The sequence below is a fragment of the Drosophila eugracilis genome, unplaced genomic scaffold (genome assembly GCF_018153835.1).
Source record: "Drosophila eugracilis isolate 14026-0451.02 unplaced genomic scaffold, ASM1815383v1 contig_90, whole genome shotgun sequence".
In the NCBI taxonomy this organism is placed as follows: domain Eukaryota; kingdom Metazoa; phylum Arthropoda; class Insecta; order Diptera; family Drosophilidae; genus Drosophila; species Drosophila eugracilis.
This window is the reverse complement of record NW_024573812.1, coordinates 1,928,714-2,189,841: the sequence shown is the minus strand read 5'-3', so window position 1 is coordinate 2,189,841 and position 261,128 is coordinate 1,928,714. Positions and strand designations below refer to the sequence as shown.

The window sequence follows — 261,128 nt, the reverse complement described above, 5'->3', positions numbered from 1 at the left end:
CTCACTCAAAGAGCAAGAACTGTGGGCAAGCCAATATGTTGCTCAAAATAATATCTTAAAATATCATTTATTTTTAATTTAAAAGCATTTTCCCTAAGTGTAGCTGAGAGCCTGGAGAGCCCCAAATTGACTTTTGCCATTCTCCGATGCATTTATAGCTTCAGCGTAGCTCCGGCTGGGTGGGAAAGCTCCCTTTTCAGATTCAGATGCGGATGCAGATTCAACTGCCGTTGCAATTGCCACGAACACGACACATGGCGACAACTTGCAAGACAGCGGGCGGCAAAGGGGGCGTGGCTGGCAGGGAGGCAGTGAGGCATTGAGGCAACCGAGAGGCAGATAGTTGCCCGCCTCACGCACTCGAGTGTAACGTGATAATTTGTCTGACGTTACGTTGATGCCGCCTCGTCGTTCTCCGGGTCGAGATTGCTGGGTCCGGGCTTGTTTTGGTTTTCCACTCGGTCCTTGGATTCTTGCAGCCTCCTGGAAGAGCTCCCCCCCCTTCCGGAAACCCACTGCAATCCCCCACTGAAACCCCCCATTAAACCATTCGCTGTCGCTGGCTGCCATTCAGCAATCTGTCACCTGAGTAACAATTATAGCTGCTGGCATTTTAAGTGTGCGATTGTAGGGGAAATCTGGGAAACTCTGTCCTGAGTGTATGTGTGTGTATATGTGAAGGACCTCGCTGCATGTGTTTGTGTTCGTTAACTGCAACACACTTGACTTGCCAGCCTGGCAGCTACTGTTGCTCCATCCTAACGGGGGGCCCAGAGTAGTCGAAATCAATCAGCTTTCCCAATTGCAAATTGCTGTGCAAATTTTCTCGAATCCCCGAATTGACTTTATTAAAACTTGCACAAAGGCTTTGCCATTCGATACATATCAATATTCATATAGCCAATGTGGTGGTGGGTGGGTAGGTAGTGCGGATCAAAGACACACTTTTGGTGTCTGATTGTACTAACTAATCTGGTGAGTTAACCGACAATTTGCCAGCCATCGAATAAACAAGAGACAGCCATAAAATCCCCTCATTTAACAATCGATGGGCTGTCGATTAAATCACAGAGGCCAAGATGTCGGCAGACATAGAAAACCGCAAACGAGCGGCATAAATCAATTGGTTTTATGTAATGCCGGACCGGGCAGGGTTTCCTCGAAACTCAGAAGGCCAGAACGCGTTTTCGATCATAAATTATGGCTAGGCTAGCTTTAAGGGTTGGGAGGTAGTGATGCCCCCCTAGGATATACCCAAAATACACGGCATGACGACAAATTCCCGCTGCCCAAAAACCTAATTAAGCCAGGAGCTTAGACTCAGCCGGATATGGCCATTGTTGTTGGCCATGTTGCTGCCATTTTGGCGACGCTCGAGTGTTGCTTTCGTGGTTAATGCTTAAGTAATTACAATGCCTGGCCAATTAACTATGCACAGGCATTTGGGGGCTAGCTGATGCTGCTAATGAAGCCTCCTCAAGAACCGGACATGGTCGTTGCACCAACAACAACAACAACAGCAACAGCAAGCACTGTTTGCCACAGCTTGCAGCTAATTATCACACTTGAGCGGCAGAGTCACCATCATTTTATGTTTCCACTTCATGGTTATCCAGGAATTAAGACGATATCCACAGGTTAAGGCCTTCTCAGCCATTCATTACTAGCATTTTCATTTCCAAATTTGCCAAAGCGGATTTTTATGGAAATTGATGTTATGAACTCATCGATAAGCGGCATCGATCTCTCACTTTTGATTGATTGACGCCTGGCGTGAGCTTAATGCTGAAGTGTGTCTTGTCATCTACTATAGTATGCCATCCTGGTATACCCCCTACTATATATATAGTGAACACCCCTGACCCAGACCTAAACCCACTCGCGATACTCAGCGCCAAAAGCTGACAGTGGAGTCCCATCGAAAGCCAAAGACTTTGCCGCAGACTTTGCGACGCTGCGAGTGCTGCCCATGATTATTTTTCATGCACATAGCACATCAACAGACATCGTAATACCCTGTAAGTTATAGGATCCTCGAAAAAGTTAAATCAGTAAATTTGCCTAAATCTATGGTAATTGGGCAACTTAGTTAGGAAATACTTTGATTTAAACAAGAAATTTGGCTTTTCTGCTAAGAGATATTAATATGTCTTAGATAGATTAAGATTTATAGATTTTCTGTCAATCAATTGCATTATAAATTAAATATTTAATAATAAAATAAAATATTATTTAAATCTCTTTCCAAAATCCAAACGTATTCCCCTCAATACTATCTAAAGAGTATCTTTCATTCCCCATTAGCTCTTGAGTTTCTTCCCTGGTTATACTTTATGTTCCTTGAAAGTGTTGTTGCCGCATGTTTGTTGTTGTTTGTGTGCCAGCTCCTCCCCCTCTCTCATCCTAGGACTGGCCAGCATATAAGCCACTTAAGTTTTTGTGGAACACGCGCCTCGGCCGCAATTTAGCGCCAAGTTTTTCGGGGCGTCATCGATGCCGCGGCGTCTGCCAAACGCATTTGCCAGCCCATCGGAGGGTTAAGGCACAGGGGGGTGGCAAGAACAAGGGGGTGCACAAAAGGGTGCTGCATACTTTAAGGAACTTCTGGCAAGGCAGCCGTGGCACATAAATTGCCGGGGCTGCAAAGCGGCTTAAACGAATTGCCGCAGCCCGCAAGAAGTTGGCTTGGCTAGCAGTTGCAACTGCATCTTCCTACGCGCTGTCCATTTGCACCCCACTCCTTTTTCGACCTATACACTGGAAAAAAAACGATTTTTAAATGTTTCCGTCTTTGAGGAAGTACACCAATTTGAAAAGCTTTTCATTTGGATAAATCCTAAAGATAAAAATTGATGAAAGAAATGAAATAATATTATTAAATCTGAATTAGTCACATTTTTTCTCTCTGCTTATTGCTACCCTCCTTTGGCTTGGCAAGTTTTCGGTTGGTCTTAAGTTCTGCGCAATTTATAAATAGTTTGTTTAGTTTTAAAGTTTCGCCTGCATTTCAGTTGCCCATCGCCCTCCGCCCCTTGTGCTTAGGCATTATCTGCTGGTTGCCGCAAAGTATCCTTTTAAAGTTTTGATACTTTGCTCGATACGATAGTATGGCCCCCATTCTGGCTGAGATGAACAAAGGAATTTATTGGCAAATTAGATTTGGCGCAGAAATGTGCGCAATGAGCGGAGTAATTTATGTACCCCGCCTCCTTTTCTCCTTTTGAGTAGTATAAGTTTTGCTCGCTTTCCTTCGTTTAAGTTTTGGATATTGGTCTTTATTAGGGATAGGTTTGATAGGGCTATGAGGAAAACTGGTGGTTTGAGTAGGTTACTGGGTGAAATGATATCTCAGTGGCAGATTCTGAGATCTTCGCTAACTTTGGGGTGACACTCTGGAAGATCTGTGGAAGATTACGTTCTTTTAATTTCTTTTACTTTCCTTCACAGAGAAGAGGCTCTTAAGAAGCAGAAATTCATAACCGATTTTGTCGTATTCAAACATGAACCCTCTTAGAGTCATATAACCTATTGACTGATTTAAGTAACTGAAAATTCATCAAGTTGACTATAAAAACCACAGTTAAATCTTTCTAAATCCCTTTAAGAAATACTTTTAAAATAAATATATTTCTTTAACCAAAATTTCCCCCCTAGCATTGGCAAACTAAATGCATTTAAATGTGTCCATTTTTCAGACATTTTCGTTATGGTTTTGTAATCGCCAGTGGTTTGAGGAATCCCCGGAGTTGTTAAATGTCACAAATATCTAAAATATTTGGCCAGCGCCAGTAACTATGCAATTGGAAAATATTCATGGTGGCGCATTCGATGCCTTCCAGCTGTTCTGGCCCTCATCCGCATCCTCGCATTTCTGAGAGCGTTTGACAAATCTGACAACGCGACTAAGCGACGCCTTGAAAAGGCCTTGCCATTCCCTCGCCCCCTTCCCTATTTCTGGCCCCCTGGGAAGTGGCATGCTTTTAGCATATTTTACATGCCAATCTCTTCTGGGAGACCCTGACTGCATCGTTTTTTTTTTTGTTTTTTGATTTTTTAGCGGGCCAAGGGAGGGGGTAAACTGGCAATGACTGCATTTATGCAAGTCGTAAGTAAAACTTTTCGCACGCAAAACGCAACTCGTAAAGTAAACACAGTCGAAAACTAAGTTTTCGCTGCCCTTTGCAAGGGAGTGGGTAGGAGGTAGGGGGTAGCTGGTAGAGTAGGTTGAAGGGAGGGGAGATGGTAGGGCTTTTGGGGTCTTTCTGGGTCTTGCGCTCAATTTGCGCATTTTTTGCGCGCAATTACTCAGCGAAGGCTTAAAGTGCAGCCACGCTTTTCTCCCCCTCTCTCTATCTCTTTCTTTGTATATCTCTGTCTCTGGTTATACCCTTTCACAGGGTATTAGAATTATGATACGAATTTTTGGTGTAATTAAGGGACTTTTATTAAGAAGCACTTATAGAAAAATCAAGAATTCAGGAAAATGTCCTGTTTCTAACCCTCAAAGAACATGAAATCAAGGAAAATAGGTATTTATTCTCAGATGTAAGACCAAATCAGATTGCAATCAGATATGAAAGGCTCATCATTTATGTCATAGCTTCCAAAAATTAAACACTTTACGTCAAAATAGAAAAATCTAATCAAGATATGGGCCAATTTCTGTTATCTTAACTTTCAATCAAAATGCCCAGCAAGAGTATTTAAAATTTTACCTCCAGAAACCATTCTTCAATTCTAGTTACCCCACACCATGGTCTTCCCATCCGCCATGCTCTTTCTGGCAGCCAAGACGACAGGCAAGTGAGCCCCGGCTTTGGCACTGACTTGGCTTCCCTCCCTTTCGTATAAGCCGTCTAAAAGGTGCAAAAAGTAACTGCCTTAAGCTGCTTTAGGCTTGCCCTTGTACCGCCCCCTCTTCACCGACTTACCTGCATCATTTTTTATGCCTGGCTAGAAGAATTATATTGTTGACAGTTGTCACATGCGGCGTATGCGTAATTTTTGGCGCAGCAAAAACTTTGCAAAGACTTTTGAGGCTGAGTTGGCGCTTTTCATTAACTGCTTTTTAATTGCCTGCCAGCTAGTGGCCCATGTCTACATAAATCGTGCTACAGAGAGAGTAGAGGCGGTAAAAAGGACTAAAAGGGCATGGTCACAGGACACGCATGCCACTTGTCTTCCACTTATTCGCTTATCCTTTTGGCTCCTGCCTCCGGCCAGTCAACAGCTTGTCAAATCGACTTTTAATCTGCTGCATATGGCCAAGACCCAACTGACCGACACTAATGCCCAACCGTACCACCCACACTCCCACGGTAGCATCCACATTCCTTGGGTGACAAATGCCCCACGTTCATTAGGGAAGAGGGCTACAGAGAGTTGATGCACAGGCGGAAAAGGAGGACTATCTTCTCAACTCAATATCTTTTGCAAATGCCAAAAGAATCAAGTTTTTTTTGCCCGTGTAAAGGAAAAACTGCTGAGCTACGCATTTTTGGCATTCCTTCTTGACCTCACCAGTCCGTTGGGCTAAAAAGGCGTTTGCAGTACTTCCGATCTGAAGTGTTTGGCCGCCTGGAGTCGTGATTCACTTCCGGATATCGCAGGTAGAGCATCCTCGAGCACTCCCTGTCCTTCCGGTCAATCAACTTTTTGGGGATGATGATATGTGATCAAAGTAGCTTCCCCATTGATATCCTTGCCGGAGATTCAATGACAAACAGGCAACATAAAGACCAAAATTACAGGCGACACACGGCTCGAAGGAGGTGGAGTTGGCTAAATTTATGCGCTTGTTTGTTCGGTCGATGTGGGGCCAACATGTCCCGGGTATTCATTTAGCATTTTATTTATTGCGCATTTCATTGCGGCCAACGGCATGTCAAGTAGTTAGCCTGCTTCCTTCGTCCTGGCTAATGGATTGCGGCACACAAATCTTTAAAATTACCCGTGAAACTTTGAAATTAGTACTGACTTCAGTTGGAGAAAAGGCAAAATGGCCAAGGAAAAGGCAAAGACTGGCAGCGGTCCGAGTCGCGTCCCAGCTAATTTGTAGTTTGAATTTTGATCAAAGGCCAAGTGCAGGCAGGACCTTTTGATTGCCCAGAAGTTACAAGTAATGGGGGTTAGCTGGAATAATGAACAAATGAAAGGATTTGGTTGACCGCAGGATACCCATTTCTTGGCTAAAATTGCATTTGGTTTGAATAAAGTATTTGAATTAAGGTAACCATTAACTAAGAGATCTAAATGGAATTGGGTTTCAGAGGGTGTTAATAATTTATTATATTTATAAGCGAACACGCAGATTGAAAATGAAAGTGGTTAAAGTTTGACTGGAATTAAATCCGAAGTAGATTAACAACCATATAGGAAAAAGGTGGTAAAATGTAACTTAAAAAGTAGAACAATGTTTTAACATCTAATCAATATACCCCTTCTATTACTGGGCAACCGAAAATAATCTAAAAATGTGTTGCACATGTCTTGGCAATTTCGAGTTTGGTCCGTCTGCTTGGCAAATTGTTTGTCCTTAAAGCTCGAACGCTAATTGAAGGCCAGAAAAGGGCTGACTTGGCTGGCATTCCAATGGCAAGAGGGTTATGTTTTGTTATTTTTGTTCTTTTTTTTTGTATGGAGAGAGGGGCAGGGGGTTATGGGTCGAAAATGCATAAACCATCGGCCGATCCAGACAGATCGGCTCAGACTCGATGCCTGACAGGCTACACAACTTTTGCAAGCCCCAAATCGCAAAATCCCAGGCATGTGTATGCGCCTATAAAAAAACCAACTGCGAATAAGTAACGTAAAAGTCCTAGCACACACACTCACATACACACACACACATACGCAGAACGTAACGTAAAACGTAAAATATTCCTGAATGCAATTCCCATGCAAACCAACACTGAACCAAAAGCAAACCATCGTATGTATGTGTGTGTGTGTGTGTGTGTGTGGAAAAAGTCAAACTACAGCATTGCGGATGTTTCAGGACATTCAACTGCACTTTGACCCATATTCCATTCCATTCTGTTGCAAATACGAGTAGCTGGCTGCAACACCATGATGGGGGGATATGCAGGACCGGGGCGGGTTTAAGGGCAGTGGCAATAGGGGCGGGGCAGCCTCTGCAACCGCAGCTGGGGAACTGCTGGCAGGCTCAGGCGGCAACTGCTGCACGTGCAGGCCATGGCAGGCGATTTCGGTTTGAGTTATGTCCGCCGAAGCCCGACAAAAACCACTCGCACCTGCACTGGAACAAAAGTCAGATTAAGTTCATGAAAATGTTAGGAAAAATTCAGATTAGAACGTTTCACTACTGGAAAGGTTGTAGTTTTATGTGATTAAAAATCTATCATTTAGGTGGCGGTAATTTTTAGAGATCTTTTTAGAGGCTTAGCTTAAAATCCCATTTTAAAAGTTTCCCATACTTTTCTCACCGTGTAGTGCAGCTGGCAAAGGGTATGGCGAGTTTGGGGGCCTCCTGCTGAAAGGTATCTTCTCCTAATCCCAGCAATAAGTAAGCAGCATGTGATTTGGCCCACAGAGCTGCAGAAACATGGCCAAGGCTAGGGAAATACTTGCACGACACTTTAACTCGGTAACCCACAAGGATAACCCAACACGATGACCTCACACACACACACTCGTACATATACGTAACACAAGCGAGTGAATTTAAAAAAAAATCTCCCTCTGCTAAATATGATTTTATTGGGTAACTATTTGGATTTATGGTCTGGGCAGGTATTAAAACAATTTCTAATTAAAATATTTTCCAAATGAATTACGAATAAGGGAAACTCAGCTACGTTTCTTTTTCTGTTTCTTAAAAGGAGGCAATTAAAAGTGCCAGAGTATGCACTTCACCCACCTGAGTCCATAGTCCCAGGGAAAACTGCTAACCATTTGAGCACTTTTCCGTAACAAACACAATCATATTTCATCAAACAAAGGGCCGGAACGACAGCAATAAAATAAGTGCGATAGAGAAGGAGAGAAAGAGATAGAGAGAGTCCGAGGCCGGAAAAGATAAAGCATTCGCCATTGACCAGGCCCAGACGGAGCTGAACTGACCATTAGAGCCACGTTATGATCCGAGAGATGCTTCCCAGGACGCATCGCACATTACAATTTGGCAGCCGTCGCACACATCCGCAATGCAAGGCAATAAACCACAAAAATACGTCAACAACAAAGAGGCCGAAAAGCGAGGCCATCCATTGGATTGCTGTGGGTGTGGTTGTGTATGTGTTCCGCAGGACGACAGGTCCTGCCGTGCAGGTCCCCATACGTGACAGGTAAACGAGGTAATTTTAATTATGGCCAGTCGATGTGTCGTCTTGCCTGGGTTCATCAGCATGCCAAACCCACTCTTCCCCCAATAGCCGGCTTTTAGTCGTTATGGATGCGCGCCAATTCGAAATTCGTGCGGTGTGTTTGCCTCTTAGCCAAATTACATAAATTAGCCGCGAATGTTCCGTTTTTTTCCGGCTCGTTTTAGGTTTTTACTTTTGTATTTGCCCAGTTTTCCGCTCGCCAAATCAAAGCTGGAAAATTTAATGGACTCCTGTGTGCAAGATTTCAAAAGGACGCACTCGAAAACAAACAGTCAGCCGGGGGGCAGTACGTGATGTTTTCTGTTTTTTTTTTATTTTTTTTTGGTATTTTGTGGATGAACTGGATGGGCAGTGCTACCTATGGATGGTCGCTTTTCCGCCCCAACCGGATTCTGTTTGGCCACTGCTACATTACTATTACTGATTTCATTAGGATCCATGGCCAGAGCGCTTGGGCGCTAGTTGAAGGGGTTTTTCCCCCCTCCGTTTTCTGCGCCCGCTGTCTTTTTTTCCAGCGGTGCACCACTGCGTATACGTAATGTTGCAGTCGCAATCGTCGTTTGGCCTCATCGTTGTCTGCGGCTGCGACTGCGACTGCTGTTGTACATTTTTGCTGCAGTTTGGGAATTGGTTGGCCCCACTCCTTAACCCACAGTACCCACCCTTAACCCCTCCTTGACTGGTTGAATGTTTTGTGCATTTTTGCGCATACCTTTGGCATTTTGGCAAAGTCAAAGGTCGCACCACCACCATCAGCAACCAGAACCACCAGCCTGCTTCCTTGTTGCGTTTCTTTTGCGGTAATAAAATGGAGTCTGGTTGGTCCTGGCAAAATATGGGCCCAGGCTCTGCTCTCGCCCGTCTCCTGCTCTCGCACATCGCATCGAAAGAGGTAATTTAATTTATGATGCAGTAAAATTGAAAATCCTCCCGGGCATTTCTGGTTGCGGTACGGGTATGGGTAGATAGTATCTTCTGCCTTTTGGTGACATGCTGCTCCTCCTTCTCCTCTGGCTCTGGAAAATGCCGAGATGGGCGTGCAGCCTAACCAAGCAGCAGCAGCAGCAGCAGCCAGGTGACAGACACAGATGCCCCCGAAACTTGTTGGCCCGGCTTAGAGATTTTGCATGAGAACGCATGTGGCCAAGGGAACTTGGCTTGATGGCCACGGGGAGTTGGGGATTTTGCTAGAAGGTATATTATTCTACCTGCCAAAGGAACGGGGACTATTTCAACTTCACCTGTCCAACAGAGATTAGATATGCCGCCAGTTTAGTCTTCACGAATAAAGCTTGGTAGAACCATCTTTATTTATGACTTTCAAAATACTTATCGCATTGCCAGGAATAATGACCAGTTTCTGATTTAATGTCGCTGATAAGAGGGAGTCAGTGATTAAGCTCTTCTTTATCACCTCTTTTTGTATGTGGATATAAGAGTTTATGAAGGAAAACCTTTGCGGATAGTTAAAATTAAGTTCATGAGTCCTCCCGTAGCATTTCCTAGCTAATTCGTTTCAAAATAAAACTTCCTCAAAGTGATAACTACAATCTTTATCAATGCGATTCACAATTTTGAACCCTCAACAAAAAATATTTGAAACTGATAACAGCCTGGCCACTGCAATTGTATCATATAACTTTTCCCTGCCATTGAATGTTCCTCCTCTAAAGTTGAGTTACATTTTCAGTTCGTGGAACTGGGATTTTCCGCTGCATCTTCCGCCATGTGGCAGTGCATCCATCTGCGGCTCAGTCGCTCTCCGCGTGGCTTTGCATATTAAATATGCAGCGAAGGCACGCGCGGATCTGAGCTCAACCGCGACAAGGCCATAAAGTACCTGGGAAAGGCCTGCCGCGACATCGCGACACACGCAGTTGCAGCAGCAACAAAAGTTGCAGTAACAATGACCGCAAGAAGGTTGTTATAGAGTGCAACGACTATAAGATACCCAAAACTGAGAGATTGATTAATTTTAATTCATTTATTTTTATACCATGTCATATTTTTGTGTGAGAAATTGAATTTAAATTCACTATGAAAGGGTATGAAGTGACATTCTAGAAACATATTTAGGCAGATCTTTTATTAAATCAAACTGCGATTTACTATATAGGATATACCTTATAACCTGCGACTTCTGCTGGATACTAAAACTGCGCCTATCGCAGGCTTCGTAAAAGAATTACGAGCTGGCAACGGTTGCAAGGACTGCAGATGAAACTGAAGCTGGATACTGGGTGTTGGATACTGGATACGGGTTACTGGTAACTGGGGTCCCGTAGATATGACGTGCATCCAATCATTTTAACGCAAATAAACCACAACAGATGGCGCTGCGTGTGCCTTGTAAGTTGATGCACGAGTGGGCCCATCGGAGGGGCGAAGGGAGCATGGCCGGAAGTGACAGATGAGCACAGGTTGCGCCTGCCACATGGCAGCTTATCACGGCATCCGGCCCCAGCTCTCTTTCATTTTTTCCCCGGCACCTCGTAAGATGGTCTGGTTTATGCTGCGGTCACTTGTGGCATCCCCAATCTCTGCCCCCTGCCACGCCCCCGTTTTTGTTTGCGCCTTGCAATTGGAATTTTTGTCGCATTTACCAAAGTGCAGCGAAGGCGAGCGGCTGCTGCAGATAAATCTCATGAAATAATTACACGTGTTACTGTAAATGCTGTTAAATTGCCACCCCACCGAATTCCCCAGCGCCAGCTATGGCACTTAAAAAAAAGGGTAAATAAAAGTTTGAGAACTAATTTTTAAGAAAGTTCATTGGAATAATGTTAAAAATATTACAAGGATATTAAAGGGCTAATAATATTAATAAACGATTAAAATAATAATACGAATATTGGGAAATAAGCCAATGAAATACAAAAAATGTCATGCCTAATCTGATATGTTGATTTTCTAAACACACATACGTTTTATTCTAAAAATTTCTTACATTCATTCACTAAAGTAATTAATTTTTAACATATTTTTATATTTTAAGTTCAAATTAAATCAAAAATAATTTTTAAAATGTGTTGCAGGTTTTTTTCACTATTTATAAGATAAAAACACATATTTTTGTAAATTCATACATTAAATTATTATCCTTTCTCCGAGTGCCGAAGCTTTTACCCTAGCCGGTTGCCAAGTCGAAGCTGGGTGGCCATGTAAATGCATTCATGAATGAGTGGACTCTCGTGGACTCCGGGTTGCATAAAAGCCGACGCAGACGAACAGGATCTGCGAGTGTTTCAATTTGTGCACAGCCAGCCAGGGCGTGGCAGTCGGGGAGGTAGAAGGGGTGTTCTGTTCAACCGCAGGACTTATGCCCAATTGGGAAAATTATTTTGTGCCATTGCGGCATGCAAAATAAAAAAATAAAAAATAAAAGAAATAAAAACAGAGAGGAAGGCGAGTTAATAACGCGGCAGTCGTTTCGTTTTAAAAATAAATTGAATATCAACTGGACGGCCGTGGCCGGCTCATTAGCGGTCAGAGCTGCCAAAAGAGTGTTGCCTACATTTCGGCGCAAGTGTTAATTGCAAATTAGACTGCAGCATATTTATGCATATATTTATTTTGCCGCTGACGCTGACACGCCTCAACCACAAAATGTTTGCAGTTCAAATTCAGGGATGAGAGACTATATTACCAAAACCCATTCAACCTCTTCCCCTTTTTTGGCTGACTGAAAATCGCTTGCCGGATCTCGAAATCGCTTTTATATATTTTGTCGACTTTTGGCGCAACGCCGCCGCATTGAAGTAATCACATAAATCACGCAACGCTCCGAGGCTGTAAAAGCGTCGCCACAGTTCCCATTATGACTCGCAGATAAAACTCGATGTCGTTGCATAGAAATAAAAATAAAGACCCACTGGCATTGACTGCTTTATTAAGCATAATGCGCCCATAAAGCCATTCGAGCCAATCGAGCCTGCTTCCTTCTTCCTTCGCCCTGTGTCCTGCGTCCTTCGTTTTTCCATCCAGAATTTACTGGGACTTAGACGCAGAGATGAGCACTCCGCACTCCTCACAAAAAAAAAAGGATTACGCCAAGGTATGGACAGCTACTAATGATTGATGGGCCATTGCGGCCAATTCTTGGCGCTGGCTTTGTTTCGCTTCTATTGCATCCGTTGCCTGCCTGTGGCGCCTCTCAATAAACCGTAGCCGTAGAAACCGTAAATCATACTCCGTCCGTTGCGTGCCAAGTCATAAATACCACGGCGGACTCGCTCTCCTATGGATTTTCGCGGTGCAACTTCTTCTAAAGCGGCCAGCAGATTTTTAATTAAGGCGCAGCGAGGCAACAAAAAGAAAGCAGCAAAAGTCAAAATAAAAAGCCAACGAAAATGTAACAAGTAACCATGACCAAAAGCAGCGATTAGTTGCCCTAACAGGTCTTGGTCGAGTATAGGTTTCGAAGGAGGAAACATCTTTAATAGTTGAAAGTTTGACTATAAAAGTTTATTTTTAGCTTTTTGAATCGCTTAACAACCCATCAAATAGTTTGTAATTTTACTTCTATTTATTATTACTGCTTTTCAATTATTTTTATTACCTCAAATAAAACCTAAAATAATAAAATGAAGCTAATAATTTCAAACAATTGGTAGTGCTTATCTAGTAAATTAAGTCTAATTTTTAATCATCCCATTCTATCCCTTCAAACCTTACAAAAAAGTCAAACTACCCCATAGAACGATGAGCGTTATCTGCAACAAAAGCTAGAGGAGAAGCAGTCAGAAGGAGCAGGAGGATCAGTAGCAGGAACAAGAGCCACAGCGGCAGAAAGACAAATGGCCAAGGCGCGAAATGTTTGACAACAGCTATGGACTGCAGGCCGCTGTCATCCATCAAAGAGTCCTCGCGGGGAGCGGATTGTGGATTGCGGACTGCGGAACCCGAACTGCGGAGCGGGCAAATTGAAATGACTGCCATTGCAATTATCGCCTCAGCAGCATCGCCGAGCAGTGTAAAATCCAATCCCCCCGCCAGCTTCACGGCCGCCAAAGGCCATTTCCCGCTAGATTAGGCCCACTGACAATACATAACCGAATTAGCGCCACGGGGTCGCAAATTTTTATATGACAATTTTTCGAAGGTTTTCCCCCCGCCATGACCTGCACACAAAAAAAAACTCATCCCCTGCTCTCCTGACTTTTTCTGCCTGCCAGTCATGCATCATTCCCGGCTGCAGCCCTGTAATTTTAGCACATTTCGCTAGGGCGCTCCCCAAGAACTCCGGCTGGAACTGGTTTCTAGTGGACTGCATCTTTTCGTCATGCAGTTAGATTTATGAACCTCCGGACTCGATGTGCCTCCAGCCATTCTCGTCCCGGCCATATTGTAAATCATTTCCAAATTATTTAGTCGCTCTCGGTTCATATATATATTCATATTTTTGGCGCCTTTGCTCGACGGCGTCGAATGTGGCACGTGATTGCGTTATAAATTACAAGCCATTGGATTCATATAGTGCCTCTGTGGCCCATCCCCTTCTCCCAACCCACTGTCTCCTGCTGATTGTTAATGTTTCCCGGCTTCCGAACTGAGTTTCGAATTATTTTTCAAATCGTTTTGATGACCCACTAGCCCACTATCCAATACCTTCCGGGGAATTCCAATCGAATTGGCTGACAGATGTCGCATTTGCATGCCTGTCGGTGTTCAATAGGCTTGCACCTACCACGAAGGAGTACAGTAGAGACCAGCTGAAAGGGAAGCAATAAAAAGTCATATTTTCGGAGGCCTAAGTTATTGATAATAACAACTATATTTTCTATTTCTATTTAAAACTTAATTGAGATCATAAACAAACGATGCTAATTTATACATTTTTTTAACAGTTTTAAATGATTTTATTCATTTATTTTGCATTTTTATTTCCCCTACAACTATAAAAAACTTACTAATTTATAAAACAACAACATACGAAATATTCGTGGTAGGCAAGTTCGCCTGCCGAAGGCTGATGTGTTGCATGTAATTTAATATTCATTATATGCACTATAAACGCTCTGCCACTATGATTGCATGATCTGTCAATCTGGCCAATTGCAGGACTATCTTCCTCCTTTTCCCTTAACATTTTTCCGAATTTTCCTCGTTTGGCTTTTCGGGCGATAAAAACGAAGCGAAAAGTGCCGCTATCTATTAATATCGCTTTTGGCTTTTTCGCTGGCGGGCAGCTGGTAACTGGTTGTTGGTAGTTCGTAGTTGGTAACTGGGAAAAGCTGGTAACTGGGAATGAAAAACGCTGAAAACTCCTAACGAACGACACCTGCCCTCGGAAAAGCACCTGCCTTCAGCCCCCGTTCCTGCCGCTGCACCGTGGAAAAAAGAAAAAGAAAACCTGAGGCCCATTTGGTGGCGTGTGTCTCGCTTTTCTTCTTGCTGTTTGCATTGGTCGCCCCTTTTCCTTTTGGCGATACACTGCTGCTGATGTTGCACGAATGTTGTAAATCAAAAGTAGGCGAGTCACACGAAGGGTCTTCCTACCCCCTCCTGGAATCTCTTGCCCTTCCCAGCACCCATCCCGAACAGCGCCTCTACTGCTGCTGCTGCTGCTGCGCCTATTTGACTGGCAGGCCGAGCGGATAACGCTGGCAATTATCGCGCTTGTGCCGCACGAACAGCGGAAGCGGCAGAGGCGCCACTTCATGTTACCCGGTCCGATTCCCCTCACCCTCCATACTTTATATGGTGGCATCCTTTCCTTTCTTTTGCCATACTCTTTTTTCTTTGTGCAATCCAATTGGTAGCGCAGAAAACAAAGCAAAAACTATTGAAAATAACAACAACCAGTCCCGGCTGCAAGTCCCCAAAAAATATACTAAAAAAACAGCAAAGAAAAAAGGAAGGACTCATGCACCTAGACCACCCCCTTCCGGTCAGTCAGTCAGTCATTGAAGTCATTTATTGCCACCAAAAGTTTTTCGCTGTTTGCAATACCCTGGCAGAGGGCTATTATGGAAATAACACTACTCAGAGTTTATAAAGGATCTTGATTCGGTTGACTCTAGCTAAGTAAATTATTTGTTTAGTTTTAGATTTATGTTTCCAAGTCGTGAAATTGGAAGATTTGTAACATGACTAAAACGGATCTTTTTTTTTTTAATAATCGATAATAATAATAAATTAACGATAAACTTTCTAAAGGTGAAAATGGTGTGACCAAATATATATTTATTTTTGTAAAATCAAGTTGGAACCTTGCCTGTTTTAAGGGTATATAAATTTTCGATAAGCCATTATAGGCATTCTTTTTCTTTTTTTTACTTCTGGCCAACTGTACTTGTCTTTGGAGCTGGAGCGGATCTGGACGACTACTTCCCTGGAAGGTCCATTCCGTTCCACTCCGTTCCGTGTGCAGGATATGTTTACAATTTGTGGACACGCCGACCGTCATTTGATTGCTCCCCTCTCGCTTGTCGAATTCTTGGTTAATTCGCCAGGTGCCTTTAGACTGCGCATTGCCTTCATGGCCTGAGAGGGGGCATTAGAGGCTTGGTGAAAAAAGAGAGGAGGGACTACCATGATAAGCGGCCACTGTTTGTTTGCTCAGGAGCCGCACGGAAGATGACGTGCCCGGGATGGCCCATAAATGAGACTGACTAAAGCAAACAAGACCGGATATACAGGATACATACAATCAAATAAAGCTAGCCGTAACCGGAAAAGGGCAGGTCAGCTCTATGTCTCCCTTAATCTGACCAAACACACCTCTAATCGTAAATTTTTCCTAATTATTTGGAAAGTTAAAACGATTCTCTGATTTTTGGATAAATGGTAATACATCCCATAGACCTTAGAGATTGATAATGGAAAATTAGACATTAAACATAAATGTAATATAAAATTCTATAAAATAATTTGATAAATTCCCGATTTTTCGCAGTCATTAACAGCAAATTGCAAATTTAAATAAAAAGTAACGGCTGTAAAAATATTCATCTGCTAATTCTCAAAGCTGACAGCTATATTACTTAAATTTAAAACTGAGGAGCCAACTGTCACAGTTCTATTATGAATTTCCATTTACAGCACAATTATCACAAAAATTCTGATCAGTTTAATTTCAAAATTGCTATGCAACCACGTGATTTTATACGTATATTACTTATATTCTCCTTGCGTTTTGCTATAAATTTTTTGATTCTCTACTATCAAAAATATTACGGCGTCAAAACGAAGCACGGCGTGGAACTCTTAACAGTAGACAAAAGCTGAAGTCTGTGAAACGTGTACAGCTGTTTTTTGTTTTGCACGCCACTTTTGTTTTGACAAGATGGAAAACTGCATTAATTGCGAGGAAAACACAAGAAAATACAAATGCAGCAAGTGTTCGGCACCCTAGTAAGTAACTTTATGTGCAGTAACTAAGTGGAATTTAAAAATACTAAAATTTCAGCTGCTCTGTGGCTTGTTATAAGGCCCACAAAGATTCGCCAAAATGTGTGAGAATAGATATGGAGGATAAAAAGCCTGAAAATGCTTTTCAGGAGGAACCAACACTTCATGTCCCATTTCCAACAGATGATACAGTGCCCACAGAGAAACTTCAGAAATTAGGTGGGCTTTTGCACATATTTAAAATCACACATGGTATTTTCAATGGTTTCCATTTAGAAAACTCCCAGGATCTACGTAACTTACTCCACAATCCCCACCTGCGTTCACTACTCCAGCAGATCGATGTGGCCATCAATGCCCAGACCGCTATGATCGCAGCCATGCAGGAGCCTCTCTTCCTGGAGTTCGCTAATGCTTGTTTAAAAGTTGTTGAACCTATGACCGATGCAGAGCGAGCTGAATTCGAAATGTGTTCCTGAAAATACCCCAAAATCACCCGCTTGAGAGTCTTAATAAAGGCTGCCATGTATTTTTTAACTAAAACATCCCAAAATCTGTTATAGTTCCATTGTCGTCTTGCTTTAAAGGACTGCTGGAAAGAAGAAGTCACCAAAAGTTAAAAGCAATCTGAAGAAACCAGAACCTACCCTTATCCTCCCACTATATATTCAATGAGATCCGCTGGCATCTTGGCTTTGTTTAGTTTGTGAGCCAAGCCAAAGTAGCGTCGCCTTAGCAAATAAGCCATTTCTTTTGGCTGCCTGTTCCTGGTAAAGATGCCCTTACGATTCCCACCAATTCTCGAAAAAGCTAGGGCCAAAAATGTAAAACACTAAGTTGTAACTCAACTACTTATCTTCACTTACACTGAGCCGTTTGGAAGTCGGCAAAATTCCAAACAAACTCCCCAATGAACCAAGGATTGTTACGCAACTTATCGAAAGCCTGAAAGTGCTTGGAGTACAACTGCCGCTGGAAGTCGGGTGAGCCCATCAGCGATGGTAGCTTTTAGGGGAAAACCATAAAAGTTGGATTTGTAACATTTTCATGATTTTACTCCTTACCGATCGGTAAATTTCTATTGAGTCTGCTCCGTACTCCATCATTATCACCAGTTTATTGGTCTTATTACGCCATATTTGAGCCTCTCCAACAACGGAATCTTTTATCCTGTCCAGACGGGCTGAATGTGAGTACCAACCATAATAGCGATTAAAGCCCAAAATATCGAGCAATTCTACGAGTATGCATTTATCAATCTCATCGATTGGCGTTGCTAAGGCAACTGTTAAGGGTCGACCATGGGCCATTGCCCGGGTGTAATTCACCAAAGATCTATAGAAAGAAATTTTGGGACTGCATACTAGAATATTTATCCTGAACCCACTTGAAGTATTGTTCGGACATGTTATTTGAAGAACAGCTGGGTTCATTCGCCAGTGACCAGGCGATGACACTTGGATGGTTTCTGTCCCTGTGTATCAGTTGTTCCATCACTGACATGTGGTTGTATAGCAGGCGGGGATGAAATCTGCCTAGGTCCACTGCCGAACACTCGTCTATTATCATAATGCCCTGCTCATCGGCAAACTGCATGGACTCTTCGGAGTACGGATAGTGCGAGGTGCGATAGGCATTCGCTCCAATCCACCGTAGCAGATTAAAGTCACGAAGCATCAACGGATTATCGTGACCCCTGCCGCGAATCTAAAATAGAGTTAAGAAATTATTAATTTCTCAAATCATTTTTAATCAATAACTAATTTTGATTTTTACCTCCGAATCCTCGTGGCGACCAAATCCTCGTAGATATAATGGTTTCCCATTAAGGAGAAGGCTATTGTTGTCCCATACCAGGCTGCGTACTCCCACTGATATCCGGTACACATCCAGAAGGTCATCATTTGGGGACTGTTCGGTCGCTGAATCGCCCTCGAAGAGAGATATTTTAAGTTTATAAAGATAGCCTGGTTGAGAATTCATAAGGTAGGGCCACCAAGGCCGTACTTTGGGGACATGTAATATGCCCTCGAAGTGATGTCTGCTTGTATTTTGTGCTACCACTTCACCTTCACGGTCCTCAAGTTGGACCTTAAAATAGTACTTTCTCGGCCGTGTCCTTATGGATTTACCATTCATCCACAAACGGTAATTAACTTTACCCACTTTCATCGGTGTATATTCGGTGGAAATGGAGACGTCACTAATAAAAACGAGGGGTGTGGTGTACAATAGGACGCTCCTGTGGATCCCAGCATAGTTGAAAAAGTCAAAACTGTAATCACTGTCTTCTCCTTGGGGAATCGTAAAGTTATACAGCCTATTGTCGCACATCACAGTCAATCGGTTTTCGGCACCGAAGTTTACTAGACTTCCCACCTCCGCCTCAAAGGGTAATCCCCCAAAGCTATGAGCCATGACTGGTTGCCCATTGATCCATACTTCGGCTTGGTAATTGATACTACCAAATCGAAGCCAGGTGCGAAACATTCGATTCCAGGAGGCTGGCACAAAGAAGCTTCTTTCGTACCAAACGGGGCCTACATGGTCACGCAGCGACCGGCTCACGGTGATGTCATTAAAAGATGCAGGCACTGCCATGGGTATTACACGGCGACCCAGTTGGCTTAGGCCTTTCTCGAACCATTTCTCCTGATAGCCTTCCATGGGCCGATTAGAAGAACTCTTCAACATTTGCCAGATTCCATCCAACGATCGCACCTCTCGTGTCTCAGAATCCTGAGGATAAAGTAGACCACTTGTGGATGTGGGCAATGATAGTGTTGCATTAAAGTCAAGATCTAAAGATGATCCTTGGACAAAGAAAAGTCTTCCCAAGCACAGCCACGTTTCAAGATGCATATTGACAAAATTCAACACTTTAAGATTTCACATCAGAAGAAGAAACCTTTTATACCTATTTAAAGGCGGAACTGATTTAATTTGTCAGAAATCTCGTTAAATTGAAATTTAGTTAAATAGAAACTGCTGTCTTATATGTTAGTGTAAGTTTTATTCAAAATGAACTGAAACGGGATAGGAATTGAAAGTGATATTTGGATGATTCATGTGAAGTTTGAAAAACTCATGTTCTCCTAGTACATTCCAGATTACAGGAAGTTCCTCCTATAACGAAAAATATTATTATTGGAAAATAAACAGTTAATACGCTTACATTCGTATTTGGATCCAAATTATTAAAGCATGTGTTTTCGTTTAAATGTATATTAAGCGTTTTTAGACGGTCACTGCCAATCTCCTGAGCTGCGAATGTAAATTCCTCAACATCAAAGTGGCATTTATCAAGGCCCAGGATCTCACATGTCTTCGGGCAATTTAAAAACATTTCGCAGTCATTTCTATTACTATATACTAAACAATTTTTCAAATATATTTCCTTGATGTTATCAAAGCATCCATAATATTTGAGGAACAATTCATTGTCCCACTTCAGGATCGTAACTTCGACAGGTTCTATTCCTCTAAATAAGTTAACCCCTTTATAGTCTTTGTATATCTCGAGCATATTGATTTTGCGGTAAGATGATAAGCTCAAAAGCTTACCGAGGAACGAGGGGCTAACTTCATCGCATATAAATATGTGCTTTAAGTCAAAAAATGGCCTGCAATTCATTAAAAAAAAATTATTAAATTCCCCGCAAAAGCAGTGTATGGTCTCTAAGTTTTTAATACCGTCCAAAGGCAAATTAATAGCAGGAACAAATCGATCAAAATCAAATACATTCAATTGAAGACTTTTTATCTTTCTGGTTTTCAGAATATTACCCAAATGATCTATTTGTAATAGCTTGCAGTAGGTAACTGTAAGGTTTTCTAAAAACTGGAAATTTTCAAAGTTCTCGCCAGTAAAATTCCCAAAAGGACTTAATGTTCTTAGATTGGGAAAACTTTGTATCATTTTTGGTACATCCGAATTGTTCAACATAAACGAGTATGTTGAAAAGCGAAAATCGTTTACACTTGGATAAACGTAATTGGTAAGAATATCCCAGGTCCTTCTGTCCTCCATCTTCAGTCGTAAGCACTTCAGTGTTTTTTGAGTGCTTTCCAGGAGGAAATTGAGATCCCGGTTGCTTATACTCTTTTCAAATAAGTTCAAAGTTGCATGTTTGTTTTCAGAACGCCAGACATTTGGCATTATTTCTAGGAGTCGAGGATGCAATTTAGTCAGCAATAATTGAGTGGGAATATCAAGGAAACCCAAAATGCAAATGAGGATATCGTCTGGCAGGCCTAAAAAAGCAGAGTTCGCATTCTGTAAGTAAAAAAACAAACAATTAGCAAATGATTTCAAACTTTAATTAATTAAAAAACCTTTTTTTCAAACAAAAAATACCCAAATATACTAATTTTCTTTGAAAATGTACTCCAGCTTAGGTATTTTTAGTTCAAATCGGCAGTCAGCTGCACTGTTACCAAATAACAGCGTGCCTTTAGCGAGTAGAAGAGTGCTGTTAAGCGCACGAATCGCTGGCAGCAAAAACAAACTGAAAATATAATAATCTTCGGAGTTTTTCATCACTATTTAGTGAAAATACTAATAACCAGGATGCAAAAGTACGATAAGATGGAAAAGATCGGTGAGGGCACCTACGGCACGGTGTTCAAGGGACGCAATCGCGACACCATGGAGATAGTGGCCCTGAAGCGGGTGAGACTGGACGAGGACGATGAAGGTGTACCTAGCTCAGCCCTCCGGGAAATATGCCTCCTAAAGGTATGTTTAAGAATTGATGGCCCGCTTCCAGTCCGAAAATCTATTTTTACACCCGCAGGAGCTAAAGCACAAGAACATTGTGCGCCTCATAGACGTACTGCACTCGGACAAAAAACTCACCCTGGTATTCGAGCACTGCGACCAGGACCTCAAGAAGTACTTTGATAGTCTCAACGGGGAAATCGACATGGCCGTCTGCCGGAGCTTTATGCTCCAGTTGTTGCGCGGACTGGCCTTCTGCCACAGGTACAGATTACTGGTTTATATAAAATCGGTATTTTATTGTTTTCTTATTGATTCCAACTTCTAAATTATGACATTGTTCCGCTTTCTAGCCATAACGTTCTACATCGTGATTTAAAGCCGCAGAACCTTTTAATCAACAAAAATGGAGAGCTAAAGCTTGCCGACTTTGGTCTGGCTCGAGCCTTTGGAATTCCCGTTAAATGCTACTCTGCAGAGGTGGTGACCTTGTGGTACCGACCACCTGATGTCCTATTTGGAGCCAAGCTTTATACTACCAGCATAGACATGTGGTCGGCCGGATGCATTCTCGCAGAACTGGCGGACGCAGGACGACCGCTGTTTCCCGGTTCTGATGTACTTGACCAGCTAATGAAGATCTTCCGAGTGCTGGGCACCCCTAACGAGGATTCATGGCCGGGAGTTTCGCACCTATCCGACTATGTGGCGCTTCCATGTAAGGATTTGCAAGATACTTTATTGTTTTGTCATTGGCATTATAACTATTATTTTATGACAGCCTTTCCGGCAATTACCTCGTGGAGTCAATTGGTGCCTAGGCTGAACTCTAAGGGACGGGATCTATTGCAAAAACTGCTCATCTGTCGGCCAAATCAGCGGATTAGCGCCGAGGCGGCCATGCAACACCCCTACTTTACGGACAGCAATCACTGAGATAACCCCTAGCCTCTATCCGGGCGACTCTTTCCACGTACTTTGATTAGAATTAAGCCGAAAGACTAACCTGGTCCAGCTATGAATGTGTGGAGTGTCAGCAGATCTTTAATTTATATTTATGCACTAGATGTCGATGATACACGAGTATAAACGGACATTTATATTTATTCGTTTGTTTTTTTCACCATTTCATTAATGACAATCCTAAACAATGTGACATTTTAGCTGCCAAATTAATTGTTAATATTGTAACACACTGGTTGTTTTTGTTCAATCTTTTGATTTTGTTTAAAAATGTTTTTGTTGATATGTAGGCGATATTTACTGTTTGTATGAGAGTGCCACAAATAATTTATAATCCGATAAAATTCTTTTAAATCTCAGTTCTTGCATGCAATTTTAAAAACTAGCCAAGATTTCTGGTTTCAAAAATGAATGGTAAACGTATATGTAATGTTTCAGAGTTTTTCTAATCAAATTAATTTTGAATTCCAAAGAAATCCGCTTTTTCCGATTGAAGTGAAAACGGATGTTTTAAACATTAAATAATTAAGATTCGCAAATTCACCTGTAACCTAGTTGTGTAGACCAATAAAGAGGATACTTACCAGATCATCATCATCATCTGGTACGTCCATGATTTCGTATAGATGGCTCTAGCTCAACCACTAGTACGAAATAAGGGTTAAAGTTGCTCTGCGCACACGTCAAATTGAGAATGAGTAGTCCAAGTATTGAGAGATATTTTTATTGTGCCTCGAATTGTTCACCGAACCGGTCGCGTTTTTGCCTTTTGACATCCGAGTCCCTCGGGAGTTTTTCTATATATTTAGAACGATAAACAACCGTATCAGCCGACCTGTGGATCGCCAATAAAGAGCTGATATTCCAGATTAACATTTAGCTGTGTTGAAATCAGCAAATAAAATAAGAATCTGTCATTGTTCGTCACCGGTTATAAGGAAAAATCCCAAAAAATAGGGTTTCCAATATGACCTGGGGATTTGTGACCTGTGGCCCTAATGAGGCCTTAGTTGTTTCTGGTAAGGCCACACCATTTTAATATGCAAAAAACACGAACCACTTACCGATTAATTAAAGAAATTCAGTGAATAAAAATAAAATGATAGCCCATACAGACACATACACATATTCACCCCACCCCGTCTGACGTCATTATCGATTTTTGTGTACATAACAGAAGTATAACAGAGCAGGTCTCACAGAAGCACAATGCGCGCGCATTTCAAACGCCGTAACGATGCTGTAATCCGAATGTTTTGTAAACAAAGTGTTTTTTCTATTTTCGCTGCAGGATGTTGCTACATGAAGCCGCTTTTGGTGCCGGGTGGCAGGGCCTTTGTATGGCCCACCATCCAGCAAGTTCAACGGTTGGTATTTATTAGTTTTGATCAGGGATTCAACAACAAAAGTGTTCCATTTTTTCGTTTAATGTTTGAATCCCTAAACATATTTTATTACAAGTTTTCTGCGAATTAAGTGTGTCTGATCTCTTACAGAATTTCGCTGAACACGATGACTCTCCAGGTGGAGAGTCCTTGCGTGTACACCAGCCAGGGAGTCCCCATCTCCGTGACAGGAATTGCACAAGTTAAAGTTCAGGGTCAAAACGAAGACATGCTGCTTACCGCTTGTGAACAATTTTTGGGCAAATCGGAGGCAGAGATTAACCATATTGCTTTGGTCACCCTCGAAGGACATCAGCGGGCCATTATGGGATCAATGACCGTGGAGGAGATTTACAAGGACCGCAAGAAGTTCAGCAAGCAAGTGTTCGAGGTGGCTTCTAGCGATTTGGCCAACATGGGAATAACTGTCGTCTCCTACACCATCAAGGATTTGCGCGATGAGGAGGTGCGTTGGTCTAACCGATTAGTAATGGTCATAATTCCTGCTCAACTAACCAAATCATCAGCAGTGATGGGAATTGGCAATGTGATTATTCGTGAAGTGAGCTAGAAACTATATTTTTTAAAGATTTACTTGCTTTAAAAGAGTTCGTGATCGCGCCTTACTATATTTTACTTCTTAAAAAAAATCGAAAGGCGATTTCCCATCACTGTGTACTGGCTTTAAGCCCGTTCTTCCCAAGTAACCTCTTGTATATATGTATATATATATATTTCTTGCATGTCCACATGGATCCACCTTAGGGTGACTCAAAGGTGCGTATGTCCGCTCAACCGCCTGTGTGTGGAATCGATGGGATCCGTGGCCCATTTCCTGCTTCTTATGAGATAAACGGGATACTGACTACCCGCTCTCAATTTCCTTTTACAGGGCTATCTTAGGTCGTTGGGTATGGCTCGTACGGCGGAGGTGAAGCGAGATGCTCGGATCGGCGAGGCTGAGGCCCGCGCCGAGGCCCACATTAAGGAGGCCATTGCTGAGGAACAGCGTATGGCTGCCCGTTTCCTCAATGACACCGATATTGCCAAGGCACAGCGTGACTTCGAGCTTAAGAAGGCCGCCTACGACGTGGAAGTGCAGACCAAAAAGGCCGAGGCTGAGATGGCTTACGAGCTGCAGGCGGCCAAGACCAAGCAACGCATCAAGGAGGAGCAGATGCAGGTCAAGGTGATCGAGCGTACCCAGGAGATCGCAGTTCAAGAACAGGAGATCATGCGTCGTGAACGGGAGCTGGAGGCCACCGTTCGTCGCCCAGCTGAGGCGGAGAAGTTCCGTATGGAGAAGCTGGCCGAAGCCAACAAGCAACGCGTGGTCATGGAAGCCGAAGCAGAGGCTGAATCGGTTAGATACCATTTAAATATTTAAATTTAATTTAGGATTAACTGTATCTATTCGTTCTTTTACAGATCAAGATTAGGGGCGAAGCCGAGGCTTTTGCCATTGCGGCCAAGGCGAAGGCAGAGGCCGAGCAGATGGCCCAGAAGGCAGAGGCCTATCGCGAGTACCGGGAGGCTGCCATGGTGGAGATGCTGTTAGATACGCTGCCAAAGGTGAGTTTTTCTTTATTAAGCAATTTAAACAAATTTTAATGTCAATTATGAAATTTAATGTTCTCTTTTAACCCAGGTTGCCGCCGAAGTCGCTGCCCCACTGTCGCAGGCCAAGAAGATTACGATGGTGTCCAGCGGAACTGGCGATATAGGAGCCGCCAAGCTAACCGGCGAGGTCCTGTCTATTGTCAACAAAGTGCCAGAGCTGGTCAAGAACATAACCGGCGTGGACATTGCTCGGGTACGTTCCAATTCTGAATTTATCTAACTTCGAACCTCGTCGAGATGAAGTTTAGACGACGAAACCAAACGAAACCAAAACAAATGGCAATCAAAAGACTTGGTAGACAAGAGGACGCGAACGCGGATTTAGTTTGCTTCCTTTAATTGATTTTGAGCCTTGTTTTGCGATCTTGATTCCCTGATTTCGATTCACTTTATGTTTCCTTTCTCTTCATTTCAGTCTGTGCATGCTGGCTAAAAAAAGTACCCAATCGAAAACCAAATCAGAACACACAATTATGTACTCTGCAAAATAAAAAAAAACAAAAACAAAAATATAAAACAAAAATGAAACAAAATAACGCAATCTTGAACGATCGAATACTTCAAAACTGAAATCGAACGCATTTAATCTTTGTTTATGTATTTAACGACATAATTAATATATTATTGAATCTTTGTGCTAACCCGACAAATTTTGCAACATGTTTTACACACACACTCAGAGAGAGGAGCAAAGATATTTTGTATTCAATATATATGTATTTATATAAGTGTATTGCACAGAGCGTGGAATAAATATTCTTCCTTGAATCAACAAATAGTGGATTTTATTTGGAAAAAGGGTTAATATTGCTAAAAATATTAAAAACATTCATCTTAAACATACACTTCAAATTCAAGTCAAAAGGTCGAAATTGGTTGAATTCGAAAGACCGTTAAAGTATCGCTGACGTTTTTTTGACACGAAAATATTATCAAGCGATAGTTAATTCAAAAAAAAAACAATGTGACCATTTGATAGTTATCGTTATCGATTGTCAAACTAGGCAGTGATTTTAAAGTAATGCGATTACTTTTATTTTCCGTTTCACTATCCGGTAACACTATACAGCTCTATCCAGCTGTGCGGATCAAAAATTCTAATCAGAATATCAGTATTATAAAGAAAATAATTCCCGAAAGTAAAGACCCGAGGAAACTCGCTTGAATTAGGGCTAGTCTAATTTAAATCAAAGCAGGGTAGGGCTTACCCTCAGCGTCGAAAACAGGGAAAATTGGCAGCAACAATTCGGTAAAGAAAAAAGTTCTGACTTCAAAAGGAGAAAGAAATGGTAAAAACCGCATAAATTAGCCAAGCGTAACCGTAGAACTGTTTATAATAACGCAATTAAGTGGTGGCTAGCAGACTTGTTGCTTTTTTCCATTTTTCATATCACTACTGGCTTTTATTGATTTTGTTTTTGGACTGTTATCAACAACCTGCCGTCCGCACCGTCCCCCTCAAATAATTCGGTGTTCCTATTTACCAACCAAACAATTGGTTTCCCCAGCTATCTTATCAGTCAGTACCCCGCGGATCTCGCTAATTTGTTTATACTCAACTGATCAATCACATCGGTCGCCGTTAATCCGTAATTGGATAGAGATATCTGGAGAACCAGACGCTAATTGAACGGTGGCTTTGTTAATCAGTTGGTTGCTTCCCTACAAAAAAAAACGTTAAAATTGAACGTGTTAAATAGTAATTTGCGCCTTTAACAATGCCGAACCCAACACAAAATCAATAAATGCAGTTACTGACCACCACCTCCAACCCACCCCCTTTTTTAATTTATATATTTTCTGATTTCAGCAGCAATGTTGAAGTCGAAGGTGTAACTATCTGGATACCAGCAATAAATCTTACTACAAACAGATATTTTATCAATTGCGAGTAACTGAAGCCAAAAACTTCGCAAAAATGAAACTAAAACGCTGGCGGCACAAGCGTAAATAGTTATTTGCTCACAGATATCCGAAGGAGAAAGACCCTCTCAAGCAGCCAGAGGAGAATAATCTTAATTCCTTTGGAAAATCTTCGAAAAACAAGCAAAACAAATCATGCTAGGACGCACACAAAAACTGCTGTTGGGTATATCAATTCTGATTCTTGTGGATGTGGTTTGGGTCTCCTCCAGCGAGTTGACAAAGGTGAGGTCTTTGTATTTTATATATCAACAATCTTCTTACAATTTATCTCTTAGTTTCTGTACAATGAGGCCAACTTTGACAAGCCCTTCTTTTGCACATACTTCAAAACCTCTATGTTTAGCATTTACCTGCTAGTCATTGGCATCCTGGCGCCATGGAAAGAGTCCTGTGATCGTCAAAATGGAAACTATGCTGTAAGAGATTAAGTATTTAAACTATAAAACCAAATTAATGATTATACTTTCCCAAGATGATGGAACAGAATGCAGACGATGAGAATTATTACTCCAATCAAGCTGTTTTGGTAAGCAAGAGTCTTTCTGAATTGATTCCAGGAAATTCTCTAAATTTTACCCATACTTCCTCTAGGGAGACCCCACCTATGTCCCCATCAGATCACCTCATTTGGGTAGACAAGCTAACGGTACCTCAAACTCCCTGTCCGGGACCGAAAGCGATGATTCCAGTGTGAGGAGTGTTCGCTTCAGCAAAATGGCCGAGGTCAGAGAGATGTCTGCTCACGAAGCCACCGATGCTTTGATGGCCCGGCTATCGTATGCTGCCAGTTTGAGGATTAGGAGGCAGAAGACCCACCATAAGACGGCCAAGACTGCATTGCTGTTTTGCCTTCTCTGGTTCGTGGCCAATTACTTCTTCCAATTAGCCCTCGAAATGGATGAGGCGGCCATGATAACGCTGGTCAGCTCGACGTCGTCGTTCTTCATTATTTGTCTAGCAGCCGTATTTCCCTCGGCAGCAGGTGACAAGCTGACCATCACCAAGGTGATTGCGGTGGCCATGAACATTGGCGGGGTGGTAGCCATTACCATGAACGATCTGCACGATACCAAGATGACGAGAGGTGTCCTTTTGGCCCTTTTCAGTGCTTTTTTCTATGCAGCCTATTTGGTTTTTGTAAAGCGAAAAAGTGATACGGAGGAAAAAGTCGATATACCGCTGTTCTTTGGTAAGCCAAGTGAAATTTGTGTGATATATTATTTGTAATCTTTGACTCTCTTTCAGGCTTTGTCGGTCTGTGGAATCTCTTGCTACTGTGGCCAATTTTCTTTATTCTGCACTTCACCAAAATCGAAACCTTCGAGCTGCCCAGTCAAGGGCAGTTTGCCCTACTGTTTCTGAACGGATTAATTGGCACGGTGCTGGCAGAAGCCCTTTGGCTGTGGGGCTGCTTTTTGACCTCTTCCTTAATTGGTACACTGGCCATGTCGCTACAGATTCCATTAGCCATCATGTTCGATGTCCTGCTCAAGAACAAGCCGTATTCGCCGATGTTCTACATGGGCTCGATACCTATATTTGTGGCATTGGTATTCGTTTCGCTATTGATGCGAAACGATGATTCCGATCCACTAATGAAGCTGTTTAGAATTGTATATAGAAAAGTCTGCCGGTGCCATAAGCCAAGCATTGTTAGGTGAGTACTGTATTCTGCCTAAATGAACTACTTTTGAACAGGATCTTTATTCACGTAGGGTCAACGATGACGAACAGCAGGAGTCGCTGATAAGCAACAGCGATTAAACGCACATGATGATCTTGAAGGCTTGTTTTTTGTGAAAATCGCGCCTCTACAAAACTTTGAATGTTGCTCATTGCAATGCAATCTAATACTTGGCTGTTCACGAGTTCGTTTCGAATCGTTCTTAAATCTATTGGGAGAAGTCCTGCACAATTCCCACTCTGCGATGTTTTATGTTTCTCATATGTGCATTTTCCGTTGGATATTACTTTGTTGCGATCTTACGTACAACTATTTATTATAATCTTACAAGTGTATTCTCTGTAAATAGCTTTAGCTCCCACGAATACAGTTTATCTATGTGATAGTCTACAACTTTTTGCTGAAGTCCACCTATAATTTATTAATTTTCTCGGTATTCACACTGCGCTTAGCCTATAATTGTTGACTTCTCAATACAAGATGAATATAAGAAAACATATACACATATTGATAACTAATAACGATAATAAAAACTTGTCTACCGTAAGCTTAAAAGCCGAAAACGTATATATATAGAATCCAACAGCAGTTGAAAAGTTCATAAAAAACTGAATCATAAATGAAATAACACCGATTAGCTCAACCGCCATTGATTACTAACGAATGCTCACTTTCATCATACACCTTTGCATTGCAAATGTGTGAAATAGCCATTTAGCCATAGCCAATATCACTTTGATTACAAATTCTATTTTTAATTAATGTTCTAGTTAATAAATTTTACTTTCTCACGTACAAAGATTTTCTATAATGATATCAAACTTCCATATTTTAAAAGCTATTTATGTTTTGCGTAAATTTATAATTCAATACTTTAATTTTTGTGAATAAGAGAATTTACATGGCTTGTAATTATAAATTATATTTTTTAATACTTTAACACAAGTGAAAATACAAGTTATTTTCTATTAAATCACTCATTTTAATTTTCATCCTAGATCCTAAAAATATGTATTTACAATAGGTGACACTTAATTTCTAGCACTTAACTAGTTATGTACTCAATAAGATCACACAAGTTCATTTCTCTACTGAAAGCGCACACAAAGTGGCATCTGTGTGGCCCAGAGTGGCACGGTGAATGCTTCAGTTCCAGATCTCCATGCCTTCGGCAGATCACACTGTCGAAGTTGGCGATAAAGCAGGTGGACCGGAACCGGAGCTGAGTGGGATCTGTGCGGCTCGAGAGGTAGATGGTTCCATCGGTTCCATTGCAATGACAATGGCTCCTCCAACAGATGCATTTGGATCTGTTTCCGAGTATGGTGGCGCAGGCAGTGCCGCAATCCCAATGGGACCTGATTCACCTAGGGGCGATTGTGGACTTGGTGTCCCCGCTGCCGCTGCTGTGGGCGTGGTAAGGTTGCACATGCGCATCACCTCGTCGTAGCTGGGCAGATCCTTTTCATCTTTTTCAAGTTGATCGCGAATACGGTTGGCTTCCACGCTGCCGGGTTCAATGAAGAATATGTCGCCATAGCGGTTGCCAGAAGACTCCTCCGGTACGTTGAACACATTTCCCTGGCGGTCTGCAAGAAATCGAAGAAAAATAAGTGAGTCAATTTATGTTACTAAACCAAAGAGTTTTTAAGGTAATCTACTTAATAAAGTGATATTGAATTTTTAAAAACTTATTTAAGAAGCGACTCGAAAAAAGGAAAATATTACTGAAAGGTCGTTTGAAGGACATATATTTCTTAAAATTTTTAACAAAATTTGAAATTGTAGTATTAATTTCCGAATTCATAAAACCATATTTAAAACATTTTGCTGATTCATGAAAAAATTTTTAATACTGGAAGGAAAGCTGTCCTTTCAATTTAATCTTAACTTTAAAACAAATTTAATCAAAATGAAACATCTATAATTAGGATACACTCTCAATTCGCTTTCTGCTGTGATATAAACAGTATAAATAACACAATTATCTATTTATCACTTTATGACATTTGTTTTTAAAGTCAAATGTTAATAGAGTCAAAATATAGCTAAGACACTCGAAACTTCTCGCTGATAAGCCACTTGAAGTGATTAATTTTGGTGATATTTTTCACGGAATGTGTCCCACATATCCACACTAAACCAGTACCAGCTTGTCTCTGGCGACGATTTCCAGCTATTGAGTCGTGCATGCGCTTTGCCAGCTATCAAAACGAATAGATAAATCAATTATTTTGGCCATTGTTTCCGGCTGAAGGTCTGCCCGATCGGATCTGATCAGATCAGCTCACATCTTAGCTCAGCTTTTAGGGATACTAATAACATACGTATATCAGCTGAGCGATGACGAATATGGCAAACACAAAGCCCAGCGCCACGATTAAATTAGCTGTCAGACCCATTCTGCTATTCTCAAAGACTGCGGCCAAAATAATCGCCCCCAACCTAACCGATTAGATAGAGACCAATCCTGACCACTTTTCGTTTTTGGCACACGTTACCAATTCCAATGTCGTATCGCCGTTGATGTCGATGGTGCTGCCGAATCCTCTGTCTCTGCTGACGTCGACATCGCGGATGGCAAATCTTGGCCAATGTTTGGCTCTCCACGCGGATGTAGTAGCAGGCAAGGGGTATTAGGCAGAAAAACAGAAAGACCAGGGCCATATAGATGGCCACATGGACAACAAAGTCGCTGTCCCACTCCATTGTGGGCTCCGATCCGTGCATTATGGAAGTTTAGAACGACGCGGGACAGTAATCAAAGCCAAACTACAGCCACCAACTGCGCTTCGTAGGCCCTAGTATTGGCCATAGTTTGCCGTTTGGCACGCCATTGATTAGTCGCCCGAGATTAGATTGTCCGCCATGTTTGGTTGGCAATACCCCATAAACGTTGCTCCATATATCATCACATATACAATATATATATATATATATATACGACTCAATTGAGATATAAACAAAAAGCAAATGCGACTTACACATCTCAAAACGGGAGTTTCGACGTCTCGAACAGCAACATTTCAAGATCCAAATAACAGCGAACTTTTGGGAGAACAAAAGAATGGATTGGTTACCAAAAAAATAAAATCAAGTGGATCGCTTAGAGCTGAGGATCACCTGTAGGGCCGCATAGGCCACGAAGCCGATTAGCAGTAGTATGAAGAAAGTAACCAGGGGACTGGCATCCATTGTGCAACGAGCTCTCCAGCAGACTGACCCCCCAAAAACTGATTTGCAATATCTGCAAGGCGGTGGAATGGCCCTTATCACCAAAGTCCACAAAACAAACACTCCAGGCTTTATGGATTTATGGAAGCACTTGATCATCAAACCCGCCCACACACACACTTTGCCACAGCATATCAGTTACTCAATATATATATATAGTAATATATATATATATAGATGTATCAACCCGTCAATATCATCAATACATACCAATGGCAACTAATTGACGCTGGCGTTGACGTTCTCGGCGACGTCGACGCCTTACCGGATCCTGAAATCCCCGAGTATTGGTTCCGCAGCACTTGTTTAAGATAATCCATAGTATAAACTTTCAAGGGAATATCAGAGAAGATCAATAAACGATCAGGAAGGGGTGCCACCTTATATCCTTCGATTAAATCACTTAATATCTGGGCTAATACCATCATTTACAAAATGAAGAATACCATTTAACTTAGGTTAGTAGATATTAGTTAGTATAATTAGTAGCCAAATAAATTTAAGAGATTAAGCGAGGGACAGGAGCAAAACAATGCCGGACAGATACCTGAAGGGCGAAATAGATCATGGGCATGACCAGGAACAAGATGAAGAACAGCCCCACATAGAGGATAAAGAAATCCATTGCGTCATTCCCAGCCAGAAAAGAAGCACACAATCGAATCACTTGAATGGCGAGTTTAAACTGAGAACTCTCCAGAGCGAAATACAAACTAATCTTATCGGGGCCAAGGCAACCGTCTGATTGGCCAAGTCTATATATCTATATATACCCTCTGATAGCCGCCAAAAATAAGTCGAATTAGGTTTCGTTTTCGTTTTTTTGGGGGGGGGGAACCTACCATGTCTTCGTCCCCGGCGACTCCTGGAACTCCTAGCCTCAAAGCATATCCAAATGCAGAATCTCAAGAAACAGAAGGTAATGGCGCAGGATATGAAGGCCAGAAAGAAGAATATGAGGTATGGCGGTATATTCGACATTTCGGTGTCGGAAAATGCGGTATATCCACGTGGATAGGAGAGCACCGGCGAAGATATTCGCTCCATGAAAAGGCCTTAGGCCAACTGTCATATCATAACGCGTCGCTTTCAGGCTTTTGGCCAAGACTTATCGGCGCGACTGGTAAACGATGGGAAAATATAAAAGCGAGGGAATCGAGGGAGCGACGGACAGGTGTGTCAAGGGCCAGGTGATAAGCACTCGGCGAACAAAGTCCGATAAGATACGCCGCCATCTTCCTACTCACTCTGACGCTCTATTCGGTGTGTGCGATAAGTAAAAGTATCTATGTATCTGTGTATCTGACAGATATGCGCATAATTGCGCTTTGGATAATGTCAGACGAGCACGTGACTCTCGCAAAGTTCTCAAAAGCTAATTAGAAATGTCACATAATATCACAAAATGATAGTTGACATTTTAACAGTTCTCTATAATTAAAGTTTTAATAATATAAGTTCGTTTTTTTTCCTAAGCATTCATTATAAATATTAAAGAATGTTGTTTAGTTTTTTAAAGACCATTTTTCTCAGTGCAATGACTAGTTTGATTATCAAATCTAGACTTTTAAGTACATTAGATTAGATAAGCTTACAAATATTTATAATAAAGCAATTATTTACTTTCAAATCAAAACACATTATTTGCTGATTTTATTTTTTAGAAAAATAAGTTTAAGTTATCTTTTTCTTTAAAAGAAAAGTTAAAGCTTTGAAAACTAATCTTATGTTGGTTTTAAGGAAAATCATAAGCAATATAAAAAGTAACTAAAATGACTTATTAATGTTATTTCTTTTGTAATTTCCCACAAACTCAATTTAATTTCTATTTGTAAAAACGAATGACTGAAAGTAGAGCCTTCTTTTATGACTTAAGTTATACAACGCAATAATGTAACTCCCAAATTGTAAGCCCATCAACTGGAAGCCAAGCGTAAAAGCGCGAACACAACACGGATTTTAATTAATTCATAGCGATTAACTTGTGGCCAGACAAAAGAACAAGGCCGGAAGAACATGTTCAGCGCGAATTCGAATGCCACACATTAACGCGGCTGCTCACCTGGTGTCCAACTGAGACGACTGCTCTCTCCCGGTGACGAGGGGCAGGAGGAAACGAATCTGCTCAAGGGCGGACTAGGTGGTAATCTCCTTCGGCGTTTGTGGACCACACATCTCTGGAATTATCTACCGGTTTCACTCCCGTTTGATGTCTACCATATTTTGGGAAACAACTCACTCTGAGATAAATGTATACCATTGCTAGGAAGAACAGCATCAGGACACTGAACTCAACCCAATGTAACTGGTCGGCCATCTTTCGTTAAGGCTATATCTATATTCCCGACCTGCGTCTGCACATCTGAATAAATTAATGCTACTGCCGTACATTTTGAGTGGAAGCAACCAACCCTCCGAAGACACCGATAAGCATAGAACCATATAGATAAATAGATAACCTTATCGGGACACGCTTGTGACTCATGACTGTGCTCACCTGTGTTCAGGCTTACTCCTGACGGATCGATTCTATAGCTCTGGAGCACCCTTCCCGGTTGACGATTTGCTCGATCTCCACCAGGACCTGGACCACGACCATTTGTGGTCGTTTGGCTAGGAGTCTTTTGCCTGGCGCAAAGACAACAGGCCTAAAAATGGTCATCAGGGGATCGTTAGGATCAGCCAGAGCTTTTCTTTTCACGATAAATCACAGCAGAACTTACTCGAATCAATATGGATACAATTGAGATTATTAGGAACCAGCCAATCATCATAAAAGCGTAATAGGGCATTTTTAATTTGAGTACTTAATACCGGAAGTCCGGGAGAGACAACACTAATTTTCAACCGTTCGCCGAGCACAAGAAACCTTGCTAAAATGGCAAAGGCAACGCCAGTCATTGGTTAACAGCCTAATCACCAAAAACAAAAACCAAATCGAACACAACCCTTATCAATCGTTTGACAATTTTGCGATTAAAACTAGACATACACACATTGGCACTTTTAACACAATCGCTATAATGGATCGTACAGATAGATTTACGCACCTGGGGTTACGCCCCCTACCGAAATGCTCACGGCATCGAAATTCCCAGAGTTTATGTTTTTCCGACTCTTGTAGCACAGCTGTTGGGAATATAGATAGGGATTACCTTGGCGAAAACACTTTTAGAATCAGGAATATAACTCTTGATTAAAAATTGCTTAGCTCATGAAGTGTGCATCGTAAAAAGATATAAGAAATGCTGATAAAATAAATATGTTCAACCTTCTTTAAGGTTAAACGATCTGCGAAATATTGTTAGGAATTCTAACTAAGATAAAGTATTTTTAAAAAATATTATCTTTACACAACCCACTCGCTATGATGGTTTAAAATCGAAATCAGACACAGGGACATACGCACCTGGCAACCTGGGAATTTGAGAACTCTGGGAACTCCCACATTTCACGTGTTCTCTGATATTGTAGCACAGCTATCGGAACAGAAAAAAGAGAATTTAAAAGGCCTTGTTAACTGAGGATTACACCTCAATAATTGAAGTCTAATTTATACTATAAAGTTCTTTAAGAGATTATATACTCTTTCAATCTATCTCAAGTTGAGTGTCAAATTAAAACGAGTATCTACACTTCCGTCTTTTGAAGGGCTTGCGCTAGTTATCAAGAGTATATTCCCGATTTTAGAGGTCAAAACTCACAACAAAAACCAGGAAAAATAACAAAGATATGTAGAATATATCGATCACTTCCATTTCTCGGGAACAGAGAGCCGAGTTGAGTCTGCGATGGATTAACTTGGACTGCTGATATTTTGCAAAGAACAACGTAGAGTGCGAATCAAGTTGTTGGCTCATATCTTGGAAAAGTTTCCTTATTTTTATACCACTGTTAACCCCCGCATTGGACAACACTATCCTCTTATCTTATCGACAAAGCTTTTGTAGCTTTTTTTTTTGCAAACTGATTGATATGGGCAAGAAACCTGGATCTTACCCTCCATGGCCAGGCGCAACATCATCTCGTGACGCAGTAGACGGGCATAGACCCGCATATTCCACTCTTCGATCTTCAACTTGATAAACAGATAACACTCCTTGAGAGGGGATTAGGACATAGATAAATCTGGGACACATGGTTTTTGGAACCTACCCTCCCAACGAGCGCCACGACAATTAGAACAATAAATCCAAAGAAACCGATTTCCGCATACATTGGAACCTACTTTACGAAGTTTTATGTTTTCGATTGCTTAACTGGTAATTTTGTTCAAAGAAACTTCCAGTTTTTCACATTCTAATTTAGACGTTTTGACTAATGAAAACTAAGTTACTTGAGATATATCAACTCACCAGTTTCCCGCCTATATTGCAAGCAGCACACACACTTCCAATTGTGATTGGGACAGATATAGGCCTTGAGAAATAGCGAATTAACCAGGAATCAGAATTGGGATAAGTCAGCCGCACTCACCCTTATCAGTATGAGAAATATCAGAATGAAGGATATAAAATAGTAGCCCTCAACGAGATCCATTTCGAACCGAATCTGTGAGATGTGGAATAACAAATGAGCAAATGTGGCCCACGGGAATACGAAAATAAACGCCCCGGGGACTCTCTGATAAAACGCTTTCGATAAACAAAGATAAAGTCGGCGTTGCATCAAGTTGACAGCTTGGGTAATTCGGCTAAGTTGTCAGATAAGCAAATCAGAGCTAATTATAGCCGGTGGCAGTAAAACTGACATGTGCGGCCAGTTACGAGTTGGTTATCAACAATATCATTAAACCTAAGCCTATATGTCTATATGTTACAGATCCGACGCTCACCATTACGTCTGTCGTTAGTCCTCTCCGTTCTTGATCTGGCCGTGTTGTAATCATTAGACTGGCCAGCTCTCTTGGCCTTTTGATAGGCATTTGTTATGAACTGTTAGGTGGATAATAAACAAAGGAAATCCTATAGTGCATACTTCCGTTTAGAGTTCTACGATAACTACTTACGACTATCATTAATATGATGACTAATAGCACCACGGAAAAGGAACTCATTCCGGCACCCATGATTTTTGCAGTCCAATCTGGACAAATGCTTTATGACAACTGACTGGCAATCGAAAACTGGCGATTTCGGAGTCTCAACTCGATTGCCCATTATCCATATCTTATCATCGTATTACCGTTTTTCGAAACGCGATCAAAACGCACACTTACCTCGGGGGGAACGCCTTTTGCATGACTTATAGGCTACCTGTAAGTGGAAAAATTATTTAACAAATTCCTTTACTCGAGTGGATCTCTCCAATCTGAAGTCCCAACTCACCTTCAAGAAAAAACAGACGGCTAGGGCAAAGAAAGCCATAGAAATACCAAATGCTAGAGTCATCTTTGTCCTATTTGTTCCAAATGTGTTGAGTGCAAAAAGCCAACTGAAAGTAAATTCTCCAGTTCGCAGATGTGTGTGGGGTAATCTAGTTTGGCAATAGCTTTAATCGGTCTACTGCCGATTACTCCTTATCGGTCAAAATCTGGCGGAATAGGTTCTAGAACCTAACTTTTTAATACCTTACCAGCTGTATCAATAATGATTTTGGTTATAAAATTGAACAATCTACTTATATCTGGTTTCTAAAATAAATATATTTGTTAGAAATATGCAAAAGTATAGCATGGCTTAACAGATAAATAGACATCAAGATGAAATAAAGATAAGTAACTATCACATTAAACAAACCTTCTGTTAAAATCGAAATAACCGAATAAAAGAAATAGCACTGTGTTGTTTTTCTAAGAATCGGAAGGTAGATTAGGGTGAACTGCTTTCCAAACGGAAATTCTTTCTCTTCAAACTGCAAATTTTGATTGCGAGACCTTGAATAAGAGTAAAGCTAGCGAAAGCTATTATTTACTAACAAGCTAAAAGGGAGATAACAAGAGGGGTAAACAAGGTATGTTGTTTCAGAACCCTCCCAAAATTGTAACTCTCCCATAACATAAATTGAAATGCCAAACTCTCCCAGCTAAATACATAGTCATGATCTTTTGTATATACCCTTGCATTGTACTCGAATGGTCATCGCACAACAATTTCAATTTTCAAGTTCACAGCAGCAGCAGCAACAAGACCCAAAAAAAAAGCTGAAAAAAACCCCAACTGACCCATTTAATAAATCTGTGGCAATTAAAGCGAACCGCTCGGGTAATTATAGGGCGGTCGGACCTGAAAAACAAACAGACTTTGCTGAATTGTGATAATTAATAGTTGGCCTGGGAGTGTCCATCGAGGGTAGATCTTGCCTTCGGACTCCAAAACTGCACCCAACAAAACAATGAAAATTGTAACAAAATTGCGAATTTATTTTTTCGGAGCTCAGCTTGTTTTTCTCGCGTCTCCACTCCAACTATTTTATTGTTACAAATCGCCAACGGAACGAGCAAGTTTACGTAAAGATATACTTGTATAAAAGTATATATAAAAAAAACAACACAGTTTCGATGCCTTGAACTGAAATTAATGAGCCCGCTAGCCCCGAATCAGGCCCAAAAATTAGAGTAGAGTGTTAGCCTCCCATTCCAAAGGTCCACTTGCCTCCAGCCTCCCCAAAGACCCAAGTCAGCATTTCTTTTGTGGCCATTCCATGGAGTCTGTTAATGCAGCTAGCCAGCCAGCCAGCCAGCCATGCCCAATTGGTCAGTCCGTGTCGGAGGAGCTCATCCGTCCATCGGGTACGCCGCCGTCAGGTGCCTGCTCCATGGGCACGCTTCATGCTTCAAGTGCGCAACAATTGGACAAAAGCGGATTTGGCTTGCTTGGTTTTGGCTTGGGTTTTTTTCTTATTTTATTTTTTATCATGTCCATTTCCATTTTCTTTGTTGCCACTTGATGTTTGAGGTTGGCGTGGATTGGTAATTTGTTAGCAGACCCATTGCAATTGATTTCGATTGAATTACGCACTAGCTGGGACCCTCCAAAAGCCAAATATGTTCATTTCGAATGGGCTTTATTGTTGGTACTCATTTGGGTATATTGAAGGTACTCATTCACAAAGTCACTATTCTCACGATTTGGATTGTACGCTGATGGATTTATTATTTTGAACAATTTTTACACATTTCTTAAGTGATTTTTCTTATATTACTCCTTTTATTTACTGATTTGAAAACTAATATTGAAATTTTGGAAATTAGTTAGTTTCTTAAAAAGGTTTCTGCTTAAGCTTTTCATAATCTGTTAAATACAAAATGTAGTTTTTCAGAAGACATAATTTCAATTCCGATTTCTACTTCCTTCCGCTCTAATATCTCACTCTCATTTTGTGAGCTGTGAGAATTGTTAAAAATTTGCATTTCTTTGGCTTCGAGGCACGCCCCCTCAATGTCAAGTTCACAGTCACTTCCGCCCTGAAAAAAAAAAGAAAACGGAAAATGCAGCGACTTGGTATTAACACGTAACTTCCACTGATCTGATCCAATCTGATCTTGATAGCCACGAAAAACAATCAACAAACAAACTTACAAATCATCTGGCCGACGAGTTCCGGCATTTGGAGTTTGGAGTTTTAAGTTTATGGTCTTAATACTTGTCCATTGTTGACTTGGCGTAAACGATGGTTATAATTTTTATGACGCTGTGAATGTGCTGTGAATTAAACTCAACGGTTTTCTATTTCTTTTTTTTTTTTAATTTCAAGTCGACTGCCCGCTAATTGTGGGTGTGTGATTGCCGGTTGATGCTGGCGGGTGATGTCAGTTGTTTGGGTCTTTAATCATCTATTAAATAACTTTAAGCACGGGGCTAATGTGAGGGAATTAACTCCCAAAATGTCCCAAGAGGAATGACTTTCGAAACAAAGCCGAAGGTTGGTTACTCTAAGGAAAGTTGAAGTTATAGAAAGAGTTTTAATATTGTAAAATCATTAAAAAAGGCATTTCAAATGGCAATTAAATATAGTTTTTATTTTATGAATTAATTTAAAATATCACAAAAATACTTACCTAGCTTACATCTTTAAACTTCACAATCAAATATCAATTTTACCAATTAAGCTGACATTATCAAACTAAATTGATTATTTTTGCCCAGTTTGCCATGCCTTTTAAATGCTAACCCCTCGAAGCCAAATTACTCAATCCATTCGTGTGTGAATTAAACGAACTGCTAATCTAAAACAGATCCCAGGCAACCAAATCTTATTAATGGAGTGCTCAAACAACGCCCAGAGAACTACGAGGCGCGTTCGATGTAATTAATTTCAATTCGCCACTCTTCGAGAGCAACCTTGAACTTCTAGAGTGACGTGTCTATTAGAACGCTAATGGATCCGTCTTTTCTGAGCCAAGTTTTACTTTCGCTTTTTGTTTCCCTCCATCAAGATACATCGTAATTCTTGAGAAATCCACATATTGAGAGATTAAGATTGGCAAGGGAGGGGGAAAACCCGGTGACATAACTGCAAAGCTTACGCACTCATATCTTGGCTGGAAAATATGTGGAGCATTAAGCATTAGGGCTAATTAGTTAATAAACAAAAGAGTGGACCATGGACACATGCAAAATATTTCTCCACAGTTTTATTGTCTTTCTTTTTTTTTTTATAATTTTGGTTGGTTTCTTTTTTGGTTGGTGGCACAGTCCGCTGGTCAATTCTCAATTGCAGCAGTAAAAATGTTGCACTGAAAAACATTTTTAAGTATTCCAGGAAATTTAAGAGCTGCCGTAAAACCCAAAAGAAAGAAAGTTTAAATGATTGAAATGTTTTAAGGAGCTTTTAAACTAATTTTTTATTGTGAGCCACAAAATCTAGCAAGCTGACAATAACGCAAAGATAAATGGTAATAAGCAGTGGCCAATTACAAACATCTTTTGGCCAGGTCTTGCTTAAGTATGTTTTACAATACTTTTTTTTGCAGTTTTATTTATATATATATATATTTTTTTTTTTGCGGCTGCAATGTCTATAATTTCCCCCATTGAACCTGACCGTCGTGGCTGTCGTTGTTTTTACAACCATGCCACCACCGAACCATTGTTGTAGTAGTTACTGATGGGGCAGCAAACACAGTTATGATTATGAGAGGCTTTTGTGACAATCAACTTCCTCGAAACGTGCCGCTTTGGAATGGCTTTGGCATGGAATGGCTCAAAATGGACTTGGACTTTGCATAATGGCCAGCAGTTGGCCAGTTAACCAGTTAGTTCGTGTAATGAATTTTACCCGTGTTATTAGGGGACGACGACAATCGTTTCTGGGAGTCAGCGACATTGCATTTACAGGTGCATTTTGGGTGTTTTGGCAAGCCTTAAAACGGCTCAATTTTTCAAGAAATAAAGACATTTTTAAGATTTAATATCTATTTTAATTTGAATTTCAAGGGTTAAAATGTATAAATCTCGAAAATATTGATCAAAAATTATAAAACCAGATTATATCTCTCAAAAGAAATTAATCTTTCATTATCGTAGTTCCTATTTTGTAGATAAAATTCCTAGCTTAACTTTGTCTTGATGTTAAAAATGATAATACGAGAGTTGTCCTTCATTATGAATCTAAAGATATTGATTTTAAATTGCATCGTAAGGTCAGAAAATACTTTTTAAAACTTAACTTAATTTAAAAATCATGATAAAAATATCATAAAAAATAATTAATCACCATAAAAAATCGATTTTCCTTTGCCTATTCAATTGATTTTTTCTCCATGTGCAACTTTGTTTACCCTTTTGCGCTGACTAAGCCGGCAAAACATTTATTAATTATGCCTTATAATTGAGGCACCCGCTTGGGAATAATTTTGATTAGACGCCCCACCTGTAATTATCCCTCGTGAATCGTGAAGCTGTTTGCAAGTTTGCTTGATTTGTTTGTCGGGCTCGATTCATTGTCAGTGGAAATATGTAATATGGAATGGATGAAGCAAAAATATATATAAAAAAAACGAAAAGAAAAGCCAGCAAATTATGTGAACTTGTTATATCACCTGGCTGAAAATCGCAGGCTTCAAACATTTTTTGTTTTTGTTTTATTCGAGCGGCGGCAATCATAACAACAAGCTGCTGCTGCTGCTGCTGCTGCACTTTCTTTGCGTTACGCTTCTTTGCATGCATTGCCAAATCACTTGTAAATATATATATATATAGCCACGTTAGATATCTGCGGCTATATGCAAGCGGTCAGTGTCCAGACATTGAAAGCCAAGCAATTGAATGGTTGAATGCTGTCCGCCGAAAAAAAAAAAACGAAAAGATACAGATACGAATTGAGATGCAGTCGTAGATGTGGATGCAAGTATAGATGCCTTAACAAGTGCGGCACAGAAACGCAAAAGTTCAACAGTCGGAGGCGTTAGTAAGCCCCTTCCTCCCCCAACATCCACTTGTAGGCGTTTGCAGTATTGTAAATTAATTCATATTAGCCAAACAAATGCAGACATATAGTATGTGTGTTGGCCGAGTGTGTCGGTGAGCTGCTAGCTAGGCTAGCTTTTAGCATTTCATTCGCCGGAGCAGATGAGATGAGATGAGATGAGTTGCCGCACAGGTTTTATTTCTGTGGTCTGAAGTTCGTTGTGGGAGCATCGTCGTCGTCGAAGTCGAAGTCACAGCCTCATTGAAAAAATAACAATAACAACAACAACAAGAAATCAAAAACCGGCGCAAATGATTTTTATTTCTTTTTTTTATTTACTTGCTGCAACTATTAGTTGTTATTGTATTGAAAATAGCAAACATGCAAAATGCACAGCGAAGGCTGAGAAAATCAACAGCGAAAATGTTAATTACACTATATCTGAGCAGCTTCTATCTGGCCACTGGTTCGACGGCCACTTAACTGTATCTGATGGATGCAAATGTGTAAAAGCCATTTTCGAAACCCCAAAACAGTTACGGATCTTTTCATATAAATCTATATGTAACTGACTGCATGAGTAATATCAATTGATTTATGACTAATGGGCAAGCCTAAAACCAAATGCATATCAGCGGACTCAATCAAGATTTTCCTTCGATTAAGACGCTCATGTTAACAAGGTAATAAGAAATTGTTTATCTTACGATTATATATTTTATATCATGATCCTGATTTGTATTAGAAAGGAATTTTGCATATTAATATTTTGAAATAAATATATATAAAAATAACTAATAAAACGAATGAAACGATGAAAAAATGTATATTCTAAGTTCTTCTTCCATTTTCTTCTTTTTTAAAGCCAACATAGATTTTAAAAGTAGTTATTTCTTCTTAATTTTTTAACAATACAAACTTATAAATCTTTTTTTCAGATTTTAATAGTTTAAAAATCATTTTCTTCTTGTGCAAAACAAAAGACTTGGAAAACGAACTTGGCGGTAATGAGGAAAACTTCACTCAACTTCCACAGCCTTTTGAGTCAAGTCTTTCCAGACAGAGAAAGATAACCAGAGAGCTCTGCTCATAGAGAGAGAGATAGAGAGACGAACCGAGACACTGAGAGACTTGGAGAAGTGACTGTTCTCTCGGCCAATCCTCTCAATGGGCGGCTTCGGCTATGAGGGTACTTTTTGGTATAAAACATAAACAAGCCAAAGAAAGTCATTCATTTTGTTGTTCGAGCCAGACGAGTGAACCGTTAGCAGCAGCAGCAGTAGCAGAAGCTAGAAGAAGAGCCTAGCTGCCCAGTGCAACAAAGTGATAAATAAAAACCAAACCAAGAAAACAGAAACACTCGACTTACAAAGTGATCATACAGTGAGTGTGCAGTGTTTGATCTTGAGCCGAAAAAACTATTTGGATTATTTGGATACCAACGAAGGCGATCGCAGCGAGAATGCAGTAAGTTCTATATAAGCAAGCATGACGACTATGAATCATAGTCCGAACCTGGATCTGAACCTGGACTTGGCCTGCCTCGCGGCCATAAATTCGTGCTGCAGTCGCTGCAACCGATAATTAGCATTTTTGGTATTGTCTCGGTCTCCGAGGGGTTCTCTCGGCCCAATTTTTCTGGGCCACTTGGCAACCACGAAATATTCTTTTGGGCGATTTCAAAACCCAGCAGCGACATACGTAAGACAAAAACAACAAGAAAAAAAACAGAAACCCAAACCCAAAACCATAGTTGGTCTGACTTTTCCTTCTATATCTTTTCCGTTGGTTTTCTGACTCTGTGTGTGTGTTTTTGGCGTGGGAGTTTTCGCTTTTGTTTGCCGACAGTTCATTGAGGCAGCTGACTTAAACCCAGGGGGATATTTGTACTTATTTATATGAGTTGGTACACGGAAAAAAGTTGGGGTTAAGGAGGTTTAATGAAAGGATTCTGTACTAATTAATATAAGAATTATGAAGTTACTGAGATGGAAGTTTTGAAGTATCAATATGATTTCTATCGCATATTTTTTTATTTTAAATATTTACACTATTATTGTTTCTAGACAGTCTCTGGGCAGTTTTCAATCCGCTTAAAATAATCAGTAGGTAGTTCTTTTTGATTACATTTTGCTCAGATAATCGCCAAATTTTATTACTCAAAAAGTTACCAAGATGGAAATAAGGCAAAGAAATTGGTTTTACCACCACGTAGTTCTTGAAATATTAGAACTAACAATAGATCAGTATAAAAGATCATTTGTTCGCGTGTAGATTACTCAATCTTTAGATCTTATACCTTTAATTTATGTTTGCTTTGTGGCAATTGAATGTCCGAGAGTAGATCAATCGATTAGGACTCGGAACGGTCACGCCTGCTGGACATGGGGAGATCCAATCTCTGTGACAGATTGCATCACAAAGCTGGTCCTTTCTAAAAGTCCATAGTCGTGTGGATTACTCATGCTGTGGGCATATTATATAAGTGACTGCGAATATGAGAGGGAATTGTATCAAATGCACGCACTGCGACGCATGTGGCGTATACGCAATATTTCATAGTTTGGAATTACAGCGACGCACAGAAATGCGCAATTGCCCAAGCGTGCTGCCATGCCACACCACGCCCACCACCGCCCCCTCCAACCCGACTATAATTGCTTTCGATTTTTGGTCACTTTCGGATGGGGTGTGTGTCTGCTAGTGCTTTGGGGGCTCGCAATTAATAAATTGCCATCGAATCGATTTCTTTCACTTTTTTTTTTGCCTTGGCTGATCTGATTTGGTCCGTCATCGGACCAAGCAAACAGAGAAACACACCCACTTAAGGCAGCCCACCAAGTGAAGGTCACAGATTTGTGAAAATTACCGCAGCACAAAAAAAGAGACACAAAAGAGAAAAACGGTTGAACATAAAATCCATTGCCAAGCGATTATGGTGGCACATTATCCAGATGCCCGAAATTTCCAGCACATTAAAAACCGAAAACAGAAAACCGCCCTAACAGCACGCACAGTAACAGCGCTTAATTTGTTACACAAAAAACACTAACTGCCAAAGAAACTGTAGATAAAAGTGAAAAAAAAACAAAAAACTAAAAACGAAAAAAACGAAATTAAAGCAGTGCAATGTATTATTGTTTATATTTTGTTTTTGGGCTTTCATGTTTCACACAGTTTAATGGCATCGGGAGTTGTGTTAACGAGCGAGTGTTTAATTAAGCACTCGAATAAACTGCAACTACAGCAAGTGAAAACAAAAGACTTAGGCAACGAACTCGAACCGATTACATGCTAAAGAGTCGAGAAATGGAAATGGTAATGGAAATGAAAATGGAAATTGAAATGGATGGAAAACAGCGGGTAACCAAACGGATTGTGGCGTTAAGTGGGCTAAGCTCCTAATTCTCTGCCTACTTCCAATGAAAATGCCCATTGAGAGTTATACAAGAAATGTACACTCTCGTTTAGTTTCATTTTTGTTTTTGTCCAGAAACAAGCACACTTATCAAAATGCAAGTGGCTTGCCAAATGTCGTAATCTTAGACCGGCGCTTATGTCACCCCTAAAATGCCCGCCTAACATGACGCACACCCAACATTTAAGGAAATCAAAAGCAAATATAGTCCGAGTTCCATACGCAAGAAAACCCGGTGGCACATAGAGGTAAAAAAACAGAAAAAATAACAAAAACCAACTCCAACTGGAATTTATAACGAAACCGACGGCTTCGCCTGTCTTGTGGTTTCCAGAAGTAGGTTTAGCGGAGGGTACGGGTACGGGTCTAAATCTGTGGAATCAGAGCCAGGGGATTGAGGAGCTGCTGGTTTCGGAGCCGACGAAAACCATCAGCATCAACGCATCGCCTCCAATGGCTGCTCCATGGCTCTATGCTATATGCTATATGCATGATGTAACTGCAGTGCGATAACGTCTGCATCTGGACCAAAAGCAGAAACAGATCCCGAGACATGCAACCAATTCCCCCATTTATGGCAGACACACTGGCTATTGCGACTGCGAGAGTGCTGTTTGTGGTGCACAAGTGGAGCACTCCAGCTTTAGTGCAGCGTTGGAATGTGCTGAGATATTTGCATGTGTGTTTGCAGGTGGGATGATGGCAATTCCTTTGGGCAGATTCCCGACGGATTCCCATGGAGGTTGCGCAAAAGGTTCGCTGACAGTGACAATGCAACAGGCAACAGTGGCACTCTCAGCCCAGCTCTTAAAGTTCAAAGGTGCAAACTAGCAACTTGCAACTTGCAGCTGCCAAGCGACAGGCTGACAAATTGCCAGCTGGAAAATTCGATACTTGCATAAGAGACGCTCTCCAGATTTATTGGCCTGGCCCAATTCAGTTAGGAATCCGCTAGAGTACCACGGGTTCAAAGTCACTCGAAAGCCGGACACTCGATTGGCGTGAAAAGTAAAAGTGAGGTCCGACTTTTGCTTTTGCTTTTATTACAGCTCTCGCATATTTCACCTTGCCTAACTATTTTGCGACTCTTACTCGGGCTTTGACGTTATGGCCCCAATTAGATGCAGGCACGTAACATTGGTTAATTGGACTGGCCAGCACCACCGGATTCGCTTCGTTTCCAGGCCAGGAATTCCCTCCTCGACAGGGGTAGATATTATGCGTATGAACAGCAGTTGACATTCAGCCAAGTCGAGTCAGCGAGTGGGTCTCGGGTAAATGGCGTTCAAATTGAACCCGCCGCCGCAGGCTGAGCATCTTCATCATACTGTCTGCTAGTCGGGGTATATGAGCTATAAGATCACGGTCTCAAAGTGGGGGTTAGAAAACCAGTTAATATAAATATTATAAAGGTGAATGCAGATGGTTTTAGTTACATTACATAGAGAAATCTCAAAGATTTTTATGAACTTCCAAACTAATAAACTATTCTAAATCTCACTTAATATTGCCAATATAGGCCAAGTTTAGTTGGCCATAACTGCTAATTCAGAACTAGAAAACTAAGATCAAGTTTATTACCTGGATTAGTATTTCCCGAAAATATTCAAATCTTTTGGTTACGGTCTGCGGTTGGTTGGGTTAACAAGCGTATGCCATGATCAGTGATTCCCTAAGCTCAGCTTTCCTTGCCTTCCCAGCCGCAGTTGCATCTCCATGTAGCAAACTCCGTGGCCCGTTTCGATCTTGGGGGACTTGCCGTGTTGCCTTATAACAAGTTTTCTGGCCTGGCTGGCTGGTCTGGTCTGGTCTCTTGCATAACTGGTCGCTGGGCTGCCGATGCCAATGACGATCCGATGATGCTGCCTTCTTCGGCTGCAATTTGGCGGCATCTTCGCGAAAAGGTTCGCAGAAATATTTTCCCGCGTTTTTTTCGGTTGATTGTCTTGTTGCCACAGAGTTTCCCATATCATAAACCAGGCTGACTCATCAATTGATTTCCATTGCTTCCATTGCAGCATCCCGTCAGCCGTTCTTCTAGTCCTGGCTGTAGCCACTGGCTTGTGGGCCAACTGCGTAGAGGGAGCAGCCACTGGAGCACCTTCGGCCACGGCCACAACAGCCAAGCCCAAGGGTTTCGAGGCACGATCGCTGGACGTTAGTTCCAGCGGAGGCGAGGAGGAGCTGGATGATTTCGAGACACAGGCTCAGACTCATCTGGCCTATCGCCAGCAGCCCCAACAGCAACGCCAACTCTATGAGTACAGCGAGGAGGATCAGGAGGAGGCACCACGCCAGGTATACGCCAATCGAAATGCCAAGCAGCAGAGCAATTTCCTTAAGATCCAGGGACAGCTGAAGAAGCCCCTTAGCGAAGAGAGCGAAGAGGAGGAGGAGGAAGTGGAGGAGCCAGATCGTCTGTCCACCCTACTGAGCAAGTCATCCTTCAGCTGCACAGACAGGAACTCTGGGTGGGTACACATATCATGATCTCTAAATACATTTCCTTAACTATAACATTTGCCTACAGCTACTATGCCGACGAATCGCTGAGTTGCGAAGTCTTCCACTACTGTCAGGAGAGCCAGAAGCACTCGTGGATCTGTCCCGAGGGATTCACCTTCCACCAGATCCATCTGATCTGCATGCCACCCTCGCACGACAACATCTGCAAGCAGTCCTCCAAGTATCATATAGTGAATGACTACCTCTACAAGCCGATCAATCTCCAGGAGCACCAGAGCAAGCCCAATGTCACGCTGCGCTACTCGGAACGCTACTTCCCAGAGAACTATTACGAACACGAGCGTTACGATGACGAGGAAGAGGAGCTGCCTGCTGCGCCAAGGCCACGCATCCAGCAGCAACATCACCAGCAGCAACACCACCAGCAGCAACAACCGCAACCCCAGCAGCAACATCGCCAAGTGGTGGCTTACCAGCAACCACAGCAACAGCCCCAAGTCAGGGTACAGTACCAACAGCCTCAGCAGCACCAGCAACAGGCTCAGCCACAGCCACAAGTGGTGACGCAGATCCGCCACCAGCCCCAACCTCAGCCGACTACCCTGGCCTACCGGAAGCCATTGCCCGCGACCACAGTCCAGCCGCAGTTGCAGTTGCATCAGTTGCACCAGCCCCAGTTGCAACTGCACCAGCAAAGGCCACAGACGCTGGCGCCAACCGTGACGCCGGCGCCGTACCGTTTCTACACTGCCGCTCCCCAGCTGCAGCATTTGCAGCAGCAGCAACAGCAAGTCTTCCGCACGCCCGAGGAGATCAACATATCGCTGCAACAACGCCGGCCACAGGTGTTCATTGCCACAACGCCGAGGTATTATGAGGATGAGTACCTCTACGAACGGAGGAAGTGAGGAGGATTGCGGAGGAGTGAGCAGAAAACAGTCTTGTCGTTCCCTCGAATCCACCACCTCTCGTGTATATTCCCCAATCTAAGTAGCTTTAAGCTCTCGCCCCAGCTCTCTGTCAAGCCCGAAAATCCTTGCGCGAGTTTTGTGTACCTATTTGTAATATTTAATGTCCTGCTAGAAGAATCCGCCTTCTAACTCAATTCGTTAATAAAGGAAGCCACATTAAGTTAGCCGCTCACTGTATGTCTATCTCCATGAACTGATCCGCGTTGGATAGATGCACTGCCTGGCTGTGAGTGCCCTCCTCCACCACGTAGTTCGGTCCAATGATGCAGTTTTTCAGGACGGATCCACTCTTCACCTGTGCCCGATGGCCGATGATGCAATTGTCGATGTTGCAACCCTCTTCCACAACGGCGTTGGACATTATGAGTGAGTTAGCCACAATATTTTTGGGATTAATGATGCAGTTGGGTCCAAAAACGCTAAAGTTCAGTGAGGTCTTTTCGGACAACTTGGCATTGTCGGCAGCTATAATCTCCTTCGTTTGGGTCGATTTCACCAGTGCTCCCGGGGAGATTAGTGGATGGTTGTCCCCACACAGATCGTTCCAGATGCTGGCTAACTTACGATTGATGGCCAAGAAGCTAAGAGTGTTGTTTACCCGCACTCCAATCGCCTCCTTGGGCGCTTGGATGCCGTAGCAGCGCAACAGGTCTCCATGATAGGGGGCTTGGGACAGAGATTGGTTAAAGAGAGAGGTCTGCGTGATCTTCTGGTCCAGAATGGTGTGCCCCACATACTAAAAATTAATACATTAGACGATTTATTACGGTTTACGGATGGCTATGCCTACTCACATGCAGAACGTTGTCCTCATTCTTGGTGACCACACCCACTTCGGAGGTAGTATCCTGCACCGTTTTGAGCGGTCGTTTGGAGTGTTGCTTCTTGATTAAATGCGGCAGAAACTCGCCCTTAAAAGTAGAAATGTTCTCCTTCTGCAATGGTACAATGTAAGAGAGAAAGTTAACTTAAAGCAGCACCTTTACTTGCCCTACGAAGGTAGTCGATGACCCACTTTTTCAGCACATAGACATGGGCATCCACCAGGCGGCTGTACACATCTAATCTGCCTCGGTTCTTCAGCAAATGTCGTTGAATATTGAGGGTTTCCTCGCAATCACTAGCGGCGGAGACGAAGGCCAATCTCTGAGTGGCTGCATGGATGCCAATCACATCCCTTTCGGGCTTGTGTTTGCTCTTGGGACCCGGCATCACCACATCCGACTCAAATCCACTGGGAAAGAGGAGCAACGCCAGTGTGGCATCATGCTCCCTGAATTTGTTAATCAGCGGATACAGACTGACATTGCTGACCAAGTCGCAGCTGACCACCAAAAAGTCCGACTTTATTTTATCAGATATGTAGCGCAGACTGTCCGCAGTTCCAAAGTCACTGTCATTGGGAATCGTGGCGTAGTCTATTTTCAGCTTTAGAGGGGTGTTTTCCAGAGCCGATTGAATTTCCAGCTTTTCCTGCTCTAAAACTACCACAATAACCTCTAGAGAGGGCAATACTCGCCATTAATATCAGGATTTAACTTTCAACTTTCTGAATTACCTGAAAAGTTGTGTTGTTGCAGCAGATTTAGAGAATACCAGATCAGAGGATATGGGCCCACCGGTAGCAGGCATTTGGGAGCATCGCCCAAGACTTCGGGCAGCCTAGTGCCACGCCCTGCCGCAAAAACTACAGCTTGGAACTCTGAATTGGTCATTGTGACACAGAAAATTCAATTAAAAATAAATTTCGGCCAAAAAGCGTGCAAATACAAAAAAGCCACGCAAACAGCTGATCAGAATGCAAGAGCAACACATGAGCGCGTTGCCCAACACTGTTTCCAATCAGACATATGTTTGCTGTCATGTGACTGTGTCATTGTTTTTGTTGTATTTGCTATTGTATAAAACAAGTCAGATGACCCTTTTTGCATTGAAAATTCCCTATAATTTACTGATAAATTACACAGGATGCTTTTCGTATGAAACAACAAGACTTTAATGCATGATTTGCGCAGCTTACACTACACTACAAAAATGGAATACATACTTTTTCTGCTTATTGGAATAGTCTACACACTTTTGCTACAATAGGTACAATTAAGTTTTGTGGCTTGCCCTTTGCGAATTACAATATATGGAAACGGTTACTGAACAGAAATAGTTTAACAATAATATTGCTGGAATATACACATCCAAGATAATACTTAGAACAGAACGTCATCATCGCCCTCATCCAGTATATTTGCCTGCTGGCGGACATCAATTCCCTGTTGTAACAACTCCGCCTTCTTAGCATCGGCCTTGATCCTAGCCTCGCGTTTCTTGTCCTGGATCTTCTTCAGTCGGTAGAATTCCTCACGCTCCAGCTCGTCCAGTTCGGAGATGATGTAGGCCAGGGTCCTATCGATACGGGGGATGATCACATGCTCGATGGCGTTCACACGACGGTTTGTGATCTTGATCACCTCATCCAGGGTGACGAACGAGGTCTGTAGAGAGGCCAGCTCTACGAGCAGTTTAACGGCGATCTGGTAGTTCTTCTTCAACTTAGCCAGCTGCTGACCACCACGGGCCAATCCGGCCAGTTCGTAGGTATCGGATCCATCCTGGTAGGACTCGAATACGGGCAGAGTAACACCAGCCACGTTGTCCTTCTTGGTGCGGATCTTGATCTGGGCCTTGGTGACATTCTGGAGCACCACTTGGTTGATGTCGCCAGACGTGAACTTGGCCTCCGCCAGCGAGAAGGCAGCCTCTTTCATAACATCACCCATCAGGGTCTTGGTCTCGATGATTTTGCCGAGAATCATACGGAATCGCATTTGGAGGGCATCCGCCTTCTTTTTCAGGAGACCATGACCTTTTTGGGCTCCAGCCAGACGGGCCTTCATCAACATCTGAGCACCACGGGACGGGAAAATCGGTAGCCTATCTTTTCCGGACATTTTGCTGCTTCTTTCGGGCGGTAATTGGCTGGATTAAACTATTTTCAACTGCGTATCAGAAAAACTGCAACCGTCGCAGAACACTGAAAAACTCCAACTGGAAAATGACGGACGGCAGTGTTGGTTACTGCCAGCAGGCAATCGATAACGTTAGTGCTTAGAATGAAGGTAGAATGTAGTGTTGTTAAATACCATAGCACAGCTGATTTTGCACTTAAAAGTAAACAAGCTGAACGATTCTTTTTGTTTTTTTTTCGGTTTATGATGCTGCTGCAACGTGTATGGTTGCCACAAATAAACAACCATCTCCGGCAATACGCAAAAAAGAGTAGGGTGCATTTTAAGCCAATCATGGCGGTGAACAGACGCATGGTCCACCAAGAAATACTGCATTATGTAAATCCTTTTGCTAGGATCAACGTTAAGTCTGATGTTTTCGTGCGGATCCAACCGGCGGATGTGCATAAGTACACCAGCGGAGATGTGTTTATAGCCCAATTAATTGGTGGTCAAGTAAAAAACTGCAATGTATCGCTAGATGTAAAAATAACCGATGAAGACAAGGTGGTCAATGTGGTGGTAAAGAAACTGACAGAGCAAACCTCGCAATTCGAGTGCAATCTGCAAATTCCTGTGCGATCAGATGTTGCCGTGGATGCCAAAGGAAACGTTCGGGTGGAAGGAGTCCAGAGTGAACTCTTGCAGGTCAAGGCAGACGGAGGCATCCTCACCAAGAATATTAAAGCCACTAATATAAGCCTGTTTAGCGAAAACGGTCAAATCATTTGCCAGGGAACGCTGCTGGGGAAGATCACCGAAATAGAAACACACAATGGGGTAAGATAATGGTTGCCATATAGTTTAAGCTTTCATAAACTTATAAATCCCCTCCGCAGAGCATTTCATTGGACAAATTACAAGGAGATAGCCTGAATTGCTCCACCAAGGCTGGCAGTATTGAAACAGACTGTTGCTATGTAGAAAACTCCAAATTCCAGACGCAAACTGGACGCCTGGAACTTAAGAATGTCCACAAAAGCAGCCAAGTTCATATCCACCAATCAGCAGATCTAAATATGAGTAAGTCTATTTCAGAAATCTCATATACTATATGTTATAATATAATCATTATCTTATTCCAGCTGGTGTACATGGAAACCTGCAAGTAATGACCAAAGGGGGCAGCTTAAATGTCCAACTATCAGAGCTTGTGGGTCACAATAAAATCGATGCCCACAACCTAGACGAAGAGGCTTTAATTCATATATCACAAGCCATTGAGCAGGACCTCCACATAGAGATAACAGCCTCTGAAGTTAAATTGGAGACCGGACTAGAACATGTAGCCCATGCTCTCAACGTGGACAAAAACAAATTCCTGCTAAGCAATTCTAACACAAATCTCCTACAAGTCAGCAGCACTGGCGCCAAAGGCGTCCGCCTTGGAAAACAATCCTGGAGCGATATGATGAGAGCAAAACTAAATGTCATTGGAACCGAACTACCATAGTTAAAGACAGGCTCTTACTAAGTTACGAATATATTGAGCTGCAAGCTACAATCTCAGTCATTTTTGTCTTTCCTTTAATGGAGGTATATTCCTTAGGCTTGGCCCGACTCCTTATCCACATTATCGCTCAGGCATTCGAGGGCCTTTGAGAAGATTGCATCTTCTTCAGCTTTTAGCGCAGACACAAAAAGCTGTACCTTTTCATCGCCAATCTCTTGGAGATCCGTGTTCTCCGCCTTTATGACCATGTAGGCTAGCAAGCGCTGCAACTTGAAGGCATTCTCCACATACTGCTCCTTGGGAGCATCTTCCTCTTCTTCCTCATCCTCTTCAAAATCGTTGGCATCTGGATCACTTCCGGTGTAATTATCAATGTGCTGCTTTAATCTGTACCATAACTCAAGAAGATTTGAGAATGCTTCCTTGTTATAAAAGTACTTCAGTCGCTGTAATAAGAAGTATTTAGTAACAATTACGATTCATTAGTGATCCAACTTACACTCCAAATGTGCGCCAGATCCTCTAGATACTCCTCCTGTCGTTCTCCCAATGGAATGAGTTGCAGCGGCTGTTGCAGGAATTGCAGTATCCGTGCAAGGCAACTGACTATGCTGGGTGCGTAAACATCCATAGAGGCCTGCGCCTCTGGCAGCTGGACCAGGATGGTGCATATGTTGAGGTAGGTTTGTATGATCTCCACATCACAGGTTATTTTCGGGCCGCACGAGTCGTAACCAACGTCGGCATCTTCATCACTGTCCTGGGCGGCGGCTGGTACTTCTGCTTCACCGTTCTCCTCACCAGCTTCCTCGTCGGCTAGTTTGGCCTGATCATCGCGCATGAGTCGCAGGAAAGCGCTATTGACGCCATCGCATAGCTCTGGTACAAGAAATACCTCTGCAAAGGGCTTCAAATTCAAAGTTGACTTCGCATTCTCCTCCTCTACCAAGGCGCAACTGGCCAGCACAGCATTTGTGGCTTTAAGAGCAGCTACAAGCAGTTCATCACTCACTGATTGTTGAAGAATCCTGCCAAGATTTTGAGCTGAGTTTTCAAAGGCTGCAAAGCAGATGTACCAGTCAACAGCGAACTGTTCCTTGCCACTTAGCACATGGGCCATGATGTACTGAAAGAGTCGCATCAGCTGGATCAACATGGCGGTGTCCATGCAGTTGGTCAGTTTGAAGAGGGTTTCCATCGTGCTGTGACTGCAGGTAAGTAGCTCGGCACACTCCACCTGGGCGCACATATTGCCAAGCAAGCCGATGAGAATCTCATACAGACGGACATCCTCACAGCCCGCAATCAAGGAGAACATGATCGGATCTATGGCCTCGTTCTCCAGGAGCAGGGTGACGACTTCAGGGGACACCGACATATCCCACACTTTGCAGAGATCGTCCTCCAGCTGCTGTTCTAATGGTGAATCTGGCTGCAGTTCTACTAGCTTCATAACCGTTTGCAGGATGAACCGACTGCTGTACATGGTGTTCCCGACTGCATCACCCCGCATCCGCTCCAGCAGTTCTGCCTCCTCTGCGTCTTCCTGGGCGGGTGGGGGCGTGGTCGAAGCGCTACTTGCGCTGGCTGAGACGCTGGCAGAGGCGGATGCGTCGCTTTCCTTGTGGGTTGCATTTTCCGCGGGAGGCACATCGCTTTCCTTGGTGGCCACTGCAGCGCCACTCGCCGACGGCTCCGCATCTTCCTTGGGCATTTCTATCTAGATCTCGATCTGGGCTAACTGGTCAACGGCTTTCTTTGATAGAACGCGCAATGGCGGCGGACGATAATCAATATTTTTTAGACAAGTTTTTTTTTTAATCTTTTTTTTAGACGCGGTCAGTGGGACTGTAGATTTTTCATTAATATATCATAAAGCTTACCGAAAGTTTGCGGTAGAGATGGCATTTCTTAGACGCTATTACCTGGTCATACTTTTTAGTATTTTGGTAGAATATAAGTTTTCCGCATTTTTCTTTTGATGCATTAAATTTTCCTACGGCATAAAGTGAGTAAATGTGAAGTACGACAGTTTATAGTAGTTAATTAATTAAGTTTTTGTTTGGTTAAAGTAATTAAAATTCTTTGACCAAGGTAAAAAACGAATTCGTTGTATTCGGGTGCTTATCCACTTAAAATCCAATACAATCCACAATAAACTGTTACATATTGGCGCCAAAATTGTATTGTAATATTTAAGATTTGTTATCCAAATATATTTTTTACCATAATTTCTTATTAATAACTGACTTAGATATAATGCTAACAATGAGATGTAATCACAGTTTATGAGGTTTTTGGTTTTCCCTTGAGCAGCAAACTGGACAGATTGCTGTAGGGCAGCTCAAAAGCCAGAGAAAAGGCGATGGAGGCAAGATAGACGATCACCGTAAATCCGCAACAGACGACGCTCTAAAAGTTAAAAATGAAAAAAAAGTTTTTTAAGTTTAATATGAAGAGTGAGAAACACAATTTGATTACTTACTAGCAGAAAAGGATCAACTGCAGAACTCGTGCTGGTCAAACTGTAAACGAGGGCAATCACCAGGGGATTCAATAGATATATGGCATAGGACAGGCGATTGAGATGCTGAAAGAACTTGGCCTCCAGCAGTCGTGACCACCAAACGCCACTTCCGGATGCACTGCCCACGATCATCCAGCAAACAGTAAGGGCAAACAAACCCCGTCCCAGAACAAACAGTGATATGGTGATCAGATGGCCCAGGTCCCGCTTTACCGTGGAGTAAATGCAGCCCACGAATACCTGGATACTTAAATGCCACAGCCGGCGAGTCCGTCGTTCACTCATCTCTAACTGGAATTGTTTCTCCTGGAAACACCAAGCGGCTATCGCTCCCACAATATAAGGTAGAACCCTCACAAAAGGACTCGTGTATATCAGGGTGCCAGTAGCATAGGTGGAATCGAAGGAGAACTCAAAATTGTTGGTGATTCCAATGCCGTAGGACCAGATTATTGTGGCCATGAGTCCAGAAAGTGTAAGTGCTTTGGCCAATTTCGGATGCCTAGACGGAAACGTAATGGAATTTGATTTTATCACTATCCGTATATTTTAAATCCGTACTTACTTGGCGTAAATAAAGAGTACAATGTTTGCCAGCAAGAAGAACTGCATGTCACATGCCAGACTCCAACTCCAATTGGCACACATCTCCCGGTGATCGAAAAGGTTCTGGATGAAGAGCAGGTTTCTCCACCAGTACTGTGGACACAGCTCGTCAAATCTCTCGTTAATATGGAAGACCGAAACGTCTCCTATGTAGGCAAAGGCCAAGTCAACGCTACCCATCACCACCAAGTAGAGTGGACCTAATCTCAGGTATCGGTGGAACAGCAGCTTTCCAAAAAGCTTCATATTGCCCCACAGGCCATTGCGACGCACTTCCTTCATTTGATTGACATTTCTGAGGAAGTTGTAGGTTTGCAAAAAGCCACTAGAAACAAAAAAGGATTAACTTATAAATGGTTTATATTTTTAGGTTATTAGACAGAACCTGATGGTGAAGAATACATCAACCAGAAGAGGGGCCGTAGAAACATACTGGAAGAAGACCTTCTCCGCATAAGACAGCAGCACTGTTTTGTTATGCACTGTAAAGTACATGTACCACACCACATGGAAGATAAGGATCCAGATGGCGCAAACAGATCTTAGTCCATTCATGATTGGGATTTCCCCTGGCTGGTTATCCCTCGTGGCGGAGATTTTTTTCCAATTATTCGTCACATCAAAGCAGGATACAAATTTCTTAAGTGGCTCCCTTTTCAACAGGGACTCCAGTGCGTGCCAGAGCTCCGATTCCACAGGAGCTAAACCCTCATCTGGTTCACCGTCCGTCTTGGCCACCCGCAGTTGCTGGGCACAGAGCATAAGAGCTCCTGTTACCAGGATGGCAGCCACTACCAGCCGGAAAGTCAATCGCTGGAAAAAGCGTTCACTCAGCTTCAGATCCTTAATGTAGAGCACTTCCGGTTGCATGTCGAAGATGTCGTCTTCGGCGAATGAACCTTCGGACACATAGTTCCTGGCCAGCTGTTTCACCTCTTCGGAGCCGCAGGAACTGGGTAAGCATAGACCAATGTGAAGGACCTGTTCGGACATCACCTTGATCTCCACCTGCCAAGGTGATTGGTGGCGAAGGTATATCACCCGGTAGTCCATTCCAAAGGGTGCCCTTTGTGTCAGGATGCTGTAGTGCATCACTCGCTCATAGTTCCGAGATAAAGTGATACCAACTGGTCTCTGGACGCCACGACATGCTTCCCGACTTCCCAACCAATAGTTTTGGCCAAAAACGAAACCAGATGGCTTGGTTCCCGACGCATCAAGAACTGGAATTATATAGTTTGCTTAAAACATGCTAAAAGATAAGAAGACCCTTTCTATATCTCTAAAGGCTACTTACCCTTTATGGCCCAAGCTTGCTTACTGAGAATTCCGCGCTGCACCTGTTTGAGATGGGCATGGCATCTGGGATTCACATTGCTCTCATTGGCCACTTTGGTTAATCCAAAGATGACAGAGCTTCGAATGAGATGTGGCTCATGGCTCGTTTGTTCCATAGATCCTTCTTTCCTCTGGATATCTTTTGTAATCACTTCTGTTGCCAACTCTAGGCTGCCATTAAAAAGTCCGTAATCATAGCGATGCCGTCGCAATGTTGACTCATTTACGGCTGCATGCGCCACCAAGGCCAAGATGCAGATGATTAAGACCAATTTCAAGTGCCTTGCCATGCCAATTGACCGCTAACAAAGCGGCAGCTGGAAAAAGTAAGAGGTGTTTAATTGTTTACCCATCAATACCCGAGCACTCTAATGTTGAGAAAAACAGTGACAGAGCCCTCAAGGAGGGAAAAACAAACAGAGTTACATCAACTTCCTACCGGAAAAGCTTTACGACCTGGCAGACCCGTAACTCACATATAGCTAAGATGCATTTGATTGTCCAACAATTGCTGCAATCAGTAATTAGTTAACCACTTCAGATCTTAACTTATTTATTTATTTTCTTTTTTTTTTAAATCTTTTGCTAAAAAGAAACCTTTTTCACTGAAACAAACTTTCACTTTTGACCAATATTTATCAAAACGATGTTGGGAGGTAAAACATGAATAATAAAACTATTTTATTTGTGGTTTTTAAAGAAGCGAATTAATAGAAACCTTTCATCAATTATATCATGATCTTGTTATAAAAAAGTAATTTTTACTATTCTTTTTAAGCGAAAAGGCTTAAGGGACACTAGCCAGGTTTTCAAAAGGGGGAAGTACATCTGCCAGTTAACTGATCGCAGAACATGGAAGTGGCAACTGAAGTGGAAGGTGGAGTTCAATTCAAACATCAATTAGCCGCATCCGAGCGGTAAGTGCGTCTCAATGTCAGGTCCAATGTATCGGATTACTTTGATTCACGAGAAATTCACCAGCAACAGAAGAAAAAAACAGTCACCTGAAGGTTTATGGGCTGCCAAAGGCAAAAATCAGTCGAACTTGTCACACGCGTTGATTCATTCGATTTCAAGTACCAACTATTGACGCCCCAAGTTCAGTGTTATTACCTTTTATATATACCTCATGTACGAATATATATCTGCAAAATTGACAGAGGTCAACGACTAGAGTGCGTGTGCCTGGTAAATGTTTTTGACTATCCCAAAGGCAGACCAAATTTGGCAAGGGTTTTAGGATTGGAAACGTTTTGGGGCACGTGTTTTAGAATTTACATATATAAATCATCATGAAAGCCAACGAATTATTGTTTGCCCAAAAACACTCATCTTAAACGATGTTTGCTTAGGCTGATTGAGGTAGAAATTCGAGAATGAATCCCCCGGGCATTTGGCCAATTTGGCGCAGGCGTGGGCTAAAAACCGAATAATATTATTATAGCCAAATGTTTTCTTTGCTCTCGAAGACGTCGCCAAGACTCGCCAAGTTGTAAGCCACCGATAGCGAGTTTGCATTTTATGGCACCTAATGGCTTTTGGATGAAACCGTTTCAAGGGTAAATCGTAAATCGCATCTATTTCTGTTGTTGGGTTTTTGGCTATGCAAATGAACCTTCACCTTAACTTTGCCAGTCTATCGGATCCCGATCGCCCAGTTTTTTGGACAAACGATGGTTTTGTAACTAATATTCGCGAAAACTGGCTCTGATTTTGCCATGTATGTTGGCTTGCGTGTGTGCTTAAATAGTTTCTTTAGTTATTAATGGTAGTGCCTTACGGAAGATGGTGATTTATTTGTTGCTCCTTTTTATGTTGCCGTTTTTGAATCGCGATTAGGGGTCAAGGCATAGGAAACTGGCTGTCAAAGAGGACAAAAAGTCCCGGATCTACGGATCTAATTTAAATTCAAGCAAATAAAATTGACCTACTTTCAGTTGAGACCCAAATTCAAGTATCCAATCAATATAGAACTGTCCTTCGCATTCGTTTTTTTGTTTTATAACAATTTTGTTTATTATTTTTTCGGCTTGTTTATTTTCTTTTGTAATGTTTGAAATCGAAACCACGAACTTTATTTATTTTTATTGATAATTTTTAAGCGCGACACTCGCAGCTTCGCGTCTTTCCGTGAAACTGTGACCCTTTGCTGCGATCCAAACCTTTATAAACTCCGTAAGCCCACGTGAACAGGTATCAAGCGGGTATTTAAAAAACAAAATACAAAAAACGAGCGATGAAAGCGAAACTGCTTTTCGCGTTGTTTATTTTTGGGGGAATCTGGACGGCCTGCATTTGCGATCGGCTCTTTTATACGTCACAAAGCCGGGCTTTAAAGTGCCGGTCTTCACGTTCTCGTTTTTCACACCGATCGATCGATCGATTGCGTTCATTGACACCGCGATGATAAGGGGGCGTTCCCCAGAATTGGGATCGCCAAGGAGCGGCATTACATCGAATTCCCTTAAAGCAGTCAGGACTTAATATACAGGACTATTACAGGTTTTAACAATTTTTAGGACATTTTTTTATTGAGTTCAATATTTTTATTATATGTTATCATATCAATTATGTATACCTGTTTAGGTTTAACCTAAAAATAAAACTGGATATTCCGTAATAAAGCTATCTGATTGAAGGATTGTCTTATCTATGCAATCTGCACTGTACCTATAAAGAGAAGTACTAAACAGGAAGTACCAATTGAAGTACCATTGCAGAAGGAATTGCATGTTTTATTACCAACAGGGTCAACATAAATTACAGGAAGATGTAACTAATTTGCCAGGAAAATTTATAACAGGAATTAAGAGTAAAAATCCATCGCTGCCATGATCTTTTTTTGTGAAATACCCTGTTATTTATTTTACTACTTTTTTAGTTTCACGTAGATTTTAAAAAATTCACTAAAATTTACGCTTTTTTTTTATAAATTTTATCGAAAAATTGCAAAAATGTACATTTTGTAGTGTTAAAGTCAGTTGACTAGAAATTTAATTAGGTAGGGTATATGTACCTCTCACATCTTTCAATTTTAATATCATCTGCGCCATCTACATGTCGAGTTGGGATGTATAATGGCGTGATCTAGTATTTATAAAAGTATTTTTGGTATATTAAGAAATCATTATTTTTACGATAGGGCGTTTACGGTCACTTTGACACCAATCACTTGTTATCCATCACTAGTAAAAATTGCAATCGATATCAGGAGATGCCATTCGCTCGCCTATCGTGAATCGTGAAAAACGAAAACGCGAAAAATGAAAACGCAATACAGAAAAGCAAAATTGAAGTGATACTAAGTGCAACAACGACGGAGCAAAAGGTGCTTTGAACGAAATATATAATAAACAAGAAATCTCCCGGTTGTGCAACCAAAAAAAGTTAAGCCCCAATTGTGAAGCTCCACCGAAAGCAAAAAAGAGAGCCATAAAAATCGATTCTTCAAAGAAGTCGCACACTGCGTTCGAGACTTTTTTTGCGCGGGCGGTGGAGCCTGGCGTTACTTTTCGCCAACTTTTTGGGGAGTCCTCGAAAAGTCTAGATATTGTGAGGGGCATTAGAGGGTTAAATGAGGTACCTGTGCAGAGTGCATACCTGCTGGTCTGTGTGTGTGTGCGTGTGAGTGAGTGAGCAAGTGCGAAAAAGTACCTTTATTCATTTTTATGTATGTATGTACATATTTTTATTTATTTGCCCTAAAAATCGGACAGGACACTCGAATCATATTCTTAATTAGCTAATTTCCAGCAAATATTTGAGTGTGTCTCGCGTAAATAACGGAATGCCAGCACATGACAATGAAACTAGTATGTGTGTGTGTGTTTGTGTGTAGTAACAACAAAGCAAAAAAGCAAAAGCAAAACAAAGTGAATGACAAACGGCGAGAATGAAATGGAAAAGCACCCCCTTGCCCAGTTACCCGCCCCAACCCACCATTTACTATTTAGAATTGCGCCTGTGTGCGTGGCGCTAATTGAACTCACACAATATATATAATTTATTTTTTTTGGCGCTCCACAAAAGGCCATATATTTGTGAGTCAACTTACGACTTCCACCTGCCTTCCAGATTGCGTGCACACAACTCCCGCGAGGACGACAACTAAACAACTAACGATAATAAAAAGTAGTAACGCAGCAGAAGGAGAAGGAGCTAACCACACCCCCGTCGCCCCCCCGCCGCGAGTGGTGCCCGAATAACGCCCCGCCCACCCGCATCTCCACTCCAGTCCATCAGAAAAGAAAATAATATAAAAAAGTTATTAACAGCCGAAGCATCCACATCCGCGATGTCAAGTGATAAGATCAAAGTCGCCGTAAGGGTGCGACCCTTCAATCGACGCGGTAAGTACAGATTTCCATGCCGCAGATAATCCCCTGCACTGCGAAAAAACCCGAAATTAAAAGATTTAGAAGACATACCGAGTACTTAAGTTTAGTTTCCTAAACATGGTTTTTTTTTTTACTGAATGTCCTTATCATCAGAGAAGTCGAGTGAATGTATTATTACTAAAGTTTTATTTTAGAATAATAGAAATCGGAGACAATATATATGTATAAATATATATATATATTATATAGTTTTCATATCGCTTAAATACTTAAAATTCCATTCCATTCTCCTTTTTTCCGTTGATATAGAAAAGTGAATATTTAATTTTGCTTTTGTTATAATTAGTATATTATATATTTAGTCTTTGTTTATTATTCACTATTTTATTTATTCCGTTTTATTATTTTTACTACAATTTATGATAGAACCTCTTAAGAGATAACTAGATATCATGATAATATCATTCCACAAACACTCCATTTATTTACTAGCTGACGATCCTATATTTCACAAGGAGTTGCCTTGAGTTTTCCTTGCATTTTCCGACATTGTTTCCAAACAATGCCCGGGCACTGCAGTTGCCTGCAATCAATAATGCAAACCAACCAGCCAAGAGACTGTTTTTTTAGGCTAACGAAATTTACATGGGCTTCTTCGCTTCCTTTGAAATACGGTTTCGTTTTTCCACTGCTGCGCCAGCGGATTTTTTGCTGGATTTATATGTGGATATGTGTGTGTGTGGATATAGTATATACATACCTACTGCAGCGACTACCTACGGGATGGTCCCTGGTCGTCTGACAAACGGTTTTCGTTTCCAGCTAATTTCGCCACTTTCCACGTTTCCCACTGCAACCATGAAGTGTTGCAAGTGCAAAAACAAAACAAAACAAAAAACCAAAATGAAACAAGCAACAGCGATGTCAGCGTTTCCAATGTCAACACTGATCATTCATTTGGCTTATCCATGACTCACATTCGCGGCGGAAACGAAGGATGGCAGCGGCGGAAAAAGGGGCTATGCCACACAGCCATATGCCATAGATATACCTATAAATATATATATATACTTTATGCCTGTGCGTGGGGCAAGGTCCATTTGGATTCCCGCTTTATTGATTGAATGGCAAACGTTGTTCAATCTTTGTACGTTTGTTTATATTTGCATAATTTTATTGCAAATTGCGATTTAGGGTTATATTTATTCGCGAAGTAGCATTCAACTTTGTAACTACATATATTGTATCTTAATTAAAATGAGTCATATCTTCAACTTGTGCCACAAACACATTGTAGGGTTAAATAAATATTCGATTTATATGGGGCACACATTGCTTCGATTATCGCTTTATTGATCAGTGCACTTTTGTTTTTATTTACAAAAATTATATAAACAGTTTCATTTACAGTCATACTCCTATAAGCTAAACTAGTATTCTTAATTACCAGTTAGAATAAATAATAACTAGAAAGAAAAGTTGAACTATTTATTTTTAATCTGCAGTTAAAAGTGATTAAAGGAAATGGCATTGCCGTATCAACCAAGTAAACGAGTTTAAATTCGAAAATGTTATCTTTCCATTAAACATTTAAGAGAATTTTCACTACTGTTACTGTTTGTTAAAATAATTAATTGTTTTAGTAAAAGCTTCTAGTGACTTATTTATTAGCAAACAAAAAACAACTCCTAGTTTATCCATCATAATTTGTCACTTCCAATAAGGCGAACCCGGGAACTTAGTAACCGCGTTTATTTTTAGATGTTTGACTGTATTTCAATGTTGTATGTTGTCATGTTACTAGCTTGTTTGTTTTGGCCTGATCCGCTGGCAGTTTTTGTGACTGAAGGGAGCAGTAGTAGGAGTCACCAGAACGTCTGCGATAAGCAGCGCAGAAATGTTATCACGCCTGATAAAGGCTTTTATTTTGCGATACTAAGTATGTGTGTGTATGTTACACATGAAGTGTCTGGCATTAGTCAATCGTGGGCAACTTATTTGGGCCATGTCCGTAACTAGTGACCTCTCCGTGTGGAGAGCTGTGACCAGCAGAGCGTAAAATGAAAACAGAAAAGTCAATTTCAAACGCAAAGACACTTCAAACACACAGCAAAGTAAAGTCAGTCGAAAAACAAGCTCGAAAAATGAAGTCACAGCTCTGACCAGAGCAAAGTTACTTTACTTCTTACCAAAAAAAAAAGCTTAACCTGTTTTCACTATGCCAGTGTATAGTGTATGTATGTTAATTTCAACGTTGGACAATAGCGAAGAGAAAACCGTTTGAGGTTATACAAAGTCGCTATCAAATCAACTGACCAGAACTACAAATGAGACCATCAAATAATTTATGGCACGCCTTCGTCACATTTGAGCCGTTGGCCAAGACATGTAACCAGCCGGTATATATAGGGTCAGGTCTACTCTGGTCCTGTTCTGAGTCCTTTGCGGCTTTCATTTCCATGTCATGTCACGTTCTCGGCTGTGTAACATAAAGCGGAACGGAAGTTCCAAAGGCCAGGCAACACATCAGGATACGACTGTATATATTACATATATACTGATTCGTGTGTGTGGGCCCAAATGTGTCTGCCCGTCTGGGTTTGGCTTTGACGTTGCTGTTTCCCTTTCCTCATCATGTTTTCTGTGCTATATAGATGTATTATGCCTTTGCCATTTCGCTGTTCGCCGTTCTCTGCCATTTGGATCCGTTTCGTTCCGTTCGGAGTGAATGAAGTATGCGAAGGACACGGGGAGGCATCGGAACTGAAATATTTCCACGATTTATTAGCTGGCACTTTTTCCCTTTTCTTTTTTTTTATTCTTAAACCAGCCAGAATGAATGGAATAATCAGCCTGATAAGGTCACCTCTTTGGCCTGGCCGTATTTAATGCATCATTTAGGGAATGCAAAACTAGATAAAAGTAAAAATAAACACAACATATCAATTTGGATTAATGTCAGTTATTGAGTTATATATGACAAATTATAAAAGTAATTTCTGCTAGTAGTAGCCTCTTTCAGTATATTAGAAAGTGCTGTCCACACAAATTGAAAATTAATGATATCCGATAGCTAATCAAATCCTTATCAACAAGTCTCATATAAATCTCTACTTGATAATATCAAGGGCAACTGAAATTCGCTTTGAAGACAATCTAATCGCTCATTGTATTGTTGCTGCTGCAATATTTATTACACGGATGGAAGAAGATTGGGCAACTCGAGTTTTCTGGCTTTTTACGTTTGTTTACAATTTATTTGAAAGGTTCTCTCCATTGAGATTATGGTGGCATTGGCATTCTATACCCAACATGCACATTTATCGCCTCTCCTCGCTCTCTACGAATCCATTTTCGCACATATGTATGAAAAATACACAACACCCAAGCTTTTGAGTGCTATGTGTAGGGTGTAGTAAGAGTATAAAATTAAATTGTTTTTGCCACTTTGAACTCGTTATCACCCCAAGCGCGGAATAAAGGCGAAATTATCTCAATTTCACACATAACATATAAATATATATTCCGGAACAGCAGAGGTCTAAAAAAGTGATTTTGGTTTTACTTACAGAAATCGAATTGGGTACAAAATGTATCGTGGAAATGGAGAAACAGCAGACCATACTGCAGAACCCGCCACCACTGGAAAAAATAGAAAGGTAAAAAAGCTATAAAATTCTATAATTACAATGCATTATTTAATCAGCCGACTGTCTGTTGCACAACCTATTAAAATACACAGTAGTTTATAGCCTTACATGTAATACCTTTGTAATACCAAACTGATTGCTTAATACCCTTTTTAACCTTCGTTTTGAACAGAAAACAACCAAAGACATTTGCATTCGATCACTGCTTTTACTCATTGAATCCCGAGGACGACAACTTCGCGTCCCAGGAGACAGTATTCGATTGCGTGGGACGTGGAATTCTGGATAATGCATTCCAAGGCTATAATGCGTGTATATTCGCTTATGGCCAGACAGGTAAGATCCATCATGAATGATTCACCATATTCACGAGCTTAATTTATCATTTATAAACTTCTTTAGGCTCTGGCAAGTCCTACACGATGATGGGCTCACAGGAGAGTAAGGGCATTATTCCACGACTGTGTGACCAGCTCTTCTCGGCCATAGCCAACAAATCCACACCCGAACTGATGTACAAAGTGGAGGTGTCCTACATGGAGATTTACAACGAGAAGGTCCACGATCTGCTCGATCCAAAGCCGAACAAACAGTCGCTTAAAGTGCGCGAGCACAATGTCATGGGTCCCTATGTGGATGGACTGTCGCAGCTGGCCGTGACATCCTACCAGGACATTGACAACCTCATGACAGAGGGTAACAAATCGCGTACCGTGGCCGCCACCAACATGAACGCCGAGTCGTCACGCTCCCATGCCGTCTTCTCGGTGGTCCTCACTCAGATACTCACGGATCAGGCGACGGGCGTTAGTGGCGAGAAGGTGTCCCGCATGTCCCTGGTGGATTTGGCTGGTTCCGAGCGGGCCGTGAAAACGGGGGCAGTTGGCGATCGTCTTAAGGAAGGCTCCAACATCAACAAGTGGGTGAAAATTAGTCAATAACCTTGGCCCGCATTGGTTTTCAATGGTTATGCAGGTCATTTGTATTGCATTTTGTATTCTGTGATAATTTTAAATGTTGAACAAGTATGGATCTGCATTTCCATTGACCACCAATCTTTTTAAGGTTCTGAGCTAATCTTGCGCCATTTTCAGATCTCTGACCACCCTTGGTCTGGTCATCTCAAAGTTGGCTGATCAATCTAACGGCAAGAAGAGCGGCAACGACAAATTCGTCCCCTACCGTGACTCTGTGCTCACCTGGCTGCTAAAGGACAATCTGGGTGGCAATTCCAGGACCGTGATGGTTGCGACAATTTCGCCCTCAGCGGACAACTACGAGGAGACGCTGTCCACGCTACGTTATGCCGATCGAGCCAAGCGCATTGTGAACCATGCCGTGGTCAACGAAGATCCCAATGCCCGAATCATTCGTGAGCTGCGGCACGAGGTGGAGACGCTTAGGAGTATGCTGAAACATGCCACTGGTTCACCTGTCGGCGATGTCCAAGACAAGCTGGCCGAGAGTGAGAACCTGATGAAGCAGATCTCTCAGACCTGGGAGGAGAAGCTGGTTAAGACAGAACGTATTCAGAACGAACGACAGCAGGCGCTCGAGAAAATGGGCATTAGTGTTCAGGCCAGTGGCATCAAGGTGGAGAAGAACAAGTACTACTTGGTAAATTTGAATGCCGATCCGTCCCTTAACGAGCTGCTGGTCTACTATCTGAAGGTGAGCCGTAATAAAATCTTCAATAAACAAATACATCAATATCATATATTTCTAGGATCGTACGCTGATTGGCGGACGCAGTATCAGTGGCCAGCAGCCAGATATACAACTTTCCGGTCTGGGCATACAGCCCGAGCATTGTGTGATCACCATTGAAGACAGTGGACTATACATGGAGCCAGTGCAGGGAGCGCGTTGCTTTGTTAACGGATCGGCAGCTGTGGAGAAGACGCCGTTGCAGAACGGCGACCGTATCCTTTGGGGCAACCACCACTTCTTCCGCGTCAACTCGCCGAAGAGCAATAATACTAGCATGTGTGCGTCGGAGCCCCAGACGCCGGCGCAACTGATTGATTACAATTTCGCACGCGATGAGATTATGCAGAACGAACTGAGCAACGACCCTATCCAGACGGCCATTGCTCGGCTAGAACGTCAGCACGAAGAAGATAAGCAGGTGGCGCTGGAGAAGCAGCGGCAGGAGTACGAAAGGCAGTTCCAGCAGCTGCGCAATATTCTCTCTCCAAGCACGCCGTATGCTCCCTATGCCCCGTATGATCCACTTCGCATGGGCAAGATTACCCCAAATACTCCCACTTCGCAAATGCGGGTGGAAAAGTGGGCGCAGGTAAGCCGAGACCGCTTAACATCTATCATTCCATCTTCTATATACTTTTAACCTTTCAGGAACGAGATGAGATGTTTAGGCGAAGTTTGGGACAGCTAAAAACAGATATTATGCGTGCAAATTCTCTGGTCCAGGAGGCTAACTTTTTGGCAGAAGAGATGGAGAAGAAGACCAAGTTTTCAGTCACTCTGCAGATACCGCCAGCCAATCTGAGTCCCAACAGGCGGCGCGGGGCCTTCGTCAGCGAACCCGCCATTCTGGTGAAGCGCACAAACTCAGGCAGCCAGATCTGGACAATGGAGAAGCTGGAGAACAAGCTGATAGACATGCGTGAGATGTATCAGGATCACAAGGAGCGCGTACTCAACGGGCTGGTATGTTGATATTAATTTGATCCTTTTTCATCCACCTGTTGCCATTGTGCTGCGTACTAACCATTTATAATTGTATCGATTCACACACGCATTCAATTAACCCCTGACTACAGCCCCTTATAGAGCCATTCTCAGACGACGAGTATGATGACAAGGTAATTAAGACACCACCCCACCACCCCAAAACATGAACACCACACACGTTTAAACTATGATGTAGCCAGTATTGTTTGGGACCCTTTAAGCAAAGCTAATTGATTTCGGACTTTCACAGGACGATGACAGCTCCAAACCGCAGGATCCTTTCTACGAGTCGCAAGAGAATCACAATCTCATTGGCGTGGCCAATATATTCCTGGAGGTTCTCTTTCACGACGTTAAGCTGGATTACCACACCCCCATCATAAGTCAGCAGGGTGAGGTTGCGGGTCGACTGCAAGTGGAGATTGAGAGAATCTCTGGGCAGATGCCACAAGATCGGATGTGCGAGTCGGTCTCAGAGTCCTCCGGTGATTCGCGGGATGAGTACGATGACCCTGTGGATCCAACATCTAACCAAATTACTTGCCGCGTGACCATCAAGTGCGCGAGTGGCCTGCCTTTGTCGCTCTCCAATTTCGTCTTTTGCCAGTACACTTTCTGGGGACATCAAGAGATGGTTGTGCCGGTCATTAATGCCGAGTCAACGGCTCACGACCAGAACATGGTGTTCAAGTTCGAGCATACTCAGAACTTCACGGTCACCATAAATGAAGAATTTTTGGAGCATTGCATCGAGGGAGCTCTGTCCATTGAGGTTTGGGGCCACCGCAGTGCCGGCTTCTCCAAGACAAAGGGCTGGGAAGTGGAACAGCAGCAGGCTAAGGCCCGTTCCCTGGTCGATCGATGGGCGGAACTATCGCGCAAGATCGAGCTTTGGGTAGAGATACACGAGCTTAACGACAACGGCGAATACTCGCCCGTAGAAGTGACAAATCGCAATGAGGTCCTGACAGGAGGCATCTACCAGTTGCGTCAGGGTCAGCAGCGACGGGTGAATGTGCGTGTGAAGCCGGTACAGAACTCTGGAACACTGCCCATCATCTGCCAGTCGATTGTGAACGTTGCCATTGGCAGTGTGACGGTTCGATCTCGGTTGCAGCGACCACTGGACTCGTACCAGGAGGAGGATCTCACCGTGCTGCGAGAGAAGTGGAGCGAAGCGTTAGGAAGAAGACGTCAATACCTTGACCAGCAGATCCAAATGCTTATAAAGAAGGAGGAAAAGAACGAGCAAGAACGAGAACGCGAACTGAGTCTGGTGCATCAGTGGGTTTCGCTCACAGAAGAGCGAAACGCTGTGCTGGTGCCTGCTCCTGGTTCAGGCATACCTGGAGCACCCGCTTCGTGGGAGCCACCATCGGGAATGGAACCCCATGTGCCCGTCCTCTTCCTTAACCTGAACGGCGACGATCTGTCGGCACAGAACACCAACGACGAGCTCTCCGTTGCCGGCATCAATTCCATTCTGTCCAAGGAGCATGGACATAAGTTCTACACCTTGCAAATTCTTCAGCATCTGGATAAGGATGTTTGTTGTGTGGCTAGCTGGGACTCTTCGATGCATGATAGCCAGGCTCTAAACCGAGTCACCGAGGCCAACGAGCGCGTCTATCTCATTCTGCGCACCACAGTGCGCCTGTCGCATCCGGCTCCAATGGATCTTGTGCTGCGCAAGCGTCTGAGCATTAACATTAAGAAGGGACAGACTTTAACTGATCGTCTAAAGAAATTCCGACTTGTGCGGGGCGAGAACGCAATATGGCAAAGTGGGGTCACCTATGAGGTGGTTTCCAACATTCCAAAGGCCTCCGAAGAGCTAGAAGATCGCGAGTCATTGGCGCAATTGGCAGCTAGTGGAGATGATTGCTCGGCAAGTGACGGAGAAACCTACATAGGTGAGACACTGTAGATTAAGATTCTTAGAAACTTACTGACTCTTTAATCCGTCAGAGAAATACACGCGGGGCGTTTCGGCGGTGGAGAGCATATTGACCCTGGATCGCCTGCGGCAGAATGTGGCGGTTAAGGAGCTGGAGACGGCACATGGACAACCGCTGAGCATGCGCAAGACCGTCAGTGTGCCGAACTTTTCACAGGTAAGGACGAGTGCTGATTGGGAACCCCATACCGTTCACCCCATCGAGCTGCTGCTGCTGCTGCGCCTCTTCCACAATTCGTCGCTGCCGCCGCCGCTGCTGCTGAATTATGTGCTTCCACTTACTCACCTAACACACTTGAGCAAAATTAACCAAGAACATCTGACTAAACGCAAATTCTTTCTCTTTTCACACTTTTTTCTATGCGCTTTCACCAAACTAACCCCAAAAAAAAAAACAAAAATTTGTGTTTAACAACCACCGATAAAAATGACAAAAATTAACCAAAATCCGAAATTCGGCGCGCACTTCCTGCAATTTTGAATTTCCCTCTATGTGTGTATGTGTGTGTGCGTATTGGTATTATCCTGTCTTTATGTTTATGCTGTGTACGTGTGTGTGTTGCCCCAAAACGCTTCTCACTGCGCACATAGGCGGTCAAAGACACCACCAATACCGGGAGTGTAAGTAACTAGTATCCACTTTTCTGTTTCCTGTTTCCTGTATTCTGTAATCTATATTCTATACTATGTTTCCTTGTAATCCTGTGCCAAGCACTGTACATTAAGCTTTAGTAGTTGGAGTTTTCTTCAGTTCCCTCTTGACTATTCTACTACTAACTATAACTTAAAAACCGTTTGTGTGCGCCCTTAAGTTCGCCATTTTCGTAAACGTTTGGGTTTTTTTTTAATTTTATGTTCATTATTTTTCGTTTTTAATTCGACCATTTTTATTTCATCCTGTTAAATAACATTTGTTACTTAAAAAAAAAAACGTTCGCATACGAAATTTATGATGCAAGCAACTCATAAATAAACTTACGCAGATTATGCGCTTCGATGCATCGATGGAGTCGCTGCTGAATGTGGGACGATCCGAATCTTTTGCCGATCTCAATAACAGTGCGTTGGGCAACAAGTTTACTCCAGGTGAGCTATTCTTTTAGATATACCATCTGATCCTGTCTAATCCAACGCACTTCCTTCAGCAGGTCACAGCCCAGCAGGAGCAGGAGGTGTCATCCGAAATCGCCACAGCTTTGGCGGCAAGGGTAGCAGCGATGATTCCCCCGGAAAGGCGTTTGGCATTGGTGGGTATTTCGTTGGATTTTACGCTTTCGTACACCAAACATTTTTCTTCTATATAATCACCATTAATATTTGAGCAAAAAATATTGAAACTATAATCCATATAACCGAGTTTTTCAATACACTATATATTTAACTAAGTATTTCTGCATATGCTTATGCGCAGGCAAAATTTTATACCATCTAGTTGAAGTCAAGCTCCAAGAGCAAGGGATTTATCTTTGTTGGAATATTTGGATCTCATAGAGAATCCCTAAAAATCGTAGATAACTTTGTACATTACGAAATTTGTTACTTGTAGTTGTACTTAGAAAACATATATACATTTATATTGACTTAAACTTATGGCAACAAGATAAATCCTTCGAAATGTATGTTTAATTACGCTTTCTTCATGCTCAAGAGCAAACACCAACAAAAGGCAATAGTTTCAAATTCTGTGAACTGTCGCATTGCTTAGTTAAACTTTCAAAACCTAATTTGTTTGCTTTGCTTCGATGCAACACCTGCAGCAACCAAGCAATTAGCAAGAGCAACCGCATTAACTCGATCTGAAGACTCGAGCGATTCTTCGTCTTGATGCACACGACTATTCCACATCCCATTGCTTATCATATAAATTGACATGATTCCACGATAACATGAACCATACCGAACCAAGTCCACATAGCTATTCGTACTTACTATATGGTTTCTCACATTGTCCAACTCTTTTCTGTGTTTTCAACATAAACGTAATCTATATGAAATTCCACGGCCAACAGGCTCAATATCTCTGCTGTCAGGTAAAGGCCAAACTTATGCCCAAATCAAATCCGAAAATGCATTCTTGATTGCTATGCATTGATTGTTAGTTGAGTTTAAGTTTGTCTGTCTCTCACAACCCGCCATCTCTACACCCAATCATCTACAGACATGTATCTCTCTCATTAATCCATGACCCCAGATGATGAAAGGGATTGGTTTGTGTCCCATTTTAGAAGTGTTTTACATGTAGTTTTGTGTTAGTTCTGTTTGCTGGTAAATCTGTCTTCAAATCATACCCAAGACTCTTTATCATCCAACCAAAATTCCAGACATTGCGATGGAAATCAGTTGTACATTCATTTCCAGGACATTCCATCCACTTCATTCCAGCCACTCAAGCAATCCGGTGCACAAATCACACTGCAGCCAAGCACACAGCACGAGATCTTAGCACGAGCCGCGCATTTGTAGAGATTGTATTAATCCTAGAATCTAGACCTTTATTTCGTTTTCCATTGATGTTATGAATATAGTGTGTTGCTGGGGCTGCGAGCTAGTCGCATCCCTGGCTAGTTTGATCACTCATCGAAGTCTGTAAATTGCATTGTAACTAAACATAACGCATAATCATTATCTTCCCCGCCCCCCAAATGTGGAATGCAGCGCGTCCAACATTTTTGAATCTCAATTTGAACTTGAACACTTTGAGAATTGCGCCAACGAAACGTATGTGGTTTGTCTAGCTCTAAGCTTAAAGTTTGTCTGCATAGAATCTTTATATTGATCATGACATTCTAATATTTCCACAGCTTCGCCAGCTACTAGTAAGCTGCTGGGCATGCGTATGACGACGTTGCATGAAGAGCCCTTGGGTGGACATAGATCGCTGGACGAGGAGCCAGAGGACAGCTACAGCGATTCGGAATATGCTGCAGAATTCGAACAGGAGCGGCAGCAGAACAAGAGTCTGGCTTCGCGGTCACGCCTCACGGCTTCTAAGACCATGGACTCCTTTATGGACCTCAGCAGCCATTCGAACCAGAGCTACTTGAGCTACACATCCAGTGCCAACGCGAACATGAAGCATCTGACTGGCCTGCCAACCCTTAGCATGAGCTCCTCCACAAGCAGTGGATATGGTTCTCAGGCCGTCTCCTGCAATAATCTAAGCAACGAGGATATTGCTTCAATGCGTTCGATGAGCATTGATGAGACGCCAGGTGGGAATATACACATTGGCCAGTTAGAGCCATGGCACTAATATTCATTTCATTCCTTAGATTTCGATCGAGTCAACTCGAATTCGCCACCGAACCGTCAGGCACGAGTTAACCCCTTCCTAAAGGATATGCCTAAAGCCAAAACACAGGAGCAACCGGAGCCAGCACAGGCCAAGAAACTGCAGGAAGCCTTCACGCATCCATTGGAGCAGTTGGAGTCCAGGGACAACGCACAAAGTGACGAAGATGAACGCGAACAGCTGCCAAAGAATAACAACAACAATGTGGACGTGATCAAGGAGCCACAACTGGTCTCCGAACAAACGGAGCAGGAGGAACCAGAGCCGCAAACCGAATCACAAACAGAGCTTGCCACAGACAATCAGAACGGCAACAGGTCCTCCGACGAGCTGAGCCACACTTCAGAGGAGCTGCTCGAAGGCGATGGCATTGTCCAGGAGGAGTTGTCAGCTGGAAAGGTTGTGCGACGCAAGAAGTCAAACACCCAGCCTCCAAACAATGGCAATAGCATTAACAACAACAATAACAGCACAACAAGTCACGCACCGCGCATCAACCATCGAGCATCGGTGGCCAAGATGGAGGGGTTGGCAGCGTACTTGGACTCCAGCGTTATGACCAGCAGCACAGAAGTTGATGGTGAATATCAATTTGCTTTAATATTGTATTTTCTTATAAACTATTGGGTACTCAAATCTTTTTTTAGATGAGAGCAAGGATGTGGAAGTGATCCTGCCAGATTGGATTGTGGTAGGCGAATCTGTACTGATCCGACCCTACAATACCAGCGGCGTCATTCGTTTTGTGGGCACCACAGAGTTCCAGCCCGGTGCATGGATAGGTGTCGAACTGGACACGCCAACAGGCAAAAACGATGGTAGCGTGAAGGGCATTCAGTATTTCCAGTGCAAGCCGAAGCATGGCATGTTTGTGCGCTCCGACAAGCTGATGCTGGACAAGCGAGGCAAGGCAATGCGAGCTTACAAGGCCGCCGAGAAGAGCAACAGCATCAGCAAAGGTGAGTGAATTGACATTGGATATAGATAGGGTTTACTAACTGATATATTTTGTTTGCCGTGCAGAGATGAGTACCTCGATGACTGGCTCGATGACACGCTCGAAGAGCCGCGGCGATTCACTAAACGTTTCGGCGCGCAAATGATTGTACCCCAAGTGTTCGCATCAGCTGCAGCGTTGGACTAATTGCAGGCAATCGACGGTAGCCACCAGTGCTGTTAGCAGCCAACCGGCGACCTGCCACAGATTGCGTGCAACCAGTGGCGCTGCAGATGCGAACAGTCATGGCAAGAAGTGCTATGCCAATCGACGCTCGACGGCCTTCTAAGGGCCGCCACCCAGGATGACAATGTCAATGACGAGGACAAGGACGAGGACGAGGTCGACGAAGAAGGAGGTTGGGCCTCGTCAAGCAACGAACAATGCGGAGCATAATCCACATGCCAACCATATTCTAGCTTACTTAACTATTCTCACACCATGCCGCAAATGAAATGCCGTACACTTAACCCCACGCTTCTCTAAGTAGTTTAAGGCGGTGTCTACAGCAGAACTAATTACTAATCTAGCTAAACTAAACTAAACGAAACGAATCGAAACTAAACTAAGCCAGACAGGCATTCGTGTAGTTGCAATACCTCGAACACTTGGGCGAGATCGTAAAATTTAGTGACCCTTCTTCGATTAATGTATGTGTGAAATGAGCACTTTTGATTCCATTGTTTTTTGTGTTCGTGTAGTTAATTGTCGTTTATTGCTTTTCGATTTTTGAATTAAGCGCTTTACTGATATATATATATATATTTTTGTAATGGTTCTTTGCCTTTAGTTTAGTTCAATTGTTTTTGATATCAATGTGACTTGGTTAACGATGAGCTTATATTTTTTAATTGTTATTGACTATATTCAATATATAAATCATTTGTATATATATTTATAATTAAGATCTTGCAATAATTTCGTCTTCATGTTTCCTTTCCTGAGCTCATATTCTGTTTAGCGCATTTATATACAATTACCAATACAATACAATGTTAGTAATAATGAGAGCAAAATATTCTATAGAGCTGCGTCTAAGCAATTGAAGCCTCCTAAGATGGTCGCATCTTGGAACTTATTCCCCCGATTAAGACGCTTCGCACTGGCGCAGTTATGTGTAAATTGTATTATTTTGATGTGATGTATTTATAATTTCCCCTTTATATATGCATATTTACATATATATATATATATATATAAATAAAATTGATTTTATCGTATATGTACCTCATTAATTATGATTTTTTTAATTTCGCTTAACCCGTCCGGAATGTGCAATATAAGTGTTTAGGATCTTTAAGTTGTACTTATCAATGTTGAAGGTTGTGCGACTATGTTTGTGAGGCGTTTTAAGTAACATTAACTGATCACCGAGCCAGAAGCTGGTGTTAGTCCAAAAAGAAAAGCAAGAAAGCAATAATTGCATTGAATATTCAAATTTTATGTTAAGATACTTTAATAATCTAATCGTACACGAAAAGGATAGAGAGTGACCCCAAAAGATAAAATGCCGAAAAAGCGTGGAAATACTGTAATGTTTAAACCCGGCACAGGCTAACGATCGTTTGTACGTAAAACCGTAAACGTATCCATCCATCCATCCAACCAACCAACATCCAAAAAGCACTCCAAAACTGAGTCTGAGATAAATTGCAATTTAAAAACCAAACAATAAGAGCGATTTACACTTAGAAAACCCAAAAGAAAAAAAAAACAAAACAAAAACTGAAACTATAAAATCCAACAGAAAACAGTTGGGAAGAGTCAATGGTCAAAACCCAACTGGAAGATCTACAGCCATTCATCCAGTGTATACAAGCATAAATATACACCACTTATATATATATATTAGGTATATATATTTTCGAACTGTTTTTCTACTTGCGTAAAAGCGAAAAGCAACTACCAAAATATACTTGAAAATACGTCCAAAATTTAAAATTCAAGATCAAGATACAACTATGATATATATATATATATATACTTACAACTGCATGGATATTCATGAATATAAATATAAATTACATATTTACCAATGATAATCCTAACTGAAAACAGAGTTCATTTAAATATTGAATGCTCCCTTAGTGGAATCCCAGATAATAATAGATCCCAACCAAGGGGGCATTTCGTTTGAGTATGTGTGTGCAATTTTGTAGACGCCGCAATTTCAAATCGGTTGAGCATTATAATTCCAAACTAATTTAGTCACATGAATGTACATAGTGGGGCATTATTACCGGCTACTAACTAAATCACCATCAAATTAACGCATTTAACTAGCGCAAATAACGTTCAACTAGAAGAGGTTGATTGAGAATAGTAATTGAAAGCCCGATAGAAAACAAAAGTTAGCAGCACAGCTTAAAATTGTAAAATAGATCGAGAATCCATAGTTTGTAGACAGAGTGCATTGCAAGGAAATTAAATAGCCGTAGTAGAGAATCGATTGGAATGCCGACAAATTGAATCGTACCTTGACGTTATATTAAAGAATTAATCATATTTTTGTGCAATCTAGTGCAGTTCTCACGCAATCAGCCCAGCAACTAACAAAAACATAGTTTGCCATTGCATATAGCATTTAGCATTTAGCATCTAGCCTCTAGCGTAACGGAATGTTAGGCGGGCACACACATATTATATGATGAGGTATATAGGATCGAAAGGCCTTCGAAAAAAACGTTTACTTGTAAGTTTGCGCACTCTTAGAGCTTTTAGCACGGTCAACGAATAAATGTTATTACACCAGAATTCTAGCTCGTCTCCATCAGCCGTTAAATAAACTATCCAAAGAGTTCAGCCACGAGTTAATAAATAAACTAAACCATATATGCTAGATCTGCTTTATCATAATACATACACAAAACAGACGCACGAAGCTAAACCATTGTTGATGAATTGGTTCGTTTCGTTCGTTTTGTAAGTATTGATAATCCAGTTGAGTTTACACACTCTATCACATGTAGTTGACAAATACAGAGCAAAAACAGAATATATAGGTGTCAGCAGCGGAAACCCATAATGATAATTTTAGTAATTTACAATTGTTTAACTCAAATTTAAGTATTTTAACAGCAAACACGCCAGAGAAATTAAACAAAAAATAAACAAGAAAAATACACGCGTAATCAGCAAATTTGAACAACTTCAACAAAACAAAAGAGAATATGAAATATGTACTTATATCTATAAATACAATTATACAAACATGCAATGGATATTTTTCAATGGAGTCGGCTTTAATTTCACAGCTGGGTGCTGAATGTGGACTTGTTGCTGCTGGGTCAACACACAAGCTATATAGATACTGCGATATTAACCCTGAACTCGACCTTCACCAGCCAGCAACTGGTTACATTTTGTTGGGCCAACACCTCCGGCCCCCTAAATGGGGCTAATACATATTAAATGAGGCTACTACACATACATTTGAATATGTGCATCTTCCAGTCGGAAGTGTTTTATTTCATGAAAACAAATGGCAAAATTGTTATGTTAGTAGATAAATGCTTACAACACTTTTAGTTTACAGTTTACATAGTTGGTTATTGCTGAGGGCATAGCTCATGGGAGCGCTCCTCGTTGAATCCCTGGCCATGGAATGCAATTGTTCCATATCCTGCCTTCTTACATCCTTACATGATCACATGGCGACTAAATATCATTTACATAGGATGTTTCGGACACACTATCCTTACAACTTGCTCTATTTATATATTTATACACACACAAAGTACACAACACACAGTTAATTGTTATTTGCTTTCCAAATGACTCGTTTGCGTTTGATTTGCTGGGTTTGTTTTCTTTTGATTTGATTTGATTCCACTTGATTTGATTTGCACTAGCTACCCCGTCGTCTTTTCTTCTTATCATACACAGGTTAGTGTACAGAAAATATATAATTCTAGCATTCGATTTATGTATTTACAAAGAGTTGTTCTAATTTGAATTCGAGTTCCGTTCAGTCGGCGTTAGTCAGTATCTCTCAGTTGGTTTTGGTCCCCATCCCATTTTCCCCCGCTAGGCATAATCTCAATGCTCGATGATCCATCTTTGGGATTCACTGTGTGGATCACATGGTGCCACTTGAGCGTCGTCCATGCTCTTGAGTCCCTTGTGATCGAGACACATTCCAGTATTACTGTGAATGATGTGCTGGCTCTCGTATCGCCACTGCTCGTTGAACTCGTCGTTCTCCATGCAGGGCACCATCACCACCCGGTACGGTGGGGACTCGCTGTGCTGCACTGTCGCACAGCTCAGCTCATTGCGCAGGACCTGAGAGTTGGTGAAGGAAAACAGCTGCGACTTTTGAAGTACTTTGCCGCATGGATATAAGCCAGCGTTGTAGGGCTTCTCGTTGTTCTGCAGCAGATCGTCCAGGCATATGTTGGAGTTCACAGCGTGCACCTTGCCCCAGCCCTGCACATCCTTGGTGGGTACAAACTTCTCAGGGTAAATATTCTTTAGGTACCAATCGAAATTCTTGCAGCGAAGCTTCTTGCGCAGCATCACTCGGTGGGTCACATCGCCAATGTCCGCGTGGAACTTCAGGTCCGGTCGGTTGAGGAAGAATATGTTGATGTACTCATCCATCCACACCAGAGCCATGCGGGCAGTATTTATGCCGTGTGTGTCACGATCGTTAGGGAATCTAAATAGAATTTAAATGAGCTCATTAGAATACAGCCATAGATAACAATATCTGCTTTGAAGGTCTTTTCTTGCTTAAATTATACTCGTATTTATAACATTATTTTTAAAAACTTACTTGTACGGATGAAAGTCTCGGAATATGTGTCCCACGCGGGAGCATGGAATTGTTTCGATGGTGCCGCCACACTGCCAAATGCGGAAGGACATTTCCAGGTTCTCGCCACCCCAACCATCCATTTGTTCATCGTAGCTACCCACTTCCCAGAAGTATCGTCGATCCATGGCGAACAATCCACCGGCCATGGTGGGACTATAAGCTGGACAAATCTCCCGTTCCTGCTTGCACTCCCGTCGCTGCCGCTGTTTCTCCCTCTCCGGCAGGTTGATCCAATCAAAGTGGCCGTTCCATTGGAATCCGCCCACTTGGAACGATTTATAGCCATTGGTGCTGTATTGAAAGTCATTGGCATCAATGACATCAATGATGGGCACCAGGACGCTCGTTCGGGACTCCTTGATGCGCTGCAGAAGTGGCTCGCACCAACCAATATTGCCCTCGCAATGGGCGTCCAGGAAGATGAGGACATCCCCCGTGGCTATTCGAGCTCCGGCCAAACGGGCACGAATCAGACCCAAACTGAAACGAGAGAGAGGCAAAACTTTCTTTAGCTATGTGAAGGGTAAAACAACAAAAAAAAACAAAGCAAATTTATTGGGTCAGTCAAAAACCTTCGATCGTCTGCCAAGCACGATTAACACCATCCTACATAGCTTCAACCGTGTGAAGTCATCAGAAAGTCTGCAAAGCTCGCGGGTTGCCGAGTGTAATGCACGCAGAAACCGAGTCTGGGAGTTACAAAAAGTCAAGCCCAACACACATAATCGTAACTTGACGAACTGGTTTTCTCTTCATTTTTTTATTGTATTTTATTCAGTTTTTAGTTTTTGGTTTTTTGAGCTTTGGTCGGTTCTGGCCAAAAAGAAGATGCTCCAAGCGCGTCTGACATGCCAAACAAGTTATTCAAATGAGTTCAAGCTGCCAGCGCGATTCGATTAGCCGAATTGCTAAACTTTTCCTAGCCTATTGGCAATAATAATGGTCAGAGTCTATGTGCTTTTAGAGTTATTTTCTAGACCCTTGTGTAGGTATCAAGAAGAAGTAGAGTAATTAAGATCTAAAGCATTGCCTAACACGATTATTTAGAAATACCAGGAAATTGATGGCACAAGAACAAAACACTTACTTAAAAGTTTAATACATATTTGTATACTCGTATACCAGAGGTCAAATTAATGGTAATTTAACCCATCTACTATATTTGATATATAAAACGTTATTGATATTTTTTCATTATTATTCAAATAGTGTACGTGTTAAGGCTAAACACAACCTAATTAATTCATTTTGCACCTTTCACTTTTAGTTTCTTACTTGATCTAAGCACAGTAAACTTTTAAAATGCAAACAAACGCAGAGCATTTTAAATGTCACACTTTTTCATATCTCAAAAACTTTTAAACTTGTATTAAAGGTTTGCCATGCGTATTTTATAAATACACTCTTTCTTGGGAATTCTTTGTTGTTGCTTAAAAGCTGATTGCGCGTAGCATGTGAAAGCATTTTATAGTTAAGTATACGTCGTCAAGTGTCAATTAATTCAGGGAATCCTAGTTAGTAGATTTTTTATTATAATCTTGGCGGCACTATCAAAAACTTTTAACCGACTTGGGAAAGTCCGAAAGTATCACCTAATATACCTAATAATTGATATATTTATATATATATATACTTCTGGGGTAATCCATAGTACTTGTTTTGGGGTTTCCCCGAATTAAACAGACAGCATATATGTATGTATATGTGGGTCAAACACGTTGCAGCTTTTACTTACCGGTTTTTGAGCCGCAGAATTGTGACCTTGCCTTCTGGAATTCTCGTTCGAATATAGTAGTCCAGCTTGGCGCCGAGTTCCACATTTTCACTACCATCGTCCACCAAAATAATCTCCTTGAGGGCTTTCTCGTTACAGGTGCTCAGAGTGCTGTGCACGGTTCTCAGCAACACGGAGTAGGGTTCGTTGAAGAAAATGATAACCACACTGGCACTGGGAAGGGATTCAGCATCGTAGCGCTGTTTGGCGCACAGAGGATTCCGGTGGTCACCGACACTCCGATTATAGGACAACTGCTCACTTAGCTCCTCATTGAGGGCAATCTTCTTGTAAATGGCATCGCCACGCTCCTTGGCTGCCCCCGAAAGATGAACGGCCACGCCCTGTTCGCCGAGTCCCGCCTTCTGTTTCTGAAGATCCAATTGGATGACCTGCTCGTAGGGTGACTGGGTGGCAGGTCGGGCGATCTCGTTTTCACTGTCGCTATACGTCTCGTACCGATCGCGCCCAGGGCCTCGTATAGCAGGTACCCGGCCAAGTGGCATCACCACCGGTTCCTCCGGTGGTCCATTCTGTTGCACCTTGCTATATAGGATGAAGCACAGGGCGACCAGAATGAAGATGATCAGCTTGCCATAGAAGGAACGGAACCGAGGCAGCATGTTGATATATTATATCTTCTAGTTGAGGGGTGATTGGTGGTAGTTAATGGTTTTTTGAGGTAGCACTTCCAAGCACTTCACGCAAAAGTGGCTCCGCGGATCCGGATCTTGTGCGTCCGATGTCCGATTTTATCCACTACTCAATCATTTAACTCCAATTCGCTGGCGAAAAAGCAGACACATATGTATGATTCGTGGCTTCTCGGTTCGCCTACGATTCCAATTCCAGTTTCTTCTTGCTTTCCGTTAAGCGCCGCGCACCGCCGCTTTGTGGAGTGGCTTAAACTAGACTAAATTAAAATATTAATTCTAAGCGCGATTGCCCCAACAACAACAACAATTAAAATGCAACAACAATAAAAAACAACAAAAACTTACTCTGGCATGTTTTTTTGTACGCTGTTGCTTCTCTCTAGTGTGACCGCGCGAGTGCAAAATAACGCAGAGCATGATAAAAAGTATGACCTATTCCGGGTACAGTGGGCCGAAAAGTTGAAGTTTTCTAAAACAATATTTATTAACATAATAAGTCTTCTTTAAAAATTCTCTTTTAGTCAAATTAAAAATACATTGATTTTAGTTATGTATAATATAAAATATAATACGATATATTTTCAAATAATATTAATATTGGCCAAAACGATTAAACGCATAAAAGGGGGCATATAAGAGATAAGAAAACATCTAAATCTTAGGAAAGCTTCACAAAGACAGTAAAATTTTTAAATGAATTAATGTGTGTAGTTTGAGTTTTGTAAAAATAGGCAGGATGGAAGCACGGCTAAGTTTACATTTAGCAAATACTTAGACCATTTACCAAGAGGTTTTGTTAGTACTGGTTAATAATTTGCTTTTCCCTGTTTGGCGGCAGTTGTAAAGTTTTTGCCGGTATTTACCTTTTCTTTTTTGCTACCAACAATAAGCATTTTTGGCAACAAAAATCATTAAAAGGTCAAACAATTCTATATAGGAAAATGATGTTTCAATTCATAAAACAAACCATTTAATTTTATTTTAAAAAAAGTAATAAAGTAAAAAAATATTTCACAAGAAATTGCAGTCCTGGCCTATACATACTAATACGTGCTTATATTACGTTGCTAGAGCGATATATTCAATCCTTATTAGTTAGCTATTATAAAAATATAATAAACTTGCCAGTGGCTGTGTCTAACATAAAGATTATACCTTTTAATAAGGTACGAGTATAATAAGGTGCGAAATTAAAACAGAAGATTACAACCAACAAGCACGCGAAGCTCTCCCACCACACATTTTGGCCCAGTTGTCACATCAATTACTTAAATCAACGGAAATTTAAATCAAAAACTTCCTGCAACCGAGTACCGTTAAAAAAGGAAAGGGACTGACCGACTGACTGCCGCACTTGACACTTTTGCCGGCACTTAATGCACAAATGGCATGTTCATTTGTTGTTAAAGCGAAGCAAATGGACTTCCCATTAAAAACTTGTTGCTCCGCCTTTTTTGGGGAACCAAACATGCAACCACATGTTGCCAATAGATGGGTGTCGATGGTGTCCCATGTGGCTTGTTTAAATCCCATCTAAATTCTAATTGAGTTTCGGTTCTCATCACAACTTTCATTTTGTAATGCCTTGAATTGATGCCAACAAGACTGTCCCCGTTTTGTCTGCTTTTTTTCTAAGGTCTGTGATTAATTTGGCTAATTAACGTAGGAATCTTAACTGCGGGCTGGTGTTTTGTTTTTTTCTCTTTTTCGGTTAAAGTGAGCTCTTGGGTCGTATAATTAATACGTTACGTATACGCATTGGTGTCGCTGCGGGAGGCGCCAACAGCCACCAGATCAGCGACCCAGCAGCTAAATTAAAGTTCAAAGTGCTCCAAAGCCATGGTAATTGGAGTTTCGGAGTCGCTGCATCGTTTTGTGGGAAGCAACCGTTGAGCCGCTGAAAGGTGGCAACTGTTTTGCCAATCTTCGCTAAAACACCCTAATGGCTCTGAGCGACAAAAACTAGGAAGGAAATAAATTACTTTGTGGTCTGGGCACAGTAGGATGGACCTGCTTGGCGGGGGCCTTTGTTTTAGTTACCAAAAAATAAAACAAAAAAAAAAGAAAGACAAAAAAAAAGACAGAGCAGAGGGAGATATATACAAGCTAGACGAGATTTTGGAATTTCATTTCGTGTGCGACCTTAAAATACTAGTTTGTAAAAATGCAACAAAATCCGGCATTGAAACAGATTAGTTTCTTCGGTCGAAAAAATTAACACCTCTTAAATTTGAAATACTCTTTTATTATCGCCACCGAAAATTATGCATTTTCAGCACATTTGTGAAATGCTTAATGGCCTGAGGTCGAATTAGTTGGCTCTTAAGTGTTATGAGCCGCAACCGGATTGAAAACTTTAGCCGGCTTCAAGAGCGGTTTAAGTAAATAGCAGAAGTGCTCAATAAATAATTTTTCCAAAATTACTCTATTCAATAACGAGTGTCGGCTGAGGCCCCCCAAACGAGGTCTCATTAATGCTCGTCTCAATAATAATAAAAAAGGGTTAAAAAACAGTTTAACCACTGCCAGACATTGTTACACATATGTGTGCCGGCTGCGGTTAAGGTGCCGGCCATAATGACTCGGGCCACAAAAATCTATTAAATCTAAATGACCCTGAAGATCACATACAAGCAGACAAGAAATGGTCGACTAACGATCATCATCCATCAATGGAAATGGGCAGTCAACGCTGGATAATAACAGAATTCGGATTTGGTTTGCAATTGAATAATGTCTAACCATAGTTTTTTATGGATTATCTGCTGTTTGTCTGCTACTTTCGTTTCGCTACGAAAACCTTTGCAAATGTCAAAAGGTTGGGCAATTGCGATGATTGCGATTGTGGTTTCGACAGCGACGAGAGGATGAACATTGGTCGAATCTGATCGGATTGGAACGGATTAGAGCTGGAGTAAGTCCACGACTTCCCATGACAAATTGATCAGCCTGGGAAGCGTAATGATGCCATATTATCATACATTTTCGAGAGTGATTTATGATCTAGTTTGACTAGTGGGGAAAACTTTGTTTTTATAACTAAATCGAAAGTGAAAGATTTCACGATACTGACTTGGCAATGACAATGCCAAGCCATTGTTTCACCCACTAAAACGCTTTGGGGGTTAACCGGTTACCCAATGCCCCATCCCCAATCCTCAATTCCCATTTCGATAGCAATTTCAATTCCAGTGCCCTAGGTCCAATCAGCACGCGTCAAAAGTGGCGCCAAAATGACGAACCAAATTATGATTTTGATCAAATATGCACAAACTATGGCGGCTTTATGGCGGTAGCCAAGTTTAAGCTTTGCATAATCCCCGGACCCTGCTGAGACACCCGCATTGTCGTCTCTCTATGGTCAGATTTATGTAACAACCAATCATGCGAGATGTCATCAAGTATTTGCCCAGCTTATTGGGCATCGCGACTCATCATATCTAGTGGAATGCACATTTCGATCGGGGTTTTCACAATCGCATCACAGATGGATATCTATAGATAGATCCGATTGTCTTTTAAAACCACATCAAAACATCAAAATCAATATAGCGTATCGATCAATATCCAAAAATTGAGCATTGTCTCAATGTTAGCAACCTCCGATGTGATGATTCGGATACATTTGAATAACACAGCGCCAACAATAACCACTGCGTCTCCATATCCGCTATCATTTATTGTGCGGAGGTGGCTAATCCCAATTCAACATTTCTTTGTTTTGTTTTATGGCTTTTGGCGAAGGTTGAGCAGAATGACTTTAGCCATGCCAGCGAAACTTTTAATTTCCATCGCTTAGGTTGCAAAATTTTTTTGTGATTTCAAGCAAATTTAATAAAAACTGTGAAGATTTACATTTTAGTTTTTAGCCCATAACCACTTATATATTCTTAGGCGTCTCCAGTAGCTAAGGGATCCCAGGATCTCCAGGATGAAACAACATAAACTAATGCCCAATCCAGCGAAATACATGCCAAAAACCCAATAAAGATCGTCCACTTCTATGTAATCATCCAAATGAGGCGGACTTAAATCTTCCGATGTTGCTAGATTCAGTTTCAGCATATCCAAGAAACCTCTATAGAACCAGTAATTCGTTAAACCAAACTCATTTTGTCGCAGCATGTGCTCTTCGAAGAGATCTCGATAGGGCAGGTGACGTCTTACAGGGAAGCTAAAAAATCCGATGGAATTAAGACAGAGTGCCTCTGAGTAGTAGAAAAGTGGGTATGTGAATCTCTTCTGTTGTTCCTTAAAGATGATCCAACTCAAAGCGGTCACTGGATAGATGTAGTCATCATTAAAGCTATCTCTCAATTGAATAAACTTCTTTGCGTCCTCCAAGACCAACACGTTCTCCATGCTGACGTTCATCGGCAGAAGCTCCTGCAGTTCAATCGAGGTTATTGCAACCTTGTATCTGGATTTTTCCAGATCAGCGAAGGAAGTCATAAAGGGATCGACTGGTGGACCCCACATGAAGGTCTGCAGGTAAGCCGAATACATGGTGGTTATGATTAGACTGGAGAAGCAAATCAGCATTAAAATCAGATTCATTTTTCTGTTAGACTGACGGGGATAAGGGAACGTCTGAGCTAAGAATCCCCTCAGACATATATCGTTCATCAGGACGCTGATCAGGCTGAGATTCCGCCAAGTCTTTTCCTTTAAGTATATCACCATCACTGAGAAAATGAAGAATAGCGCAAATATCGCTATCAGAACGGATGGATTCACGATCGCCACGTAGATTTCACTATAAGGCATTAGATCCGGGAGAGGGGCCATAAAGCAGTGAGAACTCATCAAGTATGGGTAAGAGAGGATATCAAAGTTCGTCTCTTTATAATAGGCGCCATTGCTCATGCCAATATCCAGCATATCTTCTGATGCCCATTTCGAAATATTCATAAATGATATAATCTCCTTGCCTTTTATCAATTTTAACTGCATAATCATTGTAGCATTGACCTTCTCAACGAAGAGGTTAAGCACGTTGGCCACGAATCCTATATATTTCACTTTACCAGATTTAGAGTCTCGGTAGGCCATGGATCGAGGCGCCAATTTGTCAGTGAGGGTTCTGATCGGAGCTCCTTGCATGTTTCGAAATTGTTTGATAAAAATCGATTTGCCAGTGGAAATATTTATTTCTTCATAGTTCTGATCCTGAAATAAACGACAGGAGTAGACTAGCCCAGATTGAGGGAAGTTTTCTTTTACCATAGCTATATTGTACTGCTCCTTTTTTGAGTAAAAGTTGCATACAGATTCTGGTTGTATGTCCTCTTGAAGAAGGATTAGACGTCTGTTAGTTTGTAGCTTCATCAATGTGCGATAGTTTTCCTCTTTCTCAGCTTCAAATCCACAACTTAGTATCAGTGTTAAGCTGCTGTAATTCCAGTCAAAGTCGGTGCTACCGGAAGAAGCCAGCACTGTGGAGACTGGTAATCTTCTGGATAAAGCGGGAAAAGGACAATCTTCTCCATAAATTAATAGAATATCGTAGAGTTTTTGCTGATGGAGTATAAGAAGAAGACTTAATAAGCTTTTGTGTAATTCTGAATCACTGCTATTGGAAACATTCAGAAATTGAGCTTGCGAGTTGCCAAGGCAGAAAAGAATAATAATAATAAACCAAGTCATGGTTCTGAAGTAACTGATGGAATTTCCGTGCAATCATCACATTTTGTCGACTACATTCTGTTAAATTGTCCTGCAAAATGTTGTTCGGGCATGCCATTTGCATGTTTCTTATATTGTGTTAACTTGTTTCTATAATTGATAGTTGCATCCAAAATGCGTATCTGAACTGGAATAGAAGACATCTATTTTTCAGAAATATAGGAGGGAACTTCATAGTCGAGCCTCGACTATCAATTAAGATAGTCATGGTAACTAAATTCAGAATAACAGAGTTAAGTTAGTTCCTTGTCTTAAAAGTTAACAACCAATGAAAATGTGATTCCGAAAATGAATTTCTTTTTTAAAATAAAAACTCATACTGTGTGCTTTTTAGGTTTTTTTTATTAGATAAATTTATATTAGTATCTGTTGTAATAAATAAAATAGCTACTAGTAGGAGACATTTCCTCCTTTTTATATACTCGTACTTTTATCTTCCTTGGAGAATGTTTAAGGTTTTGAAAGAGATTAAGTTGAATAATTTAGCAAACTGTTAACAGCAAATTTTTATTGTATAAAACAAACAACTTGCTCAGTTAATTCAATATTAAATAATCTTAAAATATAGATTGTAGCTTTTTGAAAAAATTCTAGGTGGCTCTTCTTTCACTAGGATACTTTAACACTTAAAGATTCTAAGCCGTCTCCAGCAATTTGGAATCCTCATTAGCTCCAGGATAAAACAACACAAGCTAAGGCCCAGTCCAGCGAAGTACATGCCAAAAACCCAGGAAAGATTATGCACTTCGATGTAATCTTCTAAATGAGGAGGACTTAAGTCATCCGCTTTTGTAAGATTTAATCTTAACATGTGCATAAAGCTGCTATCGAGCCAGTACGAGGCTAGGCCAGAGTCCTTTTGTCGCAGCAGGTTCTCCTCGAAGAGATCGCGATATGGCAGAAACCGTCTAATAGGAAAGTTGAAGTATTCGAGATAATGTAGGCAGAGTGTTTCTGAGTAGTAGAAAAGTGGATATGCAAATAGCTTCTGTTGCTCCTCGAAGGTGAGCCATCGAAGTTCTGTCACCAGATAGATATAGTTGTCATTAAAAGTTGCTCTTAATCGCAAGAATTCGTATAGGTCCTCAAATATCAGCACGTGATCCATGCTGACGTTCGTTGTACGTAGTGTTTCCACTGCATATAAGGGTATGGCCACCTTGTATCTGGATTTAGCCAGGTCTGCAAAGGCAGTCATGAAGGGATCAACTGGTGGACTCCACAAGAAGGTCTGCAGGTAAGCCGTGTACATGGTTGTGGTTATTAGACTGGAGAAGCATAGAAGCATTAAAATCAGTTTCACTTTCCTGTTGGAGTAACGTGGAAATGGAAACGACTGAGCCAAGAATCCTCTGAAGCATATATCGTTCATCAGGACGCTGATCAAGCCGAGACCACGCAAAGACTTTTCCTTAAAGTAGATCAGCATCACCGAAAAGATGCAGAATAATACACAGATCACTATCAAAACTGGTAATTCCACGATCGCCATGTAGACCTGACTGAAAGGCATCCGATCCGGAAGAGGTACCATGAAGCAGTTGGAACTCATCAAGTATGGGTAAGAGACCGTATCGAAGTTTGTCTTATCATAATAGGCGGCCTGGCACATGCCAATATCCACCTGATCATTGGTAGCCCATTCCGAAATATTAATGAAAGACGTTTCCTGTCCAACATCTATAGATTCCGCATGCATTATCATGGTGGCATTAACCTTCTTAATAAAGTGCAAAAGCGAATTGGCCACGAAACCTATATACTTCTGTTTACCAGATTTGCTATCCCAGTAAGTCATGGTCTGAGGAGCCAAGTTGTCTGTGATTGTCTTGATTGGCGCTCCTTGCATGTTTTGAAATTGTTTTACAAAAATCGGTTTATTCTCGGAAAAGTTAAGTTTTTCATACTTTTGATCTTCAAACAAGCGACAAGAATATATCACGTCGAGCTGATCGAAGTTCTCCTTCACTATAGCTATATTATATTGCTCCTTCTTCGAGTAGTACTCGCATACAGAATCTGGTTGTTTGTCCTCTCGAAGCAAGATTAATCGTCGGTTTCTTTGTAGCTTCATAAGAGTGCGATAGTTATCCTCCTTCTCGTCTCCAAGCCCACAGCTGAGTATAAACGTAGAACTGCTGAAATTCCAGTCGAAGTTGGTTTTACCCAAAGTCGCAAGAACGGTGGGAACTTGCAGTCTTCTGGCTAAAGATGGGAAAGCGCAATCTTTTCCATAAATCAGAAGGGTGTCGTAGGATTCCTCCTTCTGGAATCTTTGAAGCAAGCTTAACAAACGTTCTTCTAAGTTTGAATCGCTGGTGTTAGTAGCATCTAAAAACTGAGCCCTTGATTTTCCTAGGCAGAGAAGAATGAGTAGAAACCAAGCCATGGCTCTGAAGTTACTGTTGAAATTTACGAGAGTCCTTCACCTTTTGTACCCAACACGTTTTTAAAGTGTCCCCGTGACTGTTGGTCAAACATGCAATTTGTATGTTTTTCATGTTGTGTTTACAGGACTATAGGGTCTAAGTACACACCAAAATTCAATTAATTAGTGGTTTTGAGTTAAAATAATTGTATTTTGTTAATGTTTTATGAATATATCGTGAAAAAAACATGAAGATTGGAAGAGATTGGGTTTATCCAATCCAGAAAAATACATGTAGTATCCATACATACAGGCATCCAACACCTCTTTTAAAGGATATCGCTTCGTTTATTTTACATTTGTAGCTTTACCTTAAGCCTCAAATATGAAGCACAAGACAAAAATGACTTATAAGAGGTCTAAGAGGGTGTTGTAAAAATCAGTAGAAACCAACTGTTACAGTTCAATATTGTATCGTACTAAAAATCCTTAAGGTGCGGTAGATTGATTGAGATAGAATGTATTTCTGTGTTCTTAAACCTTCTTAATTCCGAAATTTCCACTTATTCACTCCAATTTCCAATAAGAAACATAAAACGCTGAACATAAGAGCAGCCAAATAGACTTTCATTACCCATGAGACATCGTCTACCAGCAAGCTTGGACTGTAGACTTTCGGCTGGCTGAGGTCCTTGAGAGGCGCTAGGCCAAGTCTCACCATATCGAAGAAGCTATGACTCCTCCAATGACTCACCAGTCCGAACTCATATTGCCTCATAATATGTTCCTCGAACAGATGGCGATATGGCAAGCTTGGACGCAGTGGAACAGACAGAAAGATCATTCGGGAAAAACATAAGTTCCTTGCGAAGTAAAAGACTGGCTCTTTGAACAGAGCTTGCTGTTCTGCATAGGAACTCCAACGATCTCCTGTTACGGCAAAGTTATAGCTGAGATTGAAGTTATCGCGTAGTTTGAAGCATTCTGGTAAACTTTCGAAGATTACTAGATCACCTTGGTGAATTTCTTGGAAATATGAATTATTGGTCTTGATCAAGCTCTTAGTCTCCATTTCAGGCATTGCAATTTTTCGATGATTTCTACCAATATCCTCGAAGGATTCGATTCCTGGCTCGGATGGAGGATTCGTGAAATAAGATTGCAGATAGGCCTCGTACATGGTGGTAATCATGATGCTGGCAAAGAAAATTATACTAACTGTTAGCCGCAAATGATTGTTGGCATTGTTGGGGAAGGGAAAAGATTGACCCAACATGCCGCGTATACTCTTATCGTTTAGCAGGATGTTAGTAACGCTCAGGTCCTGCCAGGACATTTTCCAAGTATATATAAGCAATGTAGAAAGTATGCAGAACACTATGAACGTTATTCCTACAATAAGACGATCCATAATCACAGCATAGACCGCGTTATATGGCACCTTAGCTGGAACTTGAAGCATTAGACAGTAGGATGTTAGTATGTAAGGATAACTGGAGGTATCTAACGGCTTTGTACGTAAAGAACTATCCAAGGTCGTGCCAATGTCAAGCTCTTTTCTTTCCACCATTTTGAAGATTTCCCTTACAATGAATTTATTGCTCAATATCTCCAATTGCAAAGTTGCATTGACTTTCTGAGCGAAAGTGTCTATCAAATTGGCAACATAGCCCATCATCTTCATTTCTTTGCTCTTAGCATCCTTATACAGCATAGAACGGGGTGCTAAGAAATCAGCTGCTGTTCTTATAAGCTTTCCTTGCATATTTAGAAATTGTTCTATGTAGATTGGTTTATTTTCCATTAAACTTAGTATTGCATAGTTTGGTTCCTGAAAGTAGCGACAAGCGTGGACTACTTTTGACGTAACGAAGTCATCTTTCACCATGGCTATATTAAATTGTTCCTTCTCAGCATAGCTTTTGCATATGGAATCTGGTTGAATATTCCTTTGTTGATAAATCAAACGTCTGTTTCTTTGTAATTTAACAAGAGTTCGTAAAGTTGCCTCTTTTTCTTCTTCAGGGCTGCAGCTTAGAATCAGAGTAAGACTGCCAAAGTCCCAATCGAATTTTGTGCTACCCGAAGACACCAGCACGGTGGATACATTCAAACGTCTGGACACAGTATGGAAAACACAATCATTTCCATAGATCAAAACGGTGTCGTAGAATTCTTCTAATTGCACTCTTTGGAGGAGACTTAATACTCCTTCCTCAAGCTCAAAGTTACTTTTATTGGTGACATCCAAAAATCGGGCACTTGAATTCCCAAAGCAGAGAAGAAGGATAATCAACCATGCCATGGTTTCCATTTAACTGTGAAAAATCCTTAGTTTTCCTCACATTTTGTATTTCAAAGTTACACGAACAGTTTAGCTGACATGCACTTTTCATGTTTTTCACATTGTGTTAACATGCCATGAAGGTCAGGCTATACGACCCATGATTGGTCAATTATCGGCTGCATTAAAAGTTTTAAGGGGAGCAATTACTAGTTTTTAAGGTTTTCTTTGGTTAATGGATTCGTTATGTGGCCAGCTTATTTCCCAACTTTAACCAATCTCTTGTAACTCATACAAAAGTTTGCTTTAAAGCCCATAGATGGCTATAGATTATCTCTTTCCCTCGACCCCAAAAGTTTTTACCATTATCTTAAAGATTTGTCGGTAGATTTTTTGATTATTTATTTAGCTTATAAACATGTGTCTTACGAAAAAACATTGCATATAAAGTTATTAATTTTTAAAGCCTCGCCACATGAATTTTTTCAAACTTTTCCACCAACTCAAAGAACCCAAAAGCTCCAGGGCAAAGCAACAGCAACTGATGCTCAATGCAACTGCATATATTCCTAAAATCCAGTAAAGATCATCTACATAAATAGCTGTTTCCTCTGGAGGTGCACTGAAATCCTCATAAGGCGTTAGCTTCAGCCTCAACATATCCAAGAAACTTCGATCCATCCAGTGCTTTAGTAATCCGAATTCCTTCTGCCTCAAGATGTGCTCCTCGAAGAGATCGCGATAGGGCAGGTGACGTCTTATGGGAAAACTCAAGATGCTATAGCGAGTGAGACAGAAATCATTTGAATAGTAGAAAACGCGATGGTGAAACAGCTTCTGCTGCTCGTTGTAAGTTTCCCAACGCAAACTATTCACGGGAAAGATATAGTTGTCATTAAAGGACTCTCGCAAGCTTACAAACTGATGATAGTCCTCGAAGATCTCCACCCGGTCATTGCTAACACGCTGCAGCTTACGGTCGTTCTCGAATCGCAGCATATCCATCTCGGCCCAGTTCATGGCCACCTTGTATCTGGACTTTTCCAAATCGCTAAATGTTCGCATCATCGGCTTGGGTGGGGGACTAAACAGGAAGGTCTTTAGGTAAGCTCCGTACATGGTGGTGATCATTAAGCTGGCGAAGCACAGAAGAAGGCAAATCAGCTTCAGTTTTCTGCTAGATTGTCGGGGAAATGGAAACGGTTGACCCAAAAATCCCCTCAAACACATATCGTTCATCAGGATGCTGGTCAGGCTGAGACCCCGCCACGTTCTTTGTTGGATGTAGATCAGCATCACCGAAAAGACGCAGAATAAAACAAGAAGCATCACCAAGACACTGGGATATATAATCACAGCGAAGACCTCGTTGTAGGGCACCTCATCCGGGAGAGGAATCATAAAGCAGTAGGAGCACATCAAGTAGGGATAAGTGAATGTATCAAAGTTGTCCATCTCCCAGGTGGTGTCCACACTCATGCCTATGTCCAAGAGGTCATTTGCTGTCCATTTCGATATATTCACAAAGAAAATTTTCCCCTCCAACTCATTCAATTTCACCTGCATAACCATTGTTGCATTGACCTTTTTAATAAAGTTGTTCAGCAAGTTGGCCACGTAGCCTATCCACTTCTTTTCTCCGGTTTTTGGGTCCAGGGTAACCATGGAACGAGGTGCCAAGTCGTCTGTGATCGTTCTGATCGGAGCTCCTCGCATATTTCGAAATTGATTAATAAAAATCGGGCTACCTTTGAAAATATTTACTTTTTCATAGTTTTGATCCTGAAATAAACGACAGGAGTAGACTAACCCAGACTTAGGGAAGTTTTCTTTTACCATGGCTATATTGTACTGCTCCTTTTTTGAGTAAAAGTTGCATACAGACTCTGGTTGTATGTCCTCTTGAAGAAGGATTAGACGTCTGTTAGTTTGTAGCTTCATCAATGTGCGATAGTTTTCCTCTTTCTCAGCTTCAAACCCACAACTTAGTATCAGTGTTAAGCTGCTGTAATTCCAATCAAAGTCGGTGGTACCCGAAGAGGCCAGCACTGTGGAGACTGGTAATCTTCTGGATAAAGAAGGAAAAACACAATCTTCTCCATAAATTAAAAGAGTGTCGAAGAAATTTTCATGTTGCAATCTTAGCAGTAGAGTTAACAATATTTTCTCAAGATCTAGGTTACTGGTATCGGTTATAGCCGAAAGCTGTGCCCCTGTGTTCACAATGCAGAAAAGTAGGAATATCAACCAAGCCATGGTTTTAATGTAACTGTTAGGAATCTGAATGGTTTTTACTTTTTTGTACTTTAAACCTGCAAAAATCCTTGACTCTAGAAATATGTCTGTCAGGCATGCAGTTTTCGTGTTTTTTCAAAATGTGTTAAATGCCTGGCAGAGGGCAGAGCAATTATAGGTTGCGTGGGCTCTGCAAATAAAAGCTTTAGATATGTTTGAGATATAAAGTAGTATGAATGTTTTAGGTATAATTCCTCAATTTACGCCATTGCCTCCACTTTGCTCCTCCGATTTCCGACAGGAAGCAGAGAATGCTCACCCCGACGGCTGCCAGATAAAGTTTCATTATGAATGATATGTCCTCCAAAAAAAGGCTTCTATTGTAGGCTTTCGGCTGGCTTAGGTCCTTAAGCGGTGCTTTGCCAAATCTAACCATATCGAAAAAGCTGTGGCTCTTCCAGTAGTTCACCAAACCGAACTCATGTTGCCTCATCATATGATCCTCAAAGAGGTGTCGATATGGCAGGTGCTTCCGCAGGGGAATCGACAAGAAGAGTAGACGTGAAAAGCAGAGGTCCTTCGCGAAATAAAATAGAGGTTCCTTAAAGAGCGTCTGCTGTTCCGCATAAGCACTCCAACGATCTCCAGTGACTAGGAAATTGTAGCTCAGGTTAAAAGCATCTCGGAGAGCAATGCAGTCCCGCCAGTTATCGAAGACTTTCAAGTAATCTTTTGGAATTTCACGAAATTGTGAGTTGTTTGAGCTCGTCAGCACATTGACCTCTATTCTAGTGATAGCAATCTTTTGATTGAATTTACCAAAGTCCCTGAAGGAACGAATGTGAGGTCCAGGTGGAGGATCCGTGAAAAAAGATTGCAGATAGGCATCATACATAGTAGTCATCATGATGCTGGCAAAGCACAGGATGCAGAAGACCATCCTTAAGGGCTTGCTTGCATTAGAAGGAAATGGATGGGATTGGCCTAAGAGGCCACGCAGGCTTACGTCATTAAGCAGTATATTAGAAAGCCTCAGATCCCTCCATGTCATATTTTCACTATAAATAAGCAAGGCGGAGATCAGGCAAAACATTACGAATATTATAACAAGGACCAGGCGATCCACTATCATAGCGTAGATCACATTATACGGCAACTTGGATGGAACTTTAAGCATTAGACAATAGGTAGTTAGTAGGAAAGGATAGCTGGCTGTATCAAGGGGAGTTTCGTGTAAAGATGTCTCCAAAGTAGTCGCAATATCAATCTGGTCATCTTTCACTTTTTTCAATATGTTTCTCAAGCTGCTATTCCTCTCTAGGACTTCAAGGTTTAATGTGGCATTCACCTTTAGCACAAAATATGATATTAAGTTAGCCACATACCCTGTCATCTTAGTTTCATTCGTCTTAGTATCTGTATATAGCATGGATCGTGGGGTAAAAAGATCTGCCATTGTTCTTATGGGTTTTCCGTGCATATTTCTGAACTGTTCAATGTAAATTGGTTTCTTCTCTGATAAGCTTATTTCCTCAAAGTTAGGATCTTGAAAGTAGCGACAAGTGTATATGATTTGCGACTTATCAAAGTCATCTTTTAACATAGCTATATTGAATTGTTCCTTTTGTGCATAGTTATTACACACATTCTCTGGTGGGATATCTCCTTGTAGGTAAATCAAACGTCTGTTTCTTTGCAGCTTTATAAGGGTTCGATTTGTGACTTCTTGATCTGCATTAGGCCCGCATCCTAGTATCATTGTGAGGCTACTAAAGTTCCAATCATAACTGGTGCTTCCTGAAGACACCAACACAGTGGGTACATCCAGGTGTCTTATTACTGAATGAAAAACACAATCCTCCCCATAGACAATTAAGGTGTCATAGAATTCTTCCTGGCGCAGCTTAAGGAGAAGAACCAATAACCCATCCTCTATGTGGCTTTCGTTTTGAGCTGAGATATCCGATATAGAGGCTTCAAGCTGCCCTACACAGATGAGCAGAATGACCAACCATGTCATAGTTCACAACTTAACTGTTGAAAATTCAATATTTTATATCCTTTTCGTTGCATTATTTGTCGATTTAACTAGTTTTCATGTTTGGGAGACATATTAGTTTTTAAATATTTTTAAAAAACGTTCATTGTTTACAGTTTGGCTCAACAATTTCTAGTTCGTGTTAGCTTTGTAAAACAAGATTGGTGGAAATATTTGATAGCTCTTTGAACAATTTTAATAATATGCTCCTATCATGCACGTGCTGCATTCCGATCCTGTTGTTAATATTTGTGGAGCTAAAATATTAATATATAGTGAAATTTCAAATCTTCTCCATATACGAGATTTTGTTCGACTCTTCCAGTTGCAATCTCTGTAGGAGATTTAACAAACTGTGTTGCTTTTATCTGAAATATCCGACAATTGGTCACTCCCATTCCCAAGGCAGATGAGGAAGTTAATAAACCAATCCCTGGTCTATACAAAACTGTTGGGTATCTCGTGCGACCATCACATTTTGTACTTTTCACGAACTAAAGAACTGGTACTTTGTAAACATATTGGTCTGGCATGCGATATTCATGTTTACTGAAGTGGGCTTACATTTTGCAAGAGAAGGTCAACCCACAACCCCCAAAGGATTCTATTAAAAAAGCATATTAATATATTATTCTGGTATTATTACATTGAAGCAGATTAGATACTATTTAAAAGAATAAGGGATAGTTTGTATGATTAATAATTCAACTACGCCAATGTCTCCACTTCTCTCCCAAAACTTCCGACAGGAAGCAGAAAATGCTGACGCAGATGGCGGCCAGATAAAGTTTCAATATCAACGAGATGTCCTCCAATATAATGCTTTCATCAAAGGCTTTTGGCTTACTGAGGTCCTTGAGCGGTGTAATGCCAAGTCTAACCATTTCGAAGAAGCTCCGGCTCTTCCAGTAATTCACCAAACCAAATTCGTTTTGCCTCATCAGGTGATCCTCGAAGAGATGTCGGTAGGGGAGGTGTCTCCTCAGGGGAATCGAAAAGTAGAACAACTGGGAAAAGCAAAGGTCTCTTGAGTAATAAAATAATGGTTCCTTGAAGAGTTTCTGTTGTTCAGCAATGGAACTCCAACGATCATCCGTGACTATATAATTATAGCTGGTGTTGAAGGAATCACGAAGTGATACGCACTCCCGCCATTTCTTAAAGATTTCAATACTATCTTTTTTCATTTCCATAAATTGTGTGTTGTTGGTGCTTCTTAGGACTTCAGCCTCGATATCGGTAACGGCCAACTTTTGGTTATATTCGCCAAAGTCCTTGAAGGAGCGAATGCGAGGCTCAGATGGTGGATCCGTGAAGAAAGATTGAAGGTAGGCTTCGTACATCGTGGTCAGCATGATGCTGGCGAAGCACAGAATGGTAAAGATAAGCCTCAGTTGTTTGCTGGCATTCGAGGGAAAGGGAAAAGACTGTCCCAAGAGGCCTCGCAGACTCATGTCATTAAGTAGTATATTAGAAAGTTTCAGCTCACGCCACGACATGTTTTGATTAAAAATGATCAGTATAGAGATTAGACAGAACATCACAAAGATAATGACAAGTACTAGCGGTTCCACTATCACGGCGTACACCAAATTGAAAGGTATCTTTGTTGGAACTTTAGCCATTACACAGTACGATGTCATAAGATACGGATAGCTGGATGTTTCAAAGTTCTTAGAATATAAAGATGACTCGAGAGTCATGCCAATGTCGAGCTCATCGCGTTGAGCCATATCTGATATCTTCCTTATGTTAGTTTGAGGAGCTAAAAAGCCAAACTTTAAGGTGGCATTAACTCTCTGTGCGAAATTATTGATCAAGTTGGAGACATAGCCAATTGTCTTCATTTCACCAGTTTTTGAATCCCAATACTGCATGCATCGAGGGGGTAACAGATCTGGCACTGTTCTGATAGAATTTCCATGCATATTTCTGAACTGTTCAATGTAAATTGGTTTCTTCTCTGATAAGCTTATTTCCTCAAAGTTAGGATCTTGAAAGTAGCGACAAGTGTATATGATTTGCGACTCATTAAAGTCATCTTTTACCATAGCTATATTGAATTGTTCCTTTTCAGCATAGTTATTACACACATTCTCTGGTTGTATATTCTCTTGTAGGTAAATCAAACGTCTGTTTCTTTGCAGCTTTATAAGGGTTCGATTTGTGGCTTCTTGTTCTGCATTAGGCCCGCATCCTAGTATCATTGTTAGGCTACTAAAATTCCAATCATAACTGGTGCTTCCTGAAGACACCAACACAGTGGGTACATCCAGGTGTCTTATTACTGAATGAAAAACACAATCCTCCCCATAGACCAGCAGGGTGTCATAGAATTCTTCCTGGCGCAGTTTAAGGAGGAGATGCAGTAGTCCATCATCTATTTGGTTTTCGCTTTTAAAGGAGTTACCCAGAAACTGTGCTGCAATGTGTCCCAGACAGAGAAGGAATATGACCAGCCATGCCATTGTTTTTCCACAAACTGTTATTAGACAATGAGATACTTAAGCTCACTGATTGTTCTTTACAAATTGTTTTCATGTTTAGTACTCATTTTAGGTTTTTAAATATGCAGCAATTAAACTCATCTAAAACATTTCCAGCGATGTTAGCTTTGTAAAAGAATTTAAATAAAAATGTTTGGTGGAAAATTAATATTTTTCCATCGTTTAGGGGAAAAGCTTCCGTAGACATGCAAATGTTATATTTTTTTGACATGCACTTTTCCGCCAAAGCCCATTTAGTAAAATTCCTTGGGGAGTCTCGTTGAAAAGGCTTTATATTTGAATAATTTTGTACAAAAAAATATTAGCATTTAATTATAATAAAAAATTAAGTAATATTAGGTTAAGTTGTTAGGTTATGGTTACCTATTCTCGCAGCTAGAACCTCGAACAAAAAGCAAAAGATACTTATCACCATAGCGGCCAAATATATTTTCAGAATCCAAGAGATATCCTGAAGCAGAAGGCTGGCATCTAAGACTGTTGGCGGACTGAGATCTTTAAGAGGTGTAATGCCCAGTCTAACCATATCAAAGAAACTGTGGCTCTTCCAGTATTTCACCATACCAAACTCCTGCTGCCGCATCATATGATCCTCGAAGAGATGTCGATATGGAAGATACTTTCGCAATGGGATGGACATGAACAGCTGGCGAGAGAAGCACAGATCCTTAGCGAAGTAGAAAATGGGTTTCTTGAAGAGTTTCTGTTGCTCAGCAAAGACGCTCCAGCGATCTTCAGTTACTATATAACCATAGCTGATATTGAGGGTATCACGCAAAGTGAGATATTCCCTCCATCCATCAATAACAAAGAGATCTTCTTTGTTTATTTCTCCAAATTGTGAATTATTTGTTATTATCAGAGAAGTCATTTCGATTTCGGGAATGGCAATCTTCTGATGATATTTCCCAATATCCTTGAAGGTACGTATTTCATGATCAGTTGGGGGATTTGTGAAGAAGGACTGCAGGTAGGCATCATACATGGTGGTTATCATTATACTGGCAAAGCAAAGGATGCAAAAGATTATCTTTAGATGTTTACTCGCATTTGGAGGAAAGGGAAAGGATTGACCCAAAAGACCTCGTAGTGTTATGTCATTTAGGAATATGTTAGCTAGATCCAACTTCCGCCAAGAACCTTTCGGACTGTATATAAGTAGTAATGAGAGCAGGCAAAAGAGAACCAACATTATAACCAGAACTAGCCGGTCTACTATGATTCCATATACTCGATTAAAAGGCATCTTTGCTGGTACTGGGAGCATCAAGCAGTAATTTGTCAGCAAGAATGGATAACTTGCCGTATCAAGACCATTGGTGAGTACTGTAGCCTCCAGGAAAATGCCAATATCCAGCTCATCATTCTTCACCTTTCTTACTATATCTCTGAAGGTTACGTTAAAGCTCAGAGTTTCAAACCGCAAAGTAGCATTTATTTTCTGGGCAAAGTTATTCATCAAATTGGCCACAAATCCTGTTAACTTCCTTTCACGAGTCTTTTTATCCAAATAGACCATGGATCGGGGAGCTACTAGATCCGCCATTGCCATGATTGGCTTTCCGTGAAAATTCCTAAAGTTTTCAATGAAAATGGATTCATTTTCCATTAGATATATTTCTTGAATGTTTGGTTGTGTAAAAGAACGACAGGCGTAAATCTTTTGCGTCGTTTCAAAGTCTTCTCTTACCATAGCCACATTGTATTGCTCTTTTTGTGAGTAGCTTTCACACACAGAACTTGGTGCAGTATCTTTTGGTAAATAGATTAGACGTCTGTTTCTTTGCAGTTTAATTAGAGTTCGGTAGTTAACCTCCCTTTCCTCTCCTGGACCACAACTGAGTAACAAAGTTTGACTGTTGAAACCCCAATCAAAGTCAGTGCTTCCGGAGGATACCAAAACGGTGGGCACAGCCAAACTTCTGGATACAGAATGAAAAACACAATCCTCTCCATATATTAGCAGGGTATCGTAATTCTCACCCTGATGCAGTTGTATAAGAAGTTCAGACAAAGCTTCTGTGAAGTCTTTTTCCCTTTGAACTGTCACATCGAGAAACTGGCTTCTTGTCCCTCCCAGACACAGAAGGAGCACTGCCAGTCCAACCATAGTTTCCAACAAACTGTCTGCATATCATGAATGTTAACCCCGTTTTGTTCTGCCGTTCATTTAAGTACTTTACATGTTAAAAACCTATAAGAAAAACATGATTAAAGGTTGTAAAATTGGCCCCAAATATTTTTATAGCTCTGAAAACCTTCTGCAAGCTCTAAAACTAATTATATTTTCTCATGCACCCTCCCTGTTTTTGCAATTGGAAAATTAATAGCTATAAAGGTCAGGCGTAATACGTTTACTATTTATATGATGCCCTAAACGTTTTCAAATGCGACAAAAAGGTTTTCCTTTTACTATATTCAATCTTTTTTATTTATTAAAATGTTAACAAGTTTTGCATTGAAATTTAATAAAGATCTTTTTACCTTCTCCATAACCTCCATAGCCCTTTTAACCTTTCACCGAATCTGAACACCTCCAGAATAAAGCAACCAACACTTAAAGCTATGGCTCCATAATAAAGCTTAAGTATCCAAGAGATATCATCTAGCAAAAGGCTTCCCTGAAGCTTTTGCTTCTGACTAAGATCTTTCATGGATGCCAGGCCCAGTTTAACCATTTCAAGGAAGCTGTGGCTCTTCCAGAATGTCACCAATCCAAACTCGTGCTGCCGCATCATGTGATCCTCAAAGAGATGTCGATGTGGCAAGTAACGTCGCATTGGAGGACTGAAGAACATAAGCTGATTGAAGCACAGATCGGAGGCCAGATAAAAGGCGGGTTCAGCGAAAAGCTTCTGCTGCTCCTCGTAGCCGCTCCAACGATCTATAGATACGGGAAAAATAAAGCTTGTGTTGAAAGAGTCGCGCAATACAAGGTATTTTGACCAGTCTTCATAGATCAAGATGTTATCCTCTCTGATCTCCCGAAAGTGAGAATTGTTCAGGGAAGTAAGGACATTTACTTCAATCCGGCTGATGGCCATTTTTTGGGAAAAGTTTCCAATATCCCGGAAGGAGCGAATCGATGGCTTGGATGGTGGCTGAGTGAAATAGGATTGGAGGTACGCCTCGTACATGGTGGTGATCATAACGCTGGCGAAGCACAGGACAAAGATGATCAGCTTAAGGTGCTTGCTTGGATTGGGAGGAAATGGAAAGGATTGACCTAAAAGTCCTCGAAGGCTTTTGTCGTTTAACAGAACGTTTGCAGGTGTAAGATTCTTCCAGGATAAGTTTTGTGTGTAGATTATCAGAATCGAAAACACACACAGCAGGACAAAGATGATGCTGAGTACCTGAAGATCTACTATCATGGAATACACTAAGTTGTAGGGCAGTTTGGCAGGAACTGGAACCATCAAACAGTAGCTAGTCAGCAAGTAAGGATACCACACTGTATCCATTCCTTGGGACTGCAATGAACTGGCCAATGCCGTACCAATATCTATAATATCATCCTTTGCCCAGTTCATTATATCCATCATATTGGCCTTCTCCACTCCCAGCTCTTTTATGTTTACAAACTTCAGTTTGGCATTCAGCTTCTGAGCATAGGTGTTCATCAGGTTGGCCAGGTAACCCACCATCTTGGTCTCGCCAGTTTTCTTATCCTGATATACCATTGTCCGAGGGACCAAACTGTCTGGCACTGTCCTAATCACAGCTCCTTGCATATTCTGAAAGTTCTCTATATAAATGGGTTGGCCTTCAAAGAAGTGTTTCTCTTCGTGGTTGGGTGTCTGAAAGAAGCGACAGGAGTAAATGATATCCGACTGGTAAAAGCTAGACTTGACCATGGCAATGTTGTGCTGCTCTTTCTGGGAGTATTTCTTACAAATGGACTCTGGTTCGCTAGTTTCTTCTATATAGATCAACCGTCTGGCTCTCTGCAACTTAAGTAGGGTGTCTGGATTCTCCTCCTTCTCTGCCTCAGGTCCACAGGTCAGTATTAAGATTGAGGTACTGAAACTCCAGTCATAACTGGTACTGCCTGAGGCTACCACAACTGCGGGTTTTCCTAGGTTTCTTAAAACCGAATGGAACACACATTCTTCTCCATAGACGAGCAGAGTATTGTACTCTTCTTCCAAATTAAGTCTTAGAAGCACTCGAAGTAGTCTCTCCTCCAACTCCAATTCTATGGAATGAGATGCATTTAAGAACTTGGCACTCAACTGGCCAAAGCAGCAGAAAACCAGGACAAGCCATCCCAGAGCCATCATGAAACTGTTGGTAATCCTCACTAAACGAGTCCTTTTTATTAGCCAAGTACAAGTATATAAACTACTCAATTTGAAAGGTATTTGTAAACCGTGTTTGAAAGTGCATATCAGGTTATCATGCAATTTCCGTGTTTAACACATTTCGTCGTCGACCTATGGCAAGGCAATTAACGGCTGCACTTTAAAGTGTTTGTCTGACATTTATGCGGGACATGAGATTCATTTAGCCGAGAATGTCTCCTCCTGGGGGCTAAAAGAGAAAAAAATATGTACATATATGTGTATGGCCTTGTGCGTGAGATTGCCCCATTTGAATTTCTCGAAAGGCCTTTAACAACTTCCGCTGCAACTCGAAAATGAACTCGAACAGCACAGACCAAGTGCATTCCCATTTCGATGCATGTTTTAAGAGGCGCTGGGAAGACAGACAATTCGATTGCTGAAACGAAATTTTCCGGCAATTTAAGCCAAGTCAAGCTCATTGCATTCGATTTTGTGACTTAGACTGGAGGGCAGGAGTAAAGTGGGGTGTGCTCCCGCATGGAAAGTGTAGAAACGCAAACATTTCGTTTTATGCTCTTAATTGCAGTGCAAGTGGATTTCAATTATTCAAATGAGGCGTCGCTTCCCCGGCATACAGCTGCACTTCCGAACTGCAACTGACACAAACTGGTCCGTTCGCCATGCGTTTTTTCGTTTTTTGGCCAACAAACCAGATTCAAATCGGATTGAAGGGGGAATTCGATTTGGAGAGGTGAAGACCAAGGCAAAGGTATGGACATAGGCATAGGCATTGGCGACACTGAATTTCTTCTGCTTCATCATTGACTGCCTGGCGATGATATCGCGGCTTTATCTCTTTGGCCTGCCTTTTGCCATTTTGCTCTCCGCGACGTGAATGACGTTTCAGCGAAAGTTGTTACGTTACCATCGACAACCAGCACCGAAAGCCTATGCAAAACCGGTCGGTCATTGATTTTTGGTTACTGCAAATTGTCTGGCCATGACCAGCTGTGGAGCACAACTCATCTCCGCTGCAACTGCAACGGCAACAACCAAACGAATGGCAAGCAAAAATACTTGGTTGTCACTTGTTGTCTTCGGTCTACACTGCGTATACTTGATTTGTCTATAATGGCTTTTGTGCGTGCAATTGTGTGGCGAATTTCGATGTTTATGGGCGGTAAATGTGTTTACATTGCCAACCAGTTGCAGTGCCAGTCGCACATTGTTCAATATATCTCAAAGAAAATATTTTCTTAATAAACTTTACTTTTACTTCAAAGGTAGCCGATGAAGTCTCCGCGATTGGTCACCTATGCTGTGTTATTTAATGGTCTATGTTTTCTTAGAAACACTAAGCCAGTTTGTTAACCATTTTGTAATGATTTTACAAATTAATTTTGTTTTTTATTATGTGGTTGATTTACTACTCTGACTTTAAAATTGCAGTTTTTCGTGGAAATACAAAATAAAGGAAACTTAACAGTTTCCTTTTTGCTTTTCTTAAATTTAAAAATAAAATATTGGTATACATATCCCTCCTGTTTAAACTTGTAATTTACCTTAAAATTAATTGTTACAAAAATATTAAAATGATTTTATTGTTTATTTGTAAAACAGGTTAGTATAACTTTCATAATGTTTTTGTTTTAAGCTAATGGTTACTAATTGTTTGGTGTTAATTAAGTCAAATTTGCACGTTTTTTGTTTGTAAAAAATGTTGTAACAGCTTTAAAAATGGAAAAGGTATTAGCATTGATAAAAAATAACAAGTATCTTTGGAAAACTTGTTACCTTTTCAGGTTTTACAAGCAAATATTTCTTAATATTTCCAGTTTGATTGAGCTGAAACAATATTTAAACTTTCTGTTTTTCTTAAACAAGCATTTGGGTTGTTAATAAAAATGTTAAATATATATTATATTATGTATATATAATCCCAATAGGTTAAAACAATTACAAGTTAAAGCTCAAAAGAAGAAAACATACTTCATCGATTCCGAACTGCATTAAATTTGCCCCACTGACCAAATTTATGTTTATCGCTTCAGAACGGCTTATTATGATAATTTCACAAAAACTGGTTGCACTTCCTTTCACTACCTACTCTTTTGTTTGGCCTGTCAAAAGTGGCTTGTAATCCAAGGAGCCATAAAACAAGGGCCAAGAGCCACCGAAATCTGCACAAGCTGTTCATTAGGTCTTCGATTGTGCTTTTTGTTTTTGGGCCACGTTTATTTTTGTAAGCCCGGGCATTGTATTTTTGGCGTGGCTCTCTTAATGTGCCCACTTTTGGGTTTGTTTGTTCGACATTTTGCCGGCGATTTTAACACACATTGACCAGACAGCTGGCGGCACAATTTCGGTTTCATTACGAGCTACTCTCTTTCATTTCCTCCTCTGAAGCATTTGCCATTGAAGGTAAAGTTGGTGTTGTTTTTCTGCCTGCCTGCCTGACTGCCTGGCATCCAGATTCACTTTCGTTGCTTTTGATTGAGAATGCTTGAATCTGGGTATCTTGTATCTGGTATCTTCAAGTTGAACCATGAAAATCCACCACGAGGTGAGAGGGTCCCATCTTCAGCTGGCAAAGAGATCGCAACTCTCTCGGCCCGTTTCTCTCTTTCACTGGCTTCGTCTTCGCTATGGCCAAGTTGCTGGCCGCAGTTGACTTGAAGTTTCAGTTACAATACGGCAGTGAGTCGGCCTGGTTGCGATTCCCACAATTGCTCCGCGTGTGTCTCCCCAATTGCGAGTATATATCCTGATTCGCGTCCAAGGATAATCGCCAGAAAGAGTGGGTGCAGTGCTAGATCAACTATATATATAATATATATATTTAAATTCAACGCGAGAGTGCTTATTAAATATAGTTTTGATTTTCAGCAACTGTTTTGCCAAAAGGAATCGGGATTTAAGTAGCATCCTGTCGCAATGAGAACCCTGCCATTTTTGGTAAGCTATTTTCAACGTTAAATGGTTATTTATGTAATAAAAGGGTTTGGTCATTAATCTTAGAAGGTGTCATCGCTGGCTTGACCTGCGATCTGCGACCTCTTCCCACATTGTTGACATTGACAAATCGTGTCATTCCATTACTGGGCCCCAAAACAAAAGTAAGCGAAGTAAGCCAAGTGTAAATTGCCTTCCGGCTGCCGCTACTCCAACATTTTAACTTGGCACTTGTTACGCGAAGAAATGTCTGTCTATCTCATGGATCTCTTTATCCATGCGATCCGCACATGTGCGGATTTGCCCAGCAAATTGTCCCATTGTTTCCACGACTCTTGTTAGCACTGCCATTGCCTGATTTGCACATTTCCCTGAAATTTTTTCTAACAAATTCCTTGGCCTTTAATGTCGGCAAGGGGGATTTTCTACCTACAATCTTTTTTCTTCGGAATTTTTTGATGATTGATTGAGTGATTTTTCCTAGCAGAGATACAAGACAACAGGCTTATAATGATGTCATAAAGAGATATGGAAATTAGTAATGGTGTTTTTAGCAAGACTTGCTTTTGATATTATATAACAAAAATCTTGTTAGGGCCCCTTCTTTTTCTGGCATTGAACCCTTTAAACTGGTAAAGGAATCACTTAATAGTGTTGCTTATGGAAAACATTATTAATCACTTTTAATCTCACAAAATGATTGATTTATGAGTGACTTGAAATGCTTTAAGTCTTAACCGAATATCACCCACATTTTTGGCTCACAAATTTAGCTCAGTTTTCACTTTTATTGTATTGCCCCTGCAATTTCTCGATTTCTCTTTATATTTAATGCTACTTTTCACAGAATTTAAGTTTGCGTTTCCTGCTTGGTTTCAATCTTTTATTTTCTCTCAGTGCATCTCATTATTTACACAATCATATTCCTTTTGCAATATGGAATTACATGCAATCAGCCACCTGCTGAAGAATCGAATGGGGCAGTTGCTGGCTGCGCTCATTTAACATCTTCTTCTGCATCATCAGTAAAATCAACACGAGATCTCCGAGAGCATATAGCCAAACTGTCCTCCTTTCGATCTCAGTCTTCTGTCTGTCTGTGTATTTCGTCTGCCTTTCAAAATCGAGGCGCCAAATGGCCATCAGATGTGGCTTTTGCAAAGATGACTTTAAACTTTTGCAGCCGAAAATCCCCCTGATGATCATTAGCAACTGCCATTGCTATTTGGATCATCATGACGTGTGTGGATGTGTAACCTTTACAAAACGACGTGTAAGTGGCTTCGTTTATTGAACTTCTTTTCTGTTAGCCAATGTATACATCTTCGTTCAATGCAATTCCAAATAAATGCCAAAGTGGAATTGGCCCAGAAAGAGTAATTATTTGTGATTGTTAAGAAAGAAAAGTAAGACTACGAACGAGTATTTCATGGCTAATTTTCAGGGCAAATGGAAAAGAAAATGCTGATTGTCATTGGGGGGAGGGAGGGCACGTTTGAGTCAAGAAGAATGAGCTTTCGGTTTGGGAGGCATTTGGCCAGCGGCTATTCACGACACCCATTGACTTCAGCACCTGTTGTGATTTTCCCCTCGCCCAAAACTAGTGGTTGAGTTCCCCAAATAGGCCGAGGCTGAGCATATTTTAATATGCTGCACGCATGCAAACTGTCCATTTGGCTGCTTTTGAGTGTAGAAAGTTGATTGGATTTATTTTGTCTTTCGATTGGGATTGGGATTTGGATTTTTGATTTTGATTTTGATTATTATAATGTATCTCGATTTTGGCAAGTGCAGCCCTTGCCACTTTTATTTTTGTATAACAAGGAATGCACCTTTCACTTCTCATTCAATTATTTCCTTGCTGCCATCGAAAGATGCTCAGTAAAACTAAACAAAAAAATAAAGGAAAACTTTTGCAATGGAAGACGAGTTGCCAGTGGCCAGTTTTTGGCTTTTTTGGCGGACCAACCAGATGTGAATGTACCAAAGATGTACCATCAGCGATGGCGGCGACACACGAATTCATATTTCGGAATGCGGTTTTCGACCGCAGACAATTTTCTGTTTGGCGCGCAATTACAATGGACGAGTACAGGTACAGGCATCCGCAATTCGGTGGTCATCGTGGTTGCTTTTATATATTTATTTAATTAAATGTTGCTCAAGGGGCCAGCATCTTGAACTGCACAGGCAACGCATGCACGCATTCTCCATTCCCTCTCTATGAATATTAATGATTAGATGAAATTGGTCGGATGTCGATTAGGCAGCCTACTAATTTGTGGCGTTAACATATTTGGGGTGCCTCTTAATTATTTGTCTTTTCCCCGACATTGAGATAGGGCGAAAGAGAGCATTACGTAATGAATGAGGTCGTGAATGCGGCCAGAGTTCAACGTTGGTTCCGGCTGGTTATCAGCCAACCTGACGACCGATCGAAGTTTTATTTTAATTTATGCGAGCTTTTTACTTCGACGGTCTTACAGATTGTTTATTTGATTTTTATTTATTTTATGCAACGACCTTGCTCATCGCTTAGCTCGTCACCGCGGTTAAGTAATTAAAAAAAAAGGGAAGACATAAAAATAAAACAAAGAAACAGCGCCTGCCACTGACCGCCCTCAACAGAAATGGGTTTTGTGGAATTTGGAATTGGTTAGTTAATTGGGATTGTATCATTTGATTGGTGGCTAAATTAGGATTTACCTTTCATTTCAACATGGCCGCAAGACGAGCCTCGAGTTCGTTGCCTAAGTCTTTTGTTTTCGTCTCCTTTCGGTGGCAGTATCTATAAACATATTTGCAGTGGCCAATTGTTTGGTAGCCACCATAGGTGTTGTGCCTGGTCACTCGTGTCTTACCAGCTAATTTGCTTGATTTGTCGCCGTTTGCATAACCTGTTATTGTAGTTATTGTTGTCACTGGCAATACGCAATATTTGTTCGATTGCCTTTCAATTTACTCATTACTCGGTAATTTGCAATTGACACATTGCAGAAATTGCACAAATGACAGAAATATGAAATGAGTTGCAATGCTCAAATTGCAATTGAGATCTCTGGATACTGTCCCTCTTGGTTTCTTATAATAAGGAAAAGTCGAGAGCTCCCTCAGTCGAGATCCCTTTTGGAGTTTGTTGTTTGGACAACTTTTACATTTGTTTTCTGTCGTGCATTGGATTCCAAGCTATGCAGCTGCCCCCCTCCACCATCTCTCTATCAAATCTGGTCGACAGTAGTGGCCATTATGCAGATCAGTTTGGCTGGCGGGGCTCACGCACAGCGTTCCGACCCGCCAAGACCGCTTCCCACACCCGCTGCTCATCTTGCACGGGGCACGCACACGAAATGTTGCCACTTGTCGTCGCAGGTGGACCTTCTTCTGCCGGCTAGCTTTCTCGGGGCCAATCCATGTCATGCTGAGCTATACACAGGAAAAATAACAATAAAATTGATCGTTATTTGGGTTTGTTTTCACACCCAAATAGAGACTTTCTTAGGCATATCAGCGGCTTGTTTTACAGATTAACTTATCTTTGTAATAACATGCAGCATGAGTTTTATTTTTCATTGGGACATTTAGCTTATCGTTTGATATAGTAACTAATCTGTTGACAAGTGGATAAGCTATATAATGGATAGCTCTCCACAAGAAATTAAAAAGTAAACAATAATTTAAGGTTTGTACAACCAATTATTATATAAACAAAACTTAAAGATTAATAGCAGCTGATTTAGATTCCAATTACTAGCTGTGATTACAAATTGAATTTCAATTTGCGGCCACTCTTTAAAGCACTTAGTTAATTTTATTGGAATGATTTAGCATAAATATTTAATGAGAAATGTGATGAGGTTGCCGGCTTGAAATAGTTTTCGTTTTGAATTTTTTTCTCCCTGTGCACTTAACCCGCCGAGAGAAGCAGAGGAAGAAGCAGCATAAAAACACTTTCATTTTTCATTTCATTTAATAATTCATCATATTTCACCTTTTGTTTCTCCCGGCCGTCATCGTTTTGGCGTTATCTGAAGCGCCTTTACCAACTCCCCTCCGCCCCCTTAAAAATGGTTTATAGCCTGGTCCACATTTTTCCCAACTGGCGTGTCGCTAACTTCCGCTTTTCGTTGGTCGTATGCCACTTCTAAGCCACAATGACGGCATAAAAAACGATAAATGTTTTATTTTCGTACATGGGGGTTTTTCTTACACCATTTAGTTCGGCTCAGCGAATTTGAGGGGGCTAGATGAGGAGTGATCTGTGTGCTGAGCAAAGCTCGCATGCCAAGTTTGTCGCTTAAGTCTTTCGTTTGTTTTCGCAAGTCTCTCACATTTTCTACACCTCAATTTGAGAAATCACTTCCTTTCTTCATTCCTGTTGGTCGCGCTACAGTTATTCCATTTTGGACAGCTGCTGCTGCTGCTTGCTGGCTGGATTATGCAACCAGGGCCTGGGATTTAATTATAAGGATTTACCTGATTGTTGCCAATTTCGCGCGAAAACGAACGCGAAAGTGACGCATTATTTACATCCGCTCCGGTTTCTTTTCTTTCTCTTACTTATACTATATTTATGTATTTTTAGTTTCTTGGTTTTGTTTTTTTTTTTTGGCAAAAGGGGAAATGATGTCAGTTACGGTTTTATTACCGTCTAGCATCTAATGTTCTCAGACATTAGTCTTTGGCAACATTTGCATCACTTGGCGATGACTGACGTTTGTAACCACTCGGATAATTGGCCTGCAGACAAGTTGCGATTCTGGGCTAACTGCTTGTAAGTTGGTTCGCACGAAGATGACTTTCAAGTTGTTGGCCAGAATAATTGTGCCGTGTCACAGGCTGATTGTGGCTGCAATCTGCAATCTATTCACATGACAGACAGCCATAACAATGGCAGATCAACTGACATATATCATAACTGTGTATCATCAAGTGCAAGGGGCGTGGGGGGAGATATAACCATATAGCCAGACAACAAAGCAGGCCGAAAAAAAAAGAGTAAACACAATTTACATGAGAACTTCCCTGGCTATTTGTCAGTTGCAAATTCAGACAAGTTGTCGGCCAGATTTCACTTGGCCAATCTCGTCTCTGTACACCAACGCAAACACCAAAGAGGCATCTAGCGAAAAACCAACCGCAGAAACGTGCCAACCATCAGTTGTAGCTGCCACTTGGTTTTGGCTCACTTAGCCACATGCCACAAGTTGTTAGTCCTGTGGTCAACTGGTTAGCCATCCCCAAACTCCCATCCCATTTGCCAAGCCATTGCACAACAGCAGCAGTTAGAGAAGTGGCTGCCGTTGATTTACACTAGCCCACTAAATGCTTGCCAAAGATTTTCGGGTTTCTTCTGCTTTTTCATTAATAAATTTTGTGTCTTTTGCCCCGGTTGCGTAATTTTGTCTTTATTTTTTGGTTATTTTCTATTTTCTGTTTGACCAAAATGAAGGAAAACTCTTGGCTGACATCAGATTTATTGGCTTGTAAACATTTTCGTTATGTTAATGTGCGAGTTCAGAGCTGTTGAGTATTTTGGGGCTTTGGCTTGAGATGAATTTTGATGGCTTTTTGCCGAGTGCCATGGTGTGTAACTTTCTCCCATTGTTAGCATCTTTCTTTTCATGAACTGCTTTTTGGCTGTTCGCAGTGTCTTTTCTGTCTGTCTGTCGATGGTGATGTTGATTTGATTATTTCTTTCTTTTTTTTTCTTTCTGTCTTGTATGGTTTTCTCATATTTTGTGTTTGGCTTTGTTTTGGCAAATCTTTGACATTTGGCTATTGTATGTGGTCAGCGAAGTGTGTTGTTAGTGAGGAGCAGCAGCTGGACTACGCAGCAGCAGCTGGAATAGCACGACAGTCAAGTGGAGATGGCCATAGGTCAGTTAGATGGTCGGGTATGGTAATGTGACAGTTTCTTTGGGAAGTGACTGTTGGATAATCATTTTGTTTGTGTGGGCTTCACTGATTAGCATATGTGACGCGCAAAGGTTATGCCATAACCTCCTAAAAAGTGAGTGTATAGTGCAGAGCAGTGACATCACTGGAGCAGTCAGTAATTGCAATTAAAAGAGGCATCATTAAGCTGTCAAAATGTCTGCGTTAAAACTGTGAAAACAAAGGAACAGGCTGTCTACAGGGCTGTCAAAACACAATCTCACAGCTTCCGTTTTGACATGACACTTTGGACGCCTCCCTGCTATATCAAAATAAAAACAATGCGACTCCAAAAAGATGCCATAATCAGGCGAGACTACCGTGAGATTGCGCATACGCCACCGATCGACAACGAGCTCAACTGGGCCAAGCCAAAACACCCGATGATCTTTATGGCAGTGGGTAACGCTCATTGTCCGTCGAGTGTGTATTATTTTCACTTCACTTTCTGCTCGAACATCAGCCACCAGCCATCAAAATGTGTTATACCCGCACTCGTACTTAAATTATATAGATACAAATCAAATGTCAAGCGCCCACACACGTATATATACTATACACTACCGATTCCGTCTGACATTTGCAGTCCAAGTGCAGTTTGGAAAGTTAAAGTTTTTTGGTGAAAAATTCAAGACAGAATTGAGTTTTCCTCTTGTATGAGTGTGTGAGATACGTTTGGCATTTTTGCGTGGGCGTGGCCAGAAAGCGGCTCCCGCGGTCAATTGAAATTCGTCGCCGCACTTCAGGGCAACTTTCACGGCTAAGCCGGCTAAGGCCGTGCAACGTCTTCCGCCTGGCTGGATGACTGATGATGACTCAATGGCCCCCAGTTAGCTGATTAACCGCATCGCGATATGCCAAATTAAAAGGCGAAAACCGGGCCGAAAATGAAATGCTTGAGGATTGGCTTTTGCCTTGCCTTTTAACCCATCAAGTTGGCGGTTTGTCAATTCTTCTGTGGTCAACAACTCAATTCCAGCCTCTCCATTTCATTTCCATCTTTAGCTCAGCAGCCTCAACTTGACATTGACCCAATGCTGAAAAAGTGAAAAAAATTGGACAAACACATCTACAATTTTGCTGAGCTAATTTGTTTTTAACTTCGTTATGTTCGAGTTTATTGCGTTTATAATTCGCCTTTTTTGGCATTCACCAATTTGTTTTGCCATCTTCTATTTCGGCCGGTAAAAGTTTTTGTTTTTTTTCTCGTTTTTTTGGTCTTTTGTCGGGGTCTCGACCTTGTCCACAAGAAATCAATTAAAATATTTGTTTCCAGGAGCCATGTGTTTACATGGCAGTTGGGTTTATCTGAAAGATTTATGGCAACCTCTAAGATGGTTTTGCCTTCCCAACATTTTCCCCCTGAATAAATTTCGCTTTTTTGAGAGCTCAGATTAGTATCTCTGACTATGGCCTAATCGTACAAAATTTGAGTTCCACGAAGTTTCAATTAAAATATTTTTGGCACCAGTACTAATCCTCAACTTTCTATTAAATTTGCAGTTGGCGTTGACGCTGTTGGTCATTGGAGCCATAGCCACAGCCTCATCCTCTAGCAGCACCAGCACCACAACCTCGGTGAAGCCAAAAACAGAGACCAAGTCAGAGAAGCCCACCAAGCAGCCTTCGGCATCGGCATCGCCATCGTCCAAGGCCACAACCACCACCTCCACCACCTCCACCACCCGCCAATCGAAAGCCTTGAAGCCGGGCGACAATCGTGGCAAGAGAACGCTCTATGACTTTGGAAATGCCGGCTATCTGTATCCGGAAGTGGCTTCTCGGAGAGCGGGCTATGTGGACAACACCGCAAGCTATTATCCCCAGACTGGCTACTACAATGGCCAAAATGCAATTGGTAAGTAAGCCAAAAAGATGTGGTTTTCATTTTCACAGATACTAATGGAAACTAGTTGGAAAAATGGCAATCGTTTAAAAATAATTGCTAATAATACAAGTACTAACCAAGTACTAGTGCTTAAAGAAAAATGCGTTAAATTTGTATCAAATTCTGTGAAAGTGAAAAGTAAAGAGAAATAATTTCTAATTAATTCAACATTTCCTTATTCCAGCTCAATATCCAGGCAACTTTGGACCCGCCTATGCTCAATATCCCCAGTATCTGGAGGCTCCCGAGCCCATCATCGAGATCATCATCAAGGATGCCAATGAGACCTTGGCCGAAGAACCACCTCAGCCAATTGTGACCAAGAAAAAGAAGAAGAAGGAGAAGGTGCACGTGTTCTATGTGAACTACAAGAAGGATCAGAACAACAAGTTACATCTAGAGTCCCCCATTGCCTCCCTGAACAACGATGATAATGAAGAGGAAGAAGAAGAGGAAGAGGTCATCGAGTATCCAGTAACACCCCTGCCCCCTGTAAAGTCAACCACTCTCCGTACAATTATCCATCCGGACTCTGAGAAATATCACAGCAACTCCGGCATTCATGTGTCCTTTGGAGCTGAGAACAAACACCAGACTGGACACATTCTGGAGGAGCACGATGCCGAGAGCATTCAGCGTCAGGTGGTGGCTCTACCGCCTTCGGTGTCCGCCAAAACAGAGGGAGGATACATCAGTAATACCCGAGCGGATTATGGACGAGAGAACAATTTTGGCAGGGGACCAGGACCGGTTTCCAATCTCCTTTTCGGCAGCAACTATCAACAGTCTGGCATTAACTACCAGCAGCAACAGCAACAACTTCCCACACAGCACAGCAACAACTACTTTAGGCCACCAGCGGCTCTGGTGGGTCCTCCTCCCAGCTATCCCAAGCCAGCACCTCAGCAACAGGCCCAGCAGCAACATCGTCCCAGCATCACTCAGCAGCAACTGCCCTCCACTTCCTCACAGACCATTTTCAATAAGTTGGTGCAACAGTCGCAGTACTACATCAACCACAATCAGCAGTACCCGCAACAGCAGCAGCATCACCAGCAGCAGCAGCAGCAACAACATCAGCAGCACCAGCAACAGATACCGCAGCAACATCTACAACAGGCACCACAGCAACAGCCACTGCAGCAACAGCAATATCAAAAGCCTCCACACAAGCAGGTCCAGGTGCCATTCTTTCCCACAATTCCCCCAAAAACCGTGACTCCTGCGCCTTATCAGCCCGTCAAATTCCGTCCTACACCAGCACCTGTATCCCAAGTGAAACCTCTTCCTCTGCCCGTTAAGCTGGACAATTCAAACTACCAACAGCAGCAGCAACAACAACACTATCAGCCACAGCAGCAACAGAAGTTGCCGCTGCAGCAGCAATCTTTCCAGTTCGTGCGTCAGCCTCAATTCGTGCAACAGCCACAGTTTGTGGTGCGATCTCCCACTCCACCGCCAGAATATTACACTCAGCAGAAGCAGCAGACACAGCAGCAACATGTCCAGCACCAACATGTACAGCAGCAACATATTCAGCAGCAGCAACACACCCAGCAGCAACAATCCCAGCAGCAACACTCCCAGCAGCAACATCTCCAAAGCGGACTTAACTACTTTGACATTAAGCCTTCCAAGGAGACGGAGTTGCTGAAGTCCATTCCTAAGTTCGAGCAGCACATCACCGAGACTGTCCAGAATCCCATTGCTCAATCGCAACAGCCACAGCAGCAATATCAGCAGCAATTTGCCTATAGCAGCACGCGGAATGAGGTGATCCATGATGTTCCTGCTCCCAATTTGGGACCCACAGCTCAGCAACCCATCTCTGGTCACTACATCACGGCGGGCTCATCGAACTCTCAACTTTCTCAGCAGCAATCTCACTTCTCCACCTTTCCTAGTATAGCTCCATCACAGCCTCCCGTTTACGCTGAGTCCACTCATGGCCAGAAAGTCATGGTGGTGACCCCAGTGCCCCCATCCTCCAACTATGTGACCTATAGCCAATACTCCCAGGCTGCCAACGAGCCGGTTGTCCATGTCAATGCCCAATCCGCTGCTCTGCAGGCTCAGGCCAGCACCAACTTTGCCCAACAGCCCAGGCAGCCAGCTTCCTCGCTGATCAGTGCCCCATCTACGGATAACTCTCCCTTCAGTGTGTCCACCTTCCACTCGGATGTGTTCAAGGAGCTGGAACAGCGCAACCAGAAGAAGGATAAGCAGACGCCACAACTGGTGCAGCAACAGGCTACCAAGATTGCTGCAGCTCCAGCTCCGGTTCCAGTTCCTGCTCCCGCTCCCACTTCCACTCCTGCAACTTTGCCCAATGGCAAGGCCTCGCAGACCCTTCTCCAACTGCCCGACGAAGTGCCTGATGATCTTCGCCAGCAGCTCTTCTCCTCTGGAATCTTGAACAATGCCGATATCTCCATCTTAGACTACGACAAGCAGGGAGATATCGCACTGGAGAATCTGCCCGCTGAGCATCTGCAGCATTTCTACGGAGCTGGTGGTGGTGCCCAGATTGCCGAGACTAAGAAGGTTTTAACCGTGGTCAAGCCCAATGGCGATAAGGTGGCTCTCAGTGAGAAGCAACTGGACCGCGTCAAGCAGAGTAACTCCCTGCCCCAGAAACAGGATCTCGATGTGAAGGTGGTGCGCTATGATGCTGCTCAAGGTCAAAGTGTGAGCGATAAGTACGTGCGCACCGATGCCACCGTCGTGACGCCAGTGGACTTGGCTGAACGCCAGCAGTACAACCGGTACCTCCCCTTGAAAATCAACGGAGCGCAGTTCCCGATCCCCGACAGTGAGGAGCTGGTGGGCAAGCGAATTGTCAGCGTGGTGGTCCTGGCTCCCGTGGAGGCTCAGAACCAAGCACAGGGAAGTAGTGAGGCTCGTAGTGCCGATGGCAAGGAGGTCAAGTTCCTGGGCGGTGAGCTCATCAAGACGCTTGTGAAGAAACCCACTAAGGATAATTTTAAGCGCTGGCTGGAGAAGGAGGCGCGAACGGACTTGGAACTGCAGTCCGTCGTCTTGCTGGTGGCCAAGTGAGTTGATAACCATCTTATTTAGAGTTCCAAACTAATCTTTTCCCCCTTCCAGATCCACCGATGCATCTGCGGAACAAGAGATTTTCATGTACGACATTGCAACGGGCAGCATTAACCGCCTGAATGGAGAGCTCTCCAGCACGTTTGTCAACGTGGCCGAGGAGAATGCCAGCAGCGAGGATCTGGAGCACGCCGCCACCTTGGACCCCAGTTCGCTGGAGTCCATGATGCATCTGCGCCGCAGATAGACATCGCGATCGAGTCGAGTCGCCGCAGTCCACAACAAATGCCATTTAGCTACTCAACTAGACATGATCATCGTGCGCCCCTGAACAACCCCTCTTGACTTTTACTCCCCCCTTAGTTTTTTTTTCTACACTTTCCTTACTCTCTTTCCTCAGGTTGCACATTTTCCACTCAAAAAAAAGAAACTCGTTTCATAAATCACGGCATTGCATCCAATCCTCTTGTAGTATTTCCATTTTGTAAATATTCTATGCTGATGTTAAAATTATAGTAATTTAAGTTAATTTACGTAAAAATATTAAAATAAAAGAAAAAGAAAATTAAAAGTAATTGTGGTTTTAATGGATGTGAACAATTTTAAAATATTAGGATTTGGCTGTTTTTTTTTAATAATTTAAATACAAAATTTGTAAATTAACAAGTCTGCTAATTTTGGAGAAGTTTCTCTACATACTTTCTACATGCAACTATGTTTGAGCATCTAAAAAATTATATCACAAAATCAGAAAGATTTTTTATTAAATTTATATTTAACAAAATAGAACATTTTTTTTATCGGTTTTACGTTGAATAAATATTTTATTACTTTAGATGTCAAATGTAAAAACAAGTTACGTAGTCAGTAAGTAAATGTAAGTTACACACGTTAGTAACCAAGACCATTGACAGCGCCACTGTGCATGTAATAGGCAAGTAAAGTTTGTGTAAAATAGTATTTACTACAAGATGCTTTAGCAAAAGTGCAACAAAGTAATATTAAAGAATATAGTCGTGTGATCAAGAACAAACTCGATAAATAATAATTAAAAAGTTCTAAACAATAATTTCCATCTAAATCAAGGCCCGTTTTCGTTGTTTACCAATTCGTTGAGATCGATCTGTGAATCGAGGGCAATATCGGTTCAAGCGGACACCTTAATTTGGGCCAAGGTTAGCCGGTGGCCACCGCAGTCTCCGCGATGCTTGCTGAGCAAGAAGTTAAACGTGTCTCGATAGCAGGACAAGATTTTGCAGCGCCCACAAATCACACGCATACGTGACCCAGCTATATAGCCGTATATATATTATATATGCACCGATATCTGATCTGGTCCACGGCGGTAGACGTGACTAGAAGCTGTCAAAGAGAGTTGGTCAAAAGAGGCTTCTTCTCTTAGGCAACTAACGCTCTGACTCTCTCTTGTTGTCTTGGCTGGTTGTTTTGACGTGTTTTTTTATTTTGGGCATGGCTTATACCACTTGGTAGGTGCAACAAGTCGCTGCGACTATAATTACATGCAGTTTATTTTTAGCTTCGCAACTACGCACGCCAGCAACAACAGCCACTATAGTTGGCTGGCCCGGCAGCAACTTGCAACTAGCAACAAGCAACCAAAAGCAGCAACTAGCAACTCGCAAGTCGCGTAGACTGGCAAACGGCCAAATGCAGCGATAACAGCACAAAAACTGCAGTACATACTCGTAAAAACGAAGCCTGGTTTTTCACGTTGGCCAAATGTATATACATATATACCGGCTAAATTGGCACTGCTGTTGCCAAGAGTGAGTTGTTTCACTTCGGGAGGGAGATACGACGGGTCGGGCAATCCGTTTTGAATGTTTATTTGACTTATGCAATGTGCGAGCGTTTTTCAAAATATGTTCGTTGTAAGACAAACAAAGCTATAGACTTTTGTAAACGACGGGAAAGTTGTTAAATCTTCGAGAGATTACTGGATATGTATCTAGTAATAGGAAAAGGCAATGCACATATCCAAATATTAATGTCTTATTCAGTTGGTTGAAACTAATATGCAATCTTAGATCTTAACATAATTCTGTAGGTTTTCTCCTTTAGCCACTTCATACGATTTAGGTATTACCAAGTGAAAGTGTATGCTAAGCCAATCAAATTGCGTTTTGCCCTCTTAATGCTTTTTATATACGAATAAATACATCTAGAATCCATTTTTATTAGGTCACATAAAGTTAAAAATAAACCAATTTGTATTGATTTCCTCTGACAAGGCCAAGAGATCAATGCTTCGTTGCCAGAAATCCCGTGACCTAAAACTTGCATCTTGTTGCGCTGATTTACAAAATATTTCAGGGATCAACGGGGGCTTTAACCCACTTTTCGAGTCAGTTGGCCTTGGCAGAGCGGGTCCTGTCATCTGGTTGGGCTTAAGGTAAACTCCAATTTGGCCAAAAACACACACACACCCATATGCAGATACACATGCACACGCCCACGGGGAACATTTGGCATGCATTCATCTCGTTGGTTGGAAATGTATTTCGTGCTCATCCCTTTTGACACATGTTGTTTGAACTGCTTTCGATTTTTTCTTGTTTTTTTGGCTCACTCGAACGAACGAACGAACGTCTTTTGCTGTAATTTTCGCATTCTGTCTCCCACACATCCAATGCGTCTTACTGATTTTTACGATTTTTGTTCCTTTTTTTATTCTCGTTTTTTTTTTTTGCACACTTTGTTCTGTTCGCATATCGACTTGACTCGTTTCAAAATTGGGTTACAGACCCCCGCTACCAAAAAAAAAAGCTGAAGGAGAAGAAGAGGTGATGAAGAAAAAAACAACAAGAGGGCCCGCAAAAAATATAGCACACGGCCACAACAACAAAGACTAAGGCAAAAACATGCAAATGCAAAAATCCGTTTGACGCCGTAAGACCCGTGAGTCAGAGGAGAGCGGCAGAATTGTTGCACTGATTGCTCATGGCCTATGTTGTTGTTGTTATTATTATTGTAGGTGGCAGATGAAGGAGAACCTCTTCCCTCTCCCACAACCATCTCCCTGTTTCCATCCTTCTTCACGATTTCTCTTTTGACTTCTTCCTTGGCTCGTGTCTTTTTGTCTTTACCGTCGGTCCGCTTTGTTAGTTAAATTGCAGAGTTACAGTTGTTTACGAGCTTTGCACAGGAAGAAATATTGTCGTAGGTCAAAATCAAGTTAGATCTAATAAATCTTTTGCCTCACATTGTGTTAGCAATGATGAATTAATGACATTTAAATATTAAGCAGATTATGGATTACAACATAGGAATAAAAACCAGATTCCTAAAGAAATGTAATCATAACGAAACTTTAAATCTGCATAGTCTCAACAAATTTAACGATAAATAATCATTTATGTTTGGCAATAACGAAATTTGTTTCCCTTGGACACATGGCCTTTTGGAATTTATCTTGTAGAGCACTTAATTGAAATATAATATATATTACTCATCCGCCACGTTGTTGACATTGGCTGAAATATTAAATTTAATATTTATATTTTTAAATAAAAATTATTGGAATATATATTTTTTTAATTCTTATATTGGTGTATTTTTTCAACATAATAGTTAATAGTAAATATTATTAATAATTGAATCTATAGGTATCTTAAATACTTTTTTTCAGTGTAGCGTTTCAGTTTTATCACAATTTCAAGCGCTCTCCCCAAAGAGATCCAAAAAAGAGAGCAAGCTCAAGCTTCCGTGCTGGCTTCCTCTCTCTCTTAGTTTCTTTCTCTTTTTATACCTCTACGAATCTGTAAGAGATCGCCGGGCTTTTCGTCGGCAGAGCCATCGACAACGCCGTTGGGCTTCAAAGCTACGCTCAGTTCAATTCGATCGGCCGTCGCAGAAAGTTCGCGAGTTCGAGCAGAGCGGCGCACAGCGAAATAAAACATAGTAGCGTTCCAAGTCTTCGGCCCCCAGTCGCTGATGCCGAGGGCGGTGCAGAAAACTTGGCTCCTTTTTGTTGAGTCAAAAGAAAAAGAAACAAAAAGAAAAAGGGCGCGCGAGTGAAGTTCGGCGATTAACGGATCTTGTTCCTAGACGAACTAGTTTTAGATTGCGCAATTTTCTAGCCACAGTCGTGAAAAACAACTGTTTTAGTGCCCGTTTGCCGAGTGAAATTCGATAGCAAAAGGCAAAAAGTAAAGCCAAACGACAATTGGCGGCTATACAAAAATCAAAAGCCGTTTTAAAACCAAAAACAACAGAAGAAAAAAACCCACTAAAAAACCAACTAAAAACACAAATAAAAAAAATAAAACAAAAGCAGAGCAACATGGCGACCGCCGCCTGTGTCCGCTGCGCCCAACAACAACAACAACAACAAGTAAAGCAACAACAAAATGAGGCGCATGCGCAGCAGCAGCGACGCAACAGCCCGCGGATTCTGCACATTTACTGCGCGTGGGCGTTGATCACCCTCTTGGCCGCCAGCGCCGCCATGGTCCAAAGTGCAGCAGTCTTTGGTTAGTTGCAAAAATCAAAAAAAAAAAAAATTCAATATGTGCCTGGGAAATGTGCTTGTGGTGGGGGGATTTAATCAGGCACTGCATTGTGTGCAAACGGTGTGAAGAAAATGGGAGAAATGGTGAAAGGGTGGGAGGAAAAGAGGATGGGTTTAGGAGGATTGGGGAAAAACCTGGTAATTGAGGCGCCCCAAGTGCTCGTGGCTCTTATAATTACCGGATTCGAGGAATCGGTGCAAAGTATCGTATCGGGTCACAAGATCTGGCCAAAAGATGTACTTCCCCCCACACATTCTCACTAGCAAACACATACACAAGTTCAAGTCTTGGATTTCACTTCTCGTTATACAGTCGAACTTCTTTAGCTGGGACTTTCCCAAGATGAACTAACGGTACTTTTGAGAAAGTTAATAGGTATATTAAGTACCTAAATTTATAACGAGAAAACATTGAAAATAAATGAAATGTGATTTTTAACGGATTTTTAGTGTCTATTGGCTTTTGTTCTTGTTTTTTCTGGAAATAGGTTAACGTAGTCTGAAATTGAAACTTCTTTGGGAAAACAAAAAATGAAATTCCAAGTTCTAATTGACTTAAGTATAATCATTTCCCTTTAAAGTCAGTTTAAATGAAGATTACAAACAGTAATTTGTTTATTATTTTAAAACTCTTTTCTAATTACTAAGTTCCTTTTATACTTGCAATCAAAATTCTACTAACATGTTTGCAATCTAAAAGGTACAATCTTTTCCAGCAGTTCAAAACCAGAATGTAGTCTATTAGTATAACAAACTAGTTAAATCAACCCAAACAACCGCTTAAAAGTTCCCCCAAATACTAAGCTTAGTTTGCAGTTTCAGTTCTCGATTACTGACTGTAGTTAACCACTCTGCCTTTCTAATCTCTGCCATTATAGCCTCTTTTTTTAGTCACCCAACCCATATCCGTGGCTATAGAATATACGCGTTGTGAACCACTGTCATTTGTTGTGTGTGCCTTTAATTTTATCACCGATTTTTTGTGCTGTTTCTGTGCTGTTTGGGAAACCGGTTGCCGTTTGTCGTCCCCCACTCACTCGATCTTAACCGCATTTGACCGATCCCGCCTCGCACATGGTCTCGTAAATGATTTGGCTTTTAATTTCCATTGAAAATACCAATAGCGATTGCTAATCACCAAAAGTCCAAGTACTGATAAGCGTGAAGTCTTATGAATCAGTTTTGGCACGGATGGTCATAAAGAACGGGTAAAAGGGCTTACATTATGCGGAAGTTTTTGCGGCATGAAATTAAAAACGGGAAAAAACAATGTAATGTAAATAAAAGAAAATACTTTTTTGTAGTAAAAACTTGAAACAGAAAACTGAAAAACTGAAACTGAAAAACACAAAGAAACGGAGAACAGAAAATAAGAAAACGCAATCCAACCGCCAGACGACCTCATTGTCATTGAAATACAGTTATGGCTCGAACAAAGCGGCAGATTGGCAAACTTAACGTCTGGATCGCCAGCATTGCAACAAGGGGTTAAGTTTAATGGCAACATCTGAGAAAACCCGATGAGGTTGACCCTTCTCCAGAGAGAAAGTTTTGCATCAAAGCAGAAGTAGATCAAATGGTAGGTGATCTTTAGGATCTTAGATCAAATTAAGGGCTATTATGGGAAAGCAAAGAAGATTAGAAAGAAAACTTAATTAATAGTTTAAGTTCTATAATTTCATAAATATAGTGTTTCAAACTTAATAAATTGATTTAAAGTCGAGATTTAATTTATAGTTCTGAATAAAGTGTAAGGCTTAGATACGTTAAACCAGAACTTATACATAAGCTTAGCTTGTCATTATAGATTATTTATTAATCCTGTTGTTTGTTTATCAACTTGATATACATGAATTACCATTACCAGAAATCAAAGCGCGCGACAGTATCAAAATGTTATTCAAGTGCGGAGACCCGAGTTTCTCCCCCATTGCAAATCTAAATCGAAATCTAACGCCGAATCTTGATCTGGGGATAGTGTGTTTACTTTAACCCGAACTTTTTGGCTAGCACAACAAAACTGTCGAGTCGAAGAGCGTTATTTATCCAGTCATAAACATTCATATGTATATTTAGCCATGTACATGTTTGCAAACTGGTTTCCAGCTCTGTTTTGCCGTTGTTGCTGTTGCTGTTGCTGAATATCAAGTAGAATTAACATATGTTGCCAGCAGCCATCTGTGGATTGTATTCGAGAAGTTCTTCTTTTTGTTTTTTACTATATGGCTGCTGTGGCTGGAAGCTGCTTGCTATGCTACTCGAAAAGTCATCTGGGTTCAATTAGGCACTGTGCCACCCGTGGCCCACCCATTTTTCAATTTCAATTTGAAACTTTTTTCGTGTGCGAGCTAAAAAACAAGGCGATAAAGCATCTGCAATCGCTTAATTAAAATGCAAATTGTTCATAAAAAATGGCAATAGAAAATTGCTTAAGTACTCGAGTAGCAATAGCAATTTTGGTTCTTTTTTTTTTGCTTAGCACATTTTCAATACTCTTTTTTTAGCTGCTGCCAAGAACTGAAAAATGGGGCTTTGATTTATGTATATGCGGCCATTAGAAGTCATGTTAAAGTGGCTTCCGCCTCGACCCGCCTCCCGCCTCCCATTCTGCTGACTGCTTGGCCAGTTAAGCAGCAACAGTTGCCGTTAGGTCTGGCAATGTGTTGCACGCAACTGTAGTGGCAGCAAAGGCAACACAACATGCAGCAGCTGCAGCAACAAATGACCAGTTCCTTGCCATTCGAGTTGCCTGAATTCTTGTTTATTGTACAATTTATTTATTTTGTCGTTCTTTAGCTGGGCAAACAGACAAATTACAACGACAACAACGACAGTGGCCAACAGCAGCAGCAGCTACAGCAGAAGAGGCAACATGATGACACATTCGCTTGACCTATTAGGAAAATTGGCCAACGGGAAATGTAGCGCGCTGTCCAAAGCCAGCCGCACGTTCATTCGGATGGGTTGGGAAAGCGGGGTGAAGAAAGCTGGAGAGCAGAAAAGCGGGAAAGCGGGATAGTTGCAAGGCCAGATAAAGAGGCGTATAGAGACAGATACAGAGAAAGAGACAGGAACAGCGACAGAGAAAGAGATGGAGAAGGAGGGACAAGCACTTAACCCTTGCCATTCTGACTTTGATAGTTGACCCAATTTCAGCAGTTTCACAAATAAAAATAAAGCAAATGGAATGATGAGCAATGTTAGCAGGCGATCTAATGCTCTATACTAGGAAATGTTAAACTATTAATTAAGTTTTAAGATGATTTATTAGGTTAGTTAACAGTAGCAAAGCAAAAGAGAACCAATTATAGTGGTAAATTATAAAACTTTTTAGCTTAAAATTCAGTTTTGTATTTTTAAGTAAAACGATGCTTGTGTTAATTCATATAGAAATATTCTGAATTCTTGCTCAAAGTTCATTAGCATACGTCTTAAATAACCTGTATTCGAATGATAAAATATAATTATAGAATTTATGGAAAAGAATCATTCAAAGATTGTAAGCTTTTCCAAAGAAAAGAAGTTGAACCCTCATAGTGCCTGGTATGATAAGGGCCTTCCCTCGATAAATATTTTATAGAGCATATAGAGAAAATCAAATCCTTCCACTTGACTTGAAGATAACTTAACGATTACGTAATTCGATTGTGAAACAGTAAACCGAATCGATGAAGGGTTTACGGGTTTACGGGTTTACCCCCCATGGAGAAGAGTATAACAAACTGCACTTGCAGACTGTTTTTGTTTGTTTCTGTTTGTGCGTCAAGTGGCGTTCACTCCCTATATGTGTTTCTCTCTCTCTCTCTGTGTGTGCTTGTGTGTGTTTGCGAGTGTTGTGTAATTTTTAACAACAACTTTTTTTCGAGTGTCTCTCCATCGTGCGCTTTTACTGTTCCGCCCACCATCCCTTCCCCCCTCTTTCCACAAGGCAACCGGGCGTAATTATGACGAGTGAACAGAATCCACCATCCAGCATCCATCCATCCATCCAGCATGCAACACGCGTCCGCATCGCGTGGCAGCCACAGAATTTATTATGCCCAGTCGCCACTCGAGAAGCACAACTCAAAAACTCACAAAAAAAAACAAGGAAAATAGAAACCCTCAAACCCGCTTGACAATCTCTGCACGAGCAGTTGCAGTTTGCTCTTGGCCAAGTTCCGTTTTTGTCTAAATCTGAATCTGAATCTGAGTCTCAGTCCAAGTAACAGCAACAGCAACAACAACTCGAAACTGGCCCACTCAACATATAGGGGGACTGAGTCTGTATATAGCACTATATAACTTGTGGATCGGCATTGACTACGCATTTTAATGTGCCCTTTTCAAATTCAAGTGGCTGCTGCTGCTTGACCTACACACAGATATGCACGCACACCAAGAGCCAAAGATACACATTTCGAGATATTGGCAGATAAATAGAAGTACAGTGAGAGAAATGGTGGCAGTTCTTAAAGGGAATATTACCTACTTAAGATTTGAGATTTTCTTTGGATTACTAGAAAGTTTCTTAAGAGTTTTTAGGAGTTTCTTGGGCTCATACGTTGGAAAACTCTATAATAACCCATCCGAAAATCATCTTAATTTCTCTCAGTGCCTAACAGTTGCTTGTGAATGGTTTTCCATGTTTGTCTGTGAGTTTGTTTGTTGCTTTGTTAGCTGTTTGTCTTGATGTTTATCCGTTTAATCGCGTCTCTTAACCTGACCTTGCCCAAAACGAAAATGTTGCCGCCATTTCGGTTGTAGGTACAAGTTCAGATCTTAACTATGGTTTTTTTTTGGATAACACCGCCTTAACTTCCAGAGACTTGACTTTCCTCGGGAAAGCGTTCTGCTTTCCCAAAAACCCAAAACAAATCCGAAATCACCCGGTTCTGCTCTGAAAACGTAGACAAATTATTAACGGCATATTTAGTGAATAAAATTGGTTGGAACTGTGGTGTGGCCCTTTCTTTCTTGCCCGCTTGGCTGGCTGCCCAGATCGTAAACCCATTTCTCCATGAACACCCCCCTGCGTTAACCCCAAAAAGCCCAAGTTAACTTGTGTTTATTTGGTTGCCAGTACTTATGCGCTTTTAACCCAATTAGAGCACTCTGTTGGCCATGCGAAATGGGGGGACTTAATCATTACTTAACTGTATGGAATTCATTGTATTACAGTGCTAATGGCTTTTCAATCTGTAACAATTGCGGCTAATTGAGGATACTGTACGAGTATGTGGAAAGCTGAATGGGTATTATTATTATTTGTACAATTTTACTTAAGAACAACAACTTGAATCGATTACTCAAGTTGACCATAATTGGCATATAAAACTGACGAAAGCCTGTCATTAACCCGGCTGTAATGGGTGCATTTGCCCAAAATGATTATGATGATTGAGACTCCAGCACGTGCTGGCGGCAACTGGAACCCCTTTCGGCTATTAATGTCAAGTTCGAAATGGGAATTAGCTGCTAAATTGCACTCGAACTCGCATGAAAACTTATACTTGGGGGCACCCAAGTAAATGCAAATTGTTTAATAAAAAACTGTTTAATAGTTCGCTGCCAAAGCTGTGTGGCAATTGTTGAGTGGCAAAAAAAAAGAGCGAGGGCGGCTGAGAAGCAACAAAACAAACGATATAGTAAGTTGCAGCAACACACTGAGAGCTGGGGTAATAATATAATAATGGTGTACGAGTGTGTATATACACATGTGGTGCAGTCAGTGACCCAGAATATGAATGTGCGACCAACCTCTGGGGCACAATGCAAAAGTAGTTTTCCTCCACAGCCGCCGTTCGCTTATGTATTTCCAGTTTATTAATTGAAGTACTTAATAGTGGCTGTGTGTGAATCTTTAACCTTTTCAGGCGCAAAGTTCGAGATCGAGTGCAAAATAATTGAATGAAGAATATCTATACTACACTCGCCTACACACTTACTGGATCGCAGTGTGTGTTTTTAGGTAAAAGTAGTCATTCAATTATCATCGAATCCATTCGCATTAATTGAATTTCACGAACTGTGTTTGGTTTGGTTTGCTGTTTCATCACCAGAAACTGGAGGAGTCTCGTCCATTTTCCCCTGTCAATTCACACACAAATATTCCTATTTTTAGAGTTTACTTTTTTTATTTTTACTTTTTATTTTGTCAAGCTGTGAGTTATTTATTGATTGACAACTCGCGGATTTCGTCTGCATGCGATGCGTTTAGTTGGGATGATGGATATCGCATACAAATGACCACAAATCGCCGGCCATCAATCAGGCTGGTTAGTTTGATCTGGAAATTAACAGACCTCTGTGAATTTGAACTCAAGGCATCTGCTCCATTAACTGATATATTGACATCGAACTCTCCATTTCAGGTGATCTGCTGTCGCATCCAACATTCAAGCCGCTGTGCAGCGTTCAGCACGAACACTTCATCGAGAGCGATGGCAAAGAATCTAGTCTTATTATCGAACTGAAGCCGGGCACGTATGGCGCTGAGCATGCCTCCTGTTCTCGCATCTTGAGTGCCCCGCCCAACTATGGCTTCATCGTGCGTCTCATCCTGCCAAAGTTGCAACATAGCCAGCCCTTGGATGTGGCTACGACCAGGAGTCCAACCACAAACATCATGGCTGCAGCTGGAGCTACCGGAAGTAACAACACTTCCAAACTACGGCGTACTGCCAAGTCCGGTGGCATGATGGAGTCCTCAACCCCACTCAGCACGACGAAGGTCATCGTCTCATCGACGGCTTCCCGGGTGTTGGGACGCACCTGCCCTCTGAACATTGTAAGTGAACTCACCTTAGCCTCTATTTCTGGTGACAAGGTTGCCTTTGATTGCGTGCACTTGGAGAAAATAGTTGATGGTTTTCATAATCTGGAATAATTCTAGAAGATTTACTTTATTTTTTAAGAATTTCAAAAGGGTTTTTGTAAGATAAGAAAGAGTTAACATTCAGCTTAAGCTACAGAGGCAGAAATTGTTATCAACTTTGAATGGTTTCTTAAGAATTTCTCTTCTACAGAATAGACTATCAGAATCTTCTTTATTAAGCTTCGTGCTTCCCCCAGACATCTTGAGTCTAGATATTGCTTATATCTTACCATTAAAAGTACTTTTCACAGTGTAGTTGTTCTTCGCTGATTAGTGCGAGGTTGCCATTTTCTGCACCTTCCGCTCGAATTATTTGCCAGTTTCTTTGATCCCATTCATCTGCCTCGAAATCTACCACTTGACTGCGCATGCGCCGCGTTCGAGTGTGAGAATCGGATTGAAAAGTTCAAAAATCTGAGTTCAAGAACAAATAGCCAGTAATTTTCCACACTTCAGGACTCTTTTTTTTTATGACTTCATCTTTTTGGCGATACATGACTTATTTCTAATTTATTCCACGAAACATAGAAAATAATCTTGCTTCTAGAGTCCCATTGTCAAACAGTTTAACTTTTGCTGACTGCATTGGATGCTGTCATAACTTAGACTTATCGAGCGTACAAGTTTAAGTTCTCGATTGACATTGTTACTTTTTTGTGGCTTTCCGATGAGACGGTTTGACATCTGAAATTGTCTCCAATTACCGGCAGGTCTCTCAGGCGAGGCGAAACGTAATTCGTCAGCTGATGATCGTTGACATTGTCAAGGTGTTGTTCGTTCTCGATTAAATAAGAAACTTTCCATTAAAGCTTCGGCTTTGGCCATTGACATTGAACTCCAGCTGTGGAGCCAGAGGGGGAAATTTTTCACTTTCTGCGGAGCCAAAAACTTTGCGCCAAAGCCAGAAAAGCGTTGGTATTTGCATAAGCGCGCCAATTTCGAACATTTTTCTGGACGTTTTTTTTTTGCTATTTTTTTGATATTTGAAACACGTTTGTAGCATTTGGCCAGGGAAGCAGCAAAAGGTAGAAAAAAATAGCAGCAACAGAAACAGAAACCGCAGTCCCAGAGCAACACTTTCGGTTACGGAGGCGACGCGTCGCCATAAATCCGTCGACTTGAACCGTCGCCTGACTGACAGTTGGCGTCGCCATAAAAGCAAACTATGTATGCTACTGGGGAAGCAACTGGGTTTTTGGGCTTGGGGGACTCGAGGGAGTGGACGCATATAGCCACATTTGCATGCCTGTCCAGAATAGAGCGCTTCTTTGTTCCGTCACATGGTGACGTTGCCTGAGAAGTGCTAAACTGATGCGTCGCATAATTGCAACAGAATGAGTACTAAGTAGTTGGCTGTTAAAATCTGAAACTAGTAGATATTACAATGCACGGATGTGCCACTGTGTTAAACGCTTTCAGAACTGGTTAAGACCGTTGCCTCATAGGGGACACTCCCTGGGCTAATTGTTGTTTACAACGAGTTAGCTTACAATGGGCACTGCCAAGTCGTAGTGCAGTTATTGAACCTGAGAGTACAAAGGCAAGCTGAACCCGTATCCATTTCTATACTTCATACGTATATTTAGCTTATCATCGGTCTGCACGTGAAACAGCTTCGATATTAATGGATTTATTTATATATATATTCGAGTATATATCCAACGATTCTCAGGCAACGCGTAGTTCTCGTTTCTGACTTGGCTTTCACAGCTTTTTGTTTTGTATTTTTCCAGCGTAAATATTTAATTTTGCATTATGTGTGTTTGCATTCGCAGTTTTTGATCGTTGATTCTTGATCGGTTTTATTTTTTCATATTGTTGAACTTGGCCATTCACGTCACGTCGTTGTCGTTGCTATCGAGTGGGCGTGGTCAAGAGGAGAGGGAGTGGGAGTGGGAGAATTTAAGCGATTAGCATTTCGATCGTGTAAACTGTTTGCCGGCACGTTTCACAGCCAATATTCAATACGCACTTAGGCCACGCTTTTAGCCAGTCCCCCATAATTAAAAGGTTATATTTGCCTTTACCCCTTGCCTTCCATCAACAGTTTAGCTCATTGGATCCGCACACGGCCCAGTGGCGAGTCGATCCCTGTCAGCTGGAGGACACTGCCTCGGAGATGGAGGATCCGGTGAGGCTTTTTCATGGTCGCGTGAAGATCGTCTGGGAGCATGGTCAGCATGCTCTGCGATCCAAACTGATGGTCACGGTTCTGGGCAAGGGCGAGCAGTGCAAGGATGGCAGCAAGCACCAGTGCTTGAAGATCGGGTGAGTCGGATTACATGGCCACTACTACTGAAACTTATTCTAATGAATCTATAATCTTCCAGCGATGAACCCATTCTGTGCATCTCCAAGGAGCTGGCCTGCGATGGTATTCGCCATTGTCCGTATAGCAACGAGTATGACAGCGATGAGGACTACGAGCTGTGCTCGAAGCAGCATCGCCCAGGAGCCGGTCATCTGCCAGCCGGCCTGGAGTCGGATCTCTTCGAGCAGTTTGCCCTAGAAGTGTTCCGCAACCTGTTTGCCAACGATGCTCCAACGGGACCGGAGGATATGCCGCGTAACGGAAGCGATGGAACCGTGGGTTTGGATAACTCAACGGCCACGTCGACCACCACACTGCGTAAAGTGCACACCAAAGATATGAAAAAGCCCGGTGGCGATGGGTCACCGAATTCAATTGGACCCAGTTTGGGCACCGAGGGGGAACAGCAGAGGCCGGAAAACGATACGGCTGAAATGGGAGTGGGGACTGGAGCTGGAAGCGGATTCACCAGACGGAATTCAACGCGCTCCGGCCTGCACTCGGATCTATCGAAGTACGGCCCGTGGGGATATCTGATGCTGGGGATGCTCCTGTGCGGCGGAGCTCTGCTCATCTGCGGCCTTTGGGGTACGTTAAATTGCACCATAGTCTAGTCCAAGTAAGGCACTGTCATTTGGCATTGTATTTATCCGAGTTTCCCCGTTGTTTCTTTTCCCGCACATCATAAACCGATCTACGACTCTCACATGCTGTGCTATGACCGTGTCTAACTTTTCCGCCAATCCCGAATCCAAAAACTAAACCAACCCACCAAAACACACCTATCCAACACTCCCCAGTTCTGTGTTGTCGCTTGAGCTCTCACATTGAATCCATCCGTTCACTTGCAGCCTCCGCGTCACAGCATGCGGTCAACAACGAGCGGGAGGCGGCGCTGGCCGCTGCCAATGGAGGAGGAAGCGGTGGTCAGGACCACCTGGGCGCCACCTCGCCGCCGAATTACGAGGAGTTGGATCCACCGCCGGCCTATTCGGTGCTCTTCCCTAATCAAAAGGCCGCCAGTAGCACCACTTTGAACCTGGATGCAACGGCGGCAAGTACAACAACAGCAGCAGCCGCGGCAGCAGCAGCAGCAGCATCAGCAGCAGCAACTGCTGCAGCAACGGCTCTGGCAGGAGCAGTTACACCCAGCGATAACCCGCAGCAACATCAGCCACATCAGGAACAGCCAACGAACTAGCCCATAAGCCCTGACAAGAAGGTGTCGCACCTGGAAAATGTAGATTTTAAGGTCCCAAACATCTCTCTGACTGACTCTGATGCAATTAGCTTAAAACCAATTTAGTGATAGCTTTAAGTGTGACTTTAAATGTTAAATGTTTGACTATAATATATACATATGCTAATGATTAACGGATAACGAATAACGAATAACCAATCCCAGCCGTCCTGTCAACGCCGCTGTCGCCTTTGGCAGACGGTAGACCCAATTAGCATCCAATAATTGAAAATGTAATAATAATGATGATTGTAAAGGAAAAGCTGCAGCTGCAGCAGCATTAACTGACGAATCGACTAACTTTTGTAATTCTGTTAATTTAAAATTTAATGTGATATAAATTTAAAACTGAATAAAAAGCAAAGTGTTTAAGTAGTTACTGTGAAGGATTAATGTACTCGTTGCTGTGATGGGAAAAGTGATTTTACAGAGGAAAAATCGGGAATATTTTTGATAAATTGAGAGGAGTTCAGATTGGAGATTATGGAAATAACAGATTGCAGCTTTTTGAAGATACAAAGCCGAAAAACCTATAATATGTACTAAATATGCTTTCATTCCATAAAAATTCCAAATAAACAAATTTTAAGTCTTTAACTAAGATTCTTGAACAAGAAACTTACCTTTTAAATACTAAAGTTAAGGATAAAGAGTATATATCTTGAGCCAAGATCCAAAATGAGATACCATACCTTAATAACCAAAAATATTTCCTACAACCAAACTTCCATTTTTTCCCCAGTGTACTTTCAGTAAAGCGTACAAATTACTGCCTACTTTCAGGCGGCAGTGAATAAATAGACTAACCCAATACAGAAAGACAAAACACATCTTGTTGTTGTTTTTTTCACATCGAATTGAACATCTTTTTTATTTGCAATTCAGGTAAATTAATGGGGTCGCGTCGGAGAAGCGGGTTCTTGGGGGATGAGAGAGAGGGGGGAGAGTGTTGTTTTTCACATTCAAATTGCAGGTTGAGTGCTAAATGAGTTGAGTTCTCTGAGCTTGCCTCTGTTATTTTAACTGATATATTACGTTGCACTGATATTATTATATTGTTCCATTTTACTAGTTACTGTTTACATGTATTCTCTCTGCTAGCTACCTGTGCTACCAGGTGCGCCAGGTGCATTGTCATGCTGGTCGCCTCTAATCGTACATATGTACATACATGTACATACATATCCATATACATACATATATGTCAAACAAAATTTACGCTAAAAACAAGAAGCTGTTTTTCGTGAAGTTGACCCCCTCGAATTTCTACCCATCGAATGGGCTCTCGGGGACCTTGGACTTGCACAAATGTCGCGCTACGTTTTGCAAGTTCAGTTTAGTTTTAGTCGCAAAAATTCTACTAAGTTGTACATACATACATATGTTCTGTATGTGTGTGTGTGTGTGTGTGTGTGTGTGTATGTCTGTGTATGTTTTAGTGTGTTTGTATACCTATATACTTAAGTGCCAATTTCAGCAGTTTAGATGACCGCGGGGAGCGATTATCCTTGTTTTTGAATTCAAGTTTTCGGCTTTGCTTACATACTCATAAGATTTGGGCGTTTTCGTGTTCATCGATTCCATTCATTTTACAATACAATTTTCCCTTACTAACTAAACGTGATCGTTACTCGATACTATATATATCGTACAATTAATTTGGGTGCAGTGTGTTTGGATATTCCATAGATTTGGGTTTTGTGCAGAATTTCCCCTTAATCTTCTTCTGTCATCTTGTTTTTGTGGTCTAAGCTGGGGGGGCGTGGAAAAACACTTTCTTAGAACTAACTCATAGGCCATAGGGTACACTTAGCAAGTAGTTGTTGTTGTATGTGGTTCAAGAAAATGTTAAATAGATAAAAAACGATCTCTGATAAAATGTCTTCTTCATTTGTTTCGTCGTTTTGTATTCAAAAGTCATTAAAAATAAATTCAAATTCAAAATCTTCTCGCACAAGGAGTCTCGCGCTAAAAAGTTATCTTCATTTGGTTTGGTTTATGTTTTTCATTGTTTTTTCTTTGTTTTTTTTTTAGTTAGCTTACTCTCTACAAAATACTTGATAGTTAATCTATGCTCGATAGTTTCGATTTGTTTGTCTAGAGTCCTACGTTAGTTATCATGTAAAATTGGACGCCAAAAAACAATTAACAAAAGTGACGCAAAAGCCCTAAGCTTGAATCTTTCTGTTTCTGAAAGTTCAATATGTAATTCTCAAGTTGTTTTTCTGGGAGTTGTAGTGTCTCTGTGTGTTGATAAGTGTGTGTGTGAGGGTTCAGCTCATTGTTTTGGTTACTTCTCAATAAATAAGGCCAGTGGATACGCATACATCATAAAAGTACAATTCATGTTTATCATATTCAATGTTTCACATTTCGATACAAATCTAGTTAGTTTTATAAAAAGCGCTTCTATCCTGTTCTCAATCCGTACCGCACCTAATCATATATATATATATAGATCTATATATATATAAATAGCATAAGCATGCATTCGTATAATCGCTTCTAGTAGCCGCAACTCATGGGGAAAGCTTCTTGCCTTATCGATCCTAGCAATTTCGATAACTCCGTCTCCTTCCGTTTAGTTGATTCAAAGTTATTTGGTATAAAAAATAGAAAAAATTTTGGTGACAATAAAAACGGTTCGCCATAGTTTTCATATTTCGTTTTACGTTTTGTTTTTTGTTAGCATCTCAAAAATGATCGCGATCTACTACGATATTGGAGGCCAAAATAAGTACCGCTTGACATTCACGAGTCTAGTAGAATACACTCCATCGGAATCTTCAGTACTAATAAAATCCGTTTTAGCTTTCTACAGAGTTTAGTAGGGTATACAATACTGTTCATACTGAAATATATATATATTTATATATATATGAAACGCGATATGAACGGCTTAATACTTAATTCATCGACCCACTTAGTTACTACACTTTGTTCTATTGAATACGCTTCTTGATTGCTTAAAAGTTGCTCGAAAATTAGTGAATCTGTTTAGTGGTTAATCGAACTGCAAATGCTGCGATTTCTCTAGCGATTTTAAGCGAATTAAAAGCACATTGATTGTATACATATGTGTGTGTGTGTGTGTTTTGTATCTGTATGTGTATCTGGGAAAGAGGATTGTGTATGTTGAGTCTATCCTAATCGATCCGCTGATCAAAATCGTTACGTTAATCTAATCTTGCACTGAAAACTTCCTTCTGACACACATGTGGACATGTCGGTAGTTCTGTTGATGTTGTCTTTTTGTCTGTAGTGCGGTTTTCCAATGGTATGGCTGTTGTTGTTGTTGTTGCTGCTGTTGTTGTTCAAATGGTTTTTCCTGTTGCTGGAGTGTCAAGGATGCTACGATGGAACACCTGCCCGGCTAAAACCAAAAGCAAATTGTGCGGATGGACGACGACGACGCTGACGACGAAGACGAAGGCGAGTTGGTGGAGTTGGAGGATGGTTTCGGGTAGGATCCCAATACGCTCCTCCTCCGATGGTTAACGGTTTTCCCTAAATCTTCTGACTGGACCCAGGTTCTTTGTGCGTTTGGGTTGCTTTTCGCTGCTCGCGAGTCTTTTGGGATAGTTGGGATTGGTTCGGGAGCCCAACTAACAATAGTTGCCATTGCCATTGCCATACCACGGAAAGGTCCAGCACCATCAGTGCGGAAGCATCAGAGGCCTTGCCGTGCTACTCAGTCTGTGGTGGGCCTTCTCTCCTCCGCCTCCGCCATAATCCTCATAGCTCAACAAAGGCGAGATCTTAAGGCCAGTCTTTTCCGGAATGATCTTAAAGTGCGGCTGATCAGCGCTCACCATCAGTGGACGCTTCATTGAGGAGTGCATGTAGTCATGGGGAGGATACGGATGGGTGGCTGCTCCCAGGGGCCTATGGGTACTGGGCACATTCATCTTCTTGCACGGCTCTGGCTTACTCTCATAGTTCATCTGGCAGTTTTCCGGCGAATACTTGTTGGGCTTGTAGATCGAGAAGATGTTGTTAATCAGACTGAGCGCCGAGTGACCGCCGGCGGATGGATGATGAATACCGGCTGGTGGCTGCTGGGTCAGCACACTGCCGACCGTCGGGTGGCTGTGCTCCGGATAGAAGTTGTTGTACTGGTACGAAGGCAGGGTGTCCACCGTGGGATACACCTTGTGGCCATAGCCCTGGGGTTGTCCGTAGGACGAACGATGATGGAAGGCGGGGGCAGGCGCAACGGCGGGAGCAGTGTCAAAAAAAGGATAACCGCCCGCATTGGTCGAGGACTCGCTGGAGTCCAGCTGCGGTGGCGAGGGCATCCCCTCGAGCAGTGACTTCTTGATCATCAGTCGCTCATGCTCCCGGTCGTGTATATCGATGGGCTGGCCATTGTTGTAGCACCGGACATTCACGTTCTTCACCTTGAGGCTGCTGTGCATGTTGCGCCGCATGTCCATGTTGATGGGACTGGGTGGTTTGTCCAGCTGCTCCCAGTACTTCTCGAGGTCGATGTTGAAGTCTTCCAGATCGATCTCAGTGGTATCCGAGCAGGTGTCCTCGTCATACAGAGTCGGGGGTGGCTGCATCTCCAGCAGGGATTTACTGCGCGACGGCCGATGATAGTTTCCCGCTGGATACCTCCTGCCAGGACTTCTTGGAGCCGGAGCAGCAGCCAGGTACCGCTCATCTTCATCCAGGAACTTATCCTGCAGCATAAGGCGCTCTCGCTCTGCGCGTATAAAGTGCTCCAGGTCGGTGTCATAGCGGCAGTGCATATGCTCCTCTTCCTCGGCGGCGGGATGGTGACCAGGACAGAGGGGTCGTGACCTTGGGCGAGCGGGAAGTGGTGGTTGCTGTTGGCGCTGGCGGTGGCAGCAGCAATCCTCAGCTGCAGAGCAGCAGCAAATAACCGTTGGAGCAGCTGGGGTCCTCTGTCTTCCGGCACGCTCCTCGAATAGCCAGTCCGCTGCACTCAGATTCCGATTGCTACCTGATCCGGCTGCCCTGGGCCTCATTCTGGATCCCGGATAGATGTCATCTAGCAGGCAACGAGCACTGGTGCACTGATCCCGGGCACAGCAGCGATCCAAACTACTGCTGCACAGGGCATTCATGTTCCGCCTCAGAGCTTCTCTTTTTTCCCTCCGCGTATTCGAGGCGGGAGGCAACTCATAGTCGATTATATCGAAGGGCATGGTCTTGGTAGTGGCACTAAAGGAGTATGACTTGGGTACACCTGCGCGGTTCTTCAGGATAGATGTGGTGGGCTGTGCAGCACCACCGGAACTGCCACTGCCACTGGCCACACCGCCGCCCGCTTCAAAGACATTGCCTTCGAAGCACCAACTCTGTGATTTGGGGTACTGGAACTCCTTGCAGCTCTTGGAGCGATGCAGGCCATAGCCAGGAGAACCCTCTCCATCAACACGACGCTCCTCAGTTCCGCCGCTCTTCTCGTCTAACTCGTGGATATCCCGCAGGGTGCGAAAAGGACCATACTTAAGGCAATCTGGCACGTAATCCTCATCCATGTCGTCGGAACGGTTTGAGTAGATATTATCCGTGTACCAGGTGGGATCCAGCTGTTTGGGTCGCGGCTTTGCCTGCAGTAACTTGTCCCGCTTCGACTGGCGATAGCTTTCAAAACAAATGCCCTTCATCTTCTCCAGCTTCTGCTCTCGGATACGCTCCCAGTTCTCCCAGTTTTTATCATTCTTGTTACGCCTCCCAGACAGGATGAGCACCTCGCGGTCCTTGTCCCAATCGGCACTGCCCTCGTCGCCATAATCGATATTCAGCCGCTTCGTCTCGACGTCAGATTCCCTGGGGACTTGATGGTGATGGGTGGTTGTAAAGGCGGATGCGGGTGGTGCAGGTGCAACACTACTAGCAGCTAGGCTGTGGTTTTCGGACACTACGATTCTAATCCTACGCTTGGTCTTGTCCGTCGTCCGCGACGACGACGTCTGCATGGACGACTTGTGCGGTCTGTCCCGCTCGTCGGAGGGCGGCTCGTCCTCTTCTGGCTGTCACACCTCCTGCAGATACTTGATCGGGCAGTAGCCCTGCCCGTGCTCGGCGGCACGGATCATCACCATGCCGTTGACCTCGTCGCCAGTCTTGGGAAACGGTTGAATGTGCTTCATGATTTTGGAAGGAGTAAGGTTACGGGGTTATGGTTTCTTACCTGTATGACAATCTGATCTCTTAAGAGAGTAAGATTCTCGCCACGTTCACTGTCTGACACCTGGAGATTGTGGGTCACCTGCAGCGGTTTCTCGTTGGCATTCAGACGCACGCAGTACTTGGATGGGAAGTAACCAACGCGTCCTAACACTTTGCCCTTCCACCAATCCGGGTCTGAATTGTCAATGACAGTTACCTGAAGGGAAGTGGGTTTTAGAATTAGCATTTCAAGGCTTTTCTTCTTAGTCTTAAATAAAAATCTTTCAATAGTTTTAAGATTGAGAGATTTGCTTGATTAGGGACCATAATATAGCCTACACTAATCAACAGATTTATCTTCTTAAGAAAATCTTAATATTCTTAGAACTAAAAGAATAGTTTGCAAAGAAACCAACTGGAGGATGGAAGGAAGCTATATAAACGCTTTTAATGGTCAGAGACACCTCCTTCACCTGCTGAAACTATAACAAACAAAAAACTACTTCTAAAAGTTTGAGAAAAGTACGAATGCTATATGACATCACCCGAACTATAAAGATATTATATTATAGTTATTAACTAGAAGGGAAGCTAAGGCAAAGCCTTTATCGATCCACGCATTAAATTCGTAAAAGCAGCCAGGCTTTTACTGGCTGGCTGGCCATAAAGGAAAAGTTTAACTCTATCCTGGAACCAAATGGAAGAGCAGCTCGCGAACAAGGATGCAAGTCCAAACAAAAGCTAATCTGTAAATATTGAACACTTTGCCAGCGGCAGCAGAGGTGGCGGGTGGGCAGGCACTCGCAATCAGAGAATGTACACAAAAAGTGGGTAACTATTATTATTTCTTCTTATTCACTGTTTGTTTCGCCCTGTTTACGCAGTGGAAAAATAGCTTCCTCTATATATGGTCGGTTGTATGATAAATAAACAAGTTTTTGTTGCCATTGTTCGTTTCATTCGTTTTAATATTGAATAAAGAGCTCAGAGTAAACAAGCCAGGGCGAGTACGAGTGCGAGTATATGTTTCTGATTTAGTTAACCAATTTCCCTGGCAGCCATTGTGCGAATTAAGTACAACGCTTAGCGGATTAAACAAAGCGCTTTGTTTATTATTCATACACTCATTCATTTATGGATATCGCACAGTAGGGGTATTACATTTATGAAGTATGTTAGATAGAGGAGGGTTAGCTCACCTTGTAGCCAGCTTTGAGGTCCAGCTCATCGGCATGTCGTGCCTTGAAGTTATAGATGATAACATACAGATTCGTTGGCAACAGACGATGTGTTTTCTTGAAAAGAATGGGTTAAGCGCGTTTTGGAATAGGGTTAATACTGGTAGTGCAAACTATCAAACTATGAATTGGATTGGCAGGCAAAATGAAAACAAAGAAAAACCCATGAAAAAAGGAGTAGGAATGGGGGGTCTACCTGGGGATGTCTTACGGGTGAGAGGCATGGCGATGTGCTGGCCGATGACTGTGACTTCTCCATCTCGTCCGGCAAATCGACACTGCCACCACGCATTCCACGTGTGGCATAGAGCAGCTTGCGGCCCGGATGCGAGGGGCTCGATGGTGCTGTAATGGTTTTGGATGCGTTAGTCCCTGCTCCAGGACAGGCTCAATGGTTACGGTTACGGTTTGGTTTGGTTAATCGAATGCAAGTGGATGAACGAAAAAATCAGAAGAATATTCATGGAAAAAGAAAGATATATAGATATTGTACAGATAAATTATACACATATACGTTTAAAGAGGGGGAGTTAGGGAGGATATAGTGCCCCCTCCGAAGTTGAAGATGTATGTAGAGTGTATGTGTTAGCAGATGAAGTTAGTTAGTCTACGGTTGGCATGTATCTTAAAGCTGCTATTAACTACTTAGATAAGATGTGAACGAAATCGAACTACTCAACGAAAGTTTACTTTACTCGATCTTTACTGTACTTCAACGTATTTACATAGTAATAGTAAGTAGTAAGCAGTTAATAGAAAAGTTTAGTTAGCGTGTGAGAGTGTTAATACATACTAGTTCTTTAGTTCTTATTAGAAATTAGATTAGAGGGGAACTGAGATTAGTTAGAGGTGCCCGCTGTGGATGGGTGGGTGGTGGACTAGTTGGACTGGTGGTGGTGGTGCAGCGTACGTCGGTGTCCGGTAACGATATTCGGTTATATTATTTGTTACGGTATGGGGACCGGGAGGTACGGCGGAACCGGAAACGTTTACTGGGTTGCTACTTACAGTGCAGACGGCTGTTGTTCGACGGCGGAGTGCTGTGCTCCAAGTGGCCTCCGGACCCACCATGATAGTAACCGGAGCCAGCCGATGTCGAGGCACCCGTGCCGGGCAGTTGGGCCCGTCGTCTGAACTGGCCATGCAGCTCCGACGATTCGGGCGAGTCCAGGCTCAGGGATTTCATGCGTAAGTTCAACTTTTGGCGGCGCGGTGAGTGCGGTGCTGTTGTTGTTGTTTTTTTTTCATTTTTTTTTTTTTGTTTTTGGTACATGGTTATAGTTAGTTGTTGTTGTTGTTGTTGTTGTGTGTCGGACAAAACACAGTTGGCAAAAAAAATGGCAATGGAATAAAAATTTGTTGGTTTTAATTTCGTTTGTTAAGCATTTGGTAAGTCCAAATTTTGGAATCTAGGCGTCTACGAAATCTAAACAAAAACCCAAAAAAAAAAAGAACTCGACAAAAGTAACTCAAAAAGACGTTTAACACTTAGTGACCTTTTTTTTTGGCAAAGGACATCGATAGAAAGATTGTAGCTTAATCAAGGCAATTAAAGATTTTTGTTTTGTTTTTTATAGTTTTTATGTTTTTTTTTTTTGCAACAGAGCAACATTCGACACGTTCAGGAAGAGACAGCGAGTGTGTGAGAGTATTTTTGTGGCATGTCCAGTGTTTTAGTTTCTAGTTTCCCGTTTCAGTTGCCGCAAAAATCAAAAGCCAACTTAAGAGCACAGCTGTGTGCGTGTGAGAGTGTGTGTTTTGGTGTTGGCCAATTCGGATTTTGACTATAAATAAATATTTAGATATAGAGAAAATCATAGAAAACTCATTTCCATCGCCCTGTGCCAGATGAAGGTGATTCGTGTTTATCCTTAGAGTGAGAGAAAGCCAGATATCGTTTTGCAATTTATTCGTGTTATTATAGTCATTCGTTTTGTGGGTGAAGTGTGTGTTTTTGGATATGGTTTTTGGATTTTGGTTTTTCATGTGCAATATTTACAACAATCATACAACATTTAGATTATAGTTGCGGTGTAATCAGAAATGACTTAATACTTTAATCGTAATATACATTTAACACTTGCTCTCTGTGGCACGAGCACATTCGCAGAATCGAAATTAACTAAGATATATAGTACGATAGAAATATGTAAGTAGGGGGTAAATTTAACTAGGTGGAGTATTTAATAATAATTACTGTGCTGCATTTAGAACATCAATTGGGCTAGGTGTCTAGGGTATAATCGAAATCAAGAACTTAAACAATATATATATATATATGTAAATCGATTTAGAACTGTATTAAATTAAAGAGTGTTTTGGGCTCCGCCTCCACCCTCTTCCTCCTTAACGCACTCGTCGATTGCCCTTGGACTCATCCGGATTGGACTCCGGGTTCTTAAGCAGCATCAAAGGTTCGCCAAAGGGTCGCGTTGTTTCGGACTTCGGATTCGCTGATGCTGTATCAAGTATATATCATATATAATATATATATCTTATAGTCTGAGACCAGTTTTAGCTTCGTGTTAGGCAGTTAGTAGCTTTTCGATCGATTAGCAGCTCCGGCAAAGAGGAGGACTTTCTCCCACTGACTGAATCGCAGAGTGAATGTGAATTAAAACTAATTAAGTTAAATGAAGACAAGAAGCCCGAAAGAAAATATTAAACATTAAGACAGCGTTCATGCATAAAGCAAACCAAAACAAGCCCGAGGATGGCCCGAAAAGGAGACCGTCGGAGCGAAAGAAGACCATAAGACCAGCATCCCCTGGCCCGAGTAATAGAGCAGAAACATAATCCTGTGAAAATAAGTGCACAGAGCTTCTCTGCTAGAACTTCTCTTCTTCTCTTCCTTGCCACAAGGAAGTCGAGACTGGCAACTACGAGGTGGCAAGAGCAACAGCATGCAGGGGTAGAATGGATGGAGAGGGGGTGTAGGGGTATGGGGTATGGCTAAAAGGAAGGCCAAAACGAAAGGCAGACCCAAAACGGAAAGAAAAATAAGGAGCGCAAAAAGATTGTGTGTCATAACAATTTTTAGCATAATTATGTTCGGCCTGGGACCGACCTCGGCCCCCAAGCCATCCGCCCTATCCGCCCGTCCTCCCCCCTCCTATTCCCACCCATCGACAAGAAGTTAGCTTGGCCTAAGACAAAAAGTTGGCAGCGCGACTTTAAACTTGCGTCTCGCTTTCTCTCTGCGCGAGGAGTGGCATTAAAAATGCAGCAAACATTAAGCACAAATGAACTCGCGCCTTGGCGAAAAAGTTTTTTGGCCCGTCTGCAACATTTGTATGCAGCATCCAGCTGAAAACAGCTCACAGCTCACAGCTCGCAGCTCCCAGCATTCAACTTTCCACATTTCCCCTCGCACCCCCACACACCCCCTATATAACCAAAACCCCACTACCAAGTTGTGCGGCTGAATTTTTGCACAAAAGTTGACAATGGCTTGTAATTTACACGGCAGTACCAACAGCAACAGTAGTCCTGAAGCTGCGGCATAAACAGTGGCAGGATGAGAAGTTCCAGAAAAAAAGGATATACTGGGAAAAAAGGTTGTTTTTTACTTAGTAAATTCTCTCAAGCAGATTTCAGATTTAAATTGAATCCTTAACACAGCAAGAGCCTAATCCCAATGTTGGCTTTTGAAGATTAAAACAGCTTTATTTTCTAAAAATTAGTTTTGGAACTTTTACCTAGTGTTTCTGATTCAGCCATTCATTTTAAATGTGGTGAAGCATATTGCACTTAGCTTACACTGAGAAATGTTATTTCAGTTAAAATGTTTTCCCAAAAGTAAAAGATTTTTGGTTATTAAATAAACTATACAACATGAAACTATATTTTAAGTTTATTGTTAAAAAAAATCTTCTAAAATTGGCAGAACCTCTACTTTTTATTTAAATTTATCTTCAAAAACTAAAAACCTTTCTTGAGTAAGATTTTACCCCCCAAAAAATATCACCTTTCCAAGTGTAGGAGGATGAAAATGCACTCCATGGAGTAAGTTTCCCATTCGACTCCAGCCAAGCTGAAGAATGATGAAGCTGCTTTCAGCGCAAAAGGAACTCGGCCATGTATACAAATGATGGCGTTGCAGTTGCTGTTGATGTTGCAGCTACTGCTGCTGCTGCTGTTGCTGTTGCAACGGAAATGAGCCATTTGCCTGAAGTGTAAACTGGGTTAAGACTAATTGGCATTTAATCCGACCATTGTTTTAATGCTGGTCTATAGAGCTGAGCTGAGCTTGGCTGTGCTCTGCTGGGCTGGGCTGGTCTCGAGCTTTGCCACTTCCCAGATAGGCAGACTCCCAAATTGATATAATTAAAACGCATCTTGCCATTTCAAATATCTTTTCGGCATTATTGGCCAACAATCAACCAAAAGAAAAAATAAGAAAAAACACGCACAGACACACACGTACGACAGACAGTTAAGGACAAACTTCGGTGTGGCCCAGACTCTAAACGGGGGGAAATAAATTGAAAAAGATACACAGAACACGGAAACACAATCTAAACATCGATTTCGAGTGGGAAAACAAATGCAGTACTGTTCCAACGAGAACTCATGTCTAGAATGGGATCGGGATCTATGATAATATTATCATCATAGGCATCCCCGAGATTTGATGATGGTGTTGTGGTGCTGCTAGTGCTGGCTGGGAGATGGAACGATTTCTGCATCGGCATGATTGGACTCTTGGTAAGAACATTGTGGTGTTGTCTATTGCTGTCCCCTCTGCCTTGGCTGTGGTTATGATGCTGCAGTGTCACGTAATTACTTTCTGGCAATGAGATCGATCGATGTTGCGACGATCTCTGCTGTCTTAGACGCCCAAACACTGATAGTGGCCTGATTCCGGCGAAGAGTCGCCTCCGTAATCCTGGATCATTCGTTGGATAGTTGATGCTGCTGCCACTGGTGCTGCTCCCGGATTGCTGTTGCTGCTGCTGCTGATGGGCTGGTGATGGTCCTGCCGAGTTGGAGGATGTTGCAGGTATCTGTTGCATGTACGATGCCATCTGCTGGCTATTCCCCGTATAGTAGTTGATGCCGATGCCATTGCTGATGTACGCCGAGCTGGACATATTCGATACGGGGGCAAAGAACTGGCCATATCGCGGTTCTTGGTGTTGGTGTTTGATGTGGTTGGTTGGTTGGTTGGGTTATTGGTTGGTAAATTTGAGTTTGGCAAGCGAAACGAAAATTGGCAAAAAAGATATGGACACGAAAGAATATATAGATATATATATGTATTTCTTAATTTACTCATTAAAGCGTATTAAATCAGTTTAATTATCTAAGATGTGAGTTCTGTGTTCGGAATTCGGATGGAACTGTACTTACAACTAATTGGGGTCAGACGCAAGATGTATGGTTGCTGCAAGGACAATGGGGCAACAAGGCAACAAGGCAACAGGGCAACACAGGCAACCGCAAGAGGCAATCTTCAATCAATCAGTTCGGTGCTGCACATTTACACACTCCTAATTGGAATAATGCAACTGCAGACCGCAGGGGAATGTTGCAGTTGTACTTGCCTAGTTGCAAGTTGCAATGTTGCCAGTTGCCAGTTGCTAGTTGCAGGTTGCCAGTCAGCAAGAGTTGTGGCGCTAATTATGTGCGCACTTTGCCAAGATTTAGGGCACTTTGCGGCCAAAAAGGGGAGCGGTGGTCTGAATTGTGGCCCTAAGTAGGCGACAAAAAGGCAATGTCGTTGTTGCCACTGCGATTGCTCTTGGGAAGACAAAAGACAAGACCAAGAACGGAGAGAAAGAGTAGACCATGTACTTTAATTGAGGCTCATTCGCGTAGACAAACACACGTCCCACCATTCACTCACTCGCTGTTGATTGTGTGCACTGGCTTGGGCTCGATGCTGATATTTGCATACAGAGAGAGAGAGAGAGAGAGAGGCTAGGGAAATCAGGATGTTTAAAGGAAAACAAAGTGTTTGGCATACACAAATTAATTACGTTCAACTAAATATGATACGTAGATGCTACATGGTGTTTGCGTAAGCTATAATTGATGTTGGCTAAGCTACAAAGTACTAGATATTTCGGCAACGGCTTCAGTCAATAGCGATTCCAAATTCAAATTCAAATTCAAATTTCAACTCTAGAATAAATTATGTACGAGTATAGTATACACAAAATGCATATTATTTATATATAGTATATATTGTGAGTTATTAGGTTTCGGTGTGTGTGTGTTTTTCTGATGTTTGTGGCTGTGGGTGTTTGTGTTTTTAAAGCTGGCCGAAAAAATCCAGCAAAAGTCCAAAGCGAAGCAATGGGGCGTATGAGCAATTATTTGGTTAGCGCAATGTGAGTGAAATTGAAATTGTTTTGCCAAATCTAAATATGTTCGCTAAAAGGGAATGCAATTGTGTGTGACTAATGCATCTATGTGGATAGAGATGAACTACTACTGACTGCTCTACGGTTCGGGTGCACAAAATGAGAGAGAGAAAGTTAGCCCGTTAACTAGATGGAGCTGGTGACTTATTTTGGACATTACGATAGTTTGGTTATGCAAAATGCAGTTTAATGGTTAAGCTGAGGCACTGAGACGGGATCCGGGAACTTTGAGATATACAAATAAGAGGGGAGAGAGAGAGAGGTGGGAAACCGAAAACCAAAACCGAAAACTACAACCAAAACGGATTCTCAAAATAATTGCAAAAATGTTAAATGAGCGAAAAAATGCATTGAGATATATATAGAGAAACAGAGAAACAGAGAGAGAGAGTTTGAAGGTAGAGAATAACACAAACTACTTTGGCTGCATTTTGGCGACTTGTCGGACCTGAGCTACTAGATATATCTTGGCTGGGCACTGGCAGACCGCCGCGTTGCTGCTGCAGTTCCTGTTGTTGCAATTGCACACCCAGAATGGGCATGGCCACAGGCGGCGGACGTACACCTCGTCCTGCTCGTACTGCTGCCGCCTGCGCCACCGATGCCAGACTTCGTTGCTGTTGCTGATGTTGCTGCTGTAGCTGTTGCTGCTGTTGATGTTGCTGTTGCTGCTGCTGATGTTGCTGCTGTTGCTGCTGCTGCTGCTCCTGCAGGACCAATTCCGAGACACTGACAATTGGTATATCCGGCGGTGGTGCCCTACCCATTTCCCGCTCGGAAAGAACCGGAACCGGAAGTGCCGATCCTCCAGCGACGCTGCCATCCAATTGCTTGCCCTGGACGGATTTGTCGGCGCCTGCTGCAAGATGCCCGGATTTGAGTTCGCCGGCTTGTTTCAGCACGCGATAAATTTGATCGATTTCGGTTATTTCTTTATTTGTTTTTTTAATTTTTTTGATTTTTTTGGTGCCGAAGACATTGACAAGTTGGTACGGTTGATGAAGGGCCAGTTTTTGATTTTCGATTTTCAATTATTCGGATTTGGTTCGATTCAATATCGTTTTTCAGTTGTCGGATTGGGATGATGATGTTGTTGATGCATTGTTGAAGTGCATTAGTACAAATTGCAAGTGGTTTCAGGGGCGATATTCGATAATTGGTGATGAGTTTTGATGAAGGGTTAACTTTTCAGGGAACTTGTCATGACTTTTTTAATTTATACATAAAGAGAGTGTGTGTGAGAAAGGTGGACTGGTTGGTTGGTTGGTAATTACATATATTAACGATCAGCTAAGCTGGATGTTACTTTTACTCTAGGCCACCAGCTTGGGGTTGGCAACTTGTTGTCCATGAGCCAGATGTCTAAGATGTGGTACCCAAAGAAAACCGTTTCAAAAAACCAAGTAGCCAACAATATTTATGCGGTATGAGAAGTGAGGCAAGATTCTAGTGAACTTTTTTTCGATAATTACTGAATGCTGATTACTGAGTACTGAGTATTTTTGCGGCTATAACATGCTCCACTACTTGAACTGAACTTCGTTGAGTGGTCCCCCAGCTCTATTAACCAATTGGGGGGTCTTTGATTTGCCAGAAACCTTGTGTGTGTGTGGTCTTAAAATATTTGTGTTTCTTGGTGAGAGAGTGTGTTTGTGTGTAAAGAGTGTGTGTGTGTATCTTAGATTTACTTTTGAGCTGGTTGTCATTCGCTGAATATCTCGCTAATTAAGTGGGTCAAAGCGCAACAGTCAAACACAAAGTACGAAACAAAATCATAAGGTCAAGCGCATTTCAATCGAGTATCTGGCGCATATCTATACGAATATATATATATATATAAAGTTGATGTTTGATGTACGTTCTTATGGCACATACTAAATCGAGATAATACGGTTCATTTTTGGAATACCTAGCTGCGCAATGCGATGCATGAAGGGCGTCTTTTGACGGAACTTCGCATTTGGCACATTCAATTGATTTGCGCTCGGATTGGGATTCGAAGTCGGATTCGGATTCAGATTCATATTCAGATTGGGACTCGGATCATCCGGCTGATCTGCTGCAGCTGCAACAAGCGACTCCTGTGGCGAGGCTATTTTGTGTTTAACATAGTTTCGTTGTTGTGGTTGAGTATCATTTTTTTTGGGGGGAAGGGAAGAGGAGTTCATATTGATTTAATCAAATAAATGTCGAGAGTTGGCAATTTGGAATTTGTGTGGTTGATAGTTAAACTACATAAATGGCAGAGTCGCACCCGCAAGGTATGCAACAGATTCTATTTTCCTCCTGACAATTGTTTACAGTTCAATGAGCAGGAAATCATCATCATCGTCTATGGAGCTCTAAGGGTATTTTACAATACGTGTGTGTGTACGTCTAGTTATATGTGTGTGGGTGTGTGTGTGTGTGTGTATGAGTGGGTAACCGAAGGAGCCAGGGAAATTGCAAAAGTTCTTGTTCGCTGAGGTCTAGAGAATTTGCGACACAAATCACAAGTGCCACAATCTGTATGCCCCACGAGTGCCATAAATCCATTGTGAAATCAACTGATATACCAGGCCACTCCCACTCGGCATTCTCTTTGGCCAACAACTGGAATCAATAAATGTTTGCCAAGCGGCAAACAAAATGTTGCTGATGTGGTCTGATCCAAAAAGGAATAACAAAAAAAAAAAAGAAGAACAGGTAAAGGTGGTCTGGAGTGGAGTTAGACAAAGAACGAAATGCATTCATTTCGCTTGGACTCCTATTTTCCAATTTTCAAGGTGGATATTCTGGGTCTCCTCCTGCTGCATGCAACAGCAGCGGCAGGACATGCTAATGCCCCGATGCAAACATAGTTCGGGCACGGCCAGTCGAACAAATTGTTGGGGAATTTCACAGCACATCGCATCGCATCGCATCGCACAATTTCCCATGCAAGTCGTTAGCCTGCCTCAAGCGGTTAGTACGTATGTTAGTATGTGAGTGTGTGTGCTTAGCCTGCTTTTCAGTTTAAATCTGTATGTTTGCCGTATTCTGTTTTTCTGTTTTAGCTGTTTTTACTGTTTCTGGGGCCATGGCTGTGATGCTGGTGCGTGCCAGATACTCACTTTCTTCCTCGATATCAACGCGATTCTCCAGCTCCGAGGTGCTCTTCTGACGCCGCAGCAGCTTCTGCTTCGGCTGGCAGCGCGGCAGATTGGGGGCACAGTCTCCATGGGCGTTCAGCTTGCAGATGCGGCACCGCAATCCCTGGCGTGTGTGGCCTGTGGAAAAGCGGCAACGGTTTAAGAATGGTTTTATACAAGGAGAAGGTAAGCTAGAGCAACGACTTTACAATACCCAAAAGTACTGATTTAAGTTGTAATTATAGTTATGATTAAACTTAAAGTTTTCTAATCTGTTTAAGTAATTTAATATTTTGTTAAGTAAAATTCGATTCTTCTGAAAATTTCTTAAGTTTGAGCTTAATTAGTGGCAAGCCTTGAGTATGTTTTTATAAGAGTTTAAGTGCTGAAGTTCAGTGCAGCGATTATACAATGCCCTAAGTACCCATTAAGAACACGATTTTGGTCATGCTTGAGCTTAGTATTCATGGCTTTCTAATTTTATTTACCCTCTTGTGTTTATGGTTAGTTAATGGCTCGTTTTAAACCGAAAATACTTAAGGAATTTAGCTATTAAAATCTACTTTAAGTTTAAAACAAAGAGAAATGAGAGCTTTCCTAACTATTTCTAGTCACACCCACCTCTTAGTATCTGAGAGCAGACATCGCAGGCCGTTATCTTCTTGTAGGTGTACTCCTGCAGGTGGTGGCTGCCATCCAGATTAGGACGCAGCGGCTCAGAGGCTGTGCTGGAGGCTCCATTGCGCCTGTGAGGGAGATGATTCAAAAAGGCGTTACTAGGTGTACTTAATGGAGTCGCAAATGTTGCACTTTTCTTCCCTTTCCCTTTCTCCCCGTCTCTTATAAAAAAAAAAACAACAACAAGGGCCATACAAATGGCTAAACATATGTTCATAAATCCTATGAACAGATATTGCATTTGAAGGCTGCTCTTATGGTATTTTATGTTTTTGTATATCTATACGCTATACGCACACAGTGACAACAGCAAACAATGGCGGATGAACAATGGAGAGTGGACAAAGGACAAAATGGACAACGGACAATGCACATTAATCAGTGCCGATGTTACTTATTTGTGCGTGTGTGTGTGTGTGTGTGTGCTTGGACAAGGAACACATTAAAAAGAATTGTATTTAAAATATAAACAGACATTTTGCAGCGCTATACTCAACCTAATTGGATTTACAGGAAATTGGTCGATTAATCACTGGGCCGAGTATAGGATTTTACAATCTCGTCGTGATCTCGTCGTACTTCGGCCGGGATCTCTCAATTCCGCCAACGGTTTATGCAAATTATTGTGTTATTTATATTGTGTACACATCGAATTCATTTCAGTTTCATATTTATAAAGCGAAAAGCGAGAGAAAGCCAGATATATATACAACCAATTTGCAAGGGCTTCCTTCTCGCCTTCCTGCCTTCCTGCCCCTGTGGCACTTTTGTTTTATTTACCAGGCAGAAACAGCAAAAAAAAAAAAAAAAACAGAAGAAGAATAAAATTCGAAAAGACTGAATGGCTGGTTCGGGATGTGGAAGGAGCCACAATGGGGCAATTGTTGAGGCAGAGCCAGGCTCAGAGGCCTAGGACTCGACGTTGATTGTTTGTAAGTGGCTTATGCACACAGATGAACACAAACACACACACACAGATGTACTGGCACATAAATTCAGTTGGTACAATATTTATTAAGTTGTTGTTGTTCTCCGTTGCAAAATGCGTAAAGTACACAAAAACATGAAAACACATTTTCAGGGAATTTTGTTAGAAAGAAAAAGTGCAACATTCATGAGTGGCAGCTACAAATGAACAACTGACACACGATGACATTGAATGTTTAGATATTGGTAAAATCTTAAACTAAATATTGATCAAACTAACTGATAGACTTAGCCAACAAATAATACCCGAGGTGTGTTTATCAATTAACTAGGCCATGTACAATTTACAGGTAAGGTATGTACAATCGATATGTACAGATTTTTAACTGCTTTACATACTGGGTGGGTAATTACGATTAATTGATATACTTAAAGGGATTTTCTAGTTTATGATTTAGGTTTTAATTTTAATTAATTAGTTGGTTGTGTGTGTGTTGCTGGGGCGGGGGTGCAGCTATGCCAAAATGCTAAAAACAAAACGGAAATACTTGGGTCAGCATGAGTAATGGCTTAATTATAATAATTTCCATAACATATTCATTGGTTCGTTTTGTATGCAACTTAAAACTTTTATTTGGCAGTGGGCAAAAACAGAAAACATAAACTATAAAAAGCGTAATGAGTAACTGGCTAGCTTTTCCTTTTTCGCCTTTTTTATATTTTTCATTTTTCCAAAGGGGAGTGACTGTTGTGGTTTAGTTTTGGGCTTTCTGTAATTTCAGGCGAAAACTTTTGCAATATAACACAGCCGAACTTTTAACTGCGATTTTCTTGTCACGTTTTTGGAAAATACATATAAATATATATATATGTGAGAGTGTGGCATTTATGCTGCGTATTTATACACGTAATGAATGCCCCAAAAGTGTTTTCCAAAATGAAGTTTGAAGAGATAGAGCCCACTTAAGCACTCGCCCCGTTTGGCCATTCAGTGGAGCCGAGAAGATTTTCCGATTTATCATCATTGGCAGTTCAGGCTGGCGGCAAGGAATTAAGTATTGTTGCCACTGGATGTTGCAAGCGTTTGCAGTTTCATTTCCCGGTTTCAGTTGCATTTGCAGCTTGTACGTTGCACTTTCAATAGTCGCCATGTGTGTGGGTGTGGGGAAGAAAAGCTGCAGAATTTATAGTTTTGCAATTTTTCGCATATTTTTCAATGCTCCAATGGCGCCGAGTGGAATTTACTGGTAGCAGCCGGAAACTTGCCCGGAACATATGGAACAGAAAAGCCAGACGAACGGATAGTCAGACGGACGGACTCAGCGACACATTTATCCGTAGTTATATCGAATAGGAAGGGGGGAAAAAAACTTTGTTGGCTGGACTTGGACCAGATCCAGATCCTGCTGCATTGTCTTTTCTGCCAGTTGAACTAGCTATGGATTTTGCGATTTAACAACTGCAACTTGCAACGTGCAACATCCAGCCTTTTAATTGCCAGGCCAGCACCACAGCCAGTGATTGATGACATTTACTGGACGCAGGTGGCATTTATGGTGCCCGAAGACAAATTAAATGTGTTCGATCGATGTATGTGTGTGTGTGTGTTAAATTGAAATTTAAATCGATTTACAAACATAGGCAAATAATACAGAAAGTGTGCGTGTGTGTGTGTGATTTGAAACCAATTAGCCGGGATCCAAGCGGGGTTTATTTTCTCAGCTAATTCTACATTTTGCGTGCAACATTACCAGCAACCTTTCGATTATATCGATTATATAGTTTATATATATATATATATAGTAGTCTATGTGGGTTCTATGGAACTATAGTTAGATGCTGGGTGATTTGGTATTTTGTTTGTGGTACTTTTGGTGAATTTCGGTTACCTCAAAGTCAATACGGTTGATACAGCGTGGTACATTTGATTTTGTCGGGGTGGTTGGCTGATATTTCGCGATTATATATCGGATATATATATTTTGTTATTTGGGCAACATTTTTTTTAGTGTTTCGAATGGAGATGGTATATATACGTAAATTTTTAATAGAGAAAAAGTGAATAGAGATCATTATTATGGCAAGTAGAACTTAGCTTAGCTTAAACTAGTACAAGATTGGAGTGCCTGGGCGTATGTCCCTGAATGGAATTATCTTGTAAATTGCGAGTGCAATTGCTGTATTGCATAATCCGGATTGTGCAAATATTAGGAATTCTTTCAGACTATTTTATATTATTGCGAATGGGAATGGGGGAATGTTGAGTGGGTGGTTGGGTTTGGTTTTGGTTTAGCTGCTGCTCCTACTGCTCGTACCCTTGGATGCCTGAATAATTTTTCGCGTTTTCCACAAGCTTTTAGTCATATTAATGTGCGGGGGCTTGGGCCCTTTACCCCGCTCCTGATTTTTTTTCCCACCCACTACTACTACTGGTATTCGCCGCACTATTTCATTTTGTATCTGGCCGGGTTACTTTTCCACCACTCCACCCAGTAGATACTCGGCTCTGTGGTTTGAATTCGACTTAATGGGCCCTGCTCTATGCCCGATAATGTTGTGTAACACAGTAGGAAAATGTTGGGTGTAGGGAAAAACTGTTTGTTGGATGGGGTTTTCATGGAGGGGGGTTAGGAAACTGCTGCCTTACTCACCTATCTGCTTGTTGTGCTGAACCAGAACCAGCAGGCTTTAGGCTCTTAAATGCTTTCAGCCACTTTGTTTTCATCGATGGCGCTGTGGCAGCGGAGAATTTGCGTTCGTTTCGCGGCGATGTCGGCTCAACTTTGCTCACGAAAAGATCCTTCTGTAAAATCAAAAACAAAGAAAGACAAAGAGAAAGAGTGAGAAAGGGAGGAAAACGAGTTAAAAGAGAGAAAGTGCATTAGCCAAAAATGCAATTTCCAGTTAAACGTCTCACGTTGCAGTTTAATTACAGGCCATTAACACTCGCAACTCGTTGCATTCCGTTTCAACTTTGTCTGCAGCTATTTGCCAACCATTTGTGATTTCAGTTTTTGCCACATGCAGACATTATTACATGCACTGGGAGAAAATGTTGCAGGCTAAGAAGATAACCCAAATGGTATTTAGTATATTCTTTAACTGATGTTTAAGTATCAGGAAGCTAACCTCTTAGTTTCCAGCAAACCAAACTGAAAAACCCTTTAAATGAGATATCCTTAACATCTTTTTCTTTCGGTGTCCATTTCGAAATCCTCGTTATATCGTAATGGAGCCATGATTACGGGGACAGTATTTAGGCAGAGGAATGCTTAAATATTTAACTGATACTATGATGGGCAACGCATTTGCCTCTGCTGCCAGGCGTTGAATAAAGCCATTTTAATTAATAATCAACACTTTGCCGAATGCCACAAAATGTAATTATGCCCAGGACAAACGCACACAAGCTCAAATGCTACAGCACTTACACATAGGCACACACACACACAGCCACACATCCTGTAACAATAATTAAAACCACGTGTGACATGGGGTCATAGTTTAGTAAGCCTAGTTGTCCTTGCTATCCATGTTGTTATCATGTGATGTTGGCTGTTGCCTGTTTGTTGCCTGTGTTTGGTTGCTATCTGTCAGTAGCGTTGCATAATTAGATGAGCTTGGCAATGCATTTAATTTGTTGCCTTTTTTCTAACCACACCAAATAGAATTTAGCTGTAAGTATGGGACTTATTAATAGGTTGTTCTGGATCACGAAAAATCACCACGAAATACCATATCTTATGGCCATTAAAACAGATTTCGGTAATCTTAATTTAAGAGGGCAATTAATAAAAACAAGCTGAATTATAACCCATTAATCTGCATATATGTGAATAAATTTAATACTTTTCGAGTATAAAGCAACCAGTACTACCATAAATTTTCAACCACAAGAGGTTGACTTTTAAATTAATGTGCTATATTGTATTGGCATTAAGTATTATTTAATGGATGGTCGGTGAATTGGTTAAGCAATTTAAGACTTTTGCTAAAGAAAGGTGATGATGGATGGTGGTTCTGATTTTTCTTTTCCAAACCTACAGATGAATTCATAAATTAACTAGATTAACTTAAAAGCAATATTTGAAAACGTTAAATCCCTAGGAAAACCTCTCATCTTAGGTCCTATCATGAACAATTTAACACCACTAAAAACAAATTATGATGATAAAAGGGAGTTCTTACTTAAAAAACAAGTCAGTTTTCCCCTTACTAAAAATACATTTTCAACATCTAAACAAACATCAAATAGTTTCAACCTAAAAGAATGATGATTGATAGAAAGTATTTAACCCCATAAAAGCCCTACATTCTCCTGCCAATTCCATTAACTTTTCGGTAGTGGCTCATCAATTTCAACATCTCGAAAGCATTTTCGCTTTTCCCTTCGATTTCTGAGAGACAGAAGTGAAAGCGTGATTTTATGATGTCAGAACGTCAAAACAAGTTAAAAATCATTGCACTCAATGCAATTGCGGTATTTATAATGCAGCAGAACGCGTTCGATGCAGTTCGCTTCGCTTGGTGCGATTTTCGGTTTTTGATTTCGGCAGGTTTCCCACCTTGTTTTTTCTTCTTCTCCTCCACAGCCGAATTTTCCCAACATGTTATTTTTAGCACTTTGACAGACTGACAGACAGAAGTTGGTAGCGAGGTCATATATATAGTGGGTGGTGGTTGGGTGGTTGGATGGGTGACTAGCTGACAGGCAGGATATTAAGGCTGCCATGCATTCGGCGTCCATATGGCGCAACACGATATCAAAATCAATGTATCGGCGGGACTGACAACAAAGGATGAAATTCAGTGGAATGCCATTTAGTGATTGCAAAGAGTTCGCTGATACAAATTAATTCACTCGCAGCAGATTGCAATTAAAAATTAATACTTTCACACAGCACAAAGCGCCCATATTTAATGAGTAATTAATTTTCACACAAATGCGTAGAGCCACAGGCCCGGAAATGGAAATATATTACGTTAACATCATCATTATTATGTCCAAATGCGATTAAATGCCGCTGGCCCATGCTGGCCTTAAAGACAATCGCCAAGATAAGCAACCAGTCTTGGGCTATCTAGAGGGGAAAAAAAACCGAGTGCTCTTTTGACTGGCTGGCTGTCTGGGTCTGGTGTCTGTGGCAACCAGCACATTTAAATGTCGGGAGCCGGATGGCAAAGATGGCCATAATGGACATGTGCCTGTCATGTTGCCTTTGTCATTGTCGTCGCCATTTGAAGGCGGGTCCAGGGGCCATAAATTTATGCATGCAGTGCATAAAATTCAAATTAAAGGAGCTGCAACAGGAGCAGAAGGAGCAGTAGGAGGAGAAGCACATCCTGCCAGCGACAAGTACACGTTTTGACACTTTACAACAGGCCAAGTCCCATCCAAAAAGGGGACGTCAAAGCCCGCAGCCAGCTGCTAAATGGACAGGGGCGTAGCTGTTTCGTTTCGGGGGCGGTAACTCTCTGGAGGACAGCTGGGAGCATGTGGGCATCTCCCCTCCACCGAATGCAGTGCAATCAGGAGCAGCTGCTGCACTCGCTAGACTGAAATCAAATGTTGCCTTGACGCTGGACTAAAAAGGCTTAAAGTGCTGCCGCTGCTGCTGCTGCTGCTGTCAGCACAGACAAAAAAGCCCGTAACCCACTCCCAGTTTTCCAGTTTTCCCTAGTTTGACATAAATTGCGACCTAATTGATTTCACTTGGCTTTTTAAGCTACTTTCCAAAAGTGGAGAAAGTACCTACAAGTTGCCAAGCTTAGAGAACGTTCTTTGCTCTTCATTTTTTCCCTGTTCGCTCTTTGCTTTTTCAGCCACTTTAATTATCTGCTATCTCTGGTCTCGGAGGAGGTTTCCCGAGGAAGAACCCGAAAACAAAATTTATGGCTGTCCCAATTTTTAATTATGTTGCCCATTGCTAGATTGAAACCACAAAGGTATCGTAAATTGCCAACTCGGTTGGCCAAGCTGGCAATGGCCAATGGAAATTTCCTCATTAAGGCCGCAACAAAGCGCGCAGGGCCAAAACAAAAGCCGTAGCCGTAGCCAGAGCCTTTGTGATTCCATGCTTGATCTGCTTAACCACAGCCTGATGCCAGATATGCCACCTCCACTTCCATCCACTGGACCAATCCTCCTCCCTGTAATAAGCATTTCAATTGGCCCACGATGGCCCATTCGAGCACTGGCAATATGAAAGCATATTTTATTGCCACTTTGATGAGCAGCCATGGATGGGGCATAGAAAAAGAAATAGAATAGTAGGGGGAGAACATTCAGTTTTAACCTATATTTTTCTAGCTCGCTGCAGTCTTTGTAATCTAGAGTAAGTGTAAATGTGAACGGGGCGGACATGGGTTGGTGTATCTACCACCCACTTCATGGCTCTTTTTTTTGCTTTCTCCCCCCAGCTCCAACTAATTGCCGCGCTAGCATGGCGTAGAGTCTGACTAAGGAGTCCAAGAGCTCTGCAAACATGCCTAAGACAATTTAGCCAACAAGGAGCACGGTGATATAGCCAGATATGTGGATACATATATGGTGGAGGAAAAAGAGGAGTACGAGGAGCGAGAGCGGAATGGACAAACACAACATTTCCGTAAATTACACGCATTTGTCAAAACGAAACAATGCGCAAAGTGTTTATTTGTTTTAGTGAGTGCTTCTGAGCGCAAAAATGACTCAACACAAAAACAGGACACAAAAAGGGGGGGAGCGACACAAAAGGGGTGGAGGAAAGGGTTAGGATGGAAGGGCTGTAAAACTGTTGCAACTTCTAATGGGTTTGCTTGTTGCTACTCCTGCTGTGTCATTCTGTCCATGTGTGTATCTCTGCATCTGTGTGTGATCAGTGCAGCGCGCAATGTAGAGCAGCGATTATGCAACCACATCACTCTAACAATGCATCATCGATCCAATTCAGAATGAAGCATATACAGAGAGCCCGGACCCCTTGGCGTATGCGTAATGCGAACGAACACTTTTCAATTTTCATTAACTGCGGCTCCAAATTGCTTGTGTCGTCTGCAACTGCAACTGACAGACACAGCAGTTAAGCTGGATGAAGTATTATGAGCGACTGAAGGATACCTGGTAGTTTATTTGAGGGATTATCTGACTAAAACATCTTTATGTCAGCAAGCAAGATCTTGATGGTTTGGGTATTAGCTAAGGTAAAAAATACGTAGCATACTTATGAGGGTTATACAAGAAACTAGTTTCGGTTCATGGCTAATAGGTGCTTATTTCGGGATAGTTGATAAGTTTTATAGATATATATTTAATATATGTGATATATATAACCTTAAGATAGATATTCCATAAGATTATAATTATAAATTCAGAAATTCCCCATTCCTTATTCGCATTCCAGTTTCTCCACCACTTACGACTCTAACCCAAATCCAACATCATACCCATTACCTCTTCTTACTACTGGATATGAAAAGATACACAATTTCTGAGGCGGCACAGCTTGCATTTGACAATCAACAACAGCTGGACCACAGCAGCAACCATAACAAATGCCACTGCGATTGAGAGAGCAAGGATTGAATGCCGACGGATGACAGAGGCAAGTCAGACCTGTCCGGTTTTTGGGGTTGGTTGGATTGGTTGTCCTGTGGCCAGGTTTAACCGCAATTCGTGCCGTTCTGACGTACTTTCCCAGCACTTAATAAATATGTAAAGTCGCATTCCTGACTCTGGACTGAGAATCTGACTGATGTGAAATTTATTGGCCGCAATTAAAATTGCAGAATGCTGTTTGCTTTGCCCACACAGACACACATAGCTCTTCGCCAGCTCGTTCTGGTTTGGCTGATAAGCTTAATCGGCTCAGGGTTCAGGCCTTTTATGGAATTTGGAGGCCACATATCGAAGTCCTTAACCATTTGCCAGGGCTTCTTCATATTTCTCTTCTTTCTTCTTTTTTTACCAACTGGTTAGTGCGTCTGGCACGCCCCATTTTGTTTTATGACCACCGCCCTAAGCTACTCTTACCTACTCCGAAAAAAAAAATATATATAAGAGCCTGGCCAAAAGAGGGCTTTCATTAAGCCGAGGAGGTTGGCAAATCCTCAAGGGCGTCGGTTAAGCTGCGTGAAATGCCCTCTGATTCTTCCTGTAATGACACTTGCATCCTCACATCTTTTCCACCTCTGAATGTAATTTGCATTTGCTGTCCCACCTACCCATCTCCCCCTCTTTCGCTCTCTTTACATTTTATTTTTATTGCTGAAAACAAAACGAAGAGAACGAGGGAAATACCCATCGAGTTTTCCCACCTGTGCTGGGGATTTTCCTTTTGCTAAAGCTCCCTCTCCTACGTGACTGCCATCAATTTTCAGTGGCAGTGCCGCATCATTTTGCATACAAACAGATGAATACCAGTGGGCTTTGGGTCCTTGGTGCTGGTAACTCGCAACATGCTCCTTGTCCCCTTAACTCGATTTTGAAATGGTTTAAAAGGCGTTATATGCGACTCACACACACCTCAAAATGCTGGTTGTTGCAAATGGCAATGCTGAGTTTCCCCTTTTTATGTACTTTTATTATTATTGCAAGTGTAAAGGCGGAAAATGCCCGTGTGTGTGTGGGTGGGAGGGGGCACTTTTCCGTTAGCCCCCCTCCTCCAGCGAATGTGACTGACTTCCGCAGCTGTTGCAGCACAAATTGATTTTCAATAGCTGAGTGGTTTTTGATTCAATAAAATGACATACTCGGTTTACTCTCCCGAATTCGAATCGTAGAAGTTCCGGCTACGTGCTCGTCCCTGGCCATTCATGGTCTCGTCCTGTCATTGCTGGTCCGTTCTGTCCGTCTGGTTTGCGGTTGAGAAAAGTTTTCGGTTTCCTCAACGGCTCACAGCTTAATTCACTTCGATGTAATTAAGATTGCTTTAATTCAATTTGCATGCGGAATGTGCAAAATGAATCACCATTCTGACCTTGCCAATCTATCGAATCTGTTTTTATTGGCCTGCTGATAAATGGCCAGGACGTGTCAGCCTAAAAGCGATTTATCAACGGCCTTTCAGAGTTCCAGAGTTTATTTTTGGGGCCAAACAACTGGCTGCTTATCAATCAATATGCAAAAGGAGGAAAATGGAAAACAAGGAGCAACTAGGACGTGCAGGAGAACTCTTTCACAAGGCACTCTTTTTTCGTTTCTAGTTTTTTGTATTTCATCCTTTTGAGAGGGGCCGCAAGTCAAGTCAAGTGAGTCAGTCAAGCGGGGCTTACAAAAGTTTACTGAGGCTGCTCAACTAGGCGCATGAATTTCTAATTAAAACGCCGGCAAGCCTCACCAGGCACACCAGGTAACTCCCCGCAGACCTACAGACTCGTAAATACTCATTTGAGGCTGGCTGGATGGCTGGATGACTGGCTGGCTGGTTGCTGGCTTGTTTCACACCCACGCAGCGTACACGGGTCGTATACTGCATATATGCAAATGTATATTATGTATACGCAGTGTGGGCCCACATTGGCTGCTATCTACTTAATTACTTGGTGGGGCGAGCGGGCGAATTATATGCATAATTTAAAGTGCATGCTTTTCCCAAGGCCCCACAGAGTCCATTCCCTCTGCTCACTCTTCATCCTCCTCTCATGTCACCCAACCCAAATGCCCTCCTCTATCCCGCTGACTCCTTTCCCAGCTGATTAAGCCGCCGGCAGCTTGAAGCTCTCCGTTTTCTGTCTTCTGGGCAGCACAATTCACACGCAAACTTTTATTGCACTGACAAAGTGCCGCCCGCTGTGGCTTTGCTCCACAGGACCGGCAACTCCTCCTCTTCCTTTCGTTTGCGGGAAATGGAGCGGAAAATATTTGCGACAAGCGGGACATGCGAGTGCACACAACGCCCCCCTCTGACCAGCATATGTGCCCATGCGAATTTCCCACGTTTTTTTTTTTTATGTTTTGTGCGCCACCAGAAAGGAAATCAAAATATTTCCGCAACTCAAATTGAAAATTGTCAATTTTTTATCTCGTTGTGGTTTTCTCGTCACAACGAGAAAAACCCCGTCACTTTCCCGCTCCGAAAACACATTCAGAATTCTATAACCGAAACCACTATCTGCAAACCCAATCGTCTACAAAAGCATTTAAAATCGTCAATACCTGGCCAAACTTGTTCAATTTAAGTGCACCTGTGCGTTACTCGAATCCCTTCAGATTGTTAGCTCTAGTAACCTGTTTCGGAAGTGGGAAATTTTAAAGGATTAAATATGTAAAGCTTTCTCAAGGATTATTATATTGTAAAGCAAAGTTTAAAATTTTCTTTAATATTTTCAAATGTTGCTTTGCTTTTAATTTGGCTTTCAAACGATTTAATTTCACTGACAGATGTTATTACAAAGACTTTTCATTATTTTCCACATCGATTATTTAAAATTTTCCCACAATTACCGTTCAATAAATTTGTAAATCTCTTTGTGACAGGTTTGGCTTTTTGTTAAAAGCGGATTGAACGAATTGATTACCAACGAATTTCCCTTTATACGAGTATATCCTTGTCATGACCCATAGAGGCGGGCGTTTTATGAAAGTTTAAATTACAGAAGTTCAACTGTGTTGGCCTCCAGGTGAGTTTGTATGTGTATGTGTATGTATGCCGTGTTTTTGGTTAGCCCGTGCTGGTTGCTAATAAAAAATCAATTAACTTGGCCTTGGTTCGTGTTTCGAGCTTCCTGCCTGCCTGCCTGCCTTCCTGCCTGCCTGCCTGCACACGAGTCGCGTTACTCAATGACAGGCTTAAGCCAACTTCATGGATGAAAATCGATGGCCCCCCGGCTCACGTAGCTCGTTCTGTTTGTATAGCGCGGGGAGTTAGTGGGGGAGGGGCTGCAAATGGTTCTATAGCTCCATAGCTTAAGCAACATCTATAGCTTTTGGCTAAGGCCAGGCGCGATAATTGATGTCAAATGCTCGTCACATTTGTCTCAGTGCGAGCGTGTGTGTGTGTGCGAATGCAATCGTTAATCATATAGGCCCAGGTGGGAGGAGCAGTAGGAGCTAAAGGAGCTGGAGGAGCAGTGGGTGCCCATGTGAATGCCAATACGACAGGGAAACTTAATAAGCACAATTTCTGACAGAGATAGAGACGTGCAACGTGGCGTTTATTTCCCATAGCTTTTAGCCGTACTATGTGGCATATCAGGATTAAATGCGGCTTAATGTGTGTTCTCGAACACGAGTTTATGTATATTCCGTAAATTTATTGAGAGCTTATCACAAATGCAAAGATAAATTGAAGGCTTCTGGGCAGTAAGGGTAAGTGGCTATGAGCCTCAATCTAGGTTATCGAAATGGAGAAATATTTAGCAAATAAAGTGAGTAAATAAGGAAAGATTTTCCCTAGGCTTTTTGCTTATTATTTTAAGAAATTAAGCCCGCACTTTTTTATCTGTGAAAACCTTAAAGTTAACCAATTTGATTACCTAAATTATCTACTATCTAAACTTCCCCATTTAAGCCAAAAAAAAACTGAGCCAATAAATCAAGTTCCCTTGGTTTTTGCATCTGAATTCGCCATCTTGCAACCCACTTCTAGGTGTGATTTGTGCTCCACTTATTTTCGGTTTATCCTCCACTGTATCCTGACACGTGCATAATTAGTGTGTTGGAGCAAAGGAGCAAAAATGGCTGGTGCCACTGCCACCCCCAGCTACACCCACTTGCCATCGCAGGATTCGCAGCTTTCGCTGATTGAGTGGCACAGATTAACAAATTCGGTGCCTCGGGGCGAGACTGCGGCGGCAAACAACAGAACAACAATCACAGTTGTGTGCTGGCTGCCCCATGTTTGTGCGTCAAAACACAAAATACACTCGAGGCGAACAATTTAATTCGTTTGGTAAACAGGACACGGACGGATAGAAGAAGTAGTGCCCTGAATAGGTGGGCAGGAGCTGTCTGTATAAATAGAGGCAAGTGTTGGACCTGACTGCGTGGTAAGTAGCCGAGACCACTTCCTGTCAGGACGTAAGCCAAAGCCTTAGCAACACCAGCACCAACACACACACACACACACACTCACACACTTATTCACGGGATGTCGCACCTTGCTTATAACGACGGCATTCTCCTCCTGTTTCCACCTGCCTGTTTACCTGTGTCTGTGCACAGGGAAAAATATTACGAAAATTGTGTCATAAATTTAGATGGTTTTTTATGTTCTATCTGTGTCATATCATGATTTTATCATAAAATTAAACCAACGTAATTAACATCTCATTAATTTTGGATGCAAAAGCCATTTAGATAAGTTTTATTGCTTTTGATTGCTCATTTGATTATGATAGTCTATTGATCCTGTTGGAGATTAATGTTTATTTATTTCGCATAATCTATCTGTGAGTTATCTTGATTTTAGACATCTAAAAAAGCTGTAGGATTATAACACCAATTAAAGCAATTTGGCAAAGATATATCTAGAAAACTTATTTCAGACTTGTCAAATAATGTAACCCGCAAACTGTTTCTTAAATAAACAATAAAATTAAAGCAATTAAGAATCAGTTCTAGGTTTCTTTCTGTGTCCCCTAATCCCCATCTGCCTGGGGTGCCAGTTCGTCCGAGAAGAAACTTTTAATGCCTGTCCCCCCCGGCTCCTCACCCAGCCGGCGGGGTCGCGGCGATAAAAGTAATCATTTGTCATTGTCAAACGCTGTGCAAGCTGCAGCTCCTTAGCAGCTCGGGTAGCACCTCACCTTTTGGTCACCTGCCAAATCGCTTTAACCGAGGGTCCTCGCCCTTAAAGCGTTTTGCCGAACGGAAACTGCTCTCATTAATATGCAACGCTATCAGCGGACTCCGCCTGTCGCACTTGCAACATGCTTTTCAATTATTTAAATTTTCATTAAAATTCCAGCCCAAAAAAAGAAACGATCAGAAGGTGAGAGCGGGGTACTAAAGATGCTGCTGCCAAAACTCAACCCGGATACAGTTCGTTGGCGCTGGTATCCGGCTGACTGTTCCTGTGCTCTCTGCCAATTTCGTGGCCTACTCGGAAATTTCGAAAAGTGTTAAAATCAGCACAAAGAGCAGCAGGAGTAGCACACAAAAAACGAAAAAAAATAACGTAAAGAGAAACACCAGTCGAGGTGGCTGTGGAATAGCCGGGCGGAGAAATGTTGCCCGGGAAAAACTGCTGAAAATGCAAAGCTTGGCGGAATTTATTAAAAGGCCAAGCCAAAGAAAGTGCAAAATTGCTTTTGATAAAAAAGGCGAGAACGAAACCGACGACAGCTGCCAGCGGTGAATCGGGGATTCGGGAACTCGCAAGCTCGAGGTTTCAGAGGTGGAGGAAACCCGAGGCGGCATGCGCCCAGTCGTGTTGCTGAGTTGCCAATATTGCAAATTGCATAAATGAAGTATTTTTGGTCTGGGGCTTTGCTCTGCTCTGCTCTGCTCCACTCGTCTCGTCTCGTCTCTACTCCCCAGCCGCACTATTTGAATTTCCGGCTACCTGATCTTTCTCTCCCTGGTTGCCCAACTTGGGCACCGCCGGCGTAGCAAAAACTTTACCCATTCCCTGTCAGCAACACACACACACACACCGACACCCACTGCGTATACGTAATAACTTGTGAGCAAGCGAACTCCAACGGTATAGAGTGCAGTTAGGGAGTGCTGGCCTGGAAGGCATAATCCCAGTGCCAAGTGCCAATAAGTCAGTTATAAATTTGATGTAAAATTAAGCAAGCAGCCAGGACACACCGGCTTCGGAGCACTAACGTCCCGGCCCGACAAATTGCTAGCAAGGACTCGCTGGCATCCTTCATACATTGTGCTTGGCTTTTGGCCTCAGTCAAGGGAGTAGAATGTGGGTTGAAAGGATCTGAGGGTACTTTTGCACTTAAGAAAATGAGGGAAGTGAAAGGGAAAATCATAAAAGAGGCTAAGAGCTAAGCTAAATAACAGAATAAACTTAAAGCTGATGTAGGTCTAGATTTTTAAAAAATCTTTATCTTTTTTCTAAGAAAACTCTGCTATTAAGAACATATAATTTAAATCTTATCACAGATAAAGAAAACTATATTTTAACCATAATTTTTCAGAAAATAAAGGCCATTTCCACCCACCAAATTCTTAACTCTGGCTACATTAGCTCATTAAAAAACTCTTTAAGTGCGATAGTAAATTGGGAAAAGTTTCTAAATTTCTGGACTTGTTCGCCAAGTGTTTTTTGGGCTGCAGCTGCAGCTTGTTAGCGTAACGATGCCAAAGGAGAGAGAGAAAGCATACACACACACACAGACACACTCTCAAACATTCCGGGCCAAGATGTGGACGTGGCTGGAACACCCGCATGTGCAGGACTACGGGTTTCACGGTATCTCCGCCTGTGGGCCCGGCAAATACGTCCTTGTCGGATTCATATTTTCGGGCAACGTTACGACTCTGCCACAAGCAGCTCACAAATATTTGCGGCCCGCCAACATACATACAACATCCAACAACCAACATGCAGCAACATCAACCGACTGCAGGCGATTCTGGGCGTGAGTTTAATAATAGTACAATTTATTGATTAAAGTTGGCCAGGCCAAGGAATGGGTGATGGAATGGATTTGTGTTTGGGTTTTCGGGTGGCTTTCTTGGGGATTGGGGCAGGACATAATATTATTATATGTTAACTCAGTCCCGTCTCCCATGCTGACAAATTGTTTTTGGTCTTGGCCTGACATATTTATGATGTTGTCCAGGGTCAAATAGTTCTATTTACACTTTCCGCCAGTCATTTCTTTTTATCGATTCGTCGTTCCCCTTTTGGAAAACGCCTGCCAGTTGCAAGTTTGTTTTTCCCTTCCGAACAAAGTTTTCTGTGGCTGGGACAAACTGGGAAATACGAATTACAAATTTATGGACAAGAAAATAGACTTTTTGGACTAGTCTTTGGACTGATTTTCGGGAGAGATAGTCGGTCTCTGGTAAACTTGCTCGGTCGAGTTCTTAATCGATTTCGTGGCTCAGAAAGCAATTTGGAAATAGAAATCCAGCAACTTAAGTTGATTGATTAAATTTCAAAGAAGGTCAAGTGCAATCGTGGCTTTAAGGGCTTTTTGTCTTTGGGTTTTAAGGGTTCTTTACGCTGGAAGAAAATGCTAATAAAATAGTTTATTTTCTAAGTAAAAAATTCACTTTGTGTTTGAAGACAACTTTGAGTTTTTAAATAACTTCTGATTTTTAGGAGATTTCTTATGAAATACACATTGACCTAACTTTGTCCTTAATTTTAGTGAGCTAGTTTAAAAAAAAAACCCCTTTAAGCCCCTAAAACACTTTGTGCTCGATCTTGATTTCTCTACTTTGAGTTCGAGTGTCCTTTGAGCATATTGTTCCACTCGGACTTTGTTCCATTATCGCTTTCTATGTTTTCCATTGCCCATTGGTCGTTGCCATTTCCTTTATTTTCCAGCGAACAACTTGCAGCATTAGCGCTCCTTTGAAATGGATGCGGCAATTAAAAGCCATCATCAGATATCCTTGGTGCTCCTCTTTCTGCTTCACCAGCAATTGGTAATCAAATAGTTTGGCCATGGATGTGGCTCCTTCTCTTGATCCTGCTCCTCCTTCTCCCTCTCCCTTTGTCTCTGGTAAACATGTAATGGCACATTCTGCTCCGTCGGCGAATGGCTAACGAAACTATATCATTGACTGCCAAGAACCGCCAGCAGCATTGCCATTAAAACGTAAGCTGATATAACGCGCAACATTCTAGCAAATGGAATGTTTTCATCTTCCTCACTGCCACTTTCGCACTATACCCTACCCCCAACCCCACTGAACTTTCCCCAGCCATTTCCCAACACTATTCCTATCCATCTATTCCCCTGTTTATGGCCCTGCGGGTGCAGAGGCGAAAGTGAAAGTGGGAACGAGAGTGTCAAATTTCCGCTTTCAGTGCCAGCTGCATCGGTTGCTTCGAGGGGTTTCTCTCGTTGGGTTAGTTAGGGGGTGGGGAAACTGTTCTTGTTCTCCTTCCTTTTTTTGGCCGGGGGTGCAAACACTCTCAACTAAGCAAACAGTTGTCAATTTCTGGCAGGGCAAATATTTTTTCCCATTTCGCCTTTTCGCACTTCAAGAGGCTCACTTGGCCCGCACTTCTGTTGACTTCTATTCCATTCTTCTGTCAAATGCTAATGGCTCTAGTTGCACTTATTCTTCGGCTACATCTGCAGCTATATATATATATATTGGATTTGGCCAGATATTGGCAAAGTGAGCAGCGAGGCGACAAGGTGCCAAGCGGGCCAAAAACTTTTCCGCTCGGCGGCTTGAGTGCTTCCTGCCACCGGAAGTTGAGCCGCGAAACATCGAATTAAAACTTGGCCAAAAGGAGCGTGCTGAGATGAATGGTCAGAGGGGTTGGTTGGGGGAAAAAGACAATACATTGAGAAAAATTATAAGATTTTGTAATAGGAGAGGAAATACTAAAATTTTAAGCCATAAAGAGGATATTCAAGGACATAATTTTGATACTCGTATGAGACAACCAAAAATCCATCTTATTTTTCTTTCAAACATAAAATAAACAGTAAATATGAAATAAATTAATTAATTATTCAGATTTAAACTGCCAGAAACAGACAATTAATTTAAATGGCCCAAGATAAATCAGCAACAAAATGTTTGATGGTAAAATAAAATATCAATTATGAATTTTAGCAAAACTGTCAAAAGAACAAAATTGATGAGTGCATTGGCTGTATGCAAAATATTTGCAAATTTTAAGTGCACTTTGTATTAATTATGGCACATTTATAAAATTGCTGTCACAAAAAAAAGAGAGAAAACCGTGGCTATAATGAAGACTCGTAAAAGGTTGAAAAAGTTGGTGGTAGTGGAAAACCCCCTGAAAACTTTTGTGGAGATGATAAAAGTTATGATAATGAAACCAGATTTACAGGGAATACAACCCGCAGCGTTGTAAACTGGAAAGTCATGTTGTCTTGTCAGTGGGTTGAGTTTACATTATTTCTCACAGTGCGCGGGGAGAATGATGATGGATATCTTGACTGGGGGCATTCAGCTGTGCAGGTCTCGCACTGACAACACATGTTCAAATGTTCAAGAACAATGACACTCAGAGCCACTCAACTGGATGTTTGTAAACGTTGCTCAGGCACAAGGACCAAGGACCTCTCTGCCAATAAGCAAAGCGGGATGAGCAGTAAGCACAAGCACAAGAAGCACGAGAAGGTGCAGGAGCAAGAGGCCTGCCCTGGGTACCAGATGCAGTGCATCAAAGGGTGGGAACAATACGAAAAGGCGGCAGCCAGAGAGATAAACGCATATAAAACACAAGCTCAGCCGGGAGAGAAAGAGCAGCTCGAGCGGCGAAACAAAAGCTGTAAAATTCAGTGCAACGCACTCGACACATCCTCTGCCCCTGCCTCTGCCTCCTTCCCAATCCAATGTGTGGGCGTGGCTGTGGGTGATTCATTTAGTGCAACATGAGGCACTCGGAAGCGACGAGGTTGAGGTTGGCAGGACTAGCAGCTGGATGGCAGCCTGTCAAGCTGGTTTCACCATTTTTTGTTGTTTTTCTTCTGTTTTTTTGTTTTTTTCGAGATTGTGCGATATCCGGCATGTGAAGGATGTTTGCACTGATGCTTCAGCCTGTGCCGCCGCTCCTTGGATCCCTGTGCCTCTTGCTCTTGCCCCTTTTTGGCTCTCCGCTGTTAGCATGTTAAGTTGCGATTATAGGCTGTTAGTGTAGCTGGCGATGACGAGGCCTCAGCCCGCCCAGCCGATGATTGAGCAACAGCAGCAGCAGCATGAGGCAAGCCGCAGTCACTGCCAGCGTTTGTACACTCAAAAAAAAAAAGGTTGTTAAGACAAAAAACAAATCTTTAGAATACTTTTTTAGAGTAAGATTCGAAAACCGACTTTATCTTAATTTTTCATGATTTTTATAAACTTTTTTCTTAGTTTTCCATAAGTTTTCGTTCAATGTACTTTGGGGGAACAGATTTGCATTCTCAATTGGACCACTGAAGAGTCGACAGCATGTTTGTTTTTGCCACTGCAGCTGGTCCTTCTGCTGCCTTCGGTTGGTGGATATGGGAATGTGGAACCCGGTTACCGGAATCCAGAATATGGATCAAGTGTGACTGGGAAAAGACCTGATCTCGGTTGTGCCCTGGCAATATTAGAGCCGAGTCATTTGGCCCTGCCATTGACATGGCTCAAACTCAAACTTAAACTCGAACGCAATCTCAATTAGTTTGTTTAAGCCATTCGATTGCCGTTGCTGTTGGCAGAGCAATTCATAACGGACTAATTAGGGGCTTAAAAAGTCAATCCTCCCGACAGCACTTGTGCGTTTTGCGGGCGGAATGGGAGGGGGCGAGGGCGTGTCACTCATTAGCTATTCATTTATTAATCGCGTTCGCCACTCGAGCTCGATTGCCGATTGAAATTCCAATTTATTCGCCTCGTGCCCGCTTCATTGTTAATTTCTCAATTTAATTTAGTCCGCCATTCTGGGCTGGCACTCTGTCGCTGTGGCACTCAGCCGCTCTGCCATTCTGGCACTCTGGCCAATGCAGATGTCAGCATAATCGCATTGAGTTGTCATTAGTGTGTGACATTAATTAAGTTAATCGCCATCAGCGGCGACAAGAGCAAAAACAACGTCAACAGGGCGACTTGCGTGCGTGAAACAAGTAGAAAATCGAAAATCCAATTAGAGCCAGTCCATCAGTCAGTTAGTCAGTCGGTCATTTGGTCATTCAGTCAGCCAGTTGACAGTTCAGTTGTTGGGGCTATAGACCGATTTCCAGTTCCGATGGCACCTCATAAGCTCATCATTAATTCAGATTTAAGTTATAGCCCCTAACTTTCCAATATCAACCCCACTTATAAGGCACTTACCCCCACCCCCGCCCCCTCTAACAACATCTAATCATAATAATAAATAATAGTAAATAACCAACAATTTGATTCCCAGAGCCTTGGGCACATGTGATTTATGAGTGTTTTGCAAACGCCTTCTCGGCCTTGAAACTTGAAGTATTTGCCATAATTTCACGGCCAATTTGCCTTTAGCCAGCCATACAAAGTCAATTGCGCGTTAGAACTCTAGCTGTGTGTGTGTCTGTGTGTAAAGTAATTGGATTTAGCTTTATGGGTTTTCGTTTAGGGCCAAGTGATAGGATGGTATCCAAGGTATCCATGGCACCCAAGGCTAATGTCAAAAATGTCAGTGAATTTCAACACGTTTTAGCCTCAACGCATACAGCTGCCAAATGAAATGAACTCCTCGGCGACATGTTTGCGGTTTCATTCAATTATGCCGAGCGAGTGCATTAATATTTTATTCATCGCTCCTGCATCCAGACTCAGAGCATATTCCTCTACTTTGCCAGAGTGGCTTAATCAATAAGATGCAGCTGCACACACGCATATGGAGATAGTGGGCAGAGAGAGAAATGAGGATGTGCCTTTAAGTTCTTTAATGATGTTTCATGAGTTACGTTAAGTTAGGATTTAAGCAGATTTCAGTTAAGTAGGAACCAGAAAATCTTAGAAATATTTTCACATTTCTTAACCGGAAATTGGACTGCCTCACTCCCTAAGGTCATATCATCATTAATTAGTTTAATGAGAATGATTATGATAGAAACAGAAATTCTCAGAATTTAATTACAATAGAACATGGTTTCTTCCCCCTTCATACCAACTTTTTCATAATATTTCCCCGAAAAAAATCCCATAATTCAATTTCAGTGCAGTGAAAAGTTGCGGATGAAAGCCAACACGAAAAATCGAGGTTTGCCCCCTTCCTGGCCATTCATTATTCAGCCCGAGCTGGCATAAACGAAACCAATGCCGGGCTGCATATGGCCAGTGATCCGACTCCGCAACTCTCAGATAAGATTTCATATGCAAAAGGGAGGAAAACTTTTTAAAGTCAAGACATTTGGCAGGCAAACTTAAAGTGAAGCTTGGCCAAAAGTACAAAAAAAAAAAAAAAAGAGAAAAGCTGAATAAATAGGGAAAAGGGACAGGCGAAGGAGCGTCAGAACCATGAATATTTCAAGACACACACATACATATGCACACTTGAGTAGAGCTCGCTCACCCACACACACACACACACATATACACACAGAAACGTACGTAATCTTGGCGCTGAAAAGTATGCAGCAGGAAAAGCTTCTTCGCTGTCGTCGCTGCTTAAGCGCAAACAAATCATACGGCACTTTTGCCGCAGCAGACAATTGAAAGTGTGTGGGTGTAAGGATACGAGTTGTCCATATGTATGTGTGTATGTAGCTGGGATGATGCCACAAAGTGCACTCGAGCATCAAGAAATGAAAATACTATTTAAGCCATTTTATCAACATAATCGTAAATCATTTTGCACTTTTCGCATAAAAGTCGCCGCTGCCGTCGTCGTCGTCGTTGCCGTCGCCATCGCTTTCGTCCGTCGCTGTCGCTGTCGCTGTCGCAATAAAGGACCAATTGTCTAGTGCATATAATTTGTTATTGGATTTGAGCAGCTGCTCCCATAGAGTCCGGGTCTTGGGTGTTGATTTTGCTGGCTTTGGCCATTGTTCAGACCCAGGCTGCGTGTGTGTGCATGTATTTTTAGCCTTAACACTGGCCTCGCTTTGTTTTGCTCCTTTTGTCATACATTTCACGCTTGGCAGGACAGACGACTGGAAGACCACCACATCATTATACACACATATATATATATATATATATATTTATGTATATGTACGAACAAGCGATATGGCAGGACACTCTCGTCCTGGACAGACCCACGTAGCAAGCTCGTTTATGGCCTGCCAATGTGGAAATGGAAGTTGTTCGTGCCTGTACCCAAAACGCTCCAGCTCACGCCCACGCATACGCCCACAACGACAACCACGCCCCATAAAATATCTATATATATATATATATATATGTGTTGAGCTAGGGGATTATCTTTTTGGCAGCACAGCGTCTGGAACAACATTGAAATATTTGTCGGCAAGCAAAGCTGCTTAAACTCACCAGGACCAGCTCTTTCATTTTGCCACTACATATGTTTATGGCATATAGTTATTTTTTTTCTTCTCGTTTTTGGCCAACACGTGGCCCCGGCCAAAAATCATCCAATTAAAATTCCAAGCCAATGCATTTGCCGCACGAATCGTTTATAAATTGAGCAGAGCTAAGAGCTGAAAACTGTGAAACTGGCAGAGTGGGAGAGTGCGAGAGAGAGAGAGCTGAGAGGGGAAAGCAGGAACAATGTTTTCTTTGAAAATATTTTTGCCAACACCAACCAGCTGCAATACCCACCCACAATTTGCCACCTCAATATTGCCATTGTATGCACATCGAAAAATTATTAATATTTTATGCTAATCAAATTGATTTTTGAATGATTTTAATTAGGTTTTTGATATTTTGTATTCAAATTGAACTTTGAAAGCATTTTGATTCATTTCAATCTAAAATATGCAAGTTAAATGAATTAACTTTAAAATATATATAAATATTATTTCTCTCAGTGCTGTGTTTGCGTTCACAGGCAAATGAGCAGCACAATGAAAGGGAAATGAAACGATAACTATGCCAGACACGTAAACTGTTTCTCTGCTGATCTATACAAATCGATGACGATTTGAATCCAATTAAAGCCACTGAAAACAATAAGTTCTCAGCTCACTCGGAGATCTCTCCAAAGTCCCTTTGCAATTAAGCAGTTTTGGGCCCCTTTGCGTTGGCCTAAATTTGCTTAGCAAAACCAAATCTTGCATGAATTTAGTTCATGGCTAAGACCAAGAAATCGAGATATAAACTCGTACATATATATAAAGTCAAATTACGGACGCCGCTGTCGGTGGCACATTTCTAGGAAAAGTTAAAGAAAAGAGAAAGGGAAATGGGGAAGAGCAACTATTTCCTTTTTGGCATAATAAGCGATTTTCCGCTCGTTTTCTATTAAAGCCACATAAGATGGTAGACCCCAGGGCGATTTCTGCGGCTTAAATGCGACACGCCCACACACAAAAACACACACACACACACCCACACTCGCACATTTCCGAACAGCCATTGAAAGTGCTATACCATACCAAAACTATACTATATATATATATATATATGTACCTGAACCAAATGTATAAAAGAAAACGCCACGTTCTGCGCTTTGTGGGAAAACTTTCGGCCTTGTACTAGTTGCACTTACTCGCACTCTGGCTATGGTACCTACACGCCTCATTTATTGTATTTCCAGCATATTTTCATGTGCGATAGGAGCTGTAAAATGGGATTTCAAATGAGACTCTAGTGCCGAGTGCCGGGCACTTGGAAAACTCGAAAGTTTTATTCCCGCCCGAAAACGAGGCTTTAATTGGTGCCTAGAAACGTTCCACAAACGTTCTCCTTTTTTGGCCAAGTCAAGCCACGCAGTGGCAGTAGAGTGAAGGTACTGCGAAGTAGCCAAGTCAAGCGAATCGAATTGCATCGAACAATCAAGAGGAGATTCGCAATCAAGTTGTCACGATGTCAGCGAAAAGCAGAGATTAAATGACATGCATACTAGCGCAGAGACCACCCACCACCCACTTTTGCCAACCCGCAACCCATTGATTTATCGCAAATTGATGGTGTCACTGAATTGGCTGTCGCGTTTTTCATTTGCAGCCACGATCAATGCAAAATCCGCTTGTCTATGCACATCACGTGGCATCGTTTACCATTCACCTAAAGGAGTGCAGCCAGCAGTGGAGTCCTGCGAGTCCTGAGAAATGCTGATGGGGGTTGTGTAATGAAGTGCCTGCTCTATAAAGTACTTCAAACTGAGAGGTAGTGAAATGGGAGTAATAGCAGCTCTTCGTTAGGGGAAAACTCATTCCCAGCACTTGGAAAAAACTGGTATTTCTTTATAAGGAACGTATAAAATTATTAAGGAATAGAAAAACGTATCCCTCAGACCAACGAAAACTGTATTTTGTTAGCTTTGAAGTTCTATGCTTGCAAGGGAAAGTTTTTTGTGTTGACTCAGAAAACAATAAACAAAAATTACAATCTGTTATGCTGGGAAAAGTAAATATTTTTAGCTTAAATATTTATAACTTTACTAGGAAAATGTTATTCGTCGACAGGCCCTAAAGCGTTTTAAATTCCATGATTTTATTTACTTTATTTTATGTTTCATATTGCTTTCTTCTTTAACAAAATATTTAAAACCAATTATTTTATAACAATAAAAAATCAAAACAAAATAAATTGACTTTTGCTCTTGGTACGCAATAATTTTTACCCTTTAAAAAGCGTTTAAAATGCTTACTAAATAAATAATAATAAATAAATATTAATAAAAATGCAATTTAGTAGCAATCTTTTAGTTTTGCCTTTTTCGCTGTGCAGCTATTCATTGATTTCTCGGCACACAAATTTGTGGCAGCTCCTTGGCATATTTCAAACGCTGCAAATGAGTGCGGCACACGCTGCTCCTGATGGGGGAATGTGCGGGTGCAACCGAAACAGGGACACAGGCGGCAGGACGCAGGAAGCAGGGCATAGGACACATTTTGCAGCTGCACAACCGCCTCCTAATAATATATGCAAAGCACTAACGACAGCAGTAATAAAAATGCATGAGGCTGTGTGGGGTTGGCCAAAAAAAAAAAAAAAAAAAGTTGAAAAAATTGCAACTACGATAAAATGCGTGAGTGTGTGTGCATATGAATATGGAAATTTTTCGGCATGACTGCCTGGCTGGCTGACGAAGGCAGGAGCATTACAAAATGCTCAGGCGCTCGAGTTAATTGCCGAGCACATGGCGTATGCGTGATTTCTTCGAATTTGCCTCAAAGTATGCAATGGCCATTGACCACAAAAATGGACTACCACTACTACTACAAAATCAGCAAAAAAAGGAGAAAAAAATACCAGACGGCAGGGGAAAAAAGTTTAAATGCACAAAGTTCGCAGTTCAGACCACAGAAATGCCAGTCAGAAACGAAAGACGAGAAAAAACAGGGAGTGAAAAGTTGAAAATTCAAACAACCGAAACTAAAACTCGCATGACACCCACACACACACAGAGAGTAGGGAAAACACAGTGATAATTAAACTTTCGACAACGAAGAGCAGACAGTATCACTTCTGGTGTCTTTGACTGTGCCTTTGCCTTTGCATTTGCCTTTGCCACTGCCATTGCCTCTTACCATGGCATTTGCCATTATTCAACTATTTTTACTGACACTCCTAACACTTGTCGTGGGCGGCCAGCCGTGGCCAACATCTACATGTTGTTGGCCTGGCCGAAAAGAAAATACAGTGAAAATAAAAAGAAAAATATATGTACACAGGGCTATATAGACAACGACAAAGGCGTTCCAGAAGGAGGGAATGAGTAGTAAACTTGTAACAACATCCTTATGCGATAACAAGCAGCGGCGGGGCAACAATGCCTGGCGAAACTTATTTGCATAAATAAAAATTGAAAAAGCGGAAAAATAAAAAAAAAAAAAAAAAAAAAAGGAAAAGGGAATGTAAGGAAAATGGCAGTTGGAAAGGAAAAACGAGTGTAAGTGTAAGGCAAAATAAAAGACAAGTGCCAAGCAAATAGTGCAAAACTTTTCCTTTTGAAGGCGAAATGCAACTCGCAAAAGGCAAATACACACTCACAACTACACACATACACACTTCCACTTGCACTGCAGAAAGAGAGAGCAATGGTGAAGTATGAAAAAGAGATGGATATAGATTATGCGGCTGGTAAACGTTATTATTTTATTTTCCTTGCGGCCAAAGTTTTGCTTATTGAATATGCAACGGCCAAATGAAATTATGGAATTTATTTAGACATCTATTTGGCTCTAAGGATCAACTTTCTTTCTTCTTCATTTTTTTGGTCGAGAAAAGTCGGAAATTATATGTTGATGCGGATAAGTATGGTGATGGGGCTTGGTAAGCAGGGGCTTGGAAAACTTTAAGCATAAATTAGTCTAAAAATTAGGGCAAGCCCGAAATGCTTTTCGTTTTAAATTGACCTGAAAGGTATTTAGTAAATTCTTTAATTAATATCAAAAGTGGCAAACTAGTGGCTAAAATATATATTATTTTTAAAATGTATTTATATTCAGACACATATTTTTCACTTAGTTGAAAATTTCTGAATAAATTATTTAATTGATGACAAAAATTTCTATCAAAAGACCAAAATAATTGGCAGTTTAAAATTTTCATTTCGTATTTTTTGGTGTGAAAGAAAGAAATGTCAAATAAAGACAAATAAATAACAATTTTATTGGTCTAACTATAAGCCGCATTCGAAATGAATTAATTCAATTTATTTAGACACCTATCAAGATCTTAGTATCAGCATTTCGCCACAATATTTATTTATTATTCGCCAGTCCGGAAAATATATACACGAGTTGATTCAGATAAATAGAGAGAGTGTAGGCGGTAGGCAGTGAGTGAAACCGCAGCCGTAACCGAAGCCCGCTCATTAAATATATACAGCCGAGTGAAATGTCAACGTGAAAATTAATTAACTCGTCACGAAAGCCAGGACTTTGGTCTCCCGACCCCAGCAAAAGCCCACCCCCGCATTCTCCCAGTGAGGTCACATCGCCTGGCAGTTCCCGGCTCATATTTCAATCAAAACTGCGACAGCTGCAAGCCAGCGGCATAAGCTCGAACATAATTTTGGCAACGGTCCATCAACTGTTTTGGCCTGCACGGGCTTTTCGGAACAGATTTGCCACCATGGTGCCACCAATGCCACCTCGCGGCGCGGCTCATCAATATTTACAAGCGGCGAGCCCCAAAATTTGTCACACCGAGATATTTTCTCGGGGTCGGGAAAGTTAATTGCCAAATGACACAATTAATGCCGGAGCAGACGGAAAAAGGCCACAAGAACACACCCACACAGAGCCACACCAACACATCGAGCAAATGACCAAAATTGACAGTTGGAGGAAAACGGAGGCGGCTTAACCTCAAGATTAATGTACGGCAATTAAACGTTTAAGTGTTGATTAATGTGACTTTCTGTTTGAGCCAGGAAAAGTAACCAGGAGGATGCAGCGGAGATGGCACTCGGCCAGCTGGCCGTGTCAATCTCCCAAGTTGAAGAAAACTCAAGCAGCTTGGCCTCGCCTCTTTCTTTTTCCATTTTCTTTGATTGTTTTCCTTCTCGTTTTGTTTGCAATGCCCAACTCTCGGTGGCCCCATAAATTCCTTGAGTAGGCACTGCAACAACTCAAACTCAAACGGCAAAGACATTCGCATTTATCATCTTTACGGGTTAACTGCCAAAAATGCTTTGAGGCGCTTGGTGGCAAGTTAGTGGGTGGCACTGTGGCAGTGGCAGTGACTGTGGCTACCAGTGGAGGCGAGCTGGAGTGGAATTGCTCCATGCTTCACCAAATCCACAAAGTCAAACAATGTTGTATGCTTTACTAGTTTTATCATTGCTTCTCCTCCAGTTCGAGGATTCCCGTTGCTCCTCTTTTTCCCCTCCATATTTTCCCTCATTTTCTTTTATCCCATTTTCCCAGGGAAATTCGACTGCGTTTATCTTGTTGAGAAAGGTGAGCAGAACATGGAGCATAAACTATGAATGTCAGATAAACAGCCGTCAGTTTTATATTTCGGAGGAGCGGGAATGGGATGAGAGTCTGAAGGGTTCTCCGCATTAGTGGGTGAGCGCATTTTAAAACCATTAGGTTCTTTCTGCTTTTCAACCGGAATCCTTCGCTGGACGCTTTTTTGCACCCTCCATAAAGAGCGGACTTTATTGGCATGGCATACTTTTTGGCGCAATCGTAAATTCCCACAAACATCGTCGGGGGAGAAATAAAAAATGCTATTCGATACGATACAAGGGCAGAGAGAGAGAGTGGGAGAGAGAGATCAAACAATTTTCTAGTAAAATTAATAAGGGAGAAGCCAACTGTCATCTAGTTGGGATTTCAATAAAATTTTAGTTCGGTTCAAGATTTAAAGAAGTTAATTTTGTAGAGAATGCACTTTTTACTTTCTAAACTAAGTTTTTTTTTGAGCTAAAAGTTTCAAGCTTCAAAGAGATAATTATATCTCATATTCATCACCTTGAATATTAACTTTAAACACCTTTTACGGGCCTGTAAGAAGCATTCTCTATTCAAATTCAAGGAAATAAAATCACCTTTGAGTTTATCTATTTAGGCATTTACCAATCTAAATAAGTTATGATATTTTAAAAACCCAACGAACCAAACTTAAACCCAATCTAGCTTGTTATGGCCTGAACTCATGTCCTTACTAATATTTAATTTACAAATAATGCTCGCTTTCCCAGTGAAAGAAACTTAGTTTGCCGCTTACTGCTAAACTCGGCACATTCATTCAGTGCTGGACCAGATTTATCTTTGCAGCAATAAAATATTCAAGACACAAGCATATCAACTTACGATTTGCCTGTCCTTGCACTTTTTCTACCAATTTCACAGATTTCCATCAACTTGGCTCCTGCTGACAGTTGAATATTTCCCCGAAATCCAAAGAGAAGCAGCAGAAGGAGAAGGAGCAGCGAACCAAGGGGAATACAATGGCAAGTTCTCGTGGCTGGGAAAACAAATGACTAGACGAGATTACAGCAGCATTTCTGCTGATTTTCAAATGAAATTTTAATGAATGCACATACAGACACACACACACACACACACACCTACATGCAAGGCAAATATCCTAGATTTCAATGGCGAGTGCCAGGAATCGGAACTGAAAAACTGTTTTTTGTGTCATTCGTGCGTCAACGAAATGTGAAATCTCCAGAGCGCCAAAACAGCCAAAAATCTGTCTGCCTGTCCAAGTGTCTGTCTATTTTGGACATCAACGACCCCAAAGGCACTCCCACTTGGCCAACAGTAAAATTTATCCATATACATTTACAGGCTAGGGAAAGGACATAAGGTAAGGAACAAGGATGTGTTCTAGCCTATGAGAAAAACAGTAGAAATCTGTGTTCAGAATAAGTTACTTTTAAAAAGTATTTTTATAAGATATTTTGGATACTTTAAGTATTCAAATTCGTTCAAGATTTTTCGTAGTATTTATTAAGGTAAACTTCCCCTATTAAAAGAAAGTATCTCATAGTCGAGTAACTAAATTTTGTATCTGTGACCCTGTCATTTAACTATTTATCAGCGAGAACCTTCAGCGTGAAATGCAAAACTGGGAAAACATTTTCGCGTCGTGTTCATTCACTAAATTAGTTGAAGCATACATCCGTTAGATACGATTCTGATGATGAATGGGCGGTCGGTTAATTGATACCAAAATGCGCCAAATGAATTCCCATTGTTCATGGTTCGCTTTTCACTTTTAGCCGCGTCCTTTTTCGGTGGCCGCTGAACAGGAACAGGTAGTGGGCAATTAAAAGGGCTGAAGCAAGGATTTACTCCTGATTCAGCGCCATTGTGTGTATGTGTGGGTATGGGTGTGTGTGATGTCTTTAATTAAATTTGCCTTTAGCAGCCGCAAATCCTTTTATTCCAGCGCCATTTTACTGGGGCTTCTTCCTTTTGGCATTTGACTTTCCCCGGCTGACGATTTTCCCTGTGTTTCAGTTTTTTTTTTCTTCTCGTTCTTGCTGAGCTGTGCTGGGCGGATTCCAAGGATGCAACCGCATTTGCCCTCCGGCAGCTCCAACTCCTCGCGAATGCTGCGGCATCTTGTGATTTATTATTAAACATGAATATGAATTCCTGGATGGAATATCCTAGGCTAAGGGGAATTGAGAAGCCAGGCAAGAACTGAGCAGAGAAAAAAGAGAAAGAGAAGAGAAACCGCTTCCCAGAACCTGTTGGCATTTTTATGCCAGCATTTCTTTCTTTTTTTTATGATTAATTAAAATTTATGCCCGAGCAAATTACGCTGGCATAGCCATAGAACCCGAAGATATTCAGAGGCGTATTCGTGTATAAATATTCCTATTCAGCGAGCAGCAGAAGGCATCAATTCCTTGTGGCCATCAAGTCGGGGTGATTAAGATTAAGAGGATTGTCATAAAGAAGAACCCAATTTGGGGCCAACTAATTGAAGGCACTCGAGGGGCGCGGAAAAAGGGAAAAACTATGCCGAATGTCAGGAATGTTTGGCAAAAAGACAAAAAAAAACAAAAACAAACCAGAGAAAAACTGAGCGCATTTCATATTTATTAAAGCAATAAAATAAAGTAGGAACCAACAACACGGGCCTTTCCGGCACGAGAGTTGTTGCCCAGATAACGTGTCAGGACCCACAGAGAGAAATATCACTGTGTCACCCACACACGCAGCACATCACACAGAGATACTCCCACACACACACACACACACACACATAAATTGAGGCAGCCATTGTTGCTTTTGGTTGCGGTTAACGTGCAAATTTGTTGCCTTTCCCCTCACGATTGGCCTACGGATTTGGCCTAGGTCCCTGGGCAAGGATTCCGACTGGAATAAGTAAGAAGGGCAGGGCCATAAATTTAAAATTAACCCTTTAGGAGCACAGCTTTTGACCTTCACATTGGCGCCAAACGACATTCTCAACAATAAATCCTCAGGACTCTCGAATCCTTAATCCCATAACGAGAGACGGGCATGATCTCCTCGAAGGCCTTTGCGAAATTAATCGCCTTTGCAGGTGGCTCGGCATCCCCTTTTTTTGTGTGCATTTTAAATCGGTAAAAATAATTCCATTTCATGAGATTAATTAATTGAATGAGTTTTCGAGTCTCTCAATCGAAATGAAATAATTCCCAGCATATTGGCTGGCAGCGGGAGAGAGGTATATATATTTTCCACAGAGCAAAGTTGTCATTGCAACAACAATAATAAATAAATGGGAAACACGATGTGGCCCAAGGCTTTTCATTTTGTTTTTTTGGAAGCCGAAATAAAAGTGAAATGAGTAGCGAAAAGGAGGAGCCAAGGAGGAACCGATGAGGAGCCGAAGGGCAGCAAGTGGGCTGGCTCAAGTGGCTCCTTCGCAGTCAAGACAATTCGAAAAATGCTTTTAAAAGGAAATCAGTAAAGGAATTTCGCTTATGGGCAACTGATTGTGCCATCGAATCGGGCGGAACAAGTTGAACAAGTACCGGAGGGTTTGGCGGAACAGGAAGGAAGCGATTTCTTTTTATTTTTTTTTGTTTTTGGTTTGATTTTTTCTTTCTGCCTGCCACACTTGGAAAATTGAATTGTTTTAGATTTTCCTCCATTTTCGGGCTTTCCATGGCGCAGCATATAAATCAAATTGGATTTTCTTGTGCACTTAACTCCGAATGGCCAATTCCGGAAGTATAGCCCTCCGAAAAACTCAATCAGAGCCTGTCGATGAAAAGTTCATTAGCAGTAGTCGTAGTAGTAGTAGTAGTAGGCTGGCAGCTAAATGTTCATCGGCATTAGCTTTAGTAATCTATTGGAAAAACAGTGTGAGAATGTCGATTATTCGAAATTTGCTGGAATCACCGAATGGCTGGACGCGACTTAATCAAAATATCCATGAAATAAAGGGACTAAATAGCTGCTTTTATTTTTTCAGCCTAAAAACAGGCTGCAAGTTTATAGCCGTTTTCGAGGCCTTGGCCAATATCCTGCAAATGTGCAGCCTCTACATGACAGATATGAATGTGAATCCTATTCAAACCACAGAGCAGCCAGATTTGTTATTTGTCACTAGGGAGCCAGACAGAGATATGATGGGACCTATAACCGTGATGCCGATTTTTGAATCCAATCTCTATTTTAGGAGAGCTATCAGCTCAGTGACTGTCTTTAGATCTTTGCTGCTTATTGTAGGTGCTGAATGGGTAGGTTTTCATAGGAGAATGTAAAGCTATCTAGACTAACTCTTATCACTTATAGGGCAACATATCCTGTTTAATCCTTTGGATTTGCGTTACTGTTACAACCACTTTGATCAGCTCATTCGTTGACATCTTGGAAGATGGCGACCTGATGAAAATGTTCTTTCGCACTGTTTCAATTTGTGAGTATAAAAAATATTATTACGTGGTATTTAATTATTAAAAATGAAACCCCTTTCTAGTTTTTGAAATCTATTTCTGCGCAGTGGTTGCCTCGTTAGTTCTGAAATTACAGGAAAAACCTCGCCGCGATGTTCAGGAAACGGAAGTGCTTTTCACACAAAGCGAGGAAGCATAAGAATTACAAGAAGATTTCATTATACCCCATATTTATATTACACATCAAGGTCAAACTTATATTATTTTGAAGATACTTGCATTACTAAATTTAAAAAGCGAAGAAAATACAACAAAGCACACTATGAATGCCATTTTTATATTTCTAGATCAAGGCTATGTTATAAAAGTTGATAAGCTGGCAATCTAAAATGTTTTTAGCTTAGTAATATAGTATAATATAAGAGCATGCCTGGCCACTACAACCAATTTTTGAGGTAAATATGCAGAGATTGCTACTTGAACATGCTGTTATTATGGCTAAGTAATTGCATTTGCATTCGAAATCATGAAAAATATACAAACGCGCCGCGCGATAACTTGCACATTTGCACATGTCGAAAAATCATGGAAAATATATATAGATATAGTATATAGTATATATAGAAGGGTAAATATATTTATATATCTCAAAAATTGATTGCACTGGCAAATTGAACAGGAAACAAAGGCCGAAACGCTCGTTATCGGGATAACGAGTATTTCATCGGTGAAAAATTGAAACCAAATATTGAGCTGGGTATCGAGTTTAAAATTCTTACTTTTGCGTACGGCGATTTTTTGGGCGGTTCTCGCGAGGAGGAGGTCGCCGCTGATGCCGTGGGCGTGCCGCGTTTGTTAGGCCGATTCTTTTTCAGAACGATAACGCGCATGATGGGCAGATATATATATTTTTAATTTATATATATATATTTATTTATTAGATATAATGTAAGGGGGTGTACGTGTGCGTGTGGCTTTCAGCTACTTGCTATTTTTTTACGCAAAGTGTTTTTCTTTTTTCTTGCTTTTTTTTTTTATTTTTTGGTTTAAACAATTTCGAGGTGTCGCCGAGTTCGCTAGTCTATGTTTTTTTTTCTCAAGTGATGGCCGTTCACAAACGGGTTTCCACTCCTCGCGACATTGGAGGCGGATTCAGATTCAAATTCAGATGCGGATACGGATACGGATGCGTAGTATGTGTTGTGGGTGGTGGTGGTTGGTTGGTTGGTTGGTTGGTTGGTAAGTTGCTTGGTGGTTACAAGTACGTGTAAGTGGGTGCTATTGCGACTGCACCCACATTCGGGTGTTTGTGGTGCAGGCACAAAGGTCACGATTATTACAAAATGCAAAGCGAGCCGAGCCTCTAGCTCTAGATAGAGTTTTTACATAGTTGTTGTTGCAATTACTGAGTAAAAGATATATGTTTAAACTACATCTAGATTAGCAAAGATATTTGTATTTGGTTATTTACACAGTACAATACGAGTTGGCTAGTCAGTTGCACAAACTTTCTGATTTTTGTGATCTTAGGCCACACGAATTTCGACTACTTGGCTAAGTTAAATGTTGATTAGAAAAGCAGGCAAAAGAGATTCGAAGAAATTCTGGCAGTGCTACATTGATTGATCGATCTTTGTTAAATTCAAATTTTAAGAGTTTTGGCGCACGGTGCGTATGCGTGATTGGTTAATAAAGCTATTAAAGTTATTTTACATGGACTGTCGACTAGTTGGTTGCATTACTAGTTTCAGATCATCATTTGAGTTTGGTTACTTACGCGCTGAACTCAATTCAATTCAATATCTTGTGTGTGTTTCTGGCTATCAAAATAGAGAACAACTCGCCTAGAAAAGCCTGCCCTGAACTGCGCTCTAAAATTATGCATATATATTAGGACAATATATGAATGGTGTCTGTTTTTATTTTTCTTGGGAATATATATATATATTTATTTATTGAATATTTTATTATTGTTTTCAAAAGGTTTGTGTTTCGTTTGCGTGGTTTCAAAGGTAGCCCCTCCAATTGCGCGATTGGCAGCCAATCACACCTCAGGCGCGACGAAAAACGACGAACGGCGGCGCTTTTACGGATACGGCTACGGCCACGGCTACACGGCTACGGATACGGATACGGCTACGGAACTACGGCTACTACGGCACTACGGCTACGGCTAATTTGTCGAACGGATCACCCAAGAACGGAGCTGGCGAGCCGCGATACGTATACGTCGGAATGCAAGCACGTGACTGACTTGGAGCGACCGTTGCACGCTGCTTTTATAAACAGCGACATCGGGGAAACTGGTTGGGAAAATGTCTGGCAACGCTTAGCATGCAATTTTCCGAGCTCTCTCTCTCTCTCTCCTACACACACACACACACTTTGGCTTTTCCGAGCCTGGTTCGGGCAACAGCTGATTCACTTTGGAGGCTCCGAGGTTGAGGTTACAGTCAAAACGCCTGCAGGTTTTTCCCAAACAAACCCACACACACGGACCATAAATTGTTTGTTTCACCAGAAAACAAAGTAAATCACACACAGTTTCACATAGGTGGACTTCTAATTAAGCCCTTTATTAATCAAAAACACCGAGAGGATACGCAACTGGGAAATTCTGGGAAAATCAAGCCATACTGCCGCACTGACCACGCACAAGCTAATCTACCGCAGGACTAAGCGAAAGGCGAAGGACGAACCTAACCCACAGTTGGCTGCTGGCTGTTGGCTTATGCTGGCGGCTTTCCATGGCCCAAAAATGAGAGCGGGAGCAAGTCTGAGAGTGAGATGGCAAAACGCTTGGGTCACATGCGCAGTTGGCAATCAGCTGTTTGACCTACATACGAACGCCAGTTCATCTGTACTTTCAAGCGTGCAAACGGGGGGCGTGTCGGTACCAAAACCCCGCCTAATGGAACTCATTAGATCTCGGCCATGAAAAGCTACCCTTCTCCCTAAAAACGGAAAAGCTGCTAGCAACAGGTCCGTGAAAAGCTAAGGGAAAAGCTTTTCCCTGGCACAAAACTTAAGTTCTAGATGGGTGACTTTCTTCGATTTTCCAGCTTTTTGATTGGGTTCAGTTTTCCGCTAAGCTTTCAGCTTTTCACCATCTTAAATTTCAAAACTCACCTGAGCTCTTATGGCCGCCAAATGGATCTGCTTGGCCCGCAGGTCAAACTTCTTCATAGACAAATCCTCCTGCAGCTCGTTGACCTTGTTATACAGCTGACCCTCGATCCCACGGGTCTGTGTTCGGTTCAAAGCCTCAATAGAGTCCTGGAGAGGAAAGAAAATATGCAATAAAAGGTAAGAATAAGGAAGAATTATTAGGAGTATATGGTGAAAACTTCTTTTCTATGTAAATATTTGGCAGAGAAGTAGGCTAGTTAGAAACTTTAAAAGACATTTTCCTAAGACATCTTTAGTAGTCTATTATAAATCGTTTGAAAATGTTATTTTTTGAAAACTTTCACTTTAGAACTTGGCATAGAAACCGCTGGGTGAATGTCAAGCGGAGATTCAAAAACATCCCTAGCTTCCTGTTCTGTCTGTTTCGATTTGGAAAAAGGATGCAGGATTATAGCAATCTTTGAGGCTGTGATGAGCCTGTTTCAGATCTGCACTGTATACCATCTAGACAACAAAGAAAAGCCAAGTTCTACCGGATCCCCTTTGGATCACAACAATCGATAGATAAGGAATAATCAAAAGGCTGCTGGACAAAGATAAGCCATAGATTTGGGGAAATCTTTTTAAAATAAAAATAAAAAAAAAACATTTTACTCATTTGATTTTCTCTTATTTCCGATTTTTAAAAGATATTTTCAATTTTATCAATATTAAAATCCTCCAACATATAACTGAATTTAATCTTTGTGGTAAATTCATCTCACCTGCAGTTGACGTATTTGCAATTCCAATTCGATGGCCTCTCGCTTCAGCGACTCCAACGCGGAGCGTTGTGACAGTGTGGAGTGCCGGTCGAAGACCAGTTCGTTCCGCAGGCAGGGCGTCATCTCCTGTAAAGGACATATACCACATATACCACCACCCACAAAAACAATCATTTTAACCCGCCGGACAGGTGTTCTGCCCACTGCACTACTCACATTGTGGTCGCCCGCCTCTTCGCCGGCTTCTACTTGGGGCGATGCAAAGACCCGTCTGGGTATCTTCTGGGCCTGCGATGGTTGGGCCAACAGGCGTACAAAGTTCACCAGATCCTGTTGAGGTGAGACCGCGCTGCACTGGTTGGTCAGGCTGTTGTACCGCTTGGATTGGTCGTTGGCCTTAAGGGAATATGGGAAATATTTATGTGTCTTGATTTAGATTATAAATTAACTTTCCTTTCATAAAATGTTTTCTGTTTTTGGTTAACTTTTAATATTTGAAGCTCTTTGATTTACTTTTAAATTGATTTCTTTTTTAAACCATTATCTGGAACATAAAGTCTATCGCACAAAGGTAGACATGGCTATTATATGAAAATGTGTTCTCAGCCCACCCTATAGGTATATTATTTTTTGCATTCACCATAAACTCTGGGGGAGGTAAAAAGTGTCGCCATCATTAGGCAGGACCCGGACAGGCATTAGGCAAATTACCACAGCAAATTGCTACTCCGGGCAATTATTATAATCGTGTACAAATTATTTTCCAGGAAACAAAAGGTGCTGCAAAAAATTAACTCGAATTCCAGGCGCCACTGCTGCCCACCAACTCTACTCACACTCTACACCTTACATACACTTACATATACACATACACATACTCGTATACAAATATAAAACCACCTGCTGCAGTGATAAATCAGTTAACACGGTGGGGCACTCACCTTGCCGGCAATTACTTCGGCGCCCTGCATCAGCGAGTCGGACACAATGGCGACCAGGTCATTGTGGATCTCCTCCAGTTCCTGCATCTGCTGGGGCAGGGTATCGGTGTGGTAGGCCTCCAGCATACCATTGGTGGCATGCAGCTGCTGCACGTACGCATTGTGGGCGTCGATGTATTCGGTGAGCGAGTGCTGGCTGGGATTCTGTCGGTGGGCCAGGTGGCACTGCTTGTAGTCCACACGGCACTGTCAACCAATAAATGGATGAAACGAGTCAAAAAGGGGTTTGGGCTGCCCAATTTATGGGTATTCACACGCACACACAACAAAAAAGGGTAAATGGCCACACACTCACACGCACAATGGGCAATTGAAATGGCCCACACTGCGTATGCGTATTCTGACCAACCCATATGTTCAGCTCGAACAGAACTTTAAGCGAAATTAAAGTTCTTGTTCAGTTTTGATTACTTTTGGGATTTCCTTAGGCATAATAAGCAAGGCTTTTTACTAATTAAACTCACCTTTGACAGCTTCTCTTCAGTCTTTGCGATAATAGTCTCAAAAGACTCCCTGTGTGTGAATATTTTACGGCTTTGAACTTTGCGATGAAAGGATTTATCCAGCATTGGTCGCGACACCTGAAGTTCGTGGGGTTGTAAATAAATTATGTATAACGTATATTGAAGGCCCACAAAAAAAGGGCAAATCATCATGAAAAATGAAAATTAAATGTGTAAACCAGACAGGGGAAAAAAAGGAAAACAAACGCGGCAGCAAAACAACAATATTCGGCACTCGAAAAACACATGTCATTTCCCAAAGCCCCGCAGTGCCACGCCCCCACTAATTAACCATAATTAGAGTCTGCCTTTTATAATGCAAATTGGGAATTTTTTTGTTTCTTTTTTTTGGTATTTATGCGACCTCAAGGCCATACACACATGTGGTTTACACGCAGCCGGTCGATGCGGTAACTGGCACAAATAAGATTATCATATATTATTATTAATAGAAATCTGGCTATTGTTAAAAAAAAAAAGAAGAATTTGCAGATGAATAAAAAGCATTCCTTTGCCTGGATAATTCCTGCATTAATTTAATTACAAAATTCTTTTCAGGGCAATGAATGCCTGGCATGACCATTTCGAAGTCTATTTCCAGGGAAGGCAACTGAATATTTAAAGCGACACGATATTGCCATTAACCCATTTCGAGTTTCGGCAACTTTTTGGTGATGAAAGGGGTTATCAAGAAGACTCACCTGGCGGGAAAGGACGCTGGCCACGTCATTGCAGGCCTGTGAATCGGTTTCGACCTCCTGCAGGAATGTTTCCCATGCCTGAAAGATGGCCAAGTGGCAGGCGGGTCTGCACGCCACACACACAAGGTTTTTAGTTCGTTTTTTTTTGGCATCAATTTGGTTGGAAAATTGGTTTTTTATTGTTTGCAGAAGGGTGAGGGTGAGGGAGAGGGAGTTACTTACCTCTCTTTGCGTAATTCGGCATTCTTCTTGCGATAATTGGAGACCGCAACTTGGAGGGCAGTTGCGTGTTCCTCGTACAGACGGGAGAGTGTTTCGGAGAAATCGGATACTGTAATTGAATTAAATTGAATGAGTACTTGGGTTAAGACCAACTAAAAGGCAGTCACGCTTTATGACGGGCCACAAAACTGCATTAGACACAATAAAAGCACCGGAAACGGATATGCCAGGGAACTTCCGGCTAAAGTCTTTGTGCTTTTTTCCCTCTTTCTCATCTCATAACTCAAGGCTACACTGGGATAAATTTCAAGCAAAACTAGGGAACTTTATACCTTAAATATTAAATGACTTAAGAACTTTCTTATTTAGTATGAGAAGGGAAGTTCCTCCTACAATTTAAGTAAGACATTCACATTGCGCTTACATTGTTTTCTCTGGGAAAACACTTCCATGTTTATGTCTGCTGTAAAACGGAAAAAGCCAGGACTCTTTAAAAGGACTGAATGCCTGTTGGATAATCCATCATATTTACGATTATTCCGGCATATATGAATATGGATGTTTGGCTCTGACTTGGCTTTTAGCCTCTTAACCTGCCAGTTTATGGCTAAAGCGTTTTATGGCCTGCCAGATACGCGTTTTTAGTGTTTCCCAGCAACAGGTTGTCAAATGTGTTGAAACTCGAAACTTTCTCGTACAACTTTAATTTAATCAATACTCTTTTTTTTAGTTCTTTTTAGTTATGTAGCTTCTCTGATTCCATATGCAGTTCACAGCAAAAATGTTATTAAAAACTTTAGAGGCTACGAAAAACTAGTGGAAAACTCGGCTGTATGCCAGCAAGCAAGTGCCAAAGGTGCCATCCGCTGGGACAACTTTCAGTGACAGCGCCGTAATTCAAAGTCAAAGTTATGTCGAAAAGTTACAGCTGTGTGTTAGGAGATTGTTTGTTGGGTAAACATACTCGTAGTTTCATAGGATACGGAGGAATTTACGAGGCTGAAGAGGAGGCATCTACAGCGAACACAGATTTATGTCTCAATCTGACGACCCGACAAAGACAATCGACAATCGAAATCAATAAGCCATAAAAGCGACAAACAGAAACTTATCAAATAAAATGCTGCCACATAAATTGGTTTTCCTTTCGTTTTTTGTTTTTCTGTTACCCCAACCATGGTGAAACCCAATCCCGCATGTTTGTCACTTTGGGCCACCTGGTGAGCGTGTCAGGTGCTGCTGAAAGGTGGCACACGGCAAACACGACATGTGTAGTGTAGTCCCGTGTGGATATGGCGGTGATATGAATTGGATCCGACTTACACATATATATATATAGTACATAGCACACCAAATAGATTGGCTTTGACTTTGGCTTATGGCTTTGCTCACCTGTTTTAATTAACTTAAAGTTGACATTGTTCTGGGATTTGAAAGCCTCGTTCAAACTGCTGTGACTGTAATCCTTGAGCACGCCGTTGTAGGACGCCATGCTGCCGCCCTGGGGGCTAAGGGAACCACCGCGTGGCCCCCTCCACCCAAAGATCCTCCTCCTACGACTTCTTCGACCACTTGAAGATTTTCCCGAAGAACCTGTCAACAATTCCGTTATTATTATTACACTTGGTTAACAAATTGTTCCTTACTCAAACCAAAAATTAATCAACTTGTAAAAACCAAACAATTAAAGAGAGAAAACAAACAACGAACGCAACGCAAATTCCAAACAGAAACGAACCGAATTGAAAGCAAACAAATGAGAATTTTCAAACGAAATGTGATTTGATTTTTGCTGGCTGGATGGGAGTATAAAGTATCCGTCAGGCAATGTCAGGAATTATTTTGGCCACGCCGTGATAAATACACAAGTCAGTTGTCGGGAAAGCTCTCCCCTCCTCCACCCACCCCCTTGGCCAATCAAACAGATCGCTGCCTTTTGTATTTATGCATAAATAATGAGTGGAGGCAGCTCTCCCTTTCCCCCATTCTCCCGTTTCCTAGCCTTCTCACTTTGCCTTACGATTCTATTTTCGTTTTCGGGCCAAGGCGGAAATTCGAGTGTTCCAGTCCAAGACAGCTCCTAAACCCGAGCCCCATTACCAAAGTCAACAAGAGGGCCTGAACAGATGAGGTCAAAAATATGGTTCTAGGACTTAGCTTCAATATAATAACTTTAAGATTTTTAAAATAAATTCTTGACTTTAAACAATTTAGGATAATGATTTAAAGAGAACTTTTATCTAATACTCTTATCTGATTACATTTTTCTATAAAATTTAATGATATTTTCCAGTCCTATAATCTTAACCCCAACTGTTTGTAGGTTCCTTTTGGCTTTTGGCTGGACTGTGGCTGGTCTGATATCGAAGGAGGGCAAAGTCAAAGTCGGGGCAGCTGGGAGTACCTTCATTTAAAATTCAATCAATAAATGAAGCGTAATTTCATTGCCGCGGCGAGAGTTGAGATTTCGTTTGAACATACATTCGCAGCTAAAAAGACTCGAGGGCCCGTTTGTTTGGCATGTCTTGTGATTGTTTCACTCGGACTTCTTCCATCCGCCCATCCTAACGAGTGTCCAGAGAGGAGCCCTGTCCAAAGTGTCTGTCTGGTGGCTTTGAGTTGGCCGTGTTTGTTTGCCCACGCTCACACGAGGCTCAATTACTGTCCGACGGGTTGGCTAAATGAAATATGTAGTAGCTGCAGTGCATCGCCCACGAAAGTGTGTGCTTTGGAAATTATTAAAGGACCCAACTGCATGAAATGGCCGTTGGCTGTGTCGCATCCTTTTATTTCTATCCTCGTCCAATTTTGAAGTGAAATAAACAAGGCGTGTCCGAGATTGCCGGCGATCACGTAGCTCTTGATTTACTTTGCCGCTGGTCATCAAATTTGCCGCGCTGTGAACTTTGAAATGAATTCGAGATGGGTGGTGGTGCTGGTTGGTGGTGTTGTTTACTGCTGGTTTGGAAGGATCTCAGGCGGTTCTAGCTCACGTGCCAGCTGCAAGGATGTCGTTATCGCTGTTGTTGATTACACTTCACGCGCTGCTAAGCTGACATTCATTTCGGAAAGTCCCAGTCGCAGCAGGATGTACTCCAGCTCCTGCTCCTTCTAGTTTTTAAAGGAATTATGTGCGTGCTTGCATTCGGAGAATGCGCTCAAGGCACGCCATGCAGTCGTAGTTCCTACTGCTGTTGCACTCGCTGTTGCATCCAACGGCTCAGGTAATCCAATTATGCATGCGAGAAGCAGCTGTGGACGATAAGGTGGCGCGATGGATATGCAGATGGCAATGGGCGGGCGAAAAGTCAAGCATCCCAAGCACTTTAAGTTCGCCTTTCGCCTTTGTATGTGTTTAGTACCGAAAGTTAACCAAGCGTGGACGGAACAAGGAGGTTGAAGCGAACTCTGGCTTTGGCCAAAGGTTGTGTATCCTTGGATTGGAAAAAAAAGGGAACTACAAGTGGAAAATCTGAGTGTCCATTGTTAGGAATCTGGTCTCTTTGTGTGAGAGTTGCTGGTAATTGAACGTGTTCGTAATACGGCTAATTGAAAGGCTCACTTAAAGGGAATGGAAAATGGGAAAAATAAACCAGAACTCTCTGTATTTTGAGTGCCAACTAGTAGTCGGAGTGTTTAGTAATCTTGGCTTATAAAAAACTGATTTCTAGCACTTAGTTGAGTTAAAGGTAAACCGGACATATAAAGACTTTAAGAGCTTTTAAACCTTACTTATAATACCTCAAGTTCCAAGGATACTAGATATAAAATGCGGGATTTTTAGGCATTATCAAACTCATAACGAAACTCAAAACTGCGATTCAAACTTGCAGATGCAGATGAAACGTTGCTTTTAACTAACAGAAATGCTAGGGTTTGCACTTTCAAGGATCTTTCAAGGAGTTCCGATTTGCTTTAAAATCACTCTTGATGATAATGTGAAGATAATCCCAAATCAAATCGAATCCCCTATATACCCCATAAAAGTTAAACCCAGAGCACATCCGTATGCTGCATGTTATGGCGATCAACTCAAGGTTGCTCTACGAGACGCGCGGCAAACAACTGTAAACGATTCGATTAGCAGGTGCAAGAGAAGGCTTGGAAGGCACCTGTCACCTTTGGAAGGCGCTCCGGCCGAACTGGCCCCGCCCCCTCCGCCGCCGCCGCCCGTCGAGTTGGATCCTCTGGCTGCTCCACTTGCTCCACCCACCGCCCCGTCACACTGATCGGCACTGCGTGACCTGGCTCCGGCCATCCTTTCCCGTTCCTCGCGTGGTGATCGCGCAAATAGACCACCCCCGCTGCTACCACCTTTGCCAGCGGGGCTCCTCGTCCTTGGTGAGTCATAGACACCCGCATAGTTCTCCAGTGGCGGTGAGTAACCCCTTCCACTGCCATCTGCTGGCGCCGTGTGAGGAGTTCGCGGCTGGAGCTTGATGACCGGCTCGCGGGCCTCGAAGAATGCATCGAAGTTGTTCTGGCGCAGGTTCTCGCTGCTGAAGACCGGATTCTCCACATGCACATGGACATCCTCGCGCAGTCTGTTGCTCTCCTTTGTGTCCGAGGAGCTGGAACGGCCCAATCGCCCCAGCGGCAGATGGAGCTTAGGCCGCAGGCGTGACTTTCCCGTGGGCGATTTACTTCCGGAAGCACTGGTCGAAGACCTCTCCGGCGGCAAATCCATAGGCGACATGGGTCTGCCCCATCCTGGTCCGAAATGGGCATGTGTGGGGTCTGGTGTGGGTGGCTCCAAAAAGATACTCGGGCTTCGGGAGCGGAGATCTCCATACTCTATTGCTCCTCCTACTGCTCCCGGATCCTGCTCAAAGGCTGCGCTGCTGCGCTGGAATGGTGCTCGTCCTGGTCCAGTGGCACTGCTCCCCTGCATCTGGCTAGCATCATTATAATCATTATACATGGACGCAGCAGGCGGACGCTGATTGTTCCTCCGTAGGCTGCTCCTCTTGGTGGAACCCTGGTGGGAAAGATTGGAGTTATTGGAGTGGGTCAGGGAAGCCCTCGAGGTTCGACGTGTGGGCGTCGGCGGCAAGCTCTGGGATTGACTCTGTACCACCAACGGCGGTGGCTCCTCAAAACTAAAGAAGTTCGAGGTCACAGGTGATCCCGGATAGGTGAAAAGCGGTGAGGCTGGCGGTGATCCTGGATAGAAAGACGAGCCTAGTGCTGCCGGAGCGGTTGCTGGCTGTATGGCAATGGGCGGAGTGGTCTCGAAGTGGACGGCGGCGGTGGTTGGGACCTTGGTGGTGCTGTTGCCGGTTGATAGGTTACTGGTGGTGGCTCTGGCTGGATACTCGATGGGCACGAGCGGCTCGGGCAGGCAGTCGAGTGAGGGTCGCGGTTTCACACGTGGCGCAAAGAAACCATAGGTCATCAAGATGAGCTCATCGGCGGGATATATTACGTACATTCCTCACATTCCCCATGTGGCATGGTGGCACAGCGCTAAGTGGATCTCAGCTGTTGGCTTGTTGGTGGTTATCTGTTTCTTTCTGGAGGGGATTCTCTATACAATCTTGGATTCGGTGGGTCTTTCTTTTTTAAGGTCCTGTCTTTTTTGGGGTTCTCAGTTAGCAGTGCCTGTCAGCTGTCTGTCTTTTGTGGGTTTTTTGTTCTTTTGTGACTAACTAAAGTTTTTTTTTAAGTTACCAAAAAAAGAATATAGAGTGTATCTAAGGTTCGTTATAACTAGGGCTTAACGTACTTTCTGCTACTCAAGGTATATCACAAAGTGAGTTCAAGTTTAGTTTATTTCTCGGGGACGTGCTGTCATTTGGATCGCTGCATGTTTGCCGTTGCTTAAAGACGAGCCTGTAAACGATACAAGAATGAATTAGGAGTAAGATTAATTAGTCGTAATTAATGGATGTTAAATTTTAGAACATAAAACAAAAGTTTAACCACAGAGCAGGAGAAGAAAAAACAAAGCCAGCCTCATTAAAAACATTTCTTTCTTTCTGGTCACTCATTCGTGCGAGTCTTTTTTGCTCATTAAATTGTTTCGTTTCCCTGGAAGAGCAGAAGTTACTGCTCCAGGGTCAGGATTGAGGCCAAACTTTGGTCTCTCATTCTCTACAAGTTGCTAAACAAACTTTGACAGAGAGCAAATTTCTGGCCAGGCTGACATGGCCAAGGCCAAGGCCCTAGGAACTCAGCGACCAGGTGGTTAATTGTCAAGGTGCCAACTTTTCTAAGGAAAACTCAGTAAGTTTTTACTATATCTTTGTCGTTCTTTTAAGTAATGCCCTAAACTGTGAGCTTCAATTTGCCACAAACTCAATCTTCAAACTTAAACCATAATTAAATTCCTGATTTCGATTTTCATCGGAATTTATTTCCTTGAAACCTGAAACTAGAAACTGAATTCTGTAACTCAACTCCTTTCCCAAAAGTTCAAATCCAACAATGGATCACTGTTTACTGGTGGGGTGTTCTAACACAAATTAACCAGAATTGCCAATGACAGCCTGAGCTCAAAGTTGGCCAAAAACCACCCACAACTACCCACTAAGTTTGTTGTGCGTGTTGAAGGCAGTTTGAAAGAGAGGGTGGTGGGGCAAATTACGGACTCGCCACATGCAAGGCTTATTATTATGCCATTTTATTGGCCAATCGATGAACCCATATCAATTAAATTTGCATTAAATATTCATGATAACCGATGGTTACACGCCGCTTTAATTATCGGATCAGAATTAACTGGATGAGTGATTATAGTTTGCCTTTGTCTTGTCCTCCCAGGCGAAGTTTATGGGCCCGCAAATTGCCGACATTTGGCTGGGGTTTCTTGGAATGATATTGGCTGCTATGTAATTTATGCTCGTATCAATGCAATGCGGGGGTTTAAGACTATTTAAAGGGTCTAGTAGAGGGCTATGTTTAAGGTTGATATTTAACGAAAAGCAGAAGCTTTAGTTAGGTAAGATTGTAGGTTAATAGCGATGTTAAACTTCTGTTTAAGGTAATAATTACATATTGGAATGTGAACAGTGAAAGGAAAGTCTTTTCTCAAAGCAACCAGTAAATAAGTTGAAGTAAGTTTAGCTGACACAAGCTTTGAGAACGCCTTCTAATCTCATTGAACATATTAAGTAAATGGTTTATGAACATTATTAAACACAAGAAATCCTAAGAAGCTTTTAGAACAAAAAATCAAATTTTCCTTTTAATTCCCAGCGCATACTCCTGTCTAAGGCAGCTCGAATCACTGAAGCCCGTACTTTAAAATTGCATTATAAATTTACAATTTGCATAATTGATATATAATGGATACTGACCCAATAATATTCACCCACGAAATGAGAGAGGGCGGATCCTTGGCCGGCATTAAAATCGCATTACGCGCACAGCGGCACGGGAAATCGGTGGGAGATTAAATTCATATAAACTCGTATAACGCGCACGGCGGCCTTGCGTGTGCGTATGTGAAAATGAGGAAAACCCAAATAAGAAAAACTTACAACAAGAATGCGAGATGATGATGATGGCGGTGGAGGGGAAGGAGAAGCAGCCACGGGGGGTTGCACGAACAAGTATGAGGAAAAGCCAAAGCCAAGACAGAAATTGCATTTCATAAATGTGGGAAGGGGGAGGGGAGGCTACGGTCTGTGGCAAGGCGAGCCGAAAAGAAATCACGCAATTTAATTCAATGTGAATTATTTATTAGCTGCCAGATAGGGGCGGGCACATGAATAATTTCCCATATTTAATGCCACGTCAGTGGGGCGCACTCGAAGGTTGAAAAGTGAGGTGGCTAGAGGGGAATGCGGGGGGAGGAGGTTCACAAGGAGGATGACACTATCCGTTGGGGGTAAGCAAATATTTCCATTTCCATCTTCCCCCGACTTTCACACACTCACACACACACACATAATTGAATTGTTTTGCTGCACTTTACCAGCTCGTTAAATCTGTCAACATTGATCAATCAAAGAGGGGGAGTGAGTGTAAGTGAAAGTGGGTGGGCCAAAGGGAAAGTTTTCCCTGCTCCAGCTGTGAAAGTTTGTAAAAGCCAAGGGACCGAGGAATTTCCACTTTTCCTCCTGCCAACGACTGGCATTTTAAAAGCCTTTTCTCCCCCCAAAAAAGCCAACCCAAAAGCAATTTTGTGAAAATGCAGAAACAACAGCGCACAACTCACTTTTCAGAGTCATAAAAAGGCCAAATGGCGAATGGCAACTACTTATATTAAAATTAATTAACTACAGAAAACAATGAAGCCTGAAGAGCAATGGCAGTTCGCTTATCAGAGCAACAAGGAAGCCAGAAGCAGCAGCAGCAGCAGGAGCAGCATCAGCAAACAAAATGTTATAAATAAAACAGGCAGACAAACCCCTCGTTTTGGCTAGCTGCATATTGGCAAGAAAAACTGAGATGCTTAGATGCTGAGTATGCCCAGGAAAAGCCGGCCAACTAGAGGAAGCAAACTTGACTCAAGTGCATTGTCAAGGCGGGACAGAAACAGAATGAAAAAAAAAAGAAAACTGAAAGAAATACAGCCAAGAGGAGCAATGTGAAGGCGCCCATGCGATGCACTTGCTCTCGGCCAACGACATACATAATTACATGGCAGTGAGCCCAGAAGTCGGGGCACATATTTATATTTAAAAGCATATAAACAAATGTATTATAGTGGGTCTGCACGCCGAGGTATTCGCTGCTTGCTATGAGAATACAAATTAACCAAATTCTTTGCATCTTTTGCTAGGAAAATACGAGAACATGCTAAGATCAAGGCAACTTGCCTGGGTGCCTTTGACCCTGCTTTTCAAATCCACCTCAAGCTAAGGGGATTCATTCATATTCTTTTTATAAACACTTAATTAAATTTAAAGGCATTTTAAATAAGTATTTACATTGCTAACGAAATGTTATACGGTTTGGTAGGACTATATGAATGAGCTGCCTTTAAATAGGAACAAAGTCTTGTTTGCTTCTTAAATTTACTCCATTTCCTTCTTTGAAAGAGAATGGAAACTTCTTTAAAACAACATACATGCGAACCTCTTAAATAGCATCTTAATCCTTCAATTGAAAACCATTTAAATAAATATAATCAAATGAGTCTGCATGCGTAGTTATTTGCCTTGCTGTGAGAATGCAAATAACGAAAATTCTTTAAGACATTCTACGAAGACCGAAATAAGAAATGTGAAGCAAAGGTCAAGGAGAAACTTTTCACCCTCAAGGAAAACTTTGCATTTATAATTTATTTTAAAATGAATTAAAGAAAATGCAAATGCAAATGCAAAGCATATTTGATTTCCTAACTTTACAAGCTTATTATTAACAAACAATTAGAAAATTAAGGCCAGTTAGCTGGCTAGAACGTACGCCATTAAGCCAACAAACTAGCTGCCTTTAATTTCAGTGCCAATCAAGACGAAAGCCCTTCATGTAATGGCTCAATCAATCTTAATCTCCAGCCAGCATTCCTGTACTCCAGCTGAGAGAACATGGCCAACAATAAAGTTTTGTGCTGATTTGTGTGTGTGAGCCATAATTCGCCATAATTCCCATACACATTGAAATGGCCAAGAGCATCAGAGGAGGGATCAAAAAAACAAAGGGGAAAAGGAGGAAAAAATATATTCAAAGACACAATGATACAGGTAGCATAGACATGTGATACTTATGCAAAAGGAAATTAGGTGAAGCAGATGGAGGGGCCTTGTGCTGCTATTGCCAAAGCAAGGCAAACAAAGCTGTCGAAAAGAGTAAACTCAATTTATGAGAAAAGCGTTCGAAGAGGCTGCCAAAACATGGAGCTGCTTCAACGCAAATTGCGTATTCGCAACGTGGTCCCACCCGCATGCAGAGCAGCACAAAACCAGGCACCAAGGGTTGGTTTGGGCTTGGGACTTTGATGGCTATGGGTCCCCACTCGAATTGAAATTCTGTCTGACATGCACATACACTCTGTCAGAAGACCAACAACTCGACATTTTTGGGGGGGCCCTCAGCGGGTGTTTCGGGGTTGGAATATACATTAGGATAATTAAACATCAACTGTCCATATTGCAGGTGAAAAAATTACCAACCCAACAGTCGGATAACTTAATTTAAAACACGAAATTAAAAAAGAGAAAGTGCAGCGGGAAAACCTATGGGTAATCAATATTCACACTAGAAATTGAATTTAATATAAAATACAAAAAAATATGAAGAACTGAAATATAAATGAGAATTAAACACGAAATATAATTAGATGAAGGATACAAAATTTAAGTTTTTGTGAGCTGGAAAAGCGGGTTATTTGATACGTAGCAAGAGTGTGCAGTCTAAATTTGACAAAAAATATTAAAATTTTAAAGAAAAAAATCTATAGGAATCCCATTGGTAACCAAAATACCTAGCAAAACCCACTATAATAAAAAAAAATAACTATATACATGGTATTATAATTAATTGGCAAAAAGCAAAAAAGGCTTTTTAATGATGTGATATTATATTTATATATCATTAACAAGAAAACCAAACTCACCGTTCAGAGAGTCTGCAGCGATGTTGCGTTGTTATCGAGTCGTTGGTTTGACATTTCTGTATTCCGCTTTAAATTTGAATGTAGCACAAATATTTGTTTGTTTACACAACACACGCACTGTTGTTTGTCCGATTCACTGGGCTTACATACTCCTACATATAGCATATATGTGTGGCACATGAATGTGGTATGTCGATTTTGACTTTTGGTTAAGTTTTCGTGTTTCGTTGACGGGTTTTTTGAGTTTGAGAGCTCGTTTCGAGTCGTTTCAGTTGCACTTCCTTTTATTTTTTATTATATTTTCTTGTTTTTTTACACAGCACACACAGAGCAAATAATAATAACAACAATAATAATAATAATAATAACAACAACAGGAACTACGACCGATCGACGACGAATTTAGACTGAGACTCGAGCAGCTGTAAGCATTGAAATATTTTGACAATTTTTGTTTGTGTTCCGCCGCTCTTTCTTTTTGCTGTGCTTTCTCGCGATTCTCATGGCTGCTCGACTGTTGATGTTGCTGCTGCTACTGCTGCTGCTGCAGATGTTGCTCCTGTTGTTGCTGTTGCTGTTGCTACTTCTGATGTTGCTACTACTCCTGCTGTTGCTGCTAGCTTTACGCATGTTGCTATTGTTGATAATATCATGCTGCTGCCATGGCGCCTCCTATTTGTCGAACGCTTCAATCTGGGAAACACTCGAACGCGTTTTTGATTGCCGGGGGTCAATGTGGCGTATACGCGATATGCTTTTATATTGGCCTTAGCCCGACCAGTTTATACCGCATCCGTGACGTGGCTTATCCAGCCAATGACGTCATGGCAACAGCGGCGGCTGCTGTCACAGCTGTCACGCGCAGAAAGTGTTCAAACACTATTTATAGATGAAACGGCCTCTCGCACCGAACGTCGCCGAACCGCCGACCATCAGCTGCTACCGCTGCTCGTGCTGCTTCTCCCGCTCCTGCTGCTGCTGTTGCTGCTGCTGCTGCTGCTAATTTTTGCAAGTGTTTTTCTTAGCGCTTTTCTTGGATCGCAGCTGAAAATAGAAAATAGAAAAGCAGAGGGTGAGGTTGAGAAAAAAGAAGAAATTGTCGTTTTTGTGTGTGAAGCTCATTGAAATGTTTGCGCGTACTCAATTTTTATTCGCATCTAAATATACATAAGTGTTGTGTAGTGTTCTATACTACATGCACTGAGTATGGCAATCGATGGCAAATTGTGATTACTCATACGCCCCGTATGCAGTATGAACATATGCCAAATGCAAATTAAATTGCACTTGAACGCTCTGCATCTCAATGCTTTGGCTCAATCATAGTTTCAATTATTATTTATGAGCCATTCAAGAAGCCTTAAATGTTAAGCAATCAATGGGAAACTATTTAAATTGCTACCACACCACCCCCCAACCCTCTGATAACTTTCTTGTTCAGTGAAAGTGGATGGCTGATTGCCCTCCAGTCACCTGCGCCCTTTTGTCCCATCAGCGTAGAATTAATTAAATTACACAGTGTCGAGCTTTGATGTACAGTTTCAGCTTTAATTGTATTAGTTCTCTCAATGTGTTAACGACATCAGGCAATATGATTTTTAGCCAATTGGACTCTTTAATAAATAACTGGTCTTGGTCTTGGCTGCTGGGGATTGAAGGGCGATGGCCTCGTATCGAAAATGGGTCCCTGCTGACGATGAGGTTCTGACAGGACCGATGGTGCCGCAGCCATCACTCCCAACAGTGCCAGAAAAATCGCTCCAAGATTGAGTTGCATCTTTGCTCGATGACGGGAATTGATTGATGCTTTGAGCATTGAGATGGCGCGGCTTTTATAGCCCAGACCCAGACAAACGAGTCGCAGATTGGGGACTTTTTATTTCAGCTACTGTGACAGATAAGCAATGGTATGGCAGACTGAATGAATGACGGCCAAGTGTCAGCCGGGGGCAGATAACCGATTGTGGCCAGGGGAATCCATCCCAATGGGGCATCCCACTGTGCCGGATTATCAGCCTAGACTAAATGTAAATATGACGTTTCTCGCTGAATATTTATGTTGCCTGTAGTAGTACCTCCTCGCTTTTCCCTCCCTCCGCAGAGCAACACTCGGATTCAGCGCTTTGCTACTTTTTCTGCATTGCAAATTACCCACCAACAACCATGGTGGCTATGTATTCAAAAGGCAGAATCAACATGCGTCAACACGGAGCCACGCCCACTGAACATTGACGCTGTGCCAGGTTTTACCTTCTAAGCAGTGCACTGGGAGAAATTATTATGTATTGAGTTTATGAAAAAAGGGAAGTATAAACCACAACAGAGATTGTCTTTCAAACTAGGTTGATATTTTTCTGACAAACCTTTCAGTAGCTTATAAAATTCCTTAGCTAAGAAACCTGCTACTTTTTACTAACTATTTTTCCCAGTGCATATACCATCGTACCTTCTAGGAAGTAAACTTAAGAGCAGGGCTGCGGGGGCAGGAAAGTGCAGCTGGTGCAACACAGCAATTGCCCCTTGGCTCGATTAGAGCACTTTGTTAGTTTTCTTACAGCAGCCTGGTGCTTGCCGAGGAAGGGGGCCAGAGTGTGCTGTTACCCTTTAAATGACTCAACTGACATTTTGAGTAATTTTCCACTTGCATTTTATTGTTTGTGTGTGTGTGCTTACTTTTTAGGGGTAAAAGAGGTTAGAGTCACGGCTCATTAAGCTAAAAAACGGGAGAGAAGAAAAACGTTTGACTTACAAAGCTATTAAGGCAATGCATTGATTGACGCAATTTCCGCTTCGGCAACTACGCAAAACACCAAAAAAAAAAAAAGACAAACAAAAGGTGAATCTACATTAAACATAAAAAGTTTCTTTTGTTTATCAAATCGATTTGAATTGATTTCAGCCTTCAGAATCGGTTTACAGAGACTTTCCCTTTATGTTCTCTTCGGCGGCAATAAATCAAATAAATCAAACAGAATTCCAAATAAAATTAATCCATTTTCATGGTTAGCGCATTAAAAAATAAATGTTTGGCTTGTGCGTAAACATTAGAATATAGATTGCAAAATGTAAACAGCGGGGAGACAGGCAAATTGAGGCATTAGTCAATCAATCACTGACGGTTTTTCTTCTTCTCCTTTTTTTCTTTGTTGGCCCTGTCGGGTAATGGCTGCAAAAGTCGACTTTCGGCCCACAAACTAGGCTAAGAAATTTGAGCTTAGCTCTGGTTGCAAAGAAAAAAAATAAACTTTTGCCATTTCTTGCTCGGCATTCATTTCTTAGCTGCTTTTGACATTTTGAAATGTTTCTTGCAAATCGTTGTTGAGCAGGCTAAGCTTAAGTGCCACGCCCCTACCGCCTCTCGAGGGCTAACGACCGTAACAAGAGTAGCAGCCCAAAAAAATATATAAATATAGGTACCCCCACTCCCCCGGAAAGTTAAATTTTTTTTTTTGGAAAAATCGCAGAGCTGAGAAAACTTGAATTTCGAGCCGATAAGAAAAGCACTCGGATGGAGGCAATTCAATTGAAAACATGGAAAGTTGTCAACCTGCAAAGTAGCGGAAAATGTTTTCGCACCGTTCCTAGGAAACGGATATACCACCTCGAAGGTGAAACACTTGACGAGTTTTTGGTATTGCCAAATCGATACGGCCTTGACGCCCGCCGCCTGACAGTTGAGTTGAGCCTGACATTAAAAAACAAAAATAAAAGAAAGTCGAAATTCTAATTATGTATGAGAGCAAAAATATCTTTTGCAAGTTCATCATGAAATCAGCGAGAGTTCATTGTTTTCGAAATTTCAAAGTAAAATCCTCGTTCAATTTGCTGACAGCTGATGGACAAACTTTTATCAGTCAATAAACCCCAAGTTCTCTTTCTCCCAGTGCAAGCCAAGCGTATTTGTTTCGGATAATTGTTTCATAATAAATTCCAATGAATTGGTGAGTATATTGCATGTACATAAGCCCAGGAAAATTCTGGGAAAAACATAATATGGATTTATTCTAATTGTGAGTCGACAGCTTAATGGATTTCGGAGTGAAAAAGGAGTCTTAAGCTTGGTTTCCTTTTTCTATATTTATTATGTATTTTTATGTTAGTAATAAATATCACTTCTACATAAATCATGACTCTTAGTTTGTATAAAATTCTATACTCTGTCTGGGGAACTAATTATCCAACTAGCTAACAACTTAACTTCTACTAAACGCACTTCACTTTGCCAACTAATTTGTTGGCCACACTTTTGACCAGCTTGCCAGTTTAGTTTTTCACAAGCTTTTAAAAGCCAGTATAGGAGGAGTATGCATGAAACATATTCAACTTTGGGCTGTCAAAGGAGGACCTTAACGTAAAAGAAATTTATGAATTTAGCATGCAAAATGAGTTCATAAGTTTATTGTTGGCAGGTTCACAGAGTCTGAGGTAGATTCATAACTCAGGGACTCGGATCAATAAAATGTCAGAAAACGCTCTGAAATGCAAAGGGAAACCCGACCGAAATAGGCATCCTCGTAAATATGCATTTTACTCCTGCAAGGGGCAATCATAAATAAGCTCCCCGGGTTTTTCGGGCAGATGGGCGGTAGATGGGCAAAGGTAACCCAACCCCGGAGCCAAACAGAAGCTATTTAGGCGAGCTTGAAACAAGAATACAAAGTTCATTAAATACGTATGAAGGCTGGAACTCTGGCGGGGCACTAAATGCCAGTTGCTCGTCCCGAAAATGGCAGCCATAAATGCGCCAGCTCATTTCTGGGGAGGATGGATGGATGGCTGGAGGTGGATCTGGTTGCTGTGTAGCTAGAGGGGGGGATGTGGGGAAATGGAAATGAGGTAAATGCTTCTGTGCCTGCTTAGGTCCTGCCCCAAATGTTATTCAGACAAGATGAAGCACTTAGAAATACGTTGTGCGATGTCAGCATCCTGCGAAAAATGGTGGAGGAGCTGCTACTTCGCATCCCTCCCGGGTATCATATTCGCTTTGTCTGTCTATGGGTGGGTGTGAGTGTTTTTGTGTGTCCCCGGACGGACAGGTGATAATGAACGCACTCATACACAGAGCACACCCATTGCACACCAACTCACTGGGCGCACATGTTGCTATTTAAGCAGTTAATGACGCGTTTAAAGCTAAATGCCAACCGCAAAGCCTCGACGACTACTCTTTTATTAACTTTGCAATTTCCTTAACGGTCCTTTTCTGCCAGCCATTTCACGTCACTCAACCCGCAGAACCAACAAATGATTTTGGTTCCCTAGAAATTCCTTAAAAATCATATTTTGGGAATGCATGTTTGAGGCTGCTTTAAAAAAAAAAGTTAAAATGTTAGAGAGAAATACTAAGAGAAGAGATAATTTGAGAAACTTAATAGTAATTGTTTATTTCCTGATAATATCTAAGAGCAAAAAGGAGAGAAAAACTTGTGATTCTTAAGGGATATGTCTTTACAGGTTATCAAATATTCGAACCACTACCCAAACACCTCTCCTATTGTTTGGTTATCGTCGGGGAACACATATCCTGTTACAACAGGGCGGTTTCTATTGGCAGAGTGGCTACTGTGAAAATATTTTTGTTTGTTTTCCCCGACATGAACAAAACCCATAATTTTCCCTTAGCCAGCCTGGCAGTTAATCAAAACTTCCTAGGCTAAAACAGCGGGTCGAAAGGAGAAGGAAATGAGTAGACACTAAAACTGTAGGCCCCGTGAAGCATATCACTCAAAAATGATGCCTTTTGATAGTCGGAGCTCCATTGAAGCCTCAGCCTAAAAATTCGATTCGTCCTTTATTGAGTTGCCTTGTGATTGCCACACGTCATACGGAGCAAAGGACGTGCTGCCATTTCAAAGCTTCCTTTCTACTTTTTTTCTTTCTTTTTTTTTTGGCTTTTTTTAAATGGAGAGCCAAAAGCCAAGGTGGAACTAAGCCCACCTGACACATGTCGGGTGGCATACAAAGTGCCCAAAAATCATGCCACAAAAGGCGGGGACAATGTGCTCTTTGTTGGTCAGCAGGTGATTGCTTCCTCTGCGGGGGTGTGTATGTGTGGGTGCGAGGACATTGCGTATACGCCATGGGTGAGCGGGCAGTGTTTGATGGACAAAGCCGTCGTAAATCTAATTAAATTTCACACAGCTGGGCAAACATTGAAGCGGACACTTGTTGGCACACGGACATGATGTTTTTTTTTTTCTTTCTTTCTTTTTTTTTGGGGAAAGCCCCGAAGTCAAATAACAGGCAGGATGGCATCGATAGCCATCGGGGGGATTTTCGCGTGAATAATGTAAAAATGACTGGCCATGCATAAATGCCAAAGTGAGGCGTAACATTTGGTGGCTGGTTTTTAACACACTTTTTTCTCAGCTCGTTGTTTTGGCCATTCAGCAAGGTGGTTGGTGGTTATGTTAGCATGCCATCGCCATCACCATCATCATCATCGCCTTCTGGGGCAGGGGCGGCAGCAGTTCATGTAAAACGTGCTCAAGTGGGCACGGTCGCGTGCCTCATTATTCCCCCAAGACCCCCTAAGGTCCGTCATCTCCCCATGAAAATGTTTTCATTTTGGAACAGCCTGGGTGTTTTCGGTGGTCTCGGGTCTCTCGTCTCTCGTTTTCGTGCAAGCTGAAGAAGAAATCAGAATCAGCTCAGCGACAGCGACAGCGACAGTAGAACCACCAACAACAACACCAACAACAACTTGAAAGTCACTTAAAGGCAGCAACAAAACAGCCAAGATGAAATAAATGTTAAGGTCAACATGGAAAGGGACAAAAAGATATGTAGGTTCGCTGAGCGAGCGAGAGGGAGTCAAACCAACAAGTCTCGAAATATTCACTTTTGTAATTGGATGCTGTCGTCTGTTGCCCGCTGCATACCTTTATAGCCCGGCCCTTAACAATACCGTATGCCACCCACAATACCAGACCACCCACTGCCAGCGGCCATAAAAAAGAAGCTCGGAATGAATGCATATGGGCATGTGTATGTGTACACAGGCGGAAAAATATTATTTAAATAATGGTTGTGGTTGGAAACTTAGAGAAATATGTATTTAAAGAGAGATTTGATTTTGAAAGCATTAATAAAAGTGTCGAAAAGTATGCTCCAAACTATTTTCAAGACGGAAATTGTTTTAAATATGTTGAAAGAACATAAAGAATTACCTTGGCCAGTACTCGATTTACTGCAAATGTAAGGATAAGTACTAGAACACATCCTTCCTAAATCAATACTTTTATTGCGTAATATAAATCATTGAGTTTTCCCCCAGTGCATCCGTATCTGTGTTGTGTTGTGTTCTGCTCTGCCATTGGTGTTATTTTCTTTCCTCACATAAAGTCGGTTTGCCTCTGTCTGTGTGTGTTCAACCATTTTTTTGTAGCCCCAAAGTTGAAGCGAATTGTCGTGTTTGTTTTATAGTTATTGCTTTTGTTTCGCTTTCACCCATCTCACCGCTCTATTGCCCAGCTTTCTTTTCCCACTTTCCCTTTTTTATTTCGTTTCTATATGTATTTTTTTTCATCCTTCTACAAAGGACTCCCTCTCTTCCATCGTCCTTGCCGCTTCAGTTTATGCACATTTAATCTTATGACAGCAAAAATGTTGTAAAATTGTTTATGGCACTTTGCGACATGGTCAGTATTTTTACAGTTTACTCCTTGGGAAGTTTTCATTTCGTCCACATATGTTACGAGCGGAAACTACAGGAGCATTTACATGTTGCTGCTGGTTGGGAATGGGATTTGACGGATGGGATCTCGTGAGGAGTTGGATTATGGGGATAATGGATAGAGGATTCGCCAACAATGCTCAGCACCTTTGCAAAAAAAAGAGGTTAAACGGGTAAAAAAGTCACCCCTTGTCACTTTAATTCCTTAACTGAAAAGCTGTGTTTTAATCACGTTTATAGCTGCCCTAAATAAATAAATTTCAGCTAACAGTATGGTTTATTAACTAGGAATTAAAGGATATAAGTTTTAACTTTACTTAGTATTTAGATCTTCACTTTTAAGCTAACAATTTAAACTTCTCAAGGAAGTCATTTGCATTTAATGGTCGTTTGTTTGAGTAATCATTTAGTTTACTCAAAATTTAACAGCTCATAGAATTGCAAATTCATTTTCAATTGAGTTTTCAAAGCTAAAACTTTGTTATTAGTTGATGGGAAAGCTCTAAGCTAAATATTATCATTGGCAAAACTTTGTAGACGATTTAATAAACTTCTAGATCAAACGTTGAGCAAAATCCAATACCAGATTTAATATTTTCACTGATTTTGACTTACCAATTTCGAGAAAATGTCGGCCTTATCTGCCGTCGACAACCTGTTGGCTGCTTTTTTTTGCGCCAACCACTTAAACGCTTTTCCACTGATGGCAAATCTTATCTCTATTGTTGTCGCAATAATCAGGCGAAAATGTGTGTTCGGTTTTCGAAATCCGTTGGCAGAGACACTTGGCAAGCTATTTGGTTTTCGTGTCAAAGCTCTGTCCAGTTCAATTTGGTTTATATTTTAATCGAAATATATTTGCCAAGCTGTCTACTTTTTGCTATATACTTGTATATGTTTCTGATTGCGTGGCCAGCAGATGTTTGTTGGTCTCGCTTTTGTTGTCGTTTAAATCTGAAAATTATTATTAGTAATTTGTTGGTCTGCAGACAGAATCTCTCATCTCCCTCGCACGCTCTCTCTCATTTTCTAATGTTCTTCTTCTATCGTTTTTGGGTGAAAATTGAAATGGGCTTTCAGCGCCTAAGAATTTTTATCACGATAATTTATGATTGGAATATGCGTGGTCAGTTAGCACTAAGTAAGTATATATAGTTAGGCTCTCTCTCTTGTTAGTATAGTATATTATATATAGTAGATATATAGTGCTCTCGAAAAATATAGTCTTCCCTCCTCCTTGTTCCTTGTTCCTTGAAGCTTTCTTTCGTTTTTCTGTTTTTGTTTCTTTTTTTTTTTTTGGTCAGTTTAAAACTCTTTTGTGGGGGATTCCTTGGCTCGTTCAGTGAGTTTAGTGACTGGGGGAGCTCTCATTATGGTCACGTTGAAACCGTTCTAAAACTGGCGCTGGCACACTCCACGGCGAAACGGGTTCAAATTGCTTGATTGCATTAATTATTCAGTGGAAACGTCGTTGTCGTTACTGGCTACAGCAGCGGAGCAGTCCATGTGGAGCAGGCCGCGCGCATGCCAAAGTTCACTTATGTAAATGCGCCGAGCGGCAGTCAAATAAAAACACAAACTTTCCAGAGTTACAAGTACACAAACGAAAGTACGAAATTTTAAAGCATACTTTTCAGGTGAGCTGCGCTTTGATTTGCATCCAAAACAAACGCACACACGCGCACTACGATTCAGTTGGCTAACACGCACACATGCCACACACAAACACACACACTCAAACACGCATACACTACTGGAAACGACCGAAAGAGAAAGTACTGCGGATACTTGTTGTTTCAACGGCACGAACACCTCACTGTTGCCACACTTTTGTTACGGCTTAGAGTTATTCAGTAAAGAGTTTTTGATGGTTTTCTTTTTTGGGTTTGCCGTGCTGCCCTTCCGGCCAACATCACGTCCAGCTAGCGACTAAACAGTGTTTCCAAACGAACAGCGCCGACAACTCTGCGTATACGCAATGTCCACAGGTCGGCTGCTTTATTTTCGGAATAACTTGCTGCGGCTGCGTGGCAAAAAGAGAAAGAGCATTTGCGATTCCAAAGAGCTGGCTAAAAATACTCTTGGCCAAATCAAAAAGAGCAGCCAACAATGGAATCAAGCAAGTGGTTGTATTTCGGGCCGAAACGAAACGAAAAGCAAAACAATCACCATGGAAGTTAATCATCTGGCGCCGATGGCGGTGAGAATTCTAGATTCTCAACTAATTAATTGCATTACTAATGTATTATTCGACCGCCTCATAATCGATTAATGGAACTTTTCGACATGAAGCAATTTGTTTGAACAGCCAAGTGATGGCCAAGCTCTACCTTTCTCATTCCGCGGTCATAAGTTAATTTTCTACCAGCTCCCCACCTCTGACATTCAACACACACATTAAGTAACACAACCAGGAACTTGGTAATGTGTTATTAGTGGAGGAAGGGAAGGGCGGGCTAGAGGTGCCACAACAAAGGACAATTAATGGAACACCCACGAAGCAATCTGTTGCACTTTTGCCCTGGCGATGCACGTAATTAAGTGTAAATTAAAACCAACTTAGCAAGTCAGAGAGCAGATGGAATGCAACGAATCGTGAATGTTCTGTGTATTAAGAGATTGTTATTTGAATTGAGTAGTAAAATCCTGATTTCAAGATATTGTAATGAAATATTTGAATACCTAGGGTCTTATTTTAAATCTTTTTACCTTTACTTTAACAATTCTTCTTAAACATATTTGGATAGCAGTATTTCATAGATTAGGCAATAAAAGTTGTTACATATTAATATTTTAACTAAATTTATTTTATGAAAAGTAATTTTTTTCACTAAGGAATAAGTTTTACTTCATTTTGTATAAGCATTCCTATTAACTGTATTTATTTTTATTTCCTTTAATACTCACACAAGGGGTTTTGCAAAGAAGCTGCTTCTGGATATAGTAAGTTAACTGTGTAACTTCTGTAGAAATGAAATTGTGTTTAACAAAGTTCTTATTTTTATAATTTAAAGACTCCCTTCCTTGAATTACATAAATAAAATCATATTTTTATTACAATAAACATAGTAAAAAATGAGATTAGCAGATTACTTAGCGCAATAAATGGTCAGCGGGAGCCTTCCCATTCCTCGATTGCCTTACAGTGATTACAAAAAGTTGTTTACCCCAAACCGCCAGCCGTTGAATAACTCCCGGAATTCCTTAGCCAAGCAGCTGCTGTTTTTTGCCCGCCCATGGATTCAGGTTTCGCCCGAAGGTAGCGCAAATAAAAGAAACAAGCTTAAGCTCCTTTCAAATAGCGTTCAAAGTAAGCAGAAAATCGATGCAATCGAAGCAGCAACAGCAACCATAGCAGCACGAAAGGACATCCGATTCTCGCTGTGGGATATTTAGAGGAATCAGAGGAAGGAGGAAGAAGAACTTAGAGGGGACCAGAGATTATCTTGGTTGGAAAGTGAGAAAAGTTTTTAATTAAAATTCACACGCAATATGTTGCGCATACGCAGCGTTACACCGCCAACGTCTTACCGCAAATTCCAAGCTCATTAGCGTTCAAATTGTGCGCATATCATGTAATTTAGATTAGATTGAAATTGAAATTGTTAAGCGGGCCAAGTGGCTGTCTCCAGCCAAATGGAGTTTCAAAGAGGGTTGATTTAGATTGCCTTTGGTTTGGGTTTGGGTTTGGGTTTGGGGGAATTATTACGGCTTTGGCTAAGCTCCTACTAGAGAGGCCAACTTATAAATATTAATGAAGCCAGAAGCGTTGGACCTACGCCCTGCACGAACACATTCGTCAAGTAAATGAAGTCGTCCAAAGGCAGCCAACAACAAGCCAAAACAGCAACAAAATAAATAACTTGGCTAAAACAGTTCATTGGTTAAAGGTAGCTTTCTGATGCCCTTACTTGATATTAAAGTTAATTTCTGGTTACAATTTTTAACATTGGATTCTAGATTTTGATAATAATAAGCGATTTTGAAAACCATATTATTTCCCAAACCAATTTGTATTTTTATTTTTTTTTTCTTTTTAAAGTCCTTTCAAACTTCATTTACTACGTGCTCGAAAAGCTAACGTTATCCTTGACCAAATATGATTTTCTCTGGTATTTCAGACTTCGGATTGAGACAGATATCAGCTTTTTTCCTTTTTTTATCGATGCGTTAGAGAGGAATTGCGTACTTGTTGCTGGGAGGACACGTTCCACCATCCTGGCGGATGCCTCATTGTGAATGCGAACGGCATTTGCCGCAGGATTCCCTCACACGCGCATATATCTAACACCTTGGCCCTGCTGGCTGTTCTAACTACTACGATGTGCTCAATTATTGGGACAACTTGTGATTGGAAACTTTGGGGAAATTGCAGTTGACGCCCTTGCAATCTCAACCTTTGACCCATCAAGTGTGAACGGAATGGCCGAGGCAAAGTTTCGCCCAAGTGCAATGATTGCACTTTCAGGCGGTAAATGAAATTTATCTACTTTGATGTGGCCACTTTGTCAACTTTGTAGCCACATAATTGAGTTTTAATTACGGTTCATGGGTCATTGTTATGCCACAGCTTGATGCATCTCCAGTGGCACGTAGTAGCTATTCCCCTCGGAGGTAGAAAACCGCTCCCTCTCTATTAGCGCCCCATTTAACGATAATTGGTTGAAGTTGCAGGCCTGTGAGCTTTTCAGTTTCCCTGACAACGCGCGATTTCCGGCGGTATGCTTAATTAGGAATCCAATTAGCGGTTGCCACCACCACCGATGCGATATTAGAATTATTAAGAAGCTCAATTAAATGTCCATTTTGTTGGAATAATCGGTAATCCCAGCGGTTCACCTGTCCGTCTATCAAGCTTTCTATCTATCTACAATCCTGTCTTCCAGCCCCTTCAATCAAAGTCCATTGGATTTGTGTGTTTATTTTTGGTCTCCACAATCCATTTCAGTTTGGACAGTCGTATCGATTTTAGTTGCCTGCCAGCCAAACTACGCACTAATTATGGTCATTTCTGGTGGGTATAATTAGGATTTAAGCCAAATCAGGACTAAGTGAAATGACAGAGGTAAATCACTATCGATGACGTGCCAGCCATCATCGATCCGAGATTTGTCCGATCCGAGTGCCAAGCGCAAAAAGCCAACTCAAGCATCAGAAATGTGAATGACAATTTCAATTTAACAATTTCCATGCTAATGTTGTGCGGTGAGCAGAAAGTTGGGAAAGCTGAAAAAGCATGAAAGTAGGCTGTGGGGAAAATTATAACTGGGAAAAAGAGGGAGATATTAGTTATAATTTAAACGGATTAACTCGCAATAAAAATAGATTTAAAATTCATCAATTTAGTCAAAAAAACCTCTTTAAAATGTATACAGTATATCAGTACTTTATCATAGCAAAGTTGTACTTCTTTAAACTTTACAAAAAATGTTACATTTTAGAAAAGTTTGTTCTAAGTTATATCTAAATCTTATGAAATGTCATTAATTTGGCTTATTTTAAATGTGAATTTTCATGAATAAGTTACTTTTAGACCTATCACAGCCCTAACACCTCTCCTTATGATAATTTCCAAAAAATTATTTCCTGTGTACATGGCACAAGGCACGGGGTAGCATCCATTTGACTGAGCCTCCTCCATTTAACTGTCAGCACAAACAATTGAACACGGAACGTATGCCACGGCATTTAGGCGGGTGTGTGTGTATATATATATATATATATATATATTCTCTGCTTGTTATTTGACAAATGTGTTTGAGCCCTGTCTACCTGCCACTCCCACTTTGGACCACGAACCGCCCACAGCGCTGCGTGTCTCTGTGTAGTTTGCTCGATGCCCTGTGGGGTCTGGAGTTTTCGATTAACCAAAAAGATAAGCTACCAGTTACATTTACCTTTGTTAAAATTTCATTAAGCTGCCAACCCAGAGCACAAAGGCAATTATTACGTGGCCATGCTGTTGCTTTTCGACTGACTAATTTACATATTGTGTTTTGCTTTGGCATTTTGGGTTTGGCCCAAAGGATGGGAAAGTACGAGTAGTATATGTATATTAACAGTCCCTTTTTTGGGCTAGATTCAATACGTCGACAACAAAGCTACCAATTAGATTTTAGTCTATTTAATAACCATATTATGAATGGGAAACAATTACATAAACTGTGGACATTCCTGATGTCCTTGGGAATAACGTGATAAGACTTTAAGTGTATATTCCTGGAAAAATCGAATTCAAAGAATATTGGGTTTCACAAAGTCTCTTAAGATCCATTAAGTAAAGGCCCATTCGTATTATCTTTCAATTTTCCTATTCTCCCAATGTGATTGTGTAAATGAAACTTACCCTCGGCACTTGGTATTTCAATTAAGCTTATATTCCCATTGCTCAACAACTTATCTCCTATTGCCGTGCTGAGTATATTAGAAAGTCTTTAGACGATCTGTGGGGAAACTTTGGTTTTGCAATTGAACACCTTACGTGTTTCAGGCGGAGCCGAGCCAAGGACTTAATAAACTTAATAAAGACTTTAAAACTTGGCGCTGCATCGCAATTGCAGACAAACTAATTGCAACACATGGAGAAGCAACACAAATGCCACTTGCCAAAGTTAAATGAGATGAATCTTTCAGAAAACGAGGAATGAGAAGGGGAAAGGGGAGATAAGTTGGAGGATGTCAGCACATCGTGAAGCACTTATAGTCGGGAATTGTGCCAACTGCTTTTCCCAGAGTTTCCCTTCAAAGTGCGCAGTAACGTAAATAACGTGCTGAAAATCCCGCTTAATGAACTGAAAATAGAATTAGGAATGGTAGCATGTGCAGCCGTTGCAGCAGGTTCAAGGTTAATCCTTGAAGAGCTTAACTTTAAATTGAATTCCATTGCCGGTGGGGGTAAATGAAAAAGTTTAAAATTACACAATACCAGCCATAAGCTGCTAAGAACAATGGGGGTAGATTGAAAAAAAAAGGTAAGCAAAAGGTAAGTAAGTACAAAAAAGGAATTACCAACAATTTTTGGGTAACTGTAGCCACAAAAATTCACTCTTTGTCCTCTATCAAAAATGTTGACCACCGTGGGGAAAGTATCACGAAAAAAAGAGAAGCCAACCAATAACATCGTATCCTAATTAAAATCATGCAAATTGCTGTCCAAAACAATGGCACCCGCATAATCATGAAATCAAATCAAATCAGATCATCGATGTCGGTTCATTTGATAGTTGCCAATACATTGGCAATCAACAATGTGCAGCTTACAAATATGAAACTGAAACTGAATTCAAATTGCAAATGGAATTTCCCCGTCATGCTGTGTGCCATTTCAATATCATCCCGCTACGGCTTCCCCCCAAAATCTGTGTACTCAAACCCCAGCCAACCAACCAACCGCATCTATGTGGTTTTGACAGTTGTGTAACGCGGCTCAGTCCGATGTTTACTTCAACTCTGACATTTGATATGCACTCTCGTACATCTTTGGGGGCCAATTAGGTAAATAATTCAGAGATCCAAGGAATCTGGCCACGATGGACGAAGTAAATCATAATGTCCTGGCAATTGTCAGTTGCTGCATTGCAGCTTCTTGAAAGTCAAGCACTTTGTGTCTAAATATAAACAATACTCAGATGCACATGAAATAAATGGGTTTCTTAGGTTATTATTTTAAAATCTGATCGATAGAAATGTTGCAGCTCAGCTTCAAGTTCTGTAATAAAAACTGTTAAGAAAGGATCAAACTGACCTAACATAGTTTATCAAATAACAAAACCCCTTTTCTCTCTCTGTATCCAAGTGTCAAACCGCAACAGAGACTTGTGAATCCTTTGCCTGGAATGTGGCTTTCGCCGTTCTGTGTGCCACAGTATCTGTTTCTGTTCCAGTGGCCATTTCTGCACGGTCACGTATTACGTATTTTGTTAAACATTTCGATACCATTCACGTTCCATACAAAATTGAATATGCTTATTTATTTACGCTACTCTTTTAATATGCAGGACATACAGAGCAATGGAATTGAATTGAAGAGGGGACAGTTCCGAACAGGATAAAACCAGGCGGACTGAAGTCCAGCCCACAAAATGCGGCACTATGCATATTGAAAATGGTAAAAGTTTAGCTGGATACTAGCTGTTCATGTGTAAACATTTGGACAATTAACAAATAGCCCCCGGACTATACAACGCACAGGTATTAAGTGGCATTTGTGATGTAATCGGGCCACAATCTATGACCTGGCATCTGGCATTCATTGGCAGGCCAACAGACCAACAGCAAATAGGGAATATCCATGAAAGTGGCATCAATGTGCAGCGAAAAAATCAATAACTTTGGGGCATGCATAAATCAACTATTAATTCACAGAATTCAGTTGTATTTCTACATTCTAAATACAAAGTGAAAATGAAATTGCCAGTGAGAAGAAGGCAAACCGCATTTTAGTTTTTCAATTTCCCCCCGAAAAACTAAACCACATGAAAGGTACTGAAGTGTCACTTCAATTCATATTTCAAAGTCATTATTGTGTCAAGTACAACAAGCCTTTTTCCAATGTTCATTGCCGATCAAGCAGAGGTGTGAAACAACACGGCATTATGCAAGTCAAACAGGACTTTGCCATTTCATGTAGGTGTGAATTATTAAGGTCAACCCCCCAAAAAATAAAAAAACTCGGTTACCAGTTCTACCTTTCTTGTACTCAATACAGCAAAAATGGGTTACCAAGGACATTTCTAATTGGAATTTCTTGTCAGAATACATTTTTATGCAGCTTTCGACAAGAGAAATTGAATATCGATTTGAAAAGTTAAGAATCTGAGAAAAACATATTCCAAATACCTATATTTATCTATCTATACAACCTTTGACCTTTTAGAAAACTTTACTAAACAGCAGGGTAAAGCTAAACTTTATCCTTTGATTATCGGCTTAAACTTTCTTAAGTCGTACAAGTATTACCTTTACCGAATTCCCACTGTACTTAGTCGAAACTCACTACGTAAGCAGGTTACGTCAAGCTCTCATCGCCGCCAGTAGCTGCAGTTGAAATGTAAATCGAAGTTTCATTCGACAAGGACACAGGAACAGGACAAGTGAGGGAGGGTTTCAGGACGCCGGGACACCAGGAATTGGGGCTGGAGGAATGGCAATCAACCGAAGAGCTTGTAGCGCATACACTTTAGAGTGACTTGGCTGGGTTATATTTAATTCATTTGGCGCTCCACTTTAACAACCCGAGAACCTTTTTACCAGGACCCGGCTAACCGACTTCTTGTCTCCATGTCTATATATTTGTGTCTATTCTAGGAAAGAACCGCTCGAACCAACTCGACATGCTCCTGGTCCTGGTCTTTGGCCATTATATATTTACATTTTTGATGGCTTCTTCTTCGGCGGCGTTTTGCGTTCCTGCCACCATTCTTTGCCTACTTTTTAGGGACCGAAAACAAACTAGAGTGACATTTCCGCCAGCGTTTTTCGCCATCTCAATTAGTTTTGGCCACAGACAGGCAACAGCGAACGGAAATTGCTTGCCATTTGCCACGCGGTAAATACGAGTGGGGAAAAGCAACAAGTGGGAAAGTGGGAAAGCATGGAAAATGGATAAAGTAAACGAATTGCAATCGTCGCAAAAAGAATAAAAATGTTCTCAACGGCTTTCCAATGCAAAAGCCAGGCCAGAAACCAAGAGCCAAGAATTCCATAAATCCACTTAAGCCTGCAGAATATGTAAATCAACACACACAAAGGCTGTGGCTCTCTGCGGCTCCAAAGGAGTCAGCTCTCGAGGAGTAACCAGCTCCACAATGGAAATCGATTGCCATCGGGGCCTAAAGGGAATTCTTAATGGTGCATTGACATATGGCCAACTGCAACGACCCACACACCCTTACACACACACAAACACACATAAATGTCAATAAAAAATGTATGCGCACACGGAAAAGTGAAAAAAACTATAGGAGAGAAAAAGGCAAACAAAAACGCCAAAGAATCAAAGGAGAAATTCTCGCAAATTTGTCAAACTTTGACACATTCGTGCTGAGCTGGCAGCCCTTTCAAATTTTAAGCCCCACTGAGTCCATGGTCAGAAATAAGTACACACACAATCAATATGTTCATGTCCGCAAAAGAATGTTGACTGAGTTTCCAATTGAGAGGTTCTGAAAGGTATTTCAAATGCATTTTTGGGACTTTGTGGTTGCCAAATCGGAGTGGAAAGGTTGTATATAGATTACAGATTATCTTCATACCTTCCAATAAGAGTTTTACTTTTTTACGGTAATTTTATGTTATTGAATATGTTTCCAGTGCCTCACTTATTCAGTTTTAACTATTGAAATTAAAAATAAACTGAAAACTCACTAGCTATTTGGCATAACCTTTATGGATGTCAGGTATTACGCTCCTCTAATGGCCCTTTTCATTGACCTCCGATGTATTTATATTGCAGCGCGGCTTAAAATTGATTTATATCTGCCATCGCCATTAGCGCAGTCCTTATAAAAGTCAGTCAGTCAGGGACATGTGCCAAAATGGCGGCGCTAAATAATTGCCCACCCACACAGACCCAAAAAACCCAACGTATATACGTATATGTACACCGTTATGGATATAATTGTCAGGTGCCAGCGCCAAGTTCCGGCAATTTCCGGTTGCGCCAAAAACAAAAAAAAAAGAGTAACCGACAAATGCGGCATACTTATGACCATAAAACCAGGAAAACTGAAAGCAAATGATGATGGGGATGCAGTGGGCAGCTTATAAATATCATAAAGCCGTAAACCAAAAACATCATAATGCGAAAGAACCAAACCAAACCAAACACCAAACCCAAAGTGAACATGTTTCTTCCATTAAAAGCTTAAACTACTTGGCATGGAAATTGTTGCCTCCAAAAGTTTTTGGCCTTTAAAGAGAGAAAATCATTTTTATGGAACGAAGTTTTAGGTACCCTTCTTGGTAAGGAAAATAGTCAAATTGGGGGTGCTACCTATTGTTTCTCTTTTATATGAAAATGTTAATATAAACTATTTATAATTTCATTTTAATTATGTTAACATACAAAGCATTTAATTATATGCAGACTAACACTGGGATAAATACAAAAACCCGAAACAAAAGTCGCCAAATAATGGAAGGTAAATATTTGATTAATAAAACAATTCGGCAAATGTCCCCTAAATTGAAATCGATGACTTAATTTAAAGTTTTTAACACAAAATAATAAAACCATAAATCATTTAAATTTAATTATGGAGCATATATAAAAATTATTCCTCTAATATTAAACAATTTGTATAACATTATTGTTGAAATTTTAGCATACCCTCCTTGAGGGCAGGCAAGCTCGTGGCCGTGATTAAATTAATTTTCGGACCCAAAAAACACAAAACGAAAGTAAATGAAATCGAAAGGAATTTTTTGAAGGTCGTCAGCTCATCAATTAGCTGGTAGAAAGTTTGTTAAACTCCTGCCACAAAGGTCGGGAAATTTAGTTGTCGTGCCGCACGGGTGCCTTTAGATGTTTACAAAGACATTTTATTTTATCAGAGGGAAATCTTGAGAGCATAACATTGGGTGGGAGTGAATAAGGTAATTAGACTGGCAGCTTGTTGCCTGTGTATAACAGATCTTGGGTAAATATAAGCCAGCGTACGTGAAGTGTTAGCCAAATCCGTGGAACCTCTTCAGTGCTTCTCCACCATCCTACCATTCACAAAAACCGCTCATACCGTTGGGACTTTTACGTGACAAATTGAACGGTTGAGGCTGGGCAGCTGCCAAAGTGCCAGGATTCGAGGATGCCGGGATGGCCGGGCAGCTGTCATGCAAATTGAAAATGTCAAATGCAAACAGTGGAACTGGAGCGGGCAGACAGTTCAACTGTCAGACCGCACACACAACACCCACCCGTACCCCACATCCCACAACCCATCCCCACCACTTTTAGCCACCCATAGACGCACAGAGCCAAGTCGTTACGTGTATCTGTGTCTGTGCCAGTGTGCAGATATAACAGTTTCAAGGTCACACACTGGGATTTAGGGGGAGGTGGTGACATTGCATAGTGGCCTTTGGCCATGAGACAAAAGTGTTTGGTGGGTGGGAGTTAACTAACACACACGTACATGTGTGTGTGTGGGCTGTGCTGGCAATTTCAAGTGCAAATATTGTATTTGAAAAAAGAAAAACATTATGCAATTAAAAGGCAATTTTGCCGTTACCCACACACCGCCGGCGATTAGCAAACACTAACACACACAGAGGAATGTAACAAAAACACAAAATAAAAGTTAATTATATCAGAACGTAGCTTAACAACTTTCTGGAAAAGAGGTTTCCAATCTAAATTAAGAAATAGCACATCTAACAAAATAACAGTGCGAAGGTGTTCTTACAGTTTTTTGGAAAAATATAGAAAATTTGGAGTTAGGAATTTTAAAAACAACTTAAAATATATCTTAGTCAGCTTGAAATATTCCATAAATTTTAGCACAGTTCCGAATAAAATATATACAATTTAATTTGTATAAAATATTTCTAAAGAACCTTAGAAAATGGAAGTACTTCACATTAACATTTTCTCTAAATAAATCAGCACTTTATTTTAAGACCTACTACGATTAATCTCATTTACGAAAACATATATTTAAATAGAAAGAGGTCAGTTCGCCCCTCGTAAATTAAAGTCAACTTAGTGGTGATAACCATGATGGTTAGAACTTCAGCCCACTTAATCCCCCCAATGGAAACTTTAAACTGTTGACAGAGTGTTTGTTTAGGGCAAAAAACACGTCTTTGGCTTTGCCGCCTCTTTGCGGGGCCGAAAGTAAATATTATGTTTGGACAGAGTGAAAGAGGGCGGTAGAACAAAGAGAAGTCCTGAAACGTAGTGGCATCTGATAGTGACGCATCCTCCAATGGGCAGCCTCTCCAGCACTTGACCCACCCCCCTCAGGGTCATGTGTGTTTGGCAGTTGTTGTTGTAAGAATCCCGGACAGCAGAAATATAAATTTAATCAAGTGGCCATCGTTTATTTCCCTTTTGATTTCGACAAATTCAATTGACATTCGATTTTATTATCTCCACAGCCCAGAGATCCCAGATCCAATACCGCACAATTACTACACGCTTTGTAAATGCATTTCATAAATTTATGATGCCAGCAGATGACCATTTCCTCGAGGGAATCCCGTTTGCCTTTTGCCATTTGTAATAAATACGATTCGTTGTTGTATTGGAAATATTTCATATACTCGTATCATCGTTTTTTCACATAGCAGGGATATCTCATTTTATATCCCATTTGGCCATTTCAAGCGGGAATTTCTGTGGCATTTTTGGTTTATTGTTGCTCGTTCCTGGCCCTTTGTAAGGACCAGGAGTTAACTGCCGTCCTGGCCATGGAACATAGATTTTAATTAAGTCCACTTTCCCCCAATTTAATATTTACAGAGATGGTGTTAAGCATGGAAACTTTGCTCTATGTTGGGAGTACTCCCCCTGAAAGTCAAGGGGCTTGGGACCCGCCTTCCTCAAAAATTAAAGTTCAAGTGGCAAGTAGCGCAAAGTTTTTCCTTTCCGCTGGGGAAAGTTCCTTGGCGTTTAAAGAAAGTAACAAGCAACATCTTGAGGTTGAAATGAAAAGTGTTTTCCCAACCTAAGAGAGAAACCTGCAGTGGGTCAAAGAGAGAGATTATTATGCATTCTCTTTGACTGAAAAACTTTCGGAGTCAGTCCGAAAACGAAATATTTTGATATTCAGGCCCACAAGTGGTTGCCTTTTAAAAATAACAGAGAGTTGGAAAATATTTCAGCAGAAATGAGAGAAGTTGGAGTAAATGCATCTGGCAAATTCCAGGATTCTAAATAAAACTCTGCAGAAAGTCAAAGCAAAAATTAAATTAACTTTTTCTTGGAAAACTTAAGATAAATTATGAATTACCAAGAATTTGTTGCCAATTTATTTGGCATTTCTATAATCAGTTTTAGATGAAAGGAAAATTAAAGGTAAACCAAAAGGTAGGGTTAACCTCTCTGAACACAAGGATACGCGGTTGACAAACCAACACACATGAGACCTTTGCCTTAAGGCCTGCACTGGAAAAAACCTATTTTAGTCTCTGATTCTTCGAAAGTCTAAAAAGAATCTAAATAATTATTATCCATTTTATAATTTAATTTAAATCCCCTCAAATATCATTCATAATCTACCAAATAGTCGATGGTATTTTCGCTCTCTGGAGGACCTGTGTGCCCACACAGCCACCGTAGACACCGCAAACGTCTACAAAGCAACTACAACAATGGGCAGCTTGACAGACAGAAAAGGAAAGCTGTGTAAGAAGGGGTGTATTGGGGGGGAGACAGCGTTGAGGGGTTGAGCGAATCCGCTTTTGTTTATCTACTTTAAACTAACATCAGGCACTTTTGCTATCTAATCCTGACCAACCCGACAGCTACTTAATGTCATCAGTGTGCCACTCGCTGGCATTTTCAACAAGGACATTTGGAAGTGCACAACGATACGGGAGGAGCGGTAAGGATATCATGGAGGGCAGAACAGAGGTCGACGACGCTAAACGTTTCCCATAGAGCTCAGATTCACCGAGTGCAAATTGAATAATCGTTTGCGCTTCGCCGCATCCACAAAAAGGACCTTTTAAAAGTTCCCTTTTGTCCCTCTGTCTGTGTGTGTGACAAATATCGATCATCAAGGACGGCTGATGGACGACTTGGACACACAATTGTTTGGGTTTATTCTAATGCTCTGAAAAACTTCTGACCGAGTTGTCGTCTGAAGAGATGTCCTTTGCCAGTTTCCTTTTGCATAAAGAAAAACTTTTGTCGTCCCTATTTTGTCAAGTTTGTCATTTGTTGGACATTTATAAGCAAATCCAGTTTCGGGTGCGGGTTCAGGCGTGAGTTTATTGGGAGTGCAAAACGGACCTGCTCCTGCTCCATGGACTGCGGGTCTCGTTAGCATACATTGAAAGCGGGTTTTGGTTTTTGTTACCGAACTCTCGACTAAATGAAATTGAATGCCCATCCCAAGGAGTTCAACTCAACTGTGAGAGCTTTAAAAAGTATTTGTGCAAGTTCAGAAGTAGCAGGAGAATGTTTAATTCATTTGGGAAGTGCTCAAGCGTGATTTGAACTCCCATTTAAGGAGGGTCAGAATTATGGAATAAATATGTTAAATGGTTCTTTGTCGTTTAGACTGTGTTCTATTTAGTTTATGATTATGAAATAGATATAGTTTATCTCAGAGTTAAACGCGGAATAGCTTTTAATGGTTTGATTTTGAATAAAGTTAATCAGGTTTCATATTCCACCAAAGAGATGTACTTAAAGTTATCTTGAACAGCGAGCTTGAAGCTCAACTCCTCTTTTTATTTGCACCGCGGATAGCACATAGCTCCAGCGCTTAGAACTTTGATCCCCTGCTTAAACTCAGAGCACTTTTCACTTAGCGGAAACTTTAGGCCAACAATAAACCAAATACCAATGCCTCTGTGTGTGTGCACTGAGCTCTTCGAATTTGTCTAAGATCAATTCCCCGGGAACTCGAGGATTCTTGGGCGAGAGTTGGCAAAGGCAAACACCAGCCAAGACTTAACTTTCGCCGGATGCCATTGAGACTTCACGGAGCCTTGGACGCTGCTGGCCTTTTTCTGCCCAAGAACTTGAATTCAGGTGAAATAGTCGCACGAGGCACACCTGGGCATTGGGCTCTAGCAATGCCATTGAGCTATTGGGCAACAAAGACACAAATATGTGCATAGCATTTAACGAGTGGCCATCGCTTCTGGTCGGACATTTCGGTGCACGTGTGGATAAAATTCAATTTCGAGCCATTGACAAACAAACGTGATGAATTCCTGGTCTGAGGATATAACATGGAATTAATGTTAGCCTGTCGAAGGTCATTCCTCGTTTAAACCATCCATTGAGAACTTCAAAGCTTTTGTGAATTTTATGTGGCCATAAATCGCCAGCTAGCATAGCCGTGTCTCTCTATATCCCAATCCTTCTGCTTGTCCTGTAAGCTGGCAGAAATTTATGGCCAAAAGATAGATTCTCTCTGCTGGCTATTCGCACATTCATTCACTTCGGCCATTGCCCATAAAAGAAGAAACACTGTCGATTGTTTTCCAATTTGTGTAATTTGTTGTTTATTTTTGTTTATAACTACATTAATAAATTATGTATCGTATCGTATAATTCATAATCATACTCTTTGAAAGCGTGACAACATACTGGAATTGCTATTCGGCAGCTGGGTTCCTGATTCTGGGCATATTTTAAATTAAAAGTGGTCATCTGATACCTGGGACACTCCACTTTACATACCAAGTTTAGTAGCTTCGTTCGGAAGTCTGGGCTTTTTTTCAAAGAGTAAGTATGCGTAAGTATTTTCGAAACATCGGCCAGCCGAAGATTGTTGAATTTGCATTTAATGTTATGATTAACTTTTGATGACAACATCGAAGACCGATTGCGGGTTACTACTAAGAACCGTCTCATTCTTTATTTCTCCTTCAACTGGACACATTTAGTTTTAATTTTAGATTGATATCTGCTTGCTAGCTGGCTAGGCTGTCTATGCTGTCTAGTTACAATAATGTCTGCTTCGAGTTACAATAATATTCCATACCTAATTGTTTAATTTCTTAGTTCGCGCAGCGTAAATCGTGTTTGCAATATAGCTTTCTCAGATTGGCCGGGGGATTGGTATTGGTTAGTATCTGTGTTTTGTGGTTTTCAGTTAGCTTGTTTGGTGCTTGTGTGTGGTTTTGTGGTGCTTGGTGTGGTGCGGAGAACCGAATTAATAAGGCCACTTATCCATATATATGTCTGTAGGTATGTATCGCTGTGTACGTACGCGTATATAGTCAATTGTCAGTTACGCACACATCCCCATGCCATCCGATTCCCAAGGACTTTTGGGCCCTCCACTTCGCATTTCTGATAATCCCTCGCCTTAGCTTCACTCACCGTAAACATGTTTCTGGTCAAATCGTAGTATCTATTGAAAAAATCCCTTTTTACTTTCTAACCTTAACTAAAGTGGCCTCTAGGTATTTATTCTTGTGTTAAGAGTGGTTGAGAAAATTCCATAAATTTTGTGTGTGTGGCTCTAGTATTGATAAATGTGCCAAATTTAGTGTGTGTGTGTGTGTTTGGTGAGTGTATCTTGAATATTTATCTATCCGTTTAAGCTGCAATTATTTTGCGCTTGCTCTAGTATTTAATGTTGAACAATACTTTTTATTAGTGGCGGCTACTTTTTAATCATACTTTTATTTGCTTATTAGTTCCGATTATGGGATAAGGATTTCTTTCACTTGTGGTTGTTGCTGGTAGTGCATTCGCTTTTCTATTTCAGGTTACGCTTTTTAATGGTTACTAATGCCATTTTCAAATTGTTCATGTCGATCACTAAGCCGAGGATAAACTAATTAACTACGTTCTCATTATTGTTATGTTCAGCTCAAGTTTCTGCATCCATGTACATTTTACATATGCTAATAAAAATCCCGATGCGGTCTCTCACAAGTGAAATCACCGATCAATGGATCTACTCCAGTTCATTTAACTATGTACGCTATAAATGTATATTTGCCGATTCGCCTCTTGGCTAAATGTACAGTAACAGATATATGCCTATATATAGGTTTGTATGCGGCATTCCCTATCGCTTTACTCTCTCACTTTCTTTTGCGTCTCTTCAATTAAACTGAATAATAAGATCGAACACTATCGATCGACCCTATGTACAGGATTCGTGGGGACGAGTTCGTGTAGACGGTAATACATTTTTATAATTTCATAAGTAGCAACAAAAATAGTCTAATTGTCGATGTAAAACACAGGAAATAAATTAAGCGCTGGCTTGTGTAAAACTAAATCGAATGGTTATTCATTAACATTAAACGTAACTCGTGAGTTAGCAGGAGCACGGAGATTAGCGACTGCTGGTCTGGACACAACTTTTTGCTTGGCTGGCTGGCTGCTGATTCGGATGCTTTAGTGGTTGCTGAAGTAAAAATTGTTGTTGCGTATATTGCCACGGGTTCGCCAGCGGATGCAGCTGAGCAGGGCCACGCGGGCTGCACGCAGCAGGATCTGGCCGTAGGCACAGCAGGCGCAAATGCGCCTCACCCGTTCGGCCAGGTTGCGACGACGACAGCGACGGGCGGGACGATGCCAGCGGGGCAGGTCCTGCCGGCGACGCCGTCACTTACGGCGCTGGAAGACTCGCCGCAACGCCTTTCGCCAAAAAAACCGCTGCGACTTGGTCTTGGCATGTGTTTGCGGCTCTTCCATTTGAGCAAGGGCCGCATCAAATTCTTCTACTAAGTCTGGATCCTCTTCGGGAGCGATGCTTCGACGTGTTGGTGTGGCTGGTGCTGTGCGGGCTGTGCTCGTTGAATTGGATGCATGGGGCTGTGGAGTGGGTGGTGCTGAGGCTGTGGTTACGAATGGTGCAACCAAATAAGGACGGGCTTTCAGTGCCGCCATTGCTGCTGCCGATGTGGAAGCGATTGACGAGATGGAAGCCAAAGTAGCCACCGATGCCGAAGATTCCATATAGCCCCCACCAACTCTTCCCTCTAACGTTGCCGCCGGGGACCCTGCTCTTAGTGCTTTTACTCTTGCTCCTGCTCCTGATCGTGCCCCCGCTCTATCTGCTGTTGCTGGCTGGGTGGCACGCATCCAACAACCAGGCTGCATCGTATCTTATCTAAGCCACGGGTGCTGCAAACACTCCGCGGCGGTGGCTCGCTTAGCCGGATCAAACTCCAGCATTGGCTTAAGGAACGAAGCGAATGATTCCGCTTCGCTTTGCGACCACTCGTACTTCTCTAGCAGAACGTCCATAAGGCCCCAGGGTTTGAGGCCATTGATGTTTCGGAGTTCGCCGTTCCGGTTGAACGACTGCTGGGCATAGGTGCCACGGAACACAATGTGGCGGGGTATGGGACCAAGCAGCTCGATGATGTGGGCCAGATGGTCCTCGTCGCGGGAATAGGTATCGCCTGAGTGCGGTTCAAAAAGATAGTCGCCAGTGGCCAGCTCAAACACCATGCACGCAGTGCTCCAAATGTCTGCCGATGTGTCATAGCCGGAACCGAGAATCACTTCTAGTGAGCGATACTGGCGCGTCTGAATGTCCTCTGAGAAGTGACGATCCACCCAGCACGCATTTCCCAAATCGGCGATCTTAACATAAACACTGCATTCCTCCAGCGCCGGGTCACGTTTGGCCCTGGGCTTTGCTTGCGGTGGCGGAGGAGGCGGTGGCAGCATGGGCTCGGAATACGGTCCATTGGTGGCCGACGATGAGTTCTCCGCGGATCCACTTGAGATTTTCGAATTGCTGTTCGAGTTGGGCTTAGAGCTAGAGTTATTGTTGTTCAGCTGCTGATTCGATGACTGCCCCTGGTTCTGCTGCTTTTTCAATTCTTTCTCCTGTTTCGGCCGCAACGGCATTTTCTTGCCGTTTGATTGTCCTTTTAAAGTTCCGCTCGAGTTGCTGTTACTAATGCTACTACTTCCATTAGTCTGGTGACTCTTTAGGGCGCTGCTACTCTCGCCGCTGCTCGTCGAGTTCTCCAGTTGTGGAGGCTCCTGCCCTTGCGACTGGTTAGATTTGTCTGAATAAACAATGGTATAAAAAACGAGTTTTTGTTAAAAACAGATGGATTTAGGGAAATTAGAAAATAATACAAGCACAATAAATTATTTCAAGTACAGTTGGCTTTCGAACAAAGTTAATATTTATTTCACTTACTTTTGTTCTTCTTTTTCCTCTTCTTTTTGGCTTTGTCAGCGTCCCCAGCCGTAGGTTCCTGTTGTTGTGCCGCTGCTGGACGCACCTTTCGATCTTGTCGCTGCCCAGCAGCCATTTCTTCGTCGACGTCGACATTGAGTTCCGGCTCTTCTTTCACGTCAAAGAATTCTTCCTCATCGGAGATGCCAGCATCGCCGTTCCGCATCTCATTACGATTATTTACGCCAATGTCCGCCTGACCGTCGGCCTGTTCCAAGTAGTCTTGCTGCTTCTTAAACAGTTCCATGCGCTTCTTAGCTTTCCTTTTGAGCTTCTTCTTTCGGTTCTTGCTCATTTTTCCATTGATGGGTGGCTCGCGATACTCCTTGGGCGCTCGACTTACCAATGAGGGATACATCTTGGAGTTCATGCAGTACAGCTGGGTCGCTTCGGTAGCCAGAGAACGGACATGCAGCTCGTCCACACACAAGAGTACATTCTCGGGTTTAATGTCCGTGTGAATAATATTGCAGCAGGTGTGGAGGTAGTCGAGTCCTTCCAGTATTTGGCGGGTGATGGACTTTACGTTGCCAAGCGGGATGCCACAATAGTTTGACTTGCGGATAAGCTTCAGTAGATTATCTCCGAGCACCTCGAACACCATACAGATATGAGTGCCATTAACGCCAGTGATCTTGAAATCGTCCAGCATCTGGACGGTCTTCTGACGGCGTGGATTTGACGGATCCTTATCGCGCACCTTCCTGAGTATCTTAATCTCATCCTTGGCCGTCTCGGCAAAGTGCGGCGCTGACTTGACAATCTTTATTGCCACATAGCCCTTCTCCTGCAGATCCCAGCATAGCCAGACGGTTGAGAAATGGCCCCAGCCCAATTTTCGGATGACGTGGTACCGACCTGCAGAACAAAAATTGCATTAATCTCGTGCAGTTCTCGTCAAGGGACAAAGTTCAAGGGTTTGGGGGTAGAGCAACTCAGAACCACTTAGGAAAATGAAATCACAAATGTTCGCCTCGGATGGTAATAAATCCATTTTAATCGCATCACTGTCACATCACGACTGACCCAGCGACTAGCCAACCACTACTCTCCGCTTAAATTCAATTAAAATCTGACAGCGAATGCAGTTCGGTGCTGTTTTTGTGGGGGCTTACTTCGAATGAAGAGCCTAAAGGGGACGAAATCGGAATGGAGCGCCAGACCTTTCTTAACTGAGTTTAAAATTTGGCGGAATTGTCATACGGAAAAGCAACGATTACTCTCCTGAAAACTTTATGAAATCTACAATTCCGGAAATACCTAAAATATCTAAATACCTCAACAAGATTTGCCTTGGTCATACATCATCCCATTATGCACAGGAAGTAAATTATACTCTTAAAGAATGCAACAAAAAATTGTTTCTCTCTTCTTGTAACTTAACTCAACTGCTAATCTCACATCTAACAGTAAATAAAAGGTATTTTTAGTCCTCCAACTCATTTTCCCTTCCTTGGATTTTATAAACATAGTAAGATTCTATTAATAAACATCTTTTGTTGTAAATCTGCTTGGTTTGCCAAGAAGACCAAAAGAGAGAGGGTCGGGGAAAACTTGGTCGATTCGTGACATACGTAGCACTATCAGGCGATTTTGTGGAGCTTGGTTGGCCGTTATCAGGCTCTCACTCCCTTATCGCTACCAAGCGATTGCTCGGATTTTCCTTCGCCAAAAGCTACAGAGCCTGCAAATGGATTTTAAAAGTGACAATCTGGCAGCTGGTGTGGTAAAATGGGTGGAGACGACATGCAGCCAAGGGGTGGAGATCCGGGTTATATGTTGGCGACAACGTTTGGAGGTGACAGCCGACCCCCAAACGGTTGGCTGTTGCTATTGTTGTCGTCGCCACAACACGAGGCACCTCCATCCTCCTCGAAATAACAACCCTTGCCCAAAAGAGGGATGGAGATGTTTGGAAAACCACCCGCTGTGCGTTCGATTTATCTGTGTTGTGCGCCTTTGGCAACCTGTTGTTGTTGCTGTTGAGGGCTGGTGGTTTTCTTTTTTTTTTCGGGTCAGAAAATGCCAATATGTGGGGGGTGCTAACAGGTGCCTTACCCTGAAACAGGTCACCGATGTTGACGGGGTGGTAGCCACCCTTGCAGTAGTCCTCCTTTAGCTCCTGATCCTCGATCTCGCTGTTCACTTCGTATGTGAAGGACTCGTTCGAGCTGCTTCGCGGTGGCTGTTGCTCCTTCTGCTTGCTGGATTTAGATTTTGTGTTCTGCGTTTTCTCTGACTGATATTGATAGGGAGTTCCGCCTGATCCTCCGCTGGACGTGGAAGCTGTGGCTGTTTCAGTGACCTTGCTAAATTCGTCCGAAATGGGTACATCCACTTGGCTATTATTAGCATTATACGGTGCCTGCAAGTTTTCGCTGCTCCGATTTGGTTGGGCACTTGGATTTGGATTTGGGTTCGTGTTTTGGCCGGGATTGGACTGATCCTGGGGGTTAGTGCCGTTCTGCTTGCCCCGCTTCTTGTTGTTCTTATGACGCTTCTTCTTCGCCTGAATGGCCAGAACGCGGCGGTTGACGTCAGCCTTGTACATTTTGCTGCTGCTGGTCGCTTCTATTTTACTATTATACCCTTTATTTCCGCCAGGTGTAACAGCTGTTGTATATACCGAATTGGATGAGAAGAGGAGAGAAGAAATGTGGTTAGGGGAGGGTTGATAAAAAAAGGAAATAACGGACACGAGGCGAAGAGAAGAAGAGAACAGACAACGTGCACAAATCTCAATAAGGCAATGTTCGAGGTTCACGCTTGTCTCGCTGTTTTTCTTGCTTTTTTTGTTTCCTCTGCCCTGTTTTCGCGTTGTTGTTGTTGTTAAGTTCTCGAACTTTTTGTTTCACCGCAAATACAGCAACTGCTAAGCAGCGGATTTAGCTGAAAACGTCAGATAATTATCTACTTGCCTCGGGCTCCCACTTGCTCTCAATTAACACGGCTGCTGCTTCGATTTTTGCACAAAATTAGCACAAAAAATCTTTGCTAAAAGCCAAATCCCAAAACGATTCCAGTGCGACCGTACTGCGAACTGTATAAAATACCATCGAGCTCTGAAAAAGACATTAAGACGTAAGGCGTAAGTGCTGCGGCGGTAAAACGGATACTTTCAAAATTATATGCAAGCTAATTACACATATATATTCGTTTAAATAGGATACCTATAATACTATAATATTAACTTGGTGTTGAAATTAGGACTGTAAAAAATTCAACGTTTTAGGGCGTGTTAATATATATACGAAAAAAGTAAATTTACATAATTGTTTTTTTTTTTATAAAAACAAAAGAGCTACATTTAAATTATAAGAGTACGTCTAGCATGCTTAATAAATAGCCAATAAAAAGATAAACAGAGCAACACTGATAAGGTCTCTGGGTAACCGCGGACTCCAACCAACGGTAATACACTAATCGAAGAAACGTAAGCTGATTACGTTGCCTGCGGTGCACTGTCCCGCTCACACGTTGCAGCCACCTAGCGCTGCCTCTTTCGCACTAATTTAGTACTCGATTTGCAAAGCATTTTTGCGCAGCGTTCTCTTTGCCAAAAGCTCTCAAAAATGCAGATCCAATTGACTTACCTGACTTCGCAAGTGGCTGCCGTCTAGGCCAATAGCATTTCAAATCGCCGGCGTTTCGCAGCGGCCGCAAATGCAGCTGAAACGAGCAAAAAACACGCGCACAACGAAAAATCCGCAAGTGGAAAAAACTGCTACGGAAAAAGCAACTCTGTCACCGAGCAGTGTTGTAAGACGAAATAGTCAAACAGCTGATGGACCAGTGCTATCAGGCGATAGCTTTTGGTTACTTACAACACTAATTTCGTTTTGGCGCAATTTTAGTTTTTGGAGGGAAACTGCATTTAGTGAAAAATCGTGGCCAGTTGTAATTCGAGCAGTGCGGTGGCACGACGTGGTGACCTGATAAAAGAATTAAACAAGACTAGTGATTATTAACCAGACGTGCCCATTTGTGATCTCAGCATAGTGGGCTCTATACAACCATTAAACCAGCTGCAATTGCAATTAGAAATAAATATATATATACAAATAAAAAAAATGGCACAGCCATCAGTAGCTGCATTCTTTACCAATCGCAAACGCGCTGCTTTGGATGATGCCACCAGCATTAAGAATAGGGTAAGTTATCTGTCCCAAAAACGTGTCCAGATACAAAAGTATCTGCAAGAGCGTTATGCCAGTGCAGCCATCTTAAAAGTGGCTTTATTTTACAGCGTTTGGCGGAACCCGCTGAAACAGTCGCCCCAGCCCCCTCACAATTGCCCGTCGGCGACCAGGATGCGGATTTGGATACTCTTAAGGCGGCGGTCAGCGGCATGCGGACACGATCTGGACGCACTGCACGCCTGATTGTCACCGCCGCCCAGGAGAGCAAAAAGAAGACATCGTCTTCCGCGAAAATGGAAGCACATATCAAACAGCCTAAATTGGTGCAGTTTATCAAGAAGGGCACTTTATCGCCTAGGAAACAGGCTCAGTCCAGCAAACTGGACGAGGAGGAGCTGCTGCAATCATCGGCTATTAGTGAGCAGACCCCTAAGGTGAACTTCACCATCACCAGCCAGCAGAATGCGGATAATGTTCAGCGTGGCCTGCGGACTCCAACTAAGCAGATCCTGAAGGATGCGTCGCCCATTAAGGCGAACGGCTTGGATCTGCGCCGCCAGCTCACCTTCGACGAGGTGAAAACCAAGGTGTCGAGGAGTGCTAAGCTACAAGAACTGAAGGCGGTGCTAGCCAGGAAGGCGGCCCTCGAGCAAAAGCGCAAGGAGCAGGAGGAGCGCAACCGGAAACTCCGAGAGGCAGGACCCTCCCCTTCGAAGTCCAAGATGAATGTACAGCTGAAGGAGTTCGACACCATCGAACTGGAGGTTCTTACCAGGTGAGCATTTTTACTGATATTGTTACGTCATTTAAAAGGTGGTTGTGGTGAATAGTTTTCTAAGTGCTGCTAATATCCTAGCATTATCCTGGATTCTTAGGTAAACAATTTTTGCCTAAAATAATAGAAGTACCAGAATTTCGCATCTCAGTTTGCGTCCTGCACCAAGTATAATGACAATAGCTTTTGACAAGAACAAGCTAAATAAGAATCTTAAGATATGTGCCTGCCACAACAATTTTGATTTGACTGGCTGGTGGCCTAGAATCGGCATAAACAAACCACGGAGTGTGGAGTGTGGACTATGAAAAAAACCGGGTAACATCATTTAGCGAAAGGCCAGCAGTTGCTGCCATGCAGTTCTGCTGCAATCGAGGTCGCTCTCCGGGTCTCCGGGTTATTCAAGTGCTCGGATTGCTGAAGTTGCATATTTTCCGCCCAAGAGTAGTAGTCACCGATGGCTTGGCTTTGGTCATATAGCTATTCTTGTACGAGTAATTGCTGCTGATTCGTGACGTCTGTACGACATGCATAAATACTCAACTGGCTGACTGACCCTCCCCATCCGCAAATGTGTGTGTATCGCTATGCGCTATATGTTTACCCTTCGCAGACGTTACAATCTTGCCCGACCTTCCCTTTGAAAATGCTTATTTTCCGCCCGCATTCAGGGGTTGCTTTCTCTCTCTATCGCTCTCTCGGAAAATAAGGATCTTAACTGCTGTAGTGCATGGGAATGTGTATAAGTCTGTTTTGGGTTTGTTGTTCAGGTAGCAACCTTTTTTCGTAACGGTTTTCTTGAAGGAAAAAGGTCCCGAGCTCAAAATAGGAACCATTTTCAAATAGGAACAGGCAGAAGAATTCCCATTTCTTATTTTGATAAAAAAGGAATTTATGTTTGTTTTAAATTTTAAAAAAATAAACAAATCTTAACATGATTTTGGCAAACATGTTCCCAATTTTTGATTTAGTCATTTATACTATGATTAAGTTTTAATAATATATTATGATAGTTATAGTTTCGAAAAAGTGTGATAAAAATAACTTATGATCTTTCCTGGTTCTCACTTTCAGCCCTTGCAAGACCTTTAAGACGCCCACAAAATTGCCACCACCCACACCGGACAAACATGAGCTTATGTCGCCGCGCCACACGGACGTCTCGAAGCGATTGCTCTTCAGTCCGGCCAAAAATGGATCTCCAGTCAAATTGGTGGAGGTTCCAGCCTACAAGCGATACGCTAATTTGGTGGAAACCAGCCGCGCCGGCCAACTCCCCTTGCCGTACAAATACCGCCACTTACTGGACGTGTTTAAGGGTCTCGATTCCGTGGTGGCCATGTTCCACAACCGCAAGGAGACCATCACATTCAAGAAATTGAAACCAGCAGTGCAACGCATGCTGCGCAAGAATTTCACCGAGACCCATTTGGCCCAGATCAGGCACATCTATCCGGAGGCTTTCATATTTAGCCAGATGAAGATGCGCAATTTTGGATCGGTGTCCAAAGCCGACTACTTCCAGCTGATCATCAGCCCCAATGTAGAGCCGCTGCCCGAGCAGCAACAATCAGAGAAACCGCAGCGTTTTGCTAAGATCGATGAGGATGATGTGCTCGCGTCGGCCCAGTCGACGTCTATGAATCCACACGTCATGACCGCACGCATGCAGCGCTTCCAGAGCCTATTGCTCGATCGAGTGATGCGGGCACACGACCAGTTCCTGCGCTCCCAGGATCCGCCGATCATCATTGATAAGGCGCTGACCCGCTGGCATCCACAGTTCGATCTGGAGAGCTGTCCGGAGGTGGAGCTGGCCCAGCTACCACAGCCACCGAATGTGGAGAAGTACTCCTCGGCCAAGGATATTCTATCTACTGCCCGAAATCTTTTCAACTGCGCCACCCCGATGGAGAGAGCAATGGATCGCTATGAGGCCAAGTTAGAGGCGGACAAACAAGCGGCTGAAAGCAATAAAAAGGCAGAAGAGCAGCCGACAGGAGTAGTCACTAAGACAAGTACGGGAACTCAGGCAACGCAGGATGTACCGGGAGTATCAGCATCTCAAGGAAAACCTGCTGTTCCTGAAGCAACCGATCAAACAACCACTGCCAAGCCTACGGTAAAAGAATGCACAGCCCCAGATGTCGGTTCCAATCTACTGAAGGGCTTGCCAAAGTCACTGATAGAGAAAATCCGTGCTAAACAGGCAGCCAAGGCTTTGGAGGCGATGACTAGGTGTCCATCACAGGATCAGGAGGCCACCAAGTACTCACGTTTGCCCGAACTGGCCAGACACCTGCGAAATGTCTTCGTTACCGAGCGAAAGGGAGTGCTTACCCTGGAAGTAGTCATTAAAAAGATTCAGAACAGCTTCCGCGCCAATCTCACACCTCAGGAAATCGAGAAGCATCTAAAGTTGATCGCCAAAGAGCTGCCAAACTGGGCATCATTCCATGAGGTGCGCAAAACCATGTATCTCAAGATCGCCAAGGATATGGACATGAATAAGATCATCGAGGCGCTGGAGAGCGTGGCGAACGCAAAGAGCACTTGAATCGGATATGCGCATACGAAACCAGGACGCGGGACCCCGTCGAGCAATGACCCTGTGGCTAAATCCAGCTATATCATTAAGTACTTGTTTAACTAGCTAACCATTACTTTATACAAATAACCGGATTAGGCTAAGCTCCTTGTGTTCCAACCATACTGACATTTCCACATTGAAAAAGCACCTTGACAACCAGGATTGGATTCATCACATTTACCCAAGCAATCTTTAGAACATAATTTTTTGGACCAACCGTTTATACATTCATATTTATTAGTTTTAAGGCCATTTTTCATGTTGTATCACGTTAAATAAATAAATATTTTTGCTGGAAAATTGACTAATTCTATCTTTTTTAATTTTGATCGGAAAAGCTTAAGTAAAGTATTCCATTTTAAGATTCAAACTGTGTTTAAAATTAAAACCAAGGAAAGTTAATGATTAGTTTATCTTAACGTAGCGCCCTCTAGCGGAATTCCACATAAGTAAAATATACACAAATATATTATACATGGTAATGTAACCATTTTATGTATTAAAAGATATTTCCATTACGTTTAATCTGGTCACACTGCAAAGTACATCGCGCCATAATTTTGTGAAATGTTACTTTGATTACTTAAGACAAAATCATGATAAATATTGAACAAAATGCAGACGTACCAATGCACGATGAACCGGAGGTGCCACCACCCACCACAGCAGTTTCCGGCCAGATAAAAGCCATTGCCAAGGACACTGTGCACAAAATCTGCTCGGGACAGGTGACCTAAAGACTAAACTTTGAGTTTGTTTATGTTTCCTAAACATTGAATTTTAAAAATTATAGGTGGTTCTCAGCTTGGCCGTGGCGGTCAAGGAGCTGGTGGAGAACTCTATAGATGCGGGTGCCACTCTGGTGGAGATCAAACTGAAGGATCAAGGATTAGAGGGCGTGGAAGTCAGCGATAACGGCAGTGGCGTAGAGGAAACAAATTTAGAGGGCATGAGTATGTAAACAAATTTCTATTAAGCTTGCGGATAGATGGTAAATCTCACTTTGAACAGCTGCCAAGTACCACACCTCAAAAATACGAGAATTTGTTGACCTGCTTGGCGTGGAAACCTTTGGATTCCGTGGAGAAGCTCTAAGTTCGCTTTGCGCCTTATCGGATATGGTTATCCAAACAAGGCACAAGTCCACCGAAGTAGGTAAGTTCTCGCCATATACATTGCTTTTCCGCCAGGTCACAAAAATCATAATTTCAGGCCTCAAAGTAGAACTGGACCACGAGGGCAAAATAAAGAAGCGTTCTCCTTGTGCCCGTGGAGTCGGCACCACAGTCACCTTGTCCAACCTTTTCTCCACTCTGCCCGTTCGCAGGCGCGACTTTACCCGCAACATCAAGAAGGAGTTCACAAAGATGTGTCAAATTCTTCAAGCCTATTGCCTGGTATCCAAAGGTGTACGCATTCTCTGCAGCAATCAGACACCTAAGGGCGCCAAAACTGTGGTGCTCCAAACGCATGGTAACCAGGAGGTCATGGCCAATATCTCATCCATATTCGGAGCCAAGCAGGCAGCAGATTTGGTGCCATTGAAGTCTCCTTTCGAGCACGGTCAATTAAGCGAGGAGGGTCTGCGGGCAGATCTCGAATCTTCAGCTGATGTAGCCGATACGACTTGCCCGCAAATCAGCGCCGAGGATGTGGAGCGCTTAAACCAAGCGGACTTTCAACTTGAGGGTTTTATATCCAGTTGCCGACATGGTGCTGGACGATCTAGCAGAGACCGGCAGTTCTTTTTCGTTAACTCAAGGCCATGTGATCCCAAGAATGTGAGAAATATAATTCTTTACATTTTTTTTTTATAAGTTTTATTCTTTCCTCAACTTTTCAGATAGCCAAGGTAATGAACGAAGTTTACCATCGGTATAACGTTCAGCAGCAGCCCTTTATTTATCTCAACATTGTCACGGCCCGCTCCGATGTGGATGTAAACCTCACGCCCGACAAGCGCCAGCTGCTGATCAACAACGAGCGGATTCTCCTTCTGGCGCTAAAGAAATCCCTGCTGGACACTTTTGGCCAAACACCAGCTACTTTTAAAATGCAAAACACAACCATAGTGAGCATGCTCGAACCCAAAGTAAAGCTGGAAGAAAGTGAGTCTGCGTTGGAACTAAGCAAGGAAAACATTAATCAAGAAGTAGGAGATATGGATGTTCCTATTAGCTCATCTCAGAGGTTCATGGATGTGCTAACCCAGTGGCGTCGCACGGGAGATACAATAGGTACGGCACCATCAGTTTCTGCCAAGCGACGACACACTGAAGCCGAGGAGTTGGCAACCAGAACTATGAAAATGCAAAAGATTCAACATTTTCTTAGCCAAGAGTCACCGAAGGAGCAGAGCTCGAAATGCGAGTACGAATCTGAAGGAACAAGTGATAATGAAAAGGCGAGGGATAGCAAGGAGCGGAGCTTCCTAAATGATAGCTTATTGAATCTTAAAGAGCTGGCTAAGGAGTCCGAAGGTAAGAAAGCATCACCCAGTGAAAAAGATATTTTTTAATTCATTTAAATTACCTGCAGCGTATGATCTTTTGATGCAAGCTCCCAAAGTAACTCGCATTGACTGCAAGGTTCTTACGCCAGCTAAAAGCCGACAAAGTATTGCCGAGTTCATAGACTCAAAACCAGTGACCAAACAAGAGACCCCTGCAGAAACCAATCAAGGTCCTCCTACTTTATCTCAGCTATCTGAAGAAACCGATATTGCAAGCGATGATGATGATCATATTGAGGTGCCGACACGCATAGAGTTTGATGAGGAAATAGAGGAGGGTCCACCAATACATTTTTCAAGCGGAGAATTGCGCACCACGCTTGAGGAGATTGCGTCTTCCTTAAAGGCCCAGGAGCAGCAACAGCGGGACCGCAAGGCACGGGCCAAGCTTCATCGTCTTCGCTTCAAGACCGAAATTAATCCCAACCAGAACAATAACGCGGAGGCGGAACTGCAGCGGGAGATCGGAAAAGATGACTTTGCCCGCATGGACATCATAGGGCAGTTTAATCTAGGCTTCATAATAGTTAAACTAGAAGATGATCTCTTTATCGTGGATCAGCATGCAACGGATGAGAAGTACAACTTTGAGACGTTGCAACGAACCACTCAATTGGAGTATCAGCGCTTGGCAGTACCCCAAAATCTTGATCTGACAGCGGTTAACGAAATGGTGCTCATAGACCACCTTCCTGTATTTGAGAAGAATGGTTTCAAGTTTGAAATAAATCATGAGGGTAGGATTTCAGTTCGACTTTAGTTTCCTTACTAAAAATGTAATCTTTTTAGCTCCTGCCACGAAGAAGGTTCGCCTTTTGGGCAAACCGCATAGCAAACGTTGGGAATTTGGCAAGGAGGACATAGATGAACTGATCTTCATGTTGCAAGATGCACCCGAAGGCACCTTATGTCGCCCATCTAGGGTGCGTGCTATGTTTGCCTCTCGTGCTTGCAGGAAATCCGTAATGATCGGTACTGCCCTAAACAGGAACACAACGATGAGGAGACTAATCACTCAAATGGGGGAAATCGAACAGCCATGGGTAAGTTTAAAAACTGGGCCCTTAAAAAAAACTGTCATATATGTATGATTGGCAGAACTGTCCACATGGACGTCCCACCATGCGTCATCTCATTAATATCACAATGCTTATGGACAATGATGAGGATGAGGACGAAATGCCTACGTCCCAACTGAAGCAAGATTCAGAAATCGCATGATAAATTATTGTTGCAGTTTTTATTTAATTTAACTTTTCGTTTGAGCCACTAAGTATACGTCATTGTTCTGTAAATGCTTACTTGATTAACGATTAAACGACAGGATCAGACTTACAACTAAAGACAAATACAAAGGTTATCACTTGAGTATGTCTAACAAGCTACTCGTTTTGTTGTTCTGTTTTTATAACTATTACTAGATCGTACTCTAAATATACATATACGGGTACGCTTTATATATAATTTGAGAGGCTACATACTTTCGGGTATATGTGTGCTATGGCTTAGTTTTGATTACTAAATGCTGCTCATCTTTAGTGACTAATCGTAACCAGAGTCGTCTGAGAAATTCAACGATTTGGCAAACAGTTTACAACTCCCGCATTCAAATGTTTGTCGGTTGTCTTTCATAGTTGGCCATAACTTACTCTATATATATTTTGGCCTACTGCCCCCAGATGTGCTCGTATCTTACAGCTGTCGTATCGTACACAAACAGTTTGTCAATCATCATCATCAATCATCGTAATACTAGAGTTTAGTGTTTAAAACTATAAGTTTGCTAAGCCACAAGTATAATTAAACGCTACATTCCTTCCTGTTTAGTGTATAAAATGCATGGCACCCATAGGGAACAGAGTTCGTTGAGCAAGTTACCTTAGAACACAACACTACAGTAACTTAGTGACTATGACTACAGCTACACTTTGATTCAATATCTTTTCTTTTTTTTTGTTGTCATTTCGATTCCAATTTTTCCAGATTTCGTTACGTTTTTCGTTCGCGTCGTTCATACATTTTGTAAATAAAAGGCAACTCATGAACATTTTTGTTTTCAACAACAAGGGACCATGGGCCTCACGCTGATTTTCCCATCTTACATTAACAAACTTTTTGCAGGTGGTTCAGTTCTTAGGTGTTAGATGTTTGTTGGTTAAGTTATCTTTGGAAACAAATAGGATTTGTCACTGGAAACAGAGAGAAGATAGGTGAAGCTGGGAAAACTTTTAAAAACTCAACAGAGAAAATCAACGCTTAGTTTGATAGACTTCTAACACTCCTTTCGTTTTTTGTTTGTTTGAATTTGGCGGAGATGGAATTTCTCAAAAGTTGACCTCGTTTAAAGCTTTTAGGTTTAGTTACCACTTCCGCCAAATTCCTTTGGGATGGAGCTGCCTAAAAGGATATTTCCTTAACCTTGTCCTCCTTAAATCCACAGCGGGCCAATTGTTTCTACTATGATGTCCAGCACATCCTGACGACCCATCTCCTTGAGCGTCAGCAGGAGCGCCATTATCGTGTGCGAAACCGAGTTGGAACTATTACCGGGGCTGCTATTCGCCCGACATTCCCATAGATTTAGGATCTGTTCGGTGGGCGAGGCTTTGGTGGCAAAGTAGGCAATATATCGGTCCGTATTTAGCTTCTTGGCCAGCAATCGCCAGTCCCGCTCGTCGGCCCGAGGAGGATCCAAGGCGGCGCAGATCAAACGCTTCGTGGCATGGGGAAGCTGGACAAAATCCATCACACAGCTCTCGTTCACATAGTTGCCCTGGCGGTCAATGGAGATGGTGGTATTTGTGGTGGAGGCCAGCTCCTCCGCCGATCCGCTCATAGAGTGGGCTGGAATGTTGAAGGTGTAGTAGTCATCCTCGTTACCCTGACCGAAGTCCACGCACAGGGTGTTCTGATCCTGTCTTCTTAAGCTGAACTCGCAGTGCAGGATTGAGTTGTTGCTGAGAATGTGCTGGTAGGGTATGGCATGTTCATAGGGAGCAGCTGCCTCCACATCCGCGCTTCTTACTCGGATGTTAAGATTTCTGTTATTCAGCGTAAAGGGAAAGACCTGGCTCTCCCCGAGGAAACTGCCACCTAGCTTGGCTTCCACATTGGCGCAGATATCCCGGCTATTGGGGAAGTCCTTGACCACGTAGATCCGTAAACTACAGTTAGCACTGCTAGGTGGAGTATGTTGACTAAAGGCCAGCAGCTTCATCTTGATCGAGGGCTGCTGAACCCTCGGTTCCGCTACCACGGTGAAGTGACCCAGCTGCTCCGTCATAATGAACACATGCGTCGCCTCTAGCTGAACAAACATAGGTGTGTTAATTGTCTCCTCGCCGACGGACACCGCGCGTCTCCAGTTGACACTCAGCTCATCGTGTTCGCTGTCTGCGTGGTAGATGTGAACATGCCACTGTTCCGGAGCCACCAAACAATGAGGAATCTTTAGGATCACCGGTTTCACAAAGCTATAGTTTCGAGGGGCACTGTGAACCACACTGCTGCACAGAATGGAGCTTTCGGTGGCGCAGGAAACGCGACTGCATTCGTCACTCAGCAGGAGGAGAGAAACATGCTTCTTTAGGTGCTTCCCAATGGCATGCTCCGGCACAAAGAGGAGCAACTCGCCGCCGTAAAGACGCAGCTGTCCTCCAGCGCTTCCCAGGAGCTCATAGCTGCTGCTCTTTGAGGCGTTAAGTATGGACAGCTTGCCGTTCATATCGAAGGTGGAGTTGGCTGGTGGATAAGATGGATGTTAGATTCGTTTCAAATTAAGTACTATTCGGTTGACTTACAGGTATCCGCAGTGGAGGATTCTCCCGTCTCGGACAGATAATCTACGCTCAGATGGTCTATGGGATTGGTGTAGCTAAAAGGAGAAGCAATCCATAATTATAAAATCACTTTTATTGGTCTTAGGGCTTACAAAAGTATTTAATGTTAAGGCTGTTGGCTGTATGGGGATAGATTAAAAAGTTTATGTCTACACATTGTTAAAACACAGCAAGAGAAGTTTATGGTGGAGATACTTCACTGTGGGCACTATAATTCCGTGCCAGGAATATTAAAAACCGCATAACTATTGCCGCACTTTGGCGAATTTTAATGACTTGTGAGTCATATAAAAAATGTAAGCCGCTGTCATGAACAAGTATTAGAATTTAAGAATTCAGAAGGGCGGCATATGAAAATTTTAAGAGTCACAGCATGAAATTTCCATTTAAGAATTCAGACACCTCATAAAAATGGTATATTTTATTTAAAAAGCTTTCTATATGTTGAGTTCAGGGTAAAACAATATAAAAAATAAAGGAATTGAAATCACTATAGGAAGAAGTATATTAACTTCCTGGTCAAATTGTCAAAGAAATCGAAGATAATCCCTTGATATTAAAACCGTTCATGCCTTATTTGTCAGCTATAAAACTTCATGGCGGGAGTATTTATGCCATATTGTAACCAAATCAAGACTGGAGAGTATCCAAAGAATAAAAAGGACATATAAAAGGACAAACTAATAACATTTATAGCTTATTTGTACACTTACTTGGCGGACAGATTGGGCACATCGTAGTGGTGCTCGGTGACGCCTCCACATCCAATGCCCATGCCCATGATGTGTTCGCCAGGCAAATAACGATGTCCGGGATTGACGTAATCGTATCCCATGTTGTTGGCCTCGATGTGCATGCGCATCTCCTTCTTTTCCACAACACCGGGCATATAATCCGCGTCCATTACTGCAAACAGAGTCGAAATAAACACGGTCAATTGCTGGCGGCAAAGGCAAGAGTACAACACGATGCAGGAGTCCTTTATAACTTACCTGAACGGGCCATGTTGTAATGGGGATTGGTGCGGATGCCACGGCGGGCGCAGCAGATGAGCGCGGTCCCAAAGGCGAAACACACCGCGGTTATGAAGGCCAGTCCCAGATAGAGGGTCCAATCGAAATCTGCAATTGCGAAACGATACGCATCTATATTAAACTGCTGAATCGGCTCTTTATACCCTGTAAAATGGTTTAATAAAGAAAGTGTCCTGGCACCTAGTTCGGTAACTGAACAATCTTATAAATACTTTTTGCAGTATTCCAGTATAGTGCTAAGAAAATATTTTTGGCCTACGCTTCAAAACTTTAAATTTCTCTGAAAAGTTTTTAAATTCTAAAAACGTATTTTAATCAATATAATGTAAGTCTTTGACCAAGCTTTTCCTTTATTTGTTGTACTAACAACTAGATATTTTTGTATGCTTCCAATGATTGGGACTTAACTACTGAGTATTTTCGAGCTCATCCTCAAAAGTGGTCCTTAAAAATCCGTTCACCTTCTAGAGAAGTGAATGGCAATAAAGCCAGCCTGCCTGCAATTCCAGCCTGCGAACCAAGATGCTGCCACCCCATCCCCAGCAAATTGCCAATCTTTGTGTGCTTGGGCATTAAAAAAAAAAAAAAGAAACCAAGAGATTTCTGCGTAAATCCGCCACCCTCATGCTGGTTTCTTTTTTTTCCATCCAGGATGCCTGCCAAGCAAAATCCACACATTCATGGACGTTGAGTCAACCCGAAACCGAAACCAAAAACCGAAAACGAACCGAACCGAACTGAACTGAACTGAACTTTTCCATAACCAAACAGGCATCCTCTCACCCATTGTCATCAATCCCGAGCAGCCATGCGTATCCGTATCTGGCGGAGCAGAGCAGAGCAGTGTATGTCTGTATTTAATGTTTTATGTTTGTATGCTCATCCCCAGTCCAGCTACGTCTATTTCGCATTATTATTCGCCGGCGGCCCCCCGTCGCCAGTAGTCAGTTGCCCGACATCCCAGTACCCAGAACCCAGAACCCAATCCCCCACACATCTGTATAGCCCATCTCCATGCCCATCTCCATAACCATGATATCCACCACCCACCCATCGGACGCCCATTGTTGCGCTGGCTGTTTCCGTTGCTGTGATTGTTGTCGTCATTGTTGCTGGCGCTGGCGGTGACTGGTTGGCCAAAAAGGAATCGCTGCAGCGCAAGAAATTACTCTGTATATATTATGATTATTATGCCGTATAGTACAGTCGGTAAAGCCGGGCTAGAAGTGTGGGCGGGGGGCGGACGCATTATACAATGTATGAAATGAGCAATTATATTCGCTGTAAATCAGCGGCAGCATCGGAAATGGCAGCAGAAGTAGAAGTTGAAGTCCCTAGCAGCATCCCCAACTGGGATACTACTCCAAGGATCTCGGAGCTTTCGTTTTCCCTTTGCTTTTGTGCATTTTGCATGCTGCTTTTTTTATATTTTTTTTGTATTTTCATTTTTTTTTTCTTTGCCTCCTGCACGGGACATCAAAAGGGGATTCGTCTCCTTGGCCTGACAAATACGCTTTTAATATCAGATGGTTGAGTACGGGATGCTGACAATGGGCCATGATGAAGCCGCAGGTATTGGTGGCCCCAGGGATTTTCGCCCCAGATTGGTTGAGCTTTACCGAAACGAATAATAAAATCGAAAATAAGCTGCACACTGTGTTGGTCTTCGTAAACTTTTCAGCAGGCAATCAAATAAAAGACAAACCTGCCAAAAACCCCAACAAACGCTACTCTTGTACCCTGATCCTTTCAATTACACACTGTGACAGCCATCTAATTGATCCCCACGGACCGCACAAAACTATGTTTGAGTTGGGTCAATCGCACACTTTTCCCACTTCCCACCCGCTGATGAAAATCGAAGCGCAAACAGCAACAATGACACGGGAAAAGCCCACAATTGGGGTGGCAAAATGGGTTTAGGAGGTATGTGGATGCTGATGCTGCTGCTCCTGCTGTTGCTGTCTTTGCCGCACGCCTAATTATCTGGCAAAGCACATAAACCCTCAGCCGACTTGTGTGGGACCCCCACTTAAATCTCAATTCCAAGTGCTGCTGCGATTGATTTGCGACCCTTCTTCGATTGGGGGTTTTCCTATCGAGGATTGTAAGTCGGAAGTTGAGAGTTTAGGGCTGGGGGCTCTTTAGGGTGAACTGTCCACGCCATGCTTTCTATACTTTCTATACTTCTATATATATATACGAGTATATACTTAAATCTGTATAAATAAGCCCGTGGTCGTGCACAAACAAATGCACTTGGTTAATTTCCCATTGTGACAATCAGCGTTGAGTGCTCGGCTTTTGTGCTAGAAGAAGAAGGCATGGGTTTTGGGATTCTGGGGTTCTGGATACTGCATTCTGGCTCTGGATCTACTGTTATTGTTGTCTAACTGTCTACTTTGTTGCTCCTGCCTGGCATTCATTCTTGTCATAAGCATAGAGACTCACCATCCTTGCCAATCTGGCACTGTTCGCCGCGGCATTCGGCCGTTTGTATGTCTTTTCCGGCGCACAATGATTTGCCATATCCTGGGATATTGTCGGAACTGGAGCCAGTTGCTTCGCTGGGGCTTCCTACACCTCCTCCTCCTCCTCCTCCTGCAGCGATGAGGGCGGCCATGCCCACTCCGGCACCCAGGAGCAGATCACCGGCTTCCTCTGCTTCGGAAATCTGAGTCTGGCCCTGAGTCAGGCACTTCCGGCGACGCACTTGAATGCACTCCGCGGAGCAGATGCTCCAGTCACTCCACGCCGACCAGCGGGCCACTGTGAATGGAAGTGGGTAAAGCACAGGCAGTTTAGAAATCAAAAGTCATATTAACATGATTTAGCACACATTCCCGACAGCGGCACTCCCCGGGTCATATATCAAGACCGGGGGCCATAATCAGGGACGTAGGACGCTGTGGCATTCCCCCCTCTTTAGGCTTCTGCTGCTGCTACACAATTACGGTCTAATAAATGGTCCATGGGGAGAAATCGAAAGTTTGTTCCCACCATAAAATTAGTGGGTCTTCCTCAGTCCCTTATTTATATATTTTTTTTTGTTTTTACCCCCCGAACTCCATTGGCGACGCCTCTGTTGATTTTTGGGGTTTGTGCGTGGGTGGGTGAGTAAAAGTGATTGTCATTTTAATGCTTTTCTATTTTCGCATTTTCTTTGCTATTTCAATTTCCCTGCTTTCTTTTTTTTTTGGGTAGGGAGAAAACGGAAAGTCCGAAAGCTAAACAAAAAGCCAAAAATGTTCATGGTGTGATGCATGCCAATGGCAGCTGGAATATATGTTCGACAGCAGTACACTGAACGAAAAACCAAGGAAAACTATATACATTAATGTTCATTAATAAGGAAAGCCAAAGAATTACTCATTCCTCTTGATAAAAAGCCATTATTAATAATGTTTTAAGCCAAATCTGCTTTGAGTATGAATGATTAGTATAAAAAACTTATTTTCAAATTAAGAAAATTAGCACTAATTAGGTCTCTAATTAGATAGCAAATAAATTTTAAACTTAATACTCCAATTTAAAGACATAGTTTTCCTCTCAGTGTGCACACATACTAGTATAAATACATCGGCATTTGGCACTTCCTGTTTTGGAAACATAAAACCACCCCCAAAAAGGGCGCACAGAATTCCGGACTTGTCGCCAGCCATCATCACATTGCCAGGCATTTAGTTTCCCCCCGCCGCCTAACGTTACGCCCTGCGCATCCTGATCCCCAACCCCTGTCAATACTCATCCCTGGACGTATCCTTTTTCGACCCCAGGCCAGACCCAGACTGTTGCATGAATCAGAGAGCATGGTAAGTCGTGGTAAGTGATTTTTAAGTTTCTATCTGCCGCAGTGACGTCACTTACGACCCCAACGGAAAGTAAGTCACTTCAGTTAAAGTCAGTTAAAGACTATATGGCTGTTGTGATTTTTGTGGGGAATACCCGAAACGAATGACGCCACGGTTGGTTGGATGCTGATGCCTCCGGTTGGGTTTAACGCGATTGTTTATTGGATTGTTAGGGCCCCAGTGGATTACGGGTGCGGGGTTAACCCCCAAATAGAAAAAATGAATTTAACTGTCATCGGCTCGTTAAACATTCAAGTTTAACTGCTCGAACACAATGTCGTATTGAATCCTTTGGCCCCCATCCGGTTCTGGCCCATTCCAAGAGGACCTCCTGGGATGGGTGAAGCCTTTTGAGGGAAATGCACATTGTCGGGCTTTCGGTTCAACTTACTGCGCTTACTCGACGAAATGTCAAATCCATCAGGGCTCACGATTTGAGTGTCCTCTGTTGTTGGCAGGCGACAGTGGCGACGGGGCGTCAGGACGTCAGGACGACGGGACGACAGGACGACGGGACGACAGGACGACGGGACGACAGCGTAATCACAGGCGTTTGGTGGGCGTGGCGGCAGGACCATAAGGTTGACACGGTTCCATGGGGATGAAAAGTCGTCGTCAGATGGGAAAAGACCAGAAAAGAAAAAACGAAAGCCAAGCGAAAATTTAAAATTAATTTTATGACACACTTTTCATAGAAAAGAAATACCCAAGTCCACAATGGCATCCCCATTCCTGACGACCGAACGAGGCCCCCTCTTCTTCTGGAGTATATATAAGTATTCTACCCAGTACCCATCTACCCATCACCCCATCCCCATTCCCATTTGCCCCGCTTGTCTGTCAACAATTGCTCATTGCTGTGCCCGCTGTGCGCCTGGCCAAGTATCCTACGAAATCTCCGTGTGGGTGAGTGTATCTGTGGGAGCACTACAATACAATACAATGCAATACAATAAATTTACATGAATAAAAGTGAAGAGTCTCAAACACATGCCGCCCGTGCGTCTGTCAAAAAGAGAGCGCCCCAGCCACCACTGTTCACCTCATTCCAATCCATTCCAGATTTCATCCACAGTCGCCAGTTTCAAGTCTATGGTCTCAGGTCCCTTTCTCCCCACCGAATTCATTCCTTTGTCACCATTTAGTCGATGGCACGCCGACGGCAGGCGTTCCCCGACTGCCAAAGTCGGCGGCCCAATCTATCCATCTATATACGCGCTCGCATGTGGAGATATCTGTCGACGGTCCACGGCACCGAATGCGTGTTTAAAATGAAATACTCAGCACTCACTCAAAAATGTATTATACCATTGTTCGCACTGGGTATGGTGACTATAACGAGGGATTCGTCTATATTTAGTTCTAATGTGGATTAAGTTATTAATCTTGAAAAGGACTATTTTGAAGTGGATATGCTAGGGGATTATCAAGTCAGAATGAGAAATAATTTGTAATATTATTGTTTTGCGGTAATAGTTTATGTTTTAAGAAGTATTTCCATCCTTAGAATTATTAATACAAGTTATAGAGAGATTTTCTTTAGTAGATCTCTCTCTAAGTCTCTTTCAAATTCTTAGATTGAACAGCAGGAATTTAATTTTAAGGTCCCAGCTGAATTGAGCTCTAATGCATCGAATATTGAAGCATTCCGCACAAATCCTGTTCATCAAAAATCAATCCCAATGCCACTCTAATCATTTATGCAAATCCCATCCTATTTGGATTATGATAATCACTGAAATCCTTAGAGTATGTCTAGTTCGGCTTGACCCTTAAGCTTATCTTGTCTTTTCCTTTTTTTTTACTTTTTGTGGAACGCCCCCTGAACTTTTGCGTTGTGCAGTGCTTTGTATTTTGGACTGTCCTTGCCACTCCACATCTCCCCTTGAATATTTCCTCCGTGGTGTGAAAAATACGCGTTGTTCTCAACGCTCCAGGAGATGTATCGACAGAGTCAGCGGGGCACACAAAGAGAAGCCCAGAGAAGGGGCATGTGGTGCAGGTGGCGCCCAAGTTGGAATCCCGGCCGCAAAATACCATTTAAATTGACAATTTTGGCTGCTGCTTTACAGCTGCCTTTAAGCTTCCCCCAAAATCGACCACCCCCATACTACGAAACCCGTATATAATGGGCGTGTTGGCCGCAATTCGTAACGCCCACAATTTTGCGGATGACCGCAGGAACGTACGTACCTGGACATGCGGCACAGTCGGCGGACTTCTGGATCTGGGGGCCCGGACATTGGGCACCCCCATTCAACGGCATCGGATTGTTGCAGGTGCGCGAACGCTTCCTTCCCTGGCTGGGCTTGCCCGCACACTTGCACTCCCGCCACGGGCTCCAGGTGCTCCAGCCACCGTTAACTGTGGAATGAAATCAGAAAATAAAATAATTAAGAGCGTTATCGACCGACCAGTAAATCGAACATGAGATTACCCGGTACTCAATTTAACTTTTAATACGATTGTGGACCTTATAGACTCGTAGAACTTTAATGGTTTAATATTATCTTTATATTTTTAATTTTGAGAAAGAATCTTAATCTTGGTGAACTTTTTATAAAAGCTCCCATAGATTTCACAGCAGGGTTAACATTCATGGATATATGTTCCCAAAGAGTACCGTGTAAAAACATCATCAACTTAAAAATGCAGCCTGAATACTGACCATAAACGATGAGCACGGCGGAATCGGAGACCCGTCTGCCGGCGATATTCTCCGCACTGCAACTGTAGTTGGCCATGTGCTGCAGGGCCACCTGGCGGAAGGTGAGCGTGCCGGCCGAAACGCTGATCCCCGGTTCACTGTCCGCAGTGATGACCGCGTTGTTCTTGTGCCAGGTGAGCTTCGGTTCGGGGAAACCGCCGGGTGGCTCACAACGCAGTTCCGCCCGACTGCCCAGCTCCAGGCGCAGTGAGGTGGGCGACTGGTTGAAGGACTTGCGAATATCTGTTGAGGGTTAAAAAAGACAGATGCAGGATATACCGATATAGATATAGATTCAGATATAGATAGGGGTAAGCTAACCGAGGGTCAGTTGTTGACAGGAAGCCACCCCAGGACAAAGGTGCAATGTTAACTACAAAAATTACACTATCAACTACATGAAAAAGGTAGTATTAGTACACTACGAAAAATGTTTTGAAAAAAGGAACTTTTTGAAGGAATCTAAATATAATAATATTCACTTAATAAGGTTTCACTCAAGGTTATTTACAATGCAATCCATAAATTCCACATTTATTTTATCAGTGTAATACTCACAGGCAATGTGGACGGTGGCCGCCTGACTCTTGACCACGCCACGTGACGACCAGGCGTGGCACTCGCACTTAAAGGGCCCGTCCCCAAAGAACTCGTCCACCAGGTCGCGGTGAATGGTGGCGGTCACCTCCTCCATGTTGACCCCTGTATGCGGATCCACGTGGGTTTCGTGCGTCGACGGTGGTGGTTGCGAACTGCCGCTGCACTTGAAGATCACCTGCAGCGAATGGGAGGCCTTGCACTTGAGTACAGCTGGCCGGTTCTTGACCACGAACACACTTTCTGGTTCTATGAGGAAAATGGGTAACGTATTACTGGCCTCTCCGGGACTCAGTTTGCCAGTGTTGAACTCCTCGAGGAGTATACCCGCTCCAGCAGCCGCACTCGATGATCCCGACGAGGAGGATCCATGTGGCGGCCTGGCATTTTCATCCTCACTACTGTTACCCAACAGTTCCACGTTGTTTTTGTGCGGCGCCGTCTCCTCGGTGACCAAGGAGTTGGCAAAAGGAGCCATCGCCGTTAGGGGATCAATTGCATCCTCCTCCAGGGAGGCGGACAAACTGCCGTAGTCCAGCTGCGGCAACTCTCCGGAAACTGACACCGAGAACAGCAGGATTACCTGGAGGTTAACCAGGAGGGCAATCACATTTCCGGCTTTATTAATCACCGCCATGCTTCGCTGTCAGGTGGCCTGTCGTCCGGCGTAGGTGTCTCTTTGTCCTGCACTTCCTGTGCAACTGAGGCACCTGCAGGGGCACCTGCAATAGTTGTTGCTGCTGCTGGCGATGTGGCAAGCTAGCTGCAGGAGCTGGCATTAGCATTAGCTGCACACTCGCTCCGTTGACGTGGTGAATACGATCTGAAAAGTCAGATAAGAAAATGCCAGTTAGCTACTACGACTATTACCTTTAGTATTTACAACGTCACCGACCAAGCAATTTGCGCACTTGGCAATAAGGCGATTATTTACAAAGCGGTCTGTCAAGCCACGAAAGTGTCCATGGTTTGACTAAAGTGTTCATATCTTTGACGTACACGCTTAGAATTAACAAACTTATGGTTTTGGATTTGGATTTTATTACTATTGTGAGACGACTTCTCTACACTCTATTCGCTCGGAAGTGCCTATAGAGGTAAAGCGATAATAACTATATTATCATTTTTCAATGAAAAAGTATGTAATTATAATAATGGAATACTCAGTTAAACACCTGCCTTCTTATGATACAAATCCCTTTTAACAAAGATAAAAGAAAAGGTGTCGGCTTACTGAAACATTTCCCATAGTCAACAGAGTCCTTAAGGGTGGCAAGTCTTATAGAGAAAATGATGTAATTATGGACCAACCCCTTTCCACATCTAAAAGATGCTCACTTCGTTGTATGAAATTATCTGGGATTGTTTACTTGAGTTTAGATATCATTTCCTGCCGCCTAGGTAGAACCTAAACTTCAGATCACTCAGATTCCAATCTACTGACAGGATCAATGGGAAAATGAAAATGTATCGTCTGCACTTAGGGACACTTCCTGTCCTCGGAGCTCAATCGATGAGTTGTCTCCATCAATCAAGGACCAATACACCCCAAACCGACAAATTTCCAAGTGTAGGGCAGCGTGGTCACAAGTTACAAAATATCCCCATTAGCCATGCAAGTCATGCGTCAGGTTCTACGAATCGTTGGTACCTAATCGAAATATTAATAACAGGTATAAGTATGCTCCGTCACACTGCAGTTCTCCCGGGCACCTAGGCAGTTCAGGACGTGGTCTCTGCCACGGGCTGTGGGAAAAGTGCCTTTTGTCTTTCTTAGTTATTAAGTGGTAGAGTGGAGTGGTGTGGACTCAAGTAGAAGATTGGGAACGAGAAGGAGGCATGCCTGCACGAACACCGCGATAAGTCCGGCCCCCGTCTTTTGAGCCTCACTTTGAGTTGGAGTTTATGCGTTTGTCTTTGTAATTATGTATTAATCATGCATAAGTTAAAACTCAAAACTCCCTCTTCCCCCGCTACCTCAAACAGAATTTTATTGCCACCGACGTGGGCCATTAAAAGGCGCATCAAGTAAAAGTCGATATGTAAATTTTGCGGAAACGCTGATATGCGATAAGTGATTATTATTAGGGGTTCCATGCGCCACATGGAAAACTCCATCAAATCAAAGTTACCCAGTAGTAGCTTGTGGTCCGTGACCACGAATCGTCGTAATAAAATATCGGGTAATCAGAAGTTAAAGGGAAATAATATTGGTCGTCATCATCATCATCATCGCGAGCCTCGTTTCTTTCGGCTTAAGCGCCTTTATGCGTAATTCAATTGGATTTACAGGGTGCTTGTGGACACTTGAGTGTCTGTCAATATTCGTCTTCATGTGTGGATGGGCAATGGGTGATGGTAAATGCTATATATACGATATCCCATATACATATATCTGTAGTGTGGGCGGTCGGTGCTCATGTAACTGACCAGATTATAATAGTCTTCCGAGACTCTATCCGCTTTGTTTTGTATGTGCATTCAATTATAGATGGGAAATTGAAGCTTCGTTTTGTTTTCGATTTGTCTAGACTTTTGTTTGACGAGGCCGAGAGATTGGGCCACATTGTTTGCCGCCCTGCTTAGCTAAATTACATTTTGGCTAAAGTAAATCGATATAGCCATCAGCGAAAATCGAACTGATTTTCAGCTCATATAAGCAGCAAGAATATTTATTACTGCAGCTTCTCTTAAGCATAATGCTGAATTTGCAGGCATCTATACTCGTACTATATATATTTACATGACAACAGGAACAGCCGAACTGATGGCGAGATTAATCAAAGTCTGGCACATAAAATAAACCCAGATTGAATCGATTGAATGCCTGCCTTATCGGACCAAAAGCTTCACTGATCAGAGGTTCGGAGTTGGGGGGTTTATTGTACATTACTTTTTAATAGATTTTTAATGAACTGAAGTAGGCCAAATGGATTGTAAGAGGCGCTTATCAGCGACATTTCATTGTCTGCGGGTGTACTTTATAATCGAATGGGTTTTATTTATTGAATGCAAACTTGTCGTTGGCAAATAAAAAAACCTGCATTGATTTTGGCACGCAAGCATCCGGGGGAAACCCCCATCCACTTCCCCATCCTCATCCTCTGAATGAATGACTGACTGAATGACAAACTGTGGGACACACACGCAATGTTCACTGGGCGAAAAAAAGAGATTTACATCATATAAGAAAGTATTTCTATAATTCATAAGATCTTGAGCCTTGTTTAGAAACTAAATACCAACTTAAAACTTGTTAAAAATTGAAATACAGAATAAAGTTGCCAACTTTTTCTTCAGTTTGGAAAAGTAGTTTACTGCCAAAAAAAAGTTGATGGAGTTAAGCAAATTTATAAGCCTGTCTGAGCACTTTAATGGATATGGATATGGATATTAAAGCAATCAGGTCCGTTGGAATGACATTTTCTCTAATTAAAGTGTAATGACTACCCCACTTTTGTTTATAAACATTTCAGGTTTCTATGTTTTTCTTTTGTTAAAGCCAATCAGCGGAAGTATTAAATTTCCCAACATTTCGAGTATAGTTAATATTATAACTTAAGAGATTTAAAAGAGCTATTCAATTGATAATAGTAAACTTATACCCCTTATCACCCCTTTTATAACTACCAGACTCAAGGATATTTTTCTCTCTGTGTTGTCTTTGAGATTTATGGCAAGATACGGCGAGTTGCGTGTGCATGTAATCATCTTATATTGTGAGCAGTAGACGCCACCGAAGTCCCGCTGAACTTTGATGATTTCCCAAGCTCTCGGATTCCGCGGAGGAGGATGAGATTGTGTCGCCAGCACTTGCTTCCTAGGCAGCCAGGCTGAATGAATGGAGAATGCGAATGGAAGACTGCGTGGGATAATCGGCGTCGTATTCAATTTAATTTCACAACTATTGCGGAGTCTCATCGACGAAGTGTAGAGGCGGAGAAGCCCTTCCTGTGCCGAATGAGAACTTCCAAGTGAACTCCAAGAACACAGATTCGGCTCTGGCATTTCGAGGGAAATGGAGATGGGAATGGGGATGGGGATGGGGATGTGGGATACGGATTGGGATGGGGGAACAATGCCAGAACACACAAAACAAGTGAGCATTCTATAAAATAATTGATGACTGACTGACTCAGTTGCTTGGCAGCAATAATTTTTATACTTCTGGAGCACTCGCACACACACTCTTGAGCACTAAAATCAAATGCCACTCGAAACGCTGCGCCAGTCGCTTGGTGACTGCCCTGAAGTGGATCCATGGATGTGGATGTTGCTGTTGCTGTTGCTGTGGCTGTGGCAGATGCCGCTGCCTCAATTGCGTGTGACTTGAGTTTTTGCTACTCCTCCTTGTAGTTATGCTGTACAATCGCCGGAACATCTGTAGCACAAATGAAATCTTTAATGCCCAAGGGACCGTGCTGGTAACTCTGAGGCATCTGTATTTCACATGTTGCGCATTTTGCCCACACACTCCGCAACTTGAGACCTTTATAGAGGCAGCTATTGTGAGATCTCAGTTCGCAACGTACATTTCATTTTTTCGGGCCACTCGCCGCTGCCTGTCTTGTAATCAAACAATTAAAGATGATTTTAATTAATCTATTTATAAAATCCTCCCCCATTGCCGAACCCCGTCGCCGTCATAACTGCTCAAAATTGAATGTGACGCGAGCATGGCTTGATCGAACCAACTCGACGGGGGATGCGAGCCCAACAAACGACAACAAACATCTTTAAATTAATTAAGCGTAATTGTCGAGGAATTAGAAGTAGAAACAAAAGTTTCAAGCATGAGTTATGGGCCAGATACAGTTCATGTTACTCGACAAGATACACAAGATATAATCATAGATGAGGCTGGCGTTGGGGGGTAGGAGGGCCAGCATACTTGTGCCTCGTCTGCATGCAATAAACAAATTATTTATGATTCCATCAGCCGCATAAGTAGCACAAACTGAACAACTGATGACGGCCCTTATCATTTGTATCGTATTAGCAAAGTTCTCTAATGTGTCCGGTTCTAACAAATGATGTCCGTGGCCTAATTTATGTTGCCAAAACTGGCCAGATGCCAGCTGATGATAGCCAGAGAAAACAGTTGCCTACGCATGACGAAGATGCAATGATAAGAAGTCGGGTTTATATATATATATATATGTGTAGAAAGTTCTACCTAAAGGCATGTTAATTCCGTCTTGATTCCCATCGGCATCGATCGGCTCAGTTCAATCCAACGATTTACGACGGTAAGCCTAGACTGCGCCCTTACTACCATCAGCTACCTACTTTCGGAACAAAGCCAGTTGCCGAAAGAAAATGAAAAGAGCCTATTCTTTCACTTCGATCGACATCTAATCCAGTGTTAAGTCGCCTCTCAGTCCCATGAACCCATGGAGGAACCTATAGGAACCCGAACGACCTTTAGCTTCTACATATGTTAGAGAACGCTGGAATGACAATTAATCACCGCAGGAGTCAAAGATGTGCTCATGCAACGTTCCCATGTCCCGAAAATTTCGAATTTCGAAGGCCTAGCCCTACCTCCAAGCCCTTGTTTGCCCATCAAAGGGAACAGCTGTATCTGTATCCGAAGGACGGGGTATGAGTTTCGATTACTGTTCTATGTGTTGCACAACCCCTAAAATTATGACTAGGAGGCCGAGTGTGAGAACTTGTGAAGGGGTAAGAGTAAGAGCTGCGCGTAAATTGTTAAAAAAGCAGAAACCAAAGTGTGAGTCCAATCATTACGTGCATTTGTCAAGGCCTGAGAATTGTTCCGAATGTCGCTGCTGGTTGTCTGAGTGTTTCATACCACTTTTTACCATACTATACTATATACCATATACCATTCCATTTCGTCTGTCTGTCAGTCAGTCAGTCAGTCAGTTGGTACGTCAGCCAGTCAGTTAGGACTTTTTCGACGTCCAAAGGGGATCATTATATGCCAATTGGCGATTGTTTGTTACCCACTCACCGAACCAACGTTTGTCGCGGAGGGTTGGTAATTGCAATCCACATTTGAATTTACATTTGAATAACGGTTACAGGCCCAAATTATTACTGTAATTGCGGCATGTTGATCGCGGCATCCCGTTGGTTGGAGTTGTTATTATAATTGTAGCTAGCTGCATCTTTTATCAATGAATTGAGTGCTGCACTCTCATGAGGGCCTCTCGACAGCCTCTGCCCGCCCGACCCGTCCACCCCGTGATCCCACTCCGTGACAAGAAAAACAAAAATAAACATACTGAGAAAAAAATCCCATTAACAAAATCGTTTGATAATCTTTTAAAGCGGTTTGTTTTGTTCTTAAAATACAAAAAATAATCAAATTGAAAAGATCCTATATTAGAAATCTAAAATAACTATTGAATTAAGATTTCAATTTCCGTTTCCATCAAAGTTTAAATCGTGATATTAAAGAGAAACTTAAACTAGAATCTCAAACAAAGAAACAAACCTTATTTACAAGGTAACCCCTATAAGCTTCCTGCAATCAAACCGAAATTAAAACCAGCTTGATATCTTTTTTTTCCTGTGCATTAACACACACAGTCGCATTCACTCACAGCAAATACACATGGCTAAGCGCAATCATAAAATACAAATAAAAATAAAAATACACGATGGCGTTCAAAAGGGCACGCTTTTCATAATAAACATTAGCGAGCGGCCCCTGTCGTCCCTTCTCCACCTCTATTGCCTTTCCCGCGGTCACATGGTTTGAGGGTCGTCCGCTCCGCTCCAGTCGGTTCCGTTTTCCCCCCAACTCCTTCACATCCTCCTCCTCCTCCTCTTCCCCCTCACCCGCAACTGCTCCTGGCTCGCTTGTTTGTTTGTGAATTGGTCGTCTTTAGTTACACTTGAATACGTTTTGTGTGTTGTCGCCGTCGTCCAGTGGTTCCGCACACTGTTTGTGTCCCTGTGTGGGTTATGGTTAGCTGGCTGGCACTTCACCTCCTACTCAATGCACTTTGCACCTTAAAAATAGCATTGCAGTGGCATACTTAGCGGCGCAGGAAGCGACGGCCAACAACTGCAGTGCGCCCCTTTTCAGTATATCTATGTGTGTGTGTGTTGGTCTGTGTGTGTGCCTTGTTTTTATCCTGTCCGAACACTGGGGTTTCTTATTATAGTTAAGCATCGCTACTTACCCGGTGTCTCGCTTTTGTTGCTCCCGTTTCTGCAGTGCGACCAAAGGAGCGGGCTGTTGTCTTAGGAGCCAACATGTATCCAGATCCAGTTACATGTCACCAGGCCCCTTTGGAATCCTTCTAGACAGCCTATGTACGCGTGTGTGTGTTTATGTACGCTTAGGACATCTGTAACCTTATCGCTTTTAGTTTACTTGTCTCCGCTTACACTTATTATGAACGAGCACTGCACATCGCTTTCCACTCAGCACCGAGAAAATATAGATATCCTGCTGGTATTATTATTATGGCACAAGGTAAGGTATCTCTATCCCGCATATATATTTTTAATATCACTGTTCACACGATCGAGCACTTGGTTTTCAATATGCGCGCTCGAATATACGAAATTTGAAAGTAACAACCACTTCGACGAGCCGGCGTGCGTCCGTTTGCCTCGACGTTTGGCGTTCAAATGAGACGTGCGTTCGTGGCGATAGCATAAAGGCTGTGATGACAGAGCGCCCTGCACTCAGAGAAAAAAACACCCTTAATGACAGAAACAGACAACTGCGAAATCATAAAGCCAATTAATATAAATGTCTTGTTTAGTAACTAAGGGCCTAGTGTTAAATGCATTCATAATAAATTTCTTAAAAACAATTAACATTTTTTAATTCTTTTAATTTTTTTTTGTGAGTCAAACTAATTTTAATACAACTTGTTGTTGTTCTTTAAGTTTTTGAATGTTTGTGATTGTTTTTCTGAGTGTAGTTGCGCTCTTTGATTCCAAATCAGAGAGCGCGTGGCGCTTTTCTTCCTGCCTCTCTCTTTCTCTCGCACACAGCATCCCCAGGAGGAGCATGTGGTGTTGTTGTTCGCAGCATATGTGCAGGAGCTCCAAAAGAGAGTGAAACTGAGAGGGAGGGAGAGAGAGAGCGCCTCTCATGTCGGACGCACTTTACGATGTATATGTACATGTTCTAGTATATGTATGTATGTACATTTGGCTCCTTGGCTATTTTGTATCTTTCCTGCCTCCGCCCGCTTGTTGTTGTTGTTGTTGCTGCTGCATTCTAATTTTACGCACTGGATTCCTGAGATGCTTTCATATTCCCCGTTTGATGATTTATCGACTGCAGCGGCAATTAAAAGGCCTTTAGCGCTACTTTTTATCAACTCCACTTACTGTGACATTGGAGTTTTATTTATATTTTGTTGTGCGCGCACACCCACAAACACACACAAACACTCGAACGCAGCACTAAACCACTACGCACTCACACAAACACCAACGCACACCTAAGCCAGGAGATTTTTTGTTGGCTTTGATTACCATTTTTTTATACATAGGTAATTCCCTGTTTTTTTCACTTGATCTTTACCATTTATTGCCGTTTAATTGCACATTTTATGTGCCAGACGTTGAATGCAATTTTTCCGACAATTTTGCGTTTTGTTTTTCTTTTTTGATTATTTTCGGCGAGCGCATTCCATTGGCATCACTCATTCACTTTGGCACAAAATTGGAGCCTGTGCTCCCGCAGATTACTCCCGTTGGCCAGTGTGACCAGCTGGCATCAAGGGCTCCAATCAGGGTTAACGATTTTCCGGGAGCGAGTTTGAATCTATTGGCGCCAGATAAGGAAATGCCCCGAATTCTTATAAGAAACGTACAATTGGATAATTGTTTTGTGTACAAATAATTACAATTTTTATTTAAATTAAATCGAAATATATTAATACCAAATAACTTGTCAATGTAAAGCAAATATTTAAAAATATTTATAAAATTATTGATTATGTATAATTTTTACATATGCATAATATGCAGTTTGCAATAAAAGAAAACTTAAACACTTTTTAGCGAAATTATTCAATGCGCCTGGCTGGAATATTCTTAAACCACCTCTTGCGACAAAAAGAGCACCTGAGGCTTGTAGCCTTGTCTTCTTCATTATCATTGGAGACTGGAAGCCTTTCGTACTGACCATTCATCGATTCCTGATCTCCAAATCCTTCTTGATTATTATTGTACCATTGTTGTCCTCCATTTAACCTTCTGTTTTTATCGTCTTGGCCAACAAACGTACGCCTTTCGTTTTGGAACTGATCGATTTGGGAACCTCTTTCTCCAAATACTTGGGCATTACGGATTTCTACTCTTCCATCATAACCTCCGATCTGAGGATACTGACGTTCATCATTATTAAATCTTGTTTGTCTTGAATCACTGAATGTTTGTCGTAGGCCATTTTGACCACCTTGATTGGAATCTTGAACGCGATTTACTCCTAATCCTAATCCTGCATGTTTATTAGCGTTTTGGGAATACGGAACGCTCTGCACTTCATGAACTTCTTCATTGTTGAAACCTGTATATCTTGATGTTTGTCGTCGGCCATTGAAACCTTCATATTGACCAGCATGATTGGAATATTGAACGGCATTTACTCTTAAACCTTCATTTTGACGTACGCTCTGGATATATGGAACACTTTCCACTTTCTGGCCTTCTTGATAATGGAATCCTACAAGTCTTGGATCATCGTACTGGTAATCTTGATTGCCATATACTCTGGATTGTCCTCTACTCTTGAAGCTTGAACTGCCATATTCTTCCTGACCACCAATTTGGCCTCCACTTTGAAAGCCCGAATGTTCTCCATTCAAGCCACCGTTAGGACTTCCATGACTATCGCGAATACCATTGTTATAATATTCAAAAGGATTGGCTAATACAGTCCCCAGCAGGGTGAACAAAATAATCTAAACGAAAAAATAAGAAATTAAAAAGATATTTTGTAAACTTATTTCCTTACTCACCGGTAACTTCATATTGCTGTGTATTTTCTAACTAAAACCACACATTCGGATTATTTAAAACAAAAGAAAATATATATATATATATTCGTATTAGTGTTGCCCTATCACACCGGAATATACCAAATGATCTTCCAGACAGAAAGCGCGACCGTCTTTACTCGAAGTACGACAGGAACTGCTGTACGGAAATGAGAATAATATTGCTCGCAGAGTAAGAGAATATAGTGTTATCAGTAGAGTAGTATTCAAACGCTAAATGGAAGAATTTCCTACCCTGTAATAAACATAAAGTTTTTATAATTGTCAGTTTTTAAAGTGATCCAAATTAGAAGGATTTTAAAAGATTAAAATTGTGGAATGTGATATAGATGGCGATATATCAAAAAATTTACATCAGATTTGAAAATGTATTACTCATATAGAAGTTAAAACTAATCATAATCTTCTTTCTTATAATTGTTATTATTTATGCCATTTTGAATGAAACCTTTTATGACTTAAGAATTCCTCACATTCTGGGAATTTGATAATTTAATCTGTTGGGCATTCCCAAGCATAAGAAAAAAACCCACCAAAATGGTTCTCATCATTACTCACACTTACCCATAATTGTAGTCTGATGAAATATCTGCGGACCAGGGCTATTTTTTCTTTTCTGTCTCAATGTTTCTTATGAGGATAACATAACACTTAAAAAGCATTAAAACAATTTTCTTTTGTGCCATAAATCATAATTTTTAATTAAATTAAACTTCATTAAACTAAATTTCATGTAAATTGTGTATATGTATGTATGTAATATGTAGGTATTACATTAAAGAGAATTATATAATTGTAACAATTTCAACACAAGACTTGATCTTTGAGATGTTGATTGCAATAAAAGCAAAAATGTGTTATGAAAATGTTATATGAAATAAAACAAACGCTTTTCAGTGAAATTATTTGTTCGCGCGCTCAACATCAACATTCTTGATCTTTTTTGAGCTGCAAAAAGAGCACCTTTCGGAATTTTTAGTGTCATTGGAGCCTGGACCTTTGTTTTGATCCCTTTGCGGGCTAAGGTCTATTTTAGGTCCTTCATTATTGAATCCACTTTGATTGGGATTACTTGATGGTTGTCGTCTGCCATCGAAAAATTCATTTCTACCACCTTGATTGGAATCCTGAGCGCGACTTACTCCTAATCCCACGGTTTGATGAGCGTTTTGGGAATACGCAACGCTGAGCACACTCTGACCTCCTTCATTATTGGATCCTGTTTGTCTTGAATAACTTGATGTTTGTCGTCGGCCATTAAAAACACCACCTTGATTGGCTTGATCTTGAGCGCGATTAACTTCTAATCCGGCGTTTTGGGAGTACTGAACGCTATGCACTCTCTGACCTCTTGAATCAATTGATGTTTGTCGTCGGCCATTGAAAACATCAGTTCTATCCCCGTGAGAAATGGCTAGTACAGTGACTACCACGGTAAATAAAACAATCTAAACAAGAAATCAAGTAATTGTAAAGTCATTATTTAAACTTATTGGCTTTTTACCAGTAATTGCATGTTGGTTAATATTCTGCAACTAAAGCCAGATAATCGAATTAATTGGAATAAAAAAAAATGTATATATTAATTTCGGCTTATCAGCTTCGAATAGACAAAAATAACTTCTTCTTCGAGACAAAAAATACGACCGCCTTTGCACAAAGAAGAGCAATAACTAATTTTCGGCAATGAGAACACTCAGTCAGTCTGACACCAAAATTGAAGCCTGGGCTTTCGCAGATAACTTCCGTTGGTCAGTGTGACCAGCTGGAATCAAGGTATTCAAATATGTTAATACCGGTTTTCCGGTAGCGAGTTTGAATTTGTTGGCGCCAGATAAGAAAATGCCTAAAATTCTTTTATTAAGAGTTTCATGTATAAAAACTATAATAATTAAATCGAATATTTTACTTCAAATAACTTATCAATTGAGTACAAAAATATTTATGAAAATATTTATGAAAATATTTATAATATATATTATTTACATGTACCAATAAACGCTGAGTTTTAGTGAAATTCCTTTAGGCCACCAAATTGTCTTCCACTTTGTTCACCATTGTAGCCGCCGTTAGAACTTCCATGATTATCGCGAAAACCATTGTAATAATATTCTTAAGAACTGGCTAATAAAGTCCCCAGCAGGGTAAACAATATAATCTAAGCGAAAAAACAAGAAACTAAAAGATATATTGTAAAATTTTCTTACTCACCGGTAACTTTATATTGTTTTCAATTTTCTAACTAAAGCCAGACATTCGAATTATTTGAAACAAAAGAATATATATATATATATGTATATCTTCCAGACAGAAAGCACAACCACCAAAGCTTGAACTCGAACAGGAACTGATTTTTGGAAATGAGAATATTCTAACTCGAAGAGTAAGAGGGTATATTGTTATTAGTTGAGTAGTATTCAATTGGTAAATGTAAAAAATTTCCGAACTTTTAATATACAAATTAGTTTATTATTTATGAAGATTTTAAGAAATAAAGTTTGTGAAATGTGATATAGATGGCGATATACCAAAATTTACATCGTCATATAAAGTTATAGAATATCATATTAATTGGTATACGAAGTAACAGGTATAG

General features: G+C 41.9%; 35 protein-coding genes across 62 annotated transcripts; 12 read left to right on the top strand and 23 right to left on the bottom strand.

Moving 5' to 3' along the window:
• Positions 1-16,393: 16,393 nt before the first annotated feature.
• Positions 16,394-17,240, top strand: LOC108112269 (zinc finger HIT domain-containing protein 3). Its single transcript, XM_017222092.2, has 3 exons — positions 16,394-16,700; positions 16,756-16,916; positions 16,974-17,240. Exons 1-3 carry the CDS (start codon positions 16,633-16,635, stop codon positions 17,174-17,176), a joined length of 432 nt encoding a protein of 143 aa, XP_017077581.1. The 5' UTR covers positions 16,394-16,632; the 3' UTR covers positions 17,177-17,240.
• A 79-nt stretch (positions 17,241-17,319) lies between these two features.
• Positions 17,320-19,559, bottom strand: LOC108112083 (beta-glucuronidase-like). Its single transcript, XM_017221832.1, has 5 exons — positions 18,474-19,559; positions 18,085-18,404; positions 17,762-18,032; positions 17,564-17,702; positions 17,320-17,507 (listed from the first exon to the last, which is right to left on the bottom strand). Exons 1-5 carry the CDS (start codon positions 19,557-19,559, stop codon positions 17,347-17,349), a joined length of 1,977 nt encoding a protein of 658 aa, XP_017077321.1. The 3' UTR covers positions 17,320-17,346.
• A 131-nt stretch (positions 19,560-19,690) lies between these two features.
• Positions 19,691-23,071, bottom strand: LOC108113028. Of its 2 annotated transcripts, none has more exons than XM_017223458.1 (3): positions 22,965-23,071; positions 19,873-20,973; positions 19,691-19,823 (listed from the first exon to the last, which is right to left on the bottom strand). In XM_017223458.1, the coding sequence occupies exons 1-3, from the start codon at positions 22,992-22,994 to the stop codon at positions 19,710-19,712; spliced, it is 1,245 nt and encodes a 414-aa protein (XP_017078947.1). In that variant the 5' UTR covers positions 22,995-23,071; the 3' UTR covers positions 19,691-19,709. The 2 variants fall into 2 exon arrangements, with proteins under 2 accessions (XP_017078947.1, XP_017078948.1); XM_017223459.1 differs by lacking the exon at positions 19,691-19,823 and having other exon boundaries at positions 20,222-20,320; positions 20,391-20,973.
• Positions 21,156-22,523, top strand: LOC108113029 (cyclin-dependent kinase 5 homolog). The gene is made up of 4 exons (XM_017223460.2): positions 21,156-21,435; positions 21,494-21,681; positions 21,771-22,135; positions 22,199-22,523. Exons 1-4 carry the CDS (start codon positions 21,268-21,270, stop codon positions 22,351-22,353), a joined length of 876 nt encoding a protein of 291 aa, XP_017078949.1. The 5' UTR covers positions 21,156-21,267; the 3' UTR covers positions 22,354-22,523.
• A 28-nt stretch (positions 23,072-23,099) lies between the features above and the next one.
• Positions 23,100-26,161, top strand: LOC108113027 (flotillin-1). Of its 2 annotated transcripts, XM_017223456.2 has the most exons (8): positions 23,100-23,399; positions 23,672-23,747; positions 23,877-24,231; positions 24,531-24,542; positions 24,658-25,128; positions 25,194-25,337; positions 25,414-25,578; positions 25,801-26,161. In XM_017223456.2, the coding sequence occupies exons 1-8, from the start codon at positions 23,348-23,350 to the stop codon at positions 25,816-25,818; spliced, it is 1,293 nt and encodes a 430-aa protein (XP_017078945.1). In that variant the 5' UTR covers positions 23,100-23,347; the 3' UTR covers positions 25,819-26,161. The 2 variants fall into 2 exon arrangements, with proteins under 2 accessions (XP_017078945.1, XP_017078946.1); XM_017223457.2 differs by lacking the exon at positions 24,531-24,542.
• A 266-nt stretch (positions 26,162-26,427) lies between these two features.
• Positions 26,428-29,542, top strand: LOC108113106 (solute carrier family 35 member F5). 4 transcript variants are annotated; one of them, XM_017223583.2, is made up of 7 exons: positions 26,428-26,634; positions 27,199-27,533; positions 27,587-27,727; positions 27,784-27,837; positions 27,903-28,500; positions 28,557-28,968; positions 29,027-29,542. In XM_017223583.2, the coding sequence occupies exons 2-7, from the start codon at positions 27,444-27,446 to the stop codon at positions 29,073-29,075; spliced, it is 1,344 nt and encodes a 447-aa protein (XP_017079072.1). In that variant the 5' UTR covers positions 26,428-26,634; positions 27,199-27,443; the 3' UTR covers positions 29,076-29,542. The 4 variants fall into 4 exon arrangements, with proteins under 4 accessions (XP_017079072.1, XP_017079073.1, XP_017079071.1 ...); XM_017223584.2 differs by having other exon boundaries at positions 27,196-27,533; XM_017223582.2 differs by having other exon boundaries at positions 26,428-26,674.
• Positions 29,543-29,956: 414 nt separating this feature from the next.
• On the bottom strand, positions 29,957-37,342 carry LOC108113107. 12 transcript variants are annotated; one of them, XM_017223587.1, is made up of 4 exons: positions 37,064-37,079; positions 36,706-36,780; positions 36,585-36,648; positions 29,957-30,584 (listed from the first exon to the last, which is right to left on the bottom strand). In XM_017223587.1, the coding sequence occupies exons 1-4, from the start codon at positions 37,064-37,066 to the stop codon at positions 30,172-30,174; spliced, it is 555 nt and encodes a 184-aa protein (XP_017079076.1). In that variant the 5' UTR covers positions 37,067-37,079; the 3' UTR covers positions 29,957-30,171. The 12 variants fall into 12 exon arrangements, with proteins under 12 accessions (XP_017079076.1, XP_017079084.1, XP_017079085.1 ...); XM_017223595.1 differs by lacking the exons at positions 36,585-36,648; positions 36,706-36,780 and adding an exon at positions 37,238-37,342 and having other exon boundaries at positions 37,064-37,163; XM_017223596.1 differs by lacking the exon at positions 37,064-37,079 and having other exon boundaries at positions 36,706-36,794.
• A 6,483-nt stretch (positions 37,343-43,825) lies between these two features.
• Positions 43,826-49,598, top strand: LOC108112864 (putative cyclin-dependent serine/threonine-protein kinase DDB_G0272797/DDB_G0274007). The gene is made up of 3 exons (XM_017223190.1): positions 43,826-44,046; positions 48,016-48,468; positions 48,528-49,598. The coding sequence occupies exons 1-3, from the start codon at positions 44,042-44,044 to the stop codon at positions 49,369-49,371; spliced, it is 1,302 nt and encodes a 433-aa protein (XP_017078679.1). The 5' UTR covers positions 43,826-44,041; the 3' UTR covers positions 49,372-49,598.
• Positions 49,509-51,253, bottom strand: LOC108112863 (translation initiation factor eIF-2B subunit gamma). Its single transcript, XM_017223189.1, has 4 exons — positions 50,993-51,253; positions 50,425-50,933; positions 50,229-50,369; positions 49,509-50,170 (listed from the first exon to the last, which is right to left on the bottom strand). Exons 1-4 carry the CDS (start codon positions 51,147-51,149, stop codon positions 49,604-49,606), a joined length of 1,374 nt encoding a protein of 457 aa, XP_017078678.1. The 5' UTR covers positions 51,150-51,253; the 3' UTR covers positions 49,509-49,603.
• Positions 51,254-51,406: 153 nt separating this feature from the next.
• LOC108112866 (V-type proton ATPase subunit D 1) lies at positions 51,407-52,494 on the bottom strand. Its single transcript, XM_017223192.1, has one exon. The coding sequence runs from the start codon at positions 52,377-52,379 to the stop codon at positions 51,639-51,641; it is 741 nt and encodes a 246-aa protein (XP_017078681.1). The 5' UTR covers positions 52,380-52,494; the 3' UTR covers positions 51,407-51,638.
• A 70-nt stretch (positions 52,495-52,564) lies between these two features.
• Positions 52,565-53,945, top strand: LOC108112865 (protein FAM185A). The gene is made up of 3 exons (XM_017223191.1): positions 52,565-53,216; positions 53,276-53,459; positions 53,522-53,945. Exons 1-3 carry the CDS (start codon positions 52,641-52,643, stop codon positions 53,887-53,889), a joined length of 1,128 nt encoding a protein of 375 aa, XP_017078680.1. The 5' UTR covers positions 52,565-52,640; the 3' UTR covers positions 53,890-53,945.
• Positions 53,904-55,749, bottom strand: LOC108112862. Its single transcript, XM_017223188.2, has 2 exons — positions 54,389-55,749; positions 53,904-54,335 (listed from the first exon to the last, which is right to left on the bottom strand). The coding sequence occupies exons 1-2, from the start codon at positions 55,601-55,603 to the stop codon at positions 53,982-53,984; spliced, it is 1,569 nt and encodes a 522-aa protein (XP_017078677.1). The 5' UTR covers positions 55,604-55,749; the 3' UTR covers positions 53,904-53,981.
• Positions 55,750-56,065: 316 nt separating this feature from the next.
• On the bottom strand, positions 56,066-60,475 carry LOC108112333 (nose resistant to fluoxetine protein 6). 2 transcript variants are annotated; one of them, XM_017222161.1, is made up of 6 exons: positions 60,292-60,475; positions 58,320-58,677; positions 57,408-58,245; positions 56,982-57,347; positions 56,375-56,918; positions 56,066-56,301 (listed from the first exon to the last, which is right to left on the bottom strand). In XM_017222161.1, the coding sequence occupies exons 2-6, from the start codon at positions 58,648-58,650 to the stop codon at positions 56,176-56,178; spliced, it is 2,205 nt and encodes a 734-aa protein (XP_017077650.1). In that variant the 5' UTR covers positions 58,651-58,677; positions 60,292-60,475; the 3' UTR covers positions 56,066-56,175. The 2 variants fall into 2 exon arrangements, with proteins under 2 accessions (XP_017077650.1, XP_017077651.1); XM_017222162.1 differs by having other exon boundaries at positions 60,141-60,325.
• Positions 60,476-61,554: 1,079 nt separating this feature from the next.
• Positions 61,555-78,507, top strand: LOC108112695 (kinesin-like protein KIF13A). 10 transcript variants are annotated; one of them, XM_017222897.1, is made up of 20 exons: positions 61,555-61,688; positions 62,435-62,709; positions 66,269-66,356; positions 66,520-66,683; positions 66,750-67,266; positions 67,442-68,018; positions 68,074-68,646; positions 68,706-69,020; positions 69,134-69,175; positions 69,295-70,957; positions 71,013-71,158; positions 71,593-71,622; positions 71,985-72,087; positions 72,150-72,248; positions 73,011-73,031; positions 73,657-73,719; positions 73,803-74,213; positions 74,274-74,873; positions 74,941-75,252; positions 75,317-78,507. In XM_017222897.1, the coding sequence occupies exons 2-20, from the start codon at positions 62,655-62,657 to the stop codon at positions 75,394-75,396; spliced, it is 5,859 nt and encodes a 1,952-aa protein (XP_017078386.1). In that variant the 5' UTR covers positions 61,555-61,688; positions 62,435-62,654; the 3' UTR covers positions 75,397-78,507. The 10 variants fall into 10 exon arrangements, with proteins under 10 accessions (XP_017078386.1, XP_017078385.1, XP_017078391.1 ...); XM_017222896.1 differs by having other exon boundaries at positions 72,147-72,248; XM_017222902.1 differs by lacking the exon at positions 69,134-69,175 and having other exon boundaries at positions 72,147-72,248.
• A 214-nt stretch (positions 78,508-78,721) lies between these two features.
• On the bottom strand, positions 78,722-82,944 carry LOC108112696 (polypeptide N-acetylgalactosaminyltransferase 1). Its single transcript, XM_017222907.2, has 4 exons — positions 82,885-82,944; positions 81,845-82,796; positions 80,068-80,589; positions 78,722-79,950 (listed from the first exon to the last, which is right to left on the bottom strand). The coding sequence occupies exons 2-4, from the start codon at positions 82,504-82,506 to the stop codon at positions 79,329-79,331; spliced, it is 1,806 nt and encodes a 601-aa protein (XP_017078396.1). The 5' UTR covers positions 82,507-82,796; positions 82,885-82,944; the 3' UTR covers positions 78,722-79,328.
• Positions 82,945-86,397: 3,453 nt separating this feature from the next.
• Positions 86,398-88,185, bottom strand: LOC108112082. Its single transcript, XM_017221831.1, has one exon. The coding sequence runs from the start codon at positions 88,183-88,185 to the stop codon at positions 86,398-86,400; it is 1,788 nt and encodes a 595-aa protein (XP_017077320.1).
• A 658-nt stretch (positions 88,186-88,843) lies between these two features.
• On the bottom strand, positions 88,844-90,613 carry LOC108112081. Its single transcript, XM_017221829.1, has one exon. The coding sequence runs from the start codon at positions 90,611-90,613 to the stop codon at positions 88,844-88,846; it is 1,770 nt and encodes a 589-aa protein (XP_017077318.1).
• A 523-nt stretch (positions 90,614-91,136) lies between these two features.
• Positions 91,137-92,897, bottom strand: LOC108112080. The gene has a single exon (XM_017221828.1). The coding sequence runs from the start codon at positions 92,895-92,897 to the stop codon at positions 91,137-91,139; it is 1,761 nt and encodes a 586-aa protein (XP_017077317.1).
• Positions 92,898-93,329: 432 nt separating this feature from the next.
• Positions 93,330-95,132, bottom strand: LOC108112079. Its single transcript, XM_017221827.1, has one exon. It carries the CDS (start codon positions 95,130-95,132, stop codon positions 93,330-93,332), a length of 1,803 nt encoding a protein of 600 aa, XP_017077316.1.
• A 220-nt stretch (positions 95,133-95,352) lies between these two features.
• LOC108112078 lies at positions 95,353-97,131 on the bottom strand. Its single transcript, XM_017221826.1, has one exon. The coding sequence runs from the start codon at positions 97,129-97,131 to the stop codon at positions 95,353-95,355; it is 1,779 nt and encodes a 592-aa protein (XP_017077315.1).
• Positions 97,132-97,853: 722 nt separating this feature from the next.
• LOC108112077 lies at positions 97,854-99,617 on the bottom strand. The gene has a single exon (XM_017221825.1). The coding sequence runs from the start codon at positions 99,615-99,617 to the stop codon at positions 97,854-97,856; it is 1,764 nt and encodes a 587-aa protein (XP_017077314.1).
• A 379-nt stretch (positions 99,618-99,996) lies between these two features.
• LOC108112076 lies at positions 99,997-101,766 on the bottom strand. The gene has a single exon (XM_017221824.1). It carries the CDS (start codon positions 101,764-101,766, stop codon positions 99,997-99,999), a length of 1,770 nt encoding a protein of 589 aa, XP_017077313.1.
• A 370-nt stretch (positions 101,767-102,136) lies between these two features.
• LOC108112075 lies at positions 102,137-103,936 on the bottom strand. Its single transcript, XM_017221823.1, has one exon. It carries the CDS (start codon positions 103,934-103,936, stop codon positions 102,137-102,139), a length of 1,800 nt encoding a protein of 599 aa, XP_017077312.1.
• A 2,689-nt stretch (positions 103,937-106,625) lies between these two features.
• LOC108113279 (putative mediator of RNA polymerase II transcription subunit 26) lies at positions 106,626-118,277 on the top strand. The gene is made up of 5 exons (XM_017223828.1): positions 106,626-106,739; positions 106,829-106,897; positions 114,332-114,686; positions 114,901-117,769; positions 117,825-118,277. The coding sequence occupies exons 2-5, from the start codon at positions 106,877-106,879 to the stop codon at positions 118,018-118,020; spliced, it is 3,441 nt and encodes a 1,146-aa protein (XP_017079317.1). The 5' UTR covers positions 106,626-106,739; positions 106,829-106,876; the 3' UTR covers positions 118,021-118,277.
• A 3,340-nt stretch (positions 118,278-121,617) lies between these two features.
• LOC108113019 lies at positions 121,618-133,086 on the top strand. Of its 2 annotated transcripts, none has more exons than XM_017223445.2 (5): positions 121,618-122,266; positions 128,658-129,073; positions 131,208-131,428; positions 131,491-132,059; positions 132,323-133,086. In XM_017223445.2, exons 1-5 carry the CDS (start codon positions 122,077-122,079, stop codon positions 132,670-132,672), a joined length of 1,746 nt encoding a protein of 581 aa, XP_017078934.1. In that variant the 5' UTR covers positions 121,618-122,076; the 3' UTR covers positions 132,673-133,086. The 2 variants fall into 2 exon arrangements, with proteins under 2 accessions (XP_017078934.1, XP_017078933.1); XM_017223444.2 differs by having other exon boundaries at positions 132,272-133,086.
• Positions 133,087-133,546: 460 nt separating this feature from the next.
• LOC108112515 lies at positions 133,547-208,588 on the bottom strand. The gene is given in 21 exon segments (XM_041819679.1): positions 133,547-138,809; positions 138,878-139,072; positions 140,055-140,150; positions 140,305-140,438; positions 141,102-141,317; positions 146,910-147,320; positions 149,554-149,709; positions 150,193-150,317; positions 153,828-153,979; positions 185,277-185,423; positions 186,041-186,166; positions 186,257-186,436; positions 186,982-187,227; positions 187,506-187,622; positions 188,246-188,351; positions 188,468-188,576; positions 189,860-190,060; positions 192,587-194,115; positions 194,193-194,299; positions 198,972-200,015; positions 207,262-208,588. Coding segments are annotated over 18 exon segments (6,522 nt in total). The 5' UTR covers positions 193,899-194,115; positions 194,193-194,299; positions 198,972-200,015; positions 207,262-208,588; the 3' UTR covers positions 133,547-136,316.
• Positions 178,211-182,474, top strand: LOC108112516. Its single transcript, XM_017222409.2, has 3 exons — positions 178,211-181,991; positions 182,047-182,170; positions 182,231-182,474. Exons 1-3 carry the CDS (start codon positions 181,464-181,466, stop codon positions 182,344-182,346), a joined length of 768 nt encoding a protein of 255 aa, XP_017077898.1. The 5' UTR covers positions 178,211-181,463; the 3' UTR covers positions 182,347-182,474.
• LOC108112517 (metchnikowin) lies at positions 200,499-200,782 on the bottom strand. The gene has a single exon (XM_017222410.1). The coding sequence runs from the start codon at positions 200,746-200,748 to the stop codon at positions 200,587-200,589; it is 162 nt and encodes a 53-aa protein (XP_017077899.1). The 5' UTR covers positions 200,749-200,782; the 3' UTR covers positions 200,499-200,586.
• Positions 208,589-223,935: 15,347 nt separating the features above from the next.
• LOC108112634 lies at positions 223,936-225,388 on the bottom strand. The gene has a single exon (XM_017222741.2). The coding sequence runs from the start codon at positions 225,386-225,388 to the stop codon at positions 224,891-224,893; it is 498 nt and encodes a 165-aa protein (XP_017078230.2). The 3' UTR covers positions 223,936-224,890.
• On the bottom strand, positions 224,456-230,220 carry LOC108112632 (SRSF protein kinase 3). Its single transcript, XM_017222738.2, has 5 exons — positions 230,081-230,220; positions 229,406-229,549; positions 228,546-229,100; positions 226,449-227,345; positions 224,456-226,311 (listed from the first exon to the last, which is right to left on the bottom strand). Exons 3-5 carry the CDS (start codon positions 229,036-229,038, stop codon positions 225,395-225,397), a joined length of 2,307 nt encoding a protein of 768 aa, XP_017078227.1. The 5' UTR covers positions 229,039-229,100; positions 229,406-229,549; positions 230,081-230,220; the 3' UTR covers positions 224,456-225,394.
• Positions 230,221-230,368: 148 nt separating this feature from the next.
• Positions 230,369-234,295, top strand: LOC108112633 (DNA replication factor Cdt1). The gene is made up of 3 exons (XM_017222740.2): positions 230,369-230,638; positions 230,734-231,401; positions 232,476-234,295. The coding sequence occupies exons 1-3, from the start codon at positions 230,558-230,560 to the stop codon at positions 233,956-233,958; spliced, it is 2,232 nt and encodes a 743-aa protein (XP_017078229.1). The 5' UTR covers positions 230,369-230,557; the 3' UTR covers positions 233,959-234,295.
• Positions 234,296-234,503: 208 nt separating this feature from the next.
• Positions 234,504-237,884, top strand: LOC108112631 (mismatch repair endonuclease PMS2). The gene is made up of 8 exons (XM_017222737.2): positions 234,504-234,719; positions 234,785-234,944; positions 235,003-235,146; positions 235,204-235,772; positions 235,835-236,471; positions 236,530-237,240; positions 237,293-237,546; positions 237,602-237,884. The coding sequence occupies exons 1-8, from the start codon at positions 234,588-234,590 to the stop codon at positions 237,722-237,724; spliced, it is 2,730 nt and encodes a 909-aa protein (XP_017078226.1). The 5' UTR covers positions 234,504-234,587; the 3' UTR covers positions 237,725-237,884.
• On the bottom strand, positions 237,729-256,153 carry LOC108112630 (netrin receptor unc-5). Its single transcript, XM_017222736.2, has 10 exons — positions 255,689-256,153; positions 248,493-249,354; positions 247,896-248,177; positions 247,421-247,591; positions 245,619-245,672; positions 243,828-244,145; positions 241,335-241,463; positions 241,056-241,248; positions 240,304-240,377; positions 237,729-240,244 (listed from the first exon to the last, which is right to left on the bottom strand). The coding sequence occupies exons 2-10, from the start codon at positions 249,166-249,168 to the stop codon at positions 238,932-238,934; spliced, it is 3,210 nt and encodes a 1,069-aa protein (XP_017078225.1). The 5' UTR covers positions 249,169-249,354; positions 255,689-256,153; the 3' UTR covers positions 237,729-238,931.
• A 1,222-nt stretch (positions 256,154-257,375) lies between these two features.
• Positions 257,376-258,682, bottom strand: LOC108112341. Its single transcript, XM_017222170.1, has 2 exons — positions 258,494-258,682; positions 257,376-258,436 (listed from the first exon to the last, which is right to left on the bottom strand). Exons 1-2 carry the CDS (start codon positions 258,503-258,505, stop codon positions 257,540-257,542), a joined length of 909 nt encoding a protein of 302 aa, XP_017077659.1. The 5' UTR covers positions 258,506-258,682; the 3' UTR covers positions 257,376-257,539.
• A 539-nt stretch (positions 258,683-259,221) lies between these two features.
• On the bottom strand, positions 259,222-260,204 carry LOC108112398. Its single transcript, XM_017222240.1, has 2 exons — positions 260,037-260,204; positions 259,222-259,980 (listed from the first exon to the last, which is right to left on the bottom strand). Exons 1-2 carry the CDS (start codon positions 260,046-260,048, stop codon positions 259,435-259,437), a joined length of 558 nt encoding a protein of 185 aa, XP_017077729.1. The 5' UTR covers positions 260,049-260,204; the 3' UTR covers positions 259,222-259,434.
• Between the last annotated feature and the right edge of the window lie 924 nt (positions 260,205-261,128).

Bases quoted from the DNA above. Each gene is read 5' to 3' on its own strand.
- LOC108112079 (XM_017221827.1), bottom strand. From the start codon at position 95,132: ATGGCTTGGTTGATATTCCTACTTTTCTGCATTGTGAACACAGGGGCA.
- LOC108112632 (XM_017222738.2), bottom strand. From the start codon at position 229,038: ATGTACAAGGCTGACGTCAACCGCCGCGTTCTGGCCATTCAGGCGAAG. The intron at 227,346-228,545 runs GTAAGGCACCTG...TTTGTTCTGCAG, and splicing joins CATCGGTGACCTGTTTCAGG to GTCGGTACCACGTCATCCGA. The intron at 226,312-226,448 runs GTAAGTGAAATA...TTGTTTATTCAG, and splicing joins GAGGAAAAAGAAGAACAAAA to ACAAATCTAACCAGTCGCAA.
- LOC108112075 (XM_017221823.1), bottom strand. From the start codon at position 103,936: ATGGCTCTGGGATGGCTTGTCCTGGTTTTCTGCTGCTTTGGCCAGTTG.
- LOC108113029 (XM_017223460.2), top strand. From the start codon at position 21,268: ATGCAAAAGTACGATAAGATGGAAAAGATCGGTGAGGGCACCTACGGC. The intron at 21,436-21,493 runs GTATGTTTAAGA...TTACACCCGCAG, and splicing joins GGGAAATATGCCTCCTAAAG to GAGCTAAAGCACAAGAACAT. The intron at 21,682-21,770 runs GTACAGATTACT...TCCGCTTTCTAG, and splicing joins GGACTGGCCTTCTGCCACAG to CCATAACGTTCTACATCGTG.
- LOC108112517 (XM_017222410.1), bottom strand. From the start codon at position 200,748: ATGCAACTCAATCTTGGAGCGATTTTTCTGGCACTGTTGGGAGTGATG.
- LOC108112866 (XM_017223192.1), bottom strand. From the start codon at position 52,379: ATGTCCGGAAAAGATAGGCTACCGATTTTCCCGTCCCGTGGTGCTCAG.
- LOC108112633 (XM_017222740.2), top strand. From the start codon at position 230,558: ATGGCACAGCCATCAGTAGCTGCATTCTTTACCAATCGCAAACGCGCT. The intron at 230,639-230,733 runs GTAAGTTATCTG...TTTATTTTACAG, and splicing joins CCACCAGCATTAAGAATAGG to CGTTTGGCGGAACCCGCTGA. The intron at 231,402-232,475 runs GTGAGCATTTTT...TCTCACTTTCAG, and splicing joins GAACTGGAGGTTCTTACCAG to CCCTTGCAAGACCTTTAAGA.
- LOC108112516 (XM_017222409.2), top strand. From the start codon at position 181,464: ATGGCCAATTCCGGAAGTATAGCCCTCCGAAAAACTCAATCAGAGCCT. The intron at 181,992-182,046 runs GTAGGTTTTCAT...TATCACTTATAG, and splicing joins TTATTGTAGGTGCTGAATGG to GGCAACATATCCTGTTTAAT. The intron at 182,171-182,230 runs GTGAGTATAAAA...ACCCCTTTCTAG, and splicing joins CTTTCGCACTGTTTCAATTT to TTTTTGAAATCTATTTCTGC.
- LOC108112864 (XM_017223190.1), top strand. The intron at 48,469-48,527 runs GTGGGTACACAT...ATTTGCCTACAG, and splicing joins TGCACAGACAGGAACTCTGG to CTACTATGCCGACGAATCGC.
- LOC108112696 (XM_017222907.2), bottom strand. From the start codon at position 82,506: ATGCTGCCTCGGTTCCGTTCCTTCTATGGCAAGCTGATCATCTTCATT. The intron at 80,590-81,844 runs GTAAGTAAAAGC...CTCTCGTTTCAG, and splicing joins ATTCTGCGGCTCAAAAACCG to TTTGGGTCTGATTCGTGCCC. The intron at 79,951-80,067 runs GTAAGTTTTTAA...AATTCTATTTAG, and splicing joins CGAGACTTTCATCCGTACAA to ATTCCCTAACGATCGTGACA.
- LOC108112083 (XM_017221832.1), bottom strand. From the start codon at position 19,559: ATGCATCTTGAAACGTGGCTGTGCTTGGGAAGACTTTTCTTTGTCCAA. The intron at 18,405-18,473 runs GTAAAAATCAAA...ACTCTATTTTAG, and splicing joins GTCGCCACGAGGATTCGGAG to ATTCGCGGCAGGGGTCACGA. The intron at 17,508-17,563 runs GTAAGTGAAGAT...TTTTGGCCCTAG, and splicing joins CGACTTCCAAACGGCTCAGT to CTTTTTCGAGAATTGGTGGG.
- LOC108112865 (XM_017223191.1), top strand. From the start codon at position 52,641: ATGATGCTGCTGCAACGTGTATGGTTGCCACAAATAAACAACCATCTC. The intron at 53,217-53,275 runs GTAAGATAATGG...TCCCCTCCGCAG, and splicing joins AAATAGAAACACACAATGGG to AGCATTTCATTGGACAAATT. The intron at 53,460-53,521 runs GTAAGTCTATTT...ATCTTATTCCAG, and splicing joins ATCAGCAGATCTAAATATGA to CTGGTGTACATGGAAACCTG.
- LOC108113019 (XM_017223444.2), top strand. From the start codon at position 122,077: ATGGCGACCGCCGCCTGTGTCCGCTGCGCCCAACAACAACAACAACAA. The intron at 129,074-131,207 runs GTAAGTGAACTC...TTCCATCAACAG, and splicing joins GCACCTGCCCTCTGAACATT to TTTAGCTCATTGGATCCGCA. The intron at 131,429-131,490 runs GTGAGTCGGATT...ATAATCTTCCAG, and splicing joins CACCAGTGCTTGAAGATCGG to CGATGAACCCATTCTGTGCA.
- LOC108112862 (XM_017223188.2), bottom strand. From the start codon at position 55,603: ATGCCCAAGGAAGATGCGGAGCCGTCGGCGAGTGGCGCTGCAGTGGCC. The intron at 54,336-54,388 runs GTAAGTTGGATC...TTCTTATTACAG, and splicing joins ATCTGGCGCACATTTGGAGT to CGACTGAAGTACTTTTATAA.
- LOC108113028 (XM_017223458.1), bottom strand. From the start codon at position 22,994: ATGGACGTACCAGATGATGATGATGATCTG. The intron at 20,974-22,964 runs GTAAGTATCCTC...TTTTACTTACAG, and splicing joins CAGATGATGATGATGATCTG to AATGCGAACTCTGCTTTTTT. The intron at 19,824-19,872 runs GTAAGCGTATTA...TTTTCGTTATAG, and splicing joins ATTTGGATCCAAATACGAAT to GAGGAACTTCCTGTAATCTG.
- LOC108113279 (XM_017223828.1), top strand. From the start codon at position 106,877: ATGAGAACCCTGCCATTTTTG. The intron at 114,687-114,900 runs GTAAGTAAGCCA...TCCTTATTCCAG, and splicing joins CAATGGCCAAAATGCAATTG to CTCAATATCCAGGCAACTTT. The intron at 117,770-117,824 runs GTGAGTTGATAA...TCCCCCTTCCAG, and splicing joins GTCGTCTTGCTGGTGGCCAA to ATCCACCGATGCATCTGCGG.
- LOC108112080 (XM_017221828.1), bottom strand. From the start codon at position 92,897: ATGGCATGGTTGATTATCCTTCTTCTCTGCTTTGGGAATTCAAGTGCC.
- LOC108112634 (XM_017222741.2), bottom strand. From the start codon at position 225,388: ATGCAGCCTGGTTGTTGGATGCGTGCCACCCAGCCAGCAACAGCAGAT.
- LOC108112333 (XM_017222161.1), bottom strand. From the start codon at position 58,650: ATGGCAAGGCACTTGAAATTGGTCTTAATCATCTGCATCTTGGCCTTG. The intron at 58,246-58,319 runs GTAAGTAGCCTT...ATATAATTCCAG, and splicing joins GCAAGCTTGGGCCATAAAGG to TTCTTGATGCGTCGGGAACC. The intron at 57,348-57,407 runs GTTCTGTCTAAT...TTTTGTTTCTAG, and splicing joins GATGTATTCTTCACCATCAG to TGGCTTTTTGCAAACCTACA.
- LOC108112082 (XM_017221831.1), bottom strand. From the start codon at position 88,185: ATGACTTGGTTTATTATTATTATTCTTTTCTGCCTTGGCAACTCGCAA.
- LOC108112695 (XM_017222896.1), top strand. From the start codon at position 62,655: ATGTCAAGTGATAAGATCAAAGTCGCCGTAAGGGTGCGACCCTTCAAT. The intron at 73,032-73,656 runs GTAAAGGCCAAA...TGTGGAATGCAG, and splicing joins CTCAATATCTCTGCTGTCAG to CGCGTCCAACATTTTTGAAT. The intron at 73,720-73,802 runs GTATGTGGTTTG...ATATTTCCACAG, and splicing joins GAGAATTGCGCCAACGAAAC to CTTCGCCAGCTACTAGTAAG.
- LOC108113027 (XM_017223456.2), top strand. From the start codon at position 23,348: ATGACCTGGGGATTTGTGACCTGTGGCCCTAATGAGGCCTTAGTTGTT. The intron at 23,400-23,671 runs GTAAGGCCACAC...TTTTCGCTGCAG, and splicing joins TGAGGCCTTAGTTGTTTCTG to GATGTTGCTACATGAAGCCG. The intron at 25,338-25,413 runs GTGAGTTTTTCT...CTTTTAACCCAG, and splicing joins TGTTAGATACGCTGCCAAAG to GTTGCCGCCGAAGTCGCTGC.
- LOC108112630 (XM_017222736.2), bottom strand. From the start codon at position 249,168: ATGGCGGTGATTAATAAAGCCGGAAATGTGATTGCCCTCCTGGTTAAC. The intron at 248,178-248,492 runs GTGAGTATTACA...AACCCTCAACAG, and splicing joins GGCCACCGTCCACATTGCCT to ATATTCGCAAGTCCTTCAAC. The intron at 240,245-240,303 runs GTAAGTCAACCG...CTTATCCACCAG, and splicing joins ATCCTCCACTGCGGATACCT to CCAACTCCACCTTCGATATG.
- LOC108112077 (XM_017221825.1), bottom strand. From the start codon at position 99,617: ATGGCATGGCTGGTCATATTCCTTCTCTGTCTGGGACACATTGCAGCA.
- LOC108112078 (XM_017221826.1), bottom strand. From the start codon at position 97,131: ATGACATGGTTGGTCATTCTGCTCATCTGTGTAGGGCAGCTTGAAGCC.
- LOC108113106 (XM_017223583.2), top strand. From the start codon at position 27,444: ATGCTAGGACGCACACAAAAACTGCTGTTGGGTATATCAATTCTGATT. The intron at 27,728-27,783 runs GTAAGAGATTAA...TACTTTCCCAAG, and splicing joins GTCAAAATGGAAACTATGCT to ATGATGGAACAGAATGCAGA. The intron at 28,501-28,556 runs GTAAGCCAAGTG...ACTCTCTTTCAG, and splicing joins CGATATACCGCTGTTCTTTG to GCTTTGTCGGTCTGTGGAAT.
- LOC108112269 (XM_017222092.2), top strand. From the start codon at position 16,633: ATGGAAAACTGCATTAATTGCGAGGAAAACACAAGAAAATACAAATGC. The intron at 16,701-16,755 runs GTAAGTAACTTT...CTAAAATTTCAG, and splicing joins AGCAAGTGTTCGGCACCCTA to CTGCTCTGTGGCTTGTTATA. The intron at 16,917-16,973 runs GTGGGCTTTTGC...GTTTCCATTTAG, and splicing joins AGAGAAACTTCAGAAATTAG to AAAACTCCCAGGATCTACGT.
- LOC108112081 (XM_017221829.1), bottom strand. From the start codon at position 90,613: ATGGCTTGGTTTCTACTCATTCTTCTCTGCCTAGGAAAATCAAGGGCT.
- LOC108112863 (XM_017223189.1), bottom strand. From the start codon at position 51,149: ATGACCAATTCAGAGTTCCAAGCTGTAGTTTTTGCGGCAGGGCGTGGC. The intron at 50,934-50,992 runs GTAATTCAGAAA...TGCCCTCTCTAG, and splicing joins GCAACAACACAACTTTTCAG to AGGTTATTGTGGTAGTTTTA. The intron at 50,370-50,424 runs GCAAGTAAAGGT...GTACCATTGCAG, and splicing joins TCATCGACTACCTTCGTAGG to AAGGAGAACATTTCTACTTT.
- LOC108112631 (XM_017222737.2), top strand. From the start codon at position 234,588: ATGATAAATATTGAACAAAATGCAGACGTACCAATGCACGATGAACCG. The intron at 234,945-235,002 runs GTATGTAAACAA...CACTTTGAACAG, and splicing joins AACAAATTTAGAGGGCATGA to CTGCCAAGTACCACACCTCA. The intron at 237,547-237,601 runs GTAAGTTTAAAA...TATGATTGGCAG, and splicing joins GGGAAATCGAACAGCCATGG to AACTGTCCACATGGACGTCC.
- LOC108113107 (XM_017223585.1), bottom strand. From the start codon at position 32,328: ATGATCAAGTGCTTCCATAAATCCATAAAGCCTGGAGTGTTTGTTTTG. The intron at 32,044-32,118 runs GTGATCCTCAGC...TTCTCCCAAAAG, and splicing joins TGGCCTATGCGGCCCTACAG to TTCGCTGTTATTTGGATCTT. The intron at 30,585-31,979 runs GTAAGTCGCATT...GATTTCTTGCAG, and splicing joins AAACTCCCGTTTTGAGATGT to ACCGCCAGGGAAATGTGTTC.
- LOC108112076 (XM_017221824.1), bottom strand. From the start codon at position 101,766: ATGGTTGGACTGGCAGTGCTCCTTCTGTGTCTGGGAGGGACAAGAAGC.